General features: G+C 33.1%; 10 protein-coding genes across 17 annotated transcripts; 5 read left to right on the top strand and 5 right to left on the bottom strand.

Annotated features, from left to right (window-relative positions):
• Positions 1-1,250: 1,250 nt before the first annotated feature.
• On the top strand, positions 1,251-3,279 carry LOC115881535. The gene is made up of 2 exons (XM_030899070.1): positions 1,251-1,388; positions 2,937-3,279. Exons 1-2 carry the CDS (start codon positions 1,347-1,349, stop codon positions 3,222-3,224), a joined length of 330 nt encoding a protein of 109 aa, XP_030754930.1. The 5' UTR covers positions 1,251-1,346; the 3' UTR covers positions 3,225-3,279.
• A 2,679-nt stretch (positions 3,280-5,958) lies between these two features.
• On the top strand, positions 5,959-46,803 carry LOC115881537 (voltage-dependent calcium channel subunit alpha-2/delta-3-like). The gene is given in 30 exon segments (XM_030899072.1): positions 5,959-6,262; positions 10,396-10,477; positions 13,061-13,165; positions 13,672-13,803; positions 13,873-14,040; positions 14,164-14,320; positions 14,595-14,726; positions 14,786-14,908; positions 17,290-17,426; positions 19,400-19,529; positions 19,671-19,853; positions 19,982-20,259; positions 21,195-21,278; positions 24,551-24,607; positions 25,128-25,143; positions 25,146-25,207; positions 25,264-25,320; positions 25,322-25,339; positions 27,109-27,285; positions 29,762-29,961; positions 30,284-30,402; positions 31,267-31,366; positions 34,776-34,886; positions 34,940-35,052; positions 35,469-35,608; positions 38,508-38,762; positions 40,685-40,901; positions 44,545-44,698; positions 44,848-45,046; positions 46,453-46,803. Coding segments are annotated over 30 exon segments (3,924 nt in total). The 5' UTR covers positions 5,959-6,152; the 3' UTR covers positions 46,561-46,803.
• A 1,122-nt stretch (positions 46,804-47,925) lies between these two features.
• Positions 47,926-59,393, bottom strand: LOC115881691 (septin-1). The gene is made up of 5 exons (XM_030899283.1): positions 59,223-59,393; positions 58,804-58,996; positions 58,418-58,676; positions 52,991-53,458; positions 47,926-48,500 (listed from the first exon to the last, which is right to left on the bottom strand). Exons 1-5 carry the CDS (start codon positions 59,244-59,246, stop codon positions 48,386-48,388), a joined length of 1,059 nt encoding a protein of 352 aa, XP_030755143.1. The 5' UTR covers positions 59,247-59,393; the 3' UTR covers positions 47,926-48,385.
• Positions 59,394-59,696: 303 nt separating this feature from the next.
• Positions 59,697-62,915, bottom strand: LOC115881687 (ribosome biogenesis protein BOP1 homolog). Its single transcript, XM_030899278.1, has 12 exons — positions 62,707-62,915; positions 62,492-62,654; positions 62,156-62,435; positions 61,851-62,096; positions 61,532-61,794; positions 61,319-61,472; positions 61,024-61,259; positions 60,745-60,970; positions 60,477-60,691; positions 60,246-60,419; positions 60,010-60,184; positions 59,697-59,885 (listed from the first exon to the last, which is right to left on the bottom strand). The coding sequence occupies exons 1-12, from the start codon at positions 62,806-62,808 to the stop codon at positions 59,729-59,731; spliced, it is 2,391 nt and encodes a 796-aa protein (XP_030755138.1). The 5' UTR covers positions 62,809-62,915; the 3' UTR covers positions 59,697-59,728.
• A 17-nt stretch (positions 62,916-62,932) lies between these two features.
• On the top strand, positions 62,933-64,658 carry LOC115881690 (serine/threonine-protein kinase rio2). The gene is made up of 5 exons (XM_030899282.1): positions 62,933-63,488; positions 63,549-63,691; positions 63,746-63,995; positions 64,047-64,198; positions 64,259-64,658. Exons 1-5 carry the CDS (start codon positions 63,055-63,057, stop codon positions 64,621-64,623), a joined length of 1,344 nt encoding a protein of 447 aa, XP_030755142.1. The 5' UTR covers positions 62,933-63,054; the 3' UTR covers positions 64,624-64,658.
• A 699-nt stretch (positions 64,659-65,357) lies between these two features.
• LOC115881688 lies at positions 65,358-81,526 on the bottom strand. 3 transcript variants are annotated; one of them, XM_030899279.1, is made up of 11 exons: positions 81,209-81,526; positions 78,327-78,521; positions 78,007-78,199; positions 77,459-77,954; positions 75,687-75,850; positions 73,889-74,098; positions 73,567-73,686; positions 70,090-70,222; positions 69,784-69,973; positions 67,061-67,318; positions 65,358-65,902 (listed from the first exon to the last, which is right to left on the bottom strand). In XM_030899279.1, the coding sequence occupies exons 1-11, from the start codon at positions 81,332-81,334 to the stop codon at positions 65,777-65,779; spliced, it is 2,211 nt and encodes a 736-aa protein (XP_030755139.1). In that variant the 5' UTR covers positions 81,335-81,526; the 3' UTR covers positions 65,358-65,776. The 3 variants fall into 3 exon arrangements, with proteins under 3 accessions (XP_030755139.1, XP_030755140.1, XP_030755141.1); XM_030899280.1 differs by having other exon boundaries at positions 78,327-78,500; XM_030899281.1 differs by lacking the exon at positions 78,327-78,521 and having other exon boundaries at positions 81,209-81,520.
• Positions 81,527-83,674: 2,148 nt separating this feature from the next.
• LOC115881693 (GTPase-activating protein CdGAPr) lies at positions 83,675-212,314 on the bottom strand. 6 transcript variants are annotated; one of them, XM_030899290.1, is made up of 19 exons: positions 192,237-192,423; positions 190,300-190,359; positions 135,166-135,364; positions 131,277-131,461; positions 121,569-121,757; positions 121,277-121,461; positions 119,976-120,221; positions 113,968-114,099; positions 102,347-102,502; positions 102,122-102,284; positions 95,990-96,162; positions 95,791-95,897; positions 95,599-95,729; positions 94,170-94,327; positions 93,933-94,104; positions 90,800-92,556; positions 88,984-89,318; positions 85,596-85,773; positions 83,675-85,535 (listed from the first exon to the last, which is right to left on the bottom strand). In XM_030899290.1, the coding sequence occupies exons 2-19, from the start codon at positions 190,342-190,344 to the stop codon at positions 85,463-85,465; spliced, it is 4,584 nt and encodes a 1,527-aa protein (XP_030755150.1). In that variant the 5' UTR covers positions 190,345-190,359; positions 192,237-192,423; the 3' UTR covers positions 83,675-85,462. The 6 variants fall into 6 exon arrangements, 5 of the variants coding, with proteins under 5 accessions (XP_030755150.1, XP_030755152.1, XP_030755149.1 ...); XR_004050069.1 differs by lacking the exons at positions 190,300-190,359; positions 192,237-192,423 and adding an exon at positions 166,831-167,193 and having other exon boundaries at positions 88,980-89,318; XM_030899292.1 differs by lacking the exons at positions 190,300-190,359; positions 192,237-192,423 and adding an exon at positions 212,190-212,314.
• LOC115881694 lies at positions 107,915-113,552 on the top strand. The gene is made up of 2 exons (XM_030899295.1): positions 107,915-108,234; positions 112,823-113,552. Exons 1-2 carry the CDS (start codon positions 108,165-108,167, stop codon positions 113,275-113,277), a joined length of 525 nt encoding a protein of 174 aa, XP_030755155.1. The 5' UTR covers positions 107,915-108,164; the 3' UTR covers positions 113,278-113,552.
• An 11,809-nt stretch (positions 212,315-224,123) lies between the features above and the next one.
• LOC115881697 (polygalacturonase non-catalytic subunit AroGP3-like) lies at positions 224,124-226,708 on the top strand. Its single transcript, XM_030899297.1, has 3 exons — positions 224,124-224,174; positions 225,625-225,715; positions 226,200-226,708. Exons 1-3 carry the CDS (start codon positions 224,130-224,132, stop codon positions 226,457-226,459), a joined length of 396 nt encoding a protein of 131 aa, XP_030755157.1. The 5' UTR covers positions 224,124-224,129; the 3' UTR covers positions 226,460-226,708.
• Positions 226,709-228,866: 2,158 nt separating this feature from the next.
• On the bottom strand, positions 228,867-240,810 carry LOC115881698 (odorant receptor 2a-like). The gene is made up of 8 exons (XM_030899298.1): positions 240,768-240,810; positions 237,793-237,924; positions 234,418-234,713; positions 233,794-233,971; positions 229,525-229,624; positions 229,367-229,468; positions 229,152-229,307; positions 228,867-229,043 (listed from the first exon to the last, which is right to left on the bottom strand). Exons 1-8 carry the CDS (start codon positions 240,788-240,790, stop codon positions 228,975-228,977), a joined length of 1,056 nt encoding a protein of 351 aa, XP_030755158.1. The 5' UTR covers positions 240,791-240,810; the 3' UTR covers positions 228,867-228,974.
• Positions 240,811-241,569: the final 759 nt, after the last annotated feature.

Genomic DNA, 241,569 nt, shown 5'->3' with positions numbered 1-241,569 from the left:
ACCTAACCCTCTGCTTTCAGTCTACAGAGTGGGTGGTTACCGGGGACAGTGTTCCTAGAATTACGGATTAATCCTTATATTTACGGATTTTGGGTACAGTACGTTAACAATACGGATTTTATGATTAAACAAAGAACGGCGTCAGAGTTGTTATTTTATACGTAATATATGATGGTAAATGTCAATAGTTCGTCATTTCCAAGCCAACTAAACGACTTTTTTCGATCATACGGAATATTTAGTACCTATAAAAACAATTTTTATTTTTGTTGTTTATTCTATGTTTAACAAGAATAAATTTTCAATACATAAACGCGGATTTTTCATCCAAAGATATTTTCGTCAAACGTATTACAGATATTACCCATTTTCATATATCAACACTGTCGCTTTCAGTTCCATACTATCTTCGATATCTCTTCGCCAGCCGAATTAAAGAAAATGAGTGTTTTATGCCTTGGCCGCAGAACGAGTAGGGGCTCCACCGTACAGCACATGAGACATAAGTGGAAATCAAATCAGCCTTGTCACGAATTTGTCCATTAGGTTGCGTATCTTCCCAATTCTTTCAATCAACGATTAATATAGATAATTATATTTATTAATATCTGTAGGCTTGGGTGGTTGGTTTAATTCTGGCATGCATATAATATAAACAAAATGGCGTTGCCTTATCCAGGCAGTATTATATTTCTTTATATTATTACATTGTAACTTATTACTAATCTAACAAGTATTCGTATTAATCAGTTTTATCTTAATTTTAGAATTCTAGAGATTGCCTAAGAGATTGACCTCGCCCCAATTCTCATCGATAGTCATTTCTCAGCCGTCTTTGACATCTTTTTTTCGATCATACCGTATATTTGAGTAGATTTGATAAACCTATTTTATTTTTCGTTGAGAGGATATCGCCCAAAATTAACTAATATTTTTCGAATCTTAAAAAGTTAGTCACAAAAGTCATTTTTTAGTATTCATGAATATTGATGATGATCATGATCGATTTTCTCATCTGAGGCAATTACCGCCACAACTACCGATGGCAAATTACATATAATGACACTTCCTAACATAAATACTGTTGATGCCCGACAAAATAAAATTATTTTAAACTATTTCGGCGTTACACAAGAGGAAGTAAAATTTCCCAATGCCATACTATTTAAAAGGACTTAAAATATTCAATTTTTAATAATAAATTTAAAAAAATGGAATACAATAGTTCACGCTTGTTGCTAATTGCGAGAGGTGGTTGAATGATTTAACTATAAACCTATAAAAACACAGTTTGTTGTATTCTGGTTAGTATTGGTGTTTACTAGTAGCAAGCACAGTAAATCAAAATGCATTTTAGTCTTTCAATACTTGTTGCAGGCGCAGTATTAGTAAGTTAATATTTATTTTTGGTATTTAAAATTGTTTTCAATTTTACTTTTATATATACATACAGGATGAGTCGTAAATAAGTGGAAATATTTTTAGGGCTAGTATATTTCAACCCCAGAAATCACGAAATCTATGGAGGGTTTTTCGCAAATTTTTTTAAACATTTTCGAAAAACTATAATCTTTAATTTTTAGTTAAAAAACATAATATCTTGATAATCTGGCAACATTAGGTAGTAGATTAAATTTACAAGAAGAAAAACCCAAAATAAATCCGGTGAATGACCGTAAACAATTAATTGAACACGTCATTCAATCCTAATTTATGTCATATACTAAAGTAGTATATCTCGCTTTTTTATCTGAAAAAATAAAAAAGTTGTAGGGGTGAGCCACTTTTGAGAAAACTTGGTATTAGTCGTGGCCTTCCTTACACCATAGATAAAAGAAAATAATCTTCTTGCCTTACAAAAAGTTTCGTAACTGACATTTTGAAAATTTTGCATTAGAGCGAAAAGAACGTCTTTTAGGTTGTATTCCGTTGCAAAACCAGGCGAACCAGACCGGTAAAGAGCAGTTTCTGAACAACAACGCAACGGTTTGATACGGAACAGTTTGGTAAAATACTGGAAACGTGAAATTTTAATGTTGACGTTTTCTAAATTTCAATACCTCTATTATAAAATTTATCTTTTATGCATTTTTAATGTACCTATTCTCTGCTTTTACGTTTGCTTCTTCTTTTCAATGGAGTTTAATATTGAAAAGTACTTTATTAATAAACTGTTAAACTCGTTAGACAGCTCAAGTGAAGATTTGCAGGTCCAATATTAAAACAGATTAATAATAAATAAACAAATATATTCAATATTTATATTTTTATAGCTTACAAAACATTCACAAATACTTGTTGTCTTGTTTTTCATGTTTTCTTTAAATGTTCCTGATGACTTTAAGAGACAATGGCTGCATGATAAGTTTAAATGGTCCTAAAAAGTAATTTTATGTAGCTTTACTGCCTACCTCCATTGCTTTTGGATGTAAATACAAAATATTATTTATTACAAATTTTAGAAATTAAATGAGAATGTCACTCGAACTTCAAATATTTGCTTTGATCTGTCACACAAATGACATTGATTGACAAACAAAACCAGAAAAACCAGCCTTCTCGCGCTGGTTAGTTTGATTACAGTTATAACTTATAACCGATTTTTTCAGGAACCGTGTTCCGTAATAAGAAAACTTTCCTATCATAACCAAGGTAAGCAACGGAATACACCCTAAGTAAAAAAATACCGAGGGTGTCATTCAAAAATCAAAAGCTGTATTCAATTATGATTATGCTGTTGAACAATATTCAAAAGCATTCAATCTTAATTTATGTCATATTATACTAACGTACTAAATCTCATTTTTTTCTTTGAAAAAATAAAAAAGTTATAGGGGTGAGAAACTTTTGAGAAACACCTGGGATTAGTATTTTTTACACTTTATGTTTTTGATTAATTACATTTTCAGGGATTTAATTATTAATTACATTTTCAGACTATTGCTGCCGCTCAGTTTCCTCAATACCCCCCTCAATTCCACGAAGGCCCACCACCACAGCCCTTCTCTCACCTACCCTCTCTACACAGGGGTGGTGCTCCTGGGGCTTACCAAAATCGACCACCACCCCATTTCAACCCTTTCGGTAACATTTACAACCCCGAAGGGCAGAAACTAACCTGCCGGATGGTGTGCGCCCCATCTGAAGTCGATGACGTCGAAACGGTCAAGAAACCAGAGAAAAAGAATGACAGCGACGAGAATAAGTTAGACAATAACGAATGAGTTGTTGATTATTGAAATTATTTCTAATGAAAATAAATACAATTTCTTTTGAGTATTCGATGATTTTTATTATTAAATTTTATTTTTATTTGCTGCGAAAAAGTTTTTAATTGGTTCAGATATGTCAGGTAAGAATATTTCTATTTAAATTTACATATACAGTATGTCCCCTGATTGTCTTTACAAGAGGAAAAACTTTTTTATTATTGATATTTTGAGAAAAATGCATTCTTTATAAATATTTTTGCTTGTTCTAAAATGGTTAATCTCGTTTATACTTTTCCAAATTTCCATACCATTTTAAAGGAAATTAAAAAAACCTGAAAATATGTCCTATAAATCAAAAAGCGTTTCTATCATAGACTTAAAATAAAATATTTTAAGTCTATGGTTTCTATGGTAATATTATATTTTCGATTGCTTATATTCGTTTTTCTCGGTACGGTATTGACGTCTGAGTTACAGTATGTACTAGGTTAAGTACATATCTACACAAGAAAATTATTTAGAATATAAAACAGGAACATGGTTTTCATGGAACTGATTTCAGTTATTCTAAAGTCGGAAAAAGAGAATGATGCATTTCCGCAGAGAAATTTTTATGATTTTGTGTTTGGGGTTTTTGGGCTTCTGTATACTGGATGTTTTGTAGTTTTTTATAAGTGATTTCAGGTAAATAAAAGTTCGCCCAAATATTTAACTATTTACGACAGCATTAATCTATTTTAAAGGGTATAACCGGATTAATATAGGAAATCTGCTTTGCGGCTTTTTTGACTCGCACTCAGCGGATCGATTTGGTGTCGAATCAAAATAATTCACCTAAATTTTTAGCTCTCTAACTCAAAGGGTTTTCGAGATTTTCAAAAAACCTGTTTTTTAATTTTATTTTTATTAAAAATCGGCTTTTCGTTTAAGAATCATGATCATATTATTTTTTCATGTCTTAGACTTCTAAGAATTAAAAAAAAAATCATTAATTAATTTTGAATTTTACTATAAAAATAAAAAAAAATAATTAAATACAAAAATAATATAATATTTCGGGTGCGTCTCAAAAGTGACTCACCCCTATAACTTTTTTATTTTTTCAAATAAAACAACGAGAGTTGGTATATATATGACATAAATTGGGTTTGATTGACGTATTCAATTGTTTTCGGTCACTTCCGGTTTCACCGGAAATGACTACAACTTTTAATTTTTAAATGGCACCCTCGGTATTTTTTTACTTTATTCGATAGAAAATGACACTCTGAATCGAATGACATATCATATGTCAATTTTTGACATAGTCACTCAAAAACAAATTCTATTTTAAATTTCAATCTAGAGTGCCATGGCTGTGTTAAAAACACTAATTTTTAATCAAGGAGCCTTGGAAAAATAGATTTGATCGTCTAATGTTTTTAGTGTCTTGTCCTAGTTAAAAGATGCCCAAATCGTATTTTTATTCATATCTCAATTTTTTCAAAGGGAACGAGGGTGGCTCATTAGCATATTTGGAAAAAGCATTTTTTTACGAATAATTTGATACCACACACTTGGGATTTTGAGTCAAATTGTCTTTATAAACCGCATGTTACAATTTCAAATAAACCATATGCCAAAATGTCAAAATTTGACATATGATATGTCATTCGATTCAGAGTGTCATTTTCTATGGAATAAAGTAGAAAAATACCAAGGGTGCCATTTAAAAATCAAAAGTTGTAGTCATTTCCGTTGAAACCGGAAGTAACCGAAAACAATTGAATACGTCAATCAATGCCAATTTATGTCATATACTAACATACCAAATATCGTTGTTTTATCTGAAAAAATAAAAAAGTTATAGGGGGTGAGCCACTTTTGGGACGCACCCGGTATATATACAAAATACAAAAAAATAATAAAAATAAAAAATATAGCAGTTAGTTTCTTTTATACCATACAGGGTGAGTCTTAAATAAGTGCAAATATTTGTAGGGGTAGTATATTTTGACCCCACAAAACGATGATGAGTTTTTTTCCCGAAAAAAAAATTGCGAAAATTTGGAATTTTTTGAAAAAATGTTGAAATTTATTTTAGTTTTTAGTTAAAAAACATAACTTCTTGATAATATGGCAACATAGGTAGTAGATTAAATTTACAAAAAAAAACAGAAAAGTTCCAGTGGTTCTCAAAATTTAAGCAAAAAATCAGTTTTTTTTGGACATTTTCAAAGTAAAATAACTCGTTTTTTTTAGACTAATATGAAAGACGGTAAAGAGAAATAAAGGTTTCTTTTATCGAGATCTACCAACCTTGAAAATATTTGCACTTATTTAAGACTCACCCTATATAACGCGCTTTCGCTTGTTATTCATTCTTAAAAAACACAGGATGAACGTCGAATCCATGTCGAATCTATTAAATGTGACTGATTAAAACTTTCAGAAATTATAAAAACGACGACAGATCTAATTGGCAGGCCAAGCCTGCAGGCCGGGTCCGAAAGCCGAATTCGAAAGCTGGTGTATGGGGGCCAATAATTCCTTACGATATGATTGAGTATTTTTATACATAAGAGCGCAGTTTTGCCTTGAGGAAAAACTGTATGTACGTGGCTACCTTTAAGCCCTGGAAATTACAATATTAACCATATCGACATTCCTACAAAATAAAAAATCAACAATAAAAAGAAATAATGATTTATTTTTTGTAATAGAATAAAAAAACAAGATAAATAGAACTGAATCCAGCGCATGGCACTGTCCGACGTCGGTATCGATCTGCTTTTGCCGCAAAGGGACCGAAAATCAGAAAAGTCAAGCCCTTAACGTCGCGATAACAGATATAATATGTTTTCCTGTTTTTTTATACTGTAGTGGTCTAAGTTAGCTTGTTAAAAATCTTTTATACGCTGTTATTTAAATCGTTAATTGACAAGAACGCTTGAGGGGAACATGAGATACAGAAAATATGCTTATATCACGGTGTTTTTGTGCGTGTGTTCGTTGGGACTGGCACAGGACGAAAGCAGAGATACCAAACAACACCCGGAATTATCCAAAGTGTAAGTTTAACTGAATGAAGGATTTAATGTAAAAATTTAAGGCTCAACTTTCGTTTAGCTGAAATCTGTTATATACAAAAATTTTCCTGCGGAAACGTGTCCTTTTTAATTTTCAGACTTTAGTATAGCCGAAATCTGTTACATCAAAACTAGTCTTCGCGTATGTTTTAGATATTTTTCTAAACATAAAAACACATAAAAGTGTCTGCGGAAATTTTTTATTTTTATTTTACATGAAAAAATGCTTTGACTTTGATCAGTTACATGAAAAATGAACTTATATTTGTTTTATACGAGCCTTTACGAGCAACGAAATACAAAAAAATTCCTGCGGATATGTGTCAATGTCATTTTGTGCACTTTGTTTTTCATACATTTTTCAGTTTAGAAATTTACGGGACCCGGGAGCGAATAGGGGTGGGGTAAAACATCTTTCGGAGGACAATTCTTATAGAATAGATAATATATGTTAGCGTGTGTTCTGTGAATATATGTAGGTTCTTGTAAACTATAAGTACCTCGGAATGTTGCACTTATTCTTGTTTTTTATTAAAGCTTTACGTAAATAGGGCTGATTCAAAACAAAAAATCATTGGATCATGCAGTTTTCTTTTATATTTTAATAATTAACTGTGATTTTGCAAAAATATTAGATTGGTTAGCATTTGGGTTGCTTTGGTTAGCTTTTCTTTGTGGAGGGTGTTAAGCTGTGGTTTTTATATTTTATAATTAACTGTGATTTTTGCAAAAAATATTATTAGATTGGTTAGGATTTGTGTTGCTTTGGTTAGCTTTTTCTTTTTGGAGGGTTGAGCTTTGGTTTTATATTTTAATAATTAACTGTGATTTTGTAAAAATATTATTAGATTTGGTTATTAGATTTGTGTTGCATTTTTGACACTTTAAATTTTCTTTGTTGGAGGGTGTCATCCTGTGGTTTTATATTTTAACTGTTCTATAACATGTGATTTTTGCCAAAAATATTATTAGATTGGTTAGATTTGTGTTGCTTTGGTTAGCTTTTTCTTTTGGAGGGTGTCAAGCTTTGGTTTTTATATTTTAATAATTAACTGTGATTTTGTAAAAATATTATTAGATTGGTTGGTAAAACATCTTTGGTTAGCTTTTCTTTGTGGAGGGTGTCAAGCTGTGGGCTTTTATATTTTAATAATTAACTGTGATTTTTGCAAAAAATATTATTAGATTATTAGGATTTGTGTTGCTTTGGTTAGCTTTTCTTTGTGGAGGGTGTCAAGCTTTGGTTTTTATATTTTAATAATTAACTGTGATTTTGTAAAAATATTATTAGATTGGTTAGGATTTGTGTTGCTTTGGTTAGCTTTTCTTTGTGGAGGGTGTCAAGCTTTGGTTTTTATATTTTAATAATTAACTGTGATTTTGTAAAAATATTATTAGATTGGTTAGGATTTGTGTTGCTTTGGTTAGCTTTTCTTTGTGGAGGGTGTCAAGCTGTGGTTTTTATATTTTAATAATTAACTGTGATTTTGTAAAAATATTATTAGATTTATTATTAGATTGGTTAGCATTTTAGACACTTTTAATTTTTTTTTTTGGTTCAAAAGTGCTTCATCCAAGGATTTTTTCTTTTAAACTGTTCTATAAGCATAGGCATACTTTCTGTCAAAAAACTGTGCCAACCTCCCCGGCTATTCCGCACATTTCTTTTGGTGTTTTTATAGTGGAAAAAAACTAGCGTAAATGTAACCGATTTCGGCTATTCTAAAGGTAGAACATTTTTTATATAAAATGAAAATAAAAAGTTTCCGCACAGTTTTTTTTGTGTTTTTTTAATCGGAAAAATGTCTAAAATTTAATACAAACATTGATATAAATGTAACAGATTTCGGCTATTCTAAAGTCAGAGCATTTTTTCTAATCAGTGCATATTCTAAAGTCTATTAAATTTCTTCAGAAAATCGATACAGTTTATTTCCGCATGAAAATTTTTATTTTCCTCAATTCGTGAATGCTCCTAAAAGGCAAAAATTATTTAATTTTTATATAACTGATTTAAAGTCTAATAAATTTCCTTAGAAAATGAAAACAGCTTATTTCCGCAGGAAAATTTTTATGTTTATATATTCAGAAAAAATATTAAAAATAAAACGCAAAATGTATTTTTTTATGGCAGAATTCATTTATTCTCAAGTGCGAAATTTTTGGAAATTATCTACGCATTTCCGCAATAAAATTTGTGTTTTCCGTGGTTCACAGTAGCTTTTTAAAGACATTTTTTTTACTAATAACTGATTTCAGCTAAACGAAAGTTGACCCAAATTTAATAAAGGGTTCAGCCGGATTATTATAGGAAATATTCTCCCGGGGCTTTTTTCACCCGCACTCAGGGGATCGATTTGGTGTCATATCAAAATAATTCACCTAAATTTTTAGCTCTTTAACTCAAACGATTTCGAGATTTTCAAAAAAAACTGTTTTTTTCAATTTTATTTTTATTTTTATGGTAAAATTCAAAATTAATTAATGATATTTTTTTTCTAACTCTTAGGGTGGCTGTAACGACGTCCCTTAATCCTGCTGTTAAAAAATAACAATGGGTTTTTATACAGGGTGGTCCGAACTGTATTCCGGAAACTTCAGCAGCATATTCTGCAGATAAAAATAAGTAAAAAAGTTCGTATAAATGTATGTCCTAAGATGCTTAGTTTCAGAGATACAGGGTGCAGAAGTTTCACTTTTATTTCGATTTTTTCTAAATAATATCTAAAGGAACGTCAATATTTGGATGAAAATTGGGGTCTGGGAGTTTTTTGACATGAGAAATTTGATTTTGATGTCAATATGACTCATACTAGTAGAGGGCGCCACCTACATGTGTTTTAACTGTTTTGAAGCGTAATAACTTTTTTCCGTACCTGTATAAAAGTACCGAGTGAAAAAATATACATCTCTGTGACTTTTTATGTAAAAAAATATCTCTTTGTAAAAATCGCTACGAGCAACCGTTCTTAAAATATTTAGAATGGAAATAGTCAATACATGTCATTATTTACGAAAAATAAACACTTTGAGTAGATAGTTATTTCACTGAAATAATAAATATGGAAAATTTTTCTTTTTTTAAATTAATCATAAATTTTTCTGCAAAAAATGATGATAAAACAGTTTCTGTTGAACTTTTGGCACAAAAACATTTCAAATATATGATTTCAGTCGAATAACTATTTGGTCAACATGTTTAATTTATGTCAATGATGACAGGTATTGATAATTTCGATTCCAAATATCTCTAAGACCATTACTCGTAGCGATTTTTACCAAGAGATCTTTTTCACGTAGAAAACGTCGTAAATGTATATTTTTTTACTCAGTAGTTTTATACAGGTACGGACGAAAAGTTATTACTCTTTAAACTAGTCAAAAAACATGTAGGTGGGCACCCTCTACTAGTAGGAGTCATATTGTCATCAAAATCAAATTTCTCATGTCAAAAAACTCCCAGACACCAATTTTTATCCAAATATTGACGTTACTTCAGAAATTATTTGGAAAAAATCGAAATAAAAATGAAACTTCTACACCCTGTATCTCCGAAACCAAGCATTTTAGGACATACATTTATACGAACTTTTTTACTTATTTTTATCGGCAGAATATGCTGCCGAAGTTTCCGGAATACAGTTCGGACCACCCTGTATATAAATAGCAGCTGTTATGTTTTAACAGCAGGATTACGGGAGGTCGTTGCAGCCACCCTTAGAAGTCTAAGACATGAAAAAATAATATGATCATGATTCTTAAACGGAAAGCCGATTTTTAGCGGAGGAAAGAAAATTAAAATGTTCATTTTTTTAACCTTTGTAAAATGGGGGGCTTCGACTTCTTATAACAATAATTATTATTTATTGTTCATCATCCAAAGCACGCTTGATCATGTTTTTCAATACCACGACTTATTCATAAGCAGCCTGTCGATTTACCATCACTTACATGGAAATTCATTAAACTTTTGATTCTGATCAATACTGTATCTTATTTGTTAAACATTTTGATTTTATTTTAAGTGCTAATAAGTAGAAAGTTAATTTAATTTTTTTTATTTCTGAATTAAGGCTATTTATTATATATTTTTTTATATATCCTTATATTTGTAGGGTCAAAAATTGGGCTCAAAAATTAGGTGGAGAATTATGGCACTTTGGTGAATTAGTAACTAGACGACATAGGGTAAAAGAAGTAAGTATAGAACATGGTTGTATCCTTAATATAAACTTACGTGCATAGAAATCGGCCCACTGTGAACTATTGGTTTTAACTGTGTCTTTTAAAATCTATTTATCAGAGCAAGTAAAAAATATGAGCTTTTTCAAAGACAATTTAACATACTTTAATATGAGTATAAATTTATTCAGAGTACTTATCGTTTATATGCGTAGCAACGGGTAAACAAATGAAAGGTATTTGTGTTGTGGTGACAATAAGAATAACAAACTTGTCAAATATTGCAATTACTACCTTTGTTATCGAAATTTTCACACTGTTCTTTTATTATTTGATTAGTTGTGTTTCACTGTTTGATTAGTGTTTCAATTAATGTATACATCACCGGAAAAAGCCGCCCAAGTCATCGCTTTAATCGAAAATGGAGTTAAACAGAGAGCTGTAGCTCGGCAACTACATATGACATGCGGAGCGGTTCGAAGAGTGTGTGAACGATATGACGAGACTCGATCCTTTCTAGTAGGCGACCTGGAACAGGTAGAAAGAAACATACAACGGATCGTGATGACCGCTTTATTATGTCAACAATGTTGAGAAATCGGCGTTTTAATGCTATTCAGGTGCAACAACAGCACCGTGAAACACGAGGAGTGACTATTAGTCAGTGGACAGTAAGACGAAGACTAAAGAAAAGTAACATGATCCCCAAAACACCCGCAATTGGTCCAAAACTTGCCCCAGCTCATCGTAAAGCACGCCTGCGTTTTGCACGGGAACATCTGAATTGGATACTAGAACAATGGGAATCTATTTTATTCTCAGATGAGACCAGGATATGCCTCTATGGTAGCGACCGAAGAAGAAAAGTGTACCGGAGGCCAGGTGAGCTATTCGCAGAATGCTGCATTGAGGAGCGGATTGCTTATGGAGGTGGTTCCTGCATGATCTGGGGTGCAATTTCTATGACTGCGCGAACCAACCCAGTTTTCATCCATTGGGGCGACCGTCGCGTCGGCACGGGAGAGGAAGTTTAACTGGTGCTAGGTATATTGAGGAGATTTTAGCAGTTCATGTGGTACCTTACGTCGACTACATTGGAAACGAATTCACTTTTATGCATGACAATGCGAGGGCACACACATCAAGAATCGTACACAGTGGCGGATACAGAGGGGGGGTCCATGGGGCCCGGGCCCCCCTAAAATCTATAGTTTAAGTCAAATATTGGGCTTTTGGATTAAAAATGGTAACCTAAAAAGCATATTCTACATAATTTTTTATTTTGGGCCCCCCCTAAAATAAATTCCTGTATCCGCCCCTGATCGTACACGATTACATTTCAGAAGTCGGTTTTCGGGTTATGGAATGGCCTGCATGCTGGCCATTCCAGACTTAAATCCGATAGAACATTTATGGGATGAGCTAAAACGAAGAATTCATTCTAGACGAAGAGCCCCAACTTCTATTCCAGAGCTCATTGTTGCAGAAGAGGAAGAGTGGCTTAATATCATCCAGCAAGAAACATATCAAATTTGATCGAATCTATGCCAAATCGTATGGGAGATGTTGTTAGAGCAAGAGGGGCTTATACCCATTATTGAAAATTTAGTTTAGTTAATTGTCCATACATAAATAAATAAATAATAACATACCTCTTAGTAATAAAAAACGATAATTTGTTTCATGCATTAATTTAATAATTTTAATCCAAAGAAACCAAAATACAAATTAATATCTCTAAACTCTTTTCAAAGAATATGAAATTGTCTTTCAAACAGCATATATTTTTTCTTAATCTGACAAATAGATTCTAAAAAATATATAGTTAACTTCAAAAGTTAGCCTTGGGCCGATTTCTATGCCACGCAAGTGTATAAAATACTATACCTAGCGGGTGTTTCTCAGAAATATCTCTATAACTTTTTTACTTTTTTAGATAAGTAAACGAGATTAGGCACAAATCAAAATTAATTAATTATTGTTTTCGGTTGGTCACTTCCTTGACTTCCTGTTTCACCGGAAATGACAACAACTTTTGGTTTTTAAATAGCATTGTCGGTATTTTTTTCTTTATTCGATAGAAAATGACACTATGAATATAATGACATATCACATGTCAACTTTTGACATTCTCGCTTAAAAAAATAGTATTTTAAATTTCAATCCGGAGTGCCATGGCTGTGTAAAAACTTTTTAATCAAAGAGCCTTGGAAAAATATATTTGATCGTCTAATGTTTTTCGTGTCTTTTTGTGGCCGGTTAAAAGTTTTTAATCAATTTTTAATCATAACTCAATTTTTTCAAATAGAACGAGAATGGCTTATTAGCATATTGAAATTTAAAATGCTATTTTTTAATTCGCAAAATAAAAATAATAGAATGTCAAAACTTGATATATGATATGACATTCTATTCAAAATGTCACATTTAAAAATTAATTGTAGTTGTTCTCGGTAAAACAAATGACCGAAAACAATTGAAATCCTAATTTAGGTCATATCCTAACATATCAAATCTCGTTTCTTTATCTAAAAAATAAAAAGTTATAGGGGTGAACCATTTTTGTGAATCGCCCGGTATAATATTATGTATTTTTAGAGCTTTAAAGATACCACAATAGTAGTAGAAGATGGAGAAACACTATTGGCGGCCATCCATGAGAATATTTCTAGTATGATGAAACAAAAAGTAGAAGCAGTTAAGGTAAATTCATCACTACATTGCTTTTTTTTTTCAAAGTTTAAAATTATGGGGCTATATAACTTTTGATGAAAAATGATTACAAGACCACACCCAAAAATGAGTTTTTTTGACTTTTAAATCGTCAAAACTACCGTATAACCGAAGAAAGGCGTCAGCGAGGGCTACGAAATAAAGATCGTTGTCATTTTATAGCTTTAGATGCCTATTCAGCTTACAATGCCCTGTTAGTAGACCCACTACAGCTTTGACTGTCTTTCTGTCTTTGCTTATCAGGTGATCAGGTCTGCTGTGAATTTTGGCGAATGTTCTACTACTGGTGAATTTCTTCACCATAAATGTACTAAGCACCAAACATATTTTTCACTGTTATTAACTAAAAAAGTTTTTTTGTCTTCCTCTGAATATATCATGTAACTTTAATATGTTTGTAGGCATAGGATCGATAGTAATTTTTCAAAACAAATAAACTACTATATAATACTACCTACTACTTGTTGTTTTTCCAGAGAATAATGGATATTGCAGAACAAGCAGCTCAAGCACAGAAAGAAGACGATATAGACTACAATTTCCAATTTTACAATGCCAAAAATTTAACCAACTCAGCACCTAATATGTCTGGGTCAGATGAAAATGAGGTAGATACTACTATAACTTCTTATTTAGCATAAACACGAATATTAGTTGTAATCATACTTTTGTTATAGATTGATTTACACTTGCCAAGGGAAGTAAAATATGATGAAACCGTTATGGCTAGTAATATTTATGGACAGAGCTACCAGCTTGATGAAATGGATGGTTACCAGCAAGATCAAGATTCTCCTGAAAGCGATGCTTCAAATAACGATGATTTTTTGGAAGAAGAAAACAAGGTTAATTTACAGTAAACTAAACATTTCATTTATAAATATTAAAGTTGAACAATCTAGAAAAGTGTTTTATGTTATCTACGGAATCTACTTTCATTAGTACTGATTTTTTTTTATTATTTTCAGATAACTGATGATTTAGCAGAAAAAGATCCGCAGGCTAGCCAAACTCAGTCGATAGATAAATCAAAATTACCCCTGTATAGAAACAGGTTTTTCTATAATATACCTGTTAATATAAATCATAGTGCCGTCCATGTTCCTAGCAATGTTTATGAAAGATGTAAGTTATAATTATTATTGGTATATATATTTACTTTATTCTGTGAACAATTCTCCCGAGGGGTGTCTCACTTGAGTTAAAAATGCACATGTACTGCCAAAATATAATTTTACTGCCAAGCGATTGACTGCGAAGAAGAGTGACTATGTCTGCCAAATACTGCCAAGAAAATATATACATGTAATTATGATGTAATTCCAACAGTGAGACACACCTCGGAGACACCTATATGACACCCCCATGACACTAGAAAGAATACAATCATTATTTTCAGCTAAAGACGTGATAGCTGGCATAAAATGGTCAGAAGAATTAGATAAAACATTTAGAAGCAACTACGATCTAGATCCCAGTCTATCCTGGCAGTACTTTGGTAGTTCCACAGGTTTTATGAGACAGTTTCCTGGTAAGTTAAAGAACCATTGCTTTAATTATTATATATACAAAGTAATTTTAAAATTTCAGCCATGATTTGGTCACAGGAACCAATTGATTTATTCGATTGCCGTACTAGATCGTGGTACATTGAAGCGGCATCGTCTCCCAAAGATATTGTCATTTTGGTTGACAGATCTGGATCAATGACAGGTAAATAATGTTTTGATAAACTTTTTTTTTCAAACGTCACAAAAGTATTAATTTTTGCGACGTGATTGACAATATAAAAAGTTATTTTAACGCCTAGACATAAAGGTAAAGCACTTTTACGCCTAAGCACAAAAGTACGAAAATATATTATTAAACTGACATAAAGTGTCAAATTCAACGAGCATAACCATAGTATTGCGATATATAATTACATACAAGGTAATACTTTTAAATCTTTTTATATTATTTGGAACGTTTGAAATTGTTTAAAATAATATTTGTGGCATTTGAAAAAAATAGCATGTTCTATTTGGAGTAAAAATGACTTTTTGTGGCTTGCCTTCAAACGTACAGCCTCACCACAAAAAGTGTCATTTTTAACAACATACTATTAATTGTCAAGTAACGTGCCATAAAAAACGGCATCAGAGTTGGTTTTGAAATGAAGATCTATGCCATTTTATTTTTAAAATTTAACAAAGAATGTTTCAATCGTCATTTCTCAGTCAACTTGATGCCGTTTTTCTTCAATCGTACTATATAGTCTAAGCCCGCGGTTACATTGGACGCGGGTCCGTGCGTTTTTTTAAACGTGCGAGCTCTGACGGATTTTACTCGCACCACTATTTTATTTTAGTGGTTACATTAGATGCGCGTTCTTGGTGTCCTGTGTGCATATACATATCAAATCTATACGGATCATCGCCTATCCCTGCAATGTGTTGGAGTTGAAGCCGAGTTAGAGACAACTAGATAAGCGGTCCATGTATCAACTCCAAAATTCCGAATATCGATTAGTTTTAGCTTGGCCTTGTGGAACGCGTGGTCGAACGGGAGCGCAAACACGATCCTCATTTCTGTGCCTCATTTCTTATTCAACTGTCTTCGTGTTGCCGTACGAAGACGTACGGCAACCGTACGAAAGCCGTACGAAGCTGTACGAATGAACAGCTTATGTTCTGATTGGTTTAGTTATCCGATCGATAATTAAAAATTCACGCTTGCGCACAACGCTTGTGCTTCACTAACTGAGCGAAGATTTATATACCCATTTCACCGGCTCGGCTTCACAGAATGCAGTTTGGAGTCAATATACGTTAGTTAATATATATATGCCTGTGTGTCGAGTTTGTCAAAACGGACGCCAATACTTTGATGCTGTCTGAGGATTTGATGTTAAAATAACTACTTATGAACAGAAGAAAATGTTAGGTAAATGATCTATATGCAAGAAAAGGGAAAGAAAATGGATATGTAAAATATTGGGTGAATTAAAACAGCAATTGGTCAATTTTTTGAATATCTTAGAATGTTTCCAGCAACATTAATATATCTAAAATAAAAATAAACCCCTGGTATTCAAAAATATTCAATTTTTTTGGGAATGTATTGGGCCCAGAGATATAAAAATTTGAACGCTCGGAATCGTGCACGTATTAAAAAAACAAACCAGTTTGTTTTCATCCGACCAACGGAAATCGACACGTGCACGGACGCGCAAACTCCGATAGAATGTAACCGCCTGCGTAGATACCATTTGTTTGTTTTTTGCTGCGTGCACGTCCGAGCACGTACGACCAAAAAAACGCACGGACACGCATCCAATGTAACCACGGGCTAAGAGCTAGCAACGTTTTCAAGAAAGTATTTTAAGACGTCTGACTCTTTGATATATCTTTTACTATGCTCTCTGCAACAGCATGCGGACCGTCTGGCTGCCGATACCCGTTGCGTTCACTACTGCGCATCGGAAGAAGATCCTATATTTTTTTTTAATTTAGTCCTATAAATTCTAGTATTGAATATAAATCGAACGTGCCTCCATAGCGCAGTTCGTAGATTTTTCAATTACGAACCGTTGATTCAGAGTTCGAATCCGGGTCAGGGCAAAGACTTTTTTATTTTATTTTCGTTTATATTCTGATAGTAAAGTATTAAATAATTCTGGTGATTAAAAAAAACAAATATTATATATATAAAGACATGTTCGATTTATATTCAATACTAGAATTTAAAGGACTAATAAAAATATAGGATCTTCTTTCAATGCGCAGTAGGGAACGCAACGTTTACCGGCAGCTAGACGGGCCGCATGCTGTTCTAGAGAGCAGAGTAAAAGATATATCAAAGGGCCAGACGTTTTAAAATACTTGTTTTTTTCCGACGTTGCTCTCGTACTAATACTTCTACGTTTCCTCTCCGGAAGCAGTTTCTTATAATTTGGTTTGCATCGATATTTAAATAAGATATATACGGGGATTTAGCATTTAAAATAAAGTGTTTTGGTGTATTTTTTTATTTCTAGAACAATTAATTGTGTATTTTTTTGAGGCAGATATTAATTGTAATAGATAAAAATATATAATTAAAATAATTTGCAGGCATGAGAAGAGAAATTGCACGTCACGTCGTACATAACATTCTGGATACGTTGGGGAATAACGATTACGTCAACATCTATACGTTTAGTAATACTACTGATCCCTTAGTCGACTGTTTTGATAAAAAGCTAGTTCAGGTAAGTGTTTAACCATTTTTTTTCAATAATAAGAAGCCGTCCTGCGCCGAAAACATTGCGACCTGTAAGACCTATTGTGTTTGTCCCCTTTCTGTAGATCCTTGACAGGATGGGAGCATATTTCGTTAAGGTGGCTACACACACTACTGCAAGCTTGACAAGCATGCATGAACAATCTTTTTGTACAAGCAAACTGTAGCGTCTGTAGGGAAAATTTGCGTAAGCATTTTAATTATGCAAGCCGCTTGATGATTGTTTCAATTTGAATCATGCAAGCTTGGACAAGCCATGCTTGCGCAAGCGGAACGGCATGTGTGTACCACATGTATTCAGCTTGTACAAACAATTAGTTCAGTCCGTGATCGTAAATGACCTGTACGTCGCGTCGCCATCATGTCTAGCGATCTGAAAAGGAGCAGGATTATTGGAAGATTTTATTCGCGCATACGAAAATCAGCCATGTCTTTGGCGAATTAAATCACCAGAATATCATGATAGGGTGAAGAAAAAGTTTTACTTAATAAATATAGATTAATTGACAGCCAAGCCGATAAGGCTGCCGTTATTAAAAAGATAAATGCCTTCAGGATTCCTTCTTCTTTTTCTTCGGACTTTCTTCTTCTTTTTCGCGGCATAAACTGAAGCTCGTTCAAGCATGCATGTACCGTGTGGCGGCAAAGGTAAATTATGCATGCTTGTACAAAAAGATTCTTCATGCATTCTTGTCAAGCTTGCAGTAGTGTGTGTAGCCACCTTTAGGTTGTGGTTCTCTTTTTAAATTACACAGTTTTTTATCGGATATATTTTTGGATCGGGATCTGATTTGCTTGTGATTGGTGCCATTTTATATTTTCATTTCCATAACGCTTTCGCTGTTTTACTTATAGTCTAAGAGCTAGCAACATTTTCGTGAGAGAATTTTAAGAAAGCTGGTTCATTAATATGCTCTTCTGAACAGAGTGCGGACCGTCTGGCTGCCGGTAGACGTTGCGTTTACTACTGCGCATCATATCTGTATTCAACATCTGTTCACTACTGCGCATCACAAATTCGCCCTGTATTTCAGGGACTAAGGAGGCTAGGACAAAACTTGTGTAGCATAATATTTAGTTTCAAAAAGTAGCAAAGTAATGTGAAAATCGCATCATTGTATCTCTATACTGATAAACGAGAAGTCCTATAAAACACACGAAAAGGGGATACTCTGTACACATATACATAAAATCTTTCAGTTTTACTGTATTTGCAATTTGAATTTTGTTATTTTGTAATTTTCAAGTCATTTTTAGGGATCCGTATCCAAAGGGTAAAAACGGGAACCTTATTACTAAGACTTCGCTGCCTGTCCGTCCGTCCGTCCGTCCGTCCGTCTGTCACAAAGGTCTATCTTATGAACCATTATAGCTAGACAGTTGAAATTTTTACATATACTTGTGTCTATGTTGCCGCTGTAAGAACAAATACTAAAAACAGAATTAAATAAATATTTATAAATAAAAAAGTACTTTCACTAAATCTCATTATCTTTTAAGTAAGAATTTTACATCTTTCAAGTCCTCGGTGGCCGCGTGGTTTAAAGCGTTAGGACTTTACGCTGCTATGACGTTGGAGCCGTAGTAAGGCACGTTCGAATCCTAGTCAAGGAGACTTGTTTTTAATCGTTTTTTTTTAATTTTTACATATTTTTACATATTTATTATTAATTAATACAATTTTTAGTAATGTGTTTCTTCATTTTTTTTAATTACTTATACGCGCATTCAAAATTTCAGTTAAATTGGAAAAAATGTTTATAATAATAGTGTCTAATGTTGTATAGATAATGAATGGTACGGAACCCTTCGTGCGCGAGTCCGACTCGCACTTGCCCAATTTTTTACGACACTTATGGCACCGTACATAAAACTTTTTTTAAAACGAGTTTTATGTACGATGCTTATGGTATCTGTTTGTAAACAAATACGTATTTTTAGGCAAACCTTGCAAATATACGAACATTAAAGGAAAGCATGAGCGATTTCAAGACAGAACAAATAGCCAATTTCTCATTAGCTCTCATCACAGCCTTTCAATTGCTGGAAACTTACAGGAGAGAAAGTTTAGGTAAATACCACATATTATTTTTTGAACTTACAAAGCGTGTTAAATTCTATTATTATAATTATCTAACAGTTATAATCATAAATACTGTATTATTATTTTCATATGTTCTCTAAAATGATTGATTTCATTTGTATTCTGCAGGTGCCAATTGTAATCAAGCAATAATGTTAATAACTGACGGATCGCAGTACAATTTCAAAGAGATTTTCGAGCAATACAACTGGGACAGCTTGCCCATAGTCAACGTCAGAGTATTTACTTATCTGATTGGTCGTGAGGTCAGCGATACTAGAGAAGTCAAGTGGATGGCATGTGCAAACCAAGGTATAAATGACTTACTTTATATACAACCCTCACAATGCACAAAAAATCAACAAACATTTCAGAAGCTAAAACATCTTCGTTACAACTTTATATTTCTCCATAACTTCGACATTGATATTAATTTGTAGGCTATTATGTACACCTGAGTACTTACGCAGAAGTACGAGAAGAAGTACTTCATTATATACCAGTAATGGCGAGGCCAATGGTACTCAACGCTAGTATCAAACCGAACCCAACGTGGAGTCCGGTGTATGCGGACGTCACCGATCCAAAGCTGACCAATTGGCTTTGGGTTAACAGGGAAAGGAACACTCAAAGAGAGAGATATCTTATATTCAGTAAATATAAGGATATGATGTCGCCGGATGAGATTGATAAGAAATTTGTCCATCAACAAAAACGGGTGGGTATCTAACAGAATAGTTCTATTATACTATATCATAACTTATTTGTATCTGATTCTCACTTTATAGCGGGTGTTTCTCAAAAGTGGCCTATCAACTTTTTTATTTCCTCAGTTAAAAAAAATAATTTGGTGCGTTAGTATATGAGATAAATCAGGATTGATTGACGTATTTAGTTATAGCTCATATCAAATAAACTTTTAGTCACGTGATTAAGCTTGACCGGCACATCTTTGCCAACTTTTTTTGATCAAAATATTTTAGGAAACAAATATATTTACATCAACAAAACTCACCTTCTTAACAGCACTTAAGGGGCATAAATGGCCATTTCTACCGCTTTTCCGTTCAAAATATTCTAATAAAGTTGCCATGAGTTTTTTACGGTTATTAAGCTATCTCTCGTATACATCGTAGGTTCTAAAAATAACAATATTCGACTGCAAGGTCTGCTAGTGAACATTTTTAAGCTTAAAATATCACAACACAATTATTCATTTAAACCAAAAACTCGTAATACAAAACAAAAGTGTCAAAACGAATGACAATGTCAGGAAATAAATAAATAAACGTGGCAACTTGACATTTTTTACCGCAGAGCTACCACCTGAATCCTCAGCGGGAAATTTAAATTCCAGAGTCAGCCCGGCGCCGAATATGTTCATGGTTGGCAACAATGGATTTAAAAATTGTTTAATTGGTATCAAGAATAGTTTCGGTCACATGCTCTTTCACCGGAAATTACTACAACTTTCTATTTTTAAATAGTACCTTGGTATTTTTTTTAACTGGGCCTATTGAATTATTAGATTTTTAAAATATTCTAAAATTTTAACCTAAATCCAGAGTAGTAGCTAAGTCAAAAATGTTGTGGTACATTTAACACTTATTTATTACTACTAATTATTATTTATACTTATTTACTTGTTTTTAGAAACAAGATAATTATGGTGAAACCCAAACGTACCATCTCATGACGTCAGTATCACTTCCAGTCTACGACAAAAAGCCCCGTCAGGTATGTGTATTTAATTTAAATGTTATTGCCAAGTGTAATTATGTCTAATTCTTATTTGAACATGATTTATATTGAATTTATATTTCTATTTAATGTTTATCAGGTATTTAAATATATATTTTGTTATTACAATACTTATAATGTCTATAGAACTTATTTTTTAATGTTATACATGTCAACAAAGACATCTAAATAAAAGGAGACAATTTCCATTTTATCGCGATCAAGCACTGTTTTCAACAAAAATCGATGACTTTCTTTGTTTGCGTTAGATCTACAGCTTGTGTTTGAAAGCTTGAAGTTTGAAAGTACGTTGTTTTTGTTATTAATATTTTCTTGGGTATACTATTTAGTTAAAATACAAAGATTATAACTTTGAAATTATTTTTAGTTTTCTAATTAAATTAAATTAAAATTTATTAGGAAAGTACCTGTGATAACGCTGCTTCAGGAAGACGTTTGATTTCTATGATTTTTACAATGTATTTTACTATGAATAGTAAAATTTTAATGGATTCGTTCAAGTTATGTTCAACAGTTTTGCTGCGCGGTGTTTGTGAACTTTTGTGTTTTTCAAGTAATTTTTACTGTTTTTCTTAGCAAAAGAACTGTGTAAAGTATTTTTAAATGGTTCGCCAGTGTTTAATTTGCAACCGGTGGCCTATATTATCCCAAATTGATATTTCGGCGGTTAATGACGTACGTATTTTTTAGCTTTAACAGTGGTGTACTTAATTAAATTTTTAAGGGGTGGCTGCAACGACGTCCCGTAATCCTACTGTTGAAATAGGACAGCTGGTTTTTATATATAAAAACCAATTGTTATATTTTAACAGCAGGATTACGGGACGTCGTTGCAGCCACCCTTAATAGGTTATTACAAAAGAGCATTACCTACTGAAAATAAAAGTATACCCTATACGATTTTTATGGACTTTACATATTGAATTCTCATCTAGTATTACCACAGATTAGGTATCCTATAAGTATACAGATAAAAATCTTGTCCCTAGTTCGTGGTACGAAAATTGTTTTTTATGACGATGTGCAAACGAGTCAAATTTCCTGTGCGCAAAAATAAACTCGCGTAGAATAACAATAAACAGCGTAATAGAGAGATATCGCTAAACCGATTAGCGTGCATGGACGTTAATAAGGCCAGGTGTTATTTCCTTTACGTGAGGTGGTATTAACTCTCTTCATTTATAGTTATCGGATCAGAAAGAATTCTGATCGCGTCGCGTCCGCTATTTAAACTTAACCTAACTTTGAATTTAAAATTTTGAAATTGTTTTGTTTACTAGGTATTTTAAAACTAAAGGGCTAAAGTGCTTATTTCCAGTGCTTTATTGTTCAACGTCTGCCAGTGGGTTTAGGGCAACAAGCAACAAATTCTCTTAGAAGGGCTAAGTCGTCATCTGCTGTAAACCTAAGATTATAGGTTCTTTAGTATTGGAAGAGGTGGAATCCATATTTTGGGCCATATTTATTTAATTAAAACTAATCCCAGCTACTTAAATATCAAATTACCTAATAAAACTAAAGCAATAATTCAAAACAATTCAAACATAACCTAAAATAAAAGATCTCGCCGGCCGGCTCCGGTTGTCAAATACCCGCACATGCCCATTTAAGCAATTTTTAAACGTTATCAGAGGTTATTTAGAAAGAGCACTTGGTGTAATTGATCCGCAAATTACGTCAGGCGGTAACGTTATTAGCGGTTGTTGCGTTAAAAATTGACTCGCGCCCAGAGGCGCAACTAGGGGGGGAGGTATCGTATAAATCTGGTTTTAACCTCACATGAATCTTATCCTATAGTGACCTAAGCCCCCCCAAAAGACTTAAGCCCCCCTAAAAGTATATGTCTAGTTGCACCCCTGCTCACGCCTTTGAATACGAAGACCAAGGAAGGAGCATAATGATACCCATGTATTCATGCATGGTGGGCGGAAAAAGGACTCTAGGGTGGGGATCCTTGACAGTTCTGTTTGACGATTCATTTGACACATTTGAATTTGATTTGAAATTTTGTGGATTTGCCAGTCTTTATGGAGCTTCTTTTATGTTATTTATTATTTATTTTACTATTGATAGTTGTATAAAGGTAGTAAATCTGGATGGAAATCGTGGCAAAACTTAAATTAACAGTGACACTATCGCGATTTATCGAAAAAGACTCTAAAATAGTTGGTTGTGTAGCGTGCGGTATATCTCGGCAAAAATTGAGTGAAATATTGAAACAACTTTTCGCTAGTAAGTGACTATACAATAATATACATACGTGTAGTAAACCGATCATTTATGAAATTCACTTAAATTAACTAATTATATATTTTTTCTTGCATTTTTACTTTTATTTACTACTTGTCAAAGATTAGATTTGTGGATTAGATGTCAAAGAATTTAGATACGTCAATTTGACTTACCTGCTTCAGTAGCGTATTTGATGTTTGTGTTAATAAATAATTATTAAAACTTATCTATTTTTATTATAATAATATGTTTTTATAACAATTTTAATAACTACCAACATTTATTCACAACGTAAAATAAAAAAAAAATTATTGAGTCTGCCCCACGTCTATCCTACATCATAGTTTTAAAATAAAATTAGAACGGCACTGATAAACCTGAATTTAAGTCAGCCATATTTGAGGCTCATCGTGGTGGACCTAAGATTTTTGATATGCTCCTTCCTTAGTCTTCTTATTCAAAGACTCGCGCATGTCGTAACCATGATAAGGTACGCGTAAATATGGATGACGCTATTCGGTTTTCCGATATCTCTCTAATAACTGTGCCGGTCAGGCGCTGTGCACAATTTTAGAGGTCATAAGTGGGCGTGCTATGTGCGCAAACTAGTCACCTAACTAGTGCCCGATTCCGAAAATTGGAACCACGAAAAACAATAAAGAAAAAACAAAGATTATAATCTGTATAATCTGTGGTATTACTATAGTAGATAAATAATTATTATATTACATTAAATTACATATTTATTATGTATATTATAAATCAATCTCTTTTTAATTTATATAAAAGTGTAAAAGTATGAGCAAATGGTGTTTTTTGAATGGAGTGTTGTGTCTTCCTTTTTGTTAGATGTCTTTGTATTTATGTATCCTAGAATTCTGAAATAATAATGAAGTAAAAAGTAATTAGACAAAATTGAACCGTAAAGCAACTGTTTCAAGCCACTATTGTTTGTAATTAATCCATTCTTGTACTTTCTTATAAACATTCAACACAACCACCGTTTCTATCTCCAGAACATAACCGAACAAAAACAAATTAACGAAGCCCTATGGATAACGGTGACCAGAGAGGTAAAAAGCACGGAAAGGACAGTCTGTGTAACATTATTTTAGGGACTTTAGTGAGTTTTTAGGCCAGCAGTGGTGTGTGGTTATCCTTACCTAGATTCGTGTCATTTGACAGGTCGCTGTTTAGGATTGAACATAGACGACAGAAGCCAGCGTGTAGTGCGGCCTTTAGAGGCGTCTAGTTATATTAGCTCTATTGTATAGATGTTAGTTTAGAACAGAGTTGTTAAAGAAATATGTTTTGTACTGATTATTATATTCTATATTATTGTTTTACTATTTCGAAAACTGTCCTGGAATGTCTATTCGCAACATTTCAAAACAGTTTCCGACAAAAAAAATATTACTAAAACCAGCTTTGATATCTGAATAATTAAACTAAAAAGTAGAATCTATATTTGTATATTAATTAATTATAGCTAGTTTTTTTTGTATCTAAAAAAGCAAAATATAGCAAAAATAGAAAAAATCTGACATTTTTATGTACGTATATTATCTAATAATTACTTTATATTAATTTTAGGAAAGAGTTGCAAATCTACTGGGGTTGCAGGAACTGATGTCCCAATTGAGTACATTCAAAGACTGATGCTACCTTACCGGGTATGTAAAACAATGCTGCTGTAATATTTTAATAATAAATAGTACTTATGTTTCAGTTGGGTGTAAATGGTTATGGATTTATTGTATCCAATAATGGATACATTCTGATACATCCCTGATTTAAGGCCAGTGGTAAGCAATAGTTTAAGAAATAAATAATTGAAACCAAGGCGGTACATACACGCTAGGCGTACGACAAGGTGTACAGGGTGGGTCAAATTCGACGCTTTTAGACAAAAACTAATATCGGTGTCTAGAGCTCAATTTTTGTCAAAAACATGATGGTGAAAACCACATATCGATATCTGTTATCGTTTCGGAGTTACGGGGTGTTTTTCAAAATATGCATTTTTAACAAATCGGTGTAACTTTTTTGCTATGGAAAATTTTGTATTTTTTTATGAAAACATTTCCAAAGTTACTTTTACGTAAAGAATTTAATGGTTAAAGTATAATTTTTTAAAATTAACAATTTAAGAATTATCAACAGAAAATTTGATTTTTTATATGGGACACCCTATATATTTTTAATTAATTGAAAAGAATTTAAAATTATCTTTCCAAAAATATAACACACTTGATATTTTGCTCGATTCCTCTTCGAGATATAGAGTATATAAAAATTCGCCCGCTTTAAATAAGTAGGCTTTGAACGGCACCGGCTGTAATGCAAAAAATTTCTAGCTGTGAGCATCAATTAAAACGAAAATAATATTTGCTATGAGAGATGCAGAATTTTTTAACAATTTAAAATATATTTAACCACCATTTGGACACATTTAAACTATATCTAATAACAATAAAAATAAAAAGCAAACCAAGACATCAGATTTTGCTACAGGTGTTCGACATATCGACCCTTTTCTGTTATGGACAGACGGGGTAGTTTTTGAAAAATTTTCGCGGAATTCATTAACTCAGTAGGGGTGAAAGATACCCTCTCATAACTGCTAAGTATTTTTAATTCTTGTCTAGATATACGGAAGAATAAGGAATCTTTATTCTTCCGCAAATATATCCATATGATTAGATCAATGGGCACTAAGTCAGGCGGCCTCGACGGCCAACGGCTGGGATATTGTTTAGCTATCCAATAATTCTTGAAATTGGCTGCAAAAATTTGCTGATAACTTCAGTGTTCAGAGACGGTGAGTCGTCTTGCTGGAAAAATATATTTTCAAGTTCCATTAAGGGCATATCATCAATAAGGGGTCCAAAGCCTACTAGTTAAAAGTGGCGAACTTTTAAAAATTCTGTATTTCGAAGGGGATTATAACAAAATATCAAGTGTGCTATATTTTTGGAAAGGTAATTTTAAATGCTTTTCAGTTAATTAAAAATATACATGGTGTCCCATATAAAAAATCAAATTTTTTGTTGATAATTCTTAAATTATTAATTTTAAAAAAATTATACTTAAACCATTAAATTCAAATGGTGCATTAGAAATTTTTCATAAAAATACAAAATTTTCCATAGCAAAAAAGTTACAGCAATTTGTTAAAAATGCATATGTTTGAAAAACACCCCGTAACTCCGAAACGGTAACAGATATCGATATGTGGTTTTCACCATCATGTTTTTGACAAAAATTGAGCTCCAGACACCCATATTAGTTTTTGTCTATCTCCTATAGAAAAGGGTGTTTTCATTTAAAAGCCTCGAATTTGACCCACCCTGCACAGTATAGACTGGTTCAACACTTCAAAGCTTGTTGCTATTTTAGTTCAAAAATAAAGTATACTTTCATAATTTTTTGGATGTCGTCTGTCGAAATCAGTCCTGTCCCGTTAGACAATCTTTATAATGTTAAAAAAAATCCACACTGTACAACTTGTCGTGTTGCTAGGCCCTTTATATGACAGTTTTAATGTCTTCTTATTATTTATTAACGTTTTTAGTACCAAGGGATATTGAAGCCTGCCTACAATAGAGTAGATATGATGGAAGTTGAAGTAATTGATGATGATACCGAACCAAGAAAATTTAACGATGACATTAAAGAACTAAGATACAAAGTTATCATGCAGAAAAAGGGAAACGCTACTATGAGAGTGAAAAGCCATCTGGATGATATGGTAAGATGTTATTACGAAAATATAGAATAAAATTTCACAATCCCATTATTACTTTTCCTGTTCTACAAGTTTATATTATTAGATTTTCAATTTGACGTTTTATTTTTTAGAAACCATCATCAACTTTATTTTTTTAAGTACGGATCTGGATTTTTAAAACCTAGTGGCCCCCTAAATATAATGATATATATTATACTTACCCAAAATATTTTGCTGTATTTACATAAAGAACAATAAAAACTCGCAACATAAAGTGCTGCGTATAAAGTTTAATGAATATTCTTATTTAAATTATACAAAATAATGACTATAAAATGTATAGGCTTGGTGCATTTCAGTTGATTTAAAAGAAATCCGACCGCAGCGCTCTATACGGCAGAAATCAGAAATGTTCGCTATGTATTTCACCCGGTTACAGTTCATGTTGACCCTCGTGTTGACCGCTTTAAAATAATATTGAAATCGTGGCTTTGTCATAATGTTTCAGTATTTTAGTTTTTGCTAGTGCAGTTATTGAAACTATAAAACACTCAGGTACGAGGTTTATGTGATGTAACCGCAATGTTCGGGTAATAAAAATTAAGTGAAAAAGAACTCGAACTGGGCGTCGCGTTGTATTCTGACAATTCCAAATGTTAATAAAATTGCCGAAAAAATGTTAACGCGTAAAGGAAGGCGTAATTACTTGGTTGTTAGGTGGAATAACATTCAATAACTCAACTTTCCCGAATATTCAACTCTCCCAAATCAACATTTTATAGCTTCATAGCTTTTCAAACCGATTTGATCAAAAGCAAAAATGGATTCAAACAGTTCGACGAAACAATTGATTAAACAAAGTGCCCATTACATAATCAAAAAATTAAATAGGCATATACTATGAGAGGATAAAATATAATTTGCAATAGTATTTAATTTATTTATGTTAATTTATACTTCCTAACACTGTTAGAATAATTATATAAACTTTTTTTCGTATATCCGTTATTTAAACCCGTGTTTGTATATACCGATTATTTACGAAATTCACCGATGGTGGCAGCATCGGCGGAGAATACACCAAGTCGATATAAAAAGATCAATAAAAAATGAGTATCCCAAATTTTACATAATCGAATCCCAAATTTTACATAATATATCTGTACGTGATGAACACTTCTTTTATTTATTATTTTCTAAATTATTATTATTATTTTTAAATTATTAACGTCCTAATGATTCTAAAACCCAAATAGATCTCAGTTAATTTTCACCTTTTGAACTTTTAAAGAACTGTATATATGTAAATGTCCGAAATGCGGTAAAACCTAGGATAAGTGCCCCAACAAGCAAAATTTATTGCTGGAACATTGCATTGTTTTTTTATTGTAGGGAGGTTTTTGCAAGGCTTTTTGCTTTTTGCACGCTAACCAACTCGAAATGCGGTAAAACCCATGTAAAACCTAGGTTTTACCCTTTGAATAAGAAGACTAAGGAAGGAGCATATCAAAAATCTTAGGTACACCGCGATGGGCTTCAAATATGGCCGACTTAAATTCCGGTTTATCAGTGTCGTTCTAATTTTATTTAAAAAATGTAAAACTATGATGTAGGGTAGACGTGGGGTAGACTCAATAATTTGTTGTTTTATTTTACGTTGTGAATAAATGTTGGTAGTTATTAAAATTGTTATAAAAATATATAATTCTAATAAAAATAGATAACTTATAATAAGTATTTATTAACACAAACATCCGATACGCTACTGAAGCAGGTAAGTCAAATTAACGTATCTAAATTCTTTGACATCTAATCTTTGACAAGTAATAAATAAAAGTTAAAATGCAAGAAAAATATATAATTTAGTTAATTTAAGTGAATTTCATAAATGATCGGTTTACTACACGTATGTATATTATATCAGTCACTTACTAGCGAAAAGTTGTTCCATTATTTCACTCAATTTTTGGCGAGATCTACCGCACGCTACACAACCAACTATTTTAGAGTCTTTTTCGATAAATCGCGATAGTGTCACTGTTAATTTAAGTTCTGCCACAATTTCCATCTAGATTTACTGCCTTTATACAACTATCAGTAGTAGAATAAATAATAAATAACATAAAATAAGCTCCGTAAAGACTGACAAATCCACAAAATTTCAAATCAAATTCAAATGTGTCAAATGAATCGTCAAACAGAACTGTCAAGGATACCCACCCTAGAGAGCTTTTATGGTGGCTTTTCCGCCCACCATGCATGAATACATGGATAACATTATGCTCCTTCCTTAGTCTTCTTATTCAAAGGTTTTACCGCATTTCTGACATTTACAGTGACATATACGATGTGTCATTGCTTTTATCTTTGTTTTGAAAACCAATTATTTTTCCTATTCTTTAAAAGGAGCGTTTCATATAATTCTTCATATATTTTAAATTAGGAAATATCTATTTCACAGTAATGTTTAACAAATACTATGTTAATTTTTATACAGAAACGGATCAGTATCAGCAAACGTTATTATTACTACACTGGCATCAACGGCACACCTTTCAGTTTGGTCATAGTCCTACCACATAAATATGGTTTTAATAGAGTACAACATGCTGTAGAAAACGATATTCATCGTCTCCGATCAAACGACAAAGGATTTATGCAATATTTTACTGGAAACTGGACCATACATCCAGAGTGGTGAGTTATTTCAGCTCTACGAAAAAAAATCATAGAAAATAAGCGTAGTCAGTCCAAAAATTGTCTTAATTTTAAAATAAAAAAATTTAGATTAAAAAAAAATAAAAAAAAACGGCCTCCAGTTGGTTCGAAAATGATCGGCATTTTTCATACAATTTTAAATATAAAATGACAGCGATCTTCATTTCATAGCCATGTCGCTGACGCTGTTTTTTTTTCGATCATCCCCATCATCCGGTATTTACTTAATACATTTATTGATTAATCACAACTGGTTCTGCATTATTTTTTACTTTATTTCTTGAATATCGTTTTGTTTAAGGCAATACTGTCGGTACTTGGATGACAAGCACTATTTTGAAACTGCTGAAGATGAGTTTCAACATTTCCTGAAGAAAGTGGAAGGTCCAGCTTGGAAATGGTTTGAAAAATCCAAAGAATGTAAGTACCTAATAAATGTTCTAAATAGTATTTTAATCTAAAAGCAAAGAACCATTTGTTTCCATTAATCTCTTTTTAATTTACACATTTTATTATTGCTTCCAATCTTTACCATATTCAGAAAATATTTCAGAGTTATTATTAATCAAACTATAGTTCATATCAAGTAAACTTTTAGTCACGTGATTAAGCTTGACCGGCACAGCGTTGCCCACAGTTACATAATTTCTTTTAATCAAAATATTTTAAGAAACAAAAATAAATTAATTATAAATATATACACAGTTATTATATTATTATTATTAATTATTATTATATTACAGTTATTATCTACATCAACAAAACTCACTTCCTTAACAGCACTTAAGGGACATAAAGCACATTACTACCGCTTTTCTGTTCAAAATGTTCTAATAAGGTTGTCATGAGTTTTTACGGCTATTAAGCTAATTAATCTTGTACACTTCGCACTAAAAGAGGTTCTAAAAAGAACAATGTTCGACTGCAAGGTCTGCTAGTAAACATTTTTAAGCTTAAAGTATCACAATACGATTTATTTAAGCCAAAAACTCGTAATACAAAACTAAAATGTCAAAACGAATGACAATGTCATGAAATAAATAAATAAGTGTGGCAACTTGACAGATTTTTTACATTACATCAGAGCTACCACCTGAATCCCCAGCGGGAAATTTAAATTCCAGTTAGTCAGCCCTAACCGAATATGTCCATGGTTGGCAACAATGAATTTAAAAATCGCGCCCTTGATTAAGTATCTAAAAGTTTAATAGGTATCAATTATATTTAACTAGCTTTGCAATTCTTTTTCATTGGAGGTATCTACTAATTAAGAAATTCTTTTAGGTGATCGCAAGCTGTTTAGTAACACGGTTGCTGACGCTAAAATAACTGCTTGGTTTAGTGAGAACATCACTACCACTACAACAACTAAGGAAGATAATGGGTAAGCTGTTTTTTTCTGTCATTAATTTATATATTACACATTATGAAAGATATACAACATGGTTATTTATTAAAATTATATTAATAATAAAATTTTCTCTATTCGTAAAGACCAATGTCTATATTGATGGCTTTGATATCCAGGTATGGTATAGATGTTATAAAAATAAATACATATAGTTGGCTAGAAATTGTAGCCTAAAATGGAAGAAACGTTAGAGTTATAATTTAGAATTTGTATTTTTATTACTTATATGTGCTTTAGCTTCAAACATTTGATGTTACAAGAGTAATTATTATTTTAAAATTCTGTAGACACGTTCTTTAATCATATGTTAGTAGCATCAACAGGTAGATAATTAAAACTATTTCTTTATTAAATGCTTGTATATTTTGTAGATCTATTTTTTTTGACAGGTATAATTTCAATGGTTTTACCTGAAATAAATATTTTTTTAATTGAAAAATAACATATTTTTTCGCAGACAAAATTTGATTTTAAATCTGAGACAAATTGAAGAAAATGACTGCATTAAAAAACAGATAGCAGAGTCTCTAACCATAAGGTATGAGCTTACTTGTTCGCTACATTTGTTTATGTTTATTATCATACTCAGTTAATGTTATTGCCCGATATATGTTATTGCATATAACTATGTGAATATCTCAAGCTGTTCACATCTCTTATGAAAGTATCATTCTAGAACTAATAAGTCTATATTTTGGTTGAATCAAATGCTGATGCTGCTAACATTGTGGGCTGGTGTTGAACCAAGCGTTTTGGTCATGTGGTGATGATTATTCCTTAATTAAAAGAATATCTTTCACTATAAAAGAGTATTTAAATATGAATATGTATTCTGTGGTGTTAAGTAGGCAATGGAAAAATATGTTTATATGCGTGTAATTATAATATATTTAGTATTTAAGTAAACTGAACCCAATAAATTATGAAAAAATACACCATCATACAAACAGTTAATTTTTAGTATATTATTTAGTATTATATAAATGATATGTATAATATATAAGCTCTTTATGTTATATTAGAGTAATTAAAAAATCTACTTCTTTATCAAACTTTTTAACTAATTCTTTTCAGCTATACTACCAAGGATCTATATTCTTTCTTACATAGCAGCAAGGACCTAGAATTACTGTCATTATTGTTTATGTATTATTTATTGCAGCTTGTACAGGGTGGACGATTTTGGTTGTTTCTATAGGGTATCTAGGAAACTGTGAGAAATATTCCAATTTTGATACTGCAGTCTCGGGTTCTTTTTTTGAAAAAATTACAATGGCGCAAACGGATCGTGGCTATCTTGATCGGTTTCGAAGCTACAGGAGGATTCTCAAATTTTGTACTTTTTGAAGATGTTCGATAGTTTGTTTATTTCAGCAACCACGGAAAAATGAATTATACATTCTAAATGCACTTTTCTGTGTAGAATGCAGTGGCGTAGTCAGACTTTTTTCGAAAAAAATATATTTTGAGATATTAACTATACTTATGTTTTTTTTAAATAGAACCCCCTGTATATTTTTAAATTTTGTTATTCAGCTTGGCATGGGGTTCTCGAAAATATATAACACTTTATATTTATTTTCACTATTAACCTCAACATTTCAAATTTTTCTTAAAATATCCACTTAGTAGATAGTAGGCCGCGCAGAGTAACAAAGTAAACGGTTGTCATGGTGATCGGAACATACCTTTGATGGATGCGGGACATTTAATTTCAACAGATTGAAGTGTGTGTATTTTAAATAATAAAAAAATGAGTAAATTTGAAAAATTTGAGAAATATAATATGTTAGAATGTTATATTGAGTCTAACAAACATAAGCAAATGGCAGCTGATTTATATTTTGAGCGGTATCCAGAGCGCGAGCAACCAAACCCAGCCATTTTTAAAAGGTTAGAAGATAGTTTAATCAATTTTGGATCTTTTCAAAAACCGCATCCGAAAAATTATCAGAAAGAAGATGAATAAAATAAATATAGTAATGTCCTCGGAGCCTAAATAAAAATTTACTCATTTTTTTATTATTTAAAATACACACACTTCAATCTGTTCAAATGAAATGTACCGGATCCACCAAAGGTATGTTCCGATCGCCATGACAACCGTTTACTTTGTTACTCGGCGCGGCCTACTATCTACTAAGTGGATATTTTAAGAAAAATTTGAAATGTTGAGGTTAATAGTGAAAATAAATATAGAGTGTTATATATTTTCGAGAAGCCCATGCCAAGCTGAATAAGAAAATTTAAAAATATACAGGGGGTTCTATTTAAAAAAAACATACATAAGTATAGTTAATATAACAAAAAATATTTTTTTCGAAAAAAGTCTGACTACGCCACTGTATTCTACACAGAAAAGTGCCTTTAGAATATATAATTCATTTTTCCGTGGTTGCTAAAATAAACAAACTATCGAACACCGTCAAAAAGTACAAAATCTGAGAATCCCCCTGTAGCGAAACCGGTCAAGATAGCCACGATCCGTTTGCGCCATTGTATTTTTTTCAAAAGAAGAACCCGAGACTGCAGTATCAAAATTTGAATATTTCTCACGGTTTCCTAGATACCCTATAGAAACAACCAAAATGGTCCACCGTGTACAAAAGTCATTATTTTAAAAGTGTGTTAAAAATTTATTTTTAATTTTTATATTGTATTTTTTATTTTTATATTAAACTAACAGACCCGGCAAACGTTGTTCTGCCATATAAATATTTTTTTATGGAACAACAGTCATTGAGTGAAAATTTAAGGTTGTATGTAATTTTTAATGCCACATCAACAAAAAATAAAAATTAAAAATTTTGTCCAAAAAATTAAAAAAATTGTGTGGACCACCCTTATCACTTAGGTGTATAAAAAACAAGAATTTTATACAGGGTGGTCCGAACTTTATTCTGGAAACTTCGGCAGCATATTCTGCAGATAAAAATAAGTAAAAAAGTTCGTATAAATGTATGTCCTAAAATGCTTATTTTCGGAGATACAGAGTGTAGAACTTTCAGTTCTATTTCGATTTTTTCCAAATAATCTACGAAGTAATGTCAATGTTTGGATTAAAATTGGTATATGGGAGTCTTTTCACATGAGAAATTTGATTTTGATGTTAATATGACTCCTACTTGTAAAGGGTGCAACCTATTTATCAGATGAAATGTTTCTTAAAGACATAACTATTTCGTCCTGTTTCTTGTATATAGGTAGTTTTCAATTAAATGGTTATTACGTGATGATTTAATAAAGTTGCGTTATTTGATGCACACTTTTATAGTCACGATTACAGACTTTTTTTTTGAGGCTATTTATTTTTAAATTACTAATATTGAATTATTTTTATTATATGATCTAATTGTATTCTCTTGTTCCTTATTGCATGCAGATCACAACTGATTAGGGAATACGGTGTCGTAGTAGCCTTTATGGCTACACATAGCGGTTTGACACGATGGCAAAATTTCCCGCAAAATATCGATTCCAATATACATGAAAGGTAAATAAAATATATTAAAAAATCCTTGTTTTTAACTTCTTTTAATTTTACAGACATTTTCATAGAATTCATAACAAAGCTATAGAAGAAATATGGTACAAAAGGGCCGTGGAACAACATTATATCGATCAAAGTAGTTTTGTGTATTCAGTTCCACACGAAATAGGTAAACGATAAGAACCAAGAACATCAATATTTTATGGAAATCATATCTACTACGTCAATATTTTTTGTTTATACACAGTATTTCCCCGGATTTTATTAAAGATATTACTACCTTGAGAAGTTCTAACTAGTACTGTATGATCGAAAAAAATCGGCGTCCATAGTTGGCTTGGAAATGACGATCGATGACATTCCCCGATATAATTTTCCATATAAAATGACAGCGATCGTCATTTCATAGCCATCGCTGACGCCGTTTTTTTTCGGTCGTATTGTACCTTTTTAATATAAAAATTAGATTCATCATCCAAACTACAAGTTTTTATTTTCCCAAAATATAACTCTAACAAAAAGGAATTAAAAAAAAATAACATGAAAATATTATAAATATTTCTTATGAATGTTTCTATATCATAGGTGATGCAAACAATACACTCGTCACTGTCAGCCATGCCATATTCAAAGAAGATGGTAATCGGAAGACGCCAGTAGCTGTGGTGGGTTATCAGTTCTACCACACGTCTTTATATAATTTCTTCAGAAAACACACTATTAATGTAAGTATATTGAAGCTAAAAAATAACACTAGCCCATAGACTAAAGAATACTAGGACTAATTACACCCGAGACCACATCGTTACCACACCACCAACAGAACAGTGCCGTGGCAAATATATTTATATTTTTTATAAATGTTTTGACTACGCCTATGGTGTACGCGGTGGTATCAAGAAAGCTAAGAAAACGCTAAAAAGTGTCGAGTGTTTATTTGACTTGAAAGCTGAAAAACTAATCACCATTGTAATAAAGTTTATACAAAGTTCACTACACACAATCTACTAAAAATCGCTAAAATTGTCGATGATGACCAGCTAATGACTCATTCGTTACAACTAAAAAAATGGCGTCTACCAAGAACGGTAAACTAATAGGATTACTCATCCTCATAAGACGTACATTTGCCTTTTCCCGCGCTTCAGCTGATATTTGTGACACGTATGTGACGTCATTGTAGTCCTTGTCATGATAGTGTGTATTATTACACAACTGGAGCAAGGAACAACACAGCGCAAGTTGCGCTCGAAGCAATTCTGGACTTGCAATCAATCGACTGGCTCGTGAAGGATCTGGCCGCTAAGGGTGCCCTAAGATTAAGGGAATCCAGTGTGGATGAGAAAATCTGTGGAACCAGACCAACTACGGTCACTCGGGGATATTGCCAGTGATAGGGAAAATCATGGTGAACACGAGTCCACATCTGCTAGACCAGAAAACGGACTATATGCTCACCAAACATGATTTTGGAGTTGCAATCACTAGGAGAAAAGATAAGGATTCGCATCCCAACAAGAGAAGAATGGGAAAGCAACCGAGTAATGAACACTCAAGAGATAGCAGTCTACACAGATGCTTCCGCAAATTCAGGGGGCACAGGAGCATCTTCTCAGAGAAACTAGACATCCGACGATCTTTGAGACTATCGGATGGCTGTAATGTTATACAAGCAGAGGTTTACGCCATAAAGGAAGCGGCTAGTTGTATACGAGAGAAAATTGCTGATAGACCAATAGGGGATATAGTGATATACTCTGACAGCTTGGCCGCTTTAAGAAGTATCACCATGCAATCAGTGAGATCGAAAACTGTGATGGAATGCCGCGAAGCACTGTCCTGGCTGCGTCGCGGTCGAGGCGGGGCTACTCTATGCTGGGTGCCAGGCCACAGCAATGTGGTGAGCGATCAGGAAGCAGACAGACTCGCCAAAGACGGGGCCAAGGGAGAGGCCGTGGCAGATGGCCCACCACTTGTGACGATCAACACACTGAAGGAGGCTATAGGAACAGCCATCAAAGCCAAGCAGCATTAGACGTGGCAACACCGTGAGGACTGCGCTACAGCTCGAAGACTATGGCCAGTGGTAGATAGCAAAAAGACAAAACAACTACTAGAGCACAAAAAGGACCTAGTACGCATAATTGTAGGTGTCGTAACATAATTACCTAGTAAGCATAAAGGCTGATTCATGGTACACCGGGCCGTACCCGAGCCGGGCACGTTCCGTAAAGTAGACACCGAGCCACGTCCGGGCCTTCAATATATGCTACACCGAGTGGACAACGGGGATCATGTCCGTGCCGATTATATTCTAGAAAACAGTGTTGCCGCAGTGGTACATTTGTACCAAATTTATTTTGATTCTATTTGGTACAGTGGTACTACATTTTCAAATCCAGGATGATTTGTACAATAATTATTTCCCACGCGCACCGAAAATGAATAGATATTTAATAATTATTGTCGTTGATATTGTATTAAACGCGCTTACCGATACCATTCGGAGACAATCCGCATTAATTAACGACGTATTATAAACGTTGTAATGTCTATAGCGTTGCCTATATTAAATAACCCGAAGAAAAAACTTGAAAATTTACTGTTTCTAACATGCTTCTATATTTGCGTTTTTTTTTAATAAAATTTAAGTTTTCCAAGTATTGTGTGTAGTATTAGAATTACTTAGAATTCTTCAACCTATACATACTTATAATTGGGTTTTCTGAATTTCTATTTCATGTTTTTCGTCTCGATTTGTGTCTTTCTCCAGGAAGTTTTTTTATGTAGAAATTTATGAAGAAATTCACAGCGACCAAACCGGTTAAAGTCATTTGCAGATGTATTTTGTTGTGCTTTAAAAAATTGTACCAAAGTGGTACATTTTTAGTTTATAATGTGGTACGCGCTAAAAGGTGGGTGCGGCAACACTGCTAGAAAACAGTCGCTATAGGCCCGTAGACGAACGAAGTATTTAGCCCGGGCGACTCATTTATGTTTGCTGCAACGGGGCCGGACCGTAGCGGATCCGACGAAAAATGTACACCGACATTTCTCGGACGGGGCACGGACGCGTTCCGGCGAAGCTCGGCCCGTGCTCGGCTTAGCATGAATGCATAAGTATAAATAACATTTGACAATGTTTGGCCGTGCCTTCACCGTCGCACGGCCCCGGCCCGTCACGGTGTACCATGAATCAGCCATAATTGTAAACTGTCCCACAGGGGTAAACCTCGTGAGATGGAAAGTTTCCAACGACGACTACTGCTGAGAATGCGGAGAGGAAGAAGAAACCATAGAGCACCTGCTGTGCCACTGTCCGGCACTGGAATACCGACGCTTTAAAACTTTAGGGCAAGGTTTTTTGGAGGGACTAGAGGAGGCAGCAGAAGCCGACATCAGCGACATCGGGAACTTTGCAAAGAGCTGGAAGTGCTTTAACGCAAAGAAAGAATGAGAGGAAGGTTTGGTAAAACAATACAGGGGTATCACAATGGACCCAAGGCCTCCGAGTGAGGGATTAAATATGATCCCAAACCCCAGCAACCTAACCTAACCTATAGGTCTTCTGGTTGTTTTATAGTAAGGCATACTGCATTATTTTTACTTATTTTCTTATTCTAGTGTGGAGACATGCAAAAAGCATGTAAAAAGACCTGCGATTCAGAAGAGCTACATTGCTTGATGCTGGATGATTCAGGTTACGTGATCGTCAGCGACAACCTCCAAGAAACCGGATATTTCTTCGGGAAAATCCGACCGGACGTCATGAGTCAACTGATCGATGAAGGAATATACAGGGAGCATAAAATGTTCGACTATCAGGGACTGTGTCCCGAAGGACATGACACTGGTAGTTCGGCTTCGAAAATAATGCTGGTAAGCTTTGTTCTTCTAACATTTTATTACACATTTTTGAAGTGAAACTTCTTTACGCGCGTTGGGAGTAAAAATTCAAAGCCGTGTCACGTGTCACACATTCATCGATAGGTTTTTAGCTTTTGAATAACGGTCTAGGCAAAGCATCTAGCTCATTTTCCAGCTCAGAATTAGAATTTAGAGTTAGTAACTCACATTTTCATTGGAGGACACATTCACATTTATTTCAAACCAATAAAATCAACGAGAATATTCGTATAATTTAATAAAATTACTGGTAAATCACTATAAATAATGAATTGTTTGTAATTGAGCTGTAATCTGTAATTTCTGTATTATTACTTCAGTAAATGATGGAGATAAACAATTGTGATTGATTAATTTTATTTTAAGATGAAACTTTTGTTAACAACATTCTGAGAATTCGAATAATGAATTGAATAATGGCAAGACAAGTAACGTCTCTCTAAAAGACAGCGATTGAAGTTTATAAAAAGCATTCATAAAAAATATACAGGGTGCTACAAATTCGAGGTACGAGCATTCGTATCTCGGTAACCGTAATAGAAACGAACATGGTTAAATTGGGGCAAAGTTGCGCTTTAGGATGTTCACCAAGATGCCATCAAAAAAGTTTTAAAAATTTCAAGGATTGGTGAGTTTTTTGGAAAAAACGGATTTTTTTGAAAATCAATTATTGTTTCCTTTCCTGTCGTTACTTTTTAGAAAATCAAAAAACTAATTGCACATTCTCATAGCCACTTTATTAGATCTATCTGATGGTATTATTAGATTTTCAAATTAGCTGATAATTTGTGAGATACAGAGGCCAACTTATATTCATCACAACAATATTAATCAGCGCTAATTAACATTGAATAAGGAAAATCAATAAAAATTGTTTTAGACATTTGAAGTCAATATATTTCAACATTAGGAGTACAAAAACAATTGGTGAGTAATAAAAAACAATTAAATGCATTCGGAAGTATAAGAAGATCTGTTCAAAGAGCTATAAATAAGATTGAATGAAAAACAAATGTGTGCATTATGGAGGGTGGTACCCCTTTCGAACATGCAGAGCATTAGAAACTTGTTTGTAGAAGTTGATTTATTTATAATAACTACGATTAATATTATACATATTATTAGATCGTACACTGAGATTTCAAATTCACAATAAAAAAGTTAGAAATAATAGATGTCTTTAAATTGCTGACCTGGATATTAATTATTTGAATCTTTCAACAGGCGTGATTTTCCTTATTCAATGATAATTAGCGCTAATCGATATTGTTGTGCTGATTATAATCAGATTAAATAAATTAAAAAAAAATTAAGAAAACAGAGTCGGACTTCAAATTATTTTAATTAACAGTTAAACAGTTGTTACTGTTAAGGTACCCAATACAACAAAAAGTATCAAGTGTGGCATATCATTCTACTCAGGAGACCGAGTTCTTTCAAAACCTAGAATAAAAAATGCAGGTCCGTATTTAAAAAAAATAAGTTGGCCTCTGTATCTTACAAATTATCAGCTAATTTAAAAATCTAAAAATACCATCAGATAACCCTAATAAAGTAGCTATGAGAATGTGCAATTAGTTTTTTGATTTTCTAAAAAATAACGACAGGAAAAAATAAAATTGATTTTCAAAAAAATCCGTTTTTTCCAAAAAACTCAGCAATCCTTGAAATTTTTAAAACTTTTTTGATGGCATCTTGGTGATCATGCCAAGGAGCAACTTTGCCCCAATTTAACCATCTTCTTATCTATTACGGTTTCCGAGATACCAATGCTCGTATCTCGAATTTGTAGCACCCTGTATATCCTTTAAATCCTTCAATTTAATAGCTGTTAGTAAGAAGTTTCACTTCAAATATGCGTACATAGTGCACACACAATTTTTTTTATCATTCAGCACTTATTTCAGCCCTACTTTTACTTAATGGCAATACTGGAATGGGCGACAAACGCTTTGACGTTGTTCGTAGAAGCTGCCACTGGTAATTTGTATGATCCAGCCCTCTACCAGCAACAAAACGAACCGTTCGATGAATCCAATGATGCTCATGATCACGTGGTCGTGTTAGATCAAGAGGAACAAGAGCATAAGGATCACGATTATGAACATGAAAGTGAGTCTCATACATTTCGAAGTTATGAAAAATAGACAAATTAAAATACCTTAGGAAGGAGTATAATGCTATCCATGTATTCATGCATGGTGGACGGAAAAAGAACTCTAGGGTGGGGATCCTTGGCAGTTCTGTTTGACAATTTATTTGACACATTTGAATTTGATTTGAAATTTTGTGGATTTGTCAGTCTTTACTGAGCTTATTTTAAGTTAGATATTATTTATTCTACTATTAATAGTTCTTTAGAGGTAGTAAATCTAGATTTTTTTGTGGCAGAACTTAAATTAACAAACAGTGACAGGTACTATTGCAATTTATCGAAAAAGACTGTAAGATAGTTAGTTGTGTAGCGTGCGGTAGATCTCGGTCAAAAATCGGAAGAAATAATTGAATAACTTTGCGCTAGTAAGTGACTATACAGGGTGAGTCTTAAATAAGTGCAAATATTTTCGGGGTGGTATATTTCGACCCCAGGAACACGTCTATGAGGGTTTTTTTGCTAAAAAAAGATGCTGAAAATCGTGCATTTTGTTTTAAATTTCCCTGTATATTTTTCTAAAACTTTTTAGAACTGCCTGTTCATCGCAAATTTTCCTGCGGTATAATTTCTTAATCTCTGATATTACCATAGTTGGCAACGGCCCAGCTACATCGAAACACCGGTTCCCATTAGAAGACCGAAGTTAAGCGACGTAAGGCGATACTAGTGGATAGACGGGTGGCCGGTTCGAAATTCTGTATCGTGCTGTTGTCCTATAAAGGCAAAAGTGTAAAATCTATTGACACACACTGCTCCTTCACATCGGTTCGAGGCCGGATGAGATCGAATATCTCGTGAGTAAGAGCCGACTTAGACACTTGCCAAGTCGGTAGGCCATTGACCATGATATGGCCGAGGACCGCAGTTCGGATTCCGCGTAAACAAAGTAGGCCCCGTCCAGATTAGCCCTGGTGCGCTATTCTGTACAATCGTCGGTATCGGTAAGTTACGACAGCTCTCGATATGTATTTGTATATAGTAAAAATGTGTTAATTGTTGTTGTCATAGTTACCGATCGGTCCTTTGGCAGATATCGCAAATTTGTACCGACGAAAATTGGTATCTCTACCGTGCCCTTGTTAACCTCACGGTAGAGATACCGAGAGTCGTCGGTACAATTTTGCGATATATGCCATAGGGCCGATCGGTAACTATGACAACAACAATCAACACGACGCTCATTGGCCGTACGTACTAGGGGATTCAATCCCGGGATTTCGGGATCCTGGGATTCCGGGATCCCGACGTTTTTTATCGGATTTTTTCAATCCCGGGATCCCGGGAAAATAATAACAGATCCCGGGATTTTACGTGGACAACGTGGAACAAACTTACAACTAGCTTTTGATTTTTTAAGTACAATACCGCCTACAAGTGTAGAATCGGAAAGGTGTTTTTCGTCAGCAGGCTTGATAGTTACAAAATTTCGTTTTGCTATGGGAGATGACACAATAGACAATATTATATTTTTGCACTATTTTTTTTTAAAATATGGAATAATATTATCAGTCCAGTTTCTTTTTTGTTTTGTTTGAGATTTTTAATTTTTTGTTTAATGTTGTTTAAGAAGAATATTCACTTACTTTTGTTCCAAAGACTTTGTTTTTGTTTTAACTAATTAACGTTAATTTTAATAAAATGTTCTTTGAAAGTAACATTGGTAACATTATTACTGAAATCCCGGGATTGAATCCAGGGATCCCGAGATTCGGGGTTAAGAATCCCGGGATCCCGACAACATAAAATTGTCCGGAATTGAATCCCCTACTCACAATGTACCGTTTGTGTCCAGGAAGGGTTCATAGTTTCATAGATGTCGATTTTCGGAAGAAATCAGAACATGTATATTATTTCGTATATTTTTCATTTTATTGATTTTATGGAAAGCACTGTTCATTAAAATGTTGTATCCTATGTTATAGGGCTTGTTTCTCTCTAAAATTTCCTGTCTCACTATGTACCGTTTGTGTCCAGGAAGGGTTCATAGTTTCATAGATGTCAATTTTCGAAAGAAATCAGATTGTATATTATTTCGTATATTTTTCATTTTATTGATTTTATGAAAAGTACTGTTCATTAAAATGTTGTATCCTATGTTATAGGGCTTATTTCTCTCTACAATTTCCTGCCTCACAATGTACCGTTTGTGTCCCGGAAGGGTTCATAGTTTCATAGATGTCGATTTTCGAAAGAAATCAGAACATGTATATTATTTCGTATATATTTCATTTTATTGATTTTCTGGAAAGCACTGTTCATTAAAATGTTGTATCCTATGTTATAGGGCTTGTTTCTCTCTACAATTTCCTGTCTCACAATGTACCGTTTGTGTCCAAGAAGGGTTCATATTTTCATTATGTATTTTTGTGTTCCAAAAACTTTGTTTTTGTTTTAACTAATTAACGTTAATTTTAATAAAATGTTCTTTGAAAGTAACATTGGTAACATTATTACTGAAATCCCGGTATTAAATCCCGGGATCCCGAGATTCGGGGTTGAGAATCCCGGGATCTCGACAACATAAAATTGTCCGGGATTGAATCCCCTAGTACGTACCGATAGCTGTCGGTAACTTACCGATACCGACGATTGTACAGAATTGCGCCCCTGGGGCTATTATCGCTGTATCGCTTTTCCTGTCGTTATTTTTTAGAAAATCAAAAAACTAATCACATTCTCATAGCTACTTTATTAGGGTTATCTGATGGTACTTTTAGATTTTTAAATTAGCTGATAATTTGTAAGATACAGAGGCCAACTTATAGGCCCCGGCAGCAAAAACGAGACGTTAACTGAAATCTTTACTTTATTAATTTATTACCATAGTTACAGCTTTTTACTCTATGGTTACGGCAATAAAAGGGATGCAAATACAGAAAAAACCCGGTGGCTCTCCAAATTTTTTCAAAAAAAAAACATTTTTTTTTAAATTTGCAAACTTAAATAATTCGGTTATTTTGGACTTATCTGAAAAATGGTAAAGAGAAAATATGTTTCTTTTATCGAGATCTGCCAGCCCTGAAAATATTTGCACTTATTTAAGACTCACCCTGTATAATATACATACATACGTGTAGTAAACCGATCATTTATGAGATTCACTTAAATTAACTAATTATATATTTTTTTCTTGCATTTTTGCTTTTATTTATTAAAATCAAAATAATGATCAAAATTTCAATCATTTTATTTACCTACTTGTCAAAGATTAGATGTCGTAAGAATATGTAGAAAGAATTTAGATCGCGTGTCAATTTGACTTACCTGCTTCAGTAGCGTGTCGGATGTTTGTGTTAATAAATAATTATTATAATTTATCTATTTTAATTAGAATTATATATTTTTATAACAATTTTAATAACTACCAACATTTATTCACAACGTAAAATAAAACAACAAATTATTGAATCAACCCCACGTCTACCCTACATCATATTTTTACACTTTTATTTCACAGATTTTTGATATGGTTCTTTCCTAATCTTTTTATTCAAAGTAAAATACAAACAGTTCGTCCACATTAATTAAGTGATTCTCTAATTACACACTCCTAATTTGTAATAATAGTTATTTAATAGTATTTTCTATCAATTTTTCAAGCTGGCAGTGACAAAGCATTTGATGAGAGCGCTACCATGCAAAAAACCAAACCAGAACCATGTGATAATGAATTCTCTTTGTACAATTTGGTTCACTACAGTGATCGGAATATTTCAAATAGTGGGTACAACAAAACGATGGGTAACTGCTCAAGGTTTGTAATTGTATAGTGAGTTAGTAGTTACCTAGTTATAAGATTGAAGAACGATGACAACTATCTTTCTTGCACGTTTTATTGTTAATCTAATCTTTTTATATTATTTTATTATAACAATTTTTTATTTAAAAATAATTTTGTTGCAGGCCCTTTATTGTTCAACGTGTAACTGGCAGCAACATGATATTAATAGTCATTAATAACCTTTGTCAGGAACAGCACGATAAGTACCCCCCTTCGCCAGATCCCCAACAAATTAATTACAATATATCCTTATCGTGCCTCATGAATCAAGTGGACTTACCTAGACGCCATTATATGAGCTGTATTAATAGAAGTGCAAACGTACGTATTAAGTTTTATTTTTTTTTTCAACGTTTTTCTATGTATTGTAATCGTAAAACATTTTCCGATGTACGTCATCAATCATATCGACATTGACACTAAAGTCTATAAACCTGACTAAATGAAATTTTGGCAAAAACATGTTTAAATTTGTTGTGTAATTTAAGATATCGAGCAGCTGTTCATTTTACTTTATAGAGCAAATGATTGTAACAGATATTCTATTTAGATTAAAGCTGCAAAAATTTGTTTAAACCGAATTTTATTATCGCTATGTTGGTCACATTGCGCTATGTTCAGCAATGTTGTCCTTTATTATTTGACAATTATCCTAGTGTCAGTCATTATTTTGTATAATATCGTGTTGTTGTTGAATCTTTGTGAGTAATTCTCGTTTTTTGCCTATTTTCATAGTTTTTTTTTAAATTGCACTTTTAAGCACAAACAGTTCTTTTAAGAACTAAATTTTCGAGTTTTTGTATTGCATTTCTTGAAAATGTGTGTTCAAAATATGCCGAAGCATTTAAACAGTCGAAGCAGAGAGTTTGTAGCTTCCCTGTTTTTTTTTTAACTATTTCGAACGAGAACGTGACAATAAAGGTCCTTTACTACCCTTCACTGCAGTCAGAAAAGTAAGTTTGATTGATAAGCATTATACCACTTTCAAAGTTAGTTTTTATTAAATTCTGTAATTATTAGTTTGTGCATTAATAGCATCCTCTTACTTGTTATTACCACTTATGGCGTTGTAAGATCTATATCAATAAATAAATAACCCATAATAACGCTTATCATAATCTTCATAATGGACTAGTTTTTGCCAATATGTAATAAATAAAATAAGCTATAAAACAAATAAATCAATTAATCACTGAAATATTAGTTATTAAATTAAAGATAACGTAACACTCTTAAAAAATGATATAATAAATATGTTGTTTGTCAATTTTAAATTATGATTCATGTCATAAATCCATCACAATCTGGCAGCGCTGTCGCCATCGCTTGTCACTCAAAGTTGATCACGTGCATCAAAAATTGTTTTGCGATTACCATAAATGAGACATAATCTTTATAAAAATTAAAAAAAAGAAGAAAAACAATAAAAAATTAATAAAATAACGCAACTATTTTACCGATAACGAATGTACTGTTCTCCAAGCTTGGCCTACTACCGTTCTCAGACTCCAATATTGTGTCTGCATTCTTGAAATTCCTTTCGTAGACACAGATCCAGTAGGCGCACTATAGTATAGCATTTGTTATACTTACAGTTCTGTCTCTATAAAGTGGGAGAAAAACAATTTCTAGGGGAATTTATATTGCAATTTGTTAAGCTGTCATTGTCAAAAGATGGTAAAATTTTATGGTCGCACGGTAGACATAATACATTTTTTTTGTTTTAGGAAAGTGAAATAAAACTTTGCGGAACAGGGACCAACATATCACCCAAACATGTCGTAAAATTCCTAATAGGATTTTATTTATTTAAATTTATCCGTTATATAGTTTAAACCAATTCTCAATTAAGGAGTTCGTTCAGCTGTGATACATTTAATTGTTGTTTTACATAACCATAAGATATTGAATTTCATTGCATTATATATGTTTAAAAGAACTACTAAACCCTATATATTTTATCATTCCTTTTTGATTATTTAAATATATTAAAATTATTTATATAAATCGTTACATTGTTCTTTCCATATTATTATATTCTTTTGATTATATTTTTATTTTCATATTTATTTTATTTTAAATATGGTCATTCTAATTTTATGGAAATAAATATTGTTGTTTTCTTACGGACAGTTGTTTTCTTAGTTTATTTGTAAGTTATATAAAGTTTGATTTTTAAATGGCACCATCGGTATTTTTTTAAATTATTCGATAGAAAATGATATTCTGAATAAAATGACATATCACATGTCAACTTTTATCAGTCATCACATGTCAACTTTTTTACTTTTTTTCACACATGGTTGATTTGTAATTGTAACATGCGGTTCATAACGACAAACTGACTCGAAATACCAAGTGTGTGGTACCAAATTATTCCTAAAAAAAATCTTATTCCAAATATGAATATGAGCCACCTTCGCTCCATTTGAAAAAATTAAGAAATTATTAAAAATACGATTTAGGCACCTTTTAACCAGCTTTAAGACGCTAAAAACATTAGAGGATCAAATCTATATTTCCAAGGCTCCTTGATTAAAAATTAGTAGTTAAAAATTAGTTAGTTTTTTAACACAGCCAAGGTATTCTAGATTGAAATTTAAAATACGTTTTTAAACCAAATATGTCAAAAGTTAACGTATGATATGTCATTCTATTGAGTGTCATTTTCTATCGAATAAAGTAAAAAAATACCGAGGGTGCCATTTAAAAATCAAAAGTTGTAGTCATTTCCGGTAAAACAGGAAGTGACCGAAAACAATTGAATATGTCAATCAATCCTAATTTATGTCATACATTAACATACCAAATGTTTTTTTATATGAAAAAATAAAAGTTGGTTGAGCCACTTTAGAGACCCACCCGATATACAGGGTAAGTAAAAATTAGATATCCCCATTATTTCAAATGGACTTACCTTATATCATAAACGTCCAATGGAGAAGATTTATAACTGTCTTTTTTAAAATGGTATTCTTTGTGTGTCATTTTTTTGGCTATTGTCTGTCGAAATCTTCCCCGAGTCGTTGGAAAGACCCGTCTACGCATAACGTTCTCCAAACATGTGAGATTCACAGGTAAAACTTCGTGTGTAGAAAAAGCTTTAGATACTTCAAATTAATTTACAATTTTTTTTAATAAAATAATTTTTAGTTGCTTTGGGCTTTTCTTCTGAAATAAAATAAAACAAAATATTTTAGCAAAAAGAATTCCTTTTTATTTGAAAACATTGCATATCACTTTATACTTTGGGCACATATATAAGTATCAATATTCAAAATATCATGGCATCGCTTAACTAAAAAATATAAATCTCTATAATGTAAAAAAATACATCTAAATAGTTACTTTAAGATTCTTAGGAAGGCGTATGAAAACCTTCAGTTAATATAGTAAGAAAATAACACAATTTGAAGTATAAAAAATGCTTCAGATTACAAAAAAATTGCGATAATACATGTCAAACATGATGCTATGAAAAGTAAAATTGTCTATTGTAAATTAAACTTAATAATTTAAAACTGTCATAGTATTTAAAAAAATAACACGTCTGAAGAATAAAACTACCTAGGAGTATGAATATGAGCAAAAATTAAATAGGCATTGAATAAGATATGTAATGAAAACCTAAGTCAGTCAATTGATAGATATCGCATCATGTTACTGCTGTTGCATCTGGGCCTGTAACTGTGCAATCATTTCCTGCATTCGTTTTAGTTCCGCCTCTTTCTCTTGCAAGATTCTGTCTTTTTCTGTTGTCTTCTCTTCTACTATACTGTAAGAAAAAGCAGTTAAAACTTTAGTCATTTAAATGCATTAAAAATATTAAAGTAATGACAAAACCCTGTAGACATATCAACAGTTTTATAAAAAAAATATCAGGCCCGGCGGCATATTCGGAATTCGCCGACACATTAGCCGTTCGGGTTAGTTCGGGTGCTGCGTAAAGTACCGACGTATTAGACTAATACGTCGGCGATTTACGATGCGCTCAAAATATTGTTTTTTCTTTCCAAGTTTGTAAATCGGATTATTTGATCCGTGTCTGTAATGGGTATTTGTATTTTTTTATGATAATCAGTAGGTGTCTGTAGTTGGTTTTCATAGTTTTCCAGTGATTAGCACATTTCGAGCAGATTGCTAATTCAAAAATATCGATTTTAAGACATTACAGACATTTGAAAGAGTTTCAAAAACTTTTTAAGATTGGTCTTTTTAACGTAAAAGAAAAACAGTAAAGCTAGCCGAAAAAGAACTTCCCGAAATATAGACTGTCCAGTAAAATTATTAGTAACCCAAGCAGCATTTGGACGTCGGGACAACGTTGTGTCACGCGACCAAACGTCGGGGCGCAACGTCGGCACAACCTCGTGCCAACCCTAGTCTGCACTAGTTTGGAGAATAATTTTTGGGTCGAAACGACGTTGGATACCGACGTTGGCTAGAAGCCTAATTTAGTACAAACTGCAACGTTGTTTAAAATCCTAATTCACAGAAATACACAACTAATATGGCGTCTAAGTCGCGTTTTATCCTAAATTGGGATAATTATAGTAAAAATATTACTTTTATGATTTAGTTAGAGACATATGTCAGATGGCAGTGAAGGAAAACAAAACAAAAGTATTTAAGTGTGGAGGATGTTTGAAGATCATAATTATTGAAACACTTTAACCGACTCTGTAACTCGTTACCCAAGGCAAAAAAGTTAAACGCAAACAACTTTATTGATAAATGTATTGTTTCTACTTTGAAAAATACTAATGCTTAAAGAAGTTTTAAAAATTTTCTTGAATTTTTTTTTTAGTAAAATGAGAATAATTTATTCGCAGTCGAAAAAATTGTTTCCGCGTGTTTTTAGGGTCAAATATTTCAAGTTAATGTATTCAAAAAGCAGGAATTGCTATTTTAGGAACGAAACATTTTCTTATTTAACAACATGGCGGCTTTCACTTTGTTGTTTTGGAGATTAAGATGGAGTAGTTCGAGTAGTCGCATACTGGACTAATAAAGTCGCAGTTCGGCCTTAACAGGTAGTATACTAGTCGCAAGATTGCCTAATTTAGTCATCCTAGAGTCTAGCTTGTGCCGCCCTCTATAATATAAATAAACGAGGGAGTGGATAAACTATCGGTAATATATGTCGATGTATATTTAAATTTAGTTTTATATGTACCTTTCTTATGTCCCATTTTAATTAAGTTTTTTTTATAAAAACAAAAACAGCACTGAACTGTCTGACTGAACAGAACAATGAAGTGAAAATTTAAAATTTAAGGTTATGGTTCAATACAGTTGCAAAAAGGTAGTGACTCGACGTCCTACCAACGTAAGAATAAGGAAATCTAAACAACGTTGGAATTAGTAAAACAGACGACGTTTGCATAACGTTGGAATAGGTCCTGAAACTGACGTCGGAAAACTCTATATTGTCCAACGTTGTAACTACGTTGTCCGAATCACCTAAAGATCACTTAAGCAAAAAAGGTTACAAGACAACGTTTATTCGACGTCGCAGAAGCTTCCTACTTTGCTGTAGTACTAGTCCAACGTCGGCACAACGTTATAAAAACGTTTAAATTTATTTTAATACCCAAGGTAGGGAGCTAACTATTTTTGTAACTAATCCAACGTTGTGATAGTAAACATGTGGTCGCAAGTCGTGAAAATGCTACTTGGGAACTATCAAACAATTTCTTTCAGACACAAAATTAAAAAAATATGGGTTTAGGGGGGAATAAATAATTAACTCTCAAGAATAAATAGTCTTAATTTTTTTCATTCCCATATTTTTTTGATAATAAACTTTGCTTAGACTTAAGTTGTTTAATAATTTCTATATACAGGGTAATCCAGCATATTTTCGCCATTAATGAGTTATCTAACAGAAAGTAAAATTTTTTAAGTTACCCTAAAAAAAATTAGTTTGTAGTTTGTTGTACCCTAGTTTGTATTGTAGTTTGTTGTACCCTAAAAAAATTTTATACTAAAAATGACAAATTGAAATTTTTGATAATCATTCTGCTTATTTTAAATGGAATACACCGAATATAGATTACCTTCAGTATTAAAGATAATTTCTGTTCAAGTCTGCTTTGATTTTCCAACAGTTCTCGATAAATGCAATATAATATAATATGTATAATACCTATGCAATATGCAGTCAACGGTTATTTCGTTTTCGTAAATCGCGGACGCATAAGGGTTGGGACTGGTCTAATACGTCGGTACTTTACCAAACGTCCGTCGCTGTACCCGACCTAATCCGAGCGGCTAATGTGTCGGCGAATTACGAATATGCGGCCCGGCCACGCGTTGCTGTGGCTAAGGTCAGTGATGAGCGAGTACCCTGTATATTGAAATTTGGGTAAATACCCAAGTTTTAATTTTTTAATTCCCATATTTTTTTGACAATAAACTTTGCTTAGACTTAAGTTGTTTAATAATTTCTATATACAGGGTAATCCAGCATATTTTCGCCATTAATGAGTTATCTAAGAGAAAGTAAAATTTTTTAAATTACCCTAAAAAAAATTAGTTTGTAGTTTGTTGTACCCTAGTTTGTATTGTAGTTTGTTGTACCCTAAAAAAATTTTATACTAAAAATGACAAATTGAAAATTTGCTCGTGAAATTTTTGATAATCATTCTGCTTATTTTAAATGGAATACACCGAATATAGATTACCTTCAGTATTAAAGATAATTTCTGTTCAAGTCTGCTTTGATTTTCCAACAGTTCTCGATAAATGCAATATAATATAATATGTATAATACCTATGCAATATGCAGTCAACGGTTATTTCGTTTTCGTAAATATAATAGAATGATATATCATATGTCTACTTTTGACATTTTCGCATATGGTTTATTTGAAATTATAACTTGCGGTTCGTAATGAAAATTTGACTCGAAAATCCAAGTGTGTGTGGTATCAATTTATTCGTAAAAAAATGCTTTTTCCAAATATGCTAATGCGCCACCCTCGTTCCATTTGAAAAAATTGAGATATGATTAAAAATACGATTTGAGCATTTTCTAACTGGCCAGGACAAGACACTAAAAACATTAGACGATCAAATCTATTTTTCCAAGGCTCCTGGATGAAGAATTAGTGTTTTTAACATAGCCGTGGCACTCTAGATTGAATTTTAAAATACAATTTTTTATTAAGCGAGAATGTCAAAAGTTGACATATGATATGTCATTCTATTCAAAATGTCATTTTTTATCGAATAAAGTAAAAAAATACCGGGGTGCCATTTAAAAATAAAAAGTTGTAGTCATTTCCGGTGAAACACGAAGTGACCAAAAACAATTGAATACACCAATCAATCCTAATCTATGTCATATACTAACATACCAAATCTCGTTTTTTTATCTGAAAAAATAAAAAAGTTATAGGGGGGAGCCACTTTTGAGACGCACCCAGTATACCCAGTCATACTAACATTTTTATTTAAGGTATTCTAACAATTTTTAAAAACAATTTGTTGTTAAATTAATTAATGAGTTACTAATAACGCTATTAAAAAACAGCGGTTGATTTAGAAAGGTAAAAATTTAGGGTTGTATGTATTTTTTAATGCCACAGTTTCGGAGAAGTACGGTAACTAAAACTATTAAATAATAGGAGTTGATGGTAGAAGGGTGAAAATTTAGGCTTGTATGTATTTTTGGACCTACTGAATATACATATACAATTTCATCAAAATCGGTCAAGCCGTTTTGGCGGAGTATGGCAACAAAAATTTTTTAAAAAAATAGGGGTTGATGGTAAAAGGGTAAAAATTTAGGGTTGTATATATTTTTTAATGCCACGTCATAAAAGATAAAAAAAAATTGTGTCCAAAAAGCAAAAAAAAAATTGGGGTGGACCACCCTTATCACTTAGGGAGATAAAAAATAGATAACAACCTATTCTCAGACCTACTGAATATACATATAAAGTTTCATCAAAATCGGTCAAGCCGTTTTAGAGGAGTATGGCAACAAAAACTTAAAAACAGGGGTTGATAGTAAAAGGGTGAAAATTTAGGGTTGTATGTATTTTTTTTATTGCCACATCACAAAAAAAATTGTCCAAAAAGTAAGAAAAATGGGGTGGACCACCCATATCACTTAGGGGTACGAAAATGAGATAACCTATTCTCAGTCCTACTGAGTATATATACAAAATTTCATCAAATCGGAGAAACCGTTTCAGAGGTGTACGGTAACCAAAACCGTGACACGAGAATTTTATTTTTATATTAGATAAAACTTACGTATTTCTCTTTGGTGGTGGTCCTCCTTTGGCCAACCTCTCACTCCTATAATTCTCGTAATGTTCCCTCTGTGTAATATCCTGTAAATCCTGCATATGCGTAATCAACATCGTACGCAGTTTGATAAAATCGCAGTGGTCAGGATTCTCCACTTCCACCACACCCCACGGATACAGCCTGCCTCTCACTTTACGGCCCTTAACTTCCAGAAGGGTGTTCGCCCCGCAAACGGCAAAAGGAACGGCCTGTTTCAACTGGCGCACTTGTTCTTTGTATTCTTCGTCTTCGTCAGAGTCGCATTCGGGTAACGAGAAAATCTTGATTCCGTTCTCTGCTATTTCGTCCAGGACTTTCTTTTTCAGCTTTTGCATTTCTTTTTTAGTGAGAACGTCGGCTTTGGCTATTACAGGCACGATGTTGACTTTGTTGTGGAGTTGCTTCATAAATTCGACATCTAAAGGCTTCAATCTGTGAGAAGAAAGATAATGTTGATAATGTAATATAAAAATAATGTAATGTAAAAAAACACATAAAAATTGCGCTGGATTATCCTCTTCGGAGATCCGAGTTATGCCCTTGCAAAAACGTTTGTTGATGTTTGTATATGACACATGCAAATTTTTTTTAAGAAGAATGCCAAGAATTATTAGCATGATTGAAATTGTACAACAAGATCTTTCTGCGCTTAAAAACAAGTTTGATGAAAAAAAGAACGTATCGGAAAACATCCTTATTGTAACATATGCTGAAAAAGTTTCAGGTACAGAAAATAAAAAAAAATATACCCAGTTTGATTCTAAAACCAAAAAAGCCACAAAACTCACGCAAAACTGAAGCAGACTTACAAAAAATATAAAGCCAGATGGCAGTAAATATCGGTATAAAGAATATGAAGGAAATCAGTAATGGGGGTATTGTCATAAAATGTGGGACCACAAATGAAATTAAAAAACTTCAAGAAGAAGCACAAAGAGCTCTTAGTAACGACTATGAGGTGCACTTGACCAAACTAAAATCTCCTAAATTGAAAATTGTTAATGTATCATCTAAGAACCCGGAAATGACTTCAGCCCAAATAGAAGATTGCCTTAGAAATCAGAATTCTTTTATTCAAAAAGACGATCACTTAAAAGTAGTATATGTGAAAGAACACAAAAACAAAAATAAAAACACAATTTTTTTGGAATGCTCTCCTAAACTTTTTCATAGATTTATGAGCAATGAAAGAGTATTTTTACTGTGGCAAAGCTGTAGAGTTTTTGAAGACATTAGTGTACCTAAGTGCTACAAATGCCAAGGTTATAACCACAAAAGTACCAACTGCAAAAACCAAATGGTATGTGGTTACTGCATGGGTTCTCATGACACTAATCAATGCTCCCAACCTTTTAAAAAATGTGCCAATTGTACATTTGCCAATAACAAATATAATAAAAATTATGATGTCTCTCATGAAAGTAGTGATACTATTTGCCCAACCTACAAATACATGCTGGAAGTTATGCGGAGCAAAATAGACTATGGAACATTACAATGGCAGGCAATATCGAGGTAGATCTCCTTGATACTCTAGAAAATATGAAGGAAAATCTTGACGAGGCAGGTGAAAGTGTGGGAAGTGATATTTTAAAATCAAAGATTAATATTAATGGGAAAATAATTAATTTATTGCACATAAATATAAGAAGTGTAAAAAAAAATGTTGACTCTCTCTTAGTGACTTTAAGGGCTTTTGAACTTGATTATTGCGATATAATTGTGTTGAGTGAAACGTTTCAACTAAATGACTATGATGTTGATCGTTTATGCGTACCAGGTTACTCTGTCCATTATAACAATGCCAATATAAACAAAAATGACGGTATGTTAATTTATACTAGAGATAATTTAAGAGTATTTATAAAAGATACAATTTTACTAACATCGCATGTTACACTAACTAAAGTCGAATTAGAATTAGATAAAATTAGTTTTGGTATAACTTGCCTGTACAGACCTCCTTCATCAAATTTAAAATTATTCATTTTAGACATACAAAGGTATCTTAATGAGAATCTAAAAAATCAGATTGAGGTCCTTACAGGTGATATTAATATTGATATCAATGACAGTGATAACGATAATGTTAATTCCTATCTCTCGACGTTAAGTAATTTTGGCTTTCTCTCATATATAAACTCTTCAACAAGAATTACTTCCACAACTGCCACATGTATTGATCATATTTTTGTGCGAAAAAAATTAATAATTCTATGCTTAAGTATCAGTCCTTCATATTAGACTCTAACTTAACTGACCATTTTCCAGTCATGCTCAATGTAAGAAAGTGTGATCCTGACTATGACGTACAGAGACAAGACAACTTAAATAAAGAAATTCTTAAAATTGATTATATTGCTTTATCAAACCTTTTTGCAATGCAAAATTGGCAATCTGTTATGGACTGTTCAACTTCTGAGGAAGCCACTAACATGTTCTATGAAATTTTTCAAAACTTACTAAATAAAGCCCAATCAATAAAAGTCTTAATGAACAAGTCAAAAAAAATCAAACCTTGGATTACAATTGGTATTATAAACTCCATAAAACAAAGAGATAAACTAAGGAAGAAAGTTTTGCATTCAAATAATAAAGCTTTAAAAACTCAGTATAAACATTATAGAAACCAGTTAAATAAAGTAATAAATAAATGTAAACTTGACTATTACAAAAATAAAATAAATGAAAATAAAAGTGACATGAAAAAAATTTATAAAATTATATCTGAAGCCACAAATGAAAATGCTAAAAACAATGACATAATAAATATTTTGGACAATGAAAACAAAACCTTTAAAACAGACAAAGACATGGCCAACTTTTCTAACAACTTCTTCATATCAGTCGGTAACGATATGGCTAAAAAAATACCTCCAGCCAGGGAGCCGGAATGTATTAATAAAGAACCATCATCATCACTTTTCTTAACACCGGTAAATAAAAATGAATTAATAAAACACATAAACTCACTCAAAAATTGTTCGGCTCCTGGCGAAGACGGTGTGTCAGTCAGGATTATAAAATCGGTGCATGCCTATATTTTGAATCCTTTATCACATATAATAAACTTAATTTTTAAAACTAGCATTGTACCTTTAAGATTTAAAACTGCTGTAATAACCCCTATCCACAAAGCTGGTAATAAAAATAATATTAATAACTACAGACCAATAAGTGTCATTAACAATTTTGGGAAGTTGTTTGAAAAATGTCTTAAGCAAAGATTAATGGAATTTTTTTCCGATTTAAAAATCTTATCTAAAAAACAATTCGGTTTCGTGGGTGGGACCAGCACTTGCGATGCTATGTATGAATTGGTGGATCAAATAACTTCAAATCTTAACAATGGTGAAAAAAGTATTGCAGTTTTTTTGGACTTAGCTAAGGCGTTTGACACGGTGCCCCATGATATGCTAATTAAAACACTTGAAAAAAGTGGTATCAGGGGCCCTGTGTTGGACATCTTTCGGTCATATTTAACAAATAGAAACCAATTTTTAAAAATAAGTAATTCTTTGAGTGATCCTCTCAAAACCACTATTGGTATACCACAGGGAACCGTACTAGGGCCAATACTATTTATCATTTACATCAATTCAATGACATTTCTTAATATTGGGGGTTCCATTATTTCATATGCGGACGATACTGTTTTGGTTTTCTCTGGCAGAGACTGGAACAGCACTAAGGATAAGGTAGCCAATGGCTTGGCTGTTGTAAAGAATTGGTTAGATTTTAACAAACTTACTTTAAATTTAGATAAAACCCATTATATAGCCTTTACATCTACGAATGTAAACCGACCTAATTTTTCCAACATTCAAATAAGCGAGGTAAACACCACAATAAAGGAGGTTTCTAACATAAAGTATCTGGGCATAATTATTGACTGCTATTTAAAATGGGATCACCACATTTTAAAACTAACAAATAGCCTTAGAAAACTTATATATAAATTTTATATTTTGCGAGATATCCTTTCTAAAAAACTTTTATTCATTATTTATAAGGCATTGGTAGAATCTTTAATTAAGTATGGAATCGTTATTTGGGGAGGACTTTATTCTTCTGCCTTGACACAACTCAATGTAACACAAAATTATATTCTTAAAGTCATGAACAAAAAGGAAAAATTATTCTCAACGAACCTTCTTTACGATGAGAAAGTCTTTAATGTTAGATCTCTATATATTCATTCTGTTTGTTCCTATGTCCATAAGATTGAGGGTCATAGGAAGTATGTAAATCACTGTCACTTAACTAGAAGTAGAACACTTAAGTTACAAGTTCCTATTAGTCATAAAAATATTAACCAAAGATTTATTGGATACTTAGGACCAAAATTCTATAATTTATTACCAGGTAATATTAAGGGAATAAAAAATCTAAAAAAATTTAACTTGGCCTGTAGAAACTATATTTTTGTAAATAACACAAAATTTATTACATTGTTATAAAAAAAATCTTAAATATGCTATTGTTATATTGTTTTTTTTTCTTGCATATTGTTAAATTAAGTAAGTACATAAATAATATTATTTTGCTATTTTTTTTTGGAACATACAGCTGTTACTTCCGCTAGGTGCCTTTTTGTACCTGATATTACATTAAAAGAATATTATATTGATTAGTATTGTAATGATATGTATTATTATTATTGTATGTATGAATATGAATATGAATGTTCAAATACCAAAACATAAAATCATGAAAAAATCTGAAACACTGAAGTTTTTTTAACAACTGAGCACAGATTAAGTTAATCTGTAACCGCAGTACTATTCAGTGGCGGCTCGTCAGGTGCAGTAGATGAAGGGGCACTTCACCGAAAAAATACTGCACATTTTTTTGGAAACATTCTGTAGGCAATATCAGATTGGGGTGATTATACTTTGTTTTTTATTCCTTTTGTATTAGAGTTATTTTTTATTAAATAGTTGAAAGTAAGTCTTATTTTTTATTAAAAAAAAAAACACCTACATACCAATTAAAACAGTCTTAAATGGTTTAAGCAAGTTTAAAGCAAGTACTGGTGTTTTAAACACATTTAAAACATGTTTTTAAATAAAAATTTTAAATATAACAACCCTGTTAAATGTGTTTTCAACTTTGGTAATGATTCTCTCTTAAAAATCTATAAAATTCACTACGAAATTAAGCTAACACAAATAAAATAAATAATTATGCATGACCTACAATTCCAAATAATACAATTAAGTCTACTTTTAAAAATCAGTCCTCATCCTCATGTAGTAAATTTATGTGCAAAGCATGCTGCACTCATATCCTAATTACATTTACATTAGATTAAATTACTTCCTGTTTAGAAATAAGTTCACTGCATGATCAAAATATTAATTATCTGAAATTTATGCATTTTTTACTCACCCATGTCCAAATGGCGAAATAAAATAAAAACAACAGTGAATTCTATTGTCAACGATATTTTTCCTGTTCAAACCACTCTCATCCCTTAAAAATCTTTCGAACTGATCATCGATGTAACTGATTATTTCAGAAAACGAGTCAGTATTATTGATTGCATCTCCATAACCAGGTGTATCAACAACAGTAAGACGTAACTTAATTCCTCTTTCTTCTATTTCTACTGTGGTTGGTTCTAATTTTACAGTTTGTTTCAACTTTTCTGTAAAAATGAGAGTTATTTATGAAACACTGATAACACAGGATGCAATTCTAATTATAGATTAAATAAACAAACATATGGTTCATTTCGGATGTGAAACATCTGTGAGAACTTAAATAAAACATACCAACTGCATCGGGTACAACTCTTTCAGGGTACAGATCTGTTAAAAATAATGCATTTACTAAGGTAGATTTTCCCAGTCCACTTTCACCCACAACCATCAGGGTGAATTCAAAACCCTTTTTAACAGACTTTCTGTGAACTTGATTAGGAAGATTGGCAAAACCGACATAACCGGGAGTTTCTAGGCTGGAAAACTGAAATGTAAACACATGATATTAAATAAAAATTATCAAATAGCACATTAAATTCAACTAAAAAATAAAGTAAAATACACCTATTTTATAAAATTTAGCATTTTATTAGCAGCAATAATCAAAAAGGGCTTGAAACATTTAATTGTTAGCTACCTCTCATTCAATATTCATAAACAAAGAATGTTTACTCAATTAAAATAATTTAAAATCCAAATATATTCCTTACCGTTTTGATTGATTCACTAGACATTTTTAAGCAGTAAGAATTAAAGTCAAATTACAAAATAAAGACTATAACTTAGTAAATTAATTACAGATTTGATGACTGAAGCAATAACAGAAAACTAAACAAGCACCATTTTCATTCCATTTTTAACTGAGAAATCCTACGATTTCATTGGTGCAGCGTAGGCGTGGTCTGACATTTCCTGACACTACCAACATAACAATTCAAAAATACCTAAAACCTAAAGGGAATATTCAAAGGGAATATTTAAAAATTAAACTTTCTTTTTCTATTTTCGTTTCTAAAAACTTTTGGAATTTTTTTTCTATGAAAAAAATATTCAAGAACATGCAAAGCAGAGAACATTAGAGAAACTGAGTATTTTCCTCATGTTAAATTTGTTTATAAACAAACACTAGAATACAGGAATGGTAACTCAATTCGGTGAAATAGGATAAGAAGAAAGGGATTTACAAAAACATATTTATTTAAATTTAACAATATACTTAATTTGAATATAATTTAATAGTCCCATCTGCACCTGATGAAAATACCCAAGGTTGAAGTGGATGAAAATGTACTCCAAAAATTCCAAAATCATTAAATGACTTATGGTCTTCCAGTCGTTTTAATGGTACTATTAGGGGATTTTGTAGCAGGTCACTGAAATTTGTATATTAATATCAAGGTATTTATATAAACAAAATATAGTTCTTCTCGCGTAACTTATCCAAAATTGCATAATACTTACTGAATAGTTACGTCAGAAAAACTAGGTATAACTTACTTATAAACCATTCCATGAGAAATGATTAAGCTTCTATCATCAGATCCGGAAGCAAATAATGGGTATCTTTTATGAAAAGCTACTCCTCTTACTGCGGTACCATGCAACCTTAACGTCTGGTATGGTTTAGTACTTAAATCTAAATCAAACCATAACATTTTTCTGTCATATGTGCCTGTAAACATCGTGAATTCATTAATATTTCAATATTTCTCTCACTTGTTAAAATTTCCTACCAACTAACAGATTATCACCACCTGGATGCACTGCCATAGTTGATATCCACTTGGAATTAGTTAATAACTTTTTAACTTGACTTTGTTTTATTAGGTCGTATATTCGAACATGCCTTTGAGTCGCCACAAATAAGAAAGGTTTTGTAGGATGAAACAAAATGCACTGCACCAAACCTAAAGAGAAAAAAAGTTAATTTATATTTTCGTTCACTCCAAAATGCCTAATTATACCTTTGGACTTTGCAAACGGTAACTGACTTCTTCTCTTCGATATCTGTGATATTAAAACTGATCTGCTTTGCCCATCCGGCATCACCGATCCAAAATAATCGCCCTTACCGTGCCATGTTACCTGGGTAACCATTTTGAAATGTTTTAACTGTGCTCTAACACCTCTATCGAACAGTTCTTGTTCAGGTTCGCACCACTGAACTGTGGTTTTAATCCTATAATATCAAATAATGTTACTATTTATCTATTTTTAGGTACATTTTCTTACCTGTCACTAATAATAACATCACTATGAGGTACTTCTTTTAGTACTTCATCTGTTTTGTTTGTAACCAAAAAATCTCCTACCGCTGGGTTAATTAAAAGAACCTCATTACCAGTGGCCACAAGAATTAAAGATAGAGCAGAATTAGGACACCACTCTACACATCTTACAATACTGTCAGTTTTAATTGTTTTTAAACAACGCCCTGTATTCACTTCCCATATTTTTACTGAAAATAATACATATTAAAGAACTAAAAAGACAAAACTCTAGATAACTTACTGGTACAATCATCAGAACCACTTAATAAGTACTGTCCATTTTTGTCAGTACTAATAGTTCTAACCATATCAGTATGTCCTTTATATTCAATGGCCAAAACTGTCGGGAATGGTTGTAAGTCTCTTGGACTGGGTAATTTAGGCACAAGCGATTCTGGTTCAATGTTCAACTTCATTTTTATCGCCCTCGGACAGAGATACAAGTCCAAACAACGCAAAAATCGCTCTTTGATAAATCTATCATCAAAAAATGTGACTTAGTGTTGTATTATAAATAACATTTGATTTTATTTTACCTTGGATAGGCAGGTACTTTTCTTAGGGAATCGAATTTTTGAGGTACAAAATGTAACTTTCTCTTCCAAGGTGTATTTTTCTGCTTATTCCAGTCCTTCATTTCTTTGGCATCAAACAAATATTCTGGAGGTGGATTATATGATTCTGCATGGCCTATAAATAACAAATTCTACATTTACCACAATATTTTTGATTTTTTAAGTATATTTTACCTGGAAGCAATCTCTTTGGAGCTGATATGTGTTTATGAATCCTCCTCATTTCATCAGCTTGATCATCAGTGTTCCACAACATATAAAACTCTGGTTCTTTCTTAGCCCTTATCTTCTTCTGTTCTTCTCTGGATTTAATCCAACCCATTTTCAAAGCATGAACCATTTTTGACACTTTTCGAGCTTCACTTTTACTGGGTAGAAATGAACGTTTATGTTCAGGAAAATTTCTTATTGGCATTTTTTCCACTTGACTTGTAAACCTTTAAAATTATATTAATTAACAAAATAAGTCCTAATATTTATGTTAAAGATTTACCATTCAATCCAAGGTGCATACTCGTCAAAACTAACGTCTGGTATTTTTTGAGCTTTGATTCTTTTAATTAAAGTAATATCTTCATCGCTAAGAATGACATTTTGTCCTGTTTGAGGGTCTTTAACAGTTCTCCAGAAATTAGGATCTTCCATTCTTTTTAAGAATTCATCTAAATGATCTCCTGTTTCTGGTTTTACAATTTGTTTACCATCCCAGTCATAGCCCAAATGCTTATAGTCATCATACCTATATAATTATGTAGAAGATATAAAAAATTCATGTAACAAGTTATGCACATAATTTACCAATTTTTAGGAATATTTCCTACAGTGTTTCTAATGTCTTCTTCATCACTTGTATCTTCAGCATATTCATCTACACTTGTGACTTGTTTCTCATGGGATTTTTTAGCCTTGCTCTTGTGTTTTTGAGAGTGTGAGCTATTTTGTAGCTCATCTTCATTTTCAATTTGTTTTGTGTTGCTTTCACTGGAAATTGGTCCCCCACTTTCTTGTCCAATTTTGTTTTCGTCTTCTGAATTGTCACTATCCTCTTCGTCTTCATCTTCGGCGTCACTGTCGTTTTCTGAAATGTAAAATATATTAAAGCAAATTTTCTAATCACCAAACAACATCCAATACCATCTTCAGAGTTGTCAGCTGATGATAAATCATCAGAATCCTCTTCACTTTCTTCTTCAGCAAATTCGTTATCTTCATTGTCACTGGAATCTAAATCGCTCTCATCGATTTCAGCTTCTGAATCAGAAGATTCGTCCTCAATGATTTGATCTTTTAACAGATCCTTAAAAGTTTGTCAGTGAAAAATACTATAAATACATGTAATTTATTAATACCTCTTCTTCAGAATCCTGACTGCTTTCACTCTCCTTTGATTTTTCGCCTTTAAATGTAGCCTCACTTAATTTTCGCTTTAAAGGTTTCTGCTGCTTGCCCATTTTTTAAAGTATTTTTTTTAATAATCGGCTTTGCTTTGGCTATCCTACACGTGAGATTATAAGTAAGGTTAGGAATTCAAAAAATGTCAAATAGTAGTTCATTTGTATCAAAGTTAAATGACAAGTAACAGTGACAACAAAAATAAAATAACCATGCGAAAGTAAACTTCCACATGTTATTTAAAATAATAAATAATTTATAATTTCCTTACTTTCTAAGACAAGGTTTGACAATACGATTTAATAATGGGTAAACTAAATGTATCATTAATGAGATATCTCACCAACGAAGACTTCAGAGTGCTAACAGCAATAGAAATGGGTATGAAGAATCATGAGTTAGTACCTGGCCCCATGGCAGCGTCGATTGCTAACTTACAGCACGGCGGAGTTCATAAACTACTTAGAGAATTATGTAAACACAAACTTCTAAGTTATGAACGCGGTAAACGCTACGATGGGTATCGGTTAACTAATGCTGGATATGATTATTTAGCTTTGCATTCCCTGACAAAGCGTAACATTATTGCTTCTTTTGGAAATCAGATTGGAGTCGGAAAAGAAAGTAACATATACATTGTAGCAGATTCAGAAGGGCAAGAAATATGTTTGAAGTTGCATAGATTGGGTAGAGTATGTTTTAGGAAAGTTACAGAGAAGAGAGATTATCATAAACATAGGTATGTATCTAAAACAGTTCTTATTTTCTTTTAAGTGTATTTTAATATTTTTTTTGTTAGAAAATCAGCATCTTGGCTTTATTTATCTCGGATATCAGCCACTAAAGAATTTGCTTATATGAAGGCTTTGTATGATAGAAAATTTCCAGTTCCAAAACCTCTTGATTTTAATAGACATTGTGTAGTAATGGAACTTGTACAAGGTAAAAAAAACATATTATTTCATATGCATTGTAAGCATGCTCTATATATTGTAGGTACCCTTCTGAATCATATTTCAGAAGTAAAGGACGTTGAAGCATTGTATGATGAACTGATGAATCTGATAATTCGGTTCGCTGATTCTGGAGTCATTCACGGAGACTTTAATGAATTTAATATTATTTTAACTGAAGATGAAAAACCTGTTATCATAGATTTTCCACAAATGATGTCGACAGAACATGCAAATGCTGAGTTTTATTTTAATAGGGACGTAAACTGTGTAAAAGAGTTTTTTAAGAAAAGGTACAATATTTACAACATTATTTATTAAGTTTAATTGAGTTTTGTTTATAGATTTAACTATGAAAGTGAGACATACCCAACATTTAGTGATATAGAAAGGACAGATAATCTAGATGCTGAAGTTTTTTGTACAGGGTTTACAAAAGAAATGGCTAAAGATATCAATTTAGAATTAGGGATTGAAAAGAGCAGTGAAGAGAGTGGTAATATATAAATATATTTCATAAAACACAAAAATATAGGTAATTAAAAACTTTGTGCAGATAGTGAATCAGGTGATGAATTTCATGATACGGAAGAAATAGTAGAAGATTCTAATTACACATCCATTGAAACAATTATGAAAGAACTAAGAAATGATAAAATGAGTAAGTCAGATTGTCAAGAAGAATGTGGTAATGATAGTACTGAAAATGATGATTTTGAATCGAGGAGTGTTAGATCAACTGCAACTACAATTCATCCAGATGAAATAAAAAGAAGAATAAAGAAGCAACTGACAACAAAAGAGACTAAAAATCAACAGAAAAGATGTGTGGCAAAGGGTGAAGCCAATGCGGTAACTCGAGTAAGAAGGGAAAACAGGGATACTGTAAAGCAAAGTGGGGGAGTGTGGGGATATGATTAAAGGATGTATTAGTTTGATATAACAGTTATATTTGAGATATGTTTTTATTTATTATTCATCCTTAAATTATCCAAAATCCTTGTTCTTTAAAGCTTTTTTGAAATTTTTTTTTTCTGAAAGCTTTTTTGAATGTTTTATTTCTGAAAGACTACAAGTCAGAAAAGTTAAATATTTGGTAAATAAGAAATAAAGGAGAAACACTTTTAATTTATTTTATGTACGAGACAAAGATTTTTTATAAAATAACTGAATCCAAATGTTTAAATAATTGTTATGTTACTAGCGATGACTTTTTTAACAAAACACAATTTATTGCCTCTATTATTGAACCAAAAATGTCAAACCTATGATTTGATGAAACTGTGTTATTGTTTAGAATTGAGTGGCTTTACTAATAATTGTTTTAACCCACAAGAACCAGAGGGCCGTCATTATGATGGACAGTTCGTTATTTAGACGCGATGTCCGTCAGTCAACATTGTCTGTCAATTGAATTTTGAATTTAATCAATTCAAAATACCTTAGAAGGAAAAATAAAGAGTGAAGGAAAATGATACTAAAATGGATGGAGGTTTTTCAGCATTTTTCTTTGGAAGCTATTTCCAATTTTAAGACACAAAAATTTATTGACTTTTGTTTGACATACCAGAAAATTAAATTGGCGAACAAATGTTACTGATGGGGACAAAAATATACTTTATTTGGTATATATCTGTTGCAGATAATAAAATAGCCGAAATTAACAATTTTTATTCAAAATAAACAATATAAATTATTCTAGAGTATTTTGTACAAATATAGGTTTTATACATCTAGTATAATATAAACCTAAATATACATATATTTTTATTATTTTATCTATATAACATTCTGAACGAATTGAATTTGAACATTGAGTTTTTTAATCAACATCTTTGTTTTTGAGTCTTGAGAAATTATATATAAAAAATACTTCATCCAAACAGAAAATTACTCATGTTCCGTTTTAATACAAATATTGATCTTCTCAAAAAAATTATGAATTAGCGTACACTTAGCTGCATGCTAAAAAGGAAAATATGGTCAGGGAGCAGCAGAGCAATGTTTAAATTAAAATACGATTTCCTGGCCTGCTCTATTTGAAAAGCTACTTTTTAAAAATATGCCTATTTTTTTATTTCATTTGTATTTTATTATTAGTACACTTAGCTATTCTGCTGCTTTTTCTTATATTAAGAAGATCTTTATCAGGTTTCAGTTGTTGTTGGGATTGCGTTTTTACAGGTTTTGTACCGGTAACCTATAATAAAAAGTGTTTATTTTTATTTCGAAAAATATCAAAATATATCTAATTTAAGACAAAAAAGTATGTAAATTGTAACTGAATACACTGGACAACAAATTTTAGTTTACTTGTATAAAATGTCTGTATCTATGTGGCGGATTCATCTTTCCAGAAAAATCCTTTATGGGTATTTCGCCACTGCACTGCAAGAAAATCTACAAAATAAAATAGTTATTTTTTTGTAAACACTTCTGCGTTAAACCTAAATGGACGCTGCTTGTCAGAAGTTATGTTCACAGTAATACAAAATTTGCCCAACAAAAAAAATGCTTAACGTTTCGGAAAGTCATCTCTTTCCGTCGTCGGAAGCAAAAAAATACAAAGAATAAAGAAAAAAAAAAACTATTTAAAATATTTAAATTCAACTATTCGAGAACACTTTACTTTTTTAAAACAGATACGTCTACAAGAAGCCGTTGACGTTATTCTGTTAAAAATACAATAAAATTTTTAATAATTAAAAATTTTATTGTATTTTTTAGGTTTAACGCAGAAGTGTTTACAAAAAATAACTATTCTATTTTGTAGATTTTCTTGCAGTGCAGTGGCGAAATACCCATAAGGATTTATTAGTATCTTGCACAAAAAGTGCATTTCCGTGTTATTTTGTGTTTTGGGGTGTACCGAGCTGGTCATCGAAACTGCGTGGATTTTAACGTGTAAGACAGTGATGTTGACACCTTAATGGAAAATCAAATGTATTAAAAAGAGATAAACGCTGTGTTGATGCATCTCTTCTATGTGGTATTGTCAGATTTTGAGTCAAAATTTCAAACCGCTCAAGTAGGCGTTTACGAAAAATGTTGCATCTAGGGTTGGAACTTTATTTTTTACAATTGATTACCCATTTTACTACAGCTGTAATAGATTATATTTAGCTTAGATTAGTATCTTCATTTCACTAGTATACATGAAAGTTTTTAAAATAGTTTAATTTTTTCTACACACGTAAAAACTTGTAACATTGTATGCCGCTTTTTATTTTGTTTCTCTGTCTGTCAACCGGTCATTTATATCTATCACTGTCCCGTGCATTAAAATACAGACCACGCAGATGAAGTGACTGCTTGACAAGTTATAGTCACAACATGTATTATACTACTATCAACGAACCTTTTCTTTTAACGAAACCTCCTGATTGTCGAAGTTTTTGTCGGGGATATCCTTATAATATTGGTCATTTTCACATTTCGATTCTTCATTTGCAGTGTCGCATTTGACGTGCAAGTGATGACTCAGGTATGAAACTGTCGTCTTACATGGATTGCAATACGAATAATGGCGCTTGACGTGAATATTTAAAAGAAAAACATTGTGGAAATTAACGTGACATACGGTACATGTCGTGCTTTTTTCATGTCTTCTCATGTGCTGAAAAATTAAAAAGTTAATCATTATGACTGTAAATCCCCGTCTACACATAACGTTTTACCTGCACTCTGTGAAACTATGCAATACAGGGTGTTTCACAAAAAAAGTAAAAATAAGATTTATTTTTTATATCAAAATTTTCGTAGTTACGATGATTTCGTAGATTCGAATGATATTTTGAGGATAAAACGGACGTGCATATGGTTTATCACTGGAATATATTTCTAAAAAGAAAAATGTGCGCCTCTGACTTTTTTCTCATTAGCGCTCGAACACACTGACGACCAGGTCGCACCGGCCAGGCCGCAGCTACCTCTAAAACCATTAAATCATATGATATAGCGCACACTAACGTCCTGGCCGTCCGTTGGTCGTTGCGACCAGAAGACTGCACGGAAATATTATTATTTTCTGTCGCTTGTTGCCGGTTTTCTTCCAAATTAATATTTTTTCAGATGAAATCCCTCAAATTCAACGCACAATATTTTATTTTCTATAAGATATAGTGTTTTAGTGTAGTTTTTGCACACGTGCAGAAAATCCAAAGAAATAGTATACAGACTGGATCAAAGGTAAACTTAAATCTAATCCCTTTTTTTATCAAAGGTCGATTCTAGTAAAAACTCAAAACATTTTTATATGGCATACCTACTCTATTTATGGTTAGTATGATACCTGTTATTATACCTTTGAGTTTCGATGTTTAAAAAATAAAAAAAAATAATATTTAAAGTTTTTCTACAACCACTTGTTTTTTTTATTAAATTAGTTTTTTTAGTTGTATTGTAGTCATATACAAAGGAGGACAACTGTATTTTAAATATGATATTTAATTTAACGTTTTTCAAACAGGGTTCATTAGACTATATTTCTACTAGGTACATTATTTTGAAAAAAAAATTAAGAAAGTAACTTAAACATTCATAAAAATAGAAGTAATTACTGTTGTAGATTCTTCGTTATATTGTAAACATTGAAATAACTGGAAGCTAAACTTTCTACCTGCTTATATTTAGAGGCAGTATCTGACGATCTTTTTTTACGATGGACCTAATATGTTTACTTCTAAAGTCAATAAGGGCGCCATATCAGTAGAAAAAAGAAACAGAATATCTCTCTTTTTGTCGGTCGCGCGTACACAATGCCTTTTGTTTGTTGTGAATAGCAACTTCGCTTTTTCTAATTGGTAAAACGTAAAAAATCGTTAGATTTGACAACTCTGTTGAAACTGGTCGTTCATCTGGCCGCAGCTAAAAACGTAAAGCATCCGGCCAGCCGACGGCCAGGTCGTTGCGACCTGGTCGTCAGTGAGTTTGAGCCCTTAGCACAATTGGGTAGGCCATTTAATGGCGATTAAAAATTGTTTCTCGATATTTTGGCTCCTTGATGAGATAAACGCTATTTTATTAATCTATCTTAAACCAAGTTTAATAGCAATATTAAACATTTTAATATCATTGACTGGTCAAGGTATTAAATGAGTACTCACTGATTCCTCATCAAAAAATATGAAAAAATAAGTTCCTATAATCAATGGTGTAATGAATGAGGCATGGAAATGCATACTTTTAAAATAAATTTAAAAATAATGGGTCTTTTGTAATCATTATCCTTCTTAAATACCATTATTTTTTTTATTGTAACACGGTCGGTGTTGTGAATTTTGTTACCTTACTTAATACCGTTGATTGAAGAAATAAGAAGGTGCGCAACATTTATGGGCGATTTCGTGGCACAAAACCTGTCTGAGATGTAGCTGCCGATATCGTTGCCGCTAGGCAACCTGTCCGAGATTTAGTTTAACTCTGCGCCGTTGCGACGTTGATAGTCGTTTATAGCGCAGCGGATACAGAATACTGTACCGTAGTTCTGCTTTCAGTCGATAGAGTGAGTGGTTGCTGGAAACTGTTGCCAGAACTACGGATTGATCCGTAGATCTTAGGAGATTTACGGATTTTGGGTACAGTACGTTAATAATACGGATTTTCTATCATTAAGCAATTTAATATAGTAATATTAATAAACAAAGAACGGCGTCTATCGGTGTTTATTCTATGTTTAACACGAATAAATTTTCAATACATAAACGCGGATTTTTCATCCAAAGATGTTTTCGTCAAACGTATTACAGATATTACACATTTTAATATAGCAACACTGTCGCTTTCAGTTCCACACCGTTTTCGATATGCCTTTGCTTGCCGAATTAGAGAAGTGAGTGTTTTATGCGTTGGTTGCAGAACGAGTAGAGGCTCCACCGTACAGCACTTGAGACGTCAGGGGAAATCAAATCAGCCTTGTCACAAATTTGCCTATTAGGCTGCGTATCTTCTCAATTCTTTCAATCAATGTTAATACATTTTGAATGAACAGATAAAAGTGATAGGTAAAACGTGGTGTAGATGGGGCTTAATATCAGGAAATATATTTATCGTATTTATTTATATTTGTATATGGATAATTACAAAGCCGTGTTGCCCGACAGCATGACTGGCATCGCACAGCCAACATACGCACACCCTCCTTTTGCCTATTCGTCGTAATATGCCGTTTGTGACGTAAGGAGTCGACAAATAATCGTGATCATTAATGTAGTCACCAGTCTCGCTGTATATCGGGTAGGTGGGATAGTAAACGCCAGGTTGACTAATTGACCTACGTTTAACAAAAAAATGTATATTAAAGTATGGATACCACAATTTAATGGATGAGTGCCAGGTCAGCAGCAGATACACTTGCCACTGAGCCACGGCTAGACTGCGGTTACTTGCCTCTTTTTATCTTTTTTAACCGATGATTTATCGGTACCTACTGGCTCCCCAGATAATTGATTCTTTATATCCTTAAAAGAAGCAGGTCTTATACTATTTATTCTGACGTACTCGGGGGTATCTATTTCATCACCTGTATATAAAAGTATCTCAATACCGTATGACTAAAAATATCGAAAAAATAGACTAAGAGTAAAAACATAGTGGAGTAGTTCCTAACCAAAGATATTTAAACTCGAGATACAATTGTTTACCTTTCTCCTTCATCATTCCATTCATTAATTTAAAAATATAGCGCATTCATGTATTGTGTACAAGAGAGTGTATCATTTAAATCCAAATTTAACTTTTCACCGGTAAATACAAATAAGTAGGGTTAGGTACATAAAAAATAGCAGATCTCTAAATTATATTTTTAGGTTTATTTTTTAAATCATATATTTATTATGTTTTTTTTTAAATTATATATTTATTAATTAAATTATTTGTAGCAAAAAGGTACATGGTACATACTAATTACTAATAAGTTAATAACAATTTCTGTTTCCCTTTTAAGAAAGGGTATTGAATGTTAAAAATTAAATTTTAAGTTCTATAAACCGTCTGTAATTTATAAACATCTATTTTCGAAAAACCGTACTTTCTTATAAGAATAAATCTAATCTAGGTACCTACTTGGGTTTGACAAACCATTACCTACCTTTTGTGAAAATTTTATTGGGGTGTACCAAAGATGGAATTTTGCGGCCTTACTTTTTTTGTTGCCGTTACAATTTTATACGGCTTTTGCTTTAAATTTTGGTTGCTATAATGTAAATGGACATCTTTTGACATGCATATAATTAATGTTCTTATTACATGAATTTTATGACTTTCTTACATTTTATTGTATTGAAATTCTTTGCACATGCACTTTTTATTATTTATAAACAATATGAATTTTCCTTTGGAAACAAGAGAAAAAAAAACTAAATATTTTTTTAAACTAAGAACCGTTTACTAAACAATCACCATTTTATTTTATTTATGATTTTGTAAAATTATCGCTAGACTTTTCTGATGACTGTGTATTATATCAAATAATTTTGTTTAGATATTCACATACCGTATGATCGAATAAAAACGGCGTCCAGTTGGCTTGGAAATGACGATCGATGGCATTTCCTATATAAATTTACATATAAAATGACAGCGATCTTCATTTCATAGCCATCGCTGACGCCGTTTTTATTCGATCGTACGGTATAATATACATCTTATATTTTCAGTTCTGATTTACTGTGTTTGAAACATCCCTAAAATGAAACTTAAGGTAAATAAATGTTGAATTTTCTTACTTCTTATTCCCTCATTAGTGAACAATTGTGAACTAATAAAAATTATAAGGCACATTTTAAATTTTATTCACTGTTTTTTATTGTAGTTGTAAAATTCATATATATAATAATAAAGTTTTTATCAAAAATATGTGAACTCTACAAATACTGGTTTTTGGTAAAATATTGTGTTATTAGGTTAAAATAACTATTTTATTTTGTTATTGCTAATAGAGGGAATCTCATTCACCGAGACGAACAAGGTTTGGAACAAGATATTGAAACTACATTTACTAATACACCTAAAATTTGATATTTTATTTAATAAAATAAAGTAAAAAACGCTTATTAATTTTTTAATCGTTATTCTTATGTGAAAAGCCATCTTATAATAAAAAATTATGCCGGTTTTTATTTTATTTCGCTATCCTCCCTCAACTTATTTTTTTACAATGCGACAAATATGTAAGATGTAAGTTTTATTATTATTTTATTTTAATTTATTAAACAATTATTTTAATTTCCTTAAAATACTGTCGGTCGATCGGCACGCCACTGGAAATTGACCTCAAACGTCTAATCTTTGTACACAACTACATTGTTGCCATCGAGCAGATATTTCCCTATTTCCTTCTCTATCCATTCTCTCTTGCACTCGTTGATTTTCGCAAACCAATGTGTGATGAAGCTTTAGAGCGTTTTATGAATGGAACATTGTATCTCCCGAGTTTAAATATCTTTGTTCCTAACCATGTCCTACAATGTATCAGTATCGTTGCACGGCGAGATGAACTGCTCCACTATGTCTCTACTCTCATGCTGGAAGTACACACTCGCCGAGGCGCGACAAAAAAGGACGGTCCTACCCAATAACAATGTGCATATCGTTAATTTTTTGTCGCACCTCGTATCGCCTCGGCGAGTGTGTACTTCCAGCATCAGTAAGCTTAATAAAATCAACGCCTTCCTTAATAAAATCAACGCCTAATCTCGATATAAATAAACTGCTTATTTTTGAATTAAAATGACACATACACAACAGCTGTCAGAGCCACATTATGCTTCGCTGGAAATACTATTCTACGGAGTGATTAACATTGATTAACACAGTTGGCAAAACTGTATTGAAGGATTTTAGAGTTAACGATTGGTACTGATGCTAAAACAAATTATTGAATCGAAAAATAGCAAATATGTCAATTCATTGACCTCAGTTTTTTTTTAGGACACGTAATGCTCATATTATATGGACTGCAGCAGAATTTGTGATGTTAGACGGCCATTTTTTGGAGGTAACGAGTCATTTTTTCAGTCAGGTTTTTGAAGCTAATGAGTCATCAGCTGGTTATTAGCGACAATTTTAGCGATTTTTAATAGATTATTGTGTGTAGTGTGTAGTGAACTTTGTATAAACTTTATGAAAATGGTGATTAATTGTTCAGCTTTCAAGTGTAAAAGCCGCAGCGATAAGAAAGAGCCACATAATCCACTCCACTTTTTTAACGGTTTTTTAGTTTTCTTATTGAATTCCATAAAAATTCCATAATTGATCTGTTCTATACGTCGATACTAGTTTTGTACCTTTTGTTAACATTTTAATACGTTTTTTTCATAATTAATTAGTATGATACCACCGCATACACCATAGGCGTAGTCAAAACATTTATCAAAAATATAATATCTCTTCAAGCAGCTAAGTTAAAAAAAATATGTGCCACGGCACTGTTTGGGGGTATGGTAACAATTTGGTATCGGGTGTTATTAGTTCTTGTATTCTTTAGTCGTAGTTTCTTATCTTCTTGAAAACTTTGTTTATTTGTGAAATCGACGTATTTTTTAATGTAAAAAATTATTTATCAATACAACTATAGTGTTCAATATGGAAATGGAATACTTATTATAATATATCTTACTTCTCATCTGTTTTTTAATTAGTCTCACATTGTTATGGGACACGAATTTAAATATCGTAAAAAATAATCATATTTAATTTTTGGTTTGTTTTGGCGCTAGTGATAAATTTCGAATTTCTGAAATTTATTGCCAACCAACCAAGCATAATCAGAATAGCCAACAATTTCAATCATTCTTGGTCGCTCCGTATAATACTAGATATTATTTTATATTCCCCTTCATAGAGATATAAATAAAAATTAGTTACCAATTTCAGGTAGAATATCTACGATGTTATCAATATTATGAATATTATCCATAGATTGGAATGCACTGGATAATGATTCGTTGTTCCATTCCATATCGTGGTTTTCCTCTTCTGTATATTCTGCAAAAAAAAACAAAATACCTTTCAACCTGTTAATCAAATGGTTGACCTCAGAGTAAAAATATTACATTTATTTGAACTGTCCATATAATTATAAAATTATTTTTAAAAACCTATTCAACGAGAGAAAATACATTCAAATTACATCAAAATGCAACAGATGTCATACATTCTCTTTGTGGTCGTACTATATTGGGCTTACCGAAAAAGTTTAGATAATCTTCTGCATACAATGGTTCTTTTTTTATGTCGAGATTTTCGTACAAAGTTTCTTGACTTACATCGGGCGGTTTTGATATAGCTGTATTGTTATTTTCAACCTCCATGTCCTCTTTTGGTGAGAGACTTTTAGTTTTTCTTTTATTTATGGATTTTTTTGAAACCCTTCTGCCCTTCCGTGAAACATTTGGATCTAGAATTCGTTGATATCCATAGGGAAAAAAAATTAAATTCAAAAATATAAATGTTTAGTATTCATTGTTTTGATAGATAGTGTATTAGAAAATTTAAGACTTATAGGACTGGTGTTTATCAACCGATTTTTTTAAATTCCGTCATGCCATGATATTTAAGTATACTTGAGGCGTCAAGTTGCAAAACCCGCCTTATCCAATTTTTAAAAAAAATCCTAATGACATGTATATTAATAGTGGACCCTGAAATCTACATAAACATAATCCCAAACTGCAATAAAATTGGCCTATTCGTATATAAAATTCACTACAAATTACGTTACTGCAGCAAAATCCGTCTTATCCACTTATATTTGCTTTTTATTGTCATTATTTTTACAAATCCCGCATTTTTTTATAAGCTTTTTACACAAGTATAATATTACTACTGATGTCTTTTCAAATCCTTACTTAATTTTAATAAAATAGTATATTTAATAAATCACGTTAGGAGGCAAATACCGTATGATCGAAAAAACGCGTCCAGTTGGCTAGGAAATGACGATCGCTGACATTTCCCATAAAAATTTACATATAAAATGACAGCGTTCTTCATTTTATAGCCAATATGCATCATACTGCAACAAAACCCACCTTATCCGAATTATTTTTGAGTTTTTTTTTTCGTTTAAAAATTAAATATTAATTTTTATTCCTAGAAAAAGATACAAAACAATGATTCCACTCAATGGTCACGTTTTTTTGTATATTAACGCTTCAAACATTTGCTAAAACAGTTTTTGCCTATTATCTCGAAACAACGTTTGTGGGATAAGACGGGTTTTGTAACTTGACGCCTCATTTGATACCAATTAAACTTTCGATGTACTTAAACAGCCGTTAAACGGTAGCCTACTAAAATGCCGTTAATAGATATTGTGACGACGTTCATGTCGGCGGAAAGTAATGCCTACCTATAAGTATTTTGCAAGAGCACCTGTGGCTCCGTGGCTGAGGCTATCGCTTCGTGAGCGCACGGTCCGTGGTTCAAATCTCACGCCGACCAAGACTTTTTAATATTTTTTTGCTTATAGCGTGATCTTATTGCATTGGTTTCACTCTTTTTGGTTGGATTGGTTAAGTTATTTGGCGGGTTGGTTAGAGTGGTTATTTGGAGGGTGTTAATTCATTGGTTATTTGGTGGGGTTGGTTGGTTTTTACTAATTTATATTTGTTTTTTATATTTCATATCAGTGTCGAGGTTAGTTGCGTTGGTTAAGTTGGTTATTTGGTGGGGTAGATAGCGTTAGTTCTTATAAAATTCCTGTATTTCATAAAGCCCGTCAAGTGCGTCACATCAACGACGTCATACATATTAACGGCATTTTAGTAAGCTACCGTTTAACGGCAGTTTAAGTACAGCCTTAAACTTTTAGTTACGTAATCGAGGAAACGATTTTTAAATTCATTGTTGCCAACCATGGATTGCCAGCCAAAGCAAAAATAGATTCAGGCAGTTCGATGAAATAATTGAGTAAACAAAAATTAAATAGGCATATATTGCGAGGATCAAATATAATTTAATCAATATTAATGGTATATCGTTACCTTCTTCGATGGCTTTAATTTTTGCTTTGGACTGACGTTTTTTCGGTTTTGTTTTGCTTGCAATACTACTGTTGGGTGGTGTAGTTGAAGAACAATCCAACTGACTGTTATGAGTAGGTATAAGTTGTTTTACTTCTGTATTGCTGTTAACGTCTTCTGATGGCCTATATAAAAATATGATTAATTTTTCTACTTTACTGAACATTTTAAATCAAAAAGTAAATATAGGTATAGATCATACCCGTTGAATAAAAAGATTAAGGAAGGAGCATATCAAAAAACTTAGGTCACACAACCGCGATAGGATTCAAGACTCAAATATAACCCACTTAAATTTCGGTTTATCAGTGCCGTTCTAATTTTAATTGAAAAGTGTAAAACTATGGTGTACGGTAAACGTGGGGTAGACTCACTCTTGTTGTTTTATTTTACGTTGTGAATAAATGTTGATAGTTATTAAAATTGTTATAAAAATATATAATTCTAGTAAAAATAGATAAGTTATAATAATTATTTATTAACACAAACATCCGGTACGTTACTGAAGCAGGTTAGTCAAATTGACGTATTTAATTTCTTTGACAAGTAGTAAATAAAAGCAAAAGTGCAAGAAAAAAATATATAATTAGTTATTTTAAGTGAATTTCATAAATTATATTGGTTTACTACACGTATGTATATTATATAGTCACTTACTAGCGTAAGTTATTCCATTATTTTACTCGATTTTTGACCGAGATCTACCGCACGCTACAAACAACTATTTTTCAGTCTTTTTCGACAAATCGCAATAGTGTCACTATTAATTTAAGTTCTGCCACAATTCCCATCTAGATTTACCACCTTTATACAACTATCAGTAGTAGAATAAATAATAAATAACATAAAATAAGCTCAGTAAAGACTGACAAATCCACAACATTTCAAATGTGTCAAATGAATCGTCAAATAGAACTGTCAAGGATCCTAGAGCCCTTTTTCCGCCCACCATGCATAGATACATAGACAACATTATACTCCTTCCTAAATCTTTTTATGCAAAGATCATACCAAATAAACTAACGTGATTAATCTTGACCTGCACAGCGTTGCCAACTTTTGCATATTTTCTTTTATAATAAATCAACATATTTTAGGAAACAAAAATGAATTAATTATAAATATATAAACAGTTATTATTTCCATCAACAAAACTCACCGGGGGGTGAACAACACTTAAGGGACATAAAGAGCCATCACTACCGCTTTCCCGTTCAAAATATTCTAATAAGGTTGCGATGAGTTTTTTTGCAACGGCTATTAAGCTATCTTGTACACTTCGCACTAAAAGCGGTTCTAAAAAGAACAATTTTTTACAGCACAGTTTGTTAGTAAATAAAATTAAGCGTAAAGTATCCCAACACAATTCACTTAACTAAAAAGTTGTAATACAAAATTATTAACTCATGCCTCGCTAACGTCACTAAAAATTTATTTGGTATCGCTTATAGAATATTAATTTATAATGTTCCAAAAAGTTCGGAGCAAATGGGAATACTTTGAATAAAAAGACTAAGGACTAAGGAAGGAGCTTATTAACTAAACATCGCGACCGTGATGGGGCGTTAATATGGCTGCTTTAAATTACAGTTTATCAGTGGCATTCTAATCTTATTTAAAACGTGTTAAAATATAAAGCAGGATAGACTCAATAATTTGCTTTGGGTATGCTGCCTTGATTTCAATCTTTTTGAAAGACACTGTAAATTAATTTAATTTTTTTTAAATCTTACCTGGATAATCGTTTTTCATCACTTTTAGGACCGCTAGTATTTAGGCTAGAATCTTTCAGTGTTTCATCTGAAAGATTCCGATCTATTTTATATTTGACTGGTGTCAATTTCGCTGTAAGGGGTAGTACTTCTCCTGGCTCTAATCTGTATGTTTGGTTTTCTTTATCTGATACATTGGTATTTACACTAGACCAAAGTTCAGATTGTTTAAGATAATGTTTCGTTAAAATCCCTTGAGGTAATCGTATATAGTTTCCAGCGTCCAATTCTTCATTCTTATGCTCTATTGTTTTTTCTTCGTGGTACTTTTCTGAATTGGAATCCGTTTCATTTGTATCACCTCCATTTTCACCTAGCTTAACTGACTCAACTGACTGCTTTGTAAGATCATTTTCATTTATTACTAGATTGCTATTATTTCCTTTAAGAAAATATTCTGCTGCTTCAATTATTTTTATTATTTCTTCCTCGTTTCGCAGAGGTTCAGGGGCAGTACCTAATAATTAAGTTATAAAAACATAACTGACACTATGCTTTAATATTCTCACCGTCAGTATTGTGGATAAGTTTTGCTACTTCAGCTAAATCTTCTTCAGAAAAATTAGGTATATGTCGATCTTTTTTTCTGAATGCGCTAATAATATTTTCCGTTTTAAAAGTTTGTAAGCGAAAATTATATGACAATATCAATAAAGCGTAGCATTGCGTACATATGACAGCTTTTTTTGGAGCCTGTTGATTCTAAAAATAGAAATATAATATGATGAAAACGTTTCATCAATACCATTCATTCATAAAGTCTGTCCAGTATAGGTTATAACTTAATCTAAAGGGCCGGCTACACGCACAGGCTTTACCGAAGACTTACTTGCGCAAACTGGTTTGTATCGGGACGCCCGTGTGTGTGGACGGGAAAACTGTATCTCGTGCAAACCAAAAAGCACGGCCTGTGCTTTCGTCGTCTTGCTGAAAGTTTTGGTTTGCGCAAACCGGTTTGTGCGGTATAATTTGTGCGTGTGGACGGGGATGACAGCCTTCGGTTCTGTAAACATGCCGAAATAACCTAAAATATAGTAGTATTTTGTCGAGTATTTTATGATAATAGTGAAAATAAAATAAAAGAAAAGTGATAATGGACGATATACGGAGTTATCCAAAGACATTTATAACAGAATTTTTTTTATTCGTTTTCTTTTATATTTCTTCAGTAGCAAACAGTAGAAGAATGCACTTAAAATAAAAAAAAAATCGTTTAGCATTGCTGCGAATTCTCAAACAAAATTTATCGACGATTACCACACCATAACCACACTGTGGTTTGCGCAAACCGAAAACATGCTTGCAACATGTAGCCACCCAACGGCATTCCGTCTTAACTGCGCAAACTATACCGTGCAGGCAAGTCGCTGTCGTGTAGCCGCCGCTTAAGGTTATAACTGACTTGCACAGTCACTTAATTTAAAAAATATAACTCTAGTGAAAAAATAATATATTTGAGTCGCACTGCAAATTAATTTTAAGGTGTGCACACTTATTTTGAAAGAAAAATGAAGTGAAAACCTCAAATAGGAAACCTAATATGGAAGTTTTTCGGAACGTTGTATCACCCTGTATTTGGATCACCGAATAAAAAATTAAGTTGCGTTCACAATTTACCATTACGTCAGTGAAACGTGATAACCTGCTAACTCCAGAAACCTAATTTCAAATAAACATTAATATTTCCATACATTAACATAAAAACATATACATATAATTCTTAAAAATATTTTTGCTTCTATTATAAGCTGTGGCTAAACTAAAAACAACATGACTACAGTAAAGACTTGATAATCTGGAGAGCGATAATTCGGATATTGTGCTAGTCTGTGCTAGCACAAAATTGTAAGTAAAAAACATAACCTGGATATTCTCGAGCGTATTTTTTATTTTTATTTTGAAAAAAATCAGTTAAGGATCACGGGAATAATATAATCTGTCGATTTCCACAAGCCGAGGTACGTAAATTTGGTTATTCAACTCTCCCGAAACCACATTTTATAGCTTCATAGTTTCTCACACCCACCAATTTGAGCAAAATCAGAAATGGATTCAAGCAGTTCGACGAATCAAGTGTGTAAACAAAATGCTCGTTACATAATCAAAAAATTAAATAGACTATGAGAGGATAAAAATAAAATATAATTTGCAATATTAATGGTATACTTTATTTAATCAACTAGTGGTTAAATGCTTTATGAACATCTTCTAAAATTATAATTATGTACCTTTAAAAAATTTTGTTATAGCCGAAATAGCCCCGATTATGACCCCACTAGCAAATCCGGTGCGTGCAAAATGCTGCTCGCTACCGTAGTTGAACTCATCTAATTACTAAGTTAGACCTTCTGAAGATATCAAAATATTTATTTTTTTATTTTTATTTTTAGAATTTTCACAAATTACACTTCCTAACACTTTTAAAATAATTAAACAATAAATTTTTCGTATACTCGCTATTTAAACCTGTGTATTTGTATATGCTAGTTTTTTACGATATTCTCCGATGGTGGCAGCACCGGCGGAGAATGTACCAAGCCTACAGGGATGCATAGCAGGGTTCTACAGTTATTCTTAAAGTAAGTTATGTATTTTTAGAGAATAATTAATTATAGTTTTTAAATATAAACCATACGCGTTATAATAGAGTGTTGTATAATTGGTCCAACTAGTTATCAGCAATCTTTCTAGTTTAATGACATTTGAACGCAACATAAAAATATCGACTTTTAATTGTTTTTAAATAAATGCGACGTTAATTTGACCTGTAGTACATCACAAAAGCGCCAAAAAAATTATATATATTTATTTTTCCTCTGAAGATTACATTTTCCTATATCTAGTGGCAAAATAAAAAATATGCAACAAAAAAAGTGTTACGCTAATCAGTGGCGCAACTAGACTGGCGCAACAAAAAAAAAATTGGGGAAGCTCAAGCCCTTATGAAGCCCTTAAGTAGGATTTAAGTAGGATTTATAAACTCACAGTTGGATTTGGCTTTGGCGTTGGCGCCGCCGCCCAATTCTTAAAACTGTATATTACCATAAGAGCATTTATAAACACGGTTGGCGTTGGCTTTGGCGCCCGGTTGCCGTCGGACTTGAATTATGTTTAACTTTTTACCGTTCGCGGCGGTTCGCCGTCCGTAGCACCACGTAGCAAATGACGTTACAGCCAATAGAATAGTAAAGAGCGATCACGTGTTGCTTTGTTTACATCTAGTTTTGAAGTATGCTAATTCCAAATTTATGGTCACTCCCAATAACCCTAATAGGGTAATTTCATCAAGACCATTACTTTCCAAATCCATAATTAAAAATCTCGAACAAAAACCAAAACTTTAAACACTTTCGTCTCTAAAAACGCACTATAGACTCTGCTACTCTTAAGTAAAAAGTAAACAAAAATGTAAGGTTAGATCTGCCCAAAACGGCCAAAGCCAACTGTCAACCGTCGAGTTTATAAATGCGATTTTGCGGCGCTACGAACAGTCGACGGCAAATCCAACGCCAACGCCAAATCCAAAGCCAACTGTAGAGTTTATAAATCGACCTTTACACTTATAATTTACCGATTTTAGGTTAAAACCGATTTTAAACCACCCTTACCAATCTTCTTAGGAGGCTAATTTTGAGGTTGAAAGGCTTCCCCTAGCCCATCCCTAGCCACTCTCTAGTTACGCCACTGACACGAAGAACAAAAAATATTTACCAATTCTGGAACAACTAAACGTAATGCTGCAGAAACACTAAATTTACTTTCGGAATCCGTAAAATTAAATGCAACATAATTATTTTGATATTTTAGGCAACATCTGCAATGTTTATATACCGCCATTTCTCAAAAGTTTGCATAAAACTTCTTTATATTTTAATTTTCTAGCAAGAATTCATATTAACCTGAAAAATACTTGACACTTTGACATTATTGACATTTGAAATAATCCACTGTCAGCTGTCGCTTGTCTTTGTTGTCACTTTGATTGTTACTACAAGAGCCAACTTTCAAAAGTGAAAATAACTGTTTACAAATAGGTTATGGTACTGGAATATGTGGTTATTATGTTATTTATTCTAATAGTAATCTAATAATAAAATGAGTTAAAATAACTGACCTCTTATAGATTAACTGGCTATAATCAGGAATTGAAATATACAATTTCCGCGATAAATATATGAAATTAATGACAGTTAGCTGTCATTTCACTTTAAAGGTATGTCTGAAATTGTTTATTGCCAAATTTAATTTATTAAAAAGTGTTTATTGTTTTAAATTTTTCGGATGTCATCCGTTGAAGTAATATATTCTGTCATCGGGCAAAAACAAAAATTACTATCTATTGAGTTAATGTATAAATGGTCATTACTTGTAACATTAATAAATCAATACATAATAATTTTGAATTGTTTTTATTTTATAAAATCAAAGAAACTAAGAAATTAAACAAATCTAAAATAGAAACATAAACTATTCCTGGAAAAGATTTTGATAAATGCTTTTATTTAGATGACAGTGACAGTTGTCTATCATTTTAATTCAAAAGTAAATTGTCTCTTATGTCATCTGTCAAAAGTGTCTCTTTTCTATATATCTAAGCATTCATTATGGAGGTTAGAAGGCAAGGACTGTATGGTTAGAGGCATAAAATAATTAACTAGAAAGAAGTGTCAACTCTGTGTTATATCGTGGAAACACGATACGCCACCGAAAGCCTTCGTTGTCGTCTGGAGAACTAATTTTCCAATTGACAGGTTGACATGATGGCTTCGTATTTATTTCCGTTTCCGGTTATTCAATGGCGGGCCCTCTTTCAGTTTAAATGTATTTTGTACTCTTTCTTATCATAAATAAAACAAAACAAAATTTTATTCAAACATATTTATTTGAAATATGAGACAACGTGACTAAATATATATAAAAAATAAAGAATTGAATGATTTCAACAGCAATTACTTAATTATATGCAATTTTAACGTAAATTAGTAAGGTATAAGCATGACTTACAGTAATTTGTAAATAAATACACGTATTCACAGCCATCAGAGACAGAAAACGGGGGCAGGAACATGAAAACGGGAGCCTTATACAAAAAACCTGAAAACAGAAAAACAATTTTTTTATACTAAAATTAACAATGTAAAAATATTAGTAGGTATAAAATACAAATATACTCTTTAAAAAAAGCGTCCATTATTCCCAAAGAGACCTGGTTTATAAATCAAAAAGAAGCAAAAAGAGACTTTTAGTCGGATAACAATCGGATTGTATCAGTCAGATTTATTGCATTATTGACAATAAATCGCACATACTGGAGATAACTAATGTTGACTATAGTTAAAAATGATCTTACCTTGCTGTAAATTGTTTCCATTTTCAAAAAAATCGCCGATCATAAACATAACAAAATTTTCTTGCATCTAAAAAATGCAGAAATAGTGTTTATTTACTACCTATTTTTAATATACATGAAACATACCTAGTACTACAGAAACGTCTTTTTCTCCAGGATTTTTCATGTAATATATATTTTATATGCTTTGTTACTTTACAAACAAAACTAAACAGAGAGAATTAAAATGGCGTCGAAATTTGTTCTAGAACAAATCTGAAGTTGTCTCTGAAATCTGTCAATTCTAAACTGTGAAGTTAGACAATAGTTAGAGAGAAACATTGCTGTCCTTGTCTAGGCGGCCATACTTGTCGTCAGGAGATGACAGGAATGACACTAATGACTGTTTCCAATCTTCCTATTTCACTGTCACCCCCCTGGTTAGAGGTAAGGAGAAACACGAGAAAGGTCTCTTATGGGACATTATTGAAAAATTGGAAGCAGCATCCTCTTTAGCCTTCCCTCTTTGATGACCACTTTTCAATACACGAAGACATTTCTCCTTTCATACGTTTGCGAAAATACTTGCTCTTTGCTCTACTTTACTCATCTTATTAAATATGTATAAACTCTTATTTGGAAACTGGGAATTAAAGAAAAACGTGTTCTTTATTTAAACATAACTATATTTTTGCGTCTTAAGCGTAATTACAATATATACAACCAAGATAATAATAAATTAAGATAAAGAAAAAACAAACTATCAGTGCGATAAAATAATTCTTGATTAACAAAAGTCATACTTCTTATTGTCCTCTACATATTACTTTTTATCCTTTATTTGGATCAAGAGGTATTTCGTGCATAAAACACAAACACGAAATATGAAATTATACATAATGAAACTCTTTTACTCATAAATATCCTTACATGCGTCTCTTTAAAATTAAAGCGATCTATATCTTGATTTCTTTTTTGTCTATATTCATATCACTTTGATTAAACTAAATTACACGGAAACTTCACAAATTCGAGTATAAAAGAAATTACAAAAAAACTGACTATTTAAATGTACACAAAAATATATATTTATCACATTCGTATTTCTGTTGTACGGTTACAATCATAAATAAATGTGGCTAAGTTGATTTATGACGTTAAAATGTCAACAAAAAAAACGCTACGTACGACTTGAAGATAAGCTTAACTTTATTTATTTATGATCATATGTTATTAGCAAAAATCGAGCATTTACTTCTATATAGCTATAATACTTTTTGACGAAAATTCTATATTTGATTGTTTAACAAGTAGTTTTGGTACAGTGTTTTGTATCCGCCCATGTACTTACAAAAATAATATTCGTATTTATTAATTTTGATTCATAGATATATAACAGTAATAGAAGATGGTGATGATTTATTTAGTGCTAGTCATTAAAGAATAAAACATGATTCTAAAAAAAACTAAACTTTTCTATCTTTGTACAGAGTCTACTATTTTGGTTATATTTGTTTTAGTTTCTTCTAATAAATTTATTTGTTTATAAACTGTCTGTATACTCTATATACAGGGTGTTCTATATCAAAAACAAAACATTATGAAAAAAATAACTACGCCACTGGATTCCAAGGAAAAAGTTCTATAAGAATCCGTTTTTTTCATTTGTGTTGGAAATTGCAACATGTTAAAAATCACCATGTTGCATGTAACTAACCAAAACTAAGGCCACACTAAGTGTACTACTCTGTACAGTTCATAAACATTTATATTTTTAACAATAAACTCAAAGTAGTCAAAAAGCAGAATTGTAAAAATATAACATAAAACTTATTTAACAAGAACACCAATATAAATATATTTACCAAAATAGTAGTAGCCTAAAAAAGAAATGGTATAATATAGAGTAAAATTATGGCACAAGATCAAAAAAAAATTGAAAATAAGTTCATAAAAGCATATAATAAAATTTCTCACTGCATCCAAGAAATTTAGAATATTTAAAATTTATATTTTTTCAAAGTTGTTTATACCTTAAGATAAAAAGCATATTTTGTATAAAATCGTTGATCAACATGATGCGCGATTGATTTGACACAATTTGTTACTTTATATATCTATGGTTACCTCACGTTTTTTACGCAATTTGCAAATATTTATTTTGAAACAGGGCGAATTCAAAAGATAAACTTTAAGACGTACTAGGCAAGAAGTAACATTATTTCATGTTACTTTATACAACACCCTGTAGAATTTAAGATGTGTCAAGATGTCGTACACATGAATTATTCCAATTTATTTATCTATCTAATAGAATTTCATACAACAGATCTGTCAATAAAATGGCAAATATTCTAAAAACATCAGATCAATAACAATATGTTTTAAGCCTACCCTAGTAAATATTAACTTGAACTCCAAAAATCGAAAATCGGTCTTCATCTAGCTTTAAAGGCTTTAAAAAATATATAGATGCATGTGTATAAGAATACACAAACTTATATATACAAAATACCTTAGAGCAATCTTCTAGAACAAAATATAATAAGATTTGGTCAACTTTTAAGCAAATTCTTTAGTACTTTCGTTTAATATCAAATTGTTTTTATTTGTATATATGTATAAATATCTATAGGCTATTGTTTACATTTTGATTCGAAGATGGCTTTCATGTCTTTGATGCAGTAAGTCGGAGAAGCTCTCTCCTTTCTGTAATAATAAAACATATCAGTGATAATCATACATCTCATTAAATAATTATTATCAAACCTGGGACTATTTCTGCTCTCTAAGCTAACTCGCCGCTGTCGCTCTAAGTCAGTTTCCCTCTCCCTTGTCTCATAAGTATGTCTTCTTCGTTCTTCTTCTCCCATGTCTCTTCTTTTATGCCTTATGAATTCTAGTTCCTTCAGATCATCTGCTATATCATCGAGACTTGATTTGTCGCCTTAAATCGAAACATAAATAAAGCTTAGCAAGGCATGATGTTTTTTTTAGTATTTAATCTATTCGGTTTAAATGTATTTCCGGTTTATGACAGTTAGAAAAATCACAGTTACTAATAATAGCGATATAATAAACTACTCACAGTAGTGAAACCACAGCTGTCTGTATTTTTCTATTTATTTATGAACAATCATATATGACTGTTATGACATGATCTCTGCCTACAATAATTATCTAACAATAGCCAACAATCGACAACAGTTATAACTCTAAATAAAAACTGCCGACGCCTCCGTAATTTAAGAAATAATAGCTACTGGCTTACTTAAAAAGTTTACCCCAACGAAAAGATTGACAATTCCAGCTAGCCTTGTAAAATAGAGTCGTCTAAGCAATGCACTGTTATTTTCATATCTCTTATTTTTTGGAATTAAAAACTGTTATTTCCAAATAACAGTTCTGAAATACCAAATTGTTAAATAACAATTTATGTTAACTAAGACTAACTAAAGAAGATATTAGTAACTAGGGATTGAGGGCTGGTTTCAGCACTCTGGGATATGCAGACGATTTGGTCGTGTTAGTCAGAGGTAAGTTTAACCCAACAGTAAGGGAGCGAATGCAAAGGGCCCTGAAGATTGTGGAATCATGGGTGACACGGGAGGGACTAAATATTAGTCCTACAAAGACCGTAATAATCCCCTTCACCAAACGAAGAATTTTGGAGGGACTAGGACCTCTAAGACTCTGCGGTGATGATATTCCTCTCTTGTGGGAGGTCAAATATCTAGGAATCATGCTGGATACCAAACTGACCTGAAACCGACATTTGGAAAATGTCACAAGGAGGGCGGTGACTACACTAGCGGTAGTCAGACGACTTCATGGAAAAATCTGGGGCCTCAGACCACAGATGGTGCACTGGCTGTACACTGGGGTGGTGAGGCCTTCAGTAACATATGCATCCTTGGTATGGTGGCCTAAGGTAATGCAACAAACAACAATGCTCAGCCTTAGTAAGGTGCAAAGACTTGCTTGTCTGAGCATAACAGGGGCAATGAAATCAACGCCCACTGCATCAATGGAGGCGCTTCTGGACCTTCCGCCTCTTCACATAGTGATCCAGGCGGAGGCAAGAATGGGACTCTATCGACAAAAAAGTGTCTTGTCTCTGGGAAATAGGACAGAAACAGGACACTTAAATATGGGAGATTCTATCGGAGGATCTCTACTCCAAATGAGATCGGACCAAATGACCCCTCTTTATCACTACCACAAACCATTCGAGGTGAACAAAATGGATCGAGAAATGTGGACAGATATAACATTCCTTCAGGATAGACTAACCTGGTATACAGATGGGTCAAAGACCGCTGAAGGAATAGAAGTTAGAGTATTTGGGGAAAGACCAAGGGCAAGCTTATCCTTTTCCTTGGGTAAACACTCAACCGTATTCCAGACAGAAATCTTCGCCATTCTACAATGTGCAAGAGAAAACAATAGAAGAGCTTCTTCAGGTAAGCTCATCAATATATGCTCAGACAGTCAGGCGGCACTTGGGGCGCTTATGAACCTAATACCCCCTTTCCATGCAGCCACTGCCGCTGCTACTCGCGCTGCCCGCTGTCCTGCCCTCAATAATTCCACGGCAGCTGTAGAAGCAAGTGACCGTTTACATGCAGCTACTGCGCCTCGCATTGCTATTGCTCTCCATCAGTAACGTAGAAATTGCGGCGGCGACAGCGCTCTGTTTTTTGAGTTTGCAAAATTATATTAATATGTTAAAGAGAAGTGTGATAGAAAAAAAAAACGCCGACGTATTTGTACACACTTTAGCATACGCAAAGTAGCACTTTCCCGCATACTACGCGGTAAAATATTTTTCCCGGACACTGATTTTGAAGCAGAATTACCATATTATAAATTACTAGATGATTAACCTTTCAAATCGTATCAAAAAGTATGTTCGTATATGAAAGTAATTTGTACTTAAAAAAATCAAAAAACGTGGATGGCATGCAGTTGACAAAGTATGCATTAGTGGTTTCCCTAAGTAACTATCTGAACAATAATTTCGCACCCCAAATAACATGAATATTTTGTGCTGTTGTATAGGAAAAATAGTAGGTAATTACACAACAACTAACACTCGCGGCGCCGGAGGTTCGGAATCGGCAGCATGTAAACAGACGTTGCCACTCGTGCTGCCGTTCCTTTGATGTCCCTTCAAAATACCGCCACTAAAGGGAGCGTACGGCAGCAGCAATGACATGAGCAATGGCAGGGCGAGCGACGTGTTTACATGCTCGCGCTGCCCACTTCTCTGTCCAATTCCATGCTCACTGCCGCGGAAGTGGGCTGCATGTAAAGGGGGTATAAAGGTATCGTCGAGACTCGTCTGGGAATGCCTGGGTGAACTGGGAGCTCTGGCACGAAGAAACAGAATTAAATAATTCTGGGTGCCGGGCCACAGCGGCATCCAAGGCAACGAAAAAGCCGATGAGCTAGCTAGGCAGGGATCATCGGCATCCTACCTTGGTCCAGAGCCAGTACTGGGAATACCCAAATGTATGGCCCATAGTGCACTAAAACACTGGATCAGGGAAAAGCACAATGTCCATTGGAGAAACAGACAGGGGCACAGGCACAGCAAGGCTTTTATCCAAGGACCTAGCTCTAAAACCGCAAAAGAACTGCTAATGCTTAGCAAGAATAAAGTGCGGATTACAACAGGCCTCTTGACAGGCTGTCAAGTGTTACCTGACTGTGTGTTACTTGACACATGGCTGTCAAGTGTTACCTGAACAAGCTCAACCTGTATCAAGGAAGTCTTTGCTGCAGACTCTGCGATAAAGATCCTGAAACAGCGGAGCACATGATATGTTATTGCTAGGCTCTGGATCGCAAGCGACACTTTTTATTTGGGAAAGCTAGGCTAGAACCGGAGGAACTATGCTCCCATCCTATCAAGGACCTGCATAAACTAGTGCAGGGCACAGGGATAGGAGAATGGGTGCAGATATAGAAGGGGGACAAACACAATAGAACAGGTCGAAGTGTTTCCGGCAGAGGACGGCACCTTGTTATGGAAAAAAACTAGGGATTGGCGATAATGGATTTTACCTATCGATAAGTTACTATCAACAAAAATAAAATGGGAAATGTCACACAAGCGACATAGATAATAAATCGAATAATATCTTATACTAACTTTTTTCCAGAAATCTTCCGAAACTTTTGTCCTTTTCCTTATTATTTCGAACAAACTCCATTTTGACCGGGGCTACTTTTTGGTTTTGCTCAAAAATGGCCGCCCGCACCTTCAGGCTGCCGGTATTTTGCGTTTTCGCTTCTTTTTTAGGAGACGGTGTAGAGCTCTTCGTGTCACTATCCTTGGACTCGTTACTGATTCGTCTCACTCGTGGAGGCTTTTCCGAATCAACTTTCGGAGGTAGCAGTGGTGCAGTATCGATAACGTCGTCTTTGACTTTGTATATTTTCAGTCGAGACATAAGTACCTCCTTATCTTCCTTAAAAGATTCGGACCTAAATCAAAAAAGTTTTATGAAAAGTTACAGTGATTTCCAAAAAAAGTTCACTACAAGTAGGAACTCTTTATTATTTAGTTTGAAAAAGAAAAATAGTTATCTAATAAAGAATAATTTTCACATGTCAGATAAATGCCAATACAACATATCGACATGGTTTACAAGCAAATGAATATGTTTAAGCATCGCTTATAAACATTAGGATGGGTTAAAAAAATCAACTATTTATTTTCACTTTATACTAGCGATGGGAACTATCGCGTGTGCGGGTGTCAAAATTTTTCCGAAAATTTGTGTGATTTTCCGTAGCCCGATCTTTCAATTATTTTAGGGGGGGGGGGTCATCGAACTCAAACTATGGGGTGAGAAAATTAAATTGAAGCTTAGGACGTCCACTTGTTAGTCTGACTGGTAGAGACGACGAAACCAAACAGGCGATTCGTCTACTATGAAGAAGGAAGAAGAAGAAAAAGAAGAAAAGATATTCATCGTCAAACTTCAAATGCACAATAATTTTAACAGTTTTTGATTAATAATTCGAACAATTCCAATCCAATAATTAAATAAAAAAAAACTTTTTGATAAATTTTTTTTTCTAGATCGATACTTTTTATATTAAATTTTGCAACAAAAAAGTTATTTACTCGAAATTTAATGAATCGAGACTCTAAGTTAGAAAAAATGCAATAATTTTTTGTTTCAATGTACTCAAACATGCTTAGGACTAAAAAAAGTAGAAAAAAACGTTTAAATAACTTGTTTGTTGTCTAACCATAAACTCAAATTTGTACACATTTTCCCGAAACTCATAAAATTACAAATTGGAATTGTTCGAATTATTAATCAAAAACTGTTAAAAATAATGTGTATTGAAGTTTGGCGATGAATATCTTAACCGGTTAATTTAATCAACTAATCATAAGAAATCATTTTTGTAGCGTTATCAATGATTTTTTGTTAACGAGTTTTAACTCGTTAACAAAACTTATTAATTTTTTTTAAAGAAAAAATAAAACTGCCTTAAAATAATGAAACTTCAAACTTTAATAACTTTCCAACAGTGCGGTTTACATAAAAATTGTAAGAGACCTTTTTTGTAGAGAATTCAATTTCCTACAAAAAGTAGGAAATTGTAATAATAGTTTCCTACATCGTGAGACGAGATGTTTTTTTCCAAATAGTAGATACCGAGATAAATTTTTCTTTCTAATAATAAGGAAAAAATAGAAAATTAAAAGGCGGAGTACCTTCCTATTAAACTTAAGAGCTCATACTTGGAGATAATTTTTTTGAGGTGTCTATGAACCTTTTTCCAAAGTATGAAGTGAAAAAAAAATAGTCAATTTTTTTGACCCACCCGAATAAACATATACTGCTTAAAACACATTTTTAAGATAAAATCATAGGTGATGTTTAGAACATGTTCTTAAAAAATAACATATTATTATGAGACACCTAGATCATATATGAAACACTTACCTGAACTTTTCGCTTAAAATCTTCCTCCTCTCTTCCTTGTACTTCTCAATCCTTTCCCTCTTCTTTTGTTCTTCATCCTCGCTGATTTTTTCATCTCCGGGCAATTTTTCGGCGCTGTGACCTAAATGAATAGACTCCAGCTGTCCCGGCTCATCCTTAGGGAGAGTCTTTGGTAAATTCAAAGTTTTCGGAAGCGAATTCGTTTTGTAACCCACGTTCTCTTCCATGGATTTCCTCCGCTGGTTAGCTTTCATCAGTCCGCACTCTTTTTCAAACTCATTCTCGTCTAACGATCGGGTTTTCAGTTGGTTTTTCAGATTGCGCGCTCTCAAACACGGAGGTAGAATATCCTTTTCGTAAAACACCCGTAGTTTTGGCGGTTTCGAGTTTTTCTCCTCGGGCTTGGATTCGTTAACGATTTTAGGCCCGGCATCTTCAAACCTACTCATCAAATCTTTTACGTTGCATCTTTCTTCAGTCTTTTCATTACTTTTCATACTTTCCGCATCGACGTTTTCGTAAACGTGACAGTCTTCTTCTAAAGAATCGCCATCCGCTTCATCCTCCGCCTCCTTTTGTCCATCGTTTTTATCCTCAGGTTTTTCATCGTTTTCCATGGACAGCAACGCGTTAACTTCATGAATCGACCTTCTAAAATACTTTACTTGCTGGTAGATGGCGTTCTCGTCATACGACTCTGTATCGTCTGACTTTCGTTTGTCGTTTTGCGAATTAGACCGCACGGGACTACCAAGTAAGATATCGTTCCTGCTGTCCGTGGAGGGACTAACGTTGGGACTCTTCGACGGGCTTTGGGGCGTACTGATCGAAGTCTGACTAGAATCGGTGGGGCTCTGGACCACCTCGCTCAAGCTCAGATCCGTGGAGGAATTCTCCATGCACTGGTAAGGCGTCGAACTCAAGCTAGCGGTGTACTGTATGTTCGAACCCGAGCTCCGATTGGAACTAGCCGATCTTTGATCGTTCAAACTAGTCAGGGACAGTTGCTCGCTGGTGCTGCACATGGCTTTAACCGTCGTCGAATCAGTTGAACCGCTAAAACTCCTAGGCCGTTCTTCCAGGTCTGGCTGCGACGCTTCTTGGACTGGCAACGATGCCGTGCTTGTAGGAATTTCCACCTTTTCCGGGTTTAAAATCACATTCTCGTACTCTGGACTTTTCAAAGGTGAGGCTGAAGCGCTTCTCGGTGGTGATTTGTACGTGATACTGATGGTAGTGAGGATATTCTCGTAGTTTGGTGTGGAAGCTTTCTGCAGAGAGTCTGTATCACTTTTATGCAAATTTTGATAAGTGATTTCGGATGGGGAGCTTTCGTAACCGGTACTGGTTGAATCTCCTAGGCGTTGGTACCTCGGAGAGCCGGGTGTTGTTAGCACGCTCGTGCTCTCAACGAACTGTCTGTTAATATCAACATCGGTAAAGGACTTCGTAAGCGAATACTTTTTCGGGCCGTTATCCAAATTTAGCGATTGGCGTTTGGGTTCGATAGGTTCCGATTTTTTCGGACTATTTGGCGTGGGGTGAATGACTGCGGTGGTACTAACGAGATTATCGGGGGTACCGCAATCGATGTACTGGATGTCGGATAGTTGATCCTCTAGCCTCGTCCTTTTTCGTGACAAGGTATCTGGCGAAAGTACGGCTCTCGCTTGTTTTTTGGGCGACGGATTAACAGAATTTCCGGCACTGGTAAACTCTTCCGGTCTTGCTCTGCTTAAAATCCGTTTTTGGCCCGACTGAAACAATTAAAATATTAATTATTACAGTATAAATCAAGATTAGGTGTAAAGAAGACAAGACTTATGTCCACGGTTTAAGTTATATTATAGCTTCGTTCCAACACACAAATTTGTACGGTAATTGGTATAGTCAATGTGTACGCATGTGTCGACTTGGACAATTCTGTTAAAATACCAAAAAATTAAATGCATGTTGGGATGGTTTGTGCACGGATTTTAGAATTTTTTTAGATATAAATTACAAATTTTGAATTTTTGGATGTAAATTACAATTCTAAGTTCTAAATCATCTTCACTGATATACACAGACTCAGTATCAAAGTCCTTTTCGTCACTCATCATATTTAGTACAAAAATATAGAAATCTTTATTTAATATATGTATAAAAACGATAAATACCAAATAAAATTTGAGGGATTAGAAAAATATATATAAATACTCAGCTGAATTTGAGGCTGAAAACGAAACCAACGTTCCGGAACCAGTTCACTAACGACTGCAACTCTGGTTGGAACACATTTTCTTCGCTACGCATAGGCACAGATTAACACAGATTTATCAGTAAAGGTTAGGTTATTCTCACTATACCTTCCATATCAGCTCCGTTCCGTTTACATAAAATATTATATCATGTAAATGAATAGGACAATGCACACTATCCGTTCCGTTTCCCTTCCGTTCCATATCCCTTCTTTCCATACATTTTTTTGACGGACAGACTGAAGCGTATCGGAAACAGCGTTGTCAAGTTCTTACATTTGTACCAGCTCTATTAAAATTTTTCTGATATTTGCTTATTCTTACACCTCTTAATTAAATATATTACCTTTTTCAAAAGATACAAATTTTTAAAAAAAAGTTTTCATAATGATATAAATTGTACAATAAAAAGTATGGAACTGATACGGAACGGAATCTTATGTATAGCGTCCATACAATAAACACAGAACGGATATGGAAGGGATATGGAATGGAAATGGAAGGATAGTGAGAATCAACCTTAAGATGGAAAAAGTAAATAAAATAAGGATACAATTCGGTCGCTATAAATATCGTATTTAAAGGGACTGAATACAAAGCGCATGCATATGATAAATCGCTACAATAAAGCTATACCAGAGATTCATTATTTCAATTGGGAATACATTTTTTTAGAAAACGCAACAATGCATCTGAGAAAAAAAAACAAAGTTTAACAACACCATAGCCCTATTAAAGGTTCGAGGTCACGTTTATCAGCGCTTATCAGCAAGATGAAATAAGTGCCACATCTGTAAGTTAATCTGTAGCGTAAGCGTAAGTAACTGAGAACGATTCTCTGCTATGTTGGAACGAACCTTATATTTGAACCCTCATGAAAATACTTTACTTACATCTCGTTGTATTCTAGGTGAACTAACCAAACTTTCGTCTTCCGAAAAAATCCTCATTTCCGATTCTTCCAGATCAAAGTTCAGATGAATCTCGCTCAGGTCCAACAGAGATCCCTCAGAATTATCCCTAGACGTTTGCAGATTGTCGAAGTACGAATCGTGTGACACCGACCTGTAATTTTAAAAGTACTGCTGAAAAAAGTTAACCCATTAAATATCGGGTGGATATTCTCAAACCTGTTGTGTCCCGGAGGTTTTATTAAAGAATGTAACGGTCCTAAAACATCTTCTGTGTTGGCCGGTTCCGAATGACCTGATGTCAGGCTTTCGGCAGATTTGACTGTCCGTAGTTTTCGCCTCATATCAGTCAAATCAGACTCGGTCACAGATTTGTCCTATATAAAAAAAGCAATCCTTGATAATCCAACTTTTTAGAGTAATATAAAATAAACAGGATGTGTTCCAATATTCAGTGGACATACAACTTACTAACAAATTATGTATATTCAGAATCAAAATAATTTAATCGAATGATAATTAACTTCTATCCAAAAGTGCTTCATTTGTTCATTAGTGGGAATCAAATTTTTAAAAATAAACACATATTTTGAGATATTTTAAGAACCGATATTTCGATTTGAAAGATATTTTATCAAAAAGTCCTTCTAGTATATATTATATTTTTTGGTCACCAAAACCTAACCTAACCTAACGCCACACAGCATAGTTTTCGAGAAAACAAAGTTTTTTTTCGAACCTGACCCACAAAAAATAGTTCTTGTTACATCAAGCGTTAAAATCTTGCTTAAATATGGAATGTTATGTTAGTGTCACAAATAATTTCTGACAATAAGCTTCATAACTTTTAAATTAATCAACGGTAGTGTTTATTTTTGTTGCCCTCTAAACGAAACGCTTTTTATAGAGGTAAATTGTGTCCAATGTACATAGTTCTATGTCCACGGAATATTGGGATACCCTGTATAAATGTCAAAGCTATATTCCCTGTGAAGTCAAGCCATTAAATGTGGCTTTGCTTCCGGTTCATCAGTTGCGTTCGATTTTTTTAATATAAAATAGGTTGAATTTCATTCAGCTAGTTTTGTGTTATGTTTAGTAAATAAATATTAATAATTACTCAAATTCATTGAATAAAACTAAACATATTAATGTAATTATTTAACAAGAAAAAGACAGGTACGCTACTGGAACAACTCAAAGAAATTCCTAAAATTGACTAGCTAAATTATTTTTGACCGGTAACCTAGTAATAAATTTAGATTAAAACAATTAGTTAATTCTATGTGAATTTCATCATTGCTTGGTATACATATTTGGTATATATATTTTAGTCTGGGCTCAATAGTGCGATTAACGGTAATAATGCATAAATATAGAAATAGAGTTTCACACTTCTTTCTTAAGCCGGGACCCCATTACGCCACACGACAAGACCTGTGCGTATGTTTTTCCATTTAATTACATCTATTGCATACACACTAGGCAACACGCCACCCCACGCCAAGCTACGCTATCACACGTCTGTCGTCTGTCCCAGATCTCATTTGTACACTCTTTTCCACGTCGCAACGTGGACTCACGTGGGCCCACGTGGGATAGCGTAGCGTGTGGCCTAATTTATTTATTCCATACACTAGATACTTACATTAATTGTGATGGGCGTGGAAGCTTTCCTGTTTTTATTCACGCTACCTCGATCACTGTTCCTCGAAGATCTAGTAAAGAACATTCGCCAGCCCAATGGAGACCTTTTGGTATGGCCTCTTTTTCTTGTACCTATCATTTAAAATATATATTAAAAACATTATATAAATATATCAGCTGTTAGTAACTTCACCTGGAGGTAGATCGATAATAGTATGATATTTCTTAGGCAAGTTGCTCGGTCCACCTCCAACTTCGATGTAATTGCAGTCTTCTGTTTTATTACTTAAATGTTTATTTCTAAAAAAAAATCAAAAGTAGTTAGAAAATATAATCAAGGACAATACATGACAAATTTAAACGTGAAATATACAGTTAACCTAATAACTAACCTAGCTTCTTCTAAAGTAATAAGTTTGGTAGGCGTAGATATAGCTAGACTATTAGGTCGGCATTTTTTGGCCAAAAGATTTTCCTTGTCGGCCAGGTCGGGCTGGTCGATGTTAGGTAAGTGATCGCTGAAGATTAGATCAGCATAACAAATTAAAAACTCCGTTACTACAGCCTGAAAATAATAATAATTACAGTTCAGAATAAGCAATCGGTATAGCAATACCCGTTTATATAGATTAACCTTCATTCAGAACCTCGCAATTAGTGGTTTCAATTAGCGTAGAAGTTTGCTCCTTTAATTTCAATGTAAGCAATTCAGAACGTCAATATTAGTGGTAGTCATTTTCAATTAGTAGAAAAGAACATTTAACTTTTCCCCTAATTATACTTCCAAATTTGAGAGGAATGTCATTTTGTCGTAATTGAAACCACTAGTTTATTCCACTAATTGCGAGGTTCTGAATAGAGTTTTATTCTAAATCAATTGTCTGTATTTTAATGGGTAAGATAAAAATAAAGATACCTAATTTACGTTATAACCAGTTGATAGAAAGGGATACAAAAAAGAAATCGAAGAATTTGATGAAAATAAACGGCAACCTGATTTTATAAGTTTATGATGAAGAAAAATCATACAGAAACATGCTATTCGACTTCAAAATAATAATAATTTAAGTACTAAATTAAAAAATTAAAATTTGGTTCCTATTTATATTTTATTTTATATTGTTTTGTATTATCTTTTGTTTGTTTGTTTGTGTACCTTGTTTTTTTACTTTGTTTGTTAGTTTACCTTTGTCTACAAATTGAAAAAATTTTTGACAATAAAGGCATTTATTTATTTATTTATTTTAAAATATCTGTACGCAGTCACCTAATCACTCATATATTTCTTTTAAATACCTCTAACTTGGTTATGAGTCTTATAATATTTATCTCAAAACTAATTACACACTAGGTATGATTAGAGTTACATAAACAAGCCACATTAAATTGCTGATTTGCATACTCAAGTCGCACAAAAAATATTTATCACCTTTAATTTAAATGCAATAATAAACTATGTAGCAATTAAGTAAAAAAAATCATATTAATTGACCTTTTTGTATTACAACGTAATATAAGAAGTGGAATTTTAAACTTCATTTATAAATTTAGTATACAGGGTGGTCCGAACTGTATTCCGTATACAGAATATTCTGCAGATAAAAATAAGTAAAAAAGTTCGTTTATACTAGTGATGGGAATACCGGTTCCACATGAGTCGCATTACAATAGCGACCGTTCAGAAAAATACCGCGACAAAATACCGCGATTTTCTAATCCAGGTTCCAACTTCCTAAGTGTCGCGGTCCTCGCTTATGTAGTATTTCTGGCATTGGTACTTACTTTTATTTTATACTACTTACCTAGTCCCATAAACCACTGTCAAAAAAAATCTTTATTGGTGACCGGTTTCGGCACCTTAAAAATAGATATAGTGTATAAAAGCAAACAAAATTTTCATTTTATTTTATTTGCTTTTACGTTTCATCTTTCAAACAACGCTATTTTATACCATGCTTAGTATAGTAAACGCCACGAATGTTTGGGAGTGATTCATCGGTCGCTACCTTTGAATAAGAAGACTAAGGAAGGAGCATATCAAAAATCTTAGGTACACCGCGATGGGCCTCAAATATGGCCGACTTAAATTCCGGTTTATCAGTGTCGTTCTAATTTTATTTAAAAAATGTAAAACTATGATGTAGGGTAGACGTGGGGTAGACTCAATAATTTGTTGTTTTATTTTACGTTGTGAATAAATGTTGGTAGTTATTAAAATTGTTATAAAAATATATAATTCTAATAAAAATAGATAAGTTATAATAAGTATTTATTAACACAAACATCCGATACGCTACTGAAGCAGGTAAGTCAAATTAACGTATCTAAATTCTTTGACATCTAATCTTTGACAAGTAATAAATAAAAGCTAAAATGCAAGAAAAATATATAATTTAGTTAATTTAAGTGAATTTCATAAATGATCGGTTTACTACACGTATGTATATTATATAGTCACTTACTAGCGAAAAGTTGTTCCATTATTTCACTCAATTTTTGCCGAGATCTACCGCACGCTACACAACCAACTATTTTAGAGACTTTTCCGATAAATCGCGATAGTGTCACTGTTAATTTAAGTTCTGCCACAATTTCCATCTAGATTTACTACCTTTATACAACTATCAGTAGTAGAATAAATAATAAATAACATAAAATAAGCTCCGTAAAGACTGACAAATCCAAAAATTTCAAATCAAATTCAAATGTGTCAAATGAATCGTCAAACAGAACTGTCAAGGATCCCCACCCTAGAGAGCTTTTATGGTGGCTTTTCCGCCCACCATGCATGAATACATGGATAGCATTATGCTCCTTCCTTAGTCTTCTTATTCAAAGGTCACTACCATGTGAACTAATCTGTTCAAGGTCACATAAAACTTAATTCCAGTGCCGTGGTGTTTCAAGTCATAATAATCAATATATAATCTGTTGTAATTTGTTGTTTTAACTGTCAAAGTCCTGTCAAAACATATATTTGGTTATAAATATAAAATGGAATGCCCCATTGGTCGCACTGCAAGCACACCAATGGACTGACGCAAAAAAACCAATCAATCAAAGACACGCGAAATAGTGCCGTCTTTGTCAATCACGCTAACATTTTAGAATAAGTAGGAGGAGCGCAGGCAGATGATTAGACCGGGCCTTTAAAAACCTACGTCTACGGTAAAAATTTACGTTTTTAATGTAAAAATGATAGCGCGCGTGTTGATTCTAACTTCATCAAGCGATGAATCGCTCCCAAACATTCGTGGAGTTTACTATACATACCAAAAATCGCTATTTGAAAAGTAACGTAGCGACGGGAGCACCAACGCCAATAGTAACCGACCCAGTCGCTACAGGCGAAAACGAAACCCTAAAAGCGCTCCAGCGACTGCTGGAACGAAGTAAGCCGCCTCCGAGGTCGAGCGTCGATAGTCAGTTACAGCAGTTACTTCTGTTCGCGACAGGGAACTAAAACTTTAGGAGCGCGACGGCTGGAGCGAAGTAGGCCGCCGCGCCGCCGAGATCGAGCGTCGATGCCCAGTTACAGCAGTTACGCGACAGGGAACTTTAACTCTAGGAGCGCGACGGCTGGAGCGAACACGTCGCCGTCGCCATCGAGATCGCCCGACGCTCGTACAGTTCCAGTAACTATTGTAGGCGACCGACGAAATCGCGACGGCTGGAGCTAAACACGTCGCACATTCAAGCTAACTTCAAGGGCGATTATAAATAAATTATTTGCAAATTATAAATAATTTATAATTTTGTCGTCATTATGATCGTCGTTCTTCAGTAACAGCTTCCCCATTCGTTGTGGAGCGCGATACGGCGTTACAAAAAAATACCGCTCCAAAATCGCGTTACTCAAATACCGACACATCACTAGTTTGTAAGAACATTTTAATTTTTTAACTTAAAAAACTAAAGCTTTTAGAGCATACATATATATGTATGTTCTAAAACGCTTAGTTTCGTAGATACAGGGTGTAGAAGTTTCATTTTTATTTCGATTTTTTTTCCAAAAAATTTCTGAAATAACGTCAATATTTGGATGAAAATTGGTGTCTGGGATTTTTTGTCATAAGAAATTTGATTTTGATATCAATATAACTCTTAGTTACAGGGAGCGCCACCTATAAGTGTTGTAACTGTTTTGAAGTTTAATAACTTCTCGTCCGTAATTGTAAAAAACTACTGAGTAAAAAAATATACCTTTCCGTGATTTTTTACGTAAAAAAGGTCTCTTTAAAAATCGCTACGAGCAATCATTCTCAAGATATTTAGAACGGAAATAGTCAATACCATGTCATTATTGTCAAAAAATAAACTACGATGAGTATATAGTTATAATATAGTTATAATAATAAATTTCAAATTAAAATAATAAAAATCAAAATCAAATTTCTCATGTCAAAAAACTCCCGGACTCCAATTTTCATCCAAATATTGACTTCACTTGACTGAATTTTTTGGAAAAAAACGAAATAAAAATGATACTTCTAATAAACTAAGCATATTAAGACATACATTTATACGAACTGTTTTACTTATTTTTATCTGCAGAATATGCTGCCGAAGTTTCCGGAATACAGTTCGGACCATCCTGTATAGATATTCTCATGTAAATTTTCTCTATATGGTGGAAAACTATACTTCAAAATTTCATCTACTAGTCAAAGTTAGAATTTTTAAAATAAAACTAAGATATAAAAAACTTTTTTTGAAATTTATATTTAAATTATAGAATGTATAATATAGTCTGTGAAACAAATAATTTTGAATTTGACAGTTCCCGCGGGCTTTTCTAGTATTAATTTTATTAGGTTAGCAACTTGCGGCCATGCCGACGCAATGCCGTCTCTAATAGAACAACCTTGGAGCGAGATTTATGACGTCGCGCTAGTTAGATACTACGGATTAATAAATATGTATTAATAAATAAATATATAAAATATGTTACTGTAAATGTCCGAAATGCAGTAAAATCTAGAATAAGCGCGCTAAACCTAGGATTTACCAAAAACATTAACTAATTAGGTTAGCCTGGTTATTTGGAGGGTGTTAATGCATTTGTTAGCCTGGTTATTTGGAGGGTCTTAATGCATTGGTTAGCCTGGTTATTTGGGGGGTGTTAATGCATTGGTTAGGTGGTTATTTGGTGGGGTTGGTTGGTTTTTACTACCCCTTGCTTTTGGTAAATCCTAGGTTTTACTGTATTTCGCACATTTACAGTAACATATATATTTAGAATATTTTATGTGTAATTTTTTGGATTATATTCGACACTATTTTTTTATATGACACAACACTGATGAAGGCTATAATGTTAGCCGAAATGTTTTTTTAAACAAAAAAAAAAATGAAAAACCAAATGAAAACTTAATCAGCGTTTTTCCCGAACCCTAAATCCCAAGAAAATCAAAAATTTTAGAATAATTTTACATATAAAATGACAGCGATCTTTATTTCATAGCCATGGCTGACGCCTTTTTTCTATGATATTGTATTATTTGCAAATATAATTTTTCGAACATTGATACTTGCAAAATATTCATATAAATTTTGTAAATGTAAATAATAATACATCACTATTAGTAGAAATTGAATGTTTTTTGTTAAATTAGATCGATTTTCAAACCCCCAATATTCTACCCCCATGTATTCTACAACATATTTATTAATCCGTAGTATCTAACTAGCGTGGCGTCATAAATCTCGCTCCGAGGCTGTTCTATTAGAGACGGCATTGGTCTGATATTTAGAAATGTCAAAAGCTGATGACATTTTACTTTTGACAATTATGTCATTTCGTGTTGATTTTTGCAAGAAGAGGAGGAACTGTCACTTGATTTTTTATTTTCCTTTTCTATTTCACGAAAGTAAAAAGAGTTACCTATCTGATTCGTTCAGGCACTCAATTAAAGAATATCAGTAACTTTTTTGACAGAGGGATTTTATATTTGCCATGTTGGTAAAAAATAACGGTCAAAATTCAAAGTTATTCATTTTATAGACTATATCTGCAGAATATGCCTATGTAAACGTAAGCAAAATACCAAATCATTTTACTTATTCACATTCCTATTTACCTATTATTAAATATGTATATATAATTTACTTTATATAATTTAATTCAAGGTAACGAGTGTAAATACATAATCCTAAAACAAATTTATTTTTTAAGTATTGACAATTTTATTTATCATAACATTATTTTCATCTTTTAGATGGTATTTATTTAACTAGGTCGCAGAAATACTTTGAAGTGTGCATTAAAAAATTATAATGAATTGTTTAAGCTCTTAGAAGGTTATTAATTGTTTTATCGTGATTCGCATCTTAAAATATTTGTTTATATATTAAATAAAGTTGTAATAATAATATATTAAACGGCTACTTAATATACAGCGTCTGATAAAAAATTCAAACCTTATTCTTTATTAGAGAATTTAAAAAAAAAGTTTCTACAAAATCAGTTCTACCTTGTTCAATAAAAAAATTATGTATCACGTGTTTTCCCTCTCCTAACTCACCTGTACTCCCACTCCTTGGAGGGCAGCGACTCCTCCCACTTCCAAAGCCTCGCACCGCAGCAAATTAGGCGCCCACACTATTGCCAAGTTTCTCGTCGTCATACCAGTGCTGCCGCTATAATTGGCAACCCTGGCTAAGTGACGCATCAGGTACTCTAGAGTTCTGAAGCGAAAAAAGAAAATTTTTTTTTCGTTTTTGATGTTTTATTTGTAATATTCTATTACCTATAATGAGGAGGGGGCAGTTTTTGGACGGCCTCCCTCATTTTCAGCAATCTTTCGTGATCAGTCTCGGTGGTTCTTATGGCGGTGCCGCAGCCTTGAACTGCGTTTACGAAACTCTGGTAAAGCTGGTATGTACAAAGAGGATTAGGTAATTCCCTGCAAAAAATCAAATATACTTAAATTAGATATAAAACGGAAGTATTGTACTAATTTGACATTGTTGTTTTCATCGAGTTCTCTACATAGTACTGAATTCAATACATATGTACTGAATAGTTGAATAAAAAGATTAAGAGTATATGGACGGAATCGACAACATAGGTCCCCAACCATGACAGTTTTTTTTTGACGTTTCAATTGAAACATCTGAATTTTATTTGAAATTTTGTGGATTTGTTTGTCTTTACTGAGCTTATTTTATGCTATTTATTATTTATTCCATTATTGGTTATATTTAGAGGTAGTCAATCTAGGAGAGACTGTATCAAAACTTAAATTAACAGTGACACTATTGCGATTTATCAAAAAAGACTGTAAAATTGTTGGTAGTGCAACATGCGGAAGATCTCAGTCAAAAATCGAGAGAAATAATGGAATAACTTTTCACAGGTGACTATAATATACAGACCGGACCACCCGTAGTAGTAACATAGGCAGAACCGGATGAATTAGCGTATACCCGTCCGCCGAATAAAAAGCAGTCGAAAAAATGCCATAAAATAAAAATAGGTAGATATGTCGTGATAAGAATGTTACAGAATTTGTATTTATTCGTGTTTTAATAGCCAAAACGAATACATAGATTCTCGCTACAGCTCTCGTGTCAAATTTATTTTTTAAATAATGGATGTTTAAGAAGTTAGTGAGAAAATTCAAATTGTAAATTGTAAAACGGTATTTCCAAAATAGGTCTTATCGGGATATACAAACAATTTTTCCACAAACTTTTGTAAACAGGCCAATTCCATCTTTACCTACTATATCAAGAGTTATTAATAATTTTGAAACACATGGGTGCGTGTCCCCACAAAAACCCAAAACAGCATGATGTGTTGATTAATGAAGAAAAGGAGTTAAAGCAAGTGTTTGGGGTGGTTTTGTAGGGGAGCATATGATTGGTCCATTTTTATAGAGGGTAATTTAACTGTTCCAAGGTATTTGGACTTGTTACAGCAGCAGATTGTCCCTAGAATTCATGAGTTATTGGGAGAAAGATTCCACAATGTCCGGTTTCAACAAGATGGTTGCCCTGCCCACAATGCCCGTATTGTTCAAGAATATTTTTGAACAATACTTTTCCTTTTCCCCCTTTTTTTGTTTAATTAGTGGATATGGAACTATTTTTTGGCCCGCTAGATCACCAGATCTTTCTCCCAATGATTTCTTTTTGTGGGGTTATGTAAAATCCAAAGTGTATGGTCATAATAGGGCTAATAATCTGGATGAGCTTCAAGTAAAAATACGAGAGGCTTTTCAAACTATTAGCCCTAATATGTTAGCCAATGTCAGACGGGGATTTTACGACCGCCTAGGCTTCTGTCTAGCACAAGAAGGTGGTCTTTTTGAACACTTGTTATAACTTTTTTTTATTTAGAGTAATATTTTAGTTTTTTTCGGGTTTAGAGAATTTATTTTTTTTTAATTTTGGCTTGTAAACACACTCAAATAATAAATATTTACGTATTTTTATTTTAAATGTTACCTTAAGTGAAGGTAAACACTTAAAATGAAAATAATAAATAGTCGGCACTCGCGTCGTATCCCTAGTGTCACGACCAACCCGTCCAAGCACAACTGCAACTGCGCACTGCCTGACCAGCCGACTAGCCGGCAGTGAATCTCTAGTACGAAGGCAAATCGGGTAAACGTAAATTCGTCCGGCAACTTGCTGTTACTAGTAGCCTGCTCTTCTCTGTATAAGCGATACCAATTAAACTTTTAGTTACGATTTTTAAATTCATTGTTGCTAACCATGGACATAATCGGCGCCGGGCTGACTAACTGGAATTTAAATTTCCCGCTGGGGATTCAGGTGGTAGCTCTGCTGTAAAAAATTTCAAGTTGCCACATTTATTTATTTCCTGACATTTTGATTTGTTTTGACACTACGAATTTTTGGTTGTTTTGTATTACGAGTTTTTGGTTTAAATTAATTGTGTTGTGATACTTTAAGCTTAAACATGTTTACTAGGAGACCTTGCAGTCGAACATTATTCTTTTCAGAACCTCTTTGTGTGTAAGATAGCTTAATAGCCGTTGCAAAAATCTCATGGCAACCTTATTAAACTATTTTGAACGGGAAAGCGGTAGTAATGGCCCAAGAACGGTAAACTAGTAGGATTGCTCATCCTCATAAGACGTACGTTCGCCTCTTCCCGCGCTTCAGCTGACAGTTGTGACGTCATTGTAGTCCTTGTCATGATAGTGTGTATTATTAGTTGCCTATGGTAAACTTATAAAAATAACAGCTGGGAAATTTTGAGTTAATTATTTTGTCAATTTTAAATGTGAAAAAGGTGTTTTTAAAGTTTTTAGAGCTATAGAGTGTATAAATACGTTCATTTTGTGTTGCGGATTGTGACAAAGTGCTTACTAAGTGCCTACGATATTGTTTATTAATTATTTTAAAGCAAAATATGGACGTACTCTAAAAAGAATGCCTGCAAAAGGTGATGCTGGGAACTGCTGTCCTTGAAAATGCCTTATCCGAGTATTTAATACGATTTAATTTTCTATACTGCATACATATAAAGTTTTTAAATAAATAAACTAAATAATGAACGTTTTGCATCCGGCAACCAATAATGCACGTGTGTGTATTACTGGTTGCCGGATAAGGACTAATAACCATGACAAGGACTACAATGACGTTACAAAGCGAGGAGTTTTCGCATGCATCTGGCAGACACTTTTGGCTGAATGAGCAATCCTATTAGGTTAACTGTTCTTGGTAATGGCCCTTTATGTCCTTTAAGTGCTGTTAAGGAGTTGTGAGTTTTATTGATACAAATAATAACTGTTTATATATTTATAATAAATTAACTTTTGTTTCCTAAAATATTTTGGCTAAAAGAAAATATGTAAAAGTGGGCAACGCTGTGCCGGTCAAGTTTAATCACGTGACTAAAAGTTTATTTTTATTTTAATTAACAAATTTTATAATATAGGAATTTGGGTAAATATTTCGGAAAATTTCATTCAGAATTATCCTAGTCGGCACAACAATAGCTGGATAACTTTATTTGTTCTTGGAAATAGTGATCGGGCGTCGCAAAATCAAGTCAGAATCGTGGTTTACGTTTGAATAAGGCTTAACAAGGTTCCCCAATGTTGAATATTGGATTTGCAGCTTCTTTTTTTCTATTATACTTATTTTAACACGTATGAAAATATTTATATAGATTAGAATCGGCGTTAATTCTTATAAAAAGTAAAATATTACATAAATATACAGAGTGTAGACGAATAAGAGTAAAAAAAATTAGATGATATACCTCGGTATTTTACCTTCAATTATATTTATCCTCGAACAAAAAATGTTTAATTTTCCGAGAATATCACTACCTAAACAAACAGACAAACAGTAATGAATTTGTATTAATATTAAACACCCCATTTAAAAATTAATACACTTAAGATTTATATTATCTAAACACAGATTATTATGCTACTGAAAATTAAACACTGATGACATCTTTAAATGTCCGACTTAACGCCATCGTCAGTCTTTTATTGGTTAAGTTAAATTAAGCCAAAATACATAACATAAATTGCCAGCTAATAAAAAAAAATTCACAGAAAATAAAATAAATTGGAAATTTTAAACAGAGCAAAACACTGTAATAAAAAAACTTTTAAACTAAAATCTACAAAATAAAAAATCAATTAAATATAAATAAATGCATTAAACATGTAGCTGTAAATATTAGCTATTTCTGGTTATCATTTATTTGATTATTAAACAAGTCAAATACGTAATTCCAATAAATATCAGATTTATTATTCAAATAACATTGTTCTGATCATTGGAAAAATTGACGAATTTCTCGATATCAAACATTATTATTATAATAACTAGCGGAAAAATATATAAAAGCGACAGTTAACAAATTGAAGTAGCATTTTCAAATATTTCTCTAAATCCTCCTTGCTGAAAATATTGCTTTTCTCTTTTCAATGCTCGGACAATAACCATAGATATTGTATATTTCACAGCTGAAAGCTACATAGCTCCGTCATGTCGGAACCCGCTTTAAAGGAAACTTTTAGTTTTTTGGCTTGTTATCAACTACAAACGATGCAATTGATTGTAGTAAATACATTTTTTGTAGTATTAATAATTAGTCAGAAAAAGTAAACAATTCAGTGTATTCGAGAGTGTATTGTAATGAAGAGAAAAAATACTACTATATGTATATGTCAAACTATGTATGTTAATTTCTTTTAATATGATATTTTAACTGGTAAGGCGCGATTAACCAATTCCTAATTACAATGACGGACAACTGTCATATTCATCTCCTTTCGTTGCATAGACTATACCGGGTGCGTCTAAAAAGTGGCTCACCAAACCAAACCAAACTTTTTTAATTTCTTAGTTAAAAAAACGAAATTCGGTATGTTAGTATATGACATATATTAGGATTGATTGACGTATTCAATTGTTTTCGGTCACTTCCGGTTTCACCGGAAATGACTACAACTTTTAATTTTTAAATGGCACCCCCGGTATTTTTTTACTTTATTGGATAGAAAATGTCACTCTGAATAGAATGACACATCATATGTCAACTTTTGACATTTTCGCATATGGTTTATTTGAAATTATAACTTGCGGTTCGTAACAAAAATTTGACTTCAAATACCAAGTGTGTGGTATCAAATTATTCGTAAAAAAATGCTTTTTCCAAATATGCTAATGAGCCATCCTCGTTCCATTTGAAAAAATTGAGTTATGATTAAAAATACGATTTGAGAATTTTCTAACTGGCCAGGACAAGCCACTAAAAACATTAGACGATCAAATCTATTTTTCCAAGGCTCCTTGATGAAGAATTAGTGTTTTTAACATAGCCATGGCACTCTAGATTGAATTTTAAAATACAATTTTTTAGTAAGCGAGAATGTCAAAAGTTGACATATGATATGTCATTCTATTCAGAATTTCATTTTCATTCGAATAAAGTAAAAAAATACCGGGGGTGCCATTTAAAAATCAAAAGTTGTAGTCATTACGGTGAAACAGGAAGTGGCCAAAAAGAATTGAATACACCAATCAACCCTAATTTATGTCATATACTAACGTACCAAATTTCGTTTTTTTATCTGAAAAAATAAAAAAGTTATAGGGGGTGAGCCACTTTTGAGACGCACCCGGTATATGTACTCTAATATACTAATTACAAAATGAAATGAAAAAAAAACAAGCACCAAGTTTAGAATGTTCTAAGAAATGAATAAGAATAACAAATACCATTGTTGTTATAATTCAAGACAAATCTCAAATTTTATTTGCTAGAATTCACTCTATATAGGTTTATTTCGTCGACGTTATACCGATAAGACACGTTATAAAACTTAATCTAGAAGCAGTTAACGTCAGTCAGAGTAAAAACGAGACAGTGAGTAGATTTTTGCTGAACTCGCAAAATTGACTCGAAAATTATCGATCTCGTTCAATTAAATAACTCAAAATTTGAATAGAAATTAGAAATACTATTTTTTTATTTATATTAATTCGTTTAAATATAAAATTTTATAATTAAATTAATAAATAAAAGATAATTGGTTGTCTGGTACAAGTATATTTAGCCAAGTAATGGGAATCAATGCAATGAAACGATCTGTGATATTTATTGGTTTAGTTTTGTGTGTAATTAGATGTTCAGGTAAGTCAAAAAATGTTGTTATTTTTATTAAAATAAAATTATAAAAATCAATTTCGTTTATATTTATTATCAGTTAATACATTTTCGATTAGTAAAAGTTAATTATAGAGTAAGTGCTTGAATTAAGTAACCTCTTTATGAAAAAAGATGGGTTATAAATTTGGATTGCTTTTATATTAAAGATAATAATTCCTAATTATATATATTAATTTTGGAAACATTTAAGCTTCCTCTACACATAACGTTTTACCTGACAGACTTTCCTGTTCAGGTAAAATGTCAAACCTATCGCGTACACAAAAAAAATGTACATTTTTCTTACGCTGAATTATAAGAAATCAGTCAGTTTTACAACAAAACTAACTACTACAAATAACTAGCCATTCATCCTGGGGGGAGCCTTGGGGGGTTGAGCCCAGTGGTGGCCTAAGGCTTTTGTTTTTAAAAATAAAGAATATTTTTGTTGGCCAAAACCCGTGTTTCCGTAGACTATTTAAGTACCTACAAATTTTCTAAAAAAATAAAAATTAACATATTTTTTGAATACAACAAAATAATATTAACTAAACAAAACTAGAAAACCTCATTTTTACCACATCACAAGCAAATAAAAATTAAACCGTAGCCAAGAGTCATAATTCAAGATTTCTCTGGGGGGTGCCCAGCAGTACCAGGGGGGGGGGCGGAACCGCCGGGCACCCCTGTAGTTACGCCAATGAATATAGATATATTACAGCGACTTTTAAAAATTTAAAATTTGTGCATAGGTTCACAAAGTATAAGTTTATTAAAGTTGGGGGTTGGAACCTTTGGTGTTACACAGCAAAATAAAAATAAAACACTAAATCACTACAATACACTAAAACACTTTTACTTTTACACTGGACGCGCGTTTCGCTAACCATGTTGGCATTATCAGCAATGCTGCAATGATGCTAACATGGTTAGCGAAACGCGCGTCCAGTGTAAAAGTGTTTTGGTGTATTGTGATGATTTAGTGTTTTATTTTGCTATAAGTTCATACCAATTAAACTTTTAGTCCCGTGATTAAACTTGACCGGCACAGCATTGCCCACTTTTACATACTTAATCAAAATGTTTTAGGAAAAAAAAATAAATTAATTATAAATATATAAATAGTTATTACTTACATCAACAAAACTCACCTTTTTAACAGCACTTAAGGGACATAAAGGGCCGTTACTACCGCTTTCCCGTTCAAAATATTCTAATAAGCCATGTTTATTATTTTCTAAACCGCAATAATTTTTAACTCGTTTTTACAGTTGAGGGTTGGAACCTTTGGTGTTACACAGCAAAATAAAAACACTAAATCACCACAATACACCAAAACACTTTTACTTTTACACTGGACGCGCGTTTCGCTAACCATGTTAGCATCATCAGCAGATGATTATAAACTAAGGTACAATCTACAAGTTGAGCGTTTATATACTCGCTCAGTGGGCACCGAGTGGGCGTGGCAAAATCTAGCCAACCGAGTCAGAGCTCACTGAGCATAACAGTTAGATTTCTGCCACTAGAGTAGTAGGAACAAAAAACACATTTCTAGATGTATTAGTTATTAGAAATACTAATAATTGCCTGGAATTTGATATCTATAGAAAAAATACGACCACACGCAGATATATTCCTAATGAATCACATCATAGTGTTGAACATAAAATGGCTAGTTTAAATTTCTTAGTTCATAGATTACTTAGTTTCCCACTTTCCAACGAAAGATATGAAATAGAAAGAGATTACATTAGCTGAGTGTAATGGATATTCTCCTTCACTAGTTGATAAATTAATTAGATAACGTAGGTATAGGTTAATGATTTCGGAAAATTCGACTTTTCAAGTGGAGAAAGATACGTCTAAATATATTTCGATACCTTTTGTAGAGAGTTATCCCGTGGTCTAAAAGGAATTTTTAAGAATGTCAATTATAAACTTGTGTATAGTACTAATAATAAATTACAACAATTATTAGGTAATCCAAAGGATAAAACACCTCCACTGGAAAGTTCGGGTATTTATGAAATTTCTTGTAAAGATTGTAATCAGAAATATGTTGGGCAAACAAGAAGATCAATATTAACTAGAAATAAAGAACGTTTAGCTCAGATAAGATATGGTAGACCGGATAAATCTTGCGTTGCCGAACATATTGTTGATAGAACATTGTATAGATCTTAATAATTTAAAATTAATTAAACAAGTCTCAAATTACAGGCAATTAGATGCATATGAAAGCATCAGTAGTATCATTTAATAAATGTAAAGATAGTATGAACAGAGACAACGGTCCAATTCCTGCAAGTTCTTTGTTCCTACTACTCTAGTGGCGGAAATCTAACTGTTACGCTCAGTGGGCTCTGACTCGGTTGGCTAGATTTTGCCACGCCCACTCGGCGCCCACTGAGCGAGTATATAAACGCTCAACTTGTAGATTGTACTTTAGTTTATAATCATCTGCTGATGATGCTAACATGGTTAGCAAAACGCGCGTCCAGTGTAAAAGTAAAAGTGTTTTAGTGTATTGTGGTGATTTAGTGTTTTATTTTTATTTTGCTGTGTAACACCAAAGGTTCCAAACCCCAGCTGTAATAAACTTATACTTTGTGAACCTATGCACAAATTTTAAATTTTTAAAAGTCGCTTATTAAAGAGTGTTTTGGTGTATTGTGGTGATTTAGTGTTTTTATTTTAACTCGTTTTACCTGAAAGGTAAAACGTTACGGTCTTCCTTTTTACCTATCACGCAAAACTGACAGGTAAAATTTCACGTGTAGACGGTGCTTTAGAGAACATTAACCGAATTCGAAAATACAATAAAAACTACTTCAAAAAATACTGATGATAAAATCAATCAAAAAATGTATCAAATCAAAAACCAAATCAAGGGTGTCTTTGTTTGATAACTAACAAATAAATATTTTAGAAAATTTTCGATTGAAGGTTAGAAATAAAAATATGAAAATGCAACACGTAAAAAAATAATATATGTAACTGTACGTCATAAGGATTTTGTGTTTATCTAAAAAATAAGAACATTATTTAATGTAGGCTTGCAAACGTGCATGTCACTTAGTGTGCATATTTACTTAGCAAAAAAGTGAACTTATACCTGTATTAAATAATCCAAAGAAACAATTATTTTTAATATTAAAATAAATATTATTACTATAATATTATATATTTAAATAAAATGCAGTTTAATCGCTTTGTATTTACTGTTGATACTTTTAATGCATTATACAAATATAAAAATTCTATAAAAATCTATTTATTTCAAAATTCAAAAAGGACAAAAAAAATATAAAATAATATATCAAAGAACTGATTGCAAATTCGAAAAAAAAAGAAATAAAAGTAATTAAGTTTTTTTTCTAGACGTAGTTGACATTCTAGATTTTAAAGATTAGGAGCAATTGATAACTAATCTTTAATACATTTTTTTTGTATAAAGTATAGGGATTACTCACAGACATCATAAATACCTATTAATTAGTACAAAGGTAAAATAAAACACTTTTTTGGTGATTGGATAAATTTGAAATAAACGATATTAGTGACAATAGGTTTATAATTAAGTAGTTTTTTAAATAAAATATAACAATTTTCAAATAAAAATGTCTGTTTATATTGACGTAGTTTTTTTTTAATCCGGAAATAATTTAATATATTTAATATTATTATCTCTAATTAGGGCTTAGAAACAGATTAAGCGCGATTTTTCGCAATCTTCTCGAAATTTCCGAAATTATTTTATCCTATCAAGCAGATTAAAATTTTATTAAACATTTAGCAGCGTGAGAAGATATTTATAAAACACTTATGTATATTTGATATCAATTAAACTTTTAGTTAGGTAATCGAGGGCGCGATTTTTAAATTCATTGTTGCCAACCATGGATATATTCGACGCCAAGCTGACTAACTGGAATTTAAATTCCGCGCTGGGCATTCAGGTGGTAGCTCTGCTGTAAAAAATGTCAAGTTACCACATTTATTTATTTATTTGCTGACATTGCCATTCGTTTTGCTACTTTAGTTTTGTATTACGAGTTTTTGGTTTAAATAAATAGTGTTGTGAGACTTTAAGCTTAAAAATGTTTATTACCAGACCTTGCAGTCGAACATTGTTCTTTTTAGAACTATTTTAGTGCGAAATGTACCAGATAGCTTAATAGCCGTAAAAAACTCATCACAACTTTATTAAAATATTTTGAACGGGAACGCGGTAGTAACGGCCTTTTATGTCCCCAAGAAGATGAGTTTTGTTGATGTAAATAATATCTGTTTATACAATATTTATAATTAATTTATTTTTGTTTCCTAAATTGTTTTGATTAAAAAATATGTAAAAGTGGGAAACGCTGTGCCGGTCAAGCTTAATCACGTGACTAAAAGTTTATTTGATATGAACTATACTTATGCATTTTTCTTTGTTTTCTTTGCCTCATGAAACCTGATATGAGATCTCTTTTCCAGCGGCGAAAACCTAGACATTTTTTTTTAATTAACCCGCCACACAGGTACAGACATATTTTTAATTATATTTTTATTTTGATACTTTCAGCTTCAACCACTTGCGATGACACGGAGGAAGACCTTCATTTCCCCCATCCCACCGACTGCGCCAGATATTACCGATGCGTTTACGGTCGAAAAGTTCTCAAAATCTGCCCCGAAAAAATGCTGTTCAACCCCGCCATCGCCAATTGCGACCTCTACTACAACGTTGACTGTAGAAACGAAAATAAAAACAGCGATGAAGATTTTACCGAGGTGATAGAAAACTTGACTAGGAAGATACCAAGCAGAATATTCTCGACATCCACGGAGAAAGGAGTGTCAAATTCTGAAGAAATAATTTTAAATAATAGCGATAGCAATATTAAATTTGTTTATTTACCTCATGAGGAGGATTCTAGTCGTTACTATAAATTCGAATCGGGTGAAAAATTTCTCATGAATTGCGATGAAGGGATGTATTTCAATTTTGAATTAGAGATTTGTATCGAGTATGAATAGTGTGAGATTTGAGAAAAAAATGTGATCTTTCTTGGGAAAAGAGTGATAACATTACCTAGATTACTTTATTAGAATCTATATAGATGTGCTCATATTGAATACATTCTACATTAAAATTTTCTGAATGAATTTAGCCATATAGTGATCTAGCTGTTGACGATTAGAAGATGTAAAATATGTCGTATGTTGAAAGGTCTTATCAGACTTATAAACATTTATATATTTTTTGTATAAAAGAAACTCATAAATCTATTAAAAATACATTTATAATAAAATCATTGTGTATCATTTTCAACGTGTAAAGTGTAGTTACGTAGTGTACTGGTTGGTCGAAATTGGTCTGTTTTAACAGAGAAACCTTAATTCCTGACTAGATAGAGAAAAACCGACATAGATGTCATGGGCTCGATTTCTGAGATATGTATAATATCACAAACTACCTGTCAACTGAGATACGGGGTCTTTTTAAATTTTTATACTATTTTGCGAAAAAAAACTACCTAATATTTGCCAAAACCCCCTCTCTACACCACGTGACATTTAGTGAGATTCGGCTTAATCCCCCCCCCCCTTGATTCCCCCAAGTCATTAATGGGCGCCCTCTTATGTAATATACAAAAAAATATCACATGGGCATATAATGTAGAAACAAAATTAGAATATGTTGCTTGTAAATAATAAAAAACTTACCTAAAATACATTTTCAGCAAAGAGGCAACTGAATGAATATCTTTCAGAATATCTTCAGTGTATAAATCGGGCACCCTGTCCTCGTCGAATGCATTTCTTAGTTTTTGAATATTCGAGGTGATTCCGGACAGTCTAAAAAAAATAAGTCAAAACTTTGTAGGTATCCACTTATTAAGTATTAAGATATGTCATATTAATCTCAAGAAAATTTTCTTATAATAGCGGAATACCCGAGGGGTGTCTCACTATTGGAATTACCTGTACATTTACTTGGCAGTCGCTGGCAGTCATTGGCAGTCTTATGGCAGTCGCCTATAATAATTACATGGCAGTCATAGGCACTCTTCTTCATAGTCATTGGCAGTCGCTTAGCAGTGGAAGGATATTTTAGCAGTACGTGTACATTTTTTACCCGAGTGAGACACCCCTCGGGAATACCCATAGGACTTTTTAGAAGAGATGAAATCCGCCATAGAGGTATAGACATTTTTTATGTCATATTAAGATTAAAGATTTGACAACTATAAAGTAACTTCAATGTTATAAATCGTCCCATTGCTGCCAAAAGTCACTAACTTACTTTTTATTACTTCCGAGAAAAATGCGTCTAAAGAAGAATTGCATTGCATAAAGATGTTATAGTTACAGTCTGACAAACGGATCTGAAACAACGGGGCAACGGTGAGGGGATCGCAATTTTCTAAAATCATGACCGATTTCATTCACAAAATATCCACGAGCGTGCGGTGTTTCATAAAAATATATCAGGAATTTTTATAATATTTTCCAGTAAAGTTTATAATATTATTTTACTTTAAATGTACCTACATTTTGTTTAGTCATTTGCCAAATATAGTAATATTTGATAAAACGCGTGTACTAATTACAATGAACACAAATCAAGTTAAAGATATAAAACACAATACAATAACCCCGCCACTGGATTTTTCAATAGTAGTGACTGTTTCTACCATAGACTTAAAATAAAATATAGACTACACTATTTACATCTCAACGCGGTCGAACAATCTTTTTTGTACACATGTTTACTTCTGGGTACAGTCGACCGAGCCTTCCTCAGCCAGCCTATGTTGTCACGTCTTTAATATTATCAATATTTTTTTTCTTGTTATACACATATATTGAGATATTAATACTACAGTTTAATAAAGTAGGTTTTAATATTCCAGAGATGTATTAAATAGTCCTTATACTACTAAATTATAAGTCGGATACTGTTTAAAAAGGATAAGTTCTTTACAATATGACAACACCGATTAGAGGCGAGGGAGCCTATTCATTCATTTATTACCTTGTAGTACGTGTCGCACGTGTGCGGTAAAGCTTTGTTGCCGCTATCTCCCCGGCTGTATTAACGCATTTTCTTAGCTTGTAGTGCTTAAGTGTTTATTTTATTGACTTTTTCTGTTCAAGAACTATAAAATATGGTTCGCCAGTGCCAAATTTGCAAGAAATTTGACTTAAATAATCCATTTAAGTCTTGAAACGACTTTTGACCGGTAGGCAACTCTCAATTTACCCATTGGGAGTCAGTGGCGTTGTTGTAGAAAGGCGCTTATTTAGATAATATTTTAGTAAAATGTAAAATCTGAATTTTTTCTCTTACATTACATTATTTACTTACTTACATTGTAACAAAATCATAATTATAACCCTGTTAATAATTAATAATGTTTTTATTAAAAATATATTCCGGTTTATTCTAAAATTATCTTCAGAATCTAAAATAACATACAAGAATTTTAAAATGATATTACATTATGAAACAATATTTTTTAATATACCGGGTCGTCTCAAAAGTGGCTCACCCCTATAACTTTTTTATTTTTTCAGATAAAAAAAAAACAGATTTGTATGTTAGTAGGTATATGACATAAATTAGGATTTATTGACGTATTCAATTGTTTTTGGTCTCTTCCTGTTTCACCGAAATGATTACATCTTTTGATTTTTAAAGGCACCATCGAGTAAGTATCGATAAAAAATGACTCTGAATAGAATGACATATCATATGTCAACTTTTGACATTGTCGCTTAAAAACAAATCGTATTTTATATTTCAATCCAGGGTGCCATGGTGTTATTAAAAACACTATTTTTAATCAAGGAGCCTTGGAAAAATAGTTTTGATCGTCTAATGGGTTTCGTGTCTTGTCTAGGCCGGTTAAAAGATGTACAAATCGTATTTTTAATCATACATATGTCAATTTTTTCAAATGGAACAAGGGTGACTCATTAGCATATTTGGAAAAAGCATTTTTTATGAATATATTGATACCACACACTTGGTATTTCGAGTCAAATTGTCGTTATGAACCGCGTGTTACAATTACAATTAAACCATATGCGAAAATGTCAAAAGTTGACATATGATATGTCATTCTATTCAGAGTGTCATTTTCTATAGAATAAAGTAGAAATATACCTGTCGCCGATTCTAGTATATCTGTGGAATAGATCCTGTTTTGATTAATATTAGGGGTTGTAAATGTTTGACTAAAATTAATAATTTATTATTAATTTCAAAAATTACGTAATTTCGATTATAAAATTTCTTCTATAACGTGTATTTTATTATTTTTATCCTTTTTGGACTCTAAGACGTTTTTTCTAAACTTTTATTCAAAAAACCTGTTATACATCTTAATAAAAATAAATAAAAAAGTTTAAATACGATATATTTTTAATTTAATTATATCTTCATTAAAATAAAAAAAATTACCCGGCTATGATACGGAGAGTTCAGGTGTACTTGAGAAATGAAAGACAGTGTTGTGTTTCTCGGCAGAGTCGTCAGGGAACGACCGTTACGACAGAGACAACCTATCTATCGCTCGTGTCGCACTCGTTATAACCTAAAACAATAACACAACAATAACAAGACATTGTCTGACCGCATGTTCCAGCTATTTATGAATGAGATGCTCAGTCTATATTTTATTTTAAGTCTATGGTTTCTACTATTCCTAGAGAGGGGCATAAAGTTGGGGGTAATGGCGGAAAGACGTGCGAGAATCTCGACCAATCAGACTGGTTGAATCCGGGATGCCATGATGAATTTTGTCAGCGTTGCCAGCTTACCCTAAGCGGACACTATCTTAAGGAAATACTTTACCTTTTATAATAGGCAAAATGAACGAAAACTGTTAATTAGATAAATATACATTATTACAATAAGAACTACGTCAACATATTAGCATATATATGTATGCTGAAATGAACTAAAATATATTCAATTTATAGGTAATATCGAGCAACTTTGCTTTTCTATAATTCAACGTGACAACATCGACTTTTTTTGCCCGAATTCCTTCCGCTGTTTTAGATTCGTTTGTCAGATATTAGTAACTATTCGGTATTAAAATAAAACATAAATAGCCAGAAATCGTAGTTAATGACTTTTGCAATCGATTCTCCGATTCAAAACATAGTTAGTGATTGAATTTGGTTGTTCGGAAAAATGTTAGTTAGTGACTTTTGGCAGCAATAGGACGAAATATTCTTTATGAAAAATTAAACAAGTAAAAACACACCGTTATTATTTTCACATTTTTATCACATTTTTGAGAACCTATATATCATATTCAAACATCAATCTCAGTATATGAATCAGTGTATACCGACTTGCAAACATCAAAGGAATTATGTAAAGCCTGATGGCCAAATCAAACTGTAGCTAAAGACACGAATTATTTACATTTTGCTTTTATATGTATATTGGGTCAAAACCAATTAATGTAGATGGTTACCTCTATCTTTTATACATGTCTATGTTGAAACCTAAATTAATTTATTAAATTTGTACTTTGAGTACAACTTTCTGGGCACCGAATATAAAGTATGCTCTGGGTCTACAGTTAATTTTCCCTCGATTTTTTCTCAACTTAACTTTAGAAACACGAAACGCATGTAATAACACCAACCAAAATGCAAAAGCAATTGGCAAATATTTACAACATTATTTGACATAATTTGACACAACAATTATAACCTATAATTTGGTAAGAGTTTGACAAGTCTCAAAATTCTTAAGTCGAGTTCATAGACATCTGCTTGCGTGCGTCGTTCATCGTTCCGTCACTCAAATCATGTGGAAATATGATCTGTCATTTTTTTAAATAAACCAATAAGACTGGTTAAAAACAACAAGACACGACGCATGACAGGTTTATATATAAATCCATCCATAGTTAACTTAAAAAATACTAACATATTTTTTTAATAAAATAAATGGATTGGTATGGACGTCATCTGCCTATTTTCTGTCATCGTCTGTCGAACTTTTACTTACCTGAGTCGTAAAACAGAGTATAGTAGGTTTTAGTGATTAAGTATCATGTTTTTTATGAGTTCTGCTATCAGAATTAAGTTTTTTTCTATTATAATTTGTTAACGAATTTATATATTTTCTAAAAATTAGTAAAAAGCGTTCTTGGCTTACACTTGTGTTCTTGACTTACATTAAAGCGATCTTGAATAGTTGTCAAACGCAGTGGCGGATACAGAGGGGGGGCTCATAGGGCCCCGGGCCCCCCTAAAATCTATAGATTGGGTTAAATATTCGACTTTTGGGTTAATAATGGGTAAATAGCACTCTAAAAGCATATTCTACATTATTTTTTATTCGCCCCCCCCCTAAAATTTCTGTGTCCGCCCCTGGTCAAACGTGCAACCACGTATAAACGACACTACGTATATACCGTGTAAAACAAGAAATTCCTGTAATTAATGCAACTTTATTTATTACATGAAAATTAGGTGGGATTTCTCTTATATTACTCTACTGTTGCGTGAATCATCACAGCAAATACGTCTTCATTGAATAAACTTATTACACCTCTGCAATAAAGTGATACATTTATTTTATTTAATTTCAGATTAGCTTAAATAAGAACTACTTTGAAAATGATTTAAATAACTACATCAATAATTATATCTGAGCTATTTTTAAAAATTATATTAACATCATAAAAGTAGCCATAAAGCCATAAAGGTCATAGCGTTTTGTTCAGTTATAATTCAGATTCAATATAATCGTAATCATGATATATTCCGGGTGTCTTCCAAAAGTAGCTCAATAACATGTTTTTTTAATTTTTTTTTTCAGATAAATAAACGAGATTTGGTAAGTTAGTAATGACAAAAATCGGGATTGATTGACGTATTCAATTGTTTACGGACACTTCCTGTTGTACCGGAAATTACTACTTACAACTTTTGATCTTTAAGTGGCACTCTCGGTACTATTTTAACTTTATTCAATAAAAATAACCTTCTGAATAGAATGACATATCACATGTCAACTTTTGACATTCTTGCTTAAAAAAATCGTATTTTAAATTTAAATCTAGAGTGCCATGGCTATATTAAAACAACTAATTTTTAATCAAGAAGCCTTGGAAAAATAGATTTGATCTTCTAATTTTTTCGTGTCTTATCCTAAAAGATGCCCAAATCGTATTTTTAATCATATCTCAATGTTTTCAAACGGAACGAGAGTGCCTCATGAACATATTCGGAAGAATTTTTTTTATGAATAATGTGTCCAAAAAATCCTAAATAGTTATTTTTTGTAAACACTGCTGGGCGTTAATTCAATGGAGACTAATTGTCAGCAGTGGTTTACTAATAAAAAAACTTTGCCTAACGGACAAAAAATACTTAACGTTTCTGGAAGTATGTCTCTTTCCGTCGTCCGGAAGTCGGAAAAAACTATTTAAAATATTGTTTTTGTATTTTTAAAAAAAAAGTATAGTGGTGAAGCACTTTTGAGCCAACCAACCCAACACCCGGTATACATATTTTTACAGATTATACCTATAATATTTTAAAGTAACCATATTCTTCACTGAAATTTAAATCTAGTAATTCCCCGCTTTGTATTCAATTATATCTTTATAAATTATACAAGTACTTTTTATCACTGTTCACAAAAACCAACATTTAGCAATCACCAACGAAATGTTTCGATATAAAACCAAACCCACCTGTAAATGCCGTCGACGATGCCTTTGGCCTCGATGAACTCCGCGCAGCTCTTGAGCACGGTGGGTACGGCCTTGCCCGAGTTCAGCAGGTGCTCGCCCAAGTCGCAGCCGAACACCCGCTCTCTGAGGATGCCGCTCTGCTTGAGGCGACGCCGCGACGGCCTGTTCAATAGGAAGCCGCGGAAAAAGGTCACCAACTTGCCGTGCCTGCGCAGAACCGGTTTGACTGTGGTCAGCGCCAACGATCTGCGCAGAAAAATAAGAATATACTAGCGAAATAAAATATCTTCTGGGACTGACATTGTCTTTAAGGTTAACAAAATTATATAAAGTAATCGCAAAACAATTTCCGATGCACGTGATCAACTTTGAGTGACAAGCGATGGCGACAACGCTGCCAGATTGTGATGTATTTATGAGATGAATCTTAATGTAAAATTGAGAAACTATATATTTATTATATCTTTTTTTTAAAGATTTGTACGTTTTATTTTTAATTTAATAATTACTATTTTAGTAATTGATGTATTTATTAACAGTAGTCACTAACATTCAGTGGAAATATTTAAATTTAAGGCAGCAACTAATCGCTACAAATCGAAATAAGTAGAAATAACTTTAAAAGTGGTATAACATGCTTACCAATCAAACTTAATTCTCTGACAGCAGTGAAGGATAATAAAGGACCTTTATTGTCACGTTCTAGTTCAAAATAGTTTATCAGGAAATCTACAAGCTTTTTGCTTCGATTGTTTAAACGCTTCGGCATATTTTTAACACACAATTTCAAGAAATGCAAAAACTCGAAAATTTAGTTCTTAAAAGAACTGTTTATGCTTAAAAGTACAATTAAAAAAAAGACTACAAAAATAGACAAAAAACGAGAATTATTCCCAAGGTTTCAACAACAACACAATGATATACGAAAGAATGACTGACATGATAATTGTCAAATAATAAAGGACAACGTTGTCGATCGCGGCGCAATGTAACTAACTTGGCAATAATAAAAACCGCTTTAAACTAATTTTTGCATATTTAATCTAAATAAAATATCTGTTACAAGCACTTGCTCTATAAAGTAAAATGAAGAACTGCTCGGTATCTTAAATTATACAACAAATTTAAACATTTTTGCCAAAATTTCATTTAGTCAGATTTATAGGTTTTAGTGTCAATTTCGATGATTGATGACGTGCATCGGAAAATGTTTTGCGATTACCGTATATTTGCATCACAATGATTCTAGATTCTGAAAGAGTATTGTAGGACATTGTATTCCTGACATTTCTTTGACATACCCGACAACTGGAGGTGGGAGAGGCATATTTCTCGGCACCTTATCTCCGATGATGTGCACGCAGTGTTGCGGGAAAAAACCCACCTGAAATCCCCTCTTGCCCCTCCACCACATCGATTCTCCGGGGCTGGCCATGTCAATGACGGATATCATGTCACCCACTTCCAAATTTAACTCGTCCCTTGCCTAAAACAAAGGACAAAAAATTGAATAAAATCTTCTAAAAAACAACGATCTTTAATTATTCTAAAAAATACAGGAAAGGTCGAATGGCCATAGTTACTAATAATTACCTGAGAGACGTATCTTCGAACGCTGTAAGCTGCAGCTACTGCGGGAGTGTTGATGCTGCGACTTTCTTCGCTAGGTACTAACAGCCGATGTCCCTTATTGTCCATCTGAAGCCAGTTCAGAACTGGACCGCAGTTCACCGAATTGTCTGCTATTTGACTTAGCCGTTCCAGATACATGGCCAATATTTGCTGAAAATATTTAAAATACCTAAATTAGTTATACTAAGGGCTGGCAAAGGTTAATCTTGGGTCGAGATTTCCGTATGTAAGAAGAGTACAATGCGTTTATAATGTACTGAACAAAGAGAGGACAGTAAACACGTTGCCAAACGTATGAAATAAACCGAGAAACTGTGCACATCGCTAAGAGACGTGGAAGCATAAACGCATTGTACTCTATAGCAGATTTGTCGCAGTTGACCGGGCGACCCAATCAATACCTTTGTCAGTACTTAAAGTTCTAGGGAAAGATGTACGTCATGAACGCTTCACGATTTAATTACGTCTTGTGATACTTAATTTGTTTATTTATTAACGAGTCGTTATAATTTTCCCTATAGCTTAAATTTTTTTAAGTGCAAGCTAGAAACACTTGCATTTTTGGTAAAAAAAAGTGGAATTGGGTGGGTGTTCGATAGTGGTCGCGCTATTAGAACTCTATTGAAAAATCGATATCTCGGAATCTATTAAAAATAATAGATTGTAGTTTTTTCAAGAACTTAGTTAATATTTCTGCTGTATTTTCTTTGTAGACAGTATGTGAAAATCTTTATCAATAAAAAAATTACACGATTGCTGAAAATTGCTATGCTCTAAAAGTAAATGCATGGATTGTTTACAATTTTTGAATGGAAAAAACAACATTATCGAATTTTTCTTATGTAAACATATTGTAAAATATCCGATCTTGAAAATAAAAAAAAGTTTCAATATTTAAAGTGGTTCTTGAGTTACGGCCTGTTATGTGTTAAAAAGTTGAGTTTTTAAATTATTGCGATTACTGACGTTTTCTCGTTATAAAAAAAATGACACCCTCACGATATTCTTATAATTCCATTTCAGATGCTCAGAAACATGTCTAATGATTATATCTAGCTATCTCTTGAAAAAAAAAGTCTTTTAAAAATAAGCGGTTTGCGATCGTGATTTTACTTTACTTGATAGGGAAAGGCGTATCGGCAACGCCGCAACAGCACACCGTCGCGCGTCTCGTCGGTCGGTCGCATTTCTCTCACTCCGACTTAATAAGATCCCTATGCGATTTACTTCCACACTTGTAAATGCCGACCCAAAAGTAACAGTTGCCAGCACGGTATAATTAGTTATTAACTATTAGGCTTTTTTCTTTACAAGTAAAGAAAACTACACATTTTTTAAAAAATTTTAAAAATGTGTATGGTTTCCATGTCCCATGCTTTATTATCAATATTTATTCTTATTCCTAACCAACGTTAATATTATTAATATAAACCTTGGTTTTGATAATTTCTGGTTTTTAACAGTGAATTTTTTGTCAGCTAATTTTTATAAGATAATTTAAATACTTGAATATTTATAAGTATCTTTAATGTATAGGGTCAGTCACCTTATTAGCATTTACTAAGATTTATTACAATTAAAAAAATACTTTAATTGAAAAGCTCCCATTTATAATTTACTAAAAAAAAATCCTGTTAGCTTAAAGAATTATATAGGTACACATAAATCAGACGAATACAAACTTTCACATTCAAAATAAATTATATGATTAAAAAAGACACATACAATAATATATATATATATTTCAAAATAAACACCGTTATTTGTTGATGTATTTTATTGCATAAAATTAAATTTTCATTATGTTTACATTATTAGATATGCAAGTTTTTTTTGGTCATGAAATTCAAAGTTTTTTACATTTTGCTTGTATATGTTAGGTAAAAAAATCAATGTATATGGTTAGTAATATCTTTTATACAGGATGCGTCTCAAAAGTGGCTCACCCTATAACTTTTTTATTTTTTCAGATAAAAAAACGATATTTGGTATGTTAATATATGACATAAATTGGGATTGATTGACGTATTCAATTGTTTTCGGTCACTTGCGGTTTTGCCGGAAACGACAACTTTTGATTTCTAAATGACAACCTCGGTATGTTGTTACTTTATTCGATAGAAAATGACACTCGGAATAGAATGACATATCATATGTCAACTTTTGATATTTTTGCATATGGTTTATTTGAAATTGCAACACGCGATTCATAACAAGTTGACTGGAAACACCAAGTGTGTGGTATCAAATTATGCTTTTTTCAAATATACTAATGAGCCACCCTCGTTCCATTTGAAAAAATTGAGATATGATTAAAAATACGATTTGGGCATCTTTTAACCGGCCAGGATAAGACACTAAAAACATTAGAAGATCAAATCTATTTTCCAAGGCTCCTCGATTAAAAATTAGTATTTTTAACACTGCCATGGGCCATGGCCCTCAAGATTGAAATTTAAAATACAATTTTGTTTTAAGCGAAAATATCAAAAGTTGACATGTGATATGGCATTCTATTCAGAATGTTACTTTTTATCGAATAAAGTAAAAAAATGCCGAGGGTGCCATTTAAAAATCAAAAGTTGTAGTCATTTCCGGTGAAACAGGAAGTGACCGAAAACAATTGAAAACGTCAATCAATTCTAATTTATGTCATATACTAACATACCAAATCTCGTTTTTTTATCTGAAAAAATAAAAAAGTTATAGGGGTGAGCCACTTTTGAGACGCGCCCGGTATATTCCCATGCCCGTATTAAATAAATAGGTGCAGTAATCTGATCAGTACCAGACGTCAAAATTCAAGGAATGCTGACTTGCTCTGGATTGGCGTCGTCGATATTCCATGCAGTGACGGCGCGTGGTACAATACTTTGGAGGTGCAAAATGTTTTTTCGAAAACATTTTGTTCCGTGACCACGCCCAAAAAAGATTTGTCAAAGTGCAAATTAAATAAGCTTTTATTAAAAAACTAAAAAATCCGTCTATTAAATTTTGAATGTAATAACTGTCTAAACTCAACAAATCATATGAGTTGATTCGTGTCTCAGTTGACTATTGTATAACACGATTTAACCAAGCGTTCAAGTCAAAGAATGGCGGCAAGTAGGTGGTCAAAAAAAAATGTTGTGATGTTTATATATTTATGAAAGATTGGAGGTGTGTATGGAACACACAGAATCCGAGATAAATAAGGTGGGTGGACCATAGAAAGGCCATGCTCCTTTGAAGGCCAACTATAAAAAAGTCATAGCGGCCATAGTTATTGTCGTGATGACAAATTCCCTTCCACTCACACTAAGCTCCATTATAGTCAAAAGCTTTTTTCGTTTTCCTGTTATTACCGATTCTGAACCGTCCTAGAATTGTGATGCGTATGCGCAGCAGGAAATATGAAGACATTATTTCATTTGCGCATGCGCTGGATAGTTCTAGGACGATTCAGAATCGATAATAACAAGAAAACGAACAGACCTAAAGACACAGGCGCGGCGGCGAGTCGCTCGCGTCGCTATTTTGTTAGTGCTGTCCCTTGCTTCGTAGACTTCGGTCCTCGATGTTAAAATTGAAATTCGCGCGCACAGGAAAAGGTAAGTTTTATGTAAATAACCTATTATTATCTTTATTTACAGTTAATTGTCATATAAGAATTTGTTATGGTACTAAAGAAAAAAATATATTTTTGCTTTGATTTCAGTTAAAATATCGGTAGTATTCCTATGAAAGCCGGTGGTTCCTAATAAGGCCAATCAAAAATTTGACGGTTGGCCTTGCTAGAGCACATGGGCCTTAATAGGAACATTTACAAATCAAAGACTTAGATATAGTTATAAATACGAAATATGAACACTTAGTTTTTAGTTATAAATACGTACCGGGAAAGTTGAAACAATGTTTTATGTTTATAATGTTACGTTATAAATAATAATTTTAACGTTCGGGTTATTCAACTTTTTAGCTAAAAAACGTTTTGGCCTTACAGAGAACAAACCCATAAGAACGCCATTATGGGTATTTTTTAATTTCATTCTAAAACGCATTGAAAACTTATGAGTTATCGATATAATACTCATGAGTTATCGATTACATACACAATACTATAATTTTAAAATAATTTCCATTAATATATTCTTAGTTATACGATTGTGTTCAAGGAATATTCGTTGAGTTTTTTAAAGATCATAATATGTTAAATTAACAAATTATAATATGCTTTTTATGTAGTTTTAGCAAAAGCGGATATTTTGATTATTACAACTCTAGTTTTAAGTTGAATGACTGATTTATAATATTGGCTTTGTATGGAGCCATGTTCCTTGCAAGGCCGTTTGGAAGAGCTTAATAAAAGTTAAGTTTAATAAATAGTGATTACATATAGACTAAAAAAAGTAATGTGTATGTTACACAATAAAACAAAGTGTTAATTAATAATTTGTTTTTCATTATTCCAGTAAATGAACTAATAAAAACTGTTTATTCGTTATAGTGGTCTTTTATGGTCCACCCACTAAATATAAAAATTCGTCATGCGTTGTATCTTGTTGTTTTTAACCAGTTTTGTTGGTTTATTTCAACAATGTGTGATGGAGCGACGGAAAAAGAGAACGATGAACGGAACGAACGACGCACAGACGCAGATGCGTATGAACTCTATTTAAGATTTTTGAAACTAGTAAAATTCTTGTCAAATTTAAGAACCGAACTGATGCTTCATTTTCATCTTACAAACCAACAAGAAGTAAGTATTGGGATTTCCAACTAAGACATTCTGTTAATTTTAATTGAATTTTCTTACATTGTGAATGATCCTAAATTTTTAAGGGTCCATTTCACCTAGTCCGAAAAAGTAGCAAAATAAGCGTTCGGCATTTACCGTTTTATGTAAAACTGGCTAGGCATTTTTATCACAAATGAAGAAGGAAATTAAAGATAAAGGATTATACTATATCCGTGTTGTAGCACATTTTTAGACAACTTCTTTATTTTTAAGATTTTGATGGTCAAACATCAACAAAATATTCCTTATGTTTGGACTAAATTTTCTCGAAAATAAAGACATAATTTAAAATTCGGTTACAATACGGAAATAGATTGAAGTTTTGTGATTACAGTGATATATAATTTATATGGTTTTGTAACAAATTGCTCGCAATTTTATGGCAAATGCTGAAGCTCTGCAAACCTTAATCAAGCCTTAATCAAAGCAAGTGTGTTTGAAATTTTGGGTGTTGCTTAGCACGACAGGACCGGGCTAGCCCGCGGTTACATTGGACGCGGGTCCGTGCGACCGTTTTTTTATACGTGCGAGCTCTGACGGAATTTACTCGCACGACTATTTTATTATAGTGGTTACATTAGATGTGCGCGTTCATGGTGTCCTGAGTGTCGAGTTTGTCAAAATAAGCGCCACTAGTTTGATGCTGTGTGAGGATATAATGTTAAAATAACTACTCATGAAAAGAAGAAAATGTTCGGTAAATGATTTATATGCAAGAAGAGGAGAATAAAATGAATATGTAAAACATTTCGTGAATTAAGACAGCAACCGTTAAATTTTTAAAATATTTTAGAATTTCTCCATCAACATTTATATATCCCAAATAAAATTAAACCTGGTATTCAAAAATATTCAAATTTTTCAGGAATGTATTGGGATCAGAGAAGAAAAATTCGAACGCTCGGACGTGCACGTATTAAAAAAACAAACCAGTTTGTTCTCATCCGACCAACGAAAATAGATGTACGTGCACGGACGCGCAAACTCCGATGCAATGTAACCGCCTGCGTAGATAGCATTTGTTTGTTTTTTGTTGCGTGCACGTTCGTGCACGTACGATCAAAAAAACGCACGGACGCGCATTCAAAAAAGTATAACTGATTATACTAATTTCGAGGTTATGAATAAAGTCTTATTGAGGGGGCGCCACTGATTTCATGCGATTTCTGGACGGGTCGGGATGGAACAGCCGGTGCCCGTAAAAACGTATTTTTAGAGCGAATCGCTGTCGACGCGATCCAATTAAATTGATCCCGACGCTAGCGAAATATGAGCGCGATCGGCCGCGTCAAGTCGATTCGAATATCGGTGTCGCGATTTAATGGAATCGACAGGAAATTTGCCTTTTCCTTTCGACCTGAACTAGATTTCGGCCTTTTAGCGTAATTAAGTTACGCCATTTGATTAGAATAATGGATTAAGCTACCGTTCAAAAATTATTATTGATACTTTGGCTTGTAGAATGTAGAATGTTTAGGAGGGGAGTTAATCACCGCGACATTATAGATCTATTGTGTGTTCCCCTTTCTTGAGTTATAACGAGTTATAACTCATCATACAGTCTCAGGGCTTTAAGAAAAGCCAGTATCTGAGACGGCTCCACAGAGGCCAGCTCTACATCCTCGACATCAGACGTACCAAGGTTCATGGCACGAATGGTCGTCGTCTCGGCGCACTTAGTGATAAGGTGTTCTGGTGTTTCCCCATTTTCCCCACAAAATCTGCATTCTCCGTTGTTTCTCAGTTTCAGCCTACTGAGGTGTTCGTTGAGGAGACAGTGTCTTGTTAGAAACCCCGTGACAATCCGAAGATTGTTTTTACTTAAATCAAGGAAAACCTTTGATTTTTCTCGGTCATAAGTTCTAAGGAACTTTTTCGAGTGTCTTAGACCGTTGGAGGACACCCATTCCAAGTACTTTGGCTTAGAGAGTATTAAAAAAGAATGTTGCAGCTTGTATGGAAGGGAAGAGGTTAATCAACGCGACCTTACAGATCTATTGTTTTTCTTTTTCTTGTGATAACTCTTCATACAGTCTCAGGTCTTTTACAAAAGCCAGTATCTGAGACGGTTTTACAGAGGTTAGTTCTCCATTTCCGATATCAGTCGTACCAAAGTTTATGGCACGAATGGATATCGTCTTGGCGCACTCAGTGGTGAGGTGTCCTGATATTACCCATTTTCCCCATAAAATCTATTTCTTAGCTTCAATCCACTGAGGTGTTCATTTAAGTGTCCTGTTAAAAAACTCGCGACAATCCGAGGATTGTTCTTACGTAAATCAGGAAAAATATTTAATTTTTTTCGGTCATAAGGTCTTCAAGCCGGTTACGGTATTCCATTCCAGGTTACGGATGGGGTCTTCCAGGTTCTTGAGTTCCGCTTTAAGGTGTTCTGGTGTTTCACCAATTTCCCCACAGAATCTGCATCCGCCGTTGTTTCTTAGCTTTAATCTACTGAGTTTGCTGTTGAGGAGTGCCTTGTTAAAAACCCCATGACAATCCGAAGATTGTTCCTACTTAAATGAAGAAAAATCTTTGATAAAAGTATGTTGATTAGACGACCTACGTACATCCAACTTGATTGACCTAACGCTGGCTGGGCCAACGAAACTGGAATTACCTCCACACTAGGGTTTCCGGAACCAGAGCTGTTTTTCGGAACCGGGAATTTCCGTACTGCGCCTCTTAGGAACCGGGATTTCCCGTTTTTTTTTTGGTACTAACTAATATTTGTTCAATGGTGGTGCAGTTCATCAATCAAAAAGCTAGGGATGGTTTCTCAAAATAAAATGGATCAAAAATTGAGATTTTTAGTGAAAATAATATCAAATTATTAAGTAATCAGTCATGAAAAAATTAACATGAACAGAAGTAAAGAAAAAAGTATAGGTAACTTATTCACATCAAACAACATAAACCAACTTAACTAAATTTGAAACAAAATCCCTAAAATATTGAATTAAAAATGTAAATATCTATTAAAACATAACATAATAAATATTATAGGAACTTCAAAAGCGAAAGGAAGCAAGAACAATAAGAAATAGCATCATTACTTATATAGAAGTGTTTGATTTCGACCGCTACATCAAAGGATAATTTTTTAATTATTGCTACCGAGGCCCGGTACTGTGATCAGGCCCGTTCCTGGGGTATCTGGCGCCTACGTGTAGCATTCTTTGGTGCGCCTTTTTTATATTTAAATCAATTATATATTTTAATCTTAATCTCAAAAATTTAAAGAATGTATATTCTGCGACAAACGAGCAATATGTAATTGGAAATGTAAAAAAACTATTCTAATTAAAGTATAAAAACATTTATTAAATAAAGAAAACAAACAAAACCACAAAAATATTTAGTAACAAAAATAGTACCCTAAAGAAAAAAACTGACCCATTTTATATGAAATACATAAAAACAATAAACTCAAAATCGGAAATAATATACATGTACTGATTTCTTTCAAAAAATCGACAACTATGAAACTATGATCTCTTCCCCGACACAAACGGTATATTGTGAGACAGAAAATTGTAGAGAGAAACAAGCCCTATAACATAGGATACAACATTTTAATAAACAGTGCTTTCCATAAAATCAATAAAATGAAAAATATACGAAATAATATACATGTACTGATTTCTTTCGAAAATCGACAACTATGAAACTATGATTCCTTCCCCGACACAAACGGTACATTGTGAGACAGGAAATTGTAGAGAGAAACAAGTCCTATGACATAGGATACAACATTTTAATGAACAGTGCTTTCCGTAAAATGAAAAATAAATAGATGAGATCAATGTGTTGCCGACAGATTGCCCTAGACTTGTTTATTCGGTGCGGCCAACGCAAAAAAGATGCTAAACAAACTTTATCCTATGATGTATGTTTAAGTATTTGTTTATTAACAAGAAAGCGTATCGGTTTTTTGTTACAAAGTACTGATTGACACTTTGATTTTGCGCCCCCAAAATGTTGCGCCTACGAACGGCCCTGACTGTGATGGCCAAAAAGATCTGAACCCTAATAGGTAGTATTAATCAGAGTTTCCAGAACCGTAATAAAGTATTTTCGTTCGACGATTGTGGAGTTCGTCAATTAACAAGCAAGGGATGGTTCGCAAAAGTAAAACCGATAAAAAATTGAGTTTCAAATGAAAACAATATAATTATTAAGTCATGAGAAAGTAAACATTAACACAAACGAAAAAAAAAGAAGAAAATACATAAATAGCTTAAAAATTACATCAACCAGCCTCGAAACCAACTTTACTAAATTAGACAAAAAAATGAACATTTTCAATTAAAGATACTAATGCCTATAAAAACATAACACAAAAAAATATAACTAATAGATTTAGCAATTTATACTAAATATTAAAATAGCATATTTAAACTTCAATAATAGCTAATAAACATTATAGAAACTTCAAAATAACTTCAGAGGTAAAAACAGTAAGAGATAGCATTACTACTTATTTAGAATAGTTTCCCTACTCCACACTACCTGATCTCACAATAAATCTATCTGTAATCATCAGTTCAATTTCGCTTCTTATACGTTCATATTATGGCTCCTATTTTACCAAAAAGTACTAAATCGCCTCAACCTTTTGACCGTGTACATATATATTTAATATTCAACTGTTTGTTATTTTCATTTACGTTTCCAAAGTTTTTAAACTATATCCATTATATTGAGCAAGAGCGTGGCGACATCTTTCGGGGAACAAAAACTAAAGCAAGATTCGAATTGCGCGCGAATCGAATCTCTTCAACGCTATGGAAAACCCCGACGTAATAATAGAAATTACTGGAAAACGTTGCCCAGAAAATGTTAAGAACATCTTTCAAGTTTATATTGAAACTTTTGCAACATCTATTTACCTCAAGATCTTCTTCGTTCGAAGACACATCTTCCAAATCTTCCAGCTGGGATATTTTTCTATCGAAGATGCACTGGTGGAGTTGTTGGTCGAGCATGCGGAAGTTCTCAAAGTTTCGTTGGACCAGCCAACATTCTTCCGCAGACGTCACTTGTACCATAAACCACTCAGTATCATCTTCGTTAGCTAGAAAAACAAATACATCTAAATAGGTTTGGAAAAGTTAGTGACAGAATAACAATAGTAATGTAAGTATTTAAATAATACAGGGTAGTTCGAACAGTTATTTCGGAAACTTCAGCAATATATTGTGTAGGTAAAAATAAGTAACAAAGTTCGTATAAATGTATGTCCTAAAATGCTTAGTTTTGGAGATACAAGGTGTAGAAGTTTCATTTTTATTTAGATTTTTTTCCAAATAATTTCTAAAATAACCCCAATATTTGGATGAAAATTATTGGTGTCTGGGAGTTTTTTTACACGAGAAATTTGATTTTGATGTCAATAAGACTCCAGTTTGTAGGAGGCGCCAACTACATATTTTTAACTCGTTTGAAGAATAATAACTTTTTGTCCATACCTGTATTAAACTACTGAGTAAAAAATATACGTTTACGACGTTTTCTACGTAAAAAAGTCTCTTGGTAAAAATCACTATAAATAATGGTTCTCGAGATATTTGGAACCGAAATTATCAATACCTGTCATCACTGACATAAATTAAACATGTTAACCAAATAGTTATTAGACTGAAATCATAAATTTGAAATGATTTTGTGTCAAAAGTACAACAGAAACTGTTTTATCATCTTTTTTAAATTTCGAATTTAAAAAAATAAAAAGTTCGCAAATTTATCATTTCAGTCAAATAACTAATATCTCCGCATGTTTATTTTTTGTCAAATTTTTGTCACAGGTATTGATTGCTTCCATTCTAAATATCTTGAAAACGGTTGCTCGTAGCGATTTTTACCAAGAGACATTTTTTAAGTAAAAAATCATGGAAATGTATATTTTTTCATCCAGTAGTTTTATACAGGTACGGACGAAAAGTTATTACTCTTCAAAACAGTTAAAACACATGTGGTGGCGTGTAGAACAAGGCACCATTACATGGAGAACATGTAATGGTGCCCCCTAGGGAATGCAATCCCGCAAATGCGGGATCCCTCTGAGATTTCGCGGGATCAAAGTTGCGGGATTTACCGTGCGGGATCAACACATTACTAACCGAAATATCGATCTCGATCAAGGTTAAACCGCTTCGTTTCGGGCCGATGCGTCGACGCTCGGAACCCGGGGGATTCCCCTTACGGCTTATTACGGCCATTAAAAATAAGTGAAACAAACAGGTTAGCACAGTAGGTTAGTTATTAGATTTCTTTCTGGCGTATGTGCGTAAGTGAAGAAAAGCGTTTAACTAGTACTTGTGGACAATTTCGTCAAATAAACTGCCGGACATAATTATCGGGACCAGCAAAATTTTAGGGTAAATTTAAAGTTGAATATCTCTTGAACTAAAAAAGATTTTGGGATGCGGTTTGGACCGGGTTTTAGATGCATCTATTATGATTAAGATGCTATGTGGTTTTCGAAAATATATTTAGCGAATTCTCGTATACAGGGTGTTTTATAAGAGTGTGAAAATTTGGTCAAGAAACTTTTTTACCGCAAATTTACAATTTATAAAAAATCGAAATTTTTACCAAGTACGACTAATATCTATTGAAATTAGAAAAAACAATTTCGGTTTTTTATTTTTTTTTTGTTTTAAGGAAAATACGACGTTTTTTTCGAAAAATACGCATTTTTAGTCATACGTATTGTCCTAAATGGTACAAAAAGCTTTGTATATTCTGCATATGCCAAAAAAATATTGATATAGAGTGTATCTAAAAGCAGATAACTAACACAAAAAAACCTTCAACGTCAGAATAATATTTTTATTTATAAAATAAGTAGATAAATTATAATAAAACTTAAGTTTATTTAATATTAAATATATTTTTTGAACACCCTGTATACATCGGTCCAAATTTCTGTACAGCTAGTTTAAGATACACGCTATATCAATATATTGTGGCCCTATGCAAAATGGACAATGCCTTTTGTACCGTTTAGGACCAAATGTATGACTATTGTTTACAGTCCCGCAATTTTGCGGATCTGCGGGATTGATTGCTTTAATCCCGCGGGTTTGCGGGATTGAGATTTTGGTGTGGGATTGCATTCCCTAGTGCTCCCTACAAATAGGACTCATATTGACATCGAAATCAAATTTCTCATGTCAAAAAACTTCCAGACACCAATTTTCATCCAAATACTAACTTGAGAAATTATTTGAAAGGTTACTTCAGAAATTATTTGAAAAAAAATCGAAATAAGAATGAAACTTCTACACCCTGTATCTCCGAAACTAAGCATTTTAGGACATACATTTATACGAATTTTTTTACTTATTTTTATCTGCAGAATATTCTGCCTTAGCCGAAGTTTCCGGAATACAGTTCGAACCTATACTAATATATTTAATGATCGTTGATCACTATTACCTAATTTTTCCCAATTTTCTTTCAAATTTTTCTGACAGTTACAATCGTCATTAACTCTACTTCCTACATACTTTTTCTGTGTATATCTTTGAATAAGAAGACTAAGGAAGGAGCATATCAAAAATCATAGGTACACCGCGAGGGGCCTCAAATATGGCCGACTTAAATTCCGGTTTATTAGTGTCGTTCTAATTTTATTTAAAAAATGTAAAACTATGATGTAGGGTAGACGTGGGGTAGACTCAATAATTTGTTGTTTTATTTTACGTTGTGAATAAATGTTGGTAGTTATTAAAATTGTTATAAAAATATATAATTCTAATAAAAATAGATAAGTTATAATAAGTATTTATTAACACAAACATCCGATACGCTACTGAAGCAGGTAAGTCAAATTAACGTATCTAAATTCTTTGACATCTAATCTTTGACAAGTAATAAATAAAAGCAAAAAATGCAAGAAAAATATATAATTTAGTTAATTTAAGTGAATTTCATAAATGATCGGTTTACTACACGTATATATATATTATATAGTCACTTACTAGCGAAAAGTTGTTCTATTATTTCACTCAATTTTTGCCGAGATCTACCGCACGCTACACAACCAACTATTTTAGAGTCTTTTTCGATAAATCGCGATAGTGTCACTGTTAAGTTCTGCCACAATTTCCATCTAGATTTACTACCTTTATACAACTATCAGTAGTAGAATAAATAATAAATAACATAAAATAAGCTCCGTAAAGACTGACAAATCCACAAAATTTCAAATCAAATTCAAATGTGCCAAATGAATCGTCAAACAGAACTGTCAAGGATCCCCACCCTAGAGAGCTTTTATGGTGGCTTTTCCGCCCACCATGCATGAATACATGGATAGCATTATGCTCCTTCCTTAGTCTTCTTATTCAAAGGTGTATATAGATACTATATTTAAGAACAGTTGTTTAAATTCTAGAATGAATGTTATTAATGTTATCGAATGTTTATGTGAAAGTGATAGACAATGTCTTCCTGAACTCCAAGAATACTATTCATGCACTGACACTGTCTTTTTTTTAAATGTTAGAATTCAACGTTTTTATCAGAAAATAGGCCGTCAAATACGAAGTTTTGGTAAAAACGTTAATTTTTGATATAACATACTTTGAAAGATCTAAAAACGAATTGTGAAAGATTTTTTTAAATTCACCCCCGCGAAAGGGTGAAATAAATAAATAAAATTATTTTTTCGAAATTTCGGAGAAACGGTAAGGACTTGTGATACGGAACTGTATGTGATACCGGCGTATTAAGTACTGGGTGTAAATGAAATTGTAATGAATTCCTACTTACTGTGCTGAGAGTGTAGCGACTGGTCCATGTTGGTTTGGAGCGCTACCTGGAGCGGGAGCAACTGGACCCGTTCGTAATGGAAGTGGGCACATTCCTCCAGCTTTGGGAACCGACAGGGCTCCACACCGGGGGCGGGTACGCCTCCGGCGGCCTCCGAGATCTGCATGTCGGGGGTGGGGCCCGATTCAGAACATAGTGTCTGAAAAGAAAAAAAATCTTATTAAAAATCCTAAAGTAAAATAAGAAACATTTTGAGCGTTAAAATTTGATTTTACAAGTTTCTAGAAAAAATATATTAGATATTTACCGCTGCTTTAAAATAAAGTTTACCTTTTTTCTAAAAAGTGTTTTAAAAGATGACATTTATATTTTGACATTTTCATGCATTTAGTTTCCTGTCAAAATAGTTTTAACCAAATTATAATAGTTATTTACAGTACAAGTCTTTGGTACAAGTGTGTTTATGAACATGATTACAACAACGAGTGTGAACGATTAGAAATGAACGTTCTAAGCACACGAGTGTTGTAATCACGTTTAAACGCACGTGTCATGTACAACGTTTTATCTACAACCGAAAAATAAGAAAATGCTGTTTTAATTTTCGTTTATTAGTCCATATTAGTCGCCCACCTTTAACTATGACATTTGTCACATTTCAGTTAGACCTTCACCATAGACCTTCACTACATCTTCACTATTATCATCATCATCATTAGCAGCAGGAATTGTTTTGAAGAAGTGTAAAAAATGTGTTATTAATATTTATAATAATTAGTAGTAGGAATTTGTTCCAAACATTAATATATTTAGATGTTCGTAGTTGTTTCTCATTATTATAAAAACTAGTTGTGTTATAGATTCATAACTAAGATTCATAACACCACTAGTTGTATTATGAATCTCATAACGTAACTGAAACACTAAAAAAATAGTGATGTAAAAACGTTATAACTAAACGGTTGTAGATAAAAATATTTATATTATACTATTTCATTAGATAAAGCTGAACAATTTAGGCAAAGAAAAGAAAGTTCAAGAATTATCTTCTATCACTTGGTGGCCCACCAAGGGAAATAAGGTAATAAAAACGATCTATCTAGAAAAGGAGAGAACACTCCATTAATTGAATAACAAGAATAACAAGAACCGTTCCACTTCCCAAATGGAAACCAACTTAGAGCAGAAATCAGGAATCTAGATGACTCCATTCGTAACCTGGAATGATGGTAACCCTCCAACGGTTTTGGACGCAACGAATTTCTCAGGACTTAAGTACGACTGAGAAAAAGCAAAGAATTTTCTCCTCGGATTGTCAAGGGGTTTTTAACAAAATTTTCCTCAATGAACACTTCAGTAGATTGGAGCTAAGAAACAACGGCGAATGCAGATTTTGTGGGAAAACACACCAGGATAGTGCGCCGAGCGACCATTTGTACCATAAAATTTGGTACGACTGATATCGGAGATGGAGAAATAAAACCTTTGTAAAACCGTCTCAGATACTGGCTTTTGTCAAAACGCTGAGACCGTATGATGAGTTATTACTCAAGAAAAAAAGGACACTATAGATATATAAAATGGCGTCAGCGATAACTATGAAATGAAGATCGCTATCATTTTATGTGGAAAATTATATGAAGAATTTCATCGATCGACATTTTCAAGCCAATATGCGGTATAATAAAAAAGTATAAAAACATATTTGTATTGATTTTATATTTACGACTTTCAGTTATTCTCCAGTGAGTATTTCGGACACTTTTTAGATAAATTTGTCAAGTTATATTGGCTGTTAATAGTCGTTTCTTTTACTATGTCCTCGACTATCTCATAAAAAAGACATTCCGATCTTTATTAGGCATTTAACAGTCTATAAAAGCACGTGATTTCACTGTAATATCAATAAAATAAACAGTATTTGTATAAATTTGTCTATTATAGAGAGTGTTAACTAAAATAGAAACATTCTCTATTTTTAGAGAATTTTTATTATTTTATTATTATTCTATTCTATTGAAGAGTTTATTTAGGGATCCAAGAACTAAACTGATTTTTAGAGTAACAGTGAAAAAAAATATGAGGGCAATTTATTAAAAAGCGCTTATGGCAAGACCGTTTTTGTAAAGTGTTTTTTCTCCAGTATATAAGTCAAGAGTTTTATTTTTCTTTTGGCTTCAAAATAAAACACGCCTGTTGCAAAAATGACCTAAATCTGTGAAAAAATATTTTTACAGCTTGGCATAAAATAACAATCACCGCAGAGACGCAGCTGAATATATGAGTACTTGACCCATATGAATATTTTATTACATTTTCTGATGTTTCATTTATATACAGTGTTTTTACCCTAATTAAAATTGTATTGTTCTAGTTTTAGAAACTATGATGTTTTGATCATGAAACAATAAATTACTTTTATTACTATGTTTTTTATTAAGGTTGTTTTTTTTATTATAAATAGTTGAAAGATAGGGTTGTTCTTATTTTTTTATTGAAAAAAACACCTACACACCAAACAAGTTTAACAAAGGTTTAAACAGTTTTAAAGAACTGTTAAAACAAGTAACGGTTTTATAAACATGTTTCAAATATTATACAGGGTGTTCCTTAATGATTTTTGGGCCAATTAAGAGAATTAATAAGAGAAAAACTTCATATGAATGTATGTCCTAAACATCTTAATTTCTGAGATACAGTGCGGTAAATATTTCTATAAAAAATATTTTTTATAATAACTCTTTGTGTGTGATCATATTATTATTTCACATTGATTTTATTACAACTATCTTTATGAAAATTAATAAACGTCTTCTATGCATCAAAATACCTTTTTTTAGTGTACAAAGTTTTCTATTTATTTCAACCAGTGGCCGTCCATACGGGTTTTACATTGAATATTTTTGGAGAAAAAAGTGGTACGCCACTGACTTTTCTTAAAACAAAAATTATTTTTAAAATCTTATTTCATTTCTAAACATTAACAAACTTAAAACAAACGCGACGCATAGTTTTTGCTTAAAAAAATTAAAGTCAGTTTATTTCAGGTTCAAATCGCTGAAAATATGATGTGGTCACTGTTGTTTGGAAATAATTTTTTTGTATATTAACATAAGGCATTTTGATCATTTTGATGCACGTGTATCAAATAACAGAGATATTTTGAAAAAAAAATAGAAAATTTTACCACCCTGACCATCTGAAAAGTTAAGATGTTTAAGACATTTATTCATATGAAGTTTTTTTTCTTAGAATAGGTTCATGAATAACATCCTTAAATATTAGCATGTCAGTAAGGAACACCCTGTAGAGTTTTTAAACAAAATTATTATGTTACTTTCTTGCTGGGTTCCGTGTAAATAATCAAAAGTCTAATTCACCTAACGAAGTGTACTAACACAAAAGAACAACACTAAAATCTATTTAACACTATAACTAACAAAACTTAAACAGGGATAGGAGTAATCACAGATTCAAATCCTTCAAGTGGCAATGACATTTTTCAGGAAAGACACCATAGTACCTACGAGGAATTAGGAGACACTAGAAGAAGCCCAAACCTAAGATCGAGGGGTGTCTCACTGTTGGAAATACATGTACAGGGTGGTCGAAATTGGTCTGTTTTAACAGAGAAAACCTATTTCCTGACTAGATGGAGCAAAACCGATATAGATGTCATGGGCTCGATTTCTGAGACACCTTTAATGGCGTAAACCGCCTGTTGATATTTTCACTGCCAACTGAGATACGGGGTATTTTTGAATTTTTTACCATTTTGAAAATTGCTCATAACTTTTTTATTTTGCGGAATAATAAAATTCTGTAAAAACGTTCTTAAGGCACTTTTTTAAGCACAATCCAGTGGCGTAGTCAGTTTTTTTCTATGGCCAGGAAATAGGTTTTCTCTGTTAAAACAGACCAATTTCGACCACCCTGTACATTTTCTTGGCAGTCGTTAGCATCAGTCGACATGGCAGTCTCCTTCGCAGTCATTGGCAGTCGCTTGCCATTTTTTATCCAAGTGAGACATCCCAAGTTGCATAGCCAACAATAGACAGCCCCCAATGCAATGGGCCAAACTACAAAGAGAGTATGTAAATATGTGTGGGAGACTACACCATAATTTGAAATGGTTGAATAAGATAAAATTATGATGATGATGACCTCTGTAACTGAGTTTATTGATTGTGTATCACATAAAATATTTTTCCTAATCATATTGTGAGATTTTATATCTATCTGGGAATATGCCGTATAAAATTGCGAAGTACCGATGGCCGATGAAAGATTTTTATCGCCTCTTCTGGACGCGGAATCGCCCTGGATACGGCCTGATAGTTTATTTTATCCAGATTATTTTAACTGGCCGAGAATATCGAGGTCTCCCAATAAAACCGCCGATCCTTCAAATGTAAACATAGCCTGTACATAAATTCGTCTGTGTATATAAATATGAGCGCAACATTTTAGATGTTTTACGAGTAGCTAAATAATAAAAATAATTATTGTTGCTGTTGGGATTTTATTTCAAGTACGTGTTGTTGATGTTACGGAGTGTTAAAATATCACGAGGCGTGGAAATAGGTTTAGAATAGGGAACTGGAAACTTTTCAGTTAAATTTTCTCCACAAAAGTTAGATAACATGGTCTTGGTTTCAAAGCTTTTCCTAAAATTATACAGTAAATTAGTTGCGGACTCTTAGAAACCGAAGAATTAAGTTAGCATGGATTACTTATGAAAGAAACTCAATCATATTCAAATCTAGAATGCCACTTTATCTAAAGAAGAAAACATTCGACTAATGTATATTACCAGTCATTACCTATGCATGCGAAACCTGGACTATTAAAACGGACATTATAACTGCAGGTCGCACAACGCTCAATGGAACGAAATATTCTGGGAATAAAAAGAAAGACCATAAAAGAATAGCCTTTGCCGATGATTTAGTTATCTTAGCAAGAGATCGGAAAGAGCTGATATCGGCATAGTTTAAAGAAAAGAGTAGTTGCACTCTCGCAAATATTTTCTGCCAGTTTTTGTAAGCTGTCGAATATCGGCAGCTTGCAAAGCCAATTCCGTCCGTCGAGCTGCGAGGTTCGAGCGTTGCGTCCCAGCACAGAGACCGATTGACAAAAAATGAGTGCCTTATTGTGTGCTGCTATTAATTGTAGTAATAATTTAAAAAATTGTTCTTTGATTTTTTTTAGATTTCCATCGGATGTAAATCGGCAAGCTGATAGTAGTTATCAATAAACATTTAATTATATTTGTTTATTTTAGAAGCTGAGATATTATGTAATTAATTAAATGTTATTATTTCTTTTAGCATGTGGGCAAATCTTAGAAATAGTTTTTTAGATATACAGGTTGTCTCAAATATGCGCATGAAAATATTCTTTTGAATTTGCCATAAAATTTTCATTCCAATAATAGTTTACGAGATAATTTATATAGATTGGTTTTTGAAACAATTTTAGAGTAAATATTTTGTACATCTAAAGTCTCCGCGAATTATTCATATTTTATAAATGAAAGAATTTTATAATAGCATAATCTATTATAAATTTAGTGGACTGTATTTTATGTGTTTGTATTGTTTTGTTTGTATTATGTATTTAAGAAAACATAGCTAATATAATAAGTATTAATAAAGTATTCACTCTAGTTTTTTGCCACTTTTCATATATAATGTTTTTAACCAAAGTTTTAGTAAATAAGAAATAGAATGGCAACACCGCAGCGTGCTTTAAATAGAATCCAGTTATCTACAGAAAATTAAACTTGTTTTAAATTAAAAAAAAAATTGTAGAAAATCTCTGAAATAGATAATAAAATAAAAATATGTCATTATATATATTTTCCGCATTTCTTCCCATCAGAAGATTTTCAGATACAGAAGAATTGTTACCTACACGAAATGTGAAAATATTCTGTTTTCAAGCAAGTTTTTACTCGATGATCAATTTATTTTATTTTATTGGGAACTCATATTTTTCTAAATATAGTCTGTCCAACGAGAAGATCCTTGACAGTGATAGATGTGTCTGTCATTTTAATTTCAAAGTAGTTTATTTTATTTTACAAAGAAAAAAGTTGGTACAACTGGAACGCATAGCAGGAAATTAATATATGTATTTAAAATTTGACTGACAAGTAACTTCAAAATATTGTGAAAAAAACTGTATAAAACTGAAAAAATCTAATTGAGTTATTTTATTTAATAAAAAACGGTATGTGTTAATACAAAACAAACAAAAACAAGACACCACATACCAAAAAATAAAAAAAAGATCTATTTCTTACTTTCAAGCTTTACGAAACTTCCCGCATTTTAAACCAGTACCTTTTGACATTATTTTTCTGCAGTACTAAAATCCATTATTTACCTATCGTGTGATGTCGATATTTTTACAGCTACTCCAGTTTTTAGTATGGTTCTTCTAAAATATTCGAGATGCACTTATCTACGACGAGATGGTATACGAACTTTATTGATAGTAACTTTATTGGTGTATCTGTATAAGACTTTCTGCCTGGGCAGCTAGTATTAACCATAAAGAGTGCTCGGGGTTCTACAGTTAATTTTCATTCGATTTTTCCCCCACTTGACTTCAAAAGACACAAAACACACGTAATAACACGAATCAAAATGCATCATCTTTCAAAACGCAGGGTATTTGTCAAAACTTGTCACAAAATTATAACCTATAATTTGGCAAGACTTTGACAAACGTCAAAAATCTAAAGGCAAGTTCATACGCATCGGCGTCCGTTTGTCGTTCATCGTTCCGTCAAACTAATAAAATTGAAATACGATACCAATAAAACTGGTTAAAAACAACAAGTGACGACGCATGACGAATTTATATTTAAACCCATCCATAGTTAACTTAAAAATTATTAGAAACTTTTTTTAGTAAAATAAATAGATTGGTATGGGATGTCATCTGCTTTTCTTCTGTCATCGTCTGTCGAAATCTTACCTGAGAAAAAAAACAGAGTATACATATCTGTGAAACTACGGCGAGTGCTACGACTATACTTTGCCTAGTTAATAGACCATAACTATACAGCTACATCAGTGGTCACGGGAGGCGAGAACAAGGTCATATAAAGTGGCAGAAAAAGAACAAAGGATTTTCAGGATCAGGAGTAAATCTACTAGTTTCCTTATACTACGATATCGGTGACCAAAAGACTAGAAAATCAAGCGCAAAAAGTAGGCTTAGTGTTTAATGAGAAGAAAACGAAATTTAAGAAGTGGTCAGATAGGGATTTTGAGAAGGGAAGATGTCTACAATTGAAGTCTGAGAGAGGTAAACGATACAAGTTTGAGGAAGTAGATACATTCACATATCTAGGAGCCGTATTTCTAAGAAATCCAAATGCAACTCACGAAATTATGGCAAGAATAATGGTAGGAAATAGTGTGTCAGCGCATTACAGAAAATTATTAAGAGAAGAACATTTCTAGAAGTTTAAAAATCAAAATGTACCAAACAATGATAAGACCAGTAGTGCTGTATGCATGTGAAACGTGGACGTTCAATGCAACGGAAAGTTCGAGGCTAGAGATTTGGGAAAAAAAAATATTGAGGAAGATTTTTGGAGGAAAGAAGATAGACAACATATGGACCAGAAGAACAAATGAAGAAGTAAAGCAACTATATCGGGCACCGAGTATAACGGGAGTAGCAAGAGCACAAAGACAGAGATGGCTGGGACACATTGAACGAATGGCCGAAGCAAGAATTCCTAGTATGATAATGAAACGTGAAATAGGTGGAAAGAGAAGGAGGGGTAGACCGAGAATCAGATGGAAACAGGATGTAGAAGAGGACTTGAGAAGGATAAGAGTGGATGGGTGGAGAATAAAGGCGAAAGACAGAAACAAATGGAGAAAGATAACCAATCAAGCCATGAGCCTTTTAGGCTTTTAGAGCTATTTATATATATAAAAGAATAAGAGTGGATACGACAAAAGACCCAGGTAATAGATGTCATCCACAGAATCAAATCCCTCAAGTGGTAATGGGCACGACGCGACACCTGGCAAGAAGAACGGACAACAAATGGACTATAAAAATTACAGCATGGTACCTACGAATTACGAGACCTAGAGGAAGACCAAACCTGAGATGGGACCATAATATTAGTGAATTAGCAGGGATAACTTGGGCCCGCATAGCCAACAATAGACAACAATGCATGGGCCCAATAGAACAACTCATCACTGAGTGAACCGAGACGACAACCATTCGTGAAATAAACTTTGGTACGACTGATATCTGAAATGGAGAACTAACCTCTGTAAAACCGTCTCAGATACTGGCTTTTATCAAAGTTCCCAAACTGTACCATGAGTTAAAACTGAAGAACAGGACTTAAAATTTAAACATTATAGACATTGATTAAAGTAGTAAAAGTTATAACAATATATCAATCGGCACTAACAATTTAAAATTCTCCCCTTAAAGAACACTAAAAAACGAATACAATAGCCACTGAATTCCTAAACTGTATAAAATATTAGCTTAATGAACAAAAACAGTTAATGATTTGGTATTATAAGTTATAACGAGTTTTCATTTATAAGGTTAACAAAGGAAAATACAAATCCAGTCACCACCGTAGTACAAAAAAAACATCGATTAATTATAAATTCCACATTGTCATAGTTTTCCCCCTTTGAACACGACAATGACTCATTCTTTTGCCCAATCAGCCTGTTTGCTATAATAATTCGACATACGAATGAATATCTAACGGTTTCCTGTAAAATGCGGTTACATATTATATAAAAATGCAAAAACATAATTGGTTGATCTAGGTTTATAATAATTTAAAAAATTTACATTTCTCTCTCTGGTCAGTTTTAAAATTTGACAAATCAGAGGTTTAAAGATAAATACCTACATAATGCTTTAAAAAAAGTATTTTTTGAAGTGAAACTTCTTTACGCGCGCTGGGAGTAAAAGTTCAAGGCCGTGACACACGAGCTAGCGGTAACGATCGAAAAAGTGTTAAGGTTAGGTTAGGGATAGGATAACAATATATATACCGGGTGCGTCTTAAAAGTGGCTCACCCCCATAACTTTTCTATTTTTACAGTTAAAGAAACGAGATTTGGTATGATAGTATATGACAAAAATTAGGATTGATTGACGTATTCAATTGTTTTCGGTCACTTCCTGTTTCACCGGAAATTATTACAACTTTTTATTTTTAAATAGCACCCTCGGTATTTTTTTACTTTATTCAATAGAAAATAACATTCTGAATAGAATGACATATCATATGTCAACTTTTGACATTTCGCATATGGATTATTTGAAATTATAACTTGCGGTTCGTAACGAAAATTTAACTCAAAATACCAAGTGTTTGGTATTAAATTATTCGTAAAAAAATGCTTTTTCGAAATACGCTAAAGAGCCACCCTCGTTCCATTTGAAAAAATTGAGATATGATTAAAAATACGATTTGTGCATTTTCTAACTCGTCAGGAGAAGACACTAAAAATATTAGACGATCAAATATATTTTTCCAAGGCTCCTTGATTAAGAATTAGCGTTTTTAACATAGCCATGGCACCCTAGATTGAATTTTAAAATATATTTTTTTATTAAGCGAGATTGTCAAAACTTAACATATGATATGTCATTCTATTTAGAATATCATTTTCTATCGAATAAAGTAAAAAATACCGAGGGTGCCATTTAAAAATCAAAAGTTGTAGTCATTTCCGGTAAAACAGGAAGTGACCAAAACCAATTGAATACGTCAATCAATCCTAATTTATGTCATATACTAACATAAGAAATCTCGTTAGTGTATCTGAAAAAATAAAAAAGTTATAGGGGGTGAGCCACTTTTGAGACGCACCCGGTATATTACCGTTAAGGTCCGATGTACGGTTAATGTCGACATTACCCGGTTAATCTCGAGAATAACACACAATAAAACAACCAAAAACATAACCAAACCCAAACATTAACCTGTTAATGTCGACATTAACCGGACATCGGACTTTAACCGTAACATATATAACATATACAGGGGTAAGTCTTAAATAAGTGCAAATATTTTCAGGGGTGGTATATTTCGAACCCAGGAACACGTCTATGAGGTTTTTTTCGCTAAAAAAGATGTTGAAAATCGTGCATTTTCTTTTAAATTTTCCGGTATATTTTCGAAAACTTTTTAGAACTGCCTGTTCACCGCAAATTTTCCCACGGTATAATTTCTTAATCTCAGATATTACCATAGTTACGACTTTACTCTATGGTTACGGCAATAAAAAGGATGCAAATACAGAAAAAATCCTGTGGCTCTCAAAATCTTTTAAAAAAAAATCCTTTTTTTTTATTTTCAAACTTAAATAACTAGGTTATTTTGGACTCGTCTTGAAGAGATTCTTTTATCGAGATCTACCAGCCCTGAAAATATTTGCACTTATTTAAGACTCACCCTGTATAATAAGGATAGCCTACGGGTTAGAAATACGTAGCGACGCGATGTGTATCTGTGAGCAATCCACGCGTTTATCAAAAATTTTAATACAAAAATTTGTGGAAGTGAATCAAATTATTACGTGTAAAAACTATTTGTTACAAGTAAAAAACTATTTTTTTGTTTTACGCATATAAAGCTATTTGTTACACGTAAAAAACAATTTTTTACACGAATAAAATTATTTGTTACATGTCAAAAAGTATTTTTTAAGCGTAAAAAAATATTTTTTTAAATTATTACTTTTTCAACATTTCAATCTACACTTTTTCAAACCTGTCAAACTCTAATAGCTGTTAGTAAGAAGTTTCACTTATTTTTTTATAATATAAAATACAATATTCTAAAATTACCAAATGACATACATTAACTTTTAGTCACGTAATCGAGGGCGCGATTTTAAATTGATTGTTGCCAGCGATGGACATATTCGGTCACGGGTTTACTAACTAGAATTTAAATTTCCCGCTGGGAATTCAAACAATTTCTAAAACAGCGTCAAGTTGTCCCATTTATTTATTTATTTCCTGATATTGTCATTCGTTTTGACACTTTCGTTTTGTATTACGAGTTTTTGGCTTAAATAAATAGTGTTGTGATAGTTTGAGCAATTAAAAATGTTTACTAGCAGACTTTGCCGCCGAATATTGTTCTTTTTAGAACCGTTTTTAGCGCGAAGTGTACAAGATAGCTTAATGGGCGCTGCAAAAAACTCATCGCAACCTTATTAGAATATCGGGAAAGCGATAGTAATGGGCCTTTATGCCCCTTAAGTGCTGTTAAGAAGGTAAGTTTTGTTGATGTAAATAATAACTGTTTATATATTTATAATTAATTAATATTTGTTTTTGAAAATATTTTGATTAAAGAAAATATGTAAAAGTAGGCAACGTTGTGCCGGTCAAGCTTAATCACGTGACGAAAAGTTTTTAAAGTACTAATAATACAAACTTTTTAAAGTACTAATAGTATCTAACATTTGTAAAAAAGTCAGGGATGTCCATTTTTCGTATCAGTCAGTGTAGTAAACAAAATGATGATTGATATCAAACTGTCCCAGAGCTCATTTAGTATTTATCGATTGTCATAAATCTATATTTGACATATGTATAAAAATTACTAGAAAAAGAAAACAAATAAAGAACTTTACAAATGTAATAACATCCAATAAAAAAATATAAATAAATCACACATAGAATATACGCCTTCTCACACATTTAATCTAAACTATTCCCTAGTTTGAATCAAAATAAACTTTGGGAGTTTAAACAGATCCCATTCTAAACAAAGAACCACATGGGATAAGGCTTATAACATCGCGCGCATAATATTATTCCGAATGTAAACTTAATGAATCGAATTAATATTACACAACGTGTCACGCATATGCTTCTGTTTTATAAATACTTCGCGGTTATTACATTCCGCGAGACTGAATCTGCCCATTGTTTGTTGTTGGCTGGAGATCTCTGTTACTTTATATACAGTGTCACACACAGATGATAAAGTCCGTATAATTTGCTATTTCTTGTTGTTTTTTGTATGTTTGTTGTTTTTATATGTTGTATATCTTGTTAAGCAGAAGAGATACAAAGATGATTAAATTAGAGCAAATTTGAGCCTTGCTGATTGATGACGAACGGCAACGTCATGTTTTGAGCTCGAGAAAAAAATCGATTCATCATCATTCTCAGCTTTGATATCCAATTATGGTGTAGCCTCCCTCGCATATTACTCTCTTTGTAGTTGAGCCCATAGTTGTCTATTGTTGGCTATGCAGACCCATAGTGGTATTGTTACGTTGGCCTAGGTACCAGGGCACGGGGATGACAAGGGTAACGAAAAGGCAGATGATAGGGCGAAGCAAGGCTCATCAATGCCATTCATAGGTCCAGAACCCTTCTGCAGCGTTAAAAATGCAGTCACGTGAATAGCAACGGAACGATGGGTGGCCAACAAATCTCTTGAATGGTGGAGAAACTCACCAGGATAGAGACAGGCGAAAAAGTTCATTGTAGAACATTCGCCAAAAGAAAGAGAAGGTCGTAGTGGATCAGGCCACCTCTAGGAATCTAATCTAATTTAATAGAGGCCCAAGTTGTCCCTGCTATAAGTTATCATGGTCCCATTTCAGGTTTTTTCTCGTGGGTATCATTGCTGTGATTTTTGAGGCAGGTGTCCTGCCTATTGCCACTTGAGAGATTTGATTCTGTGGATGACATCTATTACCTGGGTCTTTTGTCGTATCCACTCTATTATTTTATGGTATTTCTTGGTTATTGCCAGCATATTTCGTTCCATTGAGCGTTGTGCGACCTACAGATTCCTGCATCCAGCTTCGCATGCATAGGATATGACTGGTAATACACATTGGTAGAATTTAGATAAAGTGGCATTCTAGATTTGATTATGATTGAGTTTCTTCCATAAGTACTCCGTGCTAACTTAATTCTTCAGTTGATTTCGGGTAGTGTATTAGTTGTCCCAAATATATATATTCTACAATTTCCATTGTTATTTATTAGAATATTTTTTCTGTCCACTAGTTCGTTGTACATTACTTTAGTTTTTGCTAAATTAATTTTGAAACCTATTTAAACCTACTTAGTTCGTTAATTTGTGTTTGTAGTGCTTCGGGACTATTGGCAATTAGAACTATGCCATCAGCGAATCTTAGATGGTTAAGATATTCTCCATCTATTTTTAATCCTTTGTTGGTCCAGTCCAGTTGACGGAAGGATTCTTCTAGTGTATTAATTACATACATACACTTAGAAAAACTATCAGTCGAACAAAAAAATACGAACTTCGCCTTTATAGACTTTGAGAAGGCTTTCAACTCGATATAATATCCTAAAATCCTATAGCAATAATAGAAGTTATAATAAGCTGTTTATTGCTATAAACAGCTTTGGGGATATCAGCAGTTGGGAACTCTGGAGTTGTTTTATATATCATTATATACTTTTGCTTCGACTTCTTTGTATATATTGGCGAGAGTTTCTATATAAGACCTACCAATACCTTGTTTCGCTAGGGCTTCTATTATTGCTTTAGGATTTTAGGATATATCGAGTTGAAAGCCTTCTCAAAGTCTATAAAGGCGAAGTTCGTATTCTTTTGTTCGACTGATAGTTTTTCTAAGTGTATGTATGTAATTAATCGTCTGGTACTGAGATAGGAGCATTGACTGAGATAGGAGACTGGGCACCGACATAAAAAGGGACAAAAACAATAGCCCTTACAGGTCGCAGTGTTTCAGGCATAGGACAGCCTTTTAATATTGAGAAAAGAGTATTATGAGTTAAAAGAATGTGGTATTTAAGTACAGAAAAGAAAAAAAAAAGAAACTAGACGAGACAAAGGCTGCAAAAGCAGCCTCTAACATTATTTAACCATTATAGCGTCGAATTTCTGAAATCGTTTCGAAACATAATCCTGCGAATTCCGCAAAAACGCTGATAAATTAACTGTGCGAATCCCGGCTTCGGATTTCCAGCTAAAATTAGCCCGTTTCGCAGTAAAAGCTGCTCGCGCTCGTTGGCTGCAACGGCGAGCCGGCCAAATTTTGTTTATTTTGAATATCGCCGGTAAAGTGGCATGTTAATTAGACCAAAAATCGTCTTCGCGATAAATTTTAGCTCCGAAAACGTGTGCCAGTGGGGAAAGAAACGAGTTCAAACAGGCAGACGACTTATAATAATAAAATAATATAGGAGGGTAGTGATGTTGGTGATGTTCTGTCCTAAGATTTCAGTACCGGTACCACAAAGTACTGGTCCTACAACAGGTATAACGGTTCAAACAATTAGATCGGTAGGACCGATACTGAACCGGTATACCGGCTAGACCGGAATATCGGAAAGGCGGAAATAACAGTTTTGGTTGTTGTGCCAGTGAGCATATACCTCATGATACTGTATTAAAAAATGTAAATAGAAAGTTCTAGTGCCTGTAACGTTAGTCGAGCGTCCTGTCAAAAAATTGTACGAGTACCTAAACTTTTATTCCGAAGCTACGACCACATTGTAGAAGTAGGTAAATTTTTTCCGTTCGGCGAGTCTACCGTCCTGTCAAAAAATTGTACGAGTACCTAAACTTTTATTCCGATGCTACGACCACATTGTAGAAGTAAGTAAACTTTTTCCGTACGGCGCGTCGTCGTGTCAAAATATCGTACGAGTAACTAAATTGAAGCATCGTTGGGAATTGCTAAGACTTCAATTCAAAACATTTTAAAGGAGACAATGGTGATGAATCCTAGATTTACTCTTATAAACCTGAAAATAAACGTTAATCGGCTGTTTGGGTGTTTTGAGATGAACCAAAACTGACGAAAGGTATCTGTTTTCAAAGTGTTTCTAAAAAGATATTGGCGACAATTGTCTCAAAAGCTGGTCGTGTAGCAACAATTCCACTGCAAGATGTTGCGCTTACTGATGATTTCTACATATCTATGGTTGCCTGAAGTAATTGCTGAGTTTTGAAAAACCAATCCTCAACGACGAATTATCCTCCACCACATAAACGTAAAACGGATTCTTCTTTCGTCTATACACAAACTTTATTTGATACGTTTTGACTAAACATGTAAAACGTTAATTGTAGACGCCGAAGACGGGGCTTAAAACTAGAAATAGACAAAGACATATAAATAAAACTTTAATTGTTACTATTACGGTATTGTATCAATTTTAGCTCAAAAGTGTAGTAAAAAATTACTAAAAATAGTAATGTTAAATATTTAAAGAACTGTCTGTTTTTATAGGTAAGTAAATAGGACAATTGTACCGCTCTACTAAATCATGTGACAAAGCACAATCGTTTCACTATTTACCGTTTGCGGGTTTTTTTGGAAGTTTGAATCGAATTGGACTGGATCTTGAACGTTATTGAAATTGTAAAAAATAAACGGAATATGGAATAGAAGTTATATATAGCAAAAAGGAATTTCTTGCTGTTTAGAACCCATACATCGTTATTTTCTTCGTATTGAAATTTACACAAGATATTTATTAGAATTAAGGACCATTTTATTTTCTACAGCATTTTTTCTGATCGTCTGTATACGGTATTCTAATTTCAAATTATTATTTTTTCAAACCGAAACCAAAAAAATGGCATGGAACTTGTTCTGGACATTCCCTACGGAGTTCTCCTAAGATTTATTTACTATTCTGACAACAGCAGATCGTCCTGGAGAAACAGACACACAGGGCAAGGCTTTTATCCAATGACTGAATTCTAAAATCAAAAAGACACTGCTAAGGTTGTAAGTCAATTTAAAGCAGAACTCAAGAACGTTCAAGACTCCATCCGTAACCTGGAATGGGAATCCTTCAACAATCTAAGAAATTTATCAGGACTTCATCATCATCATTATCAATCAGCCACTAAAGTCCACTGCTGGACGTAGGCCCCCCTCGTTTGCCTCCATAACTCCCTATCTTGACCTATTTGCATCCAGTTACTGTTGATACGGCTTAAGTCGTCATGCCACCTGGTTGGAGGACGGCCTCTGCGCCTGAATGTGTCTTGGTCTCCATACTAATATTTTCTTCGTCCATCGATCATCGTTTAGCCTTGCATCGTTTGTGCCTTTGCCCAATTCCATTTCAAAGTAGTTACTTTCTTTATGGCATCCATGGGTTTTGTTCTGTCCCCCCCCCCTCGTACTTCGATATTCGGTACTTTGCCTCTCAGAGATAGCCCCAACATAATCTTTCCATTGCTCTTTGCGTTATTCTGATTTTGCTTACAGTTTTCTTGGTTAATGTTAGGGTCTCCGCACCATACGTTAGAACAAGTTGTACCCATTGATTGAATACCTTTCTCTTCAAATATATCGGAAGTGCCCCTTTGAAAATGTATTTCAATGGTTCATAGGCGGCCCAAGTCGGTCCTATTCGTCTGTTAAGCTCGCAAGTTTGGTTATCACGGCTTATACGTATTTCATGTCCCAAGTACTTGTAAGCAGTTGTTTCTCCTATATTTGATATTGGTTAATATATATTCCGCCGCTAATTACTAGTTTGTCATCACTTGGGTTTTTGAGATATTGATTTTAAGTCCCATTTCTTCAGAGGTCGCATTCAATTTTTGTAACATTTCTTGCCCTTTAGTTACCCAATCGGATATCAAGACAATGTCATGAAAAATCACAGGTGGTTTAAGTTTTCGCCATTGATATGTTTGATTCTGTTTGCACATTATTGGAGCAAATTATTAAATAATTTTGGAGAGATGTTTTCTATGTGGAAGTAGTTAGTATCTTCATGAAGCTTAACACAAGTTGTAGTGTTCTCATATATACGTTTAATCACTGTGAAGTAGCGATGATCTATACGAGAGCCAATTAGGGATTTTAACCATTTTTTGTTGACTGATGGTATCAAATGCCTTTTCGTAATCGACGAACACTAAAACTAACGGTCTATTGTATTCGACTGATTTTTCAACACGATTTAGGGACTTACGACCGAGAAAAATCAAAGATTTTCGTTTCGCAGGGATTTTGGGCTCGAACTCACTGACGACCAGGTCGCAACGACCTGGCCGTCGGCTGGCCGGATGTATTGCGTTTTCAGCTGCGGCCAGATGATAGTAGGTAGAAAGTTTAGCTTCCAGTTATTTCAATGTTTACAATATAACGAAGAATCTACAACAGTAATTCCTTCTATTTTTATGAATGTTTAAGTTACTTTCTTAATTTTTTTTTCAAAATAATGTACCTAGTAGAAATATAGTCTAATGAACCCTGTTTGAAAAACGTTAAATTAAATATAATATTTAAAATACAGTTGTCCTCCTTGTACAGGGTGGGTCAAATTCGACGCTTTTAAATGGGAACACCCTTTTCTATAGGAGATAGACAAAAACTAATATCGGTGTCTGGAGCTCAATTTTTGTCAAAAACATGATGGTGAAAACCGCATATCGATATTTGTTACCGTTTCGGAGTTACGGGGTGTTTTCCAAAAATATGCATTTTTAACAAATCGCTGTAACTTTTTTGCTATGGAAAATTTTGTATTTTTATGAAAACATTTCCAAAGCACCTTTTTACGTAGAATTTAATGGTTCAAGTATAATTTAAAGGTTTAAGTATAAAAAGATTTATCAACAGAAAATTTGATTTTTTATATAGGACACCCTGTATATTTTTAATCTATTGAAAACAATTTAAAATTACCTTTCCAAAAATATAACACACCTGATATTTTGCTCGATTTCTCTTCGAGATATAGAGTATATAAAAATTCGCCCGCTTTAAATAAGTAGGCTTTGAACGGCACCAGCTGTAATGCAAAAAAATTCTAGCTGTGAGCATCAATTAAAACGAAAATAATATTTGCTATGAGAGATGCAGAATTTTATAACAATTTAAAATATATTTAACCAACATCAACACATTTAAACTATATCTAATAACAATAAAACTAAATAGCAAACCAAGACATGAGATTTTGTTACAGGTGGTCGATATGTCTTCTGTTATGAACATACGGGGCAGTTTTTGAAAATTTCTCGCGGAATTCATTAACTCAGTAGGGGTGAATACCCCCTCATAACTGCGAAGTATTTCTAATTCTTGTCTAGATTATAAGGAAGAATAAGGAACCTTTTTGCAAATATATCTATAGGATTAGATCCACGGGCACTAAGTCAGGCGGCCTCGACGGCCAACGGCTGGGATCTTGGTTAGCTATTCAATTATTTTTGAAATTGGCTGCAAAAATTTGCTGATAACTTCAGCGTTCAGAGGCGGTGTGTCGTCTTGCTGGAAAAATATGTTTTCGAGTTCCATTAAGGGCATATCATCAATAAGGCGTGCAAAGCCTACTAATTAAAAGTGACAAACTTTTAAAAATTCTGTATTTCGAAGGGGATTATAACAAAATATCAAGTGTGCTATATTTTTGGAAAGTTAATTTTTAATTCTTTTCAGTTAATTAAAAATATAGAGGGTGTCCCAAATAAAAAATCAAATTTTCTGTTGATAACTCTTAAATTATTAATTTTAAAAAGATTATACTTAAACCATTAAATTCTACGTAAAAAGGTGCTTTGGAAATGTTTTTATAGAAATAAAAAAAATTCATAGCAAAAAAGTTACAGCGATTTGTTAAAAATGCACATTTTTGAAAAACACCCCGTAACCTCGAAACGGTAACAAATATTGATGTGCGGTTTCCACAATCATATTTTTGATGAAAATTGAGCTCCAGACACCGATATTAGTTTTCGTCTATCTCCTATAGAAAAGGGTGTTTCCATTTAAAAGCGTCGAATTTGACCCACCCTGTACATGACTACAATACAACTAAAAAAACTAATTTAATAAAAAAAATAAGTGGTTGTAGAAAAACTTTAAATATTATTTTTTTTTATTTTTTAACATCGAAACTCAAAGGTATAATAACAGGTATTATACCAACCATAAATAGAGTCGGTCTGTCATATAAAAATGTTTTGAGTGTTTACTAGAATCGACCCTTGATAGAAAAAGGGATTAGATTTAAGTTTAACTTTGATCCAGTCTGTATACTATTTCTTTGGATTTTCTGCACGTGTGCAAAAACTACACTAAAACACTATATCTCTAGAAAATAAAACATTGTGCCTTGAATTTGAGGGATTTCATCTGAAAAATTATTAATTTGGAAGAAAACCGGCAACAAGCGGCAGAAAATAATAATATTTCCGTGCAGTCTTCTGGTCGCAACGACCAACGGACGGCCAGGACGATAGTGTGCGCTATATCATTTGATTTAATGGTTTTAGAGGTCGCTGCGGCCTGGCCGGTGCGACCTGGTCGTCAGTGTGTTCGAGCCCTTTAACAGGATACTGTCTCCTCAATGAACACCTCAGTAGATTGAAGCTAAGAAGCAACGGCGAATGCAGATTCCGTGGAGAAAATGGGGAAACACCAGAACCACCTCATCACTGAGTGCGCCGTGACGACAACCATTCGTGCCATAAACTTTTGTACGACTGATATCAGAGATGGAAAACTAACCTCTGTAAAACCGTAGCAGATACTGGCATTTGTCAACGCCATGAGACCATGTATGATGAGTTATAACTCAAGAAAGGGGGACACAATAGATCCATAAGATCGCGGTGATTAACTGCCCCCTACTATACAATCTACAAGTGACAATGTTTTCGGCATAAGACGACCCCTTAACTTTGAGGAAAAATATTTCTTTATGTTTTTATTTCTTAAACATGACATACCATACATAATGTACAAGATAATTATAGTTACTTTCTAGCTCCTTAGACCTATCTCTAATAGTAATTCCTCAGCGGTCGTGAAAGTCTTGTAGATTTATTTTCCAACAATAAGGAAGCTATGCGAAGCATCCAGCTTCAAAAATAACGCGTCGGGGCAACGCGTACATACATTGCAAAACGAGATTGGCTCGTAAAACGGTTTGAGGGAAGCTCGCGGAGAAATTATTCCAAAGGGGTCACATACCGAAAATAACTCTAAATATAATATTAACGCGCTAATAAAAACTTTGGCCGCAAAGTAAGCAGCGGACTGACTTTAAGTGCAGAAGATAATTTTACATACGCCTTGCATAATAAAACTCAAAAGGAAATGGAATACAGTGATCATCTTGTTGGTTTGAAGTTTGGAGGTGTAAAATTTATCGCATCAAAATCATAAAATGTAAATCTCATAAGGCAATTCCTGGACTATAAGTAGTTGTGAGATCTCACGTAAAATCAAGTCAATTATTTCAGTTAGTGTCTATGGAAGTACCGTATGATCGAAAAAAAAGCGTCAGCGATGGATATGAAATGAAAATCGCTGTCATTTTATATGAATATTATATATTTATGGTAAATGTCATCGATCCTCATTTCCCAACCAAATGGATGCCTTTTTTTTATCATACGGTACCTTTGTTATAAATTTTGATCTAATCAGTTACTTATCTATCAATATTTATAGTGACCGTATCAATATTAAGTCTAGTCTACACTTAAACTAGCTTCTACGTCCCACTAGTCAACTCGCATACCCAACAATGTTGCCGTTTGTTGTCCCTTAATTTCATGATGTATGTTTCATGTATTCTAATTTCAAATTATAATAATTAATATTCTAATTTCAAATTATTATTTTTTCAAACCGAAACCAAAAAAATGGCATGGAACTTGTTCTGGACATTCCCTACGGAGTTCTCCTAAGATTTATTTACTATTCTGACAACAGCAGATCGTCCTGGAGAAACAGACACACAGGGCAAGGCTTTTATCCAATGACTAAATTCTAAAATCAAAAAGACACTGCTAAGGTTGTAAGTCAATTTAAAGCAGAACTCAAGAACGTTCAAGACTCCATCCGTAACCTGGAATGGGAATCCTTCAACAATCTAAGAAATTTATCAGGACGTCATCATCATCATTATCAATCAACCACTAAAGTCCACTGCTGGACGTAGGCCCCCCCTGTTTGCCTCCATAACTCCCTATCTTAACCTATTTGCATCCAGTTACTGTTGATACGGCTTAAGTCGTCATGCCACCTGGTTGGAGGACGGCCTCTGCGCCTGAATGTGTCTTGGTCTCCATACTATTATTTTCTTCGTCCATCGGTCATCGTTTAGCCTTGCATCGTTTGTGCCCTTGCCCAATTCCATTTCAAAGTAGTTACTTTCTTTATGGCATCCATGGGTTTTGTTCTGTCCACCCCCTCGTACTTCGATATTCGGTACTTTGCCTCTCAGAGATAGCCCAAACATAATCTTTCCATTGCTCTTTGCGTTATTCTGATTTTGCTTACAGTTTTCTTGATTAATGTTAGGGTCTCCGCACCATACGTTAGAACAAGTTGTACCCATTGATTGAATACCTTTCTCTTCAAATATATCGGAAGTGCCCCTTTGAAAATGTATTTCAATGGTTCATAGGCGGCCCAAGTCAGTCCTATTCGTCTGCTAAGCTCGCAAGTTTGGTTATCACGGCTTATACGTATTTCATGTCCCAAGTACTTGTAAGCAGTTGTTTCTCCTATATTTGATATTGGTTAATATATATTCCGCCGCTAATTACTAGGTTTGTCATCACTTGGGTTTTTGAGATATTGATTTTAAGTCCCATTTCTTCAGAGGTCGCATTCAATTTTTGTAACATTTCTTGCCCTTTAGTTACGCAATCGGATATCAAGACAATGTCATCACCAAATCACAGGTGGTTTAAGTTTTCGCCATTGATATGTTTGATTCTGTTTGCACATTATTGGAGCAAATTATTAAATAATTTTGGAGAGATGTTTTCTATGTGGAAGTTGTTAGTATCTTCATGAAGCTTAACACAAGTTGTAGTGTTCTCATATATACGTTTAATCACTGTGAAGTAGCGATGATCTATACGAGAGCCAATTAGGGATTTTAACCATTTTTTGTTGACTGATGGTATCAAATGCCTTTCGACAAAGTAATCGACGAACACTAAAACTAACGGTCTATTGTATTCGACTGATTTTTCAACACGATTTAGGGACTTACGACCGAGAAAAATCAAAGATTTTCGTTTCACAGGGATTTTGGGCTCGAACTCACTGACGACCAGGTCGCAACGACCTGGCCGTCGGCTGGTCGGATGTATTGCGTTTTCAGCTGCGGCCAGATGAACGACCAGTTGCAACAGAGTTGTAAAATCTAACGATTTTTTACGTTTTACCAATTAGAAAGTATTGTTTCAGAAATGTTAAAATATCCGAGTTAACTAAAAAGCGAAGTTGCTATTCACAACAAACAAAAAGCATTGTGTACGCGCGACCGACAAAAAGGGAGATATTCTGTTTCTTTTTTCTACTGATATGGCGCCTTTATCGTTTAGCTTTATAGAAAGTTTAGCTTCCAGTTATTTCAATGTTTACAATATAACGATGTTTAAGTTACTTTCTTAATTTTTTTTTCAAAATAATGTACCTAGTAGAAATATAGTCTAATGAACCCTGTTTGAAAAACGTTAAATTAAATATAATATTTAAAATACAGTTGTCCTCCTTGTACATGACTACAATACAACTAAAAAAACAAATTTAATAAAAAAAAAACAAGTGGTTGTAGAAAAACTTTAAATATTATTTTTTAACATCGAAACGTCGATGTATGATTTTTTAACAGGTATCATACTAACCATAAATAGAGTCGGTATGTTATATAAAAATGTTTTGAGTGTTTACTAGAATCGACCCTTGATAAAAAAAGGGATTAGATTTAAGTTTAACTTTGATCCAGTCTGTATACTATTTCTTTGGATTTTCTGCACGTGTGCAAAAACTACACTAAAACACTATATCTCTAGAAAATAAAACATTGTGCCTTGAATTTGAGGGATTTCATCTGAAAAATAATAATATTTCCGGCAACAAGCGGCAGAAAATAATAATATTTCCGTGCAGTCTTCTGGTCGCAACGACCAACGGACGGCCAGGACGTTAGTGTGCGCTATATCATTTGATTTAATGGTTTTAGAGGTCGCTGCGGCCTGGCCGGTGCGACCTGGTCGTCAGTGTGTTCGAGCCCTTTAACAGGATACTGTCTCCTCAATGAACACCTCAGTAGATTGAAGCTAAGAAGTAACGGCGAATGCAGATTCCGTGGAGAAAATGGGGAAACACCAGAACCACCTCATTGAAAACTAACCTCTGTAAAACCGTAGCAGATACTGGCATTTGTCAACGCCATGAGACCATGTATGATGAGTTATAACTCAAGAAAGGGGGACACAATAGATCCATAAGATCGAGGTGATTAACTTCCTCCCTACTATACAACCTACCGATGACAATGTTTTCGGCATAAGACGACCCCTTAACTTTGAGGAAAAATATTTCTTTATGTTTTTATTTCTTAAACATGACATACCATACATAATGTACAAGATAATTATAGTTACTTTCTAGCTCCTTAGACCTATCTCTAATAGTAATTCCTCAGCGGTCGTGAAAGTCTTGTAGATTTATTTTCCAACAATAAGGAAGCTATGCGAAGCATCCAGCTTCAAAAATAACGCGTCGGGGCACGCGTACATACATTGCAAAACGAGATTGGCTCGTAAAACGGTTTGAGGGAAGCTCGCGGAGAAATTATTCCAAAGGGGTCACATACCGAAAATAACTCTAAATATAATATTAACGCGCTAATAAAAACTTTGGCCGCAAAGTAAGCAGCGGACTGACTTTAAGTGCAGAAGATAATTTTACATACGCCTTGCATAATAAAACTCAAAAGGAAATGGAATACAGTGATCATCTTGTTGGTTTGAAGTTTGGAGGTGTAAAATTTATCGCATCAAAATCATAAAATGTAAATCTCATAAGGCAATTCCTGGACTATAAGTAGTTGTGAGATCTCACGTAAAATCAAGTCAATTATTTCAGTTAGTGTCTATGGAAGTACGGTATGATCGAAAAAAAAAGCGTCAGCGATGGATATGAAATGAAAATCGCTGTCATTTTATATGAAATTTATATATTTATGGTAAATGTCATCGATCGTCATTTCCCAACCAAATGGATGCCGTTTTTTTTATCATACGGTACCTTTGTTATAAATTTTGATCTAATCAGTTACTTATCTATCAATATTTATAGTGACCGTATCAATATTAAGTCTAGTCTACACTTAAAGTAGCTTCTACGTCCCACTAGTCAACTCGCATACCCAACAATGTTGCCGTTTGTTGTCCCTTAATTTCATGATTTTCAATTGTTATTTGGTTTATTTTGTTAGAACATTCCTAATAGTAAACAGAATACTAGATAAAGCAAGAATAAGTGATTGATCGATCTGTGTGGGAATTTGCGTTGTGTAGGCGGAGAATCATTAGTCGATGGGGGTTGTTTTTTCGAAACTCAGCGATTATTTCCGGCAAACAAATAGATATGTACCAATCAGCAGTAACAGTTCTTTGATCTTGCGGAGGAATTGTTGCTACATGACCCGCTTTGAGACAAATGTCGCCACCATCTTTTTGGAAACACTACGAGAGCGGACTTTTTTATTTTCAAACCCAATAGGATTTGAAAATAAAAAAGTGCCCTCCTTGATAGGCGCCTATGTGTCTATATGCAAAATATAAAAGACAACCCTGGTATATACATATACCATTTTTTTTGTAAATTTACTTATATTTTTTTAGTGTAAGCAAAACGACAGTTTTGTTGTAAACATGATTTTACTTGATACATTTTGACTGAACAGGTAAAACTGACAGATAAAATGTTAAGTGTAGACGGTGCTTTAAAGCTATTCATTACATGGAATTCCAAGTTTATAGCCAATTACGATAAAAAAAAATCTGCAAAAAATTGCTTTTGCTATTTCAGCCATTCTATTTGAGTGACTAAGTGTTATGTTGTTTATTTTTCTTGCAACATAACAACAATAAAACATACAGATAAACAAATAACTATTGAAGTTATCTTCTATCTATATATACGAGGGTGAATCGTAAATTAACAATTAATTTATATAAATATGTATATTTTCATACATTTTCCAAACCCTGTATAGTTTTCAGTGGCATCTTAAAAAATATTTTTTAGATTCTGGGGATGTACCAAACAACGTAACCAAAATATTATCTGAAGATTCCAAAACAAGGTACTACGAGGCCTTGTTGACGCACCGTGGTATATTCGCAATGGTAATCTACATAAGGACTTATGCAGAAGTGGATGATGTCGACAATGTTATCAGGAAATATGCCTTAAGATATGAAGAGAGGCTCCATCAGCACATCAACATCGAGGGCCCACCAGTTTCTGGATAGTGATGGCTTAGTTAGAAGACTGAAAAGAACAAAACCATTTGAACTAGTGTAGTGAAAAGTGTTACTACAGCTCAGTGCATTCTAACATAGTGTTAAACAGAACTGAAAGAACCAAAATTTCTATCATAGGATTAGTGTTTTGTATTTTAACCGTAGCAAATTAAGTCAAAAACAAATAGCTTATTAGTGAAATTTTACTAGATTGCTATACAAAAAAAATTGGATTTCAGTTTCAGTGGTGAAATACACAGGTTCTACCCAAGAAATTCTACCGTATGATAAAAAAATCAACACTAATAATTATAGAAATATTAAAAAAGGATAGAACGTTTCCAGATACATTAATCTATTTCCGAAAAAATATTTTTTCCCGAGTTTTAAACTAGTGTAGTTAAGAATTTAAGAATCATTTTTACTCAATATAAAAATAAATTACAACCTTCTTACGGCCAGCTGGCAGTAGTAAGGGCCGTTAAAAAATAAAGAAGAGTACGGGCCAAGTAATGAAGTCTAAGACTTGACCTCGACAAAATTATCACAGATTGTCATTCCCCAGCCGTCTTTGACGCCGTTTTTTTTCGATCGTATGGTATTTGTTGTTACAATAACAGGAATTAATTAATAATATTAAACAAATACCTTTAGATAAAATATCCGTGTACAGTTATTGTTAGGCATATTAATTAATTCTACAAGTATCACTATAGAATATTGCGACTGACACAAATTCTTTAATTTTCTATGTCAAACGTGTTCTGTATTAGTAAAGAATATATTTTGTATCTAAATATGTCATTTCATAAAAGAAATTAAAAGAAAATCATGATGAAATGTTCGTGAAAAAATAACAAATTATATATAAAGTTATAAAATACCGCGTTAAAATTTCATAATTTTTTTATTATCGTTTTTTAATGTTTAGAAAACCCAAAGTTTCTGACAGATTAATAAATTATACAATAAACTTAACTTAGTTACTTATCTTAATCTTATGTTATCCCACACATGTATGTTGTATGTTTACACTCTCATTTTCTATATTAAATATACCTAAAAGAGATACGATTAAATCCAATTAAACTTTCAGTTACGTAATCGAGGGCACGATTTTGAAATACACTGTTGCCAACAATGGATATATTCGGCGCAGGGCTGACTAACTGGGAATTTTAAATTTCTCGCTGGGGATTCGGGTGGTAGCTCTGCTGTAAAAATGTCAAGTTACCACATTTATTTATTTATTTCCCGACAGTGTCATTCGTTTTAACAGGGGCGGATACAGAAATTTATTTTAGGGGGGGCCCAGATAAAAAGTAATGAAGAATATGCTATTTAGGGCGCCATTTTTAACCAAAAAGCCTAATATTTAACGCAATTTATAGATTTTAGGGGGGGCCTCTGTATCCGCCACTGCGTTTTAACACTTCAGTTTTGTATTATGAGTTTTTGGTTTAAATGAATTGTGTAGTGATACTTTAAGGTTAATTTTTTTTACTAGCGGACCCTGCAATCGAATGTTGTTCTTCTTAGAACCTCTTTTAGTGCGAAGTGTACAAGATAGCTTAATAGCTGTAAAAAACTCACCGCAACTTAAGTGCTGCTAAGGACGTGATTTTTTTTTATCTAAATAATAACTGTTTATATAATTATAACTAATTTATTTTTGTTTCCTAAAATATTTTGAATAAGAGAAAATATGTAAAAGTGGGCAACGCTGTGCCGGTCAAGCTTCCCAACTAACACTTTTTGTTTTATAATGGTAATGGTTACGTTTCGATAACCTACTTAATAAAACTTAAAAGCCTATCAATTGTTCGCGAAACGTTTTCGTTACCCTTATGACACCCCTATAGCACTTAAATGGAGAATCTTATAAAGGTAACGGTGACCAAATTTTAGTATCTTATAAAACCTTTAACGTGACCTTTACTCTCCATTTATTGGTAACTAAGAGGTTGTCGTTACCTTTATAAACCATAAATAAGTTTTATAGCGACAAGGAATACATTTTCGTTACCGCCTTAAAACCTATAATATTCCTTATAATAGCCATTATAAAACGCCCCTTTTAAGTTCATCTCTTTCTACAACGTTTGTTTGCAATATATTCTATTTCAGGTCTTTGTCATTATTATTCGGCTTGTACTTTAAAGTTGACAGCAATGGATTTTCACTTTGATGAAAATGGCGTGTTATAATAATTATTATAACAACTTAAACACTCTGTAAGAATTCCATGAGGACTAAATTTTATTGGCACGGAAAATTTATCGAGTAATATTAAAATTTTACCCTTCTTAAAACTAAAGCGCCCCCGTTTAGAACTCAAATATAATTTATTTTGTAAACACCAAAAAATTAAAATTACGTCTCATGGTTTGTTTTTTTTTTTACAAATAAACTGCGCAACATTTCTTAACCCCATGCTTTTGAAAAAATACGTCTTAAAGCTTCAGTAATATTGCTTAAAATGTAATATTCTTCTTTTTTATGTAAGTACAACAACACAAACATAAAATGGCCGCCTGATAAAAGGACGTCATGTTCCCCATTTCGCGTTTTAAACACAAATATATATTTTATATTAAAATATATATTTTCACAACCTCTAGTTTTATATGGATCTTTAAGTAATCATCAACACCTTAAAAACTCTTATAACACTTTCCTAGGTATCTTATGGGAATTTTGCGCTTGCAATAAAACTTTAGGTGCTTTTATGATACTTAATAGTTTTATAAGTTACAAAAAGGTATTTATAGAAACTTGACCATTGACCATAACCCCACTTTTTGTTTCGGGCGTTTTGGCTTTTGTAAAACATTTTTTTTCGATGCACTTCAAAATTGTCCAAAACACAGAAGATGGAAAATCAACGCCGTCTTTGACCAATTTTCCCTGATATCTATACATTCTTCCAAAGGTCATTTGCCCCTTCATTCATCGGTGGCAGTCGATTAGTCGAAGTATTTGGCAATATATCTTCTTGAGGAACGTCTAAGTTTTGGTAATTTTTAGTAGTTGTGGGTGGTGTGCTTCCCAAAATATTTTCACGGGTTTTAACGCACTTTCTATAAAAACTGCTACTGTATTTAATTCTTCTTCCATCTGTGATTTACAAAAGCAAAACAGGAACATAAAACATAACCTAACCTTAAAAATATAGCGCCCCCTATTCTACATATGAAAGGAGTTGCTACTGGGCCTATAAGTTTTATAAAATTCTTTAGGTTTTGTAGTAGCTGTAGAATATTTATTAGGTGCTTTAGATTTATAAGGGTTTTACGAAGTAAGCTATAAAACCCCAAGAGTAAAAGTTTTAAAATAAGGTTTTTAAGAATGCTATAAAACACTTTAAAAAAAACCTTAAGTAACCAACACCAAAGGTTTTATAAATAAGGCAACGAAAACATTTTGGATGCAATATTATAAAACTTCAAGTATTTTGGTATTTTTTCGAGGTGTTACAAAACTTTTAACACCAATAGTGTTCTTATAAAACTTTAAACACTCTTATAAATGTAAAGGTTCTTTATAAACCTCATATAAATACCCGTTACCTTTTAATAAAACTTTAGGCTCCGAAAAATGTTACTTGGGTTAATCACGTGACTAAAAGTTTATCTGGTATGATCTATAAACGATTTGTCGATATTTTGTTTGTGTTCAAAATCAATGTTAGTACTGATTAAGAATTTTTTTCAAGTTTAGTTTAGTTTATGTTTTATACATATCTAATGTTACTAAAGTCTTACTATTACTAAAGTGTTAAAAATAAAAAATAATAGTATTTTTTAGTCTGTGTTTGTTACTGAAACAATAAAACATGACAAATTGAAAGCTAAATAGATTTTTTTCTAAAAATTGTTTGCAACACCATAAACATCGTTGTCCGGACAATACAAGCTTTCAGACGCTGCATGACCTACATATCGCATTAAAAATTAGATATAGATATTGTCTTTCAGAATTAATAGATCCAATAAATCTGCTTCAACAGACATATTGTCGTCCGGGCTTGTTGACTATTGATAATAAACCAAAGTGTGCCATTTCTGATGAATCTAATCGTGTCTAGTTCTTAGATTCTCTTGCGTATTAAGTATTATATTCATAAGTTCACGTGCTGAATTCTAATTAAAACCGAATATATAGACCAGAACCAGATGTTTGTTATTCATTAATGCAAATTAAACTCTATCAGTAAAGTTTTTTTTAATGCTGTTAATTAAGGAAAAATATTATTTTTCAATTAATAATCAGTTGAATTTTTCCGATTACTTTTTTATTATTTTTACTCTATTTGAAAAGATTGCCCTATCTCTAAAAATGGTTTACCAATGTTTTCGAGTGCTGTAACTTGTTCGGGACTCATTTTACGGCATACGTTTATACGGTAATCGCAAAACATTTTTCGATGCACGTCATCAATCATATCGAAATTGACACTAGGTTTGTTCTCACAGCGTGTTCCCAACATGTTTGTGACTTCTTCCAAACCGGTGTTAATGCGCAGGTCTCAAATAATGCAGTTTCTTGTCGATTTCAAACTGTCTGTACGAACAGCGAATCCCCTACTCTTCTTTTTTGATCTAATAATACCACTAATTTTAACTCCTACGTAATACCGAATAAAGAAGAAAACGAACAGGGAATTAACCAAAGACATCTTTTAATGTTTTTGGTTTTGTACTTTTTAATGTTTTAATGTTTTGTAATTTTGATTCTTGGGCCTGACCCGTTCCTCCATCGGCTCTTCTAGGTCTGTGTCTGTATCCGAAAATTCAGACGCCTCAAATTCTTCGGAAGATTCAAAATCGTTCATTTCTCTTCTTTATTTTTTGAAGAAAAAAACACTAAACAAAAACAACACACGTTTTGTATGTTAAGTTTACCAATTAATGACGTCGGGTCGCAATACGCATGCGCCGGACACTTTACTTGCAAAAGATCCACGAACAGGTCTGACTGTCAGCTTAACAATCAGAATTTTCTGTGCGAACAGCGTACTGTTGGTTGGAAACCAATCAAACATTTCTGTGCGAACGCGTTTCACCCTATTGCGCATTATTATCTGTTGGAAATATGTTTCTTACAGCAACAAACCTACTAAAGCCTATAAATCTGACTAAATAAAATTTTGGCAAAAATGTTTAAATTTGTTGTATAATTTAACATATCGAGAAGCTCTTCATATTAGTTCATAGAGCCAAATTATTGTATCATATATTTTATTTAGATTAAAGCTGCAAAAATTAGTTTAAAGCAATTTTTATCATCGCCATGTTGGTCACATTGCGCCGCGATCAGCAACGTTGTCGTTTATTATTTGACAATTATCATAATGTCAGTCATTATTTTGTATAATATTGTGTTGTTGAATCTTTGCCGATCTCATTTTTTGCCGATTTTCATAGTATTTCATATTCAATTAAAAATTGTACTTTTAAGCACCAACAGTTAGTTCTTTTAAAGCTCCATACTCACACTTCGCTTCTTCACTTCGTTCCTTCGTCGCGTCCCTTCGTCCAAAAATCCTATATTTACTATAGGAAATTGTCGATTTTATGCGACTGTGTGTTCCTTCGTTCCTTCGTCAAAAGGCTCCTTCGTCCGTTTACTTCCTCAAAACGCTCCTTATTCATTTGCATTAAGTTACTCGAAAACGATTTAAAGATTTTCAATGTAGAAAGTTAAGACTTGCAAGAGTCTTGCAGCAAAACAAAGATCAAGGAAACTTCTAGACTGCAAGACCAAATTCAGAAGGAAAACTCAGCAGTTGTTCTCATCACTACTTTTATCTAAATTAAATATTAATTTTTGCCAAATTTCAATATCAGTTTTAAAAGAACAACATACATCATCCTTTGAAACACTACTGTAAGTCTTTTTTTTATAAAATGGTATACGTAAATATAATAATAACGTAATGTTTTTTGCAAACACAAAATACGATACAATCGAAAAAGAAACGACGTCAAAGACGGCTGGGGAATGACAATCGATGATAATTTCGGCGAGGTCGAGCCCTAGCCGTCATTTCCTTGGCCCGCACTCTCCTTTATTTTTTAATGGCCCTTACTACTGCCAGCTGGCCGTAAGAAGGTTGTTATTTATTTTTATATTGAGTAAAAATGATTCTTAAATAGTCTAGTTTAAAATTCGAGAAAAACTATTGTTTAGAAATAGATTTGTGCGCCTGGAAACGTTCTATCTTTTTTAGATCCTCCTATAATTAGTGTTAATTTTTGACAAAGTTTTATGTCATGTCAGTCAGTTTTATGTCAATGTTTAGTAAATAAGGTTTTAGAGATCTTACTTTCTCTACCCTCTGTATATAAACGTACCCTGTATCTTGGCGACGTATCCTTCAGACGAGACAAAACAGCGTTTGGTCCATTTTTATTTGGAAACATCAATTGTAACATGTTTTCTTCTCAATTCACAAAAAAATCACTCGAAAATAAATCACTATAATCACACCGAAACAGTACTTTTCAAACATTTGCTAAAACTTCATACTTTTATTTAGATTCAAAATCACTTAAGGCCTGTTTACACGTTAGGCCGCGTAAGAGCCGGCGCTACGCAAACTCGTTTCTGGTAGGTCATATCGATCGCTAAGGGCGGTTCTATACTCGCCAAGTGACAGATCGGCATACAGGTTCGTACGCAACTGAACGGAGGCCTTTAATCGTACCACTTGTCGCTTCGGCGACCACAATCGCTATTGAAAACGACCGAGTACGACACTTTTACTTTCCGATGCCGTTACACAGATCATTACGCATTCAAACACAGCCAGTTTTAGTCGCCGCGTTACATATGTATAGGATGGCCCAAATTCGAGGCTCACCTATCGAGGTTTCGGATATGATAAAGTATAATAAATGTTACGTTGTGCAGGTGCTCGATATAAATCATTTCTACTTCAGAGATACCGCTAACACAAAAAAATGTACAACCAAGTTTTCTACATCTCCAATATACCGGGTGCGTCTTAAAAGTGGCTCACTCCTATAACTTATTTTTTCAGATAAAAAACGAGATTTTGTATGTTAGTATATGACATAAGTTAGGATCGATTGACGTATTCAATTCTTTTCGGCCACTTCTTGTGTCACAGGAGATGACTACAACTTTTTATTTTTAAATGGTACCATATATTCTTTTACTTTGTTCGATAAAAAATGACACTCTGAATAGAATGACATGACAAAATTGCATTTTAAATTTCAAGCTAGAGTGCCATGGCTATGTTAAAAACACTAATTTTTAATCAAGGAGCCTTGGAAAAATAAATTTGATCGCCTGATGTTTCTAATGTCTTGTTCTGACCGGTTAAAAACGGTTTTCCCAAATCGTATTTTTAATCATATCTCAATTTTTTCAAATGGCACGAGGGTGGCTCATTAGCATATTTTAATTAATAATTTGGTACCACACACTTGGTATTTCAGTCAATTTTTCGAGTCAAATTGTCGTTATGAATGCACGTTGCAATTTCAAATAAACCATATTTAAAAACATCAAAAGTTGACATACGATATGTCATTCTATTCAGAGTGTCATTTTTTATCGAATAAAGTAACAAAATATCGAGGGTGCCATTTAAAAATAAAAAGGTGTAGTCATTTCCGGTGAAACAGTAAGTGATAGAAAACAACTGAATACGACAATCAATCCTAATTTATGTCATTTACTAACATACCAAATCTAGATTTTTTTTCTGAAAAAATAAAAAAGTTATAGAGGTGAACCACTTTTGAGACGCACCCGGTATATGACTATGGTTGATGATCGTTTTTCAATTCAAAAAAAAGTATTTTAAGTTAACGACTCCTTTTTGTTGCTAAGGCTAATCTAGATGGGGTCTATAATACAGGGTGTCTCAGAAATAAGTGAAAGTATCTTCTCTGGTAGTATATTTCAGCCCCAGAAAAACGCATCTGAGGTATTTTTTGCGAAAAAAAAAATTGAAAATGTTATAACATTTTCCGGAAAATTTTAACTAACTATTTAGTGTCACTTGTTCATTCACCTGAGTTTTCTCTACGGTCTATCTAAACCTTGCAATGTGGCCACCTATTACATTATCCATATACAACATATTATGTATTCACTGTAACTTTAAATTTGCACACAAAAAATTACGAGTGTTAATTTTAATCATAATATCAGTGTCTATTATTAAATAATTTTAGAAACAACTAGTGTGCGATTTTCGATGTGTTTCGAGCTTCATAAGCATAATTTGTTAGAAATGGAGAGCGTTATTTTAGCAAATAACATGCAGTCAAGCAGTGAAATAAAGTGAAGAGTATGTGTATTTTAGTTAAGTGTAAATATGAACGAAAAAAATGTCATATTTGTTACCTCGATCTGCGATCAGAGTTAAATTTTAAAGTTTATTCAAATAAAAAAAAATACAGAAGTTTCCGAGTGAAAATAACTTTTATTTTTAGCAACAGAATAATGACAAAGGTTTTACAGAGATGTTTCAATATCAACTGTCAAGAAGCAAAACGTTTATTTGTACCTATGTGTTACAACAACTTGCAACGCCTTTTATATGAAATTACTAAAATGATGTAAAAGAACTGGTTTCTGATGAAAAACTTATATTATCCGAATCATAATGAAAAATATAATCTGTGGAAAAAGTCTAGAATCTTCTTAAGAATGCTTAGAAGTGTTGTAACACGATGTAATACAAAATAATATAAAATTATTAATAGAACAATGTTATCTTAATGCGTAGAATATAAGTTCACCACCTTTTTTATATGGGTAAGTTTTTTTGTGTGTGATAACACAATTTTCAAAAAAGTAAAATACTTCGGCAAAACCCTTCCGATTGTATGGAGTTTTGCGATTTGTTTTGCAACTTCTTTGATCATCTGGCAGCGTATCAGTCCTTAAAAAACGTATCAGTCCTTAAAAAAGCAAGAGGCGAGAGCGCTGAAGTCATGATTATTAAATCTCGCTTAAGATGGGCTGGTCACGTATGCAGGATGCAAGAAAACCGCCTACCGAAATCTCTTCTTTACGGTGAACTTGTAGAGGGTAAGAGGAAACCGGGTGGACAACTCAAAAGATACAAGGATGTTGTTCATGAAAACTTAAAGGGGATAAGTATGCAGCATTAGTGGGAGGAAGCAGCGCACAATAGAACGCAATGGAGGAGAATTGTAAATTCAGTTAATAACGACAACCAAAAAGTAAAGAGGCAACAAAGTAATGAGATTTTTGAATGTCCGGAGTGCGGAAGAGAGATAACATCACGTATCGGGCTTTTCAGCGACAGAAAAGTTTATGAAACGGGAAACGCCTTGCGTAACCATCTTTTGATGCGTGTCAAATACTCGTCAGCGAGTAATGGCAGTAGTAGTAGTATATTAGTTCGTGGTAATACTGGTTCATAACTAGGCATGCGCTTTACAAATCCAAATTATGTTCTGAACTGGTGAGGAATCGGTTCGGAATCGGACCCGCAAACAAAGCTAATATTTAAAGTACCTAATTGTATAGATTAACTTCCCTGCTCCCATTCTCTCTACTCATTATTTAATTGAAATAACATTGTTCGTTTTTTTACAGTTAAGTCTGAAATTGCCACAAAGGTATAGACATCACCTATTATTATTTATATACATTTCACTTATCACTTATTGTGGATTTTTAAAGAGCAAACACTTGCAAGAAGTTCCCTCCCACGCCTGCTTCTGTACTAATAGGTTTACAGGCTTGTTTACTGACAATAAGAGGCGTTTTTTACGACACGACGATTGTAATAAAGAATGCTTACTACGTCAAAACAAATATTTGTCGTCTTCTCGCGGTCTTTGCGTTGGATGCGCTTCTCCTTTGCGGCGTGTTATTGTTATATGTCTCCTAAATGATTTGTTTTCAAAAATTTTCATAAATTATAATAATGTAATGTCAGTCTCTATTCGTAATTATACAGGGTGAGTCTTAAATAAGTGCAAATATTTTCAGGCATCGTACAAACTCTTTATATTCCTCATTAACAGACACCCGTTTGATAGTTTCATAACCTAAGATAATGCTAAAACTAAACGTGGCAGATTGTACGAGTCTGGCGCTTAGCCCCTTCGTGAACATCCTCGGCCCTTCTTCCCTCCACAGGTCTCTAAATGCTTCGCCCATCGATTCTAAACGCTGAACTTGTAACCGGGCTCGAACTATATCTAACGGATTTGTTATAATGGTGGTTGTGAAGCCACCCATTGTGCCTGCTATTGTTTGAATAAAGAGATGGGAAACTGATGTTGGGATAACCTTGAGCAGTTCATCTGCAAAATATTTTATCGATAAAATTTATTAAGGACAGGTCTATGAGTTTTTTTTCGCAAAAAAGATGTTGAAAATCATACCCAGAAACACGTCTATGAGTTTTTTTTCGCAAAAAAGATGTTGAAAATCGTGCATTTTCTTTTAAATTTCCCCGTATATTTTTCGAAATTTTTTTAGAGCTGCCTGTTCACCGCAATATTTCCCACGGTATAATTTCTGATATTACCACGGTACGGTACTAAAAGGGATGCAATATTGCCACTTCCTACATGATCTATATTTTTAATTATTCATACGAGAAAATGCCACTAAAAAGTAAAAAAGTACAGAAAGAGGGTGAAAATTTCAAAAAAGATGGGAACAGAATACCCTTTATGGTAAAGTGCAAAGATACTAGTTACCATTACCTACGCCATTATGACTATGATTGTCAGTTTTGACGTATTATGTAATATCTTATTAGAGAGGGACATTCTTATTAGAGATCGATAGTTATGATTATTGGGTACAATATTATAAAAACTACATTTCAACAACATGTAACAATATGAAAAATATAAGTATAAACAAACTGTATCAAGCCACGTTATATCATTTACATGCTTGAAATCCCAAAGGGTTATCGATAGGAATTTTTTAATTTAATAAATTCGGCACGGCCCTACTGCCGACAGCGCCTCTGCCGTAGAGCAAATAAAACAGCTGAAACCACTGAATGCGAGGGGTGTCTCATTCGGGTAAAAAATGTACACGTACTGCCAAAATATCCTTCCACTGCTAAGCGACTGCCAGTGACTATGAAGAAGACTGCCTATGACTGCCATATAATTATTATAAGCGACTGCCATAAGACTGCCAATGACTGTCAGCGACTGCCAAGAAAATATACATGTAATTCCAATAGTGAGACACCCCTCGACTGAATGTTTTGAGATTGTTGTGTTTACTAGTTTCAAAGCGTTTTTAAGTTGATACAATTCATTTTTATTTATAATTTAAAGAAAACAATTGCTTAACGAAAATTCCAAGTAGATATATCTCAGTGAAGAGTCAAGTCTCTAAAACAATATAAGCCCACAAAAGCAAACTTTTACCCATATCATATACTGACATAAAAAGGGAGCAATAATCTTAAGGCGATTTTACCAAGATAGATTTTATTAGTAAATGCGTACGTTTCGAGAGTGCTTAAGAAAATGGGAAGATATTGGTTGTGTTGTGTACAGATAAGGCAGGACTTGCACGTTAAGAATATAATAAATAATAATATCTACATATATAAAATGCTAATGTTTATCTATGTCGTCCCTACTGAAGTAACGACTTGCTCTAGAAAGTTGCTTTTTTTACTAAAAGATAGCTAATTGGCTCTTCTAAAAACTGTCGTTGCCGGATTTTTCGTTTTTCATTTAATTAAAAAATAAAAATAAAAAGTATTTTTTTCCTGATGTCGTGGCGGATGCGCCATGCTTCAACTAGTAATAGCATAATATCATATTTAAATATCAGAGGTAAGCTTTTTTCTTTTTATTGTGTGGAATGTTAGTGCTACTAGCAAACACCATTAAACAAGAATCGCGCCTTTGCAATGGGTGCCTTTGGGTGGCGTGTAATAAATATCAACCATTTAGGCGAAATTTTGAAATTTCCAGTTAAAAAATGTAATATCTTAAAAACGTGACAACATCGGTAGTAGATTAAAATTATAGGAACAAATTGCAGGAAAAATCCGGTGGCTCTCAAAATTTTTTCAAGAGAAAGCATTTTTTTTTAATTTTGAAACTTAAATAACTCGGTTATTTTAGAGTTATTTGAAAAACGGCAAAGAGAAAATATGTTTCTTTTATCGAGATCTACCAGCCCTGAAAATGGGTAATGGTATGGTTTGCTTTTAAGATTCACCCTGTGTAACTAGGATAAAAATACAGTACGTTATTAATTACACTTTTTCTCAATAATATTCAAAAGAATACCGTACAATCGATGATAATTTTGGCGAGATCAAGGCCTAGATGTCATTACTTTGCCCATTCTTCTTTATTTTTTAATTGCGTTTACTTCCAGATAGCCTTAGAACGTTGTATTTTTTGTTTATATTGTGTAAAAATGATTTTTAAATTGTGTAGTTTAAAATTCAAGAAAGAATATTTTTTTTGGAAATATATTTATGGTGTCTAGAAACGTTCTATCCCTGTTTAATCTTTCTATAGTTAGTGTTATTTTTGACAAGGTTTATGCCAGTTTTTAGTAAATGACGTCTAGAGATTGACCTCGCCAAAATTATCATTGATTGTCATTCTCCAGCAGTCTTTGACGCCGTTTTTTTTTCGATTATACGGTATTTATTATTATTGCAAAAATCTCTATAAAAACACGTCTAAAGTGCATCACCCGTGTATTTTTTTATTATCTACATAATATGTATAATATACATTTATATTATAAAATGCTAATGTTTATCTGTGTCGTCTCTACTGAAGTAACGACTTGCTCTATAAAGTTGCTTTTTTTTACTAAAAGATAGCTAATGGCTCTTCTAAAAACTGTCGTCGCGGGACTTTTTGTTTTTCATTTAATTAAAAAATAAAAATAAAAAGTATTTTTTTTCTGATGTCGTGGCGGATGCGCCAGGTTTCAACTAGTCAATAATAAACTTCTTTTATTTTTATGATCTAAAACTTAAGTCTTCTCTCCTAGCAATGCATCTGTGACATATTTTTACGACCTAAAGAAAAATGAAAGATTATTAAACTATGTAAAATATCAATTAAGAAAAATAAACTGTTTAAGTATGACATAATCGAATTAATAAGATGGCCATCCAACGGTATATTACCATTCCCAATATAAAATTCCTAATGGCATATAATATATCTTTTTAAATATCTTCTTTGGTTAAAAATTCCATTTTTTTGGAATTTTTAATTAAGAAAAAGCTCAACAAAATATTTCGTATCCGTGAAGAAACCGTTTTATTACAATTCTAATAAATTATTATTGTTTATTTAAAACCTGAAACACTGACCGTTATAATATATTACCTATTGGAACTGTTATAATTTATAAATTAATTCCAGATAAACTATTGAATGATAAATTTGTCTATACAGGGTGCTACAAATTCGAGGTACGAACATTGGTATCTCGGAAACCGTAAGGGATACGAAGATGGTTAAATTGGGGCAAAGTTGCGCTTTAGGATGTTCGCCAAGATGCCATCAAAAAAGTTTTAAAAATTTCAAGGATTGCTGAGTTTTTTGGAAAAAACGGATTTTTTTGAAAATCAATTTTATTTTTTCCTGGCGTTACTTTTTAGAAAACCAAAAAACTAATTGGACATTCTCATGGGTACTTTATTAGGGCTATCTGATAGTATTTTTGGATTTTAAAATTAGCTGATAATTTGTGAGATACAGAGGCCAACTTAATTTTTTTAAATACGGACCTGCATTTTTTATTTGAAGTTTTGAAAGAACTCGATCTCCTGGGTACAATGATATGCCACACTTGATACTTTTTTTGTTTTAGGTACCTTAACAATAACAAAACTCTTTAATTATTACCTATTTAAAATAATTTCAAGTCCCACTCTGGTTTTTTAAATTATTTAATCTGATTATATTCATCGCAACAATATGGATCAGCGCTAATTAACATTGAATTGAGCCAATGAAAGGTTCAAATAAATAATACCCAGGTCAGCAAAAAGAAATTATTTATAACTTTTTTTGTTGTGATTTTGAAATCTCAGTGTACGATGTACGATCTAATAATATGCATAATATTAATCGTAGTTATTATAAATAAATCAACTTCTACAAACTAGTTTCTAAAACTAGTAATGCTCTATATGTTCGAAAAGGTTACCACCGTCCCTAATGCACAAATATATTTTCGTTCAATCTTATTTATAGCTCTTTGAACATATCTTGTTCTTATACTTCTGAATGCATTCTGTACTCTCTACACTTTATTGTAAATGTTAAAATGTATTGTCACTTTTAAAAATTACGTCAAGTAATTACGCCAAATAATTTTATATTATCTTTTATTATTTGATTGCATTTGATTATCCGTATTCAATGTTTTACCCCACGTCATTGTTATGTTTGAAAGCTTACCAATTTGATGAATAGATTAAATATTAAAAAAAACAGAGCCGGACTTGAAATTAGTTTAATTAAATTGTGTTCAAACGTCCAAAAAAAAATTAAGTGTGGCATGCACACAAAAATGCAGGTCCGTATTTAAAAAAATTAAGTTGGCCTCTGTATCTCACAAATTAGCAGTTAATTTGAAAATCTAAAAATACTATCAGATAGCCCTAATAAAGTGGCTATGAGAACGTGCAATTAGTTTTTTGATTTTCTAAAAAGTAACGACAGGAAAAAATAAAATTACTTTTCAAAAGAATCCCTTTTTTCCAAAAAACTCAGCAATCCTTGAAATTTTTAAAACTTTTTTGATGGCATCTTGGTGAACATCCTAAAGCGCAACTTTGCCCTAATTTAACCATCTTCGTATCTCTTACGGTTTCCGAGATACCAATGCTCGTACCCCGAATTTGTAGCACCCTGTATAGGACAGACATAGAACTACTATGTATTTCTGAAATCAGTTAACTGAATACAAATTACTGCTATGTAAAAGTGCTTACAATCAAGGCATCATTACATTCGGCATCAATCAAACTTAAACCTGAACGATAATTAATTTAAAATTTATGAAGTTTGTTGTTTGGCTTATTGTAAAAATTGTTTGTAATTAATTGTAACATATATTGCGGATTTTTACGACATTCGTCGTCTCTCGCCTCTCAACTTTCACAGATTTCTGTCTGTCCAGTCTTCTTCCTGAAGGCCCCTTGAATTTATGAATTCGTTGCCCTGCTTCCATCTTCGAGGTGGTCTTCCACATTTCCGCCTTTCGCTTGGTTTCCATGAATGAATTCTTTTTGGCCATCAGTTATTATCCATTCGTTGAAGGTGTCCGTACCTTAACTTAATATTTTGCTGTCAATGGCGTCAAGGATAGTTTCTTTTTTTCCAATAATTTCTCGTATTCTTTGATTTAAGATGTGTTCCAGTCTTGAGATGCGACTACTTCTTCGCCAAAATCCATTTCAAGAGCAACTTATTTTTCTCTACTTTGTTTAGTTCCCACGTTTCAGCGCCATAGTATAAGTATTTAAACGTACAGACATTTTTAATTGTGCAGAAATCGTCACGTTCGTCATCACCCACTACCATGTACTCGGTCTTTTTTGTGTTTATTGTTAGGTTATAGTTATTACCCATTTCGAATATTCCTCATGTAGATATCTAAACATATAACTGGAGTCGTCTCTGTCTCCCGGTATTAAGACCTGATCGTCGGTAAAAAGTAAGGTATACAAAGTGTATTTTCCTACTGGGATTCCCATTCCAAGGCATTTCATTTTCCAACTTTTTAGTACTGCTTCTAAATATACTTTAAATAAAGTTGGTGTTAATGAACGTCCTTGTCTTAAGGCCTTATTTACAAGAAATTTTTGGGAAATATTGTTTCCAAGTTTGACTATGCTACTGCAACCCTTATATAACTTCCTTGTTGCTTGGACATACCAACTGCTGATACCAAAATTTTGCATCGACACCCACACCCTAACCTAACCCACAACTTACTTAGTGGGGCTGTATCCCCAGTGAGCAAGTTTTGTCACATAGGGAACAGATACGTATCTGCGTTTTATTGCTTCATATTACGCAAAAGATGGGCCTGGTAATGTAACAACGAACTAGACTAACGTAACAACGAACTAAGAATAAAATACTCACTGAGTCGTATGCCTTCTGTAGATCAATTTTCGATTAGATGCTTAAGAGTGAAAATGCCATCAGTACATGAGCGTCCCGGTATAAAACCATTTTGCTCTTCCAATTCCGTTAGTTGTGCTTTTTTCTTATGTTTTAGTTGTTTAGTCATTTAAGTGATATTGAAGAAAAATGTGGTTCGATATCGGCATAATTGGGGATCCTCGACATTTCGAACCGATGTCCCTAAATGAACTAAATCATCAGGATTTTTCTTAATTATGTATGGGTCTATTGAAACCAAACTCGGCAAGTGGATATACGTTAGAGGTGTGTAGTTCGTGAACGAACTAGTTCCAATGAACTATTCCGACCCCGGAATGAAAGGAACTAGTTCCTGGTTTTTCAAAGAACTAGTTCCTCAGAACCTATTCCAGGATCGAGACTGTGAACGATATAGAATAATATGCGACGGCGACGGATCGGCTAGCGCGCGTAGCCCGATGGTAGGCAGGAGTGGGGAGTGCCAGACGTACGCTATCGGATCCGGACCTAGAGGAACTAAACCAGACTAAACTAAATACTAAATAAGACTAGTTTACGTACGATCGGATCGGGCCAGCGCGATCGGTGCCAGCCGTATGCCGTATGTTATCGGATCCGGACCTAAAGGAACTAGAGGAACTAAATAAAAGACTAGTTTACGTATGGATCAGCCAGCGCGATTGATACTAGGCAGGCGTGGGGAGTGCCAGCCGTATGTTATCGGATCCGGACATAGAGGAACTATTAAAAGACTAGTTCACGGGAATCTATTCAGTCGGCAGATCCGAGATATAATACAAGGCGACGACAATGGATTCGGCCTTGTCTATTGCCACAGCCGGCGCGGCGTAATTACCACAGAAAATTGTCGTGGATACTGTTTTTGATTTTTAGTTTGTTTTTTAAATGTTTTATGGGAATGTCCCTAAAATTAAGAAATATCTTATAAATATATATATATATATATATATATATATATATATATATATATATATATATATATATATATATATATATATATATATATATATATATATATATATATATATATATATATATATATATTAGTCGGTTTAGAACGTTTTTCTACGTTGTCCGATACCCAATTTCCAGCCTGTTCTATTCGTACAATCCTCTGTTGACAGGTTTCTTTCACTCATCGCTTTGTGTACGCTTTTTTGCCATTCCAGTTTCGGTCTTCCCTGTTTTCGTCTGCCCTTTGGTTGCCAATTGATTATTTTCTTGGGCCATCTAGTGTCCTTCATTCGCTCTACATGTCCGTACCAGATCAGCTGCTTTTTCTCTATATCCTGTGTTATCGTACCTTCTATACCCATTTGTTGTTTTTTGTTTTATTTTTATATCTTATAAAACGAAGTAGATATTCTGAATTTTTAGACAAAAACAAAAAGCTTGAAGTGGGGAAATATGCAATTTTTCGTAACATTTTTGTAATATTTGCTCCAATTGATTTGTGATATATAGTTTTTTAAATTCTGATTTGAGTTTTTTTATCTGCAATAAAACTTACCTATATGTTTTTAACATACACAATTACACGTCTCGTTATATCTCCGTACATTATAAAAATTATACAAATCATACTGTGAATAGTTCTGACTGACAACGAAACGCATTAGCAAGCAAGGGGGATGTCAATGTTAGTCGGGAACTATTGTGAACTAAAGACCTAGTTCAAGAAACTATTCCTCTGGAGGAACTAGAACTAAGGAACTAGTTCCTCCCAAGGAACTAGAATTCCCACCTCTAATAGACGTACCCGAATGCCAGACATTTTAATAGAAATTTTGTAAAAGCGAATCATCAAATTATTTATTAATTTTTAATTTACTACTTTTTCAACATTTCAAACTACACTTTTTCAAACATGTCCTTCAAATCCTTCAATTTAATAGCCGTTAGTAAGAAGTTTCAAATATGCGCACATATTGCACACACAATTTTTTTTTATTTCAAAAATACGTAGTAGTTCTATGTCCAAGAAGTCTAGTCACTGTCCACGAAATATTGGACGACCCTGTATTTGCTCACTTTTTTAGAATTTTTTGAGGGAGAGTAAACAAAAAATAATACAGTAAAATACATTTTTTGGCTTTGTTATTCATACGAGTTTTTTGATATTCGGTGAAATAACTCGTATAATTTCGGATCTACCCCCGTATACCATATTACACCTAGCAAAGCATTTAGGATGTAAATACTTCCCGTCATAAAATAATTATTGCAAAATGTAACAATAGAAATGATAATTTTATAATTAAACTAACCAGGCCGGTGACGCATTATTCCTTAACTGGCCCTAAAACAGTTACCTACATTTGCGCAATAGATTTATATCCTTGTTTCTTTATTTTTCTTTTAACAAAGGAAACTGTTATGCGGATGCCAGTTATGAAGGAAACTGTAGCTAGATTAACGGAGAAAGTGATCGTTAATCGTGGAATATCTCGCGTGAGTGATTTAATCTTATTAAAACTACACAACAGATAATTCAGAGTAACAAAAAGAATAGATTCTCACCTGTCAGTCTCACTGAAACTGATTGAGTGAGGCTGAACGAATAATGAACATAAGAACGTTGTCAGTGAAACTGATGAGTATATTTCTACGTACTCGTGCTGCATTATGCGCTCTCCATTATAGTGGACAGCAAACTGCAGGAGAGAGGTTTGGGCATTAGATACAGATACGACGGCGGTCTGTTCAACATAAAAAGGCTCAGGGCAAAAACACGTACAAGATTCATCAGAGAACTTCAATACGCTGATGACTGTGCTCTAGTTGCAAATACGTTACAGCAATTGCAAGAAATGTTGAACACATATACATGGGTATATACATAAAATCATGTGCACTCCCCCGGAAGATCACAACAATGCTATAAAAATCGGAGATGAGCTGTTAGAATATGTAGCGGAATTCAATTACCTCGGCAGTTTGATTTCGGAAAAGGCCAATATCGACTCTGAAATTCAGCACAGGATTAGCAGGGCCTCAAGAGCATTCTGGAAATTAATAGACAGGGTTTTCTACAATCATGACTTGAGCACAAAAACGAAACTTGCAGCGTATCGAGCAGTAATAATCCCCACCATGTTATATGGAAGCGAAACCTGGGTGCCGTACCGCCGACACATGAACGCATTAAACAAGTTGCAACAGAGACATCTTAGACAACTCTTAACAATCAAATGGTTCCATCATGTCTCAAACGTATCGGTCCTTGAAAAAGCTAACTGCGAGAGTATTGAAGTCATGATTACAAAGCCCCGCTTAAGATGGGCTGGTCACGTATGCAGAATGCAAGAAAACCGCATACTAAAATCTCTGCTTTACGGTGAGCTTGTAGACGGTAAGAGGAGGCCGGGTGGACAACTCCAAAGGTTCAAGGATATTTTCCAGGAAAACTTTAGGAATTAACAAGCAGAATGAGTGGGAAGAGGCAGCTCACAATAGAACAGAATGGAGAATAATTGTAAAGTCAGTTAAGAGCGACAACCGAAAAGTAAAGAGGCCACAAAGCAATGAGATTTTTGAATGTCTGGAGTGCAGTAGTAGACAGATAACATCACGTATCGGGCTTTTAAGTCACATAAAAGCTCATGAAAGAAAACGCCTTGCGTGGCCATCTTCTGATGCGTGTCAAATACTCGTCAGCGAGTAATGGCGGTATGTATTACTCGTGCCTCGTGCTACTCTTGTTCATTTTGATAAGATAATGAATACAAACTAAAGTGTAATAACGTACCATACGATGAAAAAAAAACGGCGTCAAAGTCGGCTGGAGAATGACAATTGATGATAATTTTGGCAAAGTCAAGCCTTAGACGTCATTTACTTGGCCCGTACTCCTCTTTATTTTTTAAGGGCGCTTACTTTTTATTGGCCTTTAGGTTATAATTTTTTTAATGATTTTTAATTATTTCTTAAGTTTACTAATACATCTATAAAATCCTTAAGTGACTGACTCACTGATTAATCACGATCCTGCTCAAACCACTCAACGTAAGAAGCTCAATTTTGGCATACAGGTTGATTCTAGGGTGTAGAGGTTCGTTAAGAAGTTTTTTTTTCGAAATTACAGTTCCTAGAGGGTGAAACCACCCCTCAAATATTACAATATTTTTTATTTAAAAAACGGTCAAGTTTCCGAAAAAACGCTTAAACACGTGTATTTTATTTTGCTTTTTTACATAATTTAAGATTTTTTAAAAATGTATACAGGGTGTTTCGAAAAATCTGGTCATTGATTAATCACGATCGTGCTTAAAGCGCTTGGCGTAAAAAGCTGATTTTTGGAAAACGGATTGACTTTAGGGCGTATAGGTTCGATAAGAAGGGATTTTTCGAAACTCGAATTCTAAGGGGTTGAAACCACCCCTCAAATATTAGAATATCTTTTATTTAAAAACCGGTGAGTTTTTCGGAAAAACTCTTAAACACGTATATTTTATTTTGTTGTTTTACATATTTTAAGATTTTTTAAAAATTTATACAGGGTGTTTCATAAAATACGACCATTGTAATCACGATTCTGCTTAAACTGCTTGACGTTTAAAGCTGATTTTTGGCAAACGGATTGACTGTGGGGTGTAGAGGTTCGATAAGGAGGGGTTTCTCGAATCTCAAATTCCAAGAGGGTGAAAACGCCCCTCAAATATTACAATATTTGTTATTTAAAAAACGGTTAGTCTTTCGGGAAAACGCTTGGACACGCATAATTTATTTTGTTTTTTTAAATATTTTGAAATTTTTTTAAAAATCATACAGGGTGTTCCAAAAAATTGGGTAATTGATTAACCACGATTCTGCTTAAACTGCTTGACGTAAAAACGACGCCTCAAATATTACCAAGTTATATAATAATATCGCCATATTATTTTTTCTCATGCTGACATAAATGTGAGAAAATGTTATCGAGATTGTATGTTAATAGAAATTCTTGCTTTGCTTTATCATCACCATTACAAATGATTAATTCAACGCAAATGAAGTCGCGGTTACACGCTAGTATTTATTATAAATGGACCGAGATATAGCAAAAGGAATCACCCACCAAATCTTCATTATGAATAAAAGGAAAAACAAATAATAATAACATACATAATTTTTTTTAACCTCTAGTTTTTTACGCAATAAACTGCTGATTCTATTGCCAACATTTTGACAATTTGAAGTAGCGTCTTTCGTCTATCTTTTATTCATGTCTATTTGAAATACCCTCTATAAATAAGCTTCATGTTCTTATTACTTTGAAAGCCCTAGAATGTTCATAAAAATAGTAAAAGAAATTATTTTAAACCGAGCCTACGTTATCGACTGATTTCCGGCGGCCGGAAGTCCATCTCCGTACTTACGCGGTCGCTAATTGGCTTACGGTAGCGGATTTACAAGCCGGGGTTATTCGATGTCATTATTTTCGCCACTAGAAATAAGATTAATAATTAAAACTAAGAAATAATATTAATAAAAAAAATTAACTTTACCAGGCTCTTTTTCATATCCTGCATAGAGACATCTTAGCTGCAGATCATCGTTCTGAATATTTAATTAATTGATTCTATTATATAAAAAAAAACTAACGTTACGAGGTTTTAATCCGGATATCATCAGTATTTCTACAAAAAATAGTCAAACGGTGCTGCCAATATTAACAGTTTTGTATATATTTTATGGCTAATGTAAAAAACAGGTTCATTCGATAATAGCCGTATGTATTTTAGTGTGTTTTATACTCATATTCAGGACATTAATTCAAATAATTTCAATTCAAGATAAAATATCGGTAAAAAAAACTCGTTTGGATGAATGATCACATTGCCATATGATACAAAATGGAAATTTTCAACTAAAAATCCTATTCAACTGAAAACGGACAAAAATTATAAAATTTGAATAGAAAAAATGATAACATGAAAAACTTTTTTATACAGGGTGTGTGTCTCAATATTCCCTGGACATAGAACTAATACGTATTTTTGGAATCAAGATAAGTTTATTGGACACAATTTATTAGAGATGAGCAAAACTGCGATTCTCCAATCGCAGTTGTAACTGCGATGGCGATTTAAATTACTTTTTTTTAAACCGCAGCGACTTTAACCTGCGATTCCGATTTCAATATTTACACAATATTCACACTTAGTTTTCTACACCAATCCCAGTAGCTCAGCGTTGCTTCGCGCTGTAATAATGTGCATATGGGCGACAAATGAGTATGGCCCAATATAAAGGGTGTTATTTAATATCATACTATCGATCATTTATTATGCATTTCTGTTGGGTTTTTTTTGCGTTAACAAGTTGATAAATGTGTTGATATTTTTATTAAAAATATTATAAAAATTGGAGATAAACATTATAAGTAAGCGATAATAACATAAGTAGCAAAAGTAGTAGAGTTCACAATAAGCAACAATAAAAAATGAGATAAGAACTAGGGCTGCACCGAGTACCGAGTGGTTCGGTGCTCGGCCAGAATTTTAACCGAGTAGTATGTACTCGGTGTTCGGCCTTACTCGGCCGAGTAAAGTATAGTAACAGAAACAATCCATTTATGCATGTCCAAAACAGATAGAAATGAGACCCGAGTACTCGGTACTCGGTCAAGTTAAAAAACAGGGCTCGTTACAGCTCTAATAAAAACTATTCTTTGGGACTTTTTTTCGAACGATCAGGTTAAAGAAAACTAATAATTCTAATAGATAATCTTACAACTACGATACAATAAAAACTAAATAAATTTTCAGAACTACGTGTGCATCGCATGGCGCCAGTATTCAAATGTTTTCTCTGGGGCTCCGCGATGCACACGTGCATCGTATTCAGAACTATGACTCAGAAGATAAATAACGTTATCATTAAACATTTTATGTGTTATTTATAACTCGTTAAGGTAGGAGGTAACCCTCTTTCCTTTTGAAAAAATTGAGATATGATTAAAAATAAAATTTGGGTATCTTTTAACTGGCCAGGACAAGACGCGAAAAACAATAGACGATCGAATTTATTTTTCCAAGGCATCTTTATTAAAAATTAGTGTTTTTAACACAGCCATGACATTCTAGATTGAAATGCCATCCTATTCAGAATGTCATTTTCTATCAAATAAAGTAAAAAAAATACCCAGGGTGCCATTTAGAAATCAAAAGCTGTAGTCATTTCCGGTGAAAGAGGAAGTGGCCAAAAAAATTGAATACGCCAATCAATCCTATTTTATGTCATATACTTATTGTGTCATATACTAAGACACCAAATCTCGTTTTTTTATCAGAAAAAATAAAAATTTATAGGCGAACCACTCTTGAGAAACACCCGGTGTATTATGATCAGTAGTTAATAAATAAAAAATAATGGCCCTAGAACATAATACCTTCTCTATAAATAAATAAAATTAGAGAGAAAATTCAATCGCAGTTTACTTGATGCTTCAATAGACCACAAAATTCGCAACAATGTCGCAAATCGCAACTCTTAGAAATTCAAACTAGAAGATAGAAATCACGGTCCCAGTGTACAAAATCGCAATCGCAGCAAAATCGCAAATCGCAGTAAAATCGCAAATCGCAACAAAGTCGCAAATCGCAGCTATAGTGATACTGATTGCCTAAATGGAAACTCACAAATAGAAGAAACAGCAATCGTAGTTTTCTATGAGAGTCAATCGCAGGTTGCGATTGCGATTTTAAAATCGCTGCGATTGAATCGCAGTTCGCGATTTTTTGCTCATCTCTACAATTTATCTCTATACAAAAGTGCTTCGTTTGTCTGCTAGGGGGCATCAAATTTAAAAAAAATAAACAGATTTTTTTAGATATTTTAAGACCCGTTATTCTGATTTAAATGACATTTTGGGTGTCTATGTTTTACTAAGTGCTCTAACATTTGACTTTCTCAAAAGTCAAGAAAGAATACGGGAAGGGTAAAAACTACCACCACCCCTATATAAATTTTAGTATATTTTCCAACTCAAACAAAACAATCTTCAAACAAAACTAATTCTAGAATAAAAAATAATAATACAAAATAAACTCAAATGAAATTCCGAGTGAAATTCAAATGTGTCAATTGAAATAACAAATAGAACTGTCAAAAATGGGGGTTCTTGATGTCAATTCTGTCTCTAATGGATAACATTATACCTTTTCCTGAATGTTTTTATTCAAAGATGATAATAATGAGCGTCAATCCGAAAAGAAACATATTTGCAACTTAAACATATTAAAGAAATAAAAATAAATGTGGCATAGTTCATACAGATATACTTGAAAACCCAAGAACGCAGGAAAGCAGTAAATTATAATTATTAAACAAAACTGAATGCTGTAAACTATGTAATTTTAGAGAAACCGAGAATATAGTGAAATCAAATAAAATAGATATTTTATCCTATACCTACCTAAATTGTTACACTATGTTATATTTTACTTATAAAACAGTTAGCATCTACTTTTCCTATACATAACCTAAATTTCCGTGTATTATAGAACTTGGGTTCTTTCAGACAATCTAAAATATATCCAAAACCAAAATGCAATAGCAAAATAGCACAGCCTATTCTTAACCAGCCTGTCGACAGTAACTGACAGGCGTACACTCAAAAACAAGCGAAGATGATCAGCTGGAACTGAGTAAACTGTGCTATAACGAGGGTTGTCTTTTATATTTTGCCATATAGAAGTAGAAAAAAACATTTAATAACTTTTAAACGCCATTGTTTCTCGAAGTATTCTCCAAGAAGCGAAATGCATTTTCGCATTCATTGGAACAAATTATGAAAGCAGTTCAGTTAAGACGCTGACTGCATTTTCTGGGGATTGGAACTTTTGACCACACAGCTCAATATTAATTTTTGGAAAAGTAAAAAGTCGTTAGGACTTAGATCGGGACTGTATGGATGGATGGTCCAACAATTTGATCTTTTCTTGCATTGTCTTGGTGGAAAATTGTTCGTCGATGAGAGTTGGTTCTTCGAAACTGTTCGAAGCAATTACTTCAAATACATAGATATGTATCAAACAACAATAACGGTTTTTTGTTCTTGCAAAGAAATTGTTGCTACATGACCTGCTTTTCAGACAAATTTCGCCACCATCTTTTTAGAAACACTTCGTTAACGGATAACTCTCGTCGGTTTTGGTTCATCTCGGAGCATCCAAACAGCCGATTGACGTCTATTTTCGGGTTCATAAGAGTAAATCCAGGATTCATCCGCAATGACAATACTGGATATAATTTTTGAGTTTCCTGCGTTAATCCGGTGCAGAATTTTTTGACACCAATTGACTCTAATTGCTTTCTGTTTTTCCGTCAACAGATGAATCAAAGAATTTTTTTACAGAAAATTCCATACCTGTAATTTTTAACCAATCAAAATGTATTTTTTTTGACAAATCACCATGGCAACGGGTAAATTTTAGTGAACATTTTTCCTTGTCGGCACCCAACAGCGAATTATACTGGAAATTTTTTGACGTTTATGACAGAATATCTTTTTGAAAGTCTGATTTTTATTTGTTTACATGATAATTTTGATACATTTCAATTACAAAGTTGAGATGTTTTCTATATTCTTTGGACACCTCCTTTTTTCTTAATGGGGAAAATGTAGGACTTGGAATGGACTAAATTAAATGTCTATGTCTAATGATAATATACCTATATAATATTTATTCACCTTTTTTCCATTTAGTACTTTGAATTATGAGTAGTTTAGATGCAAATATTCGTGAACAATTCGAAACAAATTTTCTTTCTTCAAGTAGGAGCCACAATCCTCTATTAATGCGGGTAAATAAGTCATCGCACGATTGATCTTTGACAATTGCACGCATATTTTGCATGTAGTATGATTTTCAAACCGATTCATTTTTAAAACAAAGGATTTTGTTGGTTTCTCAAGCTGCACAATATTCTTTATTACAACAAAATGCGAGTTTTTCTGATATTTTGAACTGTCAAAATACGATCATCACAGCCTTTTATGATTGACGCTTGCTGACGCTGCGCGCTGGTTATGAATTCCATGCCAATAAAGCGTTTATGAAAAGTTAATAAAAATGCAAAAAAGCAATCTTCTACCACTTGTAGTTACTCAAAACTTATGTAAAATTAAAGAATATATTGTGTTGTGTCTTGAGATGGTATTTTCGTGCAACTACAACGAGTAGAAGTCAACAATTTAAAGGTCTAAATTGCTGCCAAAACTGTGACGCGCTGTAAATCTGTTCATGCAGCGTCCCGAAAAACCTTTTAAATTATGATTTTTTACTACTTGTAGTAAGCCCAAGTAACTATAAAATGAAAGAATATAATATTTTAGGTCCTAAAATGGCACTTTTGAGCTACTACAATCAGTAGAAATCAACAGTTTATAGGCTAAGAATGAAGAATCCATTGGTGATAAGACAAACTGAATCTGAAAAGTCGACCAAAAATCGAAAAATACATTTTAATTATTTGATTTTCAAACATAATTTGGTGTGGAATTTTCTTACCGAATACCACACGAGGTCAAATTAAATCCGGAAATTTTTTCGAGCTCATGAATATTTTAAAAATTGTCCTTGAGTCGAAGACGAGAGAGATGGCTAGTGGTATTACTAGTGATAATTTTCTCCATGTAAAAATTTTTGAACTGGTCTTTGAAATGCCCAATGATGCTTCAATTTCACAATATGTAACATATCGATCTTCTTGGATCAGCTTACGTACAGTATCGACATTTTCCTGGATGACTGGCGTTTTTGGTGGAGCTGTTCTTGGATCGTCGCTAAGACTAATCCGTCCCAAACATTTCTCAGCTTAATTCCAATTTTCGACTGACCCGTCAACTTCAAAAGTAAAGAAAGTAAAGATTTCAGTTAACGTCTCCTTTTTGCTGCCAGGGCTAATCTGGACGGGGCTACTTTGTTTACGCGGAATCCGAACCGCGGTCCTCGGCCATATCATGGTCAATGACCTACCGACTTGACAAGTGTCTAAATCAGGATACATTAAAATACGCAACCAACCGTCATTGAACCGTCCAATCAGATCAAAGGAGTAATCGTCGTATATCGTGCGTTATCGATAATGTTCGGTGCCTGGAGAAAATTGACAATTGACAAAAGAATTGTTTATTATTTTTGACTTTTTAGTTCGTTTAATTTAATAATTACTAAAACCAGTAATTCGAAAGATATATTTAAAAATAAAAGATAAAAATCCAAAAAATTAATTATGTATTAACGTGGATTTGGACGACAATAGGTAAGAACACTAAATTTATTTCTATATTCGATATAAACTTGTTTATTAGGTTTTTAGCATATATTAGCATATTTAGTTTGTGATGTTTCATGTGATGATCATTTTCATGTTCATCGTCTTTGAATTGACATGAGGATATCTATGGAAAAGTAACTAATCTGAAAGTAAGCCAACATATCGTTTGTCCTTTGTGTGCTAAAGAAAAGATTTTCTTTTCGCATCATGAGGAAGTAGGTATTACATCAATTAAAAAATGTTAGGAAGTTGATTACTTGTCACGGAAAAGTATACCAATGGAAATTATTTGTTAAGAAGTATAATTCTAAGGGTAAATTTTATTATAATTAGTAACCTGTCTATTTTTTATACGTAGATGTTTCAGGTTTTAAGAATAAATTGGTTGAACCCAAAATCTCGAGGAAGTACCTATATCCATACACAGAATATGCCCATTAAAAATACTAGTCAAAATTTGCTTTAATGGTAGACAATTATTCAATACAAATTATCTTTTTAAGTGACTGAAATATTAAATAGTTTAGAATATGGTATAACAATGTAAAAAAATATTATTTTCAGGAACTATTAGGGTCCGATATATTTGAAAATCATGTTGGACATAGTATTGAGTTGGGTAGAATATTATTCTACGTTAAGTGAGGGTATCAGATACCTATTATTGTACTGTATTTTAATATATACATTAGAATTGTTGGTTTTTTCATATTTGTTTTATTTATTATTTTACTTACAAGTTATATAAAGTTAACACTAAAATCTACTTTTTGACTTATATAAGTTAGTCTGTGGTTTAATGCGTGATTACATCCACATGATTTCAAGTTTTTAAAATATAAATATTATAACTGGCTTTAAAAACTCCATTAAACTGTTAAAAGTGTAATTTATTTCAAAATAAATATACATATATAGGTATATATTAATATCGAAAAACATTTTTATTCCTTAACACCAATTTAATCATCACATACATATGTATAAACATTTATTTACGTTATTTCAAATGAAGACCACAGGAAAAACCAGCTTTGTTCATTTTAACTGGAGCCGAGAAAATGCAATTACGAGTGAACTACTCTGGTTTTTCTCCTGTAGGGCAAAATAACTAAGCTGTAATATCTCTGGGACTAAGCATATTATTATTGCTTTCTTTGATGGTGCCTCGAATAATGCTAACACTTGCCTATAAAATTGTCTCGCTATCAATTTCTATGAAAATGTAACATATTATCTGTTTTTTTCCATGTAGTCTTCAAATGATCTAAAAATTCAGCAGGAATGATCCATTATGCAGCAAACACACGGATGTTGAATCATGGGAAGCTTTTTTGTGGGCATTTCACAAATGATATGTCTGATCAAAAACTGAAAATGCAAAACAGATAGTAAGCTTTATAAATACATACATATATATAAATAATCATACCTACATCTATTTATGTCGTACAATCCAACCGATATTTTAATATCCTAGCCCAAGTAAATAATCAAAAATGCACTTTTTATATCAAAAGCAGAAATGTTATCAAGGGTTCCAATTAATATCCAGGATTTAAAAAAACACGATCCTAATTTTATTATTTTTCTAAATACGTATTGTCTGATAGGCAATTACAAAATATAAATCTGATGTAAATAGAAAAATAAAGTAAAAACTGTAAAAACAGGTAAAAACAACAACAAAAATTCTAACCAAAGATTTAACCGTCATACGACATGAGCATCACGTGATTGCACAATACCCAACGATAGGGTACGTACCTCTTTCATCTGATTGGACGGTTGGTTGCGTATTTTAATGTATCCTGTCTAAATCAACTCTTACTCACGAGATATCCGATCTCATCCGGCCTCGAACTGAGCAGTATGTGTCAATAGATTTTACACTTTTGCCTTTATTGGACAACGGCACGATACAGAGTTTCGAACCGGTCACCCGTCCATCCACTGGTATCGCCTTACGTCGCTTAACTTCGGTGTTCTAATGGGAACCGGTGTTTCGACGTAGCTAGGCCGTTGCCCCTCCCGTCAACTTCAAAAATTCAGTTTAGGTACTTTTTTACAGATAGTTTTCGCTGTACAGGCTACCACTTTGGCGTTAAGTTAACTAAAGACGGCAGCTAATTTTGACATTATTTGATATTATGTTGACAGGCGTCTACTATGTTTAATATATAAAAGACAACCATCGTAGTACCAATTTTCCAAGTAAAATATGCTAGCAACGACAAACAAAAGCACATGCGTGATATTTTAGTGATAACACATTACCTATGACACGGAGTGTTCAAGAAACTCAAAAAACGGTTAATAGGGAGCGCTCTAGTCAAACCAATGCACACACAACACACAAATTCACGACTGATTTACTTTTGAATAGTTGACGCAGAAGATGTCACAACAGCTCAAGGTCATCGTTCATATAGCGTCCTTCAAATAAAAGAAAAACACTGAAATGCTTATTAAAAATGGAAAACTTTAGAGTGAGTGAGTAAGAAAGGTAAAAAAAAGTATGTTCTGGTGTTCTTTCACTGTGATGATCTCATACAAATAAAAAAGTAGAATCTATGTACTAACAAATTACATATATAGGGTGTTCTTTAATGACATGCTAATATTTAAGGGGGAGATTTTTAGACTTATTCTAAGAGAAAAACTTCATATGAAGCATCGTCCTAAACATCTTAAAGGGTTTTAAAGTCTTAATAATTTTTCGATTTATTATAATTTTCTTTCAAGTACTTTTAGTGATTCGAACGAAATTTTGAGGGTAAACGTTACCATAAGTGCTACATAGTTTAATGCCAAAAAAGTGTGGATAAATTCATCAAGGACGTGCATATGGGTTATCACTGGAATATTTTTCAAAAAAAAACATGTGCCCCACTGACTTTTTTCTTTTGATATCAATATTATGTGTGTCGTTTAATGCCAATTAAAAGTTATCTCTTAATATTGTGTCGAATTCGGCCTCCTCGATGAGGTAATCGCAATTTTATTAATTACAATTAATAAAATTAACATAAAAATAAAATTCATAAATTGTATATTTTACCTAATTTATTATTAAATATTATTACTATTAGTCCAACACACAGAAATTTCAAATAAAAAAATGGTATTTAAGATAATTAGAAAAAACCCAGTTTTAAAAAGATCCTGTAACTCTAAAACTATGCATTTCCATGCCCATATTTATAGGCACTTTTTTTCATATTTTTTTGATAAAGAATCAATAAGTACTTATTTAAAACTTTCGCAAGTTAATGATATTAAACATTTTTAAAGGTTTCTATTATAGACTTGGATCAAGGCAAATTAATAAAATTGTGTTTAACTCGTCAAAGAGGCCGAAATCGACAAAATATCAAGAGACAATAATTTTTAATCGGCATTAAATTGCTTACACTATTTCGCTAACAAGAGAAAAAAGCCAGTGGCGTACATGCTTTTTTTAGAAAAATATTCCAGTGATAACCCATATGCACGTTCCTGGTGAATATGTCGACACTTTTTTAGCTTTAAAATATGTCGCATTTATAGTAACTTTTACCCTCAAAATTTCATTCAAAACTATAATCAATCGAAAAAATATTAAAACTTTAACATCCTGTAGCTACGAAATAAAGCAGAATTGGACCTATGTTGATATAAAAAATAAATCTTATTTTTACGTAAGGAATCTCCCCACGAGAGATGGCACATGTTTTTTGAAACACCCTGTATACCGGAATATACAGATGTGCTAAGAAAATAACACACATGACCGTTAGTGTTTGTTTTCACGCCTACTTCTTACAGTTTTGTCTACTTTCTTAAGAGTTTAGTTGGAAAATTTATATTAAAAACACTGAAATCTTGTATATTCCTCCCATTCTTTTTATCTGTTACTTAATAACAGCAAAATAAAACACTAATTCACTACAATACCCAAAAACGCTTTACTTTTCATACCTACACTGGATGCACGTTTTGCTAATTATGTTAGCATCATCAGCAGATGATTAAAATTGATTTAATCATTTGCTGATGGTTAGCAAAACACGCGTCCAATTTTTAAAAGTAAAGTGTTTTGGTGTATTGTGGTGAATTAGTGTTGTATTATGCTGTTGTAATGACAAAGGTTCTAGTCAGTAACTATTAAAGTATCTAGAAAACATGTTTTTTAATTTTAAACAATTTTAACTTGCTATTTTATGAAATTCTGTGTATAAGTATCTTAGAACTAAAGTTCTTATATTTCTTTTTTTACAATATTTTACGTATAGAGACTATCAAAGCATCACAAGCACCAGACCTATTCTTACCAATCACTTCAAAACAGAAACAACGAAAAAACACTCATCAATTCTACGACCACTTTCACTCAAGTCCACTAAATACTTTTCCTCCTTTACTTCTCTCCCGTTTGACAGTTAACCGCCTGTCATCAGTCGCGCCCGACTGACAGTTAACCAGCCGCCCCGGATTAACACGCCCCTTTTGAAATCGGGTCGAAAAAAAAAGAAAATGCCGAGATTGAGCGCCTGTGGCGACCCGTTCCCGTTTCCAGACTGAAATTCGGCGTCCCGACGTCGGTCGTCGTCCAGAGACGCTCCGGATGGAGAGAGTGGGAGAGGGATAGAGAGATGGGATATAGGATAACCGGGAAATGCGGAAAAACCGGGAGTGCTGGAAGGATGGACGGATTATGGTTCAAGGTTGCCGGTTGGAAATCGATTCGGTTTGGGCGCCAGAATAGATTAACAATAATAACTAATTATAGGATCAAATAGAAAGAATAGAAGAAAATTATAAAATTAAAAAAAAATTTGACCATACAATTTATCATCGTTTATACATGCTGCATGTTTCAAAAAACATGTGCCATCTCTCTCGGGAAGATTTCTCACGTAAAAATAAGATTTATTTCTCATATAAACATAGGTCCGATTCTGCTTTGTTTCGTAGCTACAGGGTGTTAAAGTCTTAATATTTTTTCGATTAATTATAATTTTCTGCCAAGGATCTTTAGCGTCTTGAAAAAGATTTTGAGAATAAAAGTTACTATAAATGCGACATATTTTAAAGCTAAAAAAGTGTCGACATATTCACCAGGGACGTGCATATAGATTATCACTGGAATATTTTTTTAAAAAAAGCATGTACACCACTGACTATTTTCTCTCTTGTTAGCGAAACAGTGTAAGCTGTTTAATGCCAATTAAAAGTTGTCTCTTGATATTTTGTCGATTTCGGTCCCCTTGATGAGATAAACGCAATTCTATTAATTTGCCTTGATCCAAGTCTTATAGCAACCTTTAAAAAAAACTTAATATCATTATCTTGCGAAAGTTTTAAATAACTACTCATTGATTCCTCATCAAAAAATATGAAAAAAATTTCCTATGCATGGGTATAGAAATGCATATTTTTAGAAAATTTTAATAAATCGAAAGATTATTAAGATTTTAACACCCTAAAAATGCACAATCTGTGTTCTATCAGTAAGGTATAACACCAGCCATCTCAGAAGCACGCCCTGAATCCCAATGCCAGACAGTTTTTTGATTAAAATTTCATGGTTCACCCTATCGATTGCCTTGGAAAAATCGGTGTATATAACATGGACGTGAGCACCCTCCTCAAATGATCCCAAGAGAAAATCTGTGAATGTTAGCAATTTAAACCAAAAACTCGTAATACAAGACAACCAAAAACTCGTAAACTGTCAAAACGAATGACAATGTCAGGAAATAAATAAATAAATGCGGCAACTTGACATTTTTTACAGCAGGGCTTCCACCTGAATCCCCAGCAGGGAATTTAAATTCCAGTCAGTACAGTCTGAGAAACGGATCTGAAACAACGGGGCAACGGTGAGGGGATCGCAATTTTCTAAAATCAGGACCGATTTCATTCATAAAAAATCCAGGAGCGTGCGGTGTTTCATAAAAATATATCAGGAATTTTTATAATATTTTCCAGTAAAGTTTATAATATTATTTTACTTTAAATGTACCTATATTTTGTTTAGTCATTTGCCAAATATAGTAATATTTATTAAAACGCGTGTACTAATTACAATAAACACAAATCAAGTTTAAGATATAAAACACAATACAATAACCCCGCCACTGGATTTTCAATAGTAGTGACCGTTTCTACTATTCCTAGAGAGGGGCATAAAGTTGGGGGTAACGGCGGCAAGACGTGCGAGAATCTCGACCAATCAGACTGGTTGAATCCGGGATGCCATGATAAATTTTGTCAGCGTTGCCAGCTTACCCTAAGCGGACATTATCTTAAGGAAATACTTTACCTTTTATAATAGGCAGAATAAACGAAAACTGTTAATTAGATAAATATACATTATTACAATAAGAACTACGTCAACATATTGCATATATATAATTATGTATGCTGAAATGAACTAAAATATATTCAATTTATAGGTAATATCGAGCAACTTTGCTTTTCTATAATTAAACGTGACAACATCGACTTTTTTTGCCCGAATTCCTTTCGCTGTTTTAGATTCGTTTGTCAGATAATAAGCTCGGCACCGAATATGTCCATGGTTGGCAACAATGAATTTAAAAATCGCGCCCTCGATTACGTAACTAAAAGTTCAATTGGTATCGAATATAGATCTATAAGGTCTACAAGCGTAAAACTGACGGTTTGACGAAGAACAGTTTAATAAAGCACACGAAAACTTAATTCAACTTTTTTACGTATTTCGTATTGTTCCGGTATAGGTCTTTTATCGTGAAATAATGGTACTTAACCGACCATCCTCGTATGTTACTCTATTATAAAGTGATACTCTGAGAGACCGAAGTGCAATATTGCAGATGTCTCTGCATCAAAATAAGTGTGCCAAGTCTAGAGTAAAGGTCGGTAACGGTCTGCGTCCTCGTCTAGACCTTCGATGGTTGTGCGGATATTAAAACAAAAATAATACGAAAAGTGACTTGGAATATATTATTAAGCGCAAACTTTTTGAGGAAACTTCAACAAATATTTTTTATCACATCAAGCTATGGAGGCGAATAAAAACTGTGATGCTCTAATAATCTAGTTGGCAAAAAAATAAAATTTTATGTCAGTATCACAAATTATATTTGACAATAAGTTTCATAAAAAGCTTAAAAAATTGATAAAAAATTTAAATTAATTAACGTTCGGTATTTTTTATTGATGCCCTCTAACGGACAAACAAAGCACCTTTGTATAAGGTAAATTATGTGCATTAATTTATTTTGATTAAAAAAGTACGCACTTGTTCTATGTCTACGGAATATTGTAACTCCCGGTTATATCGTAGGTCTGCTGCTTAGAAAAATAATTTTTTACAATTTTAAAATTTTTACAATTTTAAAATAATTTTTTACAAGAGACAAAAAATGTAGTAAATACTAGAGAGACCATTTTACGAAAAATCAATTGGTCGTCGGTTGAGTTAGAAAATATTTATACTAAAATTTATGTAGGGGTGGAGGTAGTTTTCACCCTCCGCCTGCTTTTTCTTGATTATTGTAAAAGTCAAATGTTAAAGCATTTGCAAAACATAGACACCCAAAATATCAATCAAATCGGGATAACCGGTTCTATAATATCTGAAAAAATGTATCTATTTTTTTAAAGTTTGATGCCCTTTAGCACAGAATATCTAGCTACGCAATCAAACGTCAGGAAGTGATTTTAATTCAGCTCGTAAGATTTAACTCCAACTAACATGGCAAGTTAAATACTTAAACGTTTGAAAAAAGATCTCTAATGTATTTTAATATGTTTAAATGATGTAGCAAATTTGAAGCTAGGCTTTATCAGGAAATATTACAATATAAATTACACAATGGCAACACTGCATAAAATTCTTTTAAATTTCGTTTGTAGAAAACTCTTTTCTTTTAAATTTATCGCCCTGTGGTATGTAGTAGTAAAACTACCACATCAAAATATCTGATTTGGAGACAGGCTTTTAAAGCCTGTCTCCTTTTGAGACCTACGATTTTATAGGTACATGTAACGAGGCTTCTGTTGCGTAGCTAGATATTCTGTGCCTTTAGTGATGCCCAATGAACTTATTTTGATTCCAAGAATACGTAGTAGTTCTATGTCCACGTTGGACATTGGGACACCCTGTACATAAATCCGTCAGGCGTCGTCTTTTGTTTTTAACCAATCTTATTGGTTCATTTCAAAAATGACAGATCATATTTCAATAATCATATAATCGCCAACCTTGTAAACCGACGTTGACAAATTTATCACTTATTAAATAACTTGTAAAAAATAGACTAACCCCCCAAAGAAGTTAAAACCAACGCAATCAAACCTCTGTCGTGCAATTTTGTGCATCTAGCCGAACCGTACAACTTTACCACCCGCAGTTTTGCGGGCGTATAAACGATAATCGGTCGGGTATTTCGCGTGCAATCTAAACAAAAAAACTTACCCCAGAGACTAACCAACGCAATCAAAACACGCCTACACAATCAAAAAACGCCTACTTACCGACAACTATAAATGAATAAAAAAATATAAACAGCTGTAAAAAAATAAAAAGTTCTGTATTTGTCGGGGTTCGATTCCGGGACCCCCCGCTCCCGAAGCAACTGTCCAGGACTGTCCTCCCGAAGCAAAGCCACAGCTGCTCATGCAAACTCATGATACAATTAACAGATTATTGTATCATGATGCAAATTTGGCTATAGCTAGGTGTTACTTTCCGCCGTTCGACCAAGGACAAATACGCACGTCCAACTATGCCGTTCCTCCAATATGACGACCGCCAGTAAAATTCGGCAATATTGGTTTGGCGGGGAATTAAGGAATCAGTTTCAATATGATTACTGACAGAACGATGAAAAACCCACATCTTGTCAAATTAAAGGTCATTATAGTGTCAATTTATGTCAAAAAACCGCCGTTCTGGAAAATGATAAATATTTCCGATAGAGAAAATTCTTTTTTTTTAAATAATCTTTATGTTCTTTAGTTCGAACATTGACTTGGGATTAGGTGTTTTACAAATATAAAATTTCTCACAAATAATAAAATTAGTATAACAAATCGACATCACTACAGAAAAAAATACAATTATGTAGTTAATTGCTTAGGAAAAAAATGTGAAAGTACGTAATGTACGACAAGGAAATGTATAAATGGCAGTAATTGTGAAAATAGCTTGTAAAAGTTAACTTTACTTATTCGAATCAGCAGATTGCTACGATATTATCACAACACATAAAATATTTTTATTCTTTGTGCACGAATATACTTGACAAAAAGTTAATATCACTCTTACTTCACACTCCATGAAGAATGTATATACTTTACCATTATGATCTATTCAAAAATAAATCTGTCGACTAGATATACTATTTCGACATTTCCTGTGTGGCTTAAAATTTGATCGTAGGTAGGTAGCTATTTCAGTAACGGATATATCGTTCATCTTTAACTAATTCGTCCCTGGTACTGCCATACGACCAAAAAAAAAAATCCCAGTAGCTCGAAGCCCTAAATCTTAACTTAAAAATACTAAGTAAAAATTGTATTTGTCATCGATAACATCGGCTACCGTAACATCGATTTTTTTTTCCTCAAACGGTAATGTATGGTTTAAAGTCTGACATTTTTTCGACTCTTGCCATATTCTGCTAACGGATGTTCGTTTGTTTAGTTCCATTGAACGTTTGTTGAAAAAAAACACGGAGTGTATCGTCGTCGAACACATGTTCCCTGTCGAAGCGTATTGTTTGCTCTTTTTTCAGGTCGTTATGTGGGTTGGGGTACTGTTCCGTGAGCTACATAGCGTCGTACTGTTCGATTTGTGATTGCGAACAAACGGTTAGAACTTGGTCGGGAGCGGACAACGAGAGAGATTTTCAACCATGCCATTACTGTAATATCTTTTGGCTTTTGACAGTTAAAATTTGAACGTTTTTGACAGTTAAAATAAGATCAGTGACTCAATTAACGCCATATTAAAATTTGACCCCGTCGTCTCTGAAATATTCTTCAAAATACTTTCAATTTTGGTATTATGGTTATTTTCTCTAGATACAGCTATATTGATTATTTTCTCTAGGTATATTAGAAAACAAGGTTAGTTAATTTTGGCTTGTTTTCTCTAAGAGTTTAAATTGGTGAAAAAAAAAATATTCAGTTGCAATTGGCGCTATTAAGAACACCTTGTCCCAAATAACGCCAGTTGTAATTTCGATGAAGAAAAACACAGCAGACAGCAATAAAAGTTTTGTTTTTCTTAAACTTTAAAATAAAAAAAGGTATAATACCTACTCATCTCAAAAATTCAATAACAGGAGTTGGTAAACTAACAATCATATTTAAAACAAACCAATGATAAGTTATTCCCTTCAGATAGTCCTACCCATTCCTCGTGGATGTAACAATTACATACAAGATAAAGACGCATGTCGAGGACATGGTCTTCTTGATAAATAAAGCCAAATCAACTTTCTTCGACTTCGATTAATATTATTTGTTTTCATTTAATTCTGTATAGTTCCTAACAACGCCAGGTGGAAGATTTTTTTCATGGGCGTTATTAGGTGTATATGTTTTAAAAATATCTGTTATTGGTTTGGGATAAGCTTCCCCTGTTTTCATTAAAACTATTATACTTACAGTAATGTTGTGCGAACTAACCAGAGGGTACCTTCATGTCACTAAACCGAATTTTACAGGTTATTAAATAGAAACAATCTTACATTGAAAAAGGCACTTTGCACGTTATTTTTAACGGTAAAATAATGCAACAAACGTAGCGGCATCTCTTGAGTGAAAAGAAAAGATTTATATATCTGGTTGTTTTCTCTGATATAAATCTACAAAATTGTGATGTACTGTTTTTTTGCAATTTTACTACAATCGCCAAAAATGGCAAATGCCGAAATTAGACACCTGGCGTTATTTCGGTACTGACCTTAGCTATAGAGTGTTATAAAATGCTTAAGAATTATACAGGGCGAGTCTTAAATAAGTAAAAATATTTTTAGGGGTAGTATATTACGGTCCCAGAAACACGTTTATGAGGAAACACGTCTATTTTTTTTGAAAATTTGGAATTTTTTGAATTTTTTTTAAATTTTTAGTTGAAAAACATATCTTTATAATATGGCAACATAGATAGTAGACCCTGTGGTTCTCAAAATTGAAGCAAAAAATAATACTTTTTCAAATTTTCAAAGTAAGAGAAAATATGTTTCTTTTATCGAGATCGGACTAGCCCTAAAAATATTTGCACTTATTTAAGACTCACCCTGTATATAGGAACATTCTTCGAGGAGAATAAAATGTCAAGAACTTCTAATTAGTACAAAAAAGTGGAAAAACTAAACAGTTACATTTTTTTAAATTTTATTCCGAATCTTATCCTCGTTTTTTTAATCGCTTATTAATGGAGAAAAGTAAGAATTTTAAAACACATTTTCACACTTCAGAACCACGTTACCCTTCCTTCTTCTCTATAATCAGTGTTGATTTTTAACAAGTTTTAAGTCTATTTTTATTAAATGACGTGTCGCCAAAATTATCAATTGTCATTCCCCAGCCGTCTTTGACGCTGTTTTTTTTTTTCGATTATATGGTACAACTAGGCATGATTTGTAGAATTCAAAACAAAAAAATATCAGTAAGTAAATAAAAAATGTTTTATTATATGTATATTCCTATTAAGTTATTGACACTTATTGATATGCTCAAATGTTATCGAACCAGATAACTACTAATGGACAGGTCTACAATATCCAACATTATTTGTATTTGACTAATAAGTTTAAACACACCTTGCTTTACTACACAAATAATAATAAGATAAAGCGATATTAAATCACCATTCATAAGTAATAAAAATCAGGATTCTTTTGAAGATAGTAATCGAGTTTATTGAACCCCATTGAAAAAAAAATAACGTAAACAGTATTTATTATAATGCAAAAAATAATTACCTTCAATGCTTCAATCCTTTCATTTACACATTCCAATCCTTTTAAAAAACAAATAAGTATGTTTATTAGGTATTATGTTAATTTTAGTCACTCGCTTTTGAAAAGTCGTAGGTTTGCTTACAATAATTCGTTTCCACTATTTCTAAATTAATTTATTAGTTTGTAAATAATAGTAATTTTGAAAATAAGCTGTGGCTCTAATTTTTGTTTCATCAAAAGGCCGTAGAGGGATAAATGCACCGAATAACTTTAATAGTCCGGATATTCTCTAAACTGGGCACTCCAGTAATCCGGATACTGCTATTATTCGGGCATTTTAAAACATTTATCCCTGAAATCAGAACGTAAAAAAATTGTATGCGAGAATTTTCTAATCTGGACAAGCAAAAAAGTTTACGTTTTGTTTATGAACTGAGTCTTTATCATAGTAGAAGGAAAAGAGTAGTTGCACTCCCCCAAATATTTTCTGCCAGTTTTTACAATCTGTCGAATATCGGCAGATTGCAGAGCGTTTCAGTTGAGTTCCGTCCGTCGATCTGCGAAGTTCGAGCGTTGCGTCCCAGCACAAAGACGGATTGACAAAAAATGAGTGCCTTACTGTGTGCTGTTATTGGTTCTAGTAATAATTCAAAAAATTATGCTTTTAAGTATATTTTGGCACCAGAAATATGAGGATTTTTGTGCGCAATTACTAGGGTTCAGAACCGGAAATTCCCGGTTCTTTTGAGATATCAAAGAACCGGGACTCGAAATTATTAATTCCCGGTTCTTTCAGTACCTTCGGGACTCGGTAACATTAACTAAAGAAATATTCTTTTATTACGTGAGAAAGCAGTGATACTATTTCTCATTGTTCTTCTTTCTTTTCTCTTTTGAAATTTCTGTAATGTTTATTAGCAATTATTGAAGTTTAAATATGTTATTTTATTATTTAGTACAATGTGTTGTTCAATGCATGTTATCCAATGAAAATCACCTAACCAATATATTACTACAAAACAAACACATTAATGTTAAAATTAAACTTGTTTTAAATTAAAAAAAAGTTGTAAAAAATCTCTGAAATAGATAATAATATAAAAATATGTCATTATAAATTTTTTCCGCATTTCTTCCCATCAGAAGATTTTCAGATACAGAAGAATTGTTACTTACACGAAATGTGAAAATATTCTTTTTCAAGCAAATTTTTACTGGTTGATCAATGTTTTTTTATTTTATTTTATTGTGAACTCATATTTTCCTAATTACATCTCTGTGAAACTATGGCGAGTGCCACGACTATACTTTGCCTAGTTATAGACCACGACTATACAGCTACGTCAGTGGTCACGAGACGCGAGAACAAGGTCATATAAAGTGGCAGACGAGGTGGCAGAAAAAGAACAAGGGATTTGACAAGGAGTAAAGCTACTAGTTTCCTTATTCTATGTCTTTATTTCTACATTAGATTCTTGAGCTTCTTAGACGTAATGTTTCCAATCAAACGAGCACATAAGACACTTACACTCACCGAAAAATTCAGCTTAAAAAATTATATGTATAGGCTTGGGGTATTCTCCGCCGGTGCTGCCACCATCGGAGAATATCGTAAACAATCGGTATACACAAATACACAAACTGAAGAAAAGTTTGAATCATCTGCTGATGATGCAAACATGGTTAGCTAAACGAGCGTCCAATGCAAAAGTAAAGTGTTTTGGTGTATTGTGGCGAATTAGTATTTTATTTTTCTTTTTAGGAAGTATAATTTGTGAAAATTCTAAAAAAGTAAATAATATGATATCTTCAGTAGGTCAAACTTATATTATAATTTATTATTGAAGCTAATAAAACTTTTTAGATGAGTCAACTACGGTAGCGAGCAGTGAGTTTTACACCACCGTCTAAAGATGTCGTTTTACTTTGGTTTTAAGCACCGGTTTTGCCAGTGGGGCATAACTTGGACTATTTCGGCTATAACAATTTTTTTTGAATATATCGGATCAATATACGAGTGCGTCTCAAAAGTGGGCTCACCCCTATAACTTTTTTTTTAGTTAAAAAAACGAAATTTGTTATGTAATTTGGTATGACATAAATTAGGATGGATTGACGTATCCAATTGTTTTCGGTCACTTCCGGGTGCACCGGAAATGACTACAACTTTTGATTTTTAAATGGCACCCCCGATATTTTTTTACTTTATTCGATAGAAAATGTCACTCTGAATAGAATGACACATCATATGTCAACTTTTGACATTTTCGCATATGGTTTATTTGAAATTATAACTTGCGGTTCGTAACGAAAATTTGACTTCAAATACCAAGTGTGTGGTATCAAATTATTCGCAAAAAAATGCTTTTTCCAAATATGCTAATGAGCCACCCTCGTTCCATTTGAAAAAAAATGAGTTATGATTAAAAATACGACTTGAGAATTTTCTAACTGGCCAGGACAAGCCACTAAAAACATTAGACAATCAAATCTATTTTTCCAAGGCTCCTTGATGAAGAATAATTAGTGTTTTTGACATAGCACTCTGGGGGGATTGAATTTTAAAATTTATTTTTTTATTAAGCGAGAATGTCACAAGTTAACATATGATATGTCATTCTATTCAGAATGTCATTTTTTATCGAATAAAGTAAAAAAATACCGGTGGTGCCATTTAATAATCAAAAGTTGTAGTCATTTCCGGTGAAACAGGAAGTGACCAAAAATAATTGAATACACCAATCAATCCTAATTTATGTCATATACTAACATACAAAATCTCGTTTTTTTATCTGAAAAAATAAAAAAGTTATAGGGGTGAGCCACTTTTGAGACGCACCCGGTATTTTGATCAAATCGGTGTGATAAACTGTGAAGCTTAAAATGTTGTTTCGGGAGAGTTGAATATCCGGGAAAGTTAAATTATTCAATGTTATTGCACCCAACAACGCCCTAATTACGCCCTCCTTTACGCGTTGACATTTTTTCGGCAATTTTATTAACATTTGAAATTGTCACAACATAACGCCTAGTTCGGGTTCATTTTCACCTATTTTTGCTACCTGAAACAGCCTCATACCTGAGTGTTTTATAACGGTTTTATAGTTTCAATATCCAAACTAAATAACCTTAAATTATCATGACAAAACCACGATTTTAATATTATTTGAACGCGATGACATAAACGGTAATGGGACTGCGTGAAATACTTTATACCCGGCACTTCTAATTTCTGCCGTTCGAGCGCGACGGTCGGAATTTATAAAATGAACTTAAATACACTCAGTCTATACAACAACATTAAAAAGCACAGACATTCTGGCTAGTTCAACGAGCATTATTAATGGGTACCACAATTTGTACCATTTCTGCTACTTGTCAAACGAAGAGTAGCTCGATTTCGTTGAAAACGCTGATCCAATTAGTACGTTCGTAAACGAAATGACAACTGCGTAATTAGTTTTAAATAGAAACACACTTTCCAGATGCCCCCAGTTCTTCGGCCGCCGGCTAAGAATAGAGATAAAAGAAAAGTCCTGTCCCCCCAATGCCATGGCTATCGGACCCGACAGAAAAAGTTGACAGGAAAAACACGAACATTAAAATGTCAAAGCTAAATAAAGAGCTTCATAAACAAAGTGACAGGTCTCGGAAAATACGTTCAGGTCTAAAATTAGCGCGGGTAAATTCCCATCTAATGGTCCTATTTCAAAACAATATAATACGCTTTGAAGTATAAGAAGGTGCGATCTACATAAGTTATTCTGTTATAAAATGACAGATATAATATGTACAGGGTGACTGAGGGGGTTAATTTTTTAGCTGGTTTTACCAAAAAATGTCAAACGGAAAAGTTTTAGAGAACGTTAAGATATACAATTCAAAATTATTTTTGAGTAGGTATACGGTATATTTTTATATTCTGTGTAATATTCTATAACTTTTCCTATATTATTATTTTACATATCTAAAAGTAGTAGTTTTTGTAGTTTGTTAAAAAATTGTCAGTGGCGCTATTATTTCTGAAGTTGGAGTACCCAAATCTGGCAAGAGAGTTTTATAGAGGTGAAGAAAATGTAAAAGATATTGGAGTTAGATGCTATAGAGTGTTCAAAATAAATTGATAAATTTGGACTATTTTCAATTAAAAATATCATTTTTTTAAAATGACTCCTTATAATATACAGGGCGTTTCAAAAAACGTGCCATCTCTCGTAAAAATAAGCGGTATTTTTCATATCAACATAGGTTCGATTCTGATTTGTTTCATATTGTTGTTCAAACGGCTCAAAAATCAGTTTTTCGCAAATATCTGCCAAAATATGCAATTTACAAAAATTTTCATGGAATAAAAAATGAAGCTTAGGTAATTGCCTACAAAAATGATCCTTCTGATTTTTTAGGTATTATTTGTAGTTTTCGAGATATTCCGCCTCGAAGATCCCTGAATTTTCTCTCCTAAGGCTCATAAGCGTATCATTGATTGATAGGACAAATTGTATAATAACTCGGATAAAATTTAATATTTTAGTAAGTTAATAACAGCTATCACATTTTGGAACTTGTCTGAATTTTGTCATATTTTATGAAAATAAAAAACCGGGCAAACATTCCTTAACCCAAAAATGTTCAGATTTTTACAAACTTATTCATATTTTCACTAATAGCTTATTTGTCAAGATTTTTTTAACAGCTGTTCTTAGAATCCCTGGAAACAACTCAGAAAGTTTGAAGTATTTGTTTAATCACATTTTAATAAACAAAAAAAAATTATTCGCGAGTGGCGGCTTTTCCGCTTTTTTTGGGATTTGCGGAAAGTGTCGAATAATCGAATTCTAAGGACCTAATCTTCCATTTGGCGATCATGAAAATCATCTACATGCTTAGTTCAGTCATTGGGGATTTTTGCTTGGAAAAAAGTCAGGAAGTTTTGCAACTTTGCAGTTTTATAGGTTTTTGGGGTCCCTAACTTAAAATCCATAAAATGCACATTTCCAGACTTGCCGCCGGCGCCGCCATCTTGCCAAGATGGCGCCCAAAATCGGTATTTTGTAAACATCTCGAAAACTATGCGTTTTTCGCGAAAATTTGAGGAGAGCAAAATTAAAGAGAATAAAATTTCCTATAAAAATGGTTATACGAAAATTTTCAACCGTTTAGGCACAAAATCCCTGAAATTTTTACAATTTTGCGTAAAGTATGATGTACATAATATAGTCGATTTTCCGAAATCAAATGTCGATTAGGGTTCACTAAAACTAGTTTCAGTTTAGTTTCTTCAATTTTGTCATAAAACAGTGGGGTATCATTAATTCTTAATTAATTTAATTATTGAAAATGTGTACTTGTTTCCACACCACCCAAGAAGTAAAGTACAAGGCGCGTTTATTTTAACGTGGTCTCCCCGGAGGCCTACTCCACTAGATAAATTAAAAACTTTAATTTACCTGCACTAGCCCGACGGATCTGGCTCATTGATGTCAAAGTCGATCGTGTCTGCTATGCTGGGCTCATCAGGGTGGTCTCTCAATTCGTCCAACTCTTCATCTTCAGCCGCCAGAGGGATATCTACAGGCAAGTCCAACTCCTCTTCATCGGATTCGTCGAGTGACACTTCAGTGACGTTGTCACAGGATTTCCCATTGCAGTATGCACAAATCATTGAACATTTAATCCTGCTTTTCTGCATCCGCAGGCTTTACCATAGTTGTTGATTTTGCATTTACAGGATAAGAATGCCAATAGGGATTTTGGAGCTGGATCTTTCCACGTTGTGACAGGAGTAATGCCTGTTATCGTTTTCTTCCAACCCCATTCTTCGGCATGTTTGGTACAACCAGACCAATGCTGAACCTGGTGGTAAGTTCGCAATGAATGCTGTCCAGCACGACAATTCTTAAATTCTATTCATAAATTAATGAGAGAATTAATGATACGCCACTGTTTCATGACAAAATTGAAGAAACTAAACTAAAACTAGTTTTAGTGAACACTAATCGACATTTGATTTCGGAAAATCGACTATATTATGTATATCATACTTTACGCAAAATTGTAAAAATTCCAGGGATTTTGTGCGTAAACGGTCGACTTTAGCCAAAAATTTTCGTATAACCTTTTATAGGAAATTTTATTCTCTTTATTTTTGCGAGACTTGGGTCTTTTCATATCCTTATTTACTGGACTAGATGACAATTCTCTTAACAAGACAATGCACCCGTACTTACATGTAAATAAATTCGTACCCCTTGGTTTTTTGAACCACCGTGTACACGAAAACAAATAATGGCTTTCCGATTGGCCGACGCGACGGTTGGATGTAAAATCGGTCACTTTCACTGACTGAAAAATTGTGTAGGACTTTAAATAGAAATGGGCTAATTTGCATTTTGTGTAGCTGCGAGTGAAATTTTGACAATTATGGTGTAATCATTTATTTAAGAGATTTTTACACGCCGCATGGTAATGACCATGCGGGAGGAAGGTCTTGCACGAAGAACTTTCATCGGCTTGCAAATTTTTGGTTTGTTTATATGGATTTATATTCGGAGATTTAAGGTTCTACAATATATACATATTGTAGGAGTTAAATGGAAGAGCAAGGAGTTAAAGGGAGATTGATCCTTTTGTTTGGATTTTTTTGGTTATAGTATTTATGTTTTTTTTTATCAGCGTGTTATTTTTTTTATGTTGTAATATTTTTTTTGTAATAGTTCTATTTTTATTTAAGAATAAAGACATTTATTATTATTATTATATTATGATTAGTGATGTAAAATTACCGGTAATTTATTCTTCTTCTTAAGGTGCCGTGCAGATTCCTGCGCCTGCGTATCTTTCTCTTCCTCATCAGATGGTTCTATTTATTGCAGCGACTTTGAGTGCTTGGAAGTCCTGTATGCCTGTCCAATGTTGAATATTTCTCAGCCAGGATAGCTTCCTTCGGCCTATTCCCCTTTTGACCCCCTTGATTCTACCGTGGAGAATTAGACGCTGAAAGTGATATCGTTCTCCTCGTAGTATGTGTCCCAAATAGGCTATTTTCCTCTTTTTGATGATTTCGAAGAGTTCACGTTCTTCTAGACCAGCTCTTCTGAGAATGTCTTCATTCCTCACACGGTCGACCCAGGACACTCTTAGCATTCGTCGTAGGGTCCACATTTCGAAGGCTTCAATTCTGTTTATTGTTGCTACCTTCAGTGTCCATGCTTCCACACCATACAACAAAACGGATCAGACATAGCACTTCACCATTCTGTATCCAAGGCCGAAGTTAAAGTTCCTATCTGATGTGAAAAACCTTCGAAGTTTTAGAAAAGTTGTTCTTGCTTGCTCGATCCTGCATTCGATCTCCTGATCTGGATCCCACGTTTGGTTAACCATACATCCCAAGTATTTAAATTGTGCGAACTGCTTGATGACCTCTCCATTTAAGTAAATTCTGGTGTTCGGTAATTTATAAATCGATAATATTTCGGTAACATTGGTAATTTATAAAAAAACAGCTTTTTAAATAATATTCTTCTTTTTACAGTTTAAAACTGTAAAAACATTACAAAAAAAGAAAAGAACGTTTTTTAAACTTGTCAGAGACAGAGTGGCCTATGTTAAGCCTACCTCACACGATGTGGCAAACACCTTCCATCGTTAGACACATGAACGTTGGAGAGACACTTGTTAATTGCAATATTGTCGAAACCTGTGCCAAATGTTGGTTACAACGTTGGAACCAAGGTATAACCATATATAAAATTGTATCATCTCTTATCTTTAGTCTACATCTTGATTGGTAAAATCGGTGCTTATCATTTTGGATGATTCCTCCAAGATGATAAACAAATAATATCAGTAACAGCCACCGTGAGTCGAATATATGGAAAAATTTTGAGAAATAGGATCGAAAACGAATACCAAGAAATAGAAGCCGAAGAACAAGCAGGATTTAGAGCCGGAAGATCGACGGTGGATCACTTATTTACAGTCACTCAAGTAATAAGTAAAAAGAACAATCTAAACCAAGAGCTACATCTTGTGCTCGTGGACCTGCAGAAGACATACGACAGCGTTTCCCTTGTGAGACTTTCGGAAGCTATGGAAAAAACCAATATAAATGTAGAGCTAATAAAAGCAGTAAAATCATTATATAAGCAAACAAAAACTAGAATAAAAGTCGGCAAAAAGTTAACAACAGGATTTAATGGAACCAAAGGTCTGAAACAAGGGTGCTGTATTTCACCAACACTGTTCAAGATATAATATCTCGAACAAGTTCTCAAAGGTTGGAAGCAAAAATGTAGAAATATGGGAGTACCCATAGGGGATAACATGCTCTACACACTTTGCTTCGCGGACGATCAGGTGATCATAGCACAAGATTACGAAATTATATGACACGTAAGCTTATAGAAGAATATCAGAAATGGGGACTCGAGATCAATACTAACAAAACAGAATATATGTGTATCGGAGGAGAACAACAAGATGTTAATACTAGAAGGGAAGAAAATTAAGTGCTGCACAAAATACAAATATTTGGGTATGCAAATCACAAATGATGGACTGTTGGATACAGCAATTAAAGAACGAAACCAATTTGGAAGGAATGTTATCACGGTATTGAATGGGATACTGTGGGACAGAAACATAAACAACAAGAACAAAACTCTAATATACAATACCATCATAAAGAGTATAAAAACAACAACAGTTTGTTGTTGTGTATATATATTAATAAATAATATTTTCTTGCCTTTAGCTGTGTATTTTTTCTAATTTCGAAAAATCGAAAGTAGAGAAAAAATTAAAAAAAAAATATAAAGTAAAAAGAAAATTGTTTTGTTTGTCGTAAAGGGGGGAACCAAGCTCCACTCCCACAACCGGTTTCTGGGCCTACCCTTCATCAGGTTTGGTTTGAACCAGAAGTTGTATTTTTTTAAATGGAACACCCTGTAATTGAATTTTTAGTTTCTACGATTAAAATAAATGTAAATTTGATTAAGGTTATTACACTTAAACATTACCGTTCTTGAAATATTTTCAATTTTGTAAAATTGCAGTATAAATTTTAAGGCTTCATTTCTCCGAGGGTATCAAAGTTTTTAATACTAAATATTTACTGAAGTTTATTTATTGACCAGTTATTGTGTTGCAATAATAAAAATTATACTACCTTATACAGAGTGTCTAAAAATTTATTTTAAATAATTACTAGCTTTAAACGGCAATAACTTGTTTAATTTAAATGGAATACCCTGTATATTTTATGAGAATCAGATGCACAATTTAATTGTCTATCAAATTGTATTTTATCACTTTTTACCTATCCCTTCAAGTTTTCGTAGAAAATGCATTTTCTTATAATTTAGACCTCATTTATCAATATACCGGTGGAATATTGACATTTTAGATTGTTTTTAAAACAACAAATGTACAAAATGTACAGGCTAGTAATATTATCGTTTTTAGTAAAACGATGATATTACTAGCCCGTTTGTATGCAAAAAGAAAACTATTTAAATCTTTATAAAAGAGTCTACCATTAATTAAATATACCACCGGTATTTCCGCCCAAATACTAATTAATTACATACTTAATTGTGTTCGTTAATAAATTATTCTAAATAAATGTGGATTTGAATCAGCAATCAATATAATAATAAGTTATGAAAATGAACGTCTCTGTTGTTATAAATAAGCATTTCTCAAAAAATGAAATATCATTTTTAAGGTGTTTTTTTACCACACTGTCTAATACACATAAATAATTCAGTTTTTTAGTATTTGGAGCAATTATTATTAATCAACGCAAACAGTAAATTAATGTAGTTTGAATATTGGAATCATATTAATTGGACCTCTTTAACAAATATTTAATTTTTTTTTATTTTTTAATGAAATAAACGAACTATATTGACAATATTAGTATCTGTGCTGTTTAAAAATTTGGTACATCTTTAAAAATAATCTAAAATGTCAGTATTCCATGGGTATATTGATAAATGAGTTCTAAATTACAAGAAAATGCATTTTCTACGGAAGATTGAAGAGATAGGTAAAATGGTATAATACAATTTGATAAATTGTGCATCTGATTCTCTTAAAATATACAGGGTGTTCCATTTAAATTAAACAAGTTATTGCGGTTTAAAGCTAATAATATTTAAAATAAATATTTAGACACTCTGTATAAGGTAGTAAAAGTTTTTACAGCAACACAATAACTGATCAATAAATAAACTTCAGTAAATATTTAGTATTAAAAACTTTGATACCTCGGAGAAATGAAGCCTTAAAGCTATACTGCAATTTCTAAAATTGAAAATATTTCAAAAACAGTAAGGTTTAAGTGTAATAAACCTTAATCAAACTTACCTGTATTATAATCGTAGAAACTAAAAATGTAATAATATACAGGGTGTTCCATTTAAAAAAATACAACTTTGATATTTTTTATTTATTTGGGACACTCTGTAACTTGTAAAAATATTTTTAAATTGTAGCTCTAATAGTCCTTCAACGAACCCAAAACTTACAATTTGTAAAAATCTAATCGTTTAGCTACAATCTTCCGTGTCGTATGTGGTGAACAACCCTGTATATATAAAATATAAAATACTTGTAAATAAAATATCGTTAGAATGATTCAGTACTTCAAAAACGACAAGTACAATTGACATATAATATTTTCATCAAATTATTTCTATTACACCCCATACAAAGGAAAATTATTCATAATATCAATACTTAGTTTATTAACGTAGTTTTCATGTAGTTAATAAAAGTGAAAAGACGTAGTTTTTGAAGAAAAACTACACGTAGTTAATCAGGTAAATTACGTCTTAATTAACTACTTCCGAACCCTGACCCTGTCCACCTGTTCCGGTACCATTTTACTACGGTTTCACTTTATCTAGACAAAATGCATTAAAATACTTCGTATATTATAGATTAGTAATGAATACGGACATTTATCTATGTCAGATCTTTATCTGCAATGTATTAGTTGATATAGTCAAAGGATATTGAGTGGTAGATTTTAGATAACAAATGACCAGTTAATTTATAAAATATTGCATTAAAATGTTAAATCAGATCATTTGTTGCATATGCCAGAAAATCAAGAGACTGTATACTTTCTATTTCTATAGAAGACATACCGTATGTTCAAAATAGTCGTAAATTTACCTTGGAAATGAAGATCGGTGACATTCACCATTCACCATATAATTTTACATACAATGTCATAGACCGTCAATTCTTCGGTAACTTGACGCCATTTTTTTCAGTCATATAATACTTAATCAGTTCCACACGATGGAAAAAAAAACGGCGTCTCAGTGGCCTTTGCAATGACAACCCATGATCATTCTGATGACATTTATGATGACCCCTTAATATGACATGTAGGTATTAAAAGTTCACATAAGAACTTAAAAATGGATTGCATTGAGTATGGAACTCATTACTTTTTCTTCTAAAACAGGTACGTCTGTGTCTGTGTAAAAAATTAGACATACCTAGCTATGTAGAGGGAAAGCTTGAAGATATTTATCATCGATTGTCATTTCATAGGCCATTGTGATACCATTTTTTGTATCATACGGTTATTAGTAGTCTAATCTCTAGTTTATTATTTATCATATGGTATTAGTAGTCTAAAATCTAGTTTTACATCAGACTAGGAATCTACGGAATAAAATTATTTAAAACATATTAAGATTTTTAGAATTTCACTAAGCCAAAAGATAAGATATATAATTAGGTATTTAAAATAGTTATTATGTAACTTCCAAGTAAAATTTAATTAAACAAAGTTATACCTATAATGAGCTGAAAATCTAAAAATCACTGAGATAACAAATGGTAACAAAACAATTACGTGAATTAAAAATTCCTGGCAAAAATTGGCATTTAAATGATGACACTATTTACTAATTGCGAATCACGTAATAATTCTTTGTCGTAGCTTATAATCCAACTTAAACTAAATACAAACAGCTTCAAAGTCGGAAATATTCAAGTCACACCAATCCCAATCAACAATAATAAGCCATAAATTCAGTAATTAAAATTCACTTGATGAATAAAAACAGGGACGCCCGATTTATTAATATTTAGTCTCGACCCGTATTATTTGATTAAAATTCGGTAACACGCGATTAAAATGCAGTCTTGCCTTTTTGAAACTGATACGGCCCATTTTCAACAGCAAAAATGCACAAATACTGGTCAAGTAGAGCTATTCTGAAAGCGTAAACAGACCATCACGGGCTCGAATTTTCACACAAAGCTGCGTTTTCGCTTGAAATTTTCACTTACCCAACTATTGCCGAGGTCCAGTTAATCCAGCCGCGGAAAGTGCGACATTTTTCCTAGTCAAAACAAGCGAGAATTTTCGAAAAAACTTAACACAGATGCACAACTGTCACTAAACAAGGCGCTTCACGACCGACTGCCATTTTAATTAGGTGATTTTGACGTTTGTTAAATTGCTGTCGGCGCCTTCTAGCGTCGATGCTTTAGATCAGAAAACGGTTACGTTGCATAGGTAACCAGTAATACTCTTGACTCCACATAGGTACTAAAATTTAAAAATTTAATTTCTTAGTAATTTTTTTAAATTTTTAGTACAGGAATAGTTGAATTAAATACATTAAGATGAACTCCACAAAATAAATACTTTAATAAATATATTTATAAAATAATAATCTAATACTACATATTTACTTTCCTGGTTAAGTTTTATAAATTTTAAATTTATTATTCACTTCTGACAATAACTTATGTCGCTACTGTTGTTGCTACTGTTGTAGTTTCGGCATTAGCAATAGTTGTAGATGTAGGATTATTAGTTGTAGTTGCATCTATCTGAACTGTAGTGGTTTGTACTAAAAATAATAATTTTAGTATGTCCATCATGTCTTTTTCAAATTGTATGATTCAAACTTATTTTCACACTAAAGGCAAACTCCAGTGTAAAATGCAATACTGTCATGTTTTTTGTTTATTAAATATACCTTGAAATTATATTCTTAAAATTTAGGTATTTTATGTATAAAATATCTAAATTTACCAACCTGTAAAAAAATTTTCCCTGTAGGGTGGCGCACCTCATTCGCCTCGGTTGATTATACGAAAACGGAAAGATATAGAAACAAAATATTTTATGGGTATATGTGGCGAGGCAATGAGCACAATTTAAAATTATTTTGAAATATACAGGTTGTTTCAAAACCAAGATCCATACCAAAGTTATATTTTTTTATGGAACATCCGGTATTTTATTTCATTTTTGGAATCTTGGGCCAAAAAAAGGCATTTATTATAAGGGTTAAATATGTTTAAAATCTTTGGTTTTTGAGATATTTAAAGATATTTAAATTTGCATGCTACAATAGAATAAATTATTAACACCCTGTACATTACTTTTCAGAATTAATTCTTGTGCTGAGTTTGAAGGTAAAGAAATAAACTTTATTGAAAAATAGTGCTTCCTTAAATTTATAGAGAAGTAGGTATCAAAAATTACTGATCTATTTTAAGGATTTATTTTATATAAAAACTCCGTTATTTCAAATGCAACACCCTGTATTTTTTAAAACAAACCGAAGCAGATTCGAATGCTTTTTCATACTATATTAGGGTTTCCTATACCTATCTAGCTCAGATTTTGAATAAAAAGCGATTTTTAAATAATATTGCAATCAAGATGGCTGGTGTCGCCATTGCAATTTTCTAGTGACAGTTAGTAACTATTTTCAAAGTCTATTTTAGTTTATGGACATTATTATTTATAGTTTATAACAGTTTACTTATATTTACAACCTACAATAGTTTAATAAGAAAGTATTCATTATTTTATCAAGAAAAATAAAGCAGTATCTGCTGGTGCAACGAATGGATATGTTACTAGTGATTTTATTTTGTGAGGAAAATTGCTTCTTGGCCTCAAGAGCTTATGCTCAAAGATATCCAAATAGGAATCTTCCTGATAACACTTATCATAAACGTTCCTTTGAAAAATTACTTGTCTTATTTCGCAGAGCTGGTAGTGTGGTTTATAAAGTTGGAAGTGAAGAGGATGAGAAAAAAAGATGAGATGTAGAAAATCCATATATTAAGTCATTGTAAAATAAATCAAAGAACTTCTTCGTTTTTCTTGATAGAATGATAAATACATATTTAATAAATATTATTTATTAAACTATTGTAGGGTTAAATTAAATAAAAGTAAACTGGTATAAATTTAAATAAGTCCATAAACTAATTTCGATTTTGAAAATAGCTACTAACTCTCTAGCTAACAGGTAGAAACTTGCCATGTCGATACTAGCCCTCTTGGTTCCCATTTTATTGGAGAATTGCTCTTTATTCAAAATCTGAGCTAGATAGGTATAGGAAACCCCTATATATTATAGTTTGAAAGAGCATTTCAATCTGCTTCGATTTATATTAAAAAATACAGGGTGCTGTATTTGAAATAACGAAGTTTTTATGTAAAATAAATATTTAAAATAGATCAGCAATTTTTGATACCCCTGTATAAATTTCAGGAAGCAATAACATTTTTAAGTAAAATTTATTTCTCTAACTTCAAACTCAGCACAAGAGTTAATTCTGAAAAGTAATGTATAGGGTCATGATAATCTATTCTAAAGTAGCATGCAAATTTAAATATCTTTAAATATCTCAAAAACCAAAGATTTGACATATTTAACCCTTATAATAAATACCTTTTTTGGGCCCAAGCATTAACGGAACTAGCATTTTATCCTGGGGTGGGCCTGGGGGGGCCTGGGGTTAAGCCGGGGGTGGGGGGGCTAGGGCTATTGTTTTTTTAAAAATGAAAAATAATTTTAAAAAACACATTTTTTGAATAAAACGTTTACATGAATTGCTCTATCAATAAATGTCATAGACTTGGTTATCAAACCGTGTTCTCGTAGATTACTTAAATCTTAAATACCTACAAATTAAAAAAAAAAAATAACACATTTTTTGAACACAACAAAATAATACTAAACAAAACTAGAAAATGTCATTTTTACTGCCATCACAAGCAAATAAAAATTAATACGTAGCCAAGTGTCATAATTCAGGATTTCTCTGGGGGGTGCCCAGCAGTACCCAGGGGGGGCCCGGCACCCCCGTACACCCCTGTAGTTACGCCAATGGGCCCAAGAATCCAAAAATGAAGTAAAATACCGGGTGTTCCATAAGAAAAAACATAAATTTGGTATGGATCTTAGTTCTGAAACAATCTGAATATTTAAAAATAATTTTAAATTGTGCACGTAGCCTTTCCACATATACCCATAAAATATTTTGTTTCTACATCTTTCCGTTTTCGTATAATCAATCGAGGCGAATGAGGTGCGCCACCCTGTATATACCAAGTTTTTCATGAAATTTGGCTATTTTTAGCTATTTTACAAGTTAGTGCCCAACAATTACCGCATTTTTTGTAGTCCAGGAGGCAGTGATTTTTTTTGTACATATTTTCTTAGTGGGTGAATGTATAAAAATACCTTCAGATGGTGATATTAAATGGCAATTTGTAAGTCTGGCTAATTTTCGGATGGTTTCACGAGATAAAAACTAAAAAAGTCCACTTATTTTCTCACTCATATTTGATTATTTTATTAACTCAGATTAAAGCGAATCATTTTATTAATGGAAGTAAGTCTGGCATATCCCATCCAAGTGGAGGAAAGCCAGTCTGGATGAAAATTTGAGAGATTTTTGAAATCCTTATTTTCCCATGCTTGAAATTTAACTTTTTATTAGATATTATTATAAACTATAGTCAAAAGCAAGCCTGGTTGATTTACGAAATAGGCAAAATTATTAATTAGTTATTTAATAAATTTTATTATTAAGATTTAAGAGGTGAAGGGGAAACCCTGCAACAGGTACTCGCCTGGTAGAACCTCCTATGTGCCAGACGAGTTATGTGGGATTTTTACCTCACTAAAACCTACCCTACACCTCTGTCCTCTCTCCAGGAACGTTCTTTCCAGGAACGTTCTTTCCCCGGCGGCACTCTTTGTAAATACTACTTCGTCGTGGCGTTCTTATTTGGTGTTACTGCTGTCTATTCTTCGTAGGTGGTGCGAAGATCCTTGAGTATGGTCTCAGCATACTCCGCTACCTTGTTCCATGCCGATTGACTCTTCAGCATGCAGTCCACTATATTTTCTGGGCTGATAGACAAGCCTAGATTTCTCTCGAGTTCCGTCCTTATCTGCTCGTATAGAGGGCATCGGAAGAACACGTGCTCCGCATCTTCGGTCACCACGCGGCAATGGTGACAGTTCGGGGAGTCACTTCTCTTGAATCTGTGCAAGTATGCTCGAAAGCATCCATGCCCAGTCAAGAGTTGGGTGATGTAGAATCCAACCTCCCCGTGCACACGGGTGATCCGTGAACCTTTCGTCGAGCTGTCCCATCTCATTTGCCAGAGACGATGACTTTCAGGCCTCTCTTCTTCACAGAAGACCTGTCACTGCTCGGCTTTCTTCTTACGGTGTTGTCGCTGGCGTTCTCCCGCCAAGATCTCGATAGGCAGGCATGATGCCACTACACTCACTGCATCCTGTGATACCGTCCGGTATGCTGACACCACTCTGATCGCTGAGAGTCGGTGGACTGATGTCATTGTCCTGCGATATGTTTTTAGTTTCAGCGATTCTGACCACACCGGTGCTCCGTATAGCAGGACGGAGGTAACTACTGTTGCAAGTAATCGTCTGCGGGATTGCCTGGGGCCTCCGATATTGGGCATTATCCGTGAGAGTGCGCCATGAACTGCTCCCGCCTTCTTGCTGACGCTGGAGATATGCTCCTTGTAGTTGAGCCTCTCATCCAAGACCACTCCAAGGTACCGGATATGGGGTTGCGACTTGATATCATGGTCGCCTACGCCTACTCTGATGGTGATGGTCTCCATTTTCTTCCGGCTACTCACTAGGAGTGCTTCAGTTTTATGCTCCGCCAGCGACTGGTCTGCCGATTGCATCCACTGTCTTATCCTCCTGATGGTGATGGAGAATGCAGCTTCCAGCTCCTCCAAGTATTTCGCCACAAGGACAACCGCCACGTCCGCGAAAACCACGAGTGTTGTGTTGGCCGGTAATTCAAGGTGGAGCAGACCGTCGTACATAACATTCCACAAGAGTGGCCCCAGGACAGAGCCCTGAGGTACCCCTCCCGTGACCCCATGCACCGCTGCTCCCTGCTCCGTCTCGTAAAGCAGAAGTCGATCGCTGAAATATGATCTGACCATCCTTCGTAGGTAGTAGGGTACACCCATGTGCTCGAGAGCCTCCAAAATGCGATCCCAGCGGGCTGAGTTGAACGCGTTCTTGATGTCCAAGGTGACGATGAGGCAGTACTTTTTGGAACCGCCTTTCCTTTGCGCTTCCTTTGCGATGTTCGTGACGAGTTCCAGTGCGTCGATCTACCCTTCCTGAATCCGAATTGGAATTCAGAAAGTTGAGGATCGATGTATTGCTCCAATCTGTCGGCCACTATCCGCTCCAAGTTTTTCCCCTCTGAATCCAGCATGCAAAGTGGACGAAAAGATGCTGGGTCGTCCGGTGGTTTCTTCCCTTTTGGGAGAAGAACCAGACGTTGTTGCTTCATACTGTCTGTCTGTCTGTGTCTGTCTGTCTGTCTGTCCGTCTGTAACACGATAACTCAAAAACCGCTAAACCGATTTTAACCAAATTTGGCAAAAAAACACTGTGGCACCCGAGAATCTGACCATTAGTTTTTGGTGGGAGTGAAGGGGGTTGGTAAGGGGGTATGGGAGGGGGTTAAAAATTTAAAAAAATTGTAACTCCAAAATTACAGTAGCTAGCGAAACGCGGTTTTCAATTTAAGATTAGGAATAATATTTGCAACAAAATTTGTAATAACATCAAAATCAAGTCGCAGTTTTTGAGATATTCCTTGTTTCCGTAGTCCGTTTTTGAGAAAATCCGTGTGGAGAACTCCAAACTCCCATCAGACGCGACCCCAGGTGGCGGATAGGGGAAATAACCGCGGACCAAAATTGGAAAAATTTGGCAAAAATGGGAAAACCTTTCCTACATACAGGGTGTTTCAAAAAACATGTGCCATCTCTCGTGGAGATGTTCCTCACGTAAAAATAAGATTTACTTTTCATATTAACATAGGTCCGATTCTGCTTTGTTTCGTAGCTACAGGATGTTAAAATCTTAATATTTTTTCGATTTATTTTAATTTTCTCCCAAGTACTTTCAGCGTTTCGAATGAAATTTTGAAGGTAAAAATTACTATATATGCGACATATTTTAAATCTAAAAAAATGTCAGACCTATTCACCAGTGAGGTGCATATGGGTTATCACTGGAATATTTTTCTAAAAAAAGCATGTATGCCACTGACTTTTTTTCTCTTGTTAGCGAAATAGTGTAAGCAGTTTAATGCCGATTAAAAGTTGTCTCTTGATATTTTGTCGATTTCGGCCTGCTTGATGAGATAAACGCAATTTTATTAATTTGTCTTGATTCAAGTCTAGTAGCAACCTTTAAAAAAAATATCATTACTTGCGAAAGTTTTAAATAATAGTGCTCATTGATTCCTCATAAAAAAATATGAAAAAAAGTTCCTATAAACATGGGTATAGAAATGTATAGTTTTAAAGTTACAGGATGTTAAAACTTTTTAAAATTAGGTTTTAAAAAATCAGTATTTTTTTCTTTGAAATTGCTGTAGGTTGGACTAATAGTAATAATAACTAATTAATAATAGTTAATAATAAATTAGGTAAAATATATAATTTATTAATTTTATTTTTATTTTAATTTTATTAATTCAGATTAATACAATTGCATTTATCTCATCAAGGAGGCTGAATTTGACAAAATATCAAGAGAAAACTTTTAATTGGCATTAAAGGGTATACAGTACGTCTGTCCGTTCTGTAGCTACGGGGTATCCGTGAGAGGGGAAACGATCTTCTTTCGATGTTTTTCGTAAAAAATTCGGCGACGCGTCCCATCATTAAAAATTCGGCAAATTTGCAAGCAGCGAATAAAATGAGTGGGCGGAGCGATTTGCGATGACGTACTCGTCAAGTCGACGTATAAAATATATTGCTGCTTATTTAAATGTTTTTTGTCCGCATTCCTTTTGTAGACACAGATCCAGCAGATGTACTACAATTTTGAATCCGAAGAAAAAAAGTCAGTGGCGCACATGTTTTTTTTCTGTAAAAATATTCCAGTGATAACTCATATCCTATAAACAAGGCTCACATGCACGTCCCTGATGAATTTATTGACATTTTTTAGCTTTAAAATATATCGCATTTATAATATTCTGAACTCTTACCCTCAAAATTTCATTTCAAACGCTAAAAGTACTTGGAAGAAAATTATAATAAATCGAAAAAATTTTAAGTCTTTAACACCCTGTAGCTACGAAAGGGAGGAGAATAGGACCTACATATTGTTGCGGACCGGTGTGGACTCGACCTAACCTAACTATATGGCCCGTCCTCGGATGACCTTAACATCGCATTAAAGAATAGACACCGTAATGATTCATTCGAAGATTCGAGAAGAATCGAGTTCCACTGGAATGGAGTAGTACATACGAGAACAATCGAAACCTTCTCTATGCACCTAACGATCTATGGACTATTCTAGAGATCTTTAGCTGTCGGTATAAAAGCCGGCGGCTGGGGCCTAGAGAGGGCAGTTATATAAATAGACGAGTACAGTTGACGCGCAAAAATTCAAAAAATAAATTCTTACTTATAAATCGTTTGTAAATAGTTCTTTATGTCTTTTATCGTTATTGTTTTTGTTAATTAGTGTTAAATAAATAATGTTTAAATAAATTGTGACTTTCTATCCACACGGAACCGACGAAAAACGTAACAATATGTTGATATGAAAAATATATCTTATTTTTACGTGAGGAATCTCCCCACGAGAGATAGCACATGTTTTTTGAAACACCCTGTATACGTAAATGAAATTTACTTAGAATAGCATACCGAATAATTCTATCGGTGTTTGCTGATTGGAAAAATAAATACCTTCAAAAATATTCACTGCCTCCTGGACTATTAGAATTAATTATAAACCGTAAATTACAGTTGAGGGTTGGAACCTTTGGTGTTACACAGCAAAATAAAAACACTAAATCACCACAATACACCAAAACACTTTTACTTTTACACTGGACGCGCGTTTCGCTACCCATGTTAGCATCATCAGCAGATGATTATAAACTGTTTATAATCAGCTAACATGGTTAGCGAAACGCGCGTCCAGTGTAAAAATAAAAGTGTTTTGGTGTATTGTGGTGATTTAGTGTTTTTATTTTGCTATAAACCGTAAACTTAACTAAATGAAGTAGATATTTTTGGACCAAAAAAGCAAATTAAATTAACTGGTTCTTTTTAAATCACACACTCTTTAAAAAAATATATACACATACCAGGGTTTGGTACAGGTGTAGGTGTAATACGTGGAGTCCATGGATACCAAGATATCCATATACATGGAGCAGCTTGAACACCAGTCTGATTTTTAAATAATAATGTCGATTCCTAGTAAACATTATAAAACTAATTCATTTTTTCGAAAATAAGTATGTGTTCTACTTAAAAGAACTAGCAACTAACTAAAGGAGAAATCAACTTACAACAATCAAAAAGCACAAAACAAATAATTCAATATGCAATCGAACCATTTTATAATTTTGTTAGACCTTTAACTGATATATATTACCGGTAGTACCTAGTTGGAAATAAACTAGAAATGTCATTATATATTTTGCAAAACAGTATCCCATTAGATAAAAATCAATTGGTCTATTGTCATTTTAATAATGCACCATTTTTTCATCATTATTTTTCAGTCCGGCTAGGTACAATCAAAATCATTAAAATTATTGCTTCTTAAATGTTTCATGCAAATGAACATGATTTGTATGCTCTCAATTTATAATGAGGGCATAATGAGTGTGAAAGGACACAAGGGAAGTGTAACCTGTATTTTTCGGCATTTAAATTATTGTCAAATTTTTTTATTAATGATATGTATTTGGTGTGATGGAAATTAATTCGAATTTTTGTATAATTAAAATGTAATTTATAATCAATACATTGGCCACTTCTTGTAATTTCTAAGGATTTGTTTAAATTTGTCTATAATTGTCAATTCCTTAGCTCTGACAAAATTTACAGATGACTGAATTTTTGCATATTTCCTACAGCACATGTGGTAGTTGAAAAAGATCTTTTTTATCATCAGCATCATCATTTTCAGTTTATTCAACTATTTCCAATTATGGTGTGCCTCCCTCATATACTCTTTTTGTAGTTGAGCCCAGTCTATTGTTGGCTATCTCAGGTGCGGTGTGCTGTCTTAAAATATATAATAAATAAATAAATAAATGCCTTTGTTGTCAAAAAAATTTTACAATTTGTAGACAAAGGTAAAGAAAACAAACAAACTAAAGAGAATAAAAAACAAGTTACAAACAAACAAAAGAGAATAACAAACAAATTACATTATCAGTCTTATTGTTTAAAATAAACATTTATAAATGTTTACAATGTCAAAGAATAATAAAATAAAAATAAGATTCAAAAATATTTAGTAAGTTTAAAGTAAATATAGTAATAGACAAGGGTACTAGCAAATATTAGACCAGTTTGTAAAGATCAAATTGGATTATCAAAATATAAGTCATTTACGGCGTAGAAAGCCTTGTCTAGTAAATAAGATTTCAATGCTTTGCGAAATGAAGAAAATGATGTTATGGATTTGATTTCAAATGGCAGGTGATTGTGCATTTGTTTCGAGTTGTATAATATTGAACTTTTAACTAACTCTGAGCGTGTGGTAGTAGATAAGATCTTGCTCGGCGTTCCTGAGGGGCTCAGTGTGAGATGGCCTTTCTTGAGAAGCTGATACATGCTTACGTATTAGGCAAACGGATTCAAATATAAATAAGGAAGGAAGAGTTCATATTTTTAATTTTTTAAAGAAGTCCTGGCAATGAGTTCTGCTGTTTAGTCCCAGTGAATATCGAACAGCTCTCTTCTGGAGCTTGAAAATGCGGTCAAATTGAGTCGCACAACACGTACCCCAGAATGGAAAGACATATCTGAGGTGCGACTCAAAAAGTGCAAAATAAACAGTTCTAGCCACTGACAAGTTAAAGTCCTTAGAAACAGATCTTAATGCAAAATAGGCAGAGCTCAATTTTTTTGACACAGCGGCGATATGCATGTCCCACTTTAGAGAATTGTCTACAACAAGCCCTAAGAATTTTACAGATTTTACGCAGTCAATGGTGGTGTTGTTAAATACCAAAGTCTGCAGCGAGTTTTTATACGACAAAGCTTTAGTTTTAGAAATGTTGAGACTCAGGAGATTCGAATCGCACCAAGATTTAATGGTGATTAAGTCATTTGATATAATCCTATGAAGTGCCGTGACGTCCTTGTTGCTCCAAGTGAAGCTAATGTCGTCCGCAAAAACACATATTTTACCACTGATGTTTATGTTAGCAATGTCGTTAATAAAATAAAGAAACAAAATATACTTATATTCCACATTCAATTGGCTTGCTAGAGGACAACGTGGTATCCAGCCTCACAAGTTGACTTCTGTTGCTCAGATACGACTTAAACCATTCAAGAGATGTTCCCCTGAACCCATAGTGCTGCAGTTTATTAATTAGGATCTTATGATTTACACATTCGAACGCCTTAGAAAAATCACAGAAAATTGTTGCTGTAGAATGATGGTTATTTAGTCTGGAGTAAAAGTAAACTTTATTAAGGAGGGAAAACATAACGTCATTTGTGGACTTGTTACTTGTTTTGCGTTCTTGTTCTAGGTTTCTTAATTTCTCGTGTGTACAATGCTGTAATTTTTGTTGTCCATCTCTGTTGTCCGATCTTCTTGAGAGGTGTCCTGCCCAGAGGCGCAACTAGGAGGGGGCTAGGGGGGGCTTAGCCCCCCAGATAACCTGTGCGTGTCGTATAAAATTGGTTTTAAACTCACATCAATATTGTCTTATAGTGACCTAAGCCCCCCCAAAGGCTTGAGCCCCCCAAAAAGTATATGTCTAGTTGCGCCCCTGGTCCTGCCCATTGCTATTTGAGAGATTTGACTCTGTGGATGACATCTATTACCTGGGTCTTTTGTCATATCCACTCTATTCTTTTACGGTTTTTCTTGGATTTTGTTTTTCCCAACCTATTTTGAACATTGCGCGGCCTACTGTTCCCTTATGACGTCCGTTTTAAGTGTCCAGATTTCGCATGCATAGGTAATGACTGGTATTACACAGTGGTCGAATGTTTTTTCTCTTTAGATAGAGTGGCATTCCAGATTTGAATATGATATATGATTGAGTTTTAATATCTCCTTGTATATATGGGTATGCATCAATGACTAAAGAATCCAAGGACAAATAACACCCGAGAGCAAATTGTGACGATGCCATCAAACAGTGCCGTGGCACATATTTTTCTTAACCTAGCTGTTTGAAGCAATATTTATATTTTTTGATAATTGTTTTGACTACGCCTATGGTGTATCATCCTAATTAACTACGAAAAAAACGTATTAAATGTTAACAAAAGGTACAAAACTAGTATCGACGTATAGCACATATCAAGTACATATAGATATTAATTGAAATTGAAGAATAATTATCGAATTCAATAAGAAAACGCTAAAAGGTTGGAGTGGACTCTTTATTTACCTATGAAACGTAACTCCTGGCTCTTTCTTATCGCTGCTGCTTTTACACTTGAAAGCTGAACAACTAATCACCATTATAATAAAGTTTATACAAAGTTTACTACACACAAACTATTAAAAATCGCTAAAATTGTCGCTGGTGACCAAATGATGACTCATTGTTTGCCACCAAAACAAAAAAAAAGGTCACAAATTCTGCTGCAGCCCGTATAGGGGCGTTACATATCCTTATATTCTTTAGTCATTGGTATGCATACATTTATGAATTAAATACGTATGTATTGGATAAAATAATATTGAATTATAAATATATTTCTGAAACATTTAATTTCTGTAATATACCTATTATATTTAGAAACGATTATGTGCAATTTTCACGTCCAAAACCAAAAAGAACAAATAGTTGTAATGTTTATTTAGTTCGTATTTTGTATCTAAATTCAGGAAGTACATTTCAATATAAATATGGCAATAGAAAAGATTAATCATATTCACAATGAAGTGGTTTGTTATACAAGTTATATTATTTCTTTTAGCCTCAGTAAGTAAAAATTTCAAAGTACTGTGTATAGTTCGTTAATTTGTATTTTAATAAAATGTTTTTTTTTCTAAATTAAAGATAATAGTTTTATATTAACTAAAGTTCTTTCTACACATAACGTTGTCCCTGTCAGTCTTATACCTATTTAGTTATACTATAATAATAATAACTATAAGGTAGTGGAGGTAAATATGGCCCATCTACTATATTATGGCATTTTATCATCTCTCATGGGCACTACATACAATCTGGACACTGAAAATCGTCATCATCTATTTCTTCCAGGCCCACGCAAGCCTCGTGAAAATATCTCAGGCAAGTTTTGCAGATTCGCATGTCCATCTATTCGTCTATACCGCAAGCGGGGCAAAACCAGGACTCTTCACTTCTTTTGAATTTTTTGGAATGTTTTCTTTTCGAAGGCATTTTTTCATTGGTAAAAATTTGTTTAGTTACTCTTTGGGTCTTGTAATTCAATGCCTTCCTACGGATTGGAAGTGGGTTCCAATGCCTTCCTACGGATTGGAAATTCCTTCCTATGGAAGTGGGCCATATTTGCCGACACATGTTTACGTAAAATAACTGACAAAGTGAACATAACCCCTAACGTTGAGTTAATCAAATTTCATTCCAAAATAGCTTGATTTGTCTACTTACCGACTGTGATGATTGATATTTTTTGTCCAACTCTTTTGGCCCCAAAATTCGCAAAAAAACTTGACCGCGAATTTACATCAGCTTAGTAAGCAGGTGCTACCAAAAATTATAGGGGTTGCTGTTTTCATAGGAAATGACACATACTCACGCTATTAGCAGACTTAATTGTACGAATCTGTGTCTTTAAAGCAACGTTGCTAGATTCACCGAGTTGGCGTTAACTTAGTATATATGACGGATGGGCCATATTACCCTCTGGGCCATATTTACCTCCACCACCTTAGTATAAAGACGAATATAGAAAAAATTGTATATTCAATTGCATTGACAAAATTGTCTATAGTAGTAATTACTTGTGTACGCCACACTATTTCAGCTTTAAATAAAAAGTAAATATATTATTACCCGAAATATAATATGAATATGGGTTTTATAAACTCTGTTAGTACATAATAATTATTATATAATTTTATTTATAAACAAGACTCTTTAAAAACTACAGGGTGGTCCGGACTATATTCCGGAAACTTCGACAGCATATTCTGCAGATAAAAATAAGTAAACTGTTAACTGTAAAAAACTGTTCGTCCATACCCGTATAAAACTACCGATTTTGAAAAATGAAACTTCTACACCCTGTATATCCGAAACTAAGCATTTTAGGACATACATTTATACGGGATTTTTTACTCATTTTTATCTGCAGAATATACTACCGAAGTTTCAGGAATATAGTTTGAACCACCCTATATATTACTTTCGGAATATAGATAGATATTACGAAGTTTTCTAGGGTACGTTTTGTCAATGGGGTCCACCACCCCCTTGGCCATGGATGCTGGCCAATAAAATGCCCATTGGATTTCCTCCCCCACCACCACCAGGTACCTACGTATAAAACCTACAACCTAAATAGAGTATTGTTTATTGTTATATATTAAGGTGCGTATTCATTATCCGCACGAACGAACGAACGAACGAACGAATGTTCGCTAGTGGTATGGACGGGGACCGCACAATAGGACCGCACGAGAAGACCGGAGGCATTTGTTGGCGAACGCCTTTGATGTACCGACTCGAAACGGATGGTCGAGCGAACGAACGAACGAACGGCCGCATGCGTTCGGTCCCCGTCTAAATATACCGCACTTTCATTCGTTCGTTCGTTCGTTCGTTCGTTCGTTCGTTCGGATAATGAATACGCACCTTTATATGGTTTCAGTGGGTTCTTATCTTAAATACACCACTTGGCAACACTTAAGAAAAAGAATGTTTATATTTTTAAAACAAATAACTTCAAGTTAACAAAAAACTACTTCGAAGTAGATTCAAATAAATGAATGTATGTCTTACCTACTGTTTTTTTAGAAATGTTTTGGGGACAGCCATGGAATGTTATAGATCCTAATTCGAATTCAGACGATTTTAGCCACTACGGTCCATGGTCGAACGGCGGTAGTACTAATTTTACTCATTACGGTCCACAATCCAACGGAAATAATGGAAATTTTACTCATTATGGACCTCCATCTAATAATGGAAACCGAAACAGTGGCAACACCGGAATGCAGGGTCAGGATCGTAATAGCCCACCTAGGAGTGAAGCCATTCAAAACCAGTCTCCATGAAATTTCAATTTTTTATATTTTTATTTTGTTTTTCTGTTTATCCGAGTAGGTTCATTCATTTTCTATGTATGAATTATATTATATATTTCAAGTATAAATGTTCTTTACGGATATGTCACAAATACTTTGTCTTTGGGGATTAAGGTAAGTGTACCAGTAATTGACTGTTGTGACAGTGTTCGTCACTTTCTTTGTCACATTACAGTTTTTGTCAAATATTAAGGTATTTTTATATAGCACAATAATAAATTAAAATGTATTTCACAGATTTCATTTTATTTGAACGATTTTTCATCATAATTTTATAATAGCTCATAAACGTTTCTGCATTACTTTTTGGTATGTACGTGATTGGGACGTTGTTGTGCTGTGCAAGTTCTTTAACGTGTATGTTAAGCCATCGAAACTTTTAAGCTAGATAGTGTACAAAATGAAGTTTAATTATGCATGTTTTATATTATACGGGGTGAGTCTTAAATAAGTGCAAATATTTTCAGGGCTGGTAGATCTAGATAAAAGAAACATTAAACATCTAGATAAAAGAAACATGTAGATCTAGATTAAAGAAACTCTTTACCATTTTTCAGATAAGTCCAACATAACCGAGTTATTTAAGTTTGAAAATTTAAAAAAATATTGATTTTTTTTGAAAAAAACTGAGAGCCACCGGATTTTTTTCTGTAATTGCATTCCTTTTAGATCCGTAACCATAGAGTAAAGCCGTAACTAGTAATATCAGAGATTAATAAATTATACCGTGGAAAAATTTGCGGTGAACAGGCAGTTCTAAAAAGTTTTCAATAAATATACAGGGAATTTAAAAGAATATGCACCATTTTCAACATCTTTTTTTGGGGGAAAAAACCTCATAGATGTGGTCCTGGGGTTAAAATATACCGCCCCTGAAAATATTATGATCAAAATTTTAAAATTCAAAATTGTTCATGATTAAACAACAAAAAAGTCGTTTACCGCATATAGGGCTCTCTCTAGTAAGTATGATTTCAGAGCTTTGCGAAATGCGGGAAAGAATAATGCGACTTGATATTCAAAGGCAGATTATTGTACATTTTTTGGCATTGTACAGTATTGAGCCTTTAACTAGTTCTGATCTCGGGGTTGGCAGATAAAGATCGTGCTCCGCATTCCTAAGTGGATAGTTGTGAGATGGCCTTTCGGGAATAGCAGATATGTGCTTGCGTATTAAGCAAACGGATTCAAAAATGAATAAAGAAGGAAGAGTCAGTATTTTGAAAGTTTTAAAGAAATTCTGGCAGTGAGTTCTACTGTTCAGTCCCAATAAACAAGAATCACCCTGTATAACCTGTATTGATATTAAACCCGCTGTATTTAGGCGATTATACATGATTTAAAGAATATTTTTAGTTTAATTTCGTTTGCTGATTATTAGGTCTAAGAAAACGCCCCTGGTGACGATACCTACAATTATGCGTACTAGGTTCTTTTTGTGTTCTAGTAGTTGTTTTGACTTTTTGCTATCTACCAGTGGCATCATTCGAGCTGTAGCGCAGTCCTCACGGTGTTGCCACGTCTTTTGTTGCTTGGCCTTGATGGCAGTTCCTATTTCCTATAGCTTCCTTCAGTGTGTTGATCGTCACAAGCTGTTAAGTTAACCGAGCATATAAAAAAAGTAAATAATATAATACATTCTTAAAAAATAAAATCCAAAGAAAAAAAATGAGTAAGAAAAATGAAAATTAACAACATACTTTAGATAAAGAAAAATCAACAACTTAATAATTTAAAGAACAGTAAAAAATGAAAATTGTTCCGTTAAGGATACAAAATTAATAAATCAAATTATTGTGTAATTCTATATCAGCTCAATAACATATATGTTTTTAATTTTGTTTTGAAATTTGAAAGTGAACGGTCTTTAAATCATGAGAGTATAGATTCAAGTTGGAATTGTACATCTTGGATGCCAGGTAGGAGAACGGACGCTGATATAGCGCCGTGCGATGTTTGGGAATTTCCATATTATTACACTGCCTTATAGCATAGTTTGAGTGTCGAAATTTCAGTTTATTAGTCAAATACTCAGGAAAACCATTCTGCAAAATTCTGTGTAAAAATGCAAAATATAAATTAGAATAGTTAAAACTTTATGTCATCGAGTAAACAACATATGCAGTAACCAAGCATTACTTAATGCCGAATTAAATAATATTTAACGGATTTGCTTCAGAATGGTTACTCTGAAAAGTTCCATCGGACAAAATTATATGAAATTGTATACTGTTGCCAAATAATAATTTAAGAAAGATTAACAAAACAAGAAGTTGTGGTTTGTGGTTTATAGTGCATATATTATACTCTTACGTTAAGTTTTTTTTGGATTTAATTATATTATTAGTACTAATTATTGAACAATATCAGGAAAGAAGAAAGCTTGAAAAATCATCATTAGCTTAACCTTTGTATAACTAAAAAAATTGTGATAAGTAAGTTTTGAATATTTTTTGTAAAAAAGTCTTCACGATGAGGCCTGTATTCATTGTTTCTGGACTTCATTTTTACTATTCTTTATTAATGTATACACCGAATAAGACATCTTCACCATCTAAAAATAAATAAGAAAAATATGTTGGGAATGCATGAAAAAGTCAGATGTCCATCCAAATATTTCAAAAAATTAAATAATATTGTTATGTTTAATATTGAAACTTACTGCTAAAAATGCAGCAATATTAATTGGTACCCAGTTTGCTAAAGTCATTTGGAATGGTTTTTGAAGTCTAGCTATTAGAAATACTAGGATTTTGCGTAATTTTGTGTCATATTCATCCCAATTTAATTTATTTACAGAATTCTCAACTTGCATAATCTAAAACAAAGCGTTTAACAAAAATATTTAATAAATACTAAAATAGTTAATATTGTTACCGTCAAAGTGAGTACTTGGTTGTACCAACACATGACAAATGCCGTCGAAAAGATCACTACAATTTGAGATGATAAATAGAAAAATTCACCAATTGAATTGACCTAAAACACCATCTAGCTTACGGTAAAGCTCTAAAATAACTTCTATTTTGACTTACCGCTTCTACATTATACATCAGAGTGCAGGGTATGATACAGAGAAAAGAAATTTGTACTAGCATCTGAGTAGAGAGCATCTTATTTAAATAGATAGCACATCTAAAATAAACAAAGAAAACAGAAGACAAAATGCAGAATTTGAGATAGTAACTGGAAATAACCTACAGATCCTATAGGTACTCAGTAACAAATTAAATACATACGATTTAGAATATTTATAGTATCCAATAAAAAAAACCTTGTAGCGTTGATTGAAAGAATTGGGAAGATACGCAACTTAAAGGTGCGTTTAGACTTGAGCACGCACGAGCTGAGCGTACGCGCACGGCATTCGTTTAGTATTAATCTTGGCTCCGTTTAAATTAAAAACTTATTTTTCGACGAATGAAGTGATCCACTTGTGCGCGCATAGTAGAGTTATCCCATACCGATCAAAATTTTTTTTGACAGAGGAGGGTTATTGATCAATGTCACAAATTAACTACAACAGATGCGAAAGAACACCGAATTACGCGTTCAGGTTTCTGTGACCTTCAGAAAGAGTTCATAGACAATCCGCATCAATGAATAGTTTGGGTTATTATTTGTTTGGATGAAAATAATCTGCACCAATATGTTATCGAGGCATATAATCTCACAGTAATTTAATAGATTGCTCGTCATATTATATCAGTTCGTAGGAGATTAGGAAAAAAAGATATTTATAGTATAAAAAATTAATTTATTTAACAAAATTTAATTAAAGATGTGACAAAATAGTTACTTTTCTGTTGGTTCTATCGGACTTTTTTCGACTATATAAATATTTATTTTTTGTAAACTTTAATGCATAAAATATTTTCAATCTAATAAATAATTTAATGATGTAAGTAAGAGGAAATTTCTCACATGGGTGGTCAAATTCTATAGTTTTCATTATATCAAACAGCCTCTGAATGTTTTCTTCAGTGCAAAACTCATCAAAATTTAATATAAATAATTTTTCCATTTCCGGTAAATAAAATGAACAAATTTTTCCACTTTCATGATCAAAGGCTTTTAAATGGGTAAATAATTTCGAGTTATCCAGAGATTCGGATTCTTTTACAAATTTTAGACAAATATCACATTGATGTATTTGAAGACCCTTTTAATTGATGTAGTCAAACATAATTAAAGGCATTTTGAGTTGAAAACATTTCTCAGGGGTTGTTTGATATAATGAAAACTATAGAATTTGACCACCCATGTGAGAAATTTCCTCTTATTTACATCATTAAATGATTTATTAGATTGAAAATATTTGATGTATTAAAGTTTACAAATAAAGATTTATATAGTCGAAAAAAGTCCGATAGAACCAATAGAAAGGTACTATTTTGTCACATTTTTCATTAAATTTTGTTAAATAAATTAATTTTTTTATACTATAAATATCTTTTTTTCCTTATAAATAAACACATTTGTATCCCATTTTAAATAAGATATACAAATTACCAAATCTTAGAAATAACAGTTCAAAAGTTCAACAAAAATCCTACACCCGTTTTTAAAAAGAAACATATAACCACGCACTATGTCATTCCAGCAAGCGAATACGACACAGCATAGGTTTCCGGACTAAACGACTGGTGTATTTACACCACTCAATAGGCGTGTGGGGTTTGCCGAGCGGTTTCCGATGCAGTCGCTTTCTTTCGCATCTGTTATAGGTAATTTGTATCAATGTCCAGACGCGACTTATTTATGAATAATTACTTGAAAGTAGAGTATATATGGGGAAATCAGTCACGTGACCGCATGTATTTCTTATGGACTTCCGGTGAGTAAATTTTCGGTTGGTCCCCCCGTTTCAGTGTGTTTGTATGTGGGGCATGGTGTATGGTGTAGGTTTTTGGGGCCTTGGGCGCGCGCCCCCTTATGGCGGACTGTCGTGTGGGGCGTGTGGGGCCCGGGATGCGGAGCGCTATTTGTTAGGTTAGGGGGGGGCGCGCGTATAAGTTGGTAATTATTATAAGTGTGTGCGTCATCGTGGGCGATTTCTCGAGTTTCAGGTTCAAGGTCGGGCGCTCGGCGCGTTGTCGGCTGCTGAAATGTAAATACATTATTGTTAAATGTATTATTTTTCTTCCTATTATGTATGTTATCTTAGCGCGCGCACGTATCCTCACTTCTCCTCTATTTTATATAAGTATCTTTAATGTAACTTACTAACCTATAGTATAAGTATATAAAATATAGGATGTAGCAGTAGTAATAGAGTACAATAAGATTTTAATTTGTTATTTACTTGGTGTATTTTACACACAAAAATGTTTAATTTTGTAACATATTATTCATTTATATAAATATATACTATGTACTATATCATTATAATAAATTAATAAAAATTTATTTTATGAACTCTCTTGTAGACATATTATTATGTAGGTAGGTACCTCTACCATACTAATATTATTATTAAATAATTTTTTTTTGTTATTTACTTGGTGTATTTTACACACAAAAATGTTTAATTGTGTAACATATTATTCATTTATATAAATACATGTATTAAAAAATAATAATTTGCACTAACACCAAAACAGTGTTTTTTTTTATTTTCCGCCTCCTCCTCCTCCTCCTCCTCCTCCTCCTCCTATATACAGGAACAAAAACGACGACTACAAGTCTTGACAAGTCTAAAGTTAAATTCCTAGAAATAGCTATGACGTCATCCGCCATTTTGTTGCGCAACATTACGCAACCAAAGACCAACATCATTGAGTCAGTTGAGACCAAGGGCAACCCCCATTTTCTCCCTAAATTTAGGGAAATTTTCCCGTCCATAGCACCGTACGCTATGTAAATCTTATAACATGGGTTATATGTAAATTCCCCAAATCTACTAATCCAATGAGATCTGACAACGCCGCATTTCGCTGTGTATCCGACAACGGTGCACGCATACGCCATCTGTCAAACCTATCAACTGTCAAACCTGTCATCTGTCAACTCCGCCATATGTCAACACCGCCACCTAACATCTATCACACAAAACATACGCGCGCGCCCCCCTAATCTAACAAATAGCGCTCCGTATACCGGGCCCCACACTCCCCACACGACAGTCCGCCATAAGGGGGCGCGCGCCCAAGGCCCCAAAAACCTACACCATACACCATGCCCCACATACAAACACACTGAAACGGGGGGACCAACCGAAAATTTACTCACCGGAAGTCCATAAGAAATACATGGGGTCACGTGACTGATTTCCCCATATATACTCTACTCTTGAATATGCGCGCTTGAATATTTACTAAATTTTAATTACACCAAAAATTACTAAAAAAGATAAAAAAAAATGGAATAGCAATATCGCCAAGAGAACGCTGAGCCTTGACTTTATGTTTCTTGGCAAGTGGAGACTCGAATAGCAGCCTAAAGTATCTTTATAAAGTTTCTTAAATCTTTCATCCCTAAATTATCCCGAAGTATAGCGACTGTAGGTAAATTTCTGGGGTTTATATCCGATTCAATGAAGGTAGAAGCAGATGATGGGGTATTAGTAGATCTATATTCTGAAATATTCATATCAGATGTACTTGGAGAAGTAAGGTCGTGATAGTAGCTGGTGTTAGATGTAGTGGAATATTCATTACTGAAAGCTGGGGACGTTCATAGGGGAGAGACTGTGGAAATATTGCGTCATTAATATCGGTATGTTCAATATTAATTTTATTTACAAAGTCTTGTCATGCATCATTTTTTTTTCCGGAAAATCCGCGTTTATGTATTGAAAATTTATTCGTCTCAAACACAGAATAAACAACAAAAATAAAAATTCTTTCATAGGTACTGAATATGTCGTATGATCGAAAAAAGTCGTTTAGTTGGCTTGGAAATGACAATTATTGACATTTACAATAATATTTTATATAACGTGAAATAACAAAATAACTTTTAAGCCAACTCTGACGCTGTTCTTTCTTTAATCATATAATATTATACTAAATTGTTTAATGATATAGAAAATCCGTATTATTAACGAACTGTACCCAAAATCCGTCTATCTAGCACGAGTTCTGGCAACACTGTCTCCGGCCACCACTCACTATCCGCTGCACTGAAAACGACCATCAGCGCGCAGTGGCAAAGAACTAAACTAAATCTCGGACAGGCTGATTTTAACGCCAGCTACATCTCGAACAGGTTTTGTGCCACGAAATCGCCCATAAGATTCCGGATCTTCTTATTTCTTCAATCAACGCTTGTAGATATATTTTTGTTAGAAACTTTTTACATACCTGTATATTTCTTGTAGTTCGTTGATACATTTGACAATTCGTATTTTCTTCAATTGAATTATCCCCTCATAGCACATAGATTCGTCAATATTTTTATCTACAAAGCCAAAAGCATATGCCACAACGTGAGCTTGAGATGTCAAATAGATAACTGAACTTATTTCAAACGTATAAATACCTAAGGAATAATTTAAATTGTTAAATTATTAATGTTGTTTATTCTTATTTGCAATATGTTCATTAAACGGACATTATTTATAAATTAAAATATCTTTTTAGACTAACATAGTCTTTTATTTTGTAAATTTACACGGCTCATTTGTGCACCATGTCTGAGGAAGATGACATGGCTTGGAGATGTTTTCTTGACTATTTCATATGTAAAAGGAACCTAAGAAAATATTATGAGAATAGTCAAACAATATGACATTAAAATTGATTTTAAGTCTAGCAATATCGAAATAATCTATCATAGAATAAATAAAGAAAACTCTCTAATAATAAACTATTTTACATATAGGTCCTAAGACAGGGGGTCCGCGAAGGCTGGGGCCTGGCTGGCAAACGCCATCCTGACTATATGGCCAGTCCGTCCCTGAATACTAGTACTGAGAATCAACTTACACGCGAGACTATCCATGAGGTAAAAAAAAGCATAAGGCTGATAGAAAAATCCAAGTAAGTAGAATCCATCGGAAATAGAGGTATCAAACGGATACCATAAGCCGTAAGCATAGTCTCTGTATAAAGACGTTCCGTTCACTGTGGGATTGAACTTCTCATACGTTGGTTCAAAATAATTAACAACATATGTTGCAAATAAGTTTAGAAAAATGGTTATATTTAAAAAGAATAGGTATCTAGAGCAGAAATTGTTAGTTTGACGCATCTCATTTTCTCTGTATTTGTCTATCGGATGCCTAAAAAGATTAAAAAAATATATTTAGAGTAAAACGGCCACTACACTACTCGCGAAATAAAGCGAAGTAGGTCAAAGTCGAATGGTGGAGAGGGTTATTTCATGTTTCCTTGTCTAAGGAAAGTAAGGCGAGATGAGGCAAAGTTAAGCAGAATGTGTACTAAATCGACTCCGGTGGTAAGTACAGGGTGGTCGAAATTGGTCTGTTTTAACAGAGAAAACTTATTTCCTGGCTAGATAGAGCAAAACCGATATAGATGTCATGGGCTCGATTTCTGAGAAACTTTTAATAGCTTAAACCGCCTGTTCATATTTTCACTGCCAACCGAGATACAGGGCCTTTTTGAATTTTTTACTATTTGGAAAATTGCCCATAACTTTTGTATTTCGCGGTATAATAAAATTCTGTAAAAACGTTCTTAAGGCACTTTTTTAAGCACAATCCAGTGGTGTAGTCAGTTTTTTTCTATATTTGCTCTTTTTGTCAGAAATAATAAAAAATATAATTTTTTAAATAGAAATAATAGTTAGCTATGAACTTAAAAAAATGCTGGCATATAAAAAAATGCTGGCATATAAAGTTATGTGTATTTATTTTTAAGAATGAGAGAAATATTAGGTTATTTTCTCTTTGTATCGAAGCGGGCCTTGATTTTGTGTGACACCACAATTTAATATTCTGTATTATTATTTACCTGCATAATTAAAGACTTTTGAAAAGGTAAGTCAACATTCTATATTAGTATTACCATATACAATTAAAACGCAGGGTTACAACTGCACTACTAAAAATGGAGAATTTAGAGATAATTGGATCGGAACAAGGGGTCCCATATATTGATCTGCTAGGTCCTGTAATTTAACTCGTTTTGAATTTTTTATGGGGGAAATTAAAAGATCTTATCTATATGGGAAGAACCATTGGGACGAGAGAAGAATTACAGAAGGCTACTGGCAAGGTTTTGGACATACTACACCAGTTCGCCTAATAAATCGTTGAAATTCTGTGCGCAAAAGATGTTTATTGTGTATTCAACAAGGAGGTGCTCAGTTTAAACATCTTTTTTTTTAGAAAACTATATTCGTCACTTAAAAAATACGTTTTTTTAGTTTTGTTCTTTGTTGATTGTATCGATTTCAATTGTAATTACTAATATTAATATAGAATGTTAACTTACCTTTTCAAAAAGCTTTAATTATGCAGATTAATAATAATATATAATATTAAATTGTGATAAAAAAAATAAAGTAACTTGAAGGAATTGGACCGTTGTCTCTGTTTATACTATCTTTACATTTATTTATTCTGATGCTTTCATGTGCATCTAATTGCCTGTAATTTGAGACTTGTTTAACTAATTTTAAATTATTAAGATCTATACAATGTTCTTTATCAACGAACGTTGCCGAACATATTGTTGATAAAGAACATTGTATAGATCTTAATAATTTAAAATTAATTAAAGAAGTCTCAAATTACAGGCAATTAGATGCATATGAAAGCATCAAAATGTAAAGATAGTATGAACAGAGACAACGGTCCAATTCCTTCAAGTTCTTTGTTCCTACTACTCTAGTGGCGGAAATCTAACTGTTACGCTCAGTTGGCTCTGACTCGGTTGGCTAGATTTTGCCACGCCCACTCGGTGCCCACTGGGCGAGTATATAAACGCTCAACTTGTAGATTGTACTTTAGTTTATAATCATCTGCTGATGATGCTAACATGGTTAGCGAAACGCGCGTCCAGTGTAAAAGTAAAAGTGTTTTGGGGTATTGTGGTGATTTAGTGTTTTTATTTCGTTGGAAAGTGTTAAACACCAGCATTCTTTTAAGTTCATAGCCAACTATGATTTCCATTTCAAAAATTATGTTTTTCATTATTTCTGACTAAAAGAGCCAACGTAGAAAAAAAATGACCACGTCACTGGATTTTGCTTAAAAAAGTGCGCTAAGAACGTTGTTACAGAATTTTATTATTCCGCCAAATAAAAAAGTTATGGGCAATGGTAAAAAATTCAAAAAGGCCCCGTATCTCAGTTGGCAGTGAAGATATCAACAGGCAGTTTACGCCATTAAAAGTGTCTCAGAAATCGATCCCATGACATCTATGTCGGTTTTGCTCTATCTAGTCAGGAAATAGTTTTTCTCTATTGAAACAGACCAATTTCGACCACCCTGTACACAGTAAAGAGCTATCGGCAGTTTTCACATATAGAAATAAATGTAAACCAGCGCACTGAACCGGCACAGACCGGCCAGAAACGGCGACAGCGGTGACTTAAAATTTGTGACTAAGTAACGAATAATATATCAACTGTAAAAAGAATTGTGATTCTATATATCTAGGATTGGTCGCAGTCGCTGTTGCTGGCCGGTCTATACCGATTCAGAGTGCGCAAGGTTCCATTTATTTCTATGTAAAATGTAAAGTGAAAACTGCCGATAGCTCTTTACTGCGTGGACCGGCCGGTACGAATTCAGTGTGCGTTGAGCTTTAGGCGAGGAAATACTAGGGTTTCCATATGTCCGGATTTATCCGGATTTTTATGGTGCCCGGGGCGGTCTGGCCCGGATTTATAAAACTGAATTATAAAAAATATTTTACCAGTTACAGTTGAATTAATTTCTCAGTTACTTTGTCGAATATTTTAGTCTCTACGATGCTACAGCTCTATTTAACCGACGCATGTTTCTATACTTTGCTTTTTTTGCAATTTTTTGCTTTTCGTGCACTCCTGGAAAGTGAATGTTTTTTGGTTTATATTTTGTTGATTCCGGGGTAATTATTTGCATCCTATTCTTTTTCGCGACGTCCGGATTTCAGAGTTCATTTGTCCGGATCTCTGAGTTTACTTGCCCGGAATTTCCAACAGCCTTTATGGAAACCCTAGGAAATACGGAATATCCCTCTTTACTATTCAACCTTGAACTATTTCGGGTTATTTCGCGAGTAGTGTAGAGACAGTTTTATTTAAATTTAATAGTGCACCTTAACATATACTTGATTGTTTTTTTATAAATTGTCCAATTGTGTGTTTACATAGGAACAAGGATACTAGAAAAAACTTAATTTTAATACCTTCCTTTCATAACTCGGCTATGAAATGATTCCAAACTTGGAAATTTGAACAGTTCAAAATCAAAAGTTTGTCTTCTAAATGAGCTTAAAATATACTTTCGACGATGGAAATCCTTAAAGTTTCCGATTAATCTAAAATGTTATTTCAGAATAATATATGTATAACTACGCCGCTAATTCTGATATTTGACTGTATCGATTGATTGACTATATTGATCGATTTGATTGGATTTATATATTGCTACATAGTTTTACTTTTTATTCATCTAACGAAGAAGAGTGAAGAATTTCATTAGAACATATACCGTTAAAATAAAATTGGTCCTTTTTTTGGCATGTCACACTGTACATAATAAAACGCCTTTTGCATTTATTTATAATGAAGGTGCTATCAAGCTTTTAGAGATAGACTATAAAAAAGCACCTGCTTACCATTAATTTTCTATGATAATTTGATATCATTATATGGTTTCTTGTAGAATACTCAATCATAAAGTCGTCCTTGTAGTAATTTTAAAAATGTCAAATATCAAAATATTAATGATCGAAAAAAAAAAACGGCGTCACAGACGGCTGTGGAACGACAATCGATGATAATTTTGGCGGGGTTAATCTCTAGACATCATTCACTAAAAATTAACATAAAACAGCACTTGCATTTTCAATTATAGAAGAATTGAAAAATTCATAAAATTTGACATAGAATTTAAGTATGTAATAAAAAATGGGGACACCCATTTAAAATAAGAAAGTTGTCGTCAACTTCCGGTACTTCCGGAAGTGCCGCCATATTGAAAATATTTTTAATCGATAGATCTCGTTGTGAAACAATGATGTGCAAAAAATCTCTGGTCTAGATATTGTGGTTCTCTAGATACTTCTAATGCACGCTCAGCCGGGGACACCCTGTATGTCTGTTCATACTGTCATTGAGGCTGCATATACCATCTTGCGTTATGCTTTCCCATTGTTCTTTAAGGACCAAAGGAAGTTCATTTAATGAAGCTGGTACCGCTTCGCGACCTCTAAACCTTCTACCAAGAGTGCCAAGCATTTCCCAAACGTCGAACATGATGGGCTGTTCATAGTAGTATATTATTATAGTTCACAATAATGACCAAAGCCGCCTTGTCATATTTAAAAAGAAATGATAAATGAAACATTGCAAATTGTTGGTGGCAAGTTCATTTCGCTCTTAAAAATTAACCAAGGCGTGCATTGATATGATCCAAAAAATAAAATGCTGAGGAGACATGGTTCTGACCGTAAAATTATATTTTAGGAAAACTTACACACAAAATTATTGCACAGGGGTTTTAAAGTTATGGTAAAAAAACAACCCCTCGATTAACCTTGTATAATATGCCAAGTTAGTACTTGGCATATTATACAAGGTTAATCGAGGGGTATAATACACTTTAGTAAAGGTAAGGTAAGGTATAATACACTTTAGTATGTTTATAAAAAACTGAGTTTACGAATTAAAGTAGATGACATAATTACAATATACAGTTTGCTAAAAAAATCATTAAAATAGGGTTAAAAATAACAAAAATGTAACACTTTAACTTTGACCAAAAATCTCTCCGTTGTCCTTTTTGCATCTGAGTGTATTTTGCAAAAATTATTTTTTTTTGAATTTTAAACTACACCATTTAACAATCAATTTTATTCGTATAAAAATAAATACAAGCTTCTTAAGTCCAACTGGCTGTTAGCGCTATTAAAAAATTTAAAAAAATATGGGCCAAGTAATGAGGTTCTCATTCCCCAGCCGTCTTTAACGCCTTTTTTTATTGTATGGTATTAAAGCGCGTTCTCACGTGTACTTGACAAATATTTGTAATTGTATACAAGGTCATGGTGCGTCATAGGCTTGGTGCATTTTAGTTGATTTTAACAAATTCCGACCGCAGCGCACTCTATGGCAGAAATCAGAAATTATCAATATATAGTTCACGCCGCCGCGCGCCGTCATGTTGATCGCATTAAAATAATATTGAAATGGTGGTTTTGTCACAATATTTAAGTATTTTGTTTTTTTGCTAGTGCAGATATTGGAACTAAAACACTCAGGTACGAGATTTGTGTGATGTAACGCTGTTTCGGGTAGTAAAAAATAAGTGAAAAAGAATTCGAACTACGCGTCGTGTTGTGGTTGTGACAATTTCTAGTGTTAATAAAATTGCCGAAAAAATGTTATCACGTAAAGGGGTGCGTAATTAGGGCGTTGTTGTGTGCAATAACATTCAATAACTCAACTTTTCCGGATATTCAACTCTTCCGAAACAACATTTTATAGTTTCCTAGTTTCTCACACCAATTTAATCAATAGCAAAAATGGATTCAAGAAGTTCGACGAAACAAGTGAGTAAACAAAGTGCTCGTTACAGAATCAAAAAATTAAATAGACATACTATTAGAGGATGAAATATAATTTGCAATATTAATGGTCTACTTTTAATTGTTTTATGAACATCTTCTAAAATTATAATTATGTACCTACCTTTAAAAAATGTCGTTATAGCCGAAATAACTCCAATATGCTCCACTAGGAGAACTGGTGCTCGCTACCATATAGTTAAACTCATTTAATTTTTTTTAACTGGAATAATAAATTATAATGCAAGTTAGACCTTCTGAAGATATCAAAATATTACCTTTTTTTTGTTTAGAATTTCTACAAATTATACTTTCTACAAATTAACACTTTTAAAATAAATATATAAATACTAATTTTTGTCGTTTACTCGCCATTTAAACCCCTGTATTTGTATGTATTCAGTATTTACGATATTCTCCGGCGGTGGCAGCACCGGCGAAGAATACACCAAGCCTATACAGAATTTCTAAGTTATTTATTACAGGAACTACGCCGCATTCTCGCCAGACCACGTATGCCAATAAAAAATACTTGCCAAGTAGACGAGTCGTGAAAATGCGCCGTTAGATTAATATATATCATAATTTTGTACCTTATTACCCCCAAGGTATGCATTGAAAATACACTAAAAGTTAAGATGTCTCTACCAAAATCACCAGTACCGCCTAGTATAAGTTGAGTACACTCCATAACTGGGGTGCAGAAAACCAAGAGGAAATGAACTGGGGCAAAAACCCAAAACATCTTCCTTAAAATCGGGTTCTCGGGTGGTATTAAAAAGAAAAACTTACAGACTTTTTGGTAAAATTCAAAAAAATCCGCGTATTGAAGCATAGTGAGTGTCATGTGAGTGCATATATGTAATTGTATTTTATTAAAAAATCAATGTGGATCATGTTCTTATATTACATTTTTTAGTATTAATAATTAATATATTTTCTATTGTTCGAGTTATTGGTAATTGGGAAATAAATATATAGGTAACAAAACTCACCAAGTACCTAATTGTTAGATTATCTTTGTTCTAAACGTAATAATTATATGACAGTTCAGCGATTGCAAGAGAAGATGTGATTAAATGTATTTAAAAAATAATAAGTGATGCATTTTAAGTTATTAACATCTTGTTTTTCCTGTCAGGGTGAAATTTTAAAGTCTATTTTCTTCATGCGGGTTATGAACCTCGCACTTAAAAAAAACGTAACGTCTACGTACAGTACGTCTGTCCGTTCTGTAGCTACGGGGTATCCGTGAGAGGGGAAACGATATTCTCTCGATGTTTTTCGTAAAAAAATAGACGACGCGTCCCATCAATAAAAATTCAACAAATTTGCAAGTAGCCAATAAAATGAGTGGGCGGAGCGATTTGCGGTGACGCACTCGTCAAATCGACG

Source organism: Sitophilus oryzae, unplaced genomic scaffold, assembly GCF_002938485.1.
Source record: "Sitophilus oryzae breed Bouriz unplaced genomic scaffold, Soryzae_2.0 scaffold_172_pilon_pilon, whole genome shotgun sequence".
Lineage (NCBI taxonomy): Eukaryota > Metazoa > Arthropoda > Insecta > Coleoptera > Curculionidae > Sitophilus > Sitophilus oryzae.
The sequence above is the reverse complement of the archived record's forward strand: the minus strand, read 5'-3'. Positions and strand labels throughout refer to the sequence as shown.

Excerpts from the sequence above, each read along its gene's own strand:
- LOC115881535 (XM_030899070.1), top strand. The coding sequence starts at position 1,347 with ATGCATTTTAGTCTTTCAATACTTGTTGCAGGCGCAGTATTA. Across the intron at positions 1,389-2,936 it reads TTGTTGCAGGCGCAGTATTA|ACTATTGCTGCCGCTCAGTT; the intron begins GTAAGTTAATAT and ends TTACATTTTCAG.
- LOC115881691 (XM_030899283.1), bottom strand. The coding sequence starts at position 59,246 with ATGTCTAGTGAATCAATCAAAACG. Across the intron at positions 58,997-59,222 it reads CTAGTGAATCAATCAAAACG|TTTTCCAGCCTAGAAACTCC; the intron begins GTAAGGAATATA and ends TTTACATTTCAG. Across the intron at positions 58,677-58,803 it reads AGTTGTACCCGATGCAGTTG|AAAAGTTGAAACAAACTGTA; the intron begins GTATGTTTTATT and ends TCATTTTTACAG.
- LOC115881687 (XM_030899278.1), bottom strand. The coding sequence starts at position 62,808 with ATGGGCAAGCAGCAGAAACCTTTAAAGCGAAAATTAAGTGAGGCTACA. Across the intron at positions 61,260-61,318 it reads AAAGTACCTGCCTATCCAAG|ATTTATCAAAGAGCGATTTT; the intron begins GTAAAATAAAAT and ends TTTTGATGATAG. Across the intron at positions 60,185-60,245 it reads TGGTGATAATCTGTTAGTTG|GCACATATGACAGAAAAATG; the intron begins GTAGGAAATTTT and ends CGATGTTTACAG.
- LOC115881690 (XM_030899282.1), top strand. The coding sequence starts at position 63,055 with ATGGGTAAACTAAATGTATCATTAATGAGATATCTCACCAACGAAGAC. Across the intron at positions 63,489-63,548 it reads AGAGATTATCATAAACATAG|AAAATCAGCATCTTGGCTTT; the intron begins GTATGTATCTAA and ends TTTTTTTGTTAG. Across the intron at positions 63,692-63,745 it reads AGTAATGGAACTTGTACAAG|GTACCCTTCTGAATCATATT; the intron begins GTAAAAAAAACA and ends TATATATTGTAG.
- LOC115881688 (XM_030899279.1), bottom strand. The coding sequence starts at position 81,334 with ATGGCGGTATATAAACATTGCAGATGTTGCCTAAAATATCAAAATAAT. Across the intron at positions 67,319-69,783 it reads CTGTCGGGCAACACGGCTTT|CACATGAGAAGACATGAAAA; the intron begins GTAATTATCCAT and ends TTAATTTTTCAG. Across the intron at positions 65,903-67,060 it reads AGGTTTCGTTAAAAGAAAAG|GTTACCGGTACAAAACCTGT; the intron begins GTTCGTTGATAG and ends TTTTTATTATAG.
- LOC115881694 (XM_030899295.1), top strand. The coding sequence starts at position 108,165 with ATGGGAATCAATGCAATGAAACGATCTGTGATATTTATTGGTTTAGTT. Across the intron at positions 108,235-112,822 it reads GTGTGTAATTAGATGTTCAG|CTTCAACCACTTGCGATGAC; the intron begins GTAAGTCAAAAA and ends TGATACTTTCAG.
- LOC115881693 (XM_030899289.1), bottom strand. The coding sequence starts at position 166,911 with ATGTTACAATTGATGTTTCCAAATAAAAATGGACCAAACGCTGTTTTG. Across the intron at positions 95,898-95,989 it reads ATTACTTTAGAAGAAGCTAG|AAATAAACATTTAAGTAATA; the intron begins GTTAGTTATTAG and ends ATTTTTTTTTAG. Across the intron at positions 95,730-95,790 it reads TATTATCGATCTACCTCCAG|GTACAAGAAAAAGAGGCCAT; the intron begins GTGAAGTTACTA and ends TTTAAATGATAG.
- LOC115881697 (XM_030899297.1), top strand. The coding sequence starts at position 224,130 with ATGAAGTGGTTTGTTATACAAGTTATATTATTTCTTTTAGCCTCA. Across the intron at positions 224,175-225,624 it reads TATTATTTCTTTTAGCCTCA|GGTACGTTTTGTCAATGGGG; the intron begins GTAAGTAAAAAT and ends GAAGTTTTCTAG. Across the intron at positions 225,716-226,199 it reads TCCTCCCCCACCACCACCAG|AAATGTTTTGGGGACAGCCA; the intron begins GTACCTACGTAT and ends CTGTTTTTTTAG.
- LOC115881698 (XM_030899298.1), bottom strand. The coding sequence starts at position 240,790 with ATGCATACCTTGGGGGTAATAAG. Across the intron at positions 229,625-233,793 it reads GAACTACAAGAAATATACAG|ATGTGCTATCTATTTAAATA; the intron begins GTATGTAAAAAG and ends TGTTTATTTTAG. Across the intron at positions 229,308-229,366 it reads ACCAAGTACTCACTTTGACG|ATTATGCAAGTTGAGAATTC; the intron begins GTAACAATATTA and ends GCTTTGTTTTAG.